Source organism: Melospiza melodia, chromosome 2, assembly GCF_035770615.1.
Source record: "Melospiza melodia melodia isolate bMelMel2 chromosome 2, bMelMel2.pri, whole genome shotgun sequence".
NCBI lineage: Eukaryota > Metazoa > Chordata > Aves > Passeriformes > Passerellidae > Melospiza > Melospiza melodia.
The window spans coordinates 73443954-73698495 of NC_086195.1; the positions used below are offsets into that span (position 1 = coordinate 73443954).

The 254542-nt window shown below is 44.8% G+C and overlaps 12 protein-coding genes, 1 long non-coding RNA gene and 1 pseudogene across 17 annotated transcripts; 5 read left to right on the top strand and 9 right to left on the bottom strand.

The window, feature by feature from the left end:
• Positions 1–10422: 10422 nt before the first annotated feature.
• Positions 10423–17819, bottom strand: LOC134414367 (high affinity choline transporter 1-like). Its single transcript, XM_063148864.1, has 8 exons — positions 17642–17819; positions 16533–16646; positions 14747–14902; positions 14129–14277; positions 13488–13631; positions 12357–12510; positions 11312–11529; positions 10423–10944 (listed from the first exon to the last, which is right to left on the bottom strand). Exons 1-8 carry the CDS (start codon positions 17817–17819, stop codon positions 10423–10425), a joined length of 1635 nt encoding a protein of 544 aa, XP_063004934.1.
• LOC134414369 (uncharacterized) lies at positions 14659–50480 on the top strand. 2 transcript variants are annotated; one of them, XR_010026710.1, is made up of 6 exons: positions 14659–14806; positions 34982–35073; positions 47156–47200; positions 47698–47868; positions 48602–48638; positions 50303–50480. It is a non-coding gene; the product is annotated as an uncharacterized LOC134414369 (long non-coding RNA). The 2 variants fall into 2 exon arrangements; XR_010026709.1 differs by lacking the exon at positions 14659–14806 and having other exon boundaries at positions 34408–35073.
• Positions 23524–40405, bottom strand: LOC134414368 (transmembrane 4 L6 family member 1-like). Its single transcript, XM_063148865.1, has 6 exons — positions 40266–40405; positions 35311–35490; positions 31824–31889; positions 26239–26384; positions 25284–25470; positions 23524–24792 (listed from the first exon to the last, which is right to left on the bottom strand). Exons 2-6 carry the CDS (start codon positions 35479–35481, stop codon positions 24772–24774), a joined length of 591 nt encoding a protein of 196 aa, XP_063004935.1. The 5' UTR covers positions 35482–35490; positions 40266–40405; the 3' UTR covers positions 23524–24771.
• Positions 50481–54378: 3898 nt separating the features above from the next.
• HEPHL1 (hephaestin like 1) lies at positions 54379–88128 on the top strand. Its single transcript, XM_063150456.1, has 20 exons — positions 54379–54548; positions 62818–63062; positions 63859–64071; positions 65834–66013; positions 66892–67146; positions 68165–68333; positions 69010–69146; positions 69302–69433; positions 71901–72112; positions 72519–72669; positions 73749–73961; positions 76487–76700; positions 78259–78398; positions 79376–79516; positions 82533–82639; positions 83125–83347; positions 84092–84231; positions 84816–84975; positions 86265–86357; positions 86435–88128. Exons 1-20 carry the CDS (start codon positions 54379–54381, stop codon positions 86635–86637), a joined length of 3498 nt encoding a protein of 1165 aa, XP_063006526.1. The 3' UTR covers positions 86638–88128.
• A 2784-nt stretch (positions 88129–90912) lies between these two features.
• Positions 90913–116081, top strand: PANX1 (pannexin 1). 3 transcript variants are annotated; one of them, XR_010026711.1, is made up of 6 exons: positions 90915–91124; positions 100380–100519; positions 109678–109901; positions 111399–112069; positions 113734–113886; positions 115371–116081. XR_010026711.1 is itself a non-coding variant. In XM_063148867.1 (5 exons), exons 1-5 carry the CDS (start codon positions 90944–90946, stop codon positions 113817–113819), a joined length of 1302 nt encoding a protein of 433 aa, XP_063004937.1. In that variant the 5' UTR covers positions 90915–90943; the 3' UTR covers positions 113820–116081. The 3 variants fall into 3 exon arrangements, 2 of the variants coding, with proteins under 2 accessions (XP_063004938.1, XP_063004937.1); XM_063148867.1 differs by having other exon boundaries at positions 113734–116081; XM_063148868.1 differs by lacking the exons at positions 113734–113886; positions 115371–116081 and having other exon boundaries at positions 90913–91124; positions 111946–112060.
• A 5996-nt stretch (positions 116082–122077) lies between these two features.
• On the bottom strand, positions 122078–127895 carry GPR83 (G protein-coupled receptor 83). The gene is made up of 4 exons (XM_063148869.1): positions 127089–127895; positions 126131–126256; positions 124978–125111; positions 122078–124160 (listed from the first exon to the last, which is right to left on the bottom strand). Exons 1-4 carry the CDS (start codon positions 127473–127475, stop codon positions 123536–123538), a joined length of 1272 nt encoding a protein of 423 aa, XP_063004939.1. The 5' UTR covers positions 127476–127895; the 3' UTR covers positions 122078–123535.
• Positions 127896–130894: 2999 nt separating this feature from the next.
• MRE11 (MRE11 homolog, double strand break repair nuclease) lies at positions 130895–150782 on the bottom strand. Of its 2 annotated transcripts, XM_063148870.1 has the most exons (19): positions 150572–150782; positions 149936–150068; positions 147454–147614; positions 146778–146865; positions 145762–145903; positions 144196–144310; positions 143004–143189; positions 142370–142541; positions 141589–141669; positions 140927–141053; positions 139081–139181; positions 137776–137949; positions 136584–136646; positions 135404–135620; positions 134375–134458; positions 133343–133398; positions 132814–132881; positions 132358–132436; positions 130895–131260 (listed from the first exon to the last, which is right to left on the bottom strand). In XM_063148870.1, exons 1-19 carry the CDS (start codon positions 150589–150591, stop codon positions 131216–131218), a joined length of 2112 nt encoding a protein of 703 aa, XP_063004940.1. In that variant the 5' UTR covers positions 150592–150782; the 3' UTR covers positions 130895–131215. The 2 variants fall into 2 exon arrangements, with proteins under 2 accessions (XP_063004940.1, XP_063004941.1); XM_063148871.1 differs by lacking the exon at positions 150572–150782 and having other exon boundaries at positions 147454–147595.
• Positions 150783–150832: 50 nt separating this feature from the next.
• Positions 150833–153501, top strand: ANKRD49 (ankyrin repeat domain 49). Its single transcript, XM_063148872.1, has 3 exons — positions 150833–150898; positions 151437–151707; positions 152546–153501. Exons 2-3 carry the CDS (start codon positions 151450–151452, stop codon positions 153002–153004), a joined length of 717 nt encoding a protein of 238 aa, XP_063004942.1. The 5' UTR covers positions 150833–150898; positions 151437–151449; the 3' UTR covers positions 153005–153501.
• A 13871-nt stretch (positions 153502–167372) lies between these two features.
• Positions 167373–172204, top strand: FUT4 (fucosyltransferase 4). The gene has a single exon (XM_063148873.1). It carries the CDS (start codon positions 167373–167375, stop codon positions 168576–168578), a length of 1206 nt encoding a protein of 401 aa, XP_063004943.1. The 3' UTR covers positions 168579–172204.
• A 12559-nt stretch (positions 172205–184763) lies between these two features.
• LOC134415157 (serine/threonine-protein kinase pim-1-like) lies at positions 184764–186596 on the bottom strand. The gene is made up of 4 exons (XM_063150458.1): positions 186523–186596; positions 185841–186207; positions 185277–185453; positions 184764–184952 (listed from the first exon to the last, which is right to left on the bottom strand). Exons 2-4 carry the CDS (start codon positions 186184–186186, stop codon positions 184849–184851), a joined length of 627 nt encoding a protein of 208 aa, XP_063006528.1. The 5' UTR covers positions 186187–186207; positions 186523–186596; the 3' UTR covers positions 184764–184848.
• Positions 186597–189813: 3217 nt separating this feature from the next.
• Positions 189814–192464, bottom strand: LOC134414996 (serine/threonine-protein kinase pim-1-like). The gene is made up of 6 exons (XM_063150321.1): positions 192291–192464; positions 191945–192091; positions 191263–191629; positions 190689–190865; positions 190282–190364; positions 189814–189897 (listed from the first exon to the last, which is right to left on the bottom strand). Exons 1-6 carry the CDS (start codon positions 192462–192464, stop codon positions 189814–189816), a joined length of 1032 nt encoding a protein of 343 aa, XP_063006391.1.
• A 2215-nt stretch (positions 192465–194679) lies between these two features.
• LOC134415158 (serine/threonine-protein kinase pim-1-like) lies at positions 194680–197440 on the bottom strand. The gene is made up of 4 exons (XM_063150459.1): positions 197367–197440; positions 196685–197051; positions 196111–196287; positions 194680–195786 (listed from the first exon to the last, which is right to left on the bottom strand). The coding sequence occupies exons 2-4, from the start codon at positions 197028–197030 to the stop codon at positions 195683–195685; spliced, it is 627 nt and encodes a 208-aa protein (XP_063006529.1). The 5' UTR covers positions 197031–197051; positions 197367–197440; the 3' UTR covers positions 194680–195682.
• A 2661-nt stretch (positions 197441–200101) lies between these two features.
• On the bottom strand, positions 200102–203311 carry LOC134414997 (serine/threonine-protein kinase pim-1-like; annotated as a pseudogene).
• Positions 203312–205931: 2620 nt separating this feature from the next.
• LOC134415159 (serine/threonine-protein kinase pim-1-like) lies at positions 205932–208284 on the bottom strand. Its single transcript, XM_063150460.1, has 4 exons — positions 208211–208284; positions 207529–207895; positions 206955–207131; positions 205932–206630 (listed from the first exon to the last, which is right to left on the bottom strand). The coding sequence occupies exons 2-4, from the start codon at positions 207872–207874 to the stop codon at positions 206527–206529; spliced, it is 627 nt and encodes a 208-aa protein (XP_063006530.1). The 5' UTR covers positions 207875–207895; positions 208211–208284; the 3' UTR covers positions 205932–206526.
• Positions 208285–254542: the final 46258 nt, after the last annotated feature.

The window sequence follows — 254542 nt, forward strand, 5'->3', positions numbered from 1 at the left end:
GATCTGCCCGAGCCACCTGCGCTGAGCAGCCACTTTTCCCCTGCACTGTATGGTTTGCATGCAGGTTTTACATGCAGGTTTCCTTATGAACAGGTGATTCCCACAGGGGTCTGGATGGCTGAAGCACAGTTCTGGATGGAGGGCTGAGCAGGAGTGAGGCTTGTGCAGGGCTTAGCTGCAGGGGACTCACTCCTGCTGGGGCTTTGCAACCAAGTGTGACACTATCATGTGCTGCCATGCTCTATATGGCATTACAACTTCTTTCATGCACGTCTCGGGAGGGACTTCCAGGAATTGTCAGGCCTTGACAAGAGAGAGTGCAATCTTCATGGACTCCAGGGCCCAGATTTTGTTCAGGTGCAAAAAAATCTCCAGCTTCACCAACTTCTGGTGCATCTCCTGAAGCTTCAGCCATGATACTCAGATGAAGGGGCAGGGAAGGAGAGGTCAATGAGGACGTTCTGCCCAAGTGTTAGATCCCATGTAGGTTTTGCAGCCTGCCACAGTGCTGGGGTTACCTGGAAGTGTGTTTACACTGGATCTGCAGAGGCTGGCCATGAAATGCTTCCCTTCTGCCTCATCTGTCTGAGCTGCTCCTGTGCTTTGCCAAATCCTCTCTGCTGCGTTAGGCCAATGTCGTGCCTGGGTGTCCCTGGTGAAAATGTAATTGCATGAAAAAGTGTGTAGTGCTTTCCCTGGGAGAGATTGTGTCAGATGAAGTTTCTTCCTGATCCCATCACTTTATGGCAGTTTTATTCCTCAGAGCATTAAAGAAAGTCTTACGGTGATGTGCTTTGTGTAATTTTCCTTTTTTGTTTCTTTCAGCCTTTATTTAAATTATTTTTGAACTTGTGGCCCAGTGAACTATTTTGGCAGCACAACTTCTGAGCTATATTCTCATACAAAATTAATTGAACCCTGCATATTTTAAATGTATCTAACTGGTTGCACTGAGTAAATGTACTTTATTGGAAAGACAGACGATAGTAATGAAATTGAAATACAGGCTTGGAGGTCCTCTCAAATTTTCACAGTTTTGGCTGTCATAGGTCAAATGTTCAGTCTTACGATAAAAGGAAGTCCTGTGTTTGTGTTCAACATCAACAATTAACAGCAACAAACTTTTAAAATCCTCTTTTTAAAGGGAAAATTATTAAATATCTAGAGGTTAGAGGTTTTTTTTAGTATAAACTGCACCTCAAGAAATACATATCACAAAGTGCTCAGCATTAAGAAAGCATTATAAGCCATATTTCTTTGAAAGCTGGCTGGTTCCTCTCACCCGAGAGCCCCTTGGAAGCAATGCTTCCTCTCTCTGTGCTGCAAACATCCCCCCTGTAAGGGAGGAGGTTTCTCTTAGGCAGAAATGCATTGGAGTGTGAAATGGCAGTGCTGCCTGGCAGCTGGGCAGGGTGGGGGCCCACTGGCAGGGCAGGGGAGCAGCAGGGACAGGGGGAGTTTTGGGGCAGTCTTCTTGCCTGCAGCCCGTGGAGAAGTGTGGCCATGTGAGCTGCACTGTGGGGGCTGCTGCTGGAGGCCTTGGGGTACAGCCCATCCACAAGTGACTATGGAGAGAATCACTTGGCTTCAAGGAATCATAGGATCAGTCTGGCTGGAAGAGATCACCAAGCCAATCATTAATCCAGCACTGCCAAGTCCCCCACTAAGCCATGCCCATAAGAACCACATGTACATGTCTTTTAAATACCTCCAGGGTGATGACTCCACCACTTCCCTGGGCAGCCTGTTCAAGTGGTTGACAACCCTTCCAGAGAAGCAATTTTTAGTAATATCTTCTAGCATAACCTGAAGTCATTTCCTCTTGTACTGATGATGACTGGATTATTGATTAGCAACCAATCAAACTGAATTTAATCTGAGTCCTGCCAGCACCCCTTTACCTCCCAGCACCCCAAAGGCAATGGGGGATGAACTTCGGCAGATATCACCTGCTGTTGGGCTGGAGTTTGGAGAGGATGCTGTGAACATCCTGGGCTTTGGTGCTTGGGCACTGGTGCAAGGCTTCAGAGGGGGAACAGTTTCTGCCATGTGTAAGTGAAGGGGTGCACCCTGCCTGGCTCTGCTGCAGGATTTGGTGGTTAACTCAGAGTAACTTTACAGAAAAGCCAGATTGGAGTGTTATTCTTAATTTTACTTACCTTGGCATATTCATGATGAATTTTCCTAGCAAAGCTTTTTATTAAAATCTTGTCCAACCACATTCAGATGAGGCTAATGATATGCCACTCCAGGTTGTAGGTTTTTCATCCATTAGTGCTGCTCTTCTGGTTTCATTTTTCTCTGCTTGTCAATCAGCAGTTCTAGGAAATATAAATGTATCAAGCAATATAATACACACTGTAAAAAATTAGGTTGTCTTTGTTTAATTATAAAGTGGCCTTAAACTACCAGGCTCTGGGAATTACTTAGAAGGTCTGTAAAATATTTAGTTTCCCACTCCTACCCTGCTGTAAGCATTTGCAGATTTTACTGCTACATGCTCAGTATTTTAGGTCTTCCCTTTGCTTATTTCCATTATTTTAAATGTTTTTTCCTTTCTTCTCATTGCCAGATGGGAAACAACAGTCTCTCAAGTTTGTCTGGAGGGCCTGATTTCTCATTCTGATGCCATTAGTAATGGAACAAAACCACATTAACGATTGTAACAACAGCCAGATAGGAGCCAGAAAGCTCCTTTTGCTCTCTAATATGCTGCATGAGTACACTGAAGTGCTTTATACAGAGGGTTCGCTTTTTTTTTTCTTACCTTTTTGCATTGATGTCTTTTTTGGACTTGATAAAATGCTTGATCTTGTTTTTTGCTGAAGAAAAGATAAAAACCACCAGAGTTAAATATTTGAAGAGATTACAGACCTGAGATAGCCCTTTAGAGGTAATTTCATCCTGCAAGAAACCATAATAGAAAACTCAGCAAAGAAATGTTAACAGCAACTGCAGGGCATTGCATCTGCCTGGTCTGCAGAGGCTGCTCACCCTTGTTTTGGTTGATGTTGTAGTGAGAGCAGGAGAGAGCTGCAGGCTTCCAGACCAGCAAAGAAACATGCACCTGGCACAGAAGTAGTCAGAAAATAGGTAACATTCTGCTGGCCCCTCCTCCTTCACATGAGGTTAGTCATCCGTTCTTAGCTTATTCTGGTCTTCTGGAAGTGAGAAGAACATTTGTTGTGATGTCTTGGTGTGTAAAAACATTCCTTCTATTTGCATAAGATGAAAAAGGATTTTTCAGCATCTGAAGTAAAACCTGGTCAAATTTGCCTTTGCAGATTTCACCAGTTTCTTTTTGCCTTTTATTTTTTCTGCAGAGGCACAGTACAAAAAGCCCCTTTCTGACCTCAGATCAATCAATAGCTGTAAGAAGAAAGACAATGGGCAGTTCTGGTCTGACAGCATTCATTCACTTTTTAAGCACTTTTTAGACTGCCTAAATCTTGTGGGTTTGGCCTGTGGGTTTGCAGGTTAGGGAAAGAGAGGAAAACAATCAAATGATGATGCAGAAATGTTTATCTGAGAATGCACAGATGCTTAGTAGAAGGGAGCCATTTGGAAATAGCTTTTATCAAATTGGAGGTGCTCAAAGCACACCTTTAAGCGGGGATGGCTGACATTTGCCCATGGGGTGCTGCCGTGGCAATAAATATCTTCCAAGACAATACATCCTTCCTCTGTACTCACCGAGAGTGGAATATCACCATGTTCCTTCATTGGGAAACCAAAGTACAAGACTGCTTTTTTTCTAGGAAGTTTACATCAAAACAGAGAAAATAAATCCTCACTATCTTGAGTCTCTGAGGTGGTCTTTATCCTGCCTCTCTGAGAAACCTGTTTGAGTATTTCACCACCCTCACTGTAAAAGTTTTCTTCCTTATAGCTAATACAAATTGAATCTCCTCCAATTTAAAACCACTACTCATTTTCCTTTCTCTACAGCTGCTCCTTGGCCTTCCTCATCCCTATCTTTACACACCTGAGCAATGTCCTTACACTCTTCCCACGATACCTGTTCCTGCTCCACTGCCTGTGCGTTTAGTTTCTCTAGCAGGTCTCAACTCAGCCCTGCTGGTCTCTTGCCTTCCTTTCCTGATTTCTTATACCTGGGGATTGAGAGCTTTTGTGCTCTATGAAAAACGTGATTTAAGATCTCTCATCTCTCTTCTGCTCCCTTGCCCCTGAGCGCAGGTTCCCACAGGTGTCCTATTGACTAACTCTTTGAAGGATTGGAAGATTTTTTTTCTAAAATTCAGGGTCCTGGTTTTATTCTTTGCCTGACCTTTATCCCTCAGGATGTGAACTCCACTAGTGCATTATCACTGCAGCCCAGGCTGCCTCCAGTCCTGATGTCACTGATTAACTCAACTTGTGGTGGTAAAATTAAATACTAATGCAATTCCAATTAAATAAAATAATTATGTTCCACTTTGGACACTTTGGAAGGTCAGTCATTCCTACAACCCTTCACCTCACATCAATGTCCCAGGTTAATGTCTGTTGGTTAGTGTTATACCATACAAAGAATATACAAGAGGAGCCTTTATCACAAGGAAGATTCATCTGACCATTTTTCAAGTTTCTAGTTCAGCTTTGCAGACCCATGGTATTTTTTACTGTTGCTCATTAGCAATATAAATACTTTCAATTGCAGAATTCAGCAAAATGAATGGCACATCTGTCCACTGCATGCAGAATGAAAACAGTCTCAAAAAGGGAAGGGACAAGTGCAAAAGGGTCTCTTCTGTCTTCCCTTTTTCCCCCTCTTTTTTCCCCCTTTTTTGTCTCCATTGCTGTCCATTACCAGAATAGCACAAGCTTTTTTCATCTCAAATCTTGGGATGCTCCAGGTGCTCAAGCCTGTCTCTCATCTCTGATGTGATCACAGTCCTAGAATGCAGGATATGTACATAAAATCCTAATCTGATATGTACAGGTTGGGCAACAAGTAAAATTAAAAATGAGTAATAATTACGAAAAGCAATAATTAAGCATTATTAAGTTGGTCTAGTTGAAATGCATTGTTTAAATATTCACACTTCAGTCTTAACCACACTTTTTATGTGGATCACCTAAGCAGCTCTCCAATTCATTTGGCCTAAATTTGGGGCAAAGTATTTACTCTGACCTGTCCTGTCAACACAGCTGTGTCCTCATGGCGTCTGAGCTGCCAAAACCAGAACTCATTTTTCTACAACTGATGAGGCTCACTATGGCTTGCTGAAGCATGGAGCAGGGGCTGCCACAGGGTCTCTCTAGAGAGCCAGACCTGATGATCCTTGCTGCAGGAAATCTCCTTATCTGTGACGATTTCGGTGCCTGGACACAGCACCTTCGAGGCAGCTGGAATACAGAGCACTGAGGTGAACTGAATCCAGCCCGTCTGGCCTCGCAGACCAGCTGCTGAAGTATGTCAGGCATGTGGTCTTTCAAATAATGACTGTGATTGAGCAATGGAGGTGTAATTATGGTGTCTCCCATGGAAATAAGTTTGGGTAACTCAGGGCAGTCACAGCTCAGACCCTTGCACAGGCACAGTGGGTGGCTTCCCCTGGAGCACCACACATGGACATCACAACACCACTTATAGCCCTTATAGCCTGGGCCTTTCACCCCAACTCAGCCTGTGTGTGTGGAGGACTTAGGAACTGCTCCCAACACAGCAGAGATGGAAGCTTGATTTTTCAGTGCAGGATGGGTACGTGGCTGCTGCAGGAGTCATGCAGCACCATCACTGAGAGGACAGTTTCTTCCCTCATGTTTGAACAGACCCCTTGGGGTCCAGGATACAGAGACTCTGCTGATGAAGGACTCTAAAAGTTTAGATTTAGAAATCCAAATCACACTGTGTTCTTAACTTCTTATTGTTGGAGTTCAAGGGTGGCAAGCAGGGCTCTGAGCAGTGTCAGCATTAATACAGAAGTGGCAGTGGTTACCTCAGTGGTACCTGATTGCAGGGCTGAGAGAAATAAGGAACAAACAATGTTGCTGGGATTTGTCAGTCTGAACGCTGGGCTGGACCTCAGATGCCCTAGGGCTACACTGAATGGATTCCTCTTAAAACAGAGGGATAACTGAGAAAAGCTTCCACTTTCACTGTAGCCTTTTCCGTGATGGCAAATCCACCTCAGCCCTTGCCAACTTACTCTCCTTAATGGACCTTACCTTTAAAATGCTGAGCCTCATTTTAGTCTTAATTTGTCTAGTTTCAACTTCCAGACACTGGATGTTGCCATAAACCCTGCTCGTGAGGGAAAAAAAAGAGACAAAGTAGCATGCTCTGGGTAAGATTGATCTCGCCTAAATCTCAACATTGCAGTGCATAGCATCACTCAGGCCTTCCTTTGAGGACAACACAGCCAACAGTTTGTTTTAGGCTGTGATACATTTGATCTCTCTGTAGACACCTGCATTAGATTGTCCATGAGCCCACACTGACCTGCAGCTTGTTTGACCAGCTGAGCACACGATGTGGGCTGCTCCTCGCTGCCCATCCAGTCACTGGTAAGTGCAGGTCCATAGCATGATGCCAAGAATCACTCTCACTAAAGGTTCTGATACTGGATGGTAATTTCCTACTTGTAATTGCATTTCGAACCTGCCAGTTCTTAATCCACCTAATGCACACGGCATTGATTTTGTATGGTTCTTTCCTAATCGAATTTCAGTCTGATCCCATCTCAGATGCTCTAAAGATGAACTGTAAAAATGTCAGAGAAGCACAAGACAATGGAAGCCTCAGGGTATCTCAGTGGGTCCTGCCAGCCAAGGAAACAATAGAGTACTGCTGGATGCTGGTGTTTGCTGCTTTATGTAGCAGCTGTCTAGGCTGAGAAAAGTTAATCAAAACTGAAACTGTATAGAGTCATTGTCATGGACACTTCTAGGGTCAAGGAGATAAATCCACATGTGGAGAGGTAAACTGGAAGAAAAATAAGGGAATATGAACTGGAGGCTGTAACCCATGAACAGAATGGCTTCACAGGAGTTGTGTCATTATCCCCCATGCTGGCAACACCTCAAGGACCTTGAGTCTGCTGGACTGGAACAACTAGGCATATGAGCATTAAGTATAGGACAGAAGTACTTTTGTATTTATTTTACTTGCACCTAATTGCTTCCAAAACTTTGTCCGACCTTGATGAATGTTTTCTTTTTAAGCTTGCTGAGGGATGTTCGGAGGAGTCATATAAGGATGGAAAATGGTAAGCATTTGTGAGAGTTACTGTAATTGTGTTTTTGCCATCTTCACACAAAGCAGAGCACTGTTAGTGGTATGAAATTTAGGGAAGCTTTGCCAGGGCCAAGTATGGCTGAGTATGGCAGATATCCCTGACAGCAAAGACTCATGTTTGAAGTCTCTGTGAGTTTCTGTGGTGACACTGGGTGATAACATGGTGGCAGTGGTGACACTCTTCAGCAGTGTCCTTCGCTGCTCTCTCAGGAATCTGTGGATCTATTGCCTGCCATGCCAAACCTTTTAGCACAGAAAGGCTGCAATATCAAACTTTGGGTCTGTGCAGGGTAAAAGCAGGAGAAGTTGAGCACAACAGTGGAAAGGTATCTCCAGATGCAGGTATTTGCCTGTCAGAGCTGCTGTGTGGAATGGATCCTGGGTTCCTTCAAAAGCAACATGGCCTGCAGGGTGAGGGAGCGCATTCTCCCCCTCTGCTCTGCTCTGGTGAGACCTTATCTGCAGTGCTGCATCCAGCTCTGGGGTCCTGGCACAGGAAAATGTGCTGACTGGGACCAGAGGAAGCCACAAAGAGGATCAGAGGGATGGAGCACCTCTCCTGTGTGCAGAAGAGAAAGGTCCATGGAATCCTCATTGCAGCCTAAAGGGGGCTTATAAAAAGGAGGGGACTTTTTGTATAAACAGATAGGGACAGGACAAGGGGCAGTATTTTTTAAATGAAAGAGGATAGTTTTAGACTAAATAACGAATCTTTACTTAAAGGTTAGTGAGGCACAGAAACAGGTTGCCCACGAAGTTTTAGATGCCCAGTCCCTGGAAGTCTTCAAGGCCAGGTTGAATGGGGCCCTGAGCAACCTCACCTAGTAAGTGGCATCCCTGCCCATGGCAGGTGGCTTGGAACTAGATGATCTTTAAGGTCTCTTCCAAGCCCTTAGCATTCTGCGATTCTATGGTCAGGAAGCAGGGTGATAACCTTGGCATGAGGGTCTTGGGGTTTCACTCCTCTCTGGTTCGTGCAACAGGTCTGCGCCCCTGTTCAAATGCAGCATGTCAGCTTTGGTCTGCTCCACACAGGGGGATGGACAGGTCTCCAAACTAGGTCACCCCAAAATCTCTCAGGGGAGTATGTTTGCATCAGCATCCAGCATCTGTGCTTTAAGGAGAGCCCTGTTCTCCTGGCGCTGGGGTAATGACAGCCTTGTGCCTCCCTTGCGTAAGCACAACCTCACACACTCCCACTCAAATCACTGCTGGGTCAAAGACTCCCGTGGGTGACAGCCTAGGGCCATAGTCAATGGCAAAGCTTTTGATTTATAAACCAGTTTGGCTTTTTCCCTTTTCTAGACACATTATAATTAATATTTCATGGCAGTCTCTAGAGACACAGGAGAGAATTTCTGGTCTTGGTTTAACAAAGCATATCAACAGGATGGCTGTGCATTGGAAGGTTAGTGTGCCCAGGTGTTCACTAACACTAGCACAAAACATAAGGTTATGTGAAATTTTTCTGAGGAGGAGCAGAATCTCCGCCTTGCTGAGAAGGGATATTTTAAAAGAGATTAATGATCCCCCACAGGGAGCAGAATCCTCAAAGCCAAATCTAGAGTGCAGGGCTGGCAGTCTTCCTCCTGAGCCAAGGCAGTTGCCTTGGTGCAATTCAGAGTCTTGTGGCTTCTTTCTGGGCTTGCTGCAGTAATGCACAGTGGCACCAGTGGAGCTTCTCACCTTGTGCATGCCCTTGCTGGAAGTAAATCACGGAGCAGCACCTTGTTTTCACCTCAGCAGCTCTCTTGGCTGTGAGGGTTACTCTGCTGCAGGATATTTTGGTTATGCCAGTAAATATCTTCCTTTCAGCAGTGCCAGGTGTTTCCACTCACAGCAGCTCCCACAACCGTTTTGGGTTTTGGAAAGGTACTGTGAGTGTGGTTCCTGGTGGATTGCAGCTGACCCTGGTAAGATGCTGCACAGCTGCTGAAGGAAGTATAAAATGACAGCCATCTGTAAGCCATTACTATGGAATCCTCCTGAATCTTTAATTCAGCTCACATCTTAATGCTCCATCTCACTGGGGCATGTTCTCAGTCCATCAGACTGCAGGCTAGAGTCCAAACTCGCTATTTATCTGGGTTTCTTGTCTTCCAAGCCATTAAGAATTTATGCAAACAAGGTATTGGAGGCTTTTCTGTACTTATTTGTGGCTTGAATCTTTTTGGGATCTTGCCTTCAGCATTTTAGGATTTTCTGTCCTGCAGGAAAGTTTCGGATCAGTTTCCAGCACCTTTCTGTCATCACAGTCCTCTGACTTCTCACACACCAGTTTGTATATGTCACACGCCATCCCATCGCTATGCTATGGGATAAAACCTTGACATAAGTGATTTAACAGGTTTTAGACAAAATTCAGATTTGAATGTAACAGGTTTTCGACAAAATTCCAATAGTCTGTCTGGCATCTCTATTTTCCTATCTGGTTTTTGTTAAATAGTGGCAATTAAATGTTTCTTAGTGAATAGTTAAGGGCTGTTGCTTTACCTTGCTTACCTGCTACTGCCCTACCAGGTTGTATAGAGGGAATGTCTCACACATTCCCAGGCTGAGGGATCCACTGGCAGATACTGCAGTGGGGAGAGACGTGCAAAAACTTTTGCAGTACAAAGGAAAGCTTTGTAAAGCATACAAGTAATGTAAAGCATACAAGTAATCAGCAGAACTGATATTACTGCACTGCTGTGGCAGTTGCACTGCTTTCAGTAATTTGTATTTTCAGGGGTTTTATGTGCTCCCCAGGGATGATTATGCTAAACCCCTTGCTGTGTAATGGAAACAGGTCTGCTCACCTTTTTTTTTTTTTCAATCAAGAATACCCAATCTATCAGACATTTATTTGTCTTCCTTGTGGTCAGCAAAGTAGGTGACTTGGGAATCCCCTAGTTGTTGGAGCAGGATTATAGCTTTGCTTTCAGGTAACAGGGGCACCTCAAAGCAACCACTGCTGGGGCCCAAGGTGTCCCGTGGTCACCACCACAAGATTGTGCTTCATCACCACGAGACTTTAATCACTGCTGACTTCAAACTCACATATTCTCCTTGGATGAACAGAATGCCTCTTTATTTATTTGTGAGGGATTTAAATAAATCATTAGTGAAAGCAGAGAGCGATGCTGTCTGTGCCGTGCTCTAACTGCTGAACACGCCGTGGCCTTTCAAATGAAACCCCATATTTAATTGTGGTTCTCTTCTAGTGCAGTAGCTGGCAAAGGCTCCTGTTTCTCCCCCTGCTGCAAGGGGATGAGGATGGCAGTTCCCCCCACGATATTGCAAACATCCCAGCTGCGAGGGAGGAGGTTGTTCTGAAACAAAGCCTTGGCCAGGCGTGAAACAGCAAGGATTGTGCCCAAGGTAAGAAGCACAGTGAATGTTTTAAAGGGGAAGAGCTGGCTGTAGGTCCCGTTCAGCAGGGAGCAGGCTGGGTAGCAGATGACAGGGGGGATGCTCAGGGCAGGCTCCCCTGCCAGTAGCCTCAGCAGGAGCCCAATCAAGAATCCAGCAGCCGATCCGTAGGTGTTTGTGCTGGGTGCAAAGAGGGCACAGCAGAGCTGGGGGAAGAGGAGGGCGTACACCAGCTCCCCACTGAGGAACCAGAGGTCGTAGACAGAGCTGGAGTAAAAAGCCAGACCAGCAGCCCCGGCCCCAAACACCACCATGGAGGTCCTCATGGCCCACAACACCTCTGTCTCTGAAGCCTGTGAAGCAGAGATTGCGGCATTAGAGACACAGTGTTTTCTGGCAGGATGGCCAGCACTGCCCTGGCCTGGCCTGGTTCTCCTCAAGCCCTTGATGCTTTCAGGCACTGCTTGCTACCAGCAGCCAGGCAAGGCAGGTACCCCTGGAGGGGGCCTCTGATTTTAAGGGTCATGGTTTTATGCTGTTTCCATTAATACCTTAGTCCAAATTTTACACTAGTCTTGTTAGAATGAGCAAAGCTCACCAGTGTGGGTACTGGTACCCCTACCAAGGATATGAACACCCCTGGCTTATGTTTGGAGCTCTGTCCAGAAAGCAAGACTGTCTTTCCTGACACCAAAACTACTGAATGTTGCAAGCAGGTACCTTTTTCCTTAGGATTTTCCTGTAGATATTGTGAGCGAACATGGAGCCAGTGGAGAGAAGAGCTGAATCTGCAGAAGACATTGCAGCAGCAGCGATGGCTCCCAAACCAGTAATGGAGATGTATGCTGGGCACAGATGTTGTAAAACAAGTGGGAGGATCATTGCTGACTCCCCTCTCTCAAATGGACTTGGAAGACCATAGCTTGTCTGATTCCAGTCTTTAAAACAAGACAAGGAAAATTCACAACAAATCCTTTGTCAACATTTCTGCTGGCTTTGAAATTGTCTTTTCACAGGGGCCAGTCACAAAGGGCTAGGAACTGAGACCCACTCAGTATTTTAGGACTTAGATTGATTTTTTTGGTTCTTTTGTGAACTTTTGTGATTCCCTTAAGCATGCTGCAGCTCCCACTAGATCAAAAATTTCTTTTTCCTCAACAGCATCTATAGAAATGGGTGTCCTTCCAGAACTGACTCTATTAATGGTCAACCTCTAGACACTGCTCATGAGGAGAAGGGAACTGGATGAAGTCATGACTTGAGCTGATTTCCTTAAATGTTCAGTGATCTGGCTGCCCTTTTACCCTTGCTCACAGCCAACACAGGACTGATTCCCTGCATGGAGACTGTGAGTTTACAGGACTGAACTTGATTCCTGCAAGCAAGAACCTTATTAACAATCTGTAGTAAGATTGCCGTGTCTTCCATGTCTAAGGCATGAAAAGAAGGAAGCATAAAATTTCTTCTAAAATAGGATTATACAAGGATTTAGTGAGTCTGCCTTCATCTTTCCTCAACACAAAGTCTGGGAAAAGCCATTTCATCATAAGGAAATAGCTTTAAACAGGCCTTGGGGCTGTTTAAACATCTGTAAGTAGTTGTGCAGTGTACCTCAGAGGGCTCCACATTTTCTGGATGGATCACCTATCTTGGTGGATCATGGGACAGGGTAATTTGAAGTCTCTGTCAGGACTTCTTTGGATCCCATTTTAACCACCTTTGCCAAAACCACACTGGTTACTCAGAGACAAACTATTTATTTTACCTGTTGATGCTGCGACTGCCCCAATGAGCACGGAGGGCACGGCCATAGCAAAGCACCCGAGCCCAGAGAGGTAGGAGATGAGCCTCGCCTGTCCTGTCGAGGCAGCAGAGAGCACCCTCTGGAAGTAAGTCTGCCACGGGATGCTCCCAAGCACCTGAAACATTCACCGGTTACCAGTGGTACCCACCAGGCTGCTGTAGGGCATCATCCATAATAAATTCTAATTTCAAATAATCAAATTCTCATTTCAAGCGTATAAATGTTGCCCAGCTCTAACTCTTGAGGATAATATTTCTGATAGTTGAGAATTTCCTGTTTTCTTTGTTTTCATCCATTCACATTGGATGTGAAATTTTAATGAAAACAGGTTAATGGTTTGGAGGATGGAGGAAGCTGAAAAATGGTTGTTTGGAATTGTGAATCAGGCACAGAGGAAGTGAAAGGGAAGTTTTTCAGGAATGCAGCTTTTGTAAATAAATCTACCCAAACTTAGCTATTCAGCTTTTAAAATGAAAAATAAAACCACAATTTTCACTTTCTTAGTAAACAAAATTAATCAGATAAGATCTGAAGATTCTGTCCTCACCAAACAAACTTCTACATGTCCCTATTATTGGTTTAGTAAGAGCAGAACAACCTCCTGGAGTCTTGGCTATTTTGGTAACTCAAAAGTTGTGTTGTGCAATGGAGCAAATTGCACTGTTCTTGCTGATGACTGGCAGTCATGTAATTTTAATTTTTTTTTTTTTTCAAACAGAGGGAATTTTACATATTTCTGTTAAAAGCACACTATTGAGGCTGCAAGACCAGCATCTCAAAAGGTAGGAAATTACTAATTTAGGTGCCAGGAGAGAAACTGGCTGCCTGGATGGTCTTACCCAAGAGGTATGTTACTCCATGTGGGTAAAGGATGGAGTGGCCCTACTGCTTCTTTTCATCCCACAGCTGAGCCCTGGGTCTCCCCAGTCCATTTAGGTTGCTGCAGGGGGTGCTGAGGGACAGTTTTACACCTCCAGCCCGTGTCAACTGGCCCTGCAGTGCAGGGGTCCTGGCTGGTAGAACTTGCAAACTTTCCAGAAAGCCCCTGCACAATTTCTCCTCCCAAGCACTTGTCCAAGAACTACTCCATACCAAGTAGAAGAAGTCATCCAGCCACCTTCCAAGATATTGTTTTTCTATCTTCCCAATCCAAGGGTCTTGGTAGGATTGATGGGTTGCAGTGTAATAAATACTTTCTGTTGCAGAATTCACCAGGGCAAAGGGGATACAGATCCACTAGGATAGAAATGGAAGTTGTTAACCATTTTCCCAGTATCCTTGTTCTTGGAGAACAGATGCTTAAGTTAAGGTAGATGTAGAATGTTGAGTTACATAAGATTAAGCCTAGACTTAGAGTCTTCCCTTTCCTTACTCTAAATCTATATGTTTCTGGTTCATGGCATCATCAAGACCATGAGTCTGTAATTCAGGTTAATTGGTACTTTCTGTAGACAGATCTCTCTCCATTCAAGATGGTTCTAGACAGGTTCTGCAAACTTCACTTTTGTGCTGACCTTTTTGTGTTCACCCAGCAAGGCCAGTGGCTTGTGAGCACTGTATGAAATGCATAAGGTACAAAGACTTACAAAGATTGTAATATTTTTCAGGAAACATGTTCTCATAAAGGGGAACTGCAGGTCAAGGAAGTTATGTTCCATCTGAGACATGCTGAAAAAAAGAGCAGGACTTTTCCCTTTAGTTAGAAAACTACCAAAGAAATGCACAGCACTTGCCAGGCTGAGGGTAATGAAAACCATCTGGATGACATCGGTGTAGGCAACAGAGTAGAGGCCTCCCAGCAGAGTGTAAAGTATAACAGTACAGGCCGAGATGGTGATAGCCAAAGAGCCTCCAATATCCAAGATGACCCTCATTGTTGCTCCTGCAGACAAGGACAGCTGTCAAGTGTCTTAAGACAGATTTCATATGTGCAGAATAGAGGATAAATAAGGATATGTTATTCCCCTGGTGCCTGTACAACACACTGTATGAAAAATGCAGTCTATGGAGAACATGCACAGTGGGAGCTCAAGAGAGCCCATAATTCCTTCCTGCTCTTACTGCTCCACCTTGCTGCATGGCCATTGCCAAGGCACCTTGTCTTTTTACATCTCCTCTCCAACAGGAAAGAGGAAGGTACAAACTCGTATTGGAAGAGTTCTCTGTTATAATATAATGAATATATAGCACTGTTTTTTTAAACCTGAAAATATATTTTCTAGAAATGAGAAATTCTTGTTCCTCTCACAAAAGGAGACATGAAGCACAGCTTTCCACAATTCCCAAAGGTGTACTACACTCTGTCAGTCCACGTGACCTCTAACAGATATAACAGGAAAGCAAGTATTTACCCAGGGACGCCAGGATGGCTGCAAACCAGAACACCTCTCCTAGCAGTGGTGGAATGAAAAGTAAGGTTCCCATCATGTTCCCATAAGTTTCTTGAAGGGGGTCCATCACAGTCACATAATTCTTTGATCTCATTGGATTTACAAAGAAGAAACCACCTATCAGAAAGAAGTGACATTTTGGTGGAATTTTGCATATTTTATATTCCAGGAAAAAAAGAGGTAAGAGCAATATGGTATACGTCTTTCAGACCCACCCAGTGAATTTGTACATAATGGACCCTAGAGAATGAAGCAGCCAATCAGACACCAGGGTTTAAATTCACTTGCTAAATGTAGGGTTTCATCCATTTGAGAGTTCCCCTCTTATAAAGGATATCTGCTTACAGATTATATATATGACTGTCCACTTTTGACACGCCTAAATCTTTCTGGAGTGGCTACTGGAGGTCACCCCCTGTGGCACCCCAGATGGCACAAAATACCTGTGTGACTGTAACAGGAACTTAGCTCAGTGGATACCCATATATAATCTCCTCTGCATCCTCAAAGAACTACCAATCTTAGACAAAGTTTTCTGAAAATCATCCCATGGAAGATGACAGTAGCCAGAGTGAGGCATTGAAGTCTCATATTTGGCTAAAAAGGAGGCAAAGTTTTGTCCTTGGTCATGTGACGCAACCTGTTGATATGTGGTCCTTTTCTGATTAGATTTTTCATTTTGGTGCCTTCATTGTCTCTTCCCAGAACTATATTGTTTTAATCTGCACATTGAGCAGAGTCTCACCCACCTTCATCTAAATATTGGACCTCAGATGTGCAGCCATCTCATTAAAACTAAAAAATACATATTGTGTCTAACCCTGAAGCCAGCAGGACTGCTTGTCTGGGCACTACTGACCTGAGCAAAGATTGCAGGATCAGACCTGCACTTCTCAGTTTCATTAGTAGGAATTACTCACATAAGCAGTCCTGGCAATATATTTCCAAGCTTGATTCATATTCACGTCAGTAGGACTCTTTTCTTTGACTTGAGAATAAAGGTTATTGTTCTTTTAGAAATTCCTGTGTAAGTTCTGCACAGGTCTCCTTTCTTTCATCATCCTGTGTCCCTAGGAGAGTTATAGTATAACACAATGTGGCCTGAAAGAAACTTTGGTCTTGGCAGGAGAGCTGAACCTCAGCATGAGTCCAGTAATTCTCAGAGTTAGAAATGGCAGCTCAGGTGTAGAACACCGCGCACTTAGCTCAGTTTCAAAAAAAACCCAAAAAACCAAAAAAAAAAAAACAAAACACCAAAAAAAAAAGCACCCCCACACAACCAGCTACAAAGTGGCATAAGCTGGTAAGCTGGATACTCAACACATTCATCCTGAGATGAGACTATTCAGAAGAATGCATTTTAGTGGAAAAATCAAGATACTATTATTTCATCACTCAGAAATTACAAGGAAAAAATTAGATACCAATACTCTCAATAGTCTGCAAATTACAGACCATGTGAAAAAAGCAATATGCACAAAAAAGCAATAGACATATTATTCTAAATTCTCAGATAAGATTTTTGTCCCATAAATTACTACAAGCAGGCAAAACTCTACACTAGCTCCAAGCTACCCTAACTTATGTTTCAGTTCAGAGGACAGCATTATAAATGCTTATTCTCGATATATGGGAGACTGAAAAAACAAAATCACATTTAAAACGTACCCTATATTCTGTTACATATCTTAATATACTCCTATAATATATTTTTAAAGCTTATGTGTCCTAATCACGAATTATTTACCAATAACAAGGGACAAGGCAAATCCCACAGGTGCCTGGACCCACAGTAATCCTTTTGAAGGCAGGTAGACGATTTCAGCTGTGCTGTTGATATATGCTCCTCCAACCCAGGTGGCTGTAATCATGGAAGATAAGAGGTCAGAACTGAAAGACATATTTTCAACTAGCCCTGCAAAACATTCTGAGAACTTGTAAACATTTTTCTCATACAAATATTTCATCACACCTCTATTTCCTTTGCAAAGTTTTCTGCCATACAGAGATGTGCTGACTATTGGTAATAGTATTATAATCTCACTCTAAATTATTTTCCAGCTTCAAGAATGAATATTTGTGAGTGCATGGAAAAGCTCAATGTTTAAATACTTAGAGGCAATTTGAATATAGTAATTTTTAATTACCTTTTTTTCTCAGAGGAAGACTTTTGCTAGAGGAAACAGAATTGCCTTTGTGGAATTGCCCTCCTTCAAGAGCATCACTTACAGGGTCTTAGAAAATAGACGTTAGGGAAAACAAATGCCAACAGGCAACGCAGTCAGATAACAAACCTACAACAATGATTTAGGTGCCTTGGCCATGGAAATGCCACTGGGAGATGCCTTTACAAAACACAGGTCAGGGAAGCAAATTTCAGATTATGCCAGCCAGCAAAGAGAGAAAAGGGAATTGAGGGAAACTCTCTCTTTAAGAGAGAGACCAATGTTCACCATGAGTGACAATTTATTTCACACAGAACTGGACTTTTCTGTCGGTAAAATTCTTCTGTTATGTTGGATAACAGAAACTGGTTCACGATTAAGACCACAGTCCTCCTTAATGAAAAGTGTTGTATTCTTTTGTCACTCTTAAATTAAACTCTTAACTAAACTCTTAAACGAATCTCTTTAATTTAAGAGAATATACATAAACATTAGGTTCTGCTCAGTATGAAGAGGTTTGTAGGAATCCATCCCAAAATGATTCATGAAACCATACTCCTTTAAAGTCACACTTAGGCAAAATCTACCCTGACTTTAAAGGAGTTCAATTCCTTTGAAAGAAAAGTCACCCAGATCTATGCAATACATGTGTTTTAAGAAGAATTTTAAAAAGTCTTTTAAGAAAGCTTACCTGTTGCAGTAAACAATCCAATGAAAACATGTATATTCCTGCCTCCAACCATGGCCATCTCTGTTGGGTTCCTGTTCTGCTGATCCTTTCTGCTTTTCCAAGAAGCCCAAATTCCAGTAGCTAAAGTTAATGTAAAAAATACACTCAGAGATACTAAGCCTGGTATATTTAGAGCCATTTTCTGTTGCTCAGTTTAGGTTATATAGAAGAATAAGGATGTGATGATAATGTTCTTTGATTGAGTATACAATCAGAAAAAATCAGTGGAAATAGCGGTGCCTTGTAAAGGAACTGCTGGACTTTGCAACAAAAGAAGCAGTATGAAACAGAGTGATAACCCCAAAAGTCTGGAGAACCAGATGCAGGGTCTGTCTTTGGAAAAACACTGGCAATTCTGCAGCCTTCCCCCTTCTCCAGTAGACATCCAAGCTTATTTTTGTGAGGAGCAAAGATTAAGAGCACAGGGATTAGTGCTGATATGCCTAATGGAAAACTGATGTGAGGGGTACTACCAGATTGGCTTAAAGTAGGGGAAATGTTATATTTTGTCTGATATGAAATGGTATGAAGATGAAGATAATCCATATTTCTCTGGGTTCTAAGCACAAGGCTAAAGCAGAAGATAGGGCTAAGAATCTGTCTGTTTAAAATGGACTAGACTAAACTCTCAGCAGTGATCAAAATAAACCTAGGAAACAGTGAAAAAAGATTTACCATTGACCAATGAAAGGAGATACATGATGATACTCAAAGAAATGATTGGGAAGTGGTAACAAAGCAAGGTGGTGTTGGACTCTTCAATGAAGCTATAGGAATGATACAGACTTTTAAACTTTGTGAACCTCTCTGTTAACATGAATGATTCTAGGGAAAAACCTCATGTATGCATTATGGAATTAAGTTGGTTACATTTATTGTACATTTATTGTAGAGTTGCCACACTGATGTCCTTTCAGTTGCTCTGTCAATCTTTACCATCTGTCCCCATATGGCTCTTTATAACCAATTTGATGTAAAGTCTGCCTGTTTTAGGGTACAAATATGGCTTTCCTGGATACCTTTGTTCATCCGTGGAGTGGGTAGCTCATTTCCATGGTGAAATCTCAGATGTCTTCTTCTCGGATGCACTCTGAGTGAAAGGCCAAATCTTTAGGAAGGTTTTCTGCAGTGTGCCAGCTCCTGCAGACAGACAGGAGTGGCTGTGCACGGAAGTGACAGTGGCACAGGCTAAGCATACCCCGTTGGCAGGACGTGGTGGGAACACACTGGCACATAGGTGATGGCTGGGAGAAGAAAAGGGGAGAAGTGCAGGAGCTCTGTGTTGTCTGTGACACCTCTCTGTACAAGGGGTAATAAAGGTTTTGGTAAAATATGCAGTGATCTGGTGGGAAGACTCTATAATTAGTGTTTAAAAGAAGGGAAAATTAAAAGAGATGAAAAAGCCTGACAGCCAGATGATTACTTCACCTACCTTAGGAGAAATATTCCTTTATATTTATAATAAAATGCTATTTTGACTGAGCAATGACTTTTAAATTTGACCCAATTATTTTAAATACAAAAAGGGACACAGTGCATTTTAAAGGCACATTTTTTGGGCTGGTAATTAGAAACACTCCCTTCCACCTTAAATGAACCTGGTACAAGGTCCTAGAAACTGTAGTTCCATTGCCAGTGTTAGTGGAGCCATTTGTTCCTCTGGTTTGCCTTCCTTGCTCAAAATGGGTGTTCCACCAACTATTAAAACAGCGTACATATAGTAAGTCTTTTCTGTGAGCAAATGTTTTACAGCTTATTTGGTCAGCAGGAACAGGGAAGGGTTGAAGGTGCATGTGGCTGAGGGTGAATGCAGCCAGGTCTCAGCCTGCTCTGCAATCAGACACTTTTGGGAGGACAGACCTGACCTTGCTCCTTTCATGTGAGGGTCAACTAAATTCAACATGCCCAAAGAAAGATTTGAATTTGTTCTTTGACATCTGCAGAGAATGTATGGACTGACCCTGCTTTTTTCATCTCTTGGGAAAAAATCCAAAAAATTGTCAGGCATAAAATTCTCCAGAGAAACTTAATTTAAAGATCCCAAGGGATGGAGGGCAGATGTGGTAGGACACAATGTAAATGAAAACATGACATGATGAGATGAAGGTGATTTAGAGAAAGAGGTTGTGTAAGGTAGTTCATCTGAATCTGGAGTGCTTTTGCTGATATACAGTGCAAGGGCTGTAAAAATACAATCTTATACCAAGAAGACCAGTTCCTCACTGAATCTCATATTGTACTCCTTTGCCATTACATGACTCTCAGCTAATGCATCTATTTTAAAGAAAAAAAAAAAAAGAAATCTCACCAATGAAGATATTTTTGAGGTGGGTTTCACTCCCTGCTCATGTTGGAGGGCTGCAGCTTTGGGTGCCAGTTGCTGTGCTGCTCACTTCAAGCTCCTGGAGTAACCCATGGGGACAAATCTTAGGGGGAATTGACTGACCTGTTTCTAGTCTTGTGAGGCAGGACAGAGTGAGGACATGTCTCAGACTGATGAACTCAGGGTTGCTTCTAAGAGCAATGTCACTGTACCCAGTAGATGTTTCAGAGCTTGATTTGAATGCTCACATGGAGGTGGCTGGTGCCACCCGAGGTGCTATAAAACCTTTGAGATGTCCACTTGGCCAAGCAGAGATTACAGTCCCTGCTGGAAACACCTTGCCTTCCTGAAATAGCAGCCAGGATATTCTGGTGTATCTCCGATGGTTCTGAGCTTGGGGGATACAAATCCTTTCCAGTACCTGAAGGGAATACAGGAAAGCTGAGGAGTGACTTTTTACAAGGACATGTAGTGACAGGACAAGGAGTAATGACTTTTAACTGAAAAAAGGTAGGTTTAGATTTCACAAAGAAATTCTTTACTGTGAGGGTGGTGAGACACTGGCACAGGTTGCCCAGAGGAGTTGTGGGTGCCTCATCCCTGGAAGTGCTCAAGGCTGTGTTGGACAGGGATCTGAGCAACCCAGCGTGGTGGAAGGTGTCCCTGCCCATGTCATGGGGTTGGAACTAGATGATTGTAAAGTCCCTTCTAACTCAAACCATTCTGTGACTCTACAATATTCAGCTGACCTCTTAACTCTTACACCTTATTAGTTGACATTGATGGAACAGACTCTGACATGGGTCGTTGATAAGAACAGAGGAAGTGAGGAGTGCTGTGTACAGTGAAGTTTTCCATGTATTCTAGAAATGATCTGCACTGTAGTGAGCACTTACAGCTTTGTTTAGTGTAAGCACTGTAGTGAGCTACTCAGCATTGCAGCTGAGGAAATAAAGATGGACAAAGCAGTGGCCCCTGTGGCTAAGACCATGCCTTTGCTTTTCCTCTCTGGGTAAAATGTGCTACATTATTGCTGATGGGATTTAGATGGCTCTCTGTGGCCCATGGGCTCAGGAGAAAAGGGATGCTTCCAGGTGAGAGGGGTCCTACAGGGAAGGGCATTTCTGAAGGGTGGCTGTCACTCCTCTGGAAAGGGACAAGCCCAAAGAGCTGGTGCTCTGTAGGGGGTTAAATAAGGCACTCTGAGAGTCTGGAAAGGTTTGTTTGTTTGTTTTTAAATTCCCTTTGGGATTTTTAAAGTTTGTTTGCACAGAAGAGTTCACCTGGGAGCAGAGGCACAGGACTGGGGCAGTAGAGCAGAGGCCATGGCACTCTGAGGTCTGCAAGGATCAACTTGTCACAGGTTTACTTTGCTCTGCAAGCCAAAAAAATCCAGAACAGTGCCGAGGCATCTAAGCCATTTGCATCAAAATGAACTGACAGTTCCTCTTGAGATGAGAGGGTATGAACTAGTCCGTGGTGTCCATCCCAGGTATTTGGATTGTGTCCTTGATCCTGACAGCTGAAACATGGGGCTGTTGGTCTCCAAACATTTACATTTTTCAGATGATGTCCTTGGTCTAAAGTTTTATTCCTGTCCCAAGTTAGTGTAATTGCAAGTGGCTGATCTCCTGCATGAGTTTCAAAGGCAGGACAGAGAGGGATAATTTGATGCAAACCCAACATATTCAAGTCCTTCAATCAGAGCCTGTGTAGTGTGATTGCACAGTGAATTAATATCAAAATGACACAAATACTTTTGTCTTTATGTCTGGGTAGTTTTTGACTATTAATTATTTTAAGTCGATAGATACAGAAAAATAGATAGATAGATAGATAGATAGATAGATAGATAGATAGATAGATAGATAGATAGATAGATAGATAGATAGATAGATGATGAATATAGAGAGTAGTTAGATATAGAAGAATACGTGTCTTAGTTTTACTAAGTTCTTCATGTACACATTACAAAAAAAAAACCTCTTAAGGACAAAATTGCTCTTTTCCTTTGCTAGGAGATTTCCCTGAGAGAATTATTTTCATTTTGGAAAAAAACCCAAAACCAATAATTTAAAATCTGTAGTAATCCTAATTCTGAACCATGATGTCTTCAGTCAGGCCAACTCCCTGTTTAAATCAAAGTTTTTATTATATTTAGTATTATGCAGACATTTTATTTTGAAGCCTTGCCCACCAGAAGAGTTTGGGTTTGCAGGTCTCCCTGCAGTGCTTGGCATGAGGAGCTGCCCCTGTTGCAGTGTGCTGGCTGGCTCCTGGAGAAGGCTCTGGTGTCGCTTCTGAGAGCACAGGTTTTGCTTCATGTAAAAGGTGGTCTGGGAGATCCAAAAAAGCATGAGCTGAAATAATTTAATCTAATTTTAGTCACATTTATGTATTTTCACTAAATGAATTTTTAGCATCCTTGTGTTTGCAAGAGACAGCTGTTTGCTTTGGTAAGTCACACCTTCATGTTGTTAGCTCCAGATGAGACTCTTGGATCTCTGGACATTTGTGCCTGGGTTCTTTGCTGCGCTTCAAATGGCACCACATGTTCCTGTCCATGGTGGACAACTGAACCTTGCTCAGCAGGGCAGTGCCTCCCACTTGCCCAAAGCATCTCTTTCAGTGTGGGCTGTGGGAAGGGTGCCTCTCCCCATGGCCTGTGTATCTTGATGCCTACCCTAGAAGAGACTTCTTCATGGTGATTCAAGTCAGATGATTTAACTCTGCTTTCTCTGTTATCCCATTTATCTTCCTATTGGAGGTAGTTTGAGCTCACAAGTCCTTCAGACCACACAAATCAAGCCAGAAAATAAGTTCAGAATAGCAATATTTAATATTTACATATATCAATGAGGCCAGTGGTCACACAGTTGGCAGGACAGAGGATGTTCCCAGGAGCACACTGACATCCCCAGGGCAGGACAGCCTGGAACAAGCAGATGGCAGCAGCACAGTGCACTTATTTTTCTATGCTGGAGGTGTGTCAGTGTGTATCTCTTCCTCTCCTGGTGCTAGCACAGCCAGAGTTGGCTTTATCCCAGAGGTGAGAGTAAGGGAGTCAAAACTAAGGGATGAGGAAGGGCAGGTATTTAGGGACTGTGAAGGGTTCATAGAGCCCCTGTGCTGATGAAGGGGCCTCTCTCCACCTGACTACATGCAAATATCCTTCTTTCTCACTGCCTCTTTAACTCTTTTCCTGGTTTGCTGTCAGCTGTATGTGGTTGCACTGTCCATGCTTCCCTGTTGGCAAAGAACATGAGCTTTTAAAGCCACCTGGCAGGTTTGGGTGCACCTAGTGATGGACTGCAAACTTCAGCAAGTCTTATGCTTTCTTCTTTACAGAAGTTGCATTTAAATTTTATAGGTTAAATTTCCTCCTTCTAGGGGTGAAACTACCGTCCACAGTGCATATGCTCCTCATCTAGGCAACTGGCCTTTTCTTCTCCATTTTATATAAAGGAGAATGTGAAGCATTTTGTATGTTGCATTAAAGGACAGCGCAAGCAGCCACATATGTCTGCAATAAATGTATTTAAAGAGCTTGTTCCCATGCTACAGCACAGAAATACAAACAACTTTGAGAAAACATAAATCAGAAGAAATAGGCTCCAAGTGCTTTAAATATATTCAGGTTTTCATAGCTGCCTACATGCATTCAGGATGGGTAAAGATTATTTCACAGTTTGGCTGACAGCTCCTGTCCAAGAAGGAAGTCACTGAAATGATGAGTTTTCTGAAACTTCCCAGTCATGGACATTAGCTCAACATCAAGGGCTTGCTCTTGAGTGATGATGAGGAATTATGCAGTTCCTGGTTGGTATTACAGTTGCTAAAAAACTAAAGCTGATGTAATCTGCTGCCTTCAGATTATATCTTCTATTTATTTCTAAGCTGCACATAATTACTACATTTATCTTTGTTGAATTAATTCCTTGATCCATGTGCTCTATTCTAGAGCAGCCCTACAGACCTGTGTGGAAGTTAGTGAAAATCTTAGGCAGTTTCATGAAGGCAAAATAGGTGGTGAGGTTCTTCTCCCTTTTGTTAAGCCAGACATTTCTAAACCCTTGCTGTAAACCCTGTTACCTCTGTTGACCCAAATGCTCCTCTAAGGCTGCCACAACTCTCAGATGTTCCTGAAGAGCCAATTTAAAAGTGCCCTGGGCTTTGGCAAGGGGATCTGGCTCCAGGGTGGCAGAAAGAGGCTGGAACCCATGTTCTTCAGTTCCTCTGCAGTGTCTCAAACACTGCTCGATATATTCTCTGCTCATCCTCATTCAAATCTGTGAGTGCCCCATTCGAAAATTAATAGGAGCAGACAGGTGAGCTCATGGTCAGATTTGGGGAACATGGGACATTATTTACATCAGCCAGGGAGTGCCTGCTTCATGCAGCTGATAAATGTGTACATTAGCAATAGCTCCATTTCCCACATACATGAGAGGGCAAGTGTTTATCTTTTATCTGAGGACTGTTGTGCTTTATACACAAGTACAGCAGTAAGGGCCAGACAGATTAATGTTTTTTGCCAGTACCTGAGGTTTAGCAGGTATGTTTAGAGAGATGAAAATGTAGAGTCTCAGACTGAAATTATCTACCCCTTTTCCACCTTGACTTCTTCATAAAAAAATAATTTTGCCCTGTGAAACATCTGAACAGTTTTTGTTGTTTGTGCCCCCATAAATAAAACAGTACAGTGCACTATCCTTATTGCATGTGAATCAGTATTTTGGGGCTTGTCTTGGCATTCCTTGTAGGTCATTCACATTCCAGAAATGTTTGTCTGAAAGGCAATGAATGAAAGATGATTAATTAATATTTCAGGGGATATCTGAATTACTGCAAATATCCTGTACAATGAAAAGAGGCAATGAAAAGGAAGCAATAGTGATAAATGAAATTTGAAAGATGTTTTCTTCCATTCAGTAAAATAACAACAATACTACATTTGACCAATTTTAAAAATCTCTACTTTTTGTCTCTCACTTACATGTGCTGGGGAGGGTCATTATACTTTATCAAAAAGGCTTCTTAAATAGCAATAAAGCCATGCAATGAGTATGTCAATATGTCATACTGCTGTTTAGAAATATCTGAGGATCAGGTTATCCCTGACTTTGATGTGAGAGACAGAAAGAGACTGTGCAAATGCATCTGTACAGCCCAGAGGAGCTTGTCCAGGGACTGTGCAGATTTCTCAGCTCATGTACCATCACCAGAGCTTGAAAAATAAAACTGGAAAGAATATAAAGCACCCTTTTACTGCATACCAACCTTTCTTCTCCTCATACATGTGCCACAAATGAAGCCAGTGAGTCCATTGATGACTTGAATGAAACAAAGAATAGCTTCAATCACACCAATGACCAGGAGAATAGAGAAAAGGACAATATTCCAAAGGATGATGTTTTCAGGTTGTTTGCAAATACTCCATGTTGTCTGGTTAAACAAATAATTGTCTCTGTGATAGAGGAAAAAAAATGGCAAGGTATTACAAAGTAAAAACTTCAGAATGCTTTCTCTGTTTTCTGGCATTTCATTTTCCGAACTTGACTGCACAAAGTGAGTCTCAAATGGTGCTATAATTGGTCAAAGCTGCTGATTCTCCCCAGAATTCCCTTTGCAGAGATGCAATTGATAATTAGGGAAGAGAGCCACATCTGTACTTTGTTGCATGCACAAGAATCTCCTCTTTGTTGTATGGCAAAATTATGTTAATAACTAAAGAGAAAGGTTTTAAAATGTGTCTCCACATTCTCCATTCCTGCTGTGGTATGTCAGCCCAGTCCATTCATTATCTCTAGCTCTGATTTGAAGAGCATAGTTGTCAAAGTTGGCTTTTTAGATTTAGAGAAGATTTTTGCTTTGCTTTTCAGAAGCAGGTGGAGCAGGCTGAATTCGTTGTAATTTAACAGATTAATGTGGCACAGTAAGCAAACATTTCCTTTTGACTCCAGTGGGAGTCACAGCTCACGGAATTTTGAAAGCGTGGTGCAAATTGCACAAGGGGCTTGTGGTAAGCACAGCAGATGAAACTCAGGCAATTTGCCCAAGGATGATTCCTTGATCAAAGAAATGACCAGCTGGAACATGCTACTCACAGAAGTGTGAGTTTATGTGTACACAGGGTGAACCATCAGTTCATTTTGGAAAAATCTAAGTTCACTCTAAGAAGATAGGGGAGGGATAAGGGAAAGCAAAATTGGAGGAGTTTGTTAGCCATACTCACTCCAGAGTGTCATTCCTGAAAGGGTAGAGGTATTCTCCATCACCTGTGTCACACAGAGGACCCCCAATCAGCCCCAACAAAGAGATGACCACACAATATGCTCCTCCTGCAAATCCCATCACAGACAGGATCACTGACAGCAGCATCTGAAAGGGAAAAGACCTTCAACATTGTGTGCACAAAGGTTTGAGTAGCATGGAGAACTCACAGTGAATGAGAAAGAATTCTCTTTCTTGTCTCTTACTTTATGCTGAAATACTACTGCTACTAAATTTGTGGGAGTAAAAAATAGTTGACTTTTTCTGACTCTTGGAGCTTTCCTAGATGTTAAAGAACTTATTGAGTTTTATGCTTAAGCTATTAATTATGAAAAATCTGGTGAGTTTTCTTTCAAAAGACAGTATAAGGCTAATCCTGGCTAGATCTGTTCTGTATCATGTACCTTGGCGTTTCCAACTCTTCACCTTTCTTGGCCCTTGCACCAACAGAAAAAGGCAAGCAACTACTGAACCAGGTATGAAAGCAATAAAAGATAGATTAATTGTTTTTGCTAATTGATGGAAAGCAAAAAAGCCTTTCTTTTTGCTGCTTTCCTTCATTTTGCAACACCATGACATGTGATTACCACTTCTCAGGTTGAGAAATCTAATTGTGCTGCATGTGGCAACAAACCAGCAGTGACTTCAAATTGTATGTAATGCATTCATGTTTTACATCAGCCACTCTCACAGAAATGTTACCTTTACTCCATTCTGGGTAGTTTTCCAGTAATGAATGGGATGTATCTGGTTGCTGTTTGTCTATAGAAACAAAAATCCCAGGGGGGTGCTACTGGTGGTGCATCTGGGACAGGCTTCTCAATAGCCTTGTTAAGAATCACTGTTTGTGGTTGTTCACAACTCTGCCATCGAGACAGGGGAGGACCTGGAGCAGGGAGAAGGCAGCAGGCCTGCCTTAAAGACAGGGCAATGGCATGACCAAGGAAGCACATACTGAACACTCTCATCCATGACTCAGGTTTGAAGCCAAATATCTCAAGTCTCATAATTCCCCACTGCCAGCAAATACCAGGTGAAATCCACCACCCCACAAGACAGGGAGAAACCTTCTCCTTGTCCCAGTTGTTCCACAGACCACTGCACTACACAGTCAAATGGAAATATCCACCATCCATGTTGGAGTTTTTTGACAAAGCCTTGAAAAGTCTTCACTATCAGAACACATTCAAGCTGGTGAATGCTGTTGCCAACTTACCAGCCAACAGCTTTCCGTAGAACCTTGCTGGAAGCTGGTGTGTGGATTGACTAATTTTGTGTACTGTTTTGCCTCTCAAGCAATCCTTGAGTTAAAAGTTGCTGGAATTTCTCATGGGATTTATTTAATCATAACTAATTAACAACTCAAAGCTGGATACTCTTTCCTTAGTCTTTATCTGCATGTTGGCTGAATTGCCTCTTAGCAGAGCTCCATTGTCAGCAAAATGTAGTTAATTTAGTCTATTGTCCTGGACCAAAACAGTGTCTGGGTTGTAGCTGATGCGCTGTCTCTCACAATAAGATCACCAACCATGCCTTGTGGTGAAGGTGAGTGACTGATACTGTCTTTGAAACTCCTACCTATTCTGAATCACTTTTCCCCATTTGTTTCCTCATTTACTTCAACTCTGCATTCTGCTTCTTGGTTGAAGAATCTTAATTATGTTAACAATTCATTTTAGTAGCAGTACAGGGCATCCCAAAGATAATTATGAAGAAAAAGTCAAATGGTCTTTTGGTATTACTATGTTTTATGATAGCAGTTACTGCTAGTAGTACTTGTCAGTGCTATCTGTGATGACAGTGTTCTGTCACATGATTGTCTCATTTGGAATCTGTTGATTGTAGGACTAGTCTCATCCCAGCTATTTCCCTTACTGTGTACAGGATCATCTAGACAGAGACTTTACTTGTCACAGAAAGAGAAGTCTGAATTTGCTACAGACTGTTTGATTGGCTCTCCTCAGCATTTTCTAGACATGCAGGGGCGTTTCCCCATTTTATCTACTGATCTGGAGACTTTTCTGGAAGCTTGCCTCATAATCTGTGAAAATCCAAGGATTTTATTAACCATTTCATCACCTCAAACTTTCAGCATTTTCCCTAGTAGTAGTTCTCATTGAAATATTTTATTTCCTCATTTGTGTCCTTAATTGCAACAGGAGGCCTAAGCTGGGATGCTTTGAGTGTGTTGAAATTTGTTTCCCATGATGTTGACCTGTTCTATTCTCCTGAAATGTTTTGCTGACCATTTTTGCTGATTTTCCCTGCTTTATTCAATCCTTTAATTGAATTGTCCCAGGTGAGCTGATGGAGACTCTTAGAATTCATTCTTTGAATGTTTATATCAGCTGTTTTGGTGAAGTTACCAAGTTTTTCCTGTCCCAGCTTGTGCTGCTCTTTAATACTCTGGTTCTTGCTCCATACACATTTCTTTCTTCTCTGTTTTTTGTCTGGAAGTGTTTTTTGGGTTTTTTGTGTTTTGAGTTTTTTTGATGGTTTTTGGGTTTTTGTTTTTTTTTTTTTGGTTTGGTTTTATTTGCTTGTTTTTGATTGAATAGTTATTCTGTCTGGTTATCTGGATATCTTTGCTTAAGTTTGTCTCGAAAGCTGCTATGGCTATTCTTGTTCTACTAGTGACTCCTAAGGAAGACTTAGAAATACTGGACTATATGTTTGCTGATGCAATGAGAGAAGCTGTATTTTGGGTGGGTCTTTTTCCTCATCATGTCAGTGCAGTGGATAATTTCAGATGTGTACGTGCTAAGCTGCAAGACACTGAAGCTTTCTAAATCTATTGCTTTCCAAATTCATTACTCCATAATGCAAGGACAAGAGGCCATTGATGTATGTTTGTAAATAATAATTTAAAGTTGATTAATGAAGAAACTTAATGTAGCATGTAATCACTGTGAACTGGAAAACTTACTAAAGTGAATAAAAAGTATGAGAAATGTACTATTTTTATTACTGTTGAAGATACTTTGGCAGTGTGTAAAGGCTTTGATGACGTCTGAAACTATTAAACCAGGAATTGTGCAAAATAAAATAGAACAGAGTTCCTGCCCTGAGCAAAATGTTATGTTTTGATTAAACAATAATTCTTATCAGTAATAATTCTTTAACCTTTTTTTTCCCCATTTTTATTATGACAAGCAATTCTGCAATTTGGACTATTCAAGTGTAATTTATCATTTTATACCTAAGATCTCCAAAGCAGAAAGGTGTCCAAACTTGCCTTTGGATTACAGAGGCTCCTGAGCAGTTCGATGAGGGCTGTTTCTCTGTCAGTAGGTGGGGAACCCTTAGCAGGTCCATCCAGACCTACCTCCCAAGGAGCTCTGTCTTTCTGGGAGGTTGCTGATACTATGGATGTTTGAACCAATCCCAGGAGTTCTCTGCTCTCCAGGGCCTCACACCATACCTACCCTGCCTTGCATATACTGCCCTTATAGTCAGAACATCTGAGCACCCCTCCTCTGGATGCCTGTGCATTTCCTTCCACTCTCCACAAAGCACATTTTGCCTGAAGTTTCATCCCTTAAAGAAGCAGACCATCAGCCTTCAGATCTCCCTGCAACACTGACCTCTTTTCAAACGTTTGGAAATCACTCTTCCCCAGGAGCTGTGCAGGGTAAACTTGTTTTTAGTTGTTCGCAGCCATTCACTCTTTGCTCATGTCCCCATCTCATCCCTACTTTGAGCATCTCAAACAGACTGTTTAAAACCTAGGGAATAGAGCTTCACCATTTCCATCTCACAGAGGTGTATGACTCCAGAGGGGTGTGTGTTCAAAAAGACAGCATTTTCATAGATAGACTGTCCTCACCGAGCCTGTTTTCCACTTTGCTTTGGGTAGCTTTGTCACTTGGCCTCAGCCCCTTTGTGATATGGTTTAGTGGGCCTGGTGGTATTCATTTGAAGGTTGGACTTGATGAACTTGGAGTTTTTTTCCAAGCTTAATGATTCTGTGATTCTCCTGATTCTACAAAATATCACAGTACTGTATTAACATCTATTTTATTCCTCCATAACAGCAAATAAAGAAGAGAACAGTTTGTAGGTAACCAATCAGTGATGGGAAGGTGCAGGGTATCTGGCATGATGTACTGCTGCTGGGAATGGCTCAGACAGTGAAAGAGGAGGTGGAGAATGGAGGATTGTGGTGGGTCTGCGGATGTAGGCTGCTGGATGACACTGTGCTAGCACCTGTGTTGTTGGGCTGGGGCGTGAAACCAGCCAGCCTGAGGAAGTTTGACTCTTGGCTCTGTAATATTTAGGGCTGGGATAAAAGATGGAGAAGAGGCACCTGAGATGTTGTGTGAACTCAGCCCAGTTCAGCTGGATTTCCCCTTGTGACTTAACAGATTCAGTGAGCATAGGAACCACAGCAGTAGCTGTGTTTCATCACTGCTTTCTACATCACCCAAAGTCAGGCAAAGCAGCTGGCTCAGGCACTGTTTGCAGGGTGCCTAGGATCTCACCCCAGCTCTGCAACTGGCCTGCTTGGCCACTGTCAGCATCCTGTCTGTGCATGTGACATTTGGTAAAATCAATGTAATGGCATGTCCCTTGGGATGTGTCTGCTAATGTGTGACATCCTAATAAAGAATGCTGTTTTGGTATTCTGTATCATGAATTAGCTTAAGTAAAATGTTTTAAAGAGGTAAAGGTTTTCTCATGTATCAGACTAAATATTAATTGAAGAGTACAGAAGAGACATGCTTTATTGCATGGAATCTCTCATTCCAGGCTGCTTCTGGGAATGATGCAGACTAAAAAATAAATTCTAAGTCAGTTTATCTTGCCAATAATGATAGCCGCACTGAAGTCTGTGCCCAGGGCTTGAGGATGAATGGAGATGCCTTTATAACATGTTGCTTTATAATATTCTTAATTATCAAGAAAAACATCTCTCTGGCCTTTCTTTAGATGTCAGAGAGCCTAAATTGCATTTTCACATTTCACATGCATAATATTTGGGCACATGTGAGCCACTGGTCAGAACTGCAGGAAGCAGTGCTGGCTCCACAGTGCCAGATGCAATATCTCATGCTTTTGACATGGACCTGCCAATAGGGGATATGTGTATCCCTACAGGGAAAAGCAGGGATGAACCTGTGGAAAAGCAGATTGCCATGGAAGGGTATAGAGGAAACAGGACTCTCTGGAAGCAGGAGGAACAGGCAACTGTCTCAGTCTTTATGATTGCCTTGTGCAGGGGAGCTCAAGGAAGCTGGAGCCACATTTTACTTCATGGGATGTAATCCCCTTTGCCCTCAGCATTGTGCCTGAGGGCTCCAGCCCTGGCCCTGGCTGATTTCCCTCCTATCAGCAGCTGCAACATCACAACATTCTTGTTGGCTCACTGAGCCCTCAGCCCCAGCCCAGGGATGCTGCAGATCAAGCTCCTCTTCTCCGTTTCCCTGACATGGCTGCTGACAGAGGTGTGATGGTTTGTCACTGCACATTTCCACCTGCTGAGCAGCCATTTCAAGAGCTATTTCACAAACCCTGTAGTGCCATTTCAACACATGAATATCCACTTACCCCACATCTGTTAGCGCAACATCCTGCTCCACCTGCTCCCAGCATCATGAATGCCGGCAAAATAACCTGTAAGAAAAGCACAGGCTTTGAATTAGTGTGCAGCACTTCTGCTAGGGTGCTTTTTAAATTCTAAGAGCTTGGGCATCATGTTCCTCAAATGCAAGTCACCTTCTGTCTCTTCTCTGGGAGTTACACCTGCTTGGATGCTGGTGCTGCTGAAGAGTGACTCAGAAATAAGTGTGGGATTACAGCTAGAGCTGTCTGGCAAATTGCTGGTACATCAATTCTGATTGCTGAAGCTATACTGATTTTTTTTTTCAGGGTATAAAAAAGTTCAGCACAGTATTGTTGGAGTTTTTTCTTTGGAAAAAAATGTGTCAGTTTTGAGAAAACTGAAATTCTGCCCAGAAAAGATACATAGCTGGACTAAGAATTATGGACAGTGTAAACCTCCTGAACATTCTGCTCTGGATTATGATTAGGAAATCAGCCTTGAGCTTCCTGAAACAGATCTGACTTTGGTTTGGGTGGGAGTGGGGGTTTGTGCTGAATTTCTGGAAAACCTACAAAATGGACTTCAGTCAATGGGGAACTTCCAGTTCACATTAGCTTTCACCATGGTAATTATCAGGCAGAGCTGGACCAATACAATGCAGTCAGTAACTATCTATGACTGGAGATATAATGCTGCCTTACAGGCACCCTGGAGTTAGAAAAAGTTGCCTTCAGTTTGGTAGCCAGAGGGCAAGAAAGCTTTTGTGGGTCTGGCTTTGCAGCCAGCACACTCCCACTGCCTTGTCTCTACATACCAGTCCTGGTTCAAGCATCTCAAAGAGCAGCACAAGTAAAGGAGTATTTAAAAAATTAGGAAATGGTTACAATAAAGTTAATGAAAGAAGAAGAACCCAAATCAGTCAATCAGTCAATCAATCAATCAAACAAACAAACAAACATAAAAGGTAAAAACTGTAAAAATGGCCTAACTAGATGCTGGCAAGATTTTTTCTCGCACAGGGCAGGAAGAGCAGAATGGTCATGATGAACAAAGCCCACGGAATTTGTGTGTGTAGTGTAAATATCTCTGTTGAACATTTTGGGACATGCTTATGAGACTTGCTTAGATTTGTAGGCACCTAGATATTTTTCAAAAAATTTATTCTCTGTTGCCTTCTATGCACACTCTAGAGGCAACCTACAGCACCTGCAGTGGTGGCTGGACCACATCTGGAAGCCTGCAGAAATAGAGCATTGAGGTTAAAAAGATGTTCCTCTTCCTGCAAGGAAGTCCACTCTTAAATAATCACAAATGGTCCCCAAGGCAGCCTCAGCCCAGGTGTTCTAGTGTCAGGCACTCAGGAGAGTTAATACCTCTGCCCATCAAACCAACACTCCTGTTCCTCCAGGGCTGTCATTTTTCTTTCGAGGTTTCCCATCCAAGTGGCAAACACTTTTGTGTCATCTATTAGCCTGGCTCAGGATGAAGGGTTTGCTTGGCAGCCTTCTTTTTATGCAGTGCCTGATTATAAACACCTGCCTTTTGACACGGGCATGAGAATTGGCTGGGTTTGGCTGCTGTCAGTAAAACAAGAGCTGTGTGTGAGCCATGGCTCAGTCAGGCATTTCCTTCTGTTGCACACAGGCTTTCTATGAGGAAAGGCGTTACTGTGACACATAGAGCCAGTCTTACTCTCTTTACATCCCAAATATTTGAAACAAGGAAATTGAGAGGTTTCCATGTCATATAATTTCCATTAGAAATTCAGCAGAGGAGGAAAGGGTGGAGCTGGCTACTCAGCCAAAGGGGGCACTGATGATCTGTGTATCAGTCTACAGATGAAGTTCCTAGGTGGAGAGAATTTACTGGCTCACAGAGCTAAGCCAGGCCGTTCTGAAGTTTCTCCCACAGTCTTGACTCTAGAGGCTGCATCCTAGTTGTGGGGAGATTCTCCAAGATCAGGCAACCTGTTGGCAAGGCTTGCCTCAGTTTCCTTTGGGAGGAATCCAAGTGCTTGGGGGAACATATTGCAGCTTCATCTTTCCTCACTGTAGTGTCAGGATATGGACCAGACTCCAGTCGTGGAACATCCTCTCCCTTGTTTTAACTCCTTAGGACACTGAAAAGCCAATCTTCATTTTCCCATGCTTCCAGCACCTGGAAGATGGAGCTGCTGATAATGCTTTGTTTCCCCTTACCTGTGGGCATTTCTCATGTTGTTTTCTGGAAAACATGTACACTCAACAGCATTGTTTGCGGATCAATTACTCCTAATGTTTTGTTTTAAAGGTCAATGCAAATTTTTCCTCTCCTCTGACTAGCTGTTCTCATTTTTGATGTATGTGGTGCTGGCCACAGGCAAGTCTGTGTGGAAGCCTTAAAAGAAGGCACGTTTTCAATGAGCCAGTGACGCTCTCATGCCTAACATCTTTCCTTTCCTTTCATTGAACGCCAATGGCTCCTAGGCTTGCAGTGATACGAGTTTTCCACAAGGTCTCTCATGTAGTTGCACTTCTTCCTCCTACAAACTCATGCTTATGTTCAAGCTCAGCATGAGTAATAGGCCCAAGTGGTAGCCACAAGAAGAAGCAGACATGCTGCTGGTGGAGAACAGTTTATTGAATCACCTTATGCCATGTTTCTGGTTTGGGAAATATGAGTATGAACCAGATCCACTGCAGGCGTTCCATAGACTTAAGCAGCAGCTGCATCACAGGCTGACTGTGAATGAGATTTATTTTTTTCTAAGTTAATTATTCTTAAAGATTCATTTGTTTTTTGGCCAGCTCTGTGCCAGTCTGCCATCTGCCCAGTACTGGTCATATGCATTATACTTGCTCAGCTTTTTAACTGCACTTGGGTAGATAATTGAAAGAGCACAAGGGGAGCAGGCTTTTTGATGAACTGGAAAGATAAGTATTCCCCAACATGGATATTCACATAAAAGTGATCTTTCCTGAGGCCTGGAATGGAGAACTAGTTATAGAAGAGCACATTCAAACCAGATCCAACCCAAAAGAAGGTGGGTGGGAGTGTGGGAACAGGAGGCATTCAGCTTATTAAGCCATTTGCAACTCCACATTTGTAAAGTGTTAGCTGGGTCTCAAACTAACACCTGCCGAAACACGTTTTTGATTTTCCCTTAATGTTTTTTTTTAATCAGGGGTGCATACAATAGTGAAAACTCACTGCCTCCAGCTGACCTCAGCTTTGCTTTCACTCTTGGAGGATGAACACGTGTAACTCTTCTCCACAGTGAGTACTTAGGCCTAGTGCTTATTGGAGTCTTGATATTTATTTCAGGAATGTTTTGTATTTCTTTGACTAGACACTTTTTATGCCTTAAATGCATAAATGCATTTTCTCAGTTCATACCCATCTTCTCATTTAAGCTGTTCACATGTTTATGCAAAACACATTTTTATAACCTTTTTTTTAATGGAGATTTAAAACAAAACTGAACAAAACTCACAAGAAATGTTCATCTCTTACCAGTATCCCAGCTCCTAGAATGCCGTGGAAAAACCAGACCAAATCAGTTATCTCGCTGAGCTGCAGTACTTGTCCATTGGGGAAGTACAGGAGAATGTTGGAGACAATGGCACATACTGCCAGTGGGAAGAGGGTGATCCCAATGCACTTTGAACACTTCCCGGTGCACATGGCAGCTCTCTGCTCAGGAAAGATACAGGGAGGTTTGGGTTACTGCAGTGCAGGGAGCACCAGGTTTCAGAAGTTTTATGCTTTAATAAAAGAAGAATCAATTTTGTAGAAAGAAATGGTTCAAGTAAGACATACACAGATAATCCTGTTCAACAGACTATATTCCCTTCAGAGAATTTATTTAAAATTGAATTATTCACGGCTGGGATGTTTAATTGAATTTATTTAAAATTGTGTTGGTAGGAAATTACCAGAGAGTTTCATTTTAGTTTTTAATGGACAATTGTCTGTCCATTGGGAATATCAGTCACAAAACCATGACTCCACAAACAGATACCCTGGCTGGCAGTCAGGGCTAAGGCCTGGAGTGGAAGGGGAGGTGGATGCTGTCCTGGTTTAACCAAGCCTGGTTTTCAGTTGGGGGGAAAGATTGACATCCCCGTTACCAATCAGAGGGCTAGTTTTGGAGATTGACACCCATTTGAACCACTTAGAAGAGCTGGATACAGCTTTATGAAAACACATTTAAGGACGGGCTAGCGTGTGAAGCTCTCTTGGCTCCCAGCCTCTGAAGGGGTAACTAGCCAGGCCCAGGCCGGCCCCTTGCGGCTAGACCAGGCCTGCCCAGGCCAGGCTCACATGGCCCACGTGGTCGGGTCAGCGCGTGGCTTGGTTCAGATTTCTGCTGCCTCCAGGCCATGCCACTGAGAATGTCCCGGTGCTGCGGATGACCACGCAGCCGGGATGCTTGGCCGGAGTCGGTGTGGCCGAGACAGCGCTGTGCAGCCAGGGCTGTCTCAGCATGGCTCACACATAAACTTTGCTTTACTCCAAGACCAGCTCCAGCAGTGGTCCTGCAGCCCGCGCTGGAGACTGTCCCAAGGCCAGAAGAGGCCAGGGCCAAAACTAGTGTCGCTGCTAGCCCAGTCCAGGAGCAGCCATGGGGCTGAGGGCATGTGGCCACCGCTATCTCAGCATGACTCGCACTAGACTTGATTTGCTTAGCCACTTTTAGCCAGCCATGCTGCAAGAAGAAAGACAAAAGCAGCAGCAGTTTTGTTTCTTTTTCTGGTGCCTTGCATGAAGGAAAAACACAGGGGTGGTGCTGGCAGCCAGTGTGGCTTGCACAGTGCTGGCGGGGACCATGTAACCAGCAGCAAAAGACACAGCCATTCCTCAATTGCAGAGCCTAAATGAGATCAACCTGTCAATGCTACAAGACTATCAAAACTGTTTCAATTGATAAAGCTTAAGAACAAACGAACATACAAACACGAATTCTCTCCCACATCAGGAAAAAAAAAAGAGTGAAGGCATGTAGAGAAAACAACGCAGAACCCTGAAGTAAGTAAAGATGTCAAATACTAGATGGGAAAGAATCAAGGAGATGCCTTAGTCCTAGGCTGAAATTCTTTTGTGAGGCTGTGGTGGAGGTATATTTTTTGATATATCAAACTTTATTTTTTCCCTATAATTCATAAGTGCATAAAGAAATGCATCATTCATCTGCAATCCATGAAAAAAACCCTCTCATGCTAAAGCATATAAATGCTAAAAAGCTATAAATAAAAACTTAAATAAAAACTTAAATAGAAAAAGGTAAGAGAGATGAGAAACTTTGACCTAGGGATAGAAGAAGAAAAACTTCTGTTCCCAGAGATAAAAAAAAAGAAATTTTGTTTTTATGCTAAAACAGCTTATCCTTAAAATAGTACCCCATGAGCTGACCCCATAGCCCATAGAAGCAGCTTTGAGAAAGCTTCAAAGCATAAGAAAGACCTTCACACTGCAAAAATTTTCCTTTCTCAGGTGGCTGATTCGCTATGACATTAAAGCCATGAGAAAACTGTTTCTTGTAAAAAAGTCTCCATAGCATGGCAAGAGAGACTCCTCTCCCTAAGTAAACTAAAGAAAGATTATTTTAGAAGTGGTAAACTGACTAAAAGTTCCAAGTTTTGTCTCTTCATGTTGTCAGGGGGAAAGAAAAGAGGGTGTGGAGGGAAGATAAGTGTTCTGAAGATCTATTCTGATTTTCTTATAATTTTTCTTTTAATTCCGTTAATGAAGATCTCTTTATACCATTTAAAATTTTGAGTCTGTTTTGCCCTCCTCCTCCTAATCCATATCTCATTTCAAGAAATGAGTAAATAATTTCTAGTGGGTGAAGTAATGTTTAGCCAGCACTAAATCCATTACAGATGCCTTGGGTTTTTTGGGACCACTGTCTTGGGAAACTGATTTGAAATCTCTTGCATTGAAGGTATAGAAGAACAGGAAATGGCTACCAAGGATACCATGTGAATGTTCAACCCTACCTTGGCACTGAGACAAGCAGGGAAGCCTCCCCAAGGTGCCTACCATCTGCATTTCCTCTATTTCAGTCAAAAATGCACCTTCAGCAAGAACTGGAGAAATATTTATTATTGTTTACTGTGACATGATTATTCTGCATGTAAGGGTTGATAAGACTGTGGATTATAGGCCTACTTGGCACCCACCCTAAAGTAGCTGAAAAACTTCAATCTTGTCTAATTCTGTGTCTGTTTGCTAAGGGCCGGTCAAAAAACCATCCCATCTCATTTTCAGATACAGTAGCTTAGTAGTTCATAGCATCCAGGTTCTTTTTTTAAAATCAAAGAATGAACATAAATGAAGCATTGGTTGAGAGAGATCTCTGCAGGTGTCCAGTCTGATCTCCTGCTGAAAGCAGGACTACCACCAACACTAGGTCACTGTGTCAGCCACAGATTTGTGTAGCTGAGCTTTAAAAACCTACAAGGATGGAGCCACCACTGCCTTTCTGGGTGACTTGTTGCAGAGTTGACCCAATCTCTTGATGAAAAAGACTTTTCTGGTGTCCAGTCTGAATCTCCAAATCTGTAAACAGGGCTGTTGCTCCCCATTATATCCTCTCACACCACTCCATCACCTCTGTCACACCCCAGTTTTTCATAGGCTGTTATTAGACCCCTCTTCACCAAAGTCTACAACCTCAGCTCACACTGCATTCATGCTGTGATCTACAGCCAGAGAGAAAAGCCTAATCCATACAGAAGTGGATCCATACATGTGCCTCCAATTTGGAAATTTCAGACTACTGGGTCAGTGATTATTGAACTTGCATACCACCTTCAACTTTATGGCACAAACTGATCACAACTTCTTCATGATGTTTTATTATCGCTTCATTCCAGCTCAAGGCTTTCAAATGCATAAAAATAAAAAATGTGCATGAAAATACAAAATATCAAGCTGTGGACAAGCTGTGGATTTCTGTCCTCAGAGAGAACTGTCAGTTTATGACAAAAAGGGCTTTGCTCTCCTGTGAGTCAGTTCCCAAATGCAAGAGAAGGATAAGGACATGGGCACACGCCATTTCATGCACACGCAGGTGCCTTTGCTTGTTATGTGCAAATAGTTTTTGTAATTACTGAGGCACTCAGCGGTGAAATGTTCCTCAATTTACTCATATGCATTGGATAATCTGGAAAGTTTTATGACAAAGATTGGTGTGGAGCAGTCATTAGGCAGGCTAGGAACACAGAAATCCATCAAGGCTGGGTTCCCAAGCAAGAAAAAGGCCCAGGTGAAAGGTATTTGAAGGCATTTGAGAAAGGCAGACACAGGCTAAAACAGAAGGCGACAGAAGGAAGACAGTAAAGAGATAGGGTAAGATATCAGGTGAGATGTCCTCTGACCTATTCAACTGAGAGGCAAAACAGAAAGACTTTATGGGGTGCCATATATTGCTGTGAAGCAGCTGTGGCTGACAGACTTCTTCTAATTTGCATTTCTATACAAAAAATTTGCATTGTTCTCTACTGCTATGAGTTCAACAAGAGCACTGTGCTTGTATGCATTTTCTTCTGAGCACTTTGCAGTCATGTTGAGCTTTATAATCCATGTTTAAAATAAGCTAACGGGCACGAAAATATTCCAGATGGGATCATTTTTAACAGAGATAATTCTGTGTTTATGGTCATTATCTGTTGTTTACACAGTGCTCAAAATTTGGCAAAGCATTTTGCAAGCCTCTGGAGAAAGCCCTAGTTCAAAGAGAGAAAAATCTAAACAGACCAACAATGTGCAAGTGAAAGATGAAGTGGGGAAAGGGAATGGAGGAAAATGGAAAGAATACTGGATATTTCACCTGCCTTTCAAATCACCTGTCTTTCAAATAAGGTTATTTTTTTACACTAACTCTTGCCTGCCTGCTTTCCTGTCTCATTCCAGCTTTAGCTTTTCCATTTGTTTGCCCAACCTCACCTACCTCCCCTCCCCAGAGAGAAGCAAACAAGCACAGGCACAGCCTAGCCTCCTTCTACAAAAGCTAAGCCTTGTAGTTAAGTTATGAATTCTCTTCTGCATCTTTCGTACGTGGCTGGAGGGCCCAGTTCTTGTACAGCACAAAGCAACCTGACGCTGCTTTGGCTGGAAGAGCTGAGGGTTCCAGTCCTTTCTCTCTGACCTATCTCAATACCACTTCAAACTGCAGGGAGAACTTACCTAAACAACAATCAGCAGACCTAGTGAGAGCCTCTACCACCAAAATCAATGCCGCTTTGCCACCTGTGCACATCAGAGGATCTGCATGCGTTATTATAGCTTAGGAAAACACTCCAGTTTGCCAGAAGCACTGAAACACTTTATTAATTCACCAACCAAAAGCACATTCTACAGCTTCGTTAAGCAAGGTGGCTAGAGCAAGCTTCTAATTTTTAGTGAGGTTTTTAGAAAGTTTTGCTTTTTAATGCTAACGTGAGCATGTAAATACTTTTGCTTACCTTCTAAGCAGGGCTAAGATGGCCTCCAGAGTTCCCCACAGCCAGCTTCAGGTTTTCCAGCTCCTCTCTCCTGGAGAGTGTCTGTCTGAGCGAGGCACGGCGATGTTTTTGGGTGACAGCCTCTATTAAACAAATAGCTGTTTCTCTCTGAGAATGAGGAAATACCCCAAGTTATCCCTGGTTGGCCAGTGAGAGGTTGGCGTGTCACCCGCGGTTATTGATTATTTTAAGGCAGTGTTCCAACGGTCAATGCCTCAGCCCCCGGGACACATGGATTGGAGCAGTGGAGACCTTTTTGCAGCTGTAACCATTTCAACTGTGTAGAGTTTGGCAGAAGAGGAGAGGCAGGAGATGGCAGAGGAGCAATGAGTACCTGGCAGAAAATGTGGTTGGAGAAGGAGGAGGTGGCATAGCAAAATCGGGCCATTGGTGTGGCATCATCTTCTGCACACCAGGCTGTGGCTGCTAAAATTCAGTACTGGCTGTGCTCCAAAGCATACTCTTGCGAGAGTAAGGTGAGGAGAATGGGGATGGGAAGGGAAGAAGAATCACAGTAAGACACGAGAAAAAGGAGAAAGAAGGACAGATACGTTGGGGAGAAAAGAGAGATGTGACCAAGGGAGGGAGCAAGGAAACAAAAAACCACGCTATTCCAAGGAGGAGAGAGGGGGAATAGAGAAGGGAAACTGAAAATTTGTTTTGGCAGTGGAGAAAATAAAGGTAGAAGTGACACTAGAAATGTAAAACACAGTGAAGACTAATAAGACATTAAAATTGAACTGGGAGAAGACTCATACTGAGGAGAAAGGGAGTTTCTTTTGTACAAAATGTGACAATAATAATAACTGTTAAAATATGTCCTAACTTTCAAACAGAAATATATATGTTACTTGGTAAGTCAGATTTGACTCCCGTTGTGCTGGGAATATACCCAGATCCCTTCTTTCAGCTGAAGACATCCCCTCTCTGACAAGCATCTGCATCCTCACCTCTCACTTTCATCTTCTAAACTCACTGGGAAAGATTGATGGTGAAAGGCGGAATTCATCTTATCTGACTTTAGGCATAGATGTCAACCTAGGCTGTGCTTGTTTCTTGTGAGAGAAACAGACACTTCTAAGGAAAAGAATCACAAGATCTAGTTTAGGAATTACTGTAGGGTTACAGTAAATCATTCATGGTAAAAGAATCTCACCTCTTGTTCAGATCTAGATGTCAGAATCTATTGTCAGATGAATCACATCCATGACGACAACCAGCATGGCAGAGTGACTGCAAAAGCACCAGGAATTCAGTCCCTGGTTGCATATTTATTATAAATAATAATATCAAATAATCACTGACTCACAGCCAGTAAAAATATTTAGTGATCTCAGAGGGATCTCAAGCAAAGAACCTTCATTAAAATACAAATGGTAACAAGGAGGAAAACTGAACTAACTCTCTTAATCCCTAAATCTCATATCCTGGTTGCTTAGATTTTTTATAGACTTTAACTCCATAATATTTCTTAGGCACCACTTTTCCCATCTTCCCATACCAAACACCCTAAGCTGGGCTCAGCATCCTTCATTTTGATTCTGTTTTCTCTGGTTTTGCCTGGCTCATGCTCCCCCATGATGATGTGCAAACCTCACCTCTGTAGTTTCTCATCTATGCTATGTCCCCAGCATTACACATTCTTTTACTGACCTTTTTCATTTTCTTCTCTGCACTTTCCAAAGTTTATCTATCAACAATATGGATTTTAAACTGGGGCAAGTTGAGTGTTTTCATCTACATTTATATAACACTTACGTGCTCAGGGGCTTAACAAAAGACTAGTGCTTCTAGTCACTACAGAAAAAATAAAATTCTAGCAAGATATATTGAATCTTTCTAGTTCAAGATTCTCTTACTGGTTCAAGAATTTCTTTAGATGTGCTCATTATTAAGTAGGATTTACATTCAGTCTTTGATGAGTTCTGTGCTAAGTACTGCTCATTGTGAGGCACAGGAGGAATGCCAAAAAGAACATAATAAGAATTTGTATTAACACCAGGCATCCTGACTCCTACCTGTTTTTCTAAAGCAACAGACTCACCTAAAAGAAATGAAAGCAAGCAAGCTCTAAAACACTTAGAAACACTGAGCTTTGTCTGTGAAGTGTTTAGTGGCTAAGCTGAGTGTATACAAGAGTATACATCTATTTTTCCCCCTGCAATATTGACTTTTAAGGCAATGAAAACATTTTGTGTTCCACTGATCAATGCCTCCTGATTATATTGACTTACTGTGCAGCAGCTCTGATCCTCCTTTTATTTCTACCCTTTTAGCCATAAATTCTTTATTAATTTTCCAGTTACATGTAGTAGCATGGGAACTGAGAGAGGAACTGTAAATATGTGAAAAATCTCGTTCATTGTGATAGGAATGAAAACAGCTTCAGCCCCACAATTTCCCTGAGTGGTGCAATGTGAGAAACTGAAGAATTCCAGCCATGTGCAGGTTTTTGAAGGGCATATCTGACTGCCCACTTACTCTATTAATTGAACTGCCCCATTTGGAGCGTGGCTGCTGCACACTAAGGAAAAATGGCCTATTTGCTGTTGGTGTGATGCGGAAAAAGGAGCAAGGAGCTCTGTTCCCATCTATTCTTGTACAAAATTTGAGTGATTGCTCTGAAGTCACAGCTTTTTTCTGAGTACACTGTGGCACTCCACTCAATTTATTTTATTCAATTTTGACACAAATTATTTCTTGCTGCAGTTTCTTGTGACACTTTGCTGTTAATGTTCCCTTCAACTGAGTGAAAGGGAGGTTGATTATCCTGAGATCAGACTGCTGTTAGGAAATTTAACTGCTGTTAAGAAGCTTTTTTGAGATGAGCTGTCTCTGAGAAGGTCCATGTGCTTGGGCACTGCAGGCAGCCTGGCCTGGAGACCCAGCTGTCGGTGCTTCTCTTGCAGCAGATGCCCAGCTGAACCTGAACCTGCCTGCCTGTATCCAGGAGCATGCAGATGCTCTGTTAAGGTAGAAACAGGCAGATAAAAATGGCACTACCAGCATTATTCAGGTTTTTCTTTATCTGGAGTATCCAAGATCTGCACGACCCAAGCCATAAAAGAACTGATTGCACAGCAAGAGTATTGAGGAAGCTCAGTAAAAAAAAGGGTCATGTCTTGAATAATTTCAGAGACAGCCAGAAAACAACTATTTTTAATGGCTGAGTAGCAAAAGTTAAGGTTTTTGTATTAAGGATACATACAAGTCTGAAGAGGAGGAATGGAAGTTATTCTGGACAAATTTTGAAATAGGCTCTCTGTGCTCTTGGGGAGTATATTTTCTGCATTGCACCATCATGCACTGGTGGTCCCAACACACAGCATATGCTGGACATGCACTTCCCAGTAACAACAGTCACATGGGTGGATCTTTCCTTTTCTTCTGTTTTACCTATCTTTCATTTCCCCCCTGCTCATTTCTTTTCTCTTGTCTCTCCTTTTATATGTAATTCCCTCTCCTACATACTTAGACTCCCTCTGCTCCCTGAGATGGCATCCTGCTAAGCACACTTTTCCCCCTGCGATGGCAGCACTCACATCATTGCCTCTGGGGACACTTGCACCACTACCAAGAGACAGAGCTTTGGGAATAAGCCCCATCACTATCAGTTACTCTGTGACCCCATGGTGGCACAGCCAACCCTCTGCAAAAGCACCTTCTGGGGTGAGGAGAATGGTCCTGACACCACACCCAGTGAGCTCTGCCCATCCAACCAAGTATTATCCATTGCTTGCTGGTGTGTGCCTATGTTCATCTGATTTATTACAAAGCTTGTTTTATTTAATTATCTGAGTGGTTTGCCCACAGACAGCATTGTACCAACCCCAATGTTTTCTACTATAGCAATGGACTATGACCTGTGGCCAAGGGTTGTTTGTACTCTCAACACAGAACAACACTGTCACTATCCAATATTAAAATAATTAGAGGTTGTGCTTTCGTTTTGCTGGTTTCATGCAACACTTCTTTCTGGTTTTGGCTGAAAGGCATTTCTCATCCATATGTTTTGACATTGGGGTTTGCCCAAGAATGTGCTTAGGGAGAGGGTGAATTAAGACCTAAAAGTAGCACTGACTGGAAAATGCCCCTATTTACCTGAGCAAAAAGAGAAATCTTATTGGTGATCCTTCTGGCTTCCTCTCTTACCCTGAACTGCTCCAGGTTTCTTAGGAAGTAAGAATGTTCAGTAATGAAGAACAAGTACTGGGAATATGCTGAAGAAATATGTGGTTTGTCAAAAAATGCTCATTGTATTTTTTACAGATGTTTGACACTGTCAGGAGAGAAGGTTTTTGTAGTCCAGAGGGCTGATTTTGGCCAGACTGAGAGGTGTAGCTTATCCAGGTAATTTGAAAGAGGTTACAAATTTCCATTCCATGCTGAGGCACGTGGGTCAGTAACTCCCACCAGAATGAAAGAGGAGAACAACACCCAGGAGGTCAGAAGTGACCATTAAGTGTTCTGTTATTGCAAGGGGCACTGTCCACTCGTTCACCATCTCCATCTGGTTTTGTGCCAAAAGGAAAATCAATACTAGCTCTGTGTGCGTAGTTGGGATGTTTTGAACATGCACATGAGGCCAGGTTTGTCGCCAGAATTACTGCTTGCAAGTAGAAGTGCTTACTACTTATTTTGCCTGTTTCAGAGAAATGAATATATGTGGAAAAATTGTATAAACCTTTGGAAATACAGCTGGTTTTCAGATCCTGATGTTTGTTTCTTTCCAGCTGGTGCTGGCTGGTTGAAGAAAGGACAATCCATCCCTTTGCTGACTCCAAAGCTATTAGTTGCTTGCATCCATTGTGGGACAGGATAGTATTTAAAATCTTCACATACGTAACAGAAGGGCCTGAGGCAATTAAGTCAATATTTCCCTAAGTGGGAAGTGCTTTCGGGCATTTCTTAGCCCTTAGCATGGGTTTCTGAAAGGGATTCTCTGCTTTCACAGACAAACACATCCCAAACTTTCCCAGAAATTAATCAATCTTCATCTTCAAATTATTTATTCTTTACTATGTCCACTGAAAGGCAGATTCGAGGATTTTTTTGAAGGTGAGGGGACATTGAGGAAAGTGGGCTGCAGGCATTTTTTTTCGTGTGCAAAATTAGGCAGACATAATTAAAGGTTCTTTCTGAAAAGGGGCAAACTGTCTGTCTCCATCCTTGCAGATATATAAGTTCCAGTCCTGGAAATATTCAAAAGCTGTCTGGGCATGGTAGCTGCAGGTAGCACTGCCTGAGCCAGCATGAGGAAGAGATTAGAATACAAGGTTTAAAAAAATGAACAAACCATCTGGAGTATGCTCATGTCATTCCTTGGTGGTGTAATCCATTTTTCATATTAGGTGTGGGCCTGAGCTGAGCTAAGGGGAAGAGCTGCATTAACTCTGTGATGATGGCAGGACTCCAGAGGCTGGGAAAAAGGCAAGAATTCCAGGAAGTGATTAGAGGGAAGATACTGGGTGGAGACAGGATCATAAAAGAGCTAGGTGAGAGATGAAGCCACATGCATTGCCAGAACAAAAGCCTGGAGGGGCCTCCTCCAGGGGACACATCTCTCCCTGTGCAGCGCCGGGGCTTTGTGCCTGTGTGGCTTCCCTGCAATGGCACAGAGGGACAACGACCCACGGTGTCCATGGCCATTAGAGGGAGCTTGGAGGAGCCCAAGGATGAAACGTGGCCCTGGAAAGCAGAAGCAGTGTATGGAAGAAGCTGGTTCAGCATTTTAAATCTATTTTTAATATCCTTGAGATGCTTAATGAGATAAGGAGGTATTTCCCTATGATCTCCAAGAGATACAGTTGCTTCTTCCTTGGAAGAATTGCTTTTTGAAAGAGGCTGGGATTTTTTGAAAAATAGTTCAATAGTTTAATTAAAGTACATGTCTGGTGGTGTCTTCCATCAGGCATCCTCATCCCATGATGAATTAAAAAAAAAATTCAGCTGATTTTGTCTTCAGTAGCTGTTATTAAATGGACTGGATGCTTCTACTTGGGCAAAAGTTAACAAGAATACCATTTGGATTCATACAGCAGTCAGAGGAAGGTTCAGCAATTGCTGGATTCACCCAGGACATTGCAGGTCCAGCCACAAGTTCATTCCACTGACGGGCTGAAACAGAGCCTGAAGGAGGTGAGGGATGCAGATGCCTGAGCCCTGGTACCCGCTGACCCGCGATCTGCTTTGCAACACTTCACACTCTGACGGAAAGGTGTGATGGCTCAGATCGGCACATCTCATCCCAGAGCATCCCACTGCAGCCGTGCTACTGGTCTTGGTCATGTTTCCCACTGCCTCCACTGAGGCAGCCCTTTCACAGTCATGTGTGAGAATGTTCAGCATCTGTCTGGAACCCACCTGGGTTTTTTTACTTCTGTATCTGTCTGTCTGTCTAGTCAGGCATTAGATAAAGGAACAAATTACTGTGGATCATCTCATCACTGCATGTAAGCTCCTCCTAACACCCAGCCCCCTGGCACTTTGGGGAGAGGTTAGAGACTCGCTGGGTACACAGGAGGGAAGAGCTGTCACCCAGCCCACGCTCACTTCCTTCCTGCTGAGCAGTTGATTGACAGCAACCTGTTACCACCAGGAATTTGTTCTACCTATCCAAATATTTCAGATTGTTCGTGGATAGTTTTGACTTCTTCTTTATTAATGAAATATTTTCAGTGCTCATAACTGCAAAGAGGAATTTCAAAGCTTGATTTGCTCAAAAATTAGAGGGCAAACAAGGAGAGTTTGCATTTACTACCTTTTATAAAAGACTTTTCTATTTTTGAGAAGCTGACTTGAGATTTTTAAATACCTCAGAACACTAATATTGTGCTTTCTTTGGCTAACAGGACACTTGTAAAAAAGCAGGTGTTGCGAAACCCAACCCGTGTGCGGTAAGTCACTACATGCATCGCTCCTGTGTGGGTTTGGGCTCCCTTCGCCGCTCTTTGTCTGGGTGATCTGGCCGGTGAGATTGGGAGCACTGCAGGGCAGGGAGGATCCCCGTCTGTGCATTTGCGCTGTGTCTTGACACTTGTAAAGGAAGCGAGTAATCATCACTCTTGCTGCTTTCATGTCTCCTTGCACAATAGAAATAATTAATAGTAATAGCAGTGCTTTGCCTATCTGCGGCCCCTTTCATCTGAAGACCTGAAAGTGCTTGACAAGCATTAACTAAATTAGCTTCCAAATACCTGGAGAGGGAGTAAGATGTAATCATCCCCACTTTTAGATGAGCACACAGGAGGAGAAGCTAAGCTAACTGAGTGCTTACAGTTAGTCAGCTGAAACCATGTTTCCTCCATTGGGGGAGCTTGCTCAGCTCTTAGGAGGCTTTTAGAGGTATCCAAGGTGGGATTTGATATCCACTTTTAACTTCCAAAACTTACAGGCTGTGGAGCTATGTGATCTGCCCAGCAGGAGCTGGAGGATGCATGTAAGGCACTGTCATTCATAAAGTTTACCATTTGAACAAATAACATGGACTGGGAAGAAAGGAACTTCTGCTGACACCATGCTGGCAAAACCTGAGTGACTCTAAATTAGTCCTGACTTCAGAAATGTAAGTGGCCCTGGGCACAGAAACACTTCAGCTTGGATCCAGGGGTGGTGCAGACAGGTTTGTACCGTGCTGCCTTTCACTTCAAAACCCTTTTGGTGGCAAATTTGATCAGCCAAATTTGATCACATATACAATGTGTGGTCTTACCCCTGCCACCCTGCCACTCTGGCCCTGCCACAGTGTTCACAGCTCTTTCTTGCAAAGAAAAATGCTGACAGTCAAATCTGACTCAAATCCGGAGTCTTAAATAGATCTCTTTTAAAACAAGAGTGCTCTGCAACTCCCAGGACTCTACTCAGCAGGGGAAAGGAAGAAATTCTCAGTATCAGCTATGTAAGATCAGGTACTGACATGAAATTTATAAAAGGAAGGCAGGTGATATTTTGAAAGACCACAACAAGCTCTTCAAAGTTGTAACTGAGCTAGTGGACAAGAGAGGTTTCTTTCCATAGACTATGGAATTTCTAATGCTGCTGAAATTATTCTCCTTTTTAATATCAGACCTGAAAGGCTTCCATTCCAGGAATGGTACTCAGACTGCAGCATAGGCTCAAAGAGGAAGTATCAGAGTCACTGGAGAACAAGGGCTGCTCCTTATTGCAAAACTTTGTAGACTCAGATGAAAGGCACTAATAATGTTGGCAGCATATCCCATAAATCACATGATTTCACTGTGGGCAATCATCCATGTTTCCACAAGGTTGTGACGTTTTCCACATTTTCTCCTTTCCAGGCGAGAAACTGGCCAGAAGTTGTTGTCTGGACATCAGGTAACTCCTGTCAGCTCTTCCACTTCACATGGCACCCTCCCATTTAATCAACAGACACTAAGCAATATGTCACAATCCTGCTTGGAATATGCAGCTTAATATCACTCTTGGGGATGGGTAGCCTGTCAGAATTGAGTTTGCAACAATTTGAAGCCACTTGAACAGATGCAATCACATCAGTTCTTTTTTTTCTGCTCACAATGTTTGATACCTTCTTTTCTTCTACCTGCTTTAAATAGTCCTGGTTAGGTTTCCAGTGCCAACTCCCCTATTGACCCAGAGAGAAAATGAGTCAATGATCTCATAGGAGGAAAACAAAAGGGTGACATTTCCTCTAGAGTAAGTAAGTAGGTCAGTGCCATGAGATGTGATGGAAGAGGATCCCATGGTGCCCACAGGGTGACTAGAGGAGGCTGGACAGGCAGCACACCTGCCTGGAGGAGAGCTCAGGTGGACCTCAGCACTGGCCCTCCTGCTGGCAGGCAGCAAAGGTGTGTGTGAAAGAGTTTCACCATGCAACCTGTCCCAGCATGACTTCCACAAACACTGGAACTCCAGCAAGACCCTGATCTCCACCAGCCCCGTGCTCAGGGGGCAGCCTGGGGGCCAGGAGGGCTGTTGCCTTGCTCCCAGCTCTGGACAATCCCTTGCTTCGTGAGCATCTGGACATTGCGTACACTTCCTCCTTCCTCATTTGAATAATAGGGTTAATAAACATGTTCTGTCCCACAGTGCTGACGTAATGCTAAGCTCTTTCATGTTTGTTGAGTGCTACAATGCCACTCCATGGAAACTCATAAATAATGTGCCTTGAAGTTCTGTCGAGGTATTAACCTTGTTTTAACAGTGCAGATTTACATGAGTTACCACGCACAAGAAGCTTCTCTTAATTAGGATCAAAACTTACTTTTTTTAGCTTTGTTTTAATGGCTCTTAAGGTTGACCAATTTTTACTTGCCCAGCCTATTTGGCAATTTATTGTAAACTCTTCAAGCTTGCAGTTCTTTTCAGTGCACAATTAAATGCCTTTCTTCTCATCATTGCATTCCTTTACATTCTTCAAATTGAAATAACTTTAAGGTTTTTTACAAATGTACAATTGGTTTCTTTGAAATCTAAATTAATCTATGTTATCATACTTTTTTGGTGGTGTGAGAGATACTGGGTTTGGCTCAAAGCATTGACAGAAAAGAAAGGATCTGTGTGCTGCTTCTGACACAACAAAGGCCCTTTGTTTCCATTTCACACCTTGCCTCAAGTTTTGCCAACAGCTGGTAACATACCAAAGTAGCTGTTCTGCAAGGAGACTGTCCACACAGACATGTACAGAGAAAATTATTCTGTGCTAATGATCTCCAGACAACCCCTGTGGTAAATGCCCAATTGTGACCCTGAGCTGGGTGCATGGACTGAGCCCAAATGGCTGGAAGGCAATGCCAGGGAGCCATGAGGGCTCTGACATGGGAATCTGGAGGGATGGGTTCAGTTTCCATCCTGCCACAAAGACTTCAGGGCAGATGTGAGTCAGGTTCACCATGTCATGTGTAATATGGGATATAGCTGCACTTCTAATATCTTCACTGATAGGATATCCTTGTAATTCTTTGAGTTCCAGCAGCTTTTTTGTCCTTCTTTTTGTCCTTCTTTTTGTCCTTCTCCAACAGCTTCAGTTCTCAGACTCGGAATGTTCCATGCTGTGTATGTCAAGGAAGTTTTCGCACCAAGGTCCTATCCCGAACTCCAAACAGAAATTCTGAATGCCTCTTGAGATTTCCAAACTACTAGTGTGAACTCAAAAGATTCAAGTAATTCACATGCACCTTGTGTGACTTCCCAAGATAATGTGAGGTTTATATTCTGTTCACTACTGTTGCAGCTCAGAAATTTTTTTGAAAGTGCAATAGAAACTGGTTTAAAGTGATAAACAAAGAAACTTTCACATTTAATGTGTGTTTGTCTCTGGAAAGAATGGGACAACTGATGAAGGGAGAGGATGTCTTGGTTGAAAGGCTGATGCAAAACTTAGGAGGGTTCAGTTCCCAGATGTATCACAGACACTCTTTGTCACCTTAGGATAGTCACTGCAGGCACAGCTCCAGGGCTGGTGGCAATACTAGCTGAGGGTAATCTTATGCTGGAAACTGAGACCAATTCCCCAACCTAGATTGCAATGGTGACACAAATCAACACAGCAAAGGCACAAATTCAGGAAGAATCAGCTATGAGTGGGAACTACTACTATCAAGAAGAAGCAGAGAAAGCAGAGCAGACAATCACAGAGTAGACAATCTGCGTGAACATCAGCTCATCATCTGCTCAATGGAGAATCAAAGCTGGGCTTCAGTCTTAGGCAGCCTGAATGAAGTGCTCGTCTATGATCTAATGTCAAGGAACTGACAAAGGCCAACACACCCTTCATCTCTCTTCTTTGATCTTACAGCCATCACAAATGTTTTAGTTTGATCACTAATATTAGTTAGCGCAAGTCTGGGCTTTAGTGCACTAACTTAAGCTAATTCTTGCAATAATTCTTGATTTACTTGAAAAGAAAGCTCTATTGGTGATGCTTTGGGGCTCATTCACAAACTGGTGTTCAAGATATTCACCCTTTGGTCCTATGAACATTGCTTCTCATTGCAAAATTTTGAAACCCAGCCATGCTCTAATTTTAGCCTTCAGAGGGACAGAAAATCTCAGAGTAACCAACAGCCAACCCCTTTGCTGAAAGGATCCTGCACAAAGTGACAAATTTAATCCCATGAGCTCACTGCTGGAAGGGAGCTTCCCAGAAATTTTCCTGATGCAAGGGCAAAACAGCTGTTCTTTCATCTTTTTCTGAGTCACGCCCACAGCACCTCCCCGGAATGCAAATGTGCCTGGGTTTAATGATGTGACAAGGTAATTAAGTGTTAATGTGTGGATGCAAAGGGTATACAGGTTGCCAGATCTAAGTGCTGAAGCCAAGCTAAGGCGTTTACCAGACTTACAACACATTGCTGATAAAGGGTTCTGATGTCTACACATTATTCCTGTTACACAAGTAAATTTTACAGTAATAGACAAATAAATTAACTTCATATTTGAATTTTAAAGAGGTATTCTAACAAGAAAGCAGCCAAGAACCAATTCTAGGTGCGTGAGAAGCAATAGAAAAACTAGGACATAACACTATTATTATTTAAGTGACTATAATACAGTCAGATGCCAGCTCAGAATTGGACACTCCTCCTTCGTATTCCCCATTACCCCAATGTATTTGTGTTATATTAGTCCACATATACAGAGATTTAAACATAAAACAGAATTCTTGAGTTACAAAAAGTACACAGACGGAAAATCATAATAACACTGTCTAGATTAAATTGGCCCTGTACCCAGTCCTTAAATATCTCTAATGGCATGCAAATGGCTGATTTAATCAATTGAACTCCGCACAATCTCATTCAAAGTGAACAGTGCTCTATAAATAAACATTTTCCTACTCGAATGCAAATGATTGTTACACCATGACAGTGAATATTTGCATAACAGGCACGAGTTCTTGTAAATGCAGGTGCTTGAGTGACAGGTGATGAAGTCTGTAACTCCCCTGGGCTCAGGAAAGCTCCTCTGGGCGGGGGAAGTATTCCTAGGCCCTGTAAAGAGATGACAATGGGATGCTGTTAGCTTCCAAGTGTCCCCTTGGCCTTTCCACAGGTTTGTAGCCCAGCAGCTGGCTTGTCTGTCCCACCCCTGGGGCATGCTCGATGGCTGTGCCACGGGCTGGCAAAGCTCAGCTCAGCTCCCACTGTCATTGTGTTTTCTTTTGCTTTCTAATTACGCCTGTTAAAAGCACAGTGCTTTTAGTCATCATCATTTGAGTAACAACAAAGTGGCACAATAAAGCGGTGGAAAAGGAAGATGACTTGAGAGTATCAGCATTTTGGAAAAGAGGATACAGATTGACGTGAGAAGACAAGAGGCTGGGCACAGTGTGGTTTTGCAGCAGAAGAGTGAAGAGATCAGCAAGGTGTCCAAGGATATCAGGAGACTGGAGGTGTTGCCTCTGAGGATCAGGATCTCTGTACAACACCTGTATTGTCCTGTTGCACAACACCTGTGTTGTCCTATCACCTCTCCTCCTCCTCGATGTTCATCGATTAACTGACATGAGCAAATGAACATCAGCATGTATCAGAGAGAATTTTGGGGGCCAAGGGACTCCTGCTTTTATAACTGCGTCAAGCTGACCATTTGCAGTTTGTCTGTCTGTATCCTTAACCCACATATACTGGGCTTTCAGTCCTCATAGCTAAAGAAATGGAAAGCATAGCCTAGAATCATCAAAACTTTCTTCAGCACGATACTGCTGGGTCTGTGTGCCTTGTCTCTTGATTTAGATGAGACCTATCAAGGTCCAGGTGGCTGGATCTGGGCTGCTGTCAACAGCACTTGTTTTTTTGAGTTGCTCTCTGTGACTTCAGAGACACCTGCACACCAGTGAGGAGAGGGGAGCTCAGCACCGCTGACCATCGATGTAGCCATCACTGCCACTTGCCAGAGGGTGAACTTCACCCGACTGCCACATAAAATATCACTCATATCACTGAGCTACATCCTGGTGGACAGCATTAAATCTGTGACTTCCAAATCTGTTTCTGAAGCCTCCTGCATCCCTAGCCGTGGATAACCATTAGCTTCCACAGGAAGAGATCAGATGGTTCTGGACCTGAAAGGGGAATTTCACAACTGTTAGAGCTTACAATGAGTCTCAAGAACTCTATTCCAGAACTGCAAATTTTTTTATACCTGTAGTCACTTAAAAATTAGGAAGAGCAGTATGATTTTGCAAAATGTCTTGTCACCTAGATGATATTTTTTTGGGACATTTCCTAAGTGGTTTAAAATATTCTATCAAGTATATGTATTATATTCTATCAAGTATATGTTTACACTGGGCTTTGCCAAGATGGTAACACAGATATCCTCTTGGAAGAGTTTAAGCTGTAAAGCAAGGGAGTGATTTTCTAGAGAGCTACGTGGGCATGTTAATTGCCAAGGTTAATAAAAGAGAGATCTCCACGCACCTTAATTCTTAGATGTCCAAATGGAAAGACTTTTATGAGGACTCTAATTTCCAGGGATGCTTGTAAAAAGGTAGCTCACTTTGGGCACTCTAAAATTGAATATATTCAAATCAATTGCAGTCTTAATAAATAGATTAGAAAATGATGAGAGGTACTGGCCAATTCTTTTCCTCTCTCTGATAATGCTGGATTTTACCTTAGTGTTATGTAATTTTAAAAAACCAATGAAGACAACAAGATGCTATTTTTAGACATCTCAGACATGATCAAGGAGTTAAAATAATTTTTTTTAAACAGGGTTTTTATAAGGATGTCAAAACCACTAACCCCTCCTCTACCCTTGTATGCCATATCACCTAGTCTGCAAAAAGAAGGACTGAAAAGCATCCAGACTTCTAAAAACCACCAACTGGCTCTAGCCCGGACAGGTAAGTGAGTAATTTACTCACCAACCAAAGGATTGGCAAAGGTCCTGCCATGACAGCAACCTTCTCCCTGCTCTACATATCCTGGCTCTCTACCTATCCCAGTCCTAACCTGCTGGAAAGGAGGAGCTTTGCTCTGTCCCTTCCTTATTTATAACTTGTTGGGAGCTGGGAGGGAGGGAGGGGTGAGCTGGCTGTGGTGCACCCTGCAGCTGCCTGCCGGTGCCAGCCTCGCAGTCAGCACCACAGATGCCTCCGGAGCAGCGCGGGGGCCGCCTCCGCGCCCTCGCCTTCCTCTGGCTGTGCGCGCTGGTGGAAGCAAAGACCAGAACCTACTACCTTGGGATTGTGGAAGAGAACTGGGACTATGCACCATCTGGGAAAAATCTGATCACAGGGCAAAGCCTCCTAGAGGACAAGTAAGTGACTGGGGGCTTGGGTAAGCTGGAGGTGTACCAGCAACGCCAAAACAAAATCAGTTCATGTGGCCATTCTGCGGCAAATGTCTTAAGATGGCCTTTTCCTTGTTTTTATTCTGATGATGTCACAGGTGGGAATTCAGTTTCAAGGCAAGACTAGACTTTGATTTCTCTTCCATTGTGGTTGATTAAGCAAGGGGATAGTTAGCATGCATTTGAAGAGTTAATATTTTTTAAAAAGGTATCAAGTACGGGCTCAAAATCCCCTACCTGTATTTCATAGAGATGGAGGTATCCCTGGGTCTTGGTATCAAAAAGCAAACTGCAGGTTTGCTATAACCAAGCACAGTCTTTGCAGTAAAACACAAAACTCTGTTTACTGGCATTTTATGTAATTTGAAGTATTTCCCCTGATAAAATTTGGGAAACTTGGTAAGATATCATGAAATTCAGATGTGTATGGTACCTACGAATGGGATACAAGTCCCTATGGTCAGAGAGAATTCCTGGTGATCTCTGAAACTGGGGAGCGCAGGTGAGTGCTGTGATGAATTCTGCCTTGGCCAGTGAAACCTGGCTGGGGCTGGCTGTGTGTTCCTCCCAGAGCAGGAGAGCTGGCCTGGATGTTCCATGGAGATGGCTCCGATGCCTGGTGCCTCTCTAAAGAATCATTTGGGTGGAAGGGACCTCTAAAGGTCCTCTTGTTCACCTTCCCTGCCATGGTCAGGGTCATCTTCAACTAGGTCAGGTTGCTCAGAGGCACATCCAAGGTGAATTTGAATGCTTCCAAGGATGGGGCATCCACCACCTCTCTGGGCAATGTGTGCTTGTGTTTTACCACCTTCATTGTTAAAAACCTTTTTCTTACTTCTGAATCTACTCTCTTTTTGTTGAGAACCATTGCTTCTTACATCATGGGATTCAAATGTGTGGGAATATTTTTAAGATTTAATTGATATTTTGACACACTAGAGGTATTTTGGGGATCTCTCCTCAGTGTCTAGGTTTGGGATTGGAGTGGGAGCTGTGAGGAAGTGAGGAGGTCCTGGTCTCTGTCCCAGGTTTGGAGGCTCACTGGGAGCTAGATGCTGCCTCCCAGAAGCTAGAAATGGAAATGTGCTCTCTGACTTTTCAGGAAATCCCAAGCAAGTCTGCACATGTCTCTAGTGGTAAGTAATTTCAGAATCACTCTCAGATGAATTTCACAAAAGAAACTATTTTGTCACAAGAAGGAGATGAGAAAGACTTTTATTTTTCAACACAAATTTATGCTTATGCTCTTAATAGCTAGAGGTCCCAGATGGCATCCAAGTCAATAGCTATTACATTTATAGGTAGAATTAAGGTTAATAGTTTGTTCCCAGCCCATGAAAACAAGCTTTACTGGCAAAACTGTTCTTAATTTATATTAAATGCCTGAATTTCTCACTTTCCTAACCTTTGTAGCAAAGGATAATTTTCTTCACTCAATAAACTAGATCTCTTACTACAGAGCAGTACAGCATTAACTAAAGAGCAGCTACTTATAAATCCACTTCAACTGAGAGGTATTCAATAGATAGATACCACAGAATGATTGGAATCTGTTCTGTAAATTGTACTTTTGAGGCTGTGTGCACTTTGTGCTCCCTGAACATCAAGAGGCACATTTACTTTTAAGTTTGTGACATAAATGCATTTTTTTTTTACTAAATGGCAACACAGGGATGGAAGATACTTTATGTCTTCAGTCATCATGGCAATGTAATAATTACAGAATGCTAATTACAAAAGGTTTACCCACAGAGGATTTTAATCTAGACTGCACATTCAAAGCTGGAGAGATGTTTGTCACAAACTCCCTACATGCAAAATAATTAAGTGATTTTTGTTATTTTACTCCATTTTTAAATCCTGTTGAATTGAGCCAGTATTAAGTGCTGTATTCTGGAATAATAGTATCTGCATAGGCATGTGGGTTAAATGGTGAACCAGAAATAGCTATTTTGACTATTCAGCTCTTTAGGATAATCTCTAATGTAAATTTAAAACAGTATAATAATGGGCTACTTTTCAGCTAATTAATTGGTTCCTACGGAAATTATATAAAAAAATTAGTTCATTAGCAAAGTTTAAGGATCAGTTTCCAGGTAGGGATAGGAATGCCTTTTGAGCCATCTTTGTTCTGCAAGCAGCAGCACTCAGGCTCGCTGAGCCAAGCACTTCTCACCTTGTGAAGCAGCCTCACAGCACCCATCTGATGGGGCACTATCCCAGTTTTATTGAGAGCCAAGTGAAGATAAAGAGGTTGCAGACAAGCTGATTATCTTTAAAAGAATTGATGCATACACAAAAAGGAATGTTGCCTTTGATTCCAGCTAGCCCACAGAGATATAATCAAAACCTCTTTTTCCTCAGTACTTAATGAAAATCCTGAATTAGCAAGTGTGCAATGGAAAGTGTTACATTACCTGGATCAGATAGCGACATTTAAGAGATGATTTTCAATGTTGCTTGCCAAAGTCAATAACATCTTCCTCAACCTTTAGTTTTTAGTAGTAAAGAAGATAAAGGGAGCTTTGGTAGCTGATGCATGGAGCTAGACACCAGGTTCTGGCACAGACACAGCTATGCTGCTCAGTTCCTGCTGTGCTGGTGCTGAGCGAGCTGCCTCTGGAGCCAGGAGTCCTGGTGCTGCATCAGAACCTGCCTGGGTGGGTGTGAGCTGAAGACTGCCTCTCATCAGAGCTGATTAGCCCAAATGAGCCCTGTCTTAGCAGAATTATTCTGCTTGGATGATAATTTTTATTATGCCTAGTCTTACTGCAGTGCTTCAGAGCCAGCCTGCTGCTTGTGCAGGCTAAGTATCTTGCTGGACATCAGTAATGGTAAAGCAAAAAGACTAATGAGGTTGTTCACCTCTTCCCTTTGTCTTGTCTAAGCTTAAGGCCTCAAGCTGTTCTACTAACTCTCATAATTTGGAGTGTTGTGATTAAAACCAAGACATTTCACTCTCTGTTCTCCCTTCAGAAATTAAACTTACATTTTCTGGAGCACACAGGGCTTTGGAAATCACAGGTCCAGATGATGGCCACTGAGCGTAGGTGAGCTGTGAAGGTGGTCAGCATCCCTTCCCACCTGACACAGCTGCTGGAAGAGCTGACATCATTAAACCATGCTCGACTAGACACACAGGGTGCAAGTGCTGACAGTGCTGCTGGATGTGCTGCAGATCCCAGTGGGATTTTGTGAGTTAGGGTATGGGTATTGCTGCTGCAGGAGGATGAGCCTGGATGTTTTCTCTTTTCTTTAATGGTCACGTGGAAAATGGCCTTCTAAGAGGAAAATATACCTAAGTGTTGTGGTTTGACATCCACCAGTTATTCTTTCCCCACTGAAACTCAGCCCTCGGGATTAAAGTTTAGTTGATATTCCCTTGAATTTACCTTGAAATCAGTTTATATGATGAATGCTTAAATCTTGCTCTGCTGGTGGTAGATATTAGTAAATTTCGCCTGATGGAGCAGCTCCTCTCTTCTCTTTAGGCCACCAATCCTACATTTATTTATCTGGGCCAAGTCTTGCACCCACCAACACTAACGGGTGGTTTTTTTTAGCATAGCATCAAACACAGTTTGTGCAATTTGCCTGTGAGGAGATCCCACCCAGAGGAATGACGGTGAAACTGTCGTCACAAATGCTGCACTAATGGCTGAGTCATTATGAGGCCAAATAACCCAATTGCAACAGCAGAGATGATCATTGTGGGAAGGGTCAACATCAAAAGGGTATTTGAGGTGAAACCCTGGCTCTAATGAAGCCTGAGAGGAGCTTTGTTACTGACTTCAGGGGCAAGTTTATTGTAGGAGGAAAGCTATCATACCACACCAGTGACACCACAGAGCCTCATCTAAGATTTCATGGATTTTATTGACCTCTGTGTCCCATGTGGGTCAGAAAAAGCCTAAAAACATCCTTTGAGGGCTTTATGTCTCTGTCTTTTGAGAACACTCAACTTTGTTGTTTGACGCTTTGCGGTCAGGGCGCCATTTAGAAAGGTGAGTTGGCACTACTGGTTCCCCTTCCCTGGCCGTCCCTCAAGGACAGATATTACACTGGCCTGAGCACGGAGTCATGGTTTCTTGGAGGGTTACCTTCAACAGGTTACATGACCCAGGGGTTAAAACAATTGTGGTAGTCTGAAGCCCAGTCCAGGCACTGTCCTGGTTTACTTCAGCCACAGGAAAAATCAGGAACTTTGAGGAAATAAAATGGTTATAGACCCAAACCCAGAGTGTGTAAAGAGGATAGAGAGTAAAGAAGGTTTCAGCATCTACAGATTTTAGGGAATAAACTTATAAAGATGGTTGTTTAAACCATAATGATGGTTATGAGTGTGAAGTCTATGGGACTTCAATGGAACAACAACAATAAAAAGAAATTTTTAATTTGCATGCATTTGCACCCGGGAGTGTACAGTAGGTACAGTAGGGAGTGTTCACCACAGGAGAAAATTTGGGACTCCACATCTAGTAGTTATCCTGAGTGCTGTTTTTCGTCCCTCAGTGGTGATTACAGCAGCAAACAAACTCGGCTCCTCAATCTGCGAGGATCTGTCTCCAGGCTACTGAAGAGCTGTTTGCTTGGCCATGCACAAGGTGTCTTCTCATTTCTCAGTGCTCACTGTCACACCATGTTCATGTAAGCACCTCTTGGAAAACACAACCTCTGTTAGGTTGTAGCCTTCAGATCAAAGGTAACACAAACACATTAAAAATTATGGCAAAACACGTCTTCTGTGTGATAAAAAAAAATGAGTGTAGAAATTGCACTTCACACACAGATCTACCTGGAAATGGCAGATTGTCTGCATGTCTAGTCTTGATCTGAAGTAGAATCTACGTGACACTCTTGTTTTACTCTTTCTCTCTGTGGAAGAGTTGTATTGCTTGTCATTGCAGGGAACTGGATGTCTATAATGATGTTTACACTTGTTTTCAAGAACTAGAGTTTATTCCCTGTTAATAATTCACTGTTCCACTCAGATGCATTTCCAACTTTTCTTGGAACTTTGGAAGTGCTGAGGGGGGTCAAGCACCAAAATGAAATCACACACAGAAATGAAAGCAGGATTTGCATATCTTTCTCAGTCAGAACAAGACTTTTAATGCCAATTATCTCTGTATGTAATCTCAAGACTGGCCTGACTGCAGGAGATGAAAAGGAATTTAGGAAGTTTGCACGGGTACTGCCCCAGAGGATGGAGTATTCCCCTTTACTGTAGGAAGAAAGGCGGTCTGAACATCATGACTTTATGGACATGAAGTGCAGGCTGATAACTGAGTTGGAGGGAAATAGTTAAAATTTAGAGGAGCAGCTCTTACATCTGCAGATCATAAAGATGGAAGAGGTTCAGACAGTACCATCACAAAGCCACCAGGAGTATGAAGCAGTTTGAAGTGATCAGGAGAATATGAAGAGGCAGGGAGAAGCTTTGTCTTGTGACAAAAGAGGAACGACAGATAGGAAACATTTTGGCATTCAGTCCAGTGTGGATATTCCTTCTGCAAAAGGACTGTAAGCACTGTAATGTGAAGTACAGCAACACTTGTAAAGAGGCAAGGAGCTACCAGCTATTTGGGAAGGCTGAGGTGGGCCCCCAAAATTCTCCAGGATGAAATGGGACAGCCTGGGCCCCTAGAATGGGACTCAGAACAACCTGAGTGCTCTGTTTTCAGGTACTGAGGGCGACCAAAAGGATGTGCTGAAAATACTTCTCTGCACACACAGATCACCTACACTGTGAGTGGCTGCAGCTGATACCCACTGCACCCATTTGAATAGTCCTTCTTTCAGAAAGTGCCACTAAAAGACTTCTTTTCCTGACTTTTAGACGGCTTTAAGTAGGAGGCAAACACAGATCCAGATATCATAGCATAGCTTTAGGCACTGGCACTTTCTGAGTGCCTAAGCCTAGAGGGTTTTCTCAGAGGTTTTGAGAAACTAACTGACTTTGATCACTAACTGGATTTTGGGATCACAGTCTATGCATTAAAAGAGGCTAGGCTCATGTAAAGTATTTGACAAAGCCTGACTAAGAAGTGTATTTTTCTGGGGTACAATTCTCCTTCTTCAGAAGACACAGTGCACAGGGGTGTTATGAGAGAGTGTGCAGTGTTGTCTGGACATAAAGACACTGTCATCATAACGAAAGCATGGTGCTACTGCACCAAAATGTTTGGTGGCTGGTGAAATTGGAAAAAAAACTGAGGAAAAATATCTCCTGAAAATAGGGACTTTCTGAAAAAAATGGATTTGGTATTTTTCTAGAGAAAATTTCTTACAATCTATTTTAAAAAATCAATTCATAATTCAAATTAGGACATAGCCATGTGAATACATTGCCATGAGGTAAGGAAGCATGTGCATTTACACTGCACTCCTACTGACACCACCTCCTACTCTGTGGCAAACACTCTGGTAGCAGCTCTTCCCCCAGGCGATAGAAGGTATCTTCTCCTTGGTGACTGTGGTGTGACTTGCCAGGTCTTGCTATGTCCACAGACTACAGACGTGCTAATTCACTGAAAATTCAAATTTCCTGGCAACTCATTCCTTAACCCTGTTTTTGGGGTGTATTTATCTGGCATACATTATTCTGTGAAGAAGCAGAATGAGAAGCTTCTGTCCCTTCCCCTCCATCCTACCCCACTGTTTCTGCCCCAGCAATATTGGCAATGTTTTAATTGCTGCCAAAACTTGTGGCTTCTTATAAAGTGCACATTTCAAATGAGAAAGTGTACTTTTTGGAGTCTTCTATATCTGGATCACTTCAGGGGTCTGTTTTAGACAGTGATTGTGGAGGTGTAATGACCACAAGTGGGGGATGTTGTGTGTTATGGTCTCATAGAAATCACAGAATCATAGAAAGGTTTGGGTAGAGGGAGATGTGGATGTTGTGGTGGAGAACTTAAAGCAAAAAATGCCTTTCAACTTAGGTGACATCCTCCACTTTGGTTGCTTGCACTTCACAAAGGAATCTAAACAAAATTTGTGAAGCAAGTGAACTGACCAGTCAAAATCTCACAATAAATATGAAATTGCTTTATTTCTGCCAGTGATACTTCAGAAAAATTTAGTTTGACTTTTTGAGGAAGCATGAAAGTCCAATCAATCTTAAGACGATGAAAAAGCTCATGGTCAATTATGGTGAAATCTGTCATACAATCCCCTGCTTGCTGTGTAGCAAAGGGTTTAACTTCTGCCTTCATTGAATGTTTTAATTAGGGATGAAGATTGTATATCATATTTACCAGGTGTAACATGGAGAAAATTAGAAAAAGGATTTTATGTTATCAGAGATAGGATGAATTGGGTCATCAGTATGATGTTATAGTTAAAAGGGCAAAATTCATTCCCAGTTATGTAAGAAATATTGACTGGGAACATCTCTGGCCCTAGCTGGAATACTTGCCTATTGTGTGTGTTCTTTTCTTTAGACTTCAACAGAAACAGAGAAATGTTTGCTTTCAAAAGAGAGCTTTGCGTAAGGTTTGTGGCCGAAAGAGTGTCGGTGTGCTTGGTTTGTCCAGAAGAAGGGTAGGAGGCAATTTAGTCAATTAACTAAAACCTATGCAAGTGTCTGCATAAAAAATAAGTTTCTGATGGTACGTGGCTCCTTTGATCTGGGAGAGAACTTGACTGGAACCAGTGGTTGGAGTGTGGAGCTGGATGATATTAGACTGCAAATGCAATTTAGGCTTCGAAGGGAGCAGGTATTTAAAAGTTATATTATGTTAACCACTGACCATATGGTGGGTTTTCCATCACTTGAAGTTGCTATAAATATAGACTCTGGAATGTGGAAGTTATACATTTCATGCAAAACGCATTTAATGCTACTCTTCCAGGGAGCCGAGCTGGTTGATTAGAATCTCTCTTATTGGCTTTTGAAAAATCTTAATTTGGTTTTATTTTCCTTCTGAACAAGTCATGCTTTCAGAGGTGAGGTTTCAAACCTTCAAAAGAGGGAGAAGCTGTTAAAATTGAGCAGCTTGAGGTTTGAGTGGCTGGTCCTCAATGAAGGCTTGGAGCAAGTGTGCTAAAGACCAGACCTGCAAGTGGGATGATGGTTACTGTACAGAAAGGGGCTTGGGGACCTGATGTACTCCTGAGCTTTAATTCAATTCCACCAGCCAGGGAATTATTTATCTGCACCGCAAGCACCAGTTATTTGATCAGTTGTTAAGATAGGCTTACCGTCTCTCAAATTTTCCTTTCCCAACACCAGGTTTGCAAGCGTGTATGCGACAAGAGGAGCCAACCGGATAGGACGTGTGTACAAAAAGGCCATTTTTAGGCAATTCACGGATGACACTTACTCCCAGGAGATCCCCAAAGCAGCATGGCTGGGGTTCCTTGGCCCAGTCCTCAAGGCAGAAGAAGAGGATGTCTTTATCATCCATCTGAAAAACTTTGCTTCCCGCCCATACTCTGTGCACCCACATGGGGTCTTCTATGACAAGGACTCTGAAGGTAAAATCTGGCTTGCCTTTTCCTCTCTTTTTCCGTGGAGTAACTAACATCATGGCTACAAGTCTGACTTGTCCCAGTATTTATTGTTACTGACATTGACATCAGAGGACTTTAGATCACCCTCTCATAAACTCATCAGTAATTGCAGCTGATGACTAAAACCAGGAACAGCCACATCTCAAAACTTTTTGCCACAAACTTTCGACACCTGGGATAAACCCAGTACTGAAACAGGTTGGATGGGTCTTTTTGCCTGAATTATTTTTCTGAATCATAACTCACCAAAACATCTTACCTCCTTCTTTCTGCCTCTAGTCTATTTGAACAGATGGAGTTCTTGCAACTAAATGTTTTCCTCTCTTTTAGCCTATAGCAGACATGATCTAATTTTCAGAATCCCAGACCTATGCATGTGTATTTTTGTTAGAGGATTGTGTGGATGTGTCTACATGTGCCTACAGTCAGTATTCTCATCTGTTTCCTGTGAAAAAATACACACTGCTAGATGACAAAATTATAGATGACTGATAAGAGTGAAGAGACTGGGAAGAAATGGACCCTGTTAATACATTTTTAAAAAGTTCATCTACCAATAAAAAATGGATTTTAACTCCCAATATATTTGTGGTGAGATTGACAGAAATTCTGAGTTTTTTCAAAATTTCTCAATGATTCTGTATTTGTGAATGCTGCTATTATTTTATAAATACAAGTTAAAATAGAATAAATTACACATTTATTTAACAAATGCAACTAGGGACATCTAAAGTCTTCCTTTTTCCTTTTTATGTATTAGGAGCACTTTACCCTGATGGAACTGGCGGTAAAAGCAAAGAGGACGACTTTGTTGTTCCCGGTGGAAATTACACGTACACATGGCCAGTAAGGAAAGATTATTCCCCAACTTTGGCAGACTCAAACTGCTTGACTTGGATTTACCATTCTCACATTGACACACCAAGAGATATTGCATCTGGTTTAATTGGGCCTCTGCTGGTGTGTAAAAAAGGTACTGAGCTAGCAACACTGATAGAGCAAGCCCCTCTGCCAAGCTTGGCATCTTAACAGTCATTTTTGCTTACAGGTTTAAACATGATGGTCTAGAGTCTATCCCTACATAGCCCATAAAAAGGGGCAAGGAATAGATGGGCCATTCCAGGAGCATCCCAGGGTAGGTATTGTAGCTCTGGGACACCCCCCTTCCTGCTCCCCTTTGGCTTCAGATAGATTTGCCTCGGCTGGTGGAGGGACTGCAGCATGCTCTGTGACCATCCCGTCGTGGCCGAGACCAGAAATAAGTATTCCCAAACTGGGGAAGTTTCAGGATCAACAAAGGACTTACTACTCAGGAAATCAAATTAGAGCTGGGTGGGTGAATTTGGCTTTAGCATTTACATATTTGAAAGCACAATCTTTGTCATTTTTTCCACATAGAGAATATGTATTTATTTTTGTTTACAAGTTATATCTTACAACCTTATGGGGATGTGCATGGAACAGCCTGTCCTGTGTATTTTACAGCCTGCTAATGTTGTGCTGGACCTCTTCATCAGCTAAGTCATTGCCACTTCTTCCCCTGGGCACGTGTAACTCTGCCACTCCTTTTCAGTAACTCCCAGAGTACAAAATCAGCCCTGATTTCATACGCAGTACTTCTAAGTGAAGTAGGTTTTATATATGAAGAAGAGAAAGACTTTAATGTGGAAAAGACAAGCCCGGTTTCCAGCTTAACTCACACAATTAAAAATGTCTCCGATTTACATTCTCCTCGAGAGCCTTTGAAATCCACAGAACTGAATATATGACACTGAACTGATAACTACAAGATAACACGTGAAGCTAGGAGACAGCATATTCCAAACAATCCTAGCCTGAAAGCCAGATTATCTGCATGTTTGGCCTTTAATCATGAAGGAGGATATCTACATGACGTAGTCCTCCAGCTGGTGGTGGCGGACACAGGACTGAGAGCAAAACTCTCTGGGAGCTTTCTCCCAGAGAAGGCAGATGAAAGGACAGTTTTCACGGGATCAGTGATAGACTGATTGGAATGAAGGCTACACTTGCCAGTGGATAATAACAGACTACTCAGTATCACCAGTCCTACGGTCTCAGGTTCCTCCCCATATAAATATGGGGATAAAGATGTTGAACTTAGCTGGAATAAATTCTGTTCATCCTGTTTTCAGCCTTTTAAAATTTAAGTACCTAGTCCTAGATAACTCTCGTGGGCTCCTTGCCAGTCTGTGGACAGTGAGCCACATTTAGAGGGCCACTCTGGGGGTACGATTGAGAATTCACTTCAGTGCTACAGAAACGCAGGCTACCACTCACCACTTCCTAATTCATTGTTAAAAAAACATGAGTCACTGGTTTCTGGACAGATCCAGCTCATGACCTGGCTCACTGTGCAGGACCACAGATGCTAAATGACATTGACTAAGGGGACAGGATTGTGTGCAATGGGCCAAAGAGTGGGGAAATGGGACAACAGATATTGGCAGGTGCTTGTGCTCATGTCAGACCAAAGAGATACTGAAATATCAGCTTGACTTAGCTTAGCTTTGCCTTCTGGAGGCACTCACCTGTTCAAAGTCTGCTGGAGCAAGGCCAAAATGCCTTAGAAGAGCAAAATTAGGTGAAATTCATCCTGCCCCGCAGACTGTAGGCAAAGAACTGTATTTCCTCGAGTGTGCCAAGGTTATTGTAATTTTTAAATTCAATCCCATCCCAGGCTTTTTTTATCACTTTCCTTTTCGTTTGCAATTTAGGAACTGCAGATGAGACCACAATAGAAGGGACTGGTGCTGCTAATGCTTTTGCCCTGATGTTTAGCATTGTAGATGAAAACTTCAGCTGGTACCTCGATGAGAATATAAACACCTTCTGCTTAGAACCAGACACAGTTAACAAAGAGGATGAAGGTTTCCAGACCAGCAACCGAATGCATGGTGAGAAGGACTTTTGAATAAATGGTGACCTACAGCAGTGACCAGGCTCTTTTCAATACAGGAGGACCCTGTGATGTCTGTCCTTTATCTGTGTCAGCAAGGAATGGGTCAGAATGTTGAAGTAATGTACTGATAAAAACCTCTCCCTAAAAACAGAATGACACTCGCAGAAAGGAGATTTGGCTTTCAGGCCCAGCTCTGACATTTGTTTAACATTTTATCTTAGGCAACAGATTTTTGTCCAGCTGTGAAAAGAGCAAAGAAAGTTGCAGGGCAATTTGAGGTGTGTGTATTGAAAGAATTCTCAAAAGGCTTGTGGATGTTGGGCTGGCTGGTATAACCACTCCTGCCCTTCAGAGATATACTGGCCAATGGTACTTTGTGTTATTTGGACATTTGGTGTAAGAAGATGATTCCAGATATTTCTGTATATTTTGTTTGTTCCAGGGAGCCTAGGAATTAAAATATTTTGCAAAATATGAGTCTCATTCTCCTAGAGTCCTGATATATTCTCAGATGTAGAAGCTAAGGAAGACAGAGCTGACTACACTGATTTGACTGATAAAATTTTCAAATCTAAATTGCTTGTGCCTGGCATATAATGGTGTATTTATGACGTAGGATAAGAGGAAATAGATTTCAGCCATGCTAAATAGCTGCAGAACAAGTTAACTTCATTATCAGGCCTTTTTGGTGATGACTTGGCCTTTGCAACATCTTGATATTACCCAGGATGTTTTTCACAGACACAGACAGATAATTTGGGACATTTGATCATACAGAGCAGTAAGACATATGTTCAAAATGCTACTCCTTAGCAATGGGACCAGAGTCACTTTTCTTTCACCTCTCATAAAGTCTCATGCTTTTGTTTTTAGCAATTAACGGTTATATATATGGCAATCTCCCCGGCTTGGAGATGTGTGCTGACACTTCCATGTCCTGGCACTTGTTTGGCATGGGGGCTGAGATAGACATCCACGCTGCTTATTTCTACGGGCACACGTTCACCAGCCGAGACCAGAGGGCCGACGTGGTCGGTCTCTTCCCAGCGACATTCATCACGGCGGAGATGACCCCGGGCAGCCCCGGGAGGTGGCTGATAACCTGCCAGGTCAATGAGCACCTACGAGGTACGCTGCCATAGACCTCCCTCATCAGCCTCTGCTTTGTTTGGAAGGGAAAACTGGGAGATGTTTCCAGGCAGAGCAGGATTTGGCGCTTTTTTTGCGTGACTTTGCAACTGTTTCGCCAGACAAACATCATGATCATGAGTTTAGTCACCAGAAATGATACGTGTTGGGCCAAATCTTCAGCTAATATGAATGACTTGGCCATGTAACTCATGTGAGGAAGACTTGCTAGACCCAGCACTGTCCCCATGATTCCTAGGTAAACCCAAGATTTTGATGAGCAATGAGAGGAGTTTTCAATACTCATTTTTCAACATAGTTTTTTTGTTGTAGATAAGTACTTGCATGCTAAAAAAAAAAAATCATGCCAGCTGAACACTTTGTAGCTTTTTGCTTTATGGAAATCAGGCAAAACTTGGCAGTGTTCTCAGAAACCATTATGTGCAGGGATTTGATGATGATGTTGTGATATTTGTGTGGTGCAAGACCCTGAAAGTGTGTATCATAAACTAGGAGTCATGGCAGCAGGCAATCTGTAGTTATCACAGCAGAGACGAGTTGGGAGAATTTTTCATATTGATTCCAGTGGGCTTTGCATCAGGCAAAACAGACTCGATTCTGGCGAGCAACAAATAGCTTCAGCAGAAATAACCAGTCTGTATTTCAGTGGAAGTCACGGGGAGATGATGCTATTTGGGAGATATCTGCAGGCACTCTGACCTCCAAAATCAGTCTATCATCATTATGGAGATTAAGAAATTGAGTAAATAAGTCCACTAAAGAGTGTCATTCATGTCTATGGGTTTCACCTATTGCATAAAGTGTACCACCTTGCAAAGGAAGGGCATTGGTATCTGGCCGGTTGTAAGCAGAGAATATATTTTGAAATAGAAATTTACTGTAGTAATTGCTTCCAATCCATGTAGCTCCCAGAGAGTTTCGAATTTACATTTGTATCCATGAGATTGCTGACTCTGCAGATGGTCAGGCACTGTCTCCAGACTCTTTCTTCTCCCAGGTGGCATGGAGGCGCTATACGATGTTCAGATCTGCCAGAAAAACCTGTCTCACTCTTCCCCAATCAGTCATAAGAGACGATACTACATTGCTGCTGAAGAAGTGCTCTGGAATTACGGGCCTGACGGTTATGATAAATTCACTGGGCAGGGTTTGAACGCCACTGGCAGGTAAGATTTCTTGTCAACTCCCATTGTGCTTTAATTTCAGGAGTCTGTGTGCCACTGCCCCAGTGATTCACATGGGCTAGGTCCTGCACTGTCATTAGTTTTAATTGAAGGGGGCAGGGAGGAATGGATTTAAACAGCCTAGTCAGGAAGCTGGATGCATAACTGTGATGCTTCAAGGTGCCTTCTGGAAGCACTTATCTTACTCCATTAAATCCATGGGGAAAGTGAGGCACGCCAAGTTCAACACAGTTAATGACCCTTCATCAAGACTCTTCAGGCAGCTTTCACACTTACAATCAGTGCAGTTCAGAGGTGCCACAGTGGCAGAGTTTTCCCTCCTGATATGACTGATGGAGACAAATTGCATTATAGTGTCTCCCAGAAAAGCCAACAATGATTAGACACACATTGTGCACAGTTCTTGCCTAAGGTAAGTTGATATAAATGTCTTCCTAAGAAAATCAGGGTTAAACATAAAAGTCTAATGTACAATGAATGCTCATTTGTTGGCTAATTCAAACCAGTAATACCTTTCTTTGTGTGCTAGAAAAGTGTATGCTGATTAGTAACTTGGGGGGATAATTTCTCCTTCGTCGGGAGTAATAATTTTTTCTGAAATGAAGGGTTCTGCTTGAACTTTCAATTATTTAACCAGTCTGATTTGCTAATTCCACAGTGAATCTGCAACATATTTTACACAAGGGACTGACAGAATAGGAGGGCAGTACTGGAAAGTTCACTATGTGGGATATACTGACGCAACGTTCAGTAAGAAGACGTGGTCAGAGGACATGAAGCACCTGGGAATACTTGGTACAGTGAATATTTTCCCCTCCTGTCATTACATCAGGTTTGAATGTAGAACCATCTGGACTGAGAGGGGAATTAACTGCAAGCAGCTCTCTCTTCTTTTGGTGGAAGTATGCTGGAGAGCAGTCCTAATACCTTCCCTCACTTTGTTTTTTAAGGCCCTGTTATAAAAGCTGAGGTGGGAGATACAGTACTGGTTACTTTTGCCAACAAAGCCAGAAGAAGCTACAGCATTATGGCCCATGGTGTAAGCTTCAGCAAGCTGTCAGAAGGTGCTCCCTACTTAGATGGTAAGTTTTGGCTGCACTACTGGATCATCACCTCTAGAATACTTGAGCCCAAAAATCTGCTGCTGAGCTGTGCAGGTTTGCCTTTTCATGGATGCTAAGGCACAGAAAGGATGATTTGATTAGTTTGCAAGTAATCTTCATGTCACAATCAATGGGACTCCACAGTCTGCAAATGTGATGGTTCTTCTCCTTGGATATGTGCCAGATATGATACCTAAAACTAGCTGAGGCCTATGTTGAACAAAAGTCCCAAGCACAATCCAATTTCTATTAATTCTTATCTAATATTGCTCAATTTCAAGGAGTGAATCTCCTCTGGACACACTCCAGAAATGATGACTCTCAGGATCTGGCTTGATGGCCCTGCTATAGTTATCCACATGTTCTCAGCTGCATCACTCCCAGTTCTCTAATCCAGGCTGGCCATTGCCCTTGCTTTACTGTCAGGATAGTCAGTTTCAAAAGGCAGCTTTTATCTGATTTCCCTGGAACATATCACAAAGCAGTGATAATCCTTATTCATTCTCAGAGACACATACATGCTGAAATGGAACATTTATTAAATTCTTCCTCTCATTTTGTGCAAGGACAGGGTCTTATCATCTAAGTTTGACTATTGAATGTTAAATATCATGTTAATTGGTAGGCATCTTTTACAGTCAGTGACAAGAAGGCCCTCTGGAGATGTGATTCTGTCTCCACCAACCACAAAAGTCTAGAGTTTGAGTTAGGGACTAAGCTTGAGATGGCCCAGTTAAGGTGAGGTGAATCCCATTTATAGCATCTACAGAGATAATTCTGTGGTCTCTGAAAAAGTGCATTTTCAACACTGAAGAGGAACGTACTTTTCTTGTTGTCTAAAATGCTTTGTTTCCACTACAACGCATCAAAAGAAACTCATGGGACATAATCCCTCTTTTGAAAATTGTGCCGAGAGAGAATTAGGTCAACATGTAAAACTCATCATACAACAAGATCAATGCAAAAGGCTTTATTAAATTGTTGTCTCTTGTTCCTGACCTTGTAACTCAACAAATTCACCAGGAGGCAAAACATAAAAAGCAACTGGCTTGAGTTCAGCCTTGGAGTTATCTGCACAGATCCTAATGCCACCCATGTCAGAGATAATTCTCCAATGGAAGTGCAGCTTCCTGCTTGCAGAGCTGTTGGGATTTCATTTATCAGTCCCTGGTAGCAGTGCCCTTCAGCACTGCACACTTCTGTGCGTAGCAAAATCTACCCAAAACTGCAATTCAGCAGCCAGGTGAGCTGGCACTCCTCTGGGTCTTTAGAGAGAAACCTGACTCTAGATTCATAAATAATCTGCCTGCCCCTTCTTCTCTCCTTTTAACTCTTGTGCCATGGATTTCCATTTCATCTATCTACAGGTGTATACATGCAGAAATCCTGTAGGTATACATGCAGAGCCTGTAAGCTTATGCTGAGGGTAAATAATTTTTCAGAGCATGTCTAGTGCAGCTTACTCATGTGAAATACTGTAAATAAAAATACTTACATCTAGAGATATCTGCAGATATATGGGGTTTTTTTCAGCGCTCTCAGGAAATACCCTTGCATGTTGCATTTGGCACTTGTTAGTCTCAGAGGGCTTTTGACTCCAAGTCAATGTCTGCCTCATTGAGAACTGTTGCAGGATGAATCCAGTAGTATTGGATACTGTGCAAGCTATAGTCTGTTTTCTATTGCAGTTTGCAGCAAATAGCTATGCTCAGATGCAATACTGCTATTTTCACTTGTGTCTAAGTTTCTAAGATTTTCTTGGATTACTAGACACTGAGTGTGCTGAGAAAATATAGATAATGGGTGCTTAAGTGTCAAAGACAATCTAAATCCACCCTTTGCATAGCAGCAGACAATGGCCCAAATCCTTTAAAAGTAGCCTCCAACAAAGAACAATATCATCCACTCTGGAGATGCTGACAAAGGCTCCTGTGCATTGCTATAAAATCAAAAACAAACAATTACCAGGATCAGATTTGTTTTGAATTTCTAAAGAGCCACAGCTCTAGCTCCACTCAATAATGTAACTGATTTGTTGGTTCTTAATGAAAAGCAGAGTCTGAGTTTGTGCCACAGATGAATTCCATGATAGGGCAGGTAAGTTACAAACATTAGAGGAATCCATTTAAGCACCAGGATGAGCTCTGCATGTCTTGTCTGATTGAATATAATCCAGATAATCCAACGCAGCGTCGGAAGGTGTCTGAGTGGAGCAGATGAGCTTGTTCTGCGGGGAATTGGCTTGGTTGTCCCCATGGCACAGGCCTCGGATGAGATGTTCCCATGGCACAGCTGCCCAGACTATGGGATGGTGCTCCAGCTGTGGTGGCAGGGGGGGAGCTTCTCCGCAGAAATCTGTAGCTATGCCCAACTTCCATCTAACTCTTGTAGTCAGGGAAACAAAGCCTTCCTATAATCTTGGTGCATCTCAACTTTGTCTCTCCAGGCTACCTGAAGCCAGGAGCCCACGTCAAGCCAGGTGAAACCTTCACATACAAATGGAGGGTGCCTGAAAATGGAGGTCCAACAGAGAGTGACCCCCCGTGCCTGACCTACCTGTACTACTCAGCCACTGATGCTGTCAAGGACACCAACTCTGGCCTGGTGGGACCTTTGCTGGTCTGTCGGAAGAACACCCTGAATCACGACGGGACACAGGTGCCCAACGGGAATGTCTGCTTGTCCCTAAGAGCAGGGTGGTGCACTGGGGGCTCCCATACAGGCAATTTGCCCAGTTCCCAGCTCTGCTTACAGAGATTAAATAAATGTTACTCCTCAGGGTAAAAGCTGATCTAAGGGGATGGTTCAGAAGACAAAATCACCATTCCCTAATATCCTGGCTCTTTCTTAGCTTTTCTGTCTTTTGCATGCAAATAATAACTCTTTTCACACTCCGTAAAGGACACTCTATTCATCCTTCTGGCTGATGAAAAGGTGCCAACTCCTGTCTCTATGCAGACTTAGTATGAAAGTGGCTTCAGGGAAAAGAAAGCTTTGTTATAAAAACCTATTCATTTCTATTGAATAGTCTTTTTTTATGTCTTGTCTTCCCCCTCCTCTACAGAAAGGAATAGACAGAGAATTTTACCTCCTCTTTTCAATCTTTGATGAGAATGACAGCTGGTATCTGAACAAGAATATTGAAGCCTTTACTGGAGATCCAACAAAAGTGGATGAAAATGATGCTGATTTCATGGAATCCAACAAAATGCATGGTACAAAATATCTAATATCTGTTAATGATATCTTTTATTCAATCATGTTAGGAAGATGAGTTGGTTTTATCATTCATAGGTTTCTGAACTGCACTGGAGAGTGAGCTGGAAAGCTGTCAGTCAACTTATGGCCAGCTCCTGATGCCCTTGGAGTGCACATTGAAACTCCAGTCACAATGGCCATGAGTGCATCCATCTACAAATACATTTGGAAAAAGGGAACAGAGCAGTGATTTTAGATACAATACTTAGTTCTGTAAAAAGGCATAATGCCAGAGACAGGTGCAGAAGAAGCCAATGTTCACTAGTGTTTTAAATTTCACTGCTGGTCTTGGCACTGACTCATGCAGTAAAATCTACCTGCCCTGCTGGGCAGTGACCACCTCTAAAAGAGGAGACACAAAGACTAGGGGATTGGCCAGAAATATTTTACAACATCATTTCTGGATGCAAGTATCTGACTTCAGCACGGATCTCCTCCAAGGTATCCCTGGGATGACAAACTTGAGCAAATCACATAACCTACCTTTGCTTTAGATATATATTTTTAGAGAACTCAGGGGCTTTCTGGACCTATTTTATTCTTCTTCTATGAGATGGAACTACCATACTGAAGTTTTGTTCTTTTATAGCATCTTTCACACATTGATCACAGAGAACAATTTGAGGATTAGGGAGTTTTGCCTTATAACGCCCTTGTAACTCAGACTCTTTATGGCCCTCTCCATAGCCTTAATGATGTGGTTATGCATTCTCCAGGCTGAAAGGAGGTACCAAATTTGTGCACTTGGCTGGTGTCTGGGAGGTACACTCAAAAGCTCAGAGGAGGAGTGCTACATCACAATAGCAGAGAGCTATTACAAGATTTTACAGGCTAAAACCAAAGAGGTAGAAGTTCTGAGTTTATAGGAATAGCACTTAGATGTTAATTTGGTGTCCTCCAATCCTACTTTTGCTTCACAAAATGCCCCTTTAGTGACTTGCTGAGTCGTGAGTCTTTGGCCAGGTGGGTGGTAGGAGGTTCTGTAATGCATTCTTGTGGATCTGCTGCTAACCATGATTTTTTCCTTCTCCTCCAGCTGTCAATGGCTACTTGTATGGCAATCTGCCAGGCCTGACCATGTGCACGAATGACAAGGTCTCCTGGCACCTCATTGGGCTGGGCAGTCACTACGACATGCACGGGGTTCATTTCCAAGGAAACACCATTGACCTGAGAGGGACAACAAGGGATGGGCTGGCCTTGTTCCCTCATTTATCAGGGACAGCACTAATGCAGCCAGACCGTGTGGGTATGTTCATGAACTGATTTTGGTTGTGTGGCGCTTGCAGATACCAGTGAGCCAAATTAACAGACAGTGAGATGCTCTGCTCTGCTCAAGGAGGCTGAAAGCCAGGAGAGAGACACTGGGGACCTGGCATAGCTGAGAATTCAGGCTATGGATTAATTTTCTGGGAAGGTGTACATATTCATGTACACCAAAAACCAGAGGCTTTAATGACTTAGGGAAGGGTAGAGCAGCAGGCAGAGAGATAGCTAACATGATGCTCATAGAATTTTATAATTCTCCAAACAGACATTTTTAGAAAAGCAAACTCACTGCCAAGTGGATAGTCAGCATCATTTAAGGTATTTTAGGACTTCAACAAAGCTTTTCAGTAATAGTCTTTAAGAGTTTCTTCAGAAGCTTATACATTAAAGGTACTTTTAAATCTCATGGGTAATCCAGTGATTCATACTTCGAACCAGGAGAGTGTGAGTTGTTTTCTGGAGACACCAAATAATCTTCGTCATATAAAGTACAACATTAGCTTGCTTTGTATTGATGCAACTCTGTGTAAATTAATAGAGTCATCAGGGTTGTACCATCCTGGGGCCATCCATGGCCAGGGCACCTGATAGAAATGTACATTGGAGTTGTGTATGTGCCAGGTTAGACCTCTGTTGCAGATGCTGTAAGACAACTGAAATTTTTCTAACACAAATCCCAAACATTTCCACCATCTGTCAAACTGCACTGTAGATCTCACACAAAACAATTATTCAAAGAGATTATTAATTTTTGGCTAACCTTTTACCAGCAATAACATAAATTGAATGAATTATCAGATCTTTACAATTGTCAATGCTTGTGATTTTATTTTAATTACATATTATTTTATCTCTTTAATCACTATTGCCTCTGAGGTGCAAGAAATAGACTGAGATCTAGTCTGGACAGAGCTATGTTTTTAATTTTGATTATATCACTGACTCACATACAAAGCAGCTGTGAAAGTGCTTTCCTTCTTCACACAGTGCTAGCAGGTGGAGCTGTACAGGAAAACATTACAGTCAGCTTCTGCTTGAGTAAATGGGCAGGAGAGAAGGAGAGTATAAATATCAAATTCTGCCCATGAACATGCCAAAATATGCTCCCACAATCACTACCATTTTTGACCACCAGAGCTACCAAAAAAAAGGGCCCATGGTGGCTTGGCCTTTCATGGAGGGAGTGCAAAGGGTCAGAAAGTTCCAGTTTATCTCAACTGTGCAAATAGATAAATGGTTATAAGCAGGCATTCCTTTACGGTGGGTCTGTATCTGTATTGCAGAGCCCTTCTTCAACCTGATTACACCAGACAAACTGCAGGGGCTCCATGGAGAGTCCCTTGCACTGAAGGCTGGTAAAGTGGCTCTGTGCTCAGGGACAAGGAACCAGCACCTCTGAAACACACCCCTTGTTTCTCCATGCCTTCACTGAGTTTTGCAATGAGCGCTTCCTCCTCCTCTTCCTGTGCTCCTCGTGGGCATGTCTGCAGCATGGGCTCGCTGGCAGTGAGGCTTGCTGGCAAGCTTATTCCTGCTGCCAGACATCTGAGTGCTTTTCAGAGTTTCCTTGGCCCAGCTGATCTAACTCAAATAGTTAGAAGTAATTTATGGTGATTTTTGAGCAAAGATGGAGCAGGCTGCTTTTTCCTATGGAGCAAAACAAGGTCAAGTCCTGCTGGGTCCTGCACTTGGCTCACAATAATCCCATGTAATGCCAAAGACTGCAGACAGAGTGTCTGGGAAACATCTCAGCAGAAGAGGACCTGGAGGTGCTGGACAACAGCAGCTGAACATGATCCAGAGTGTGCCCAGGTGGCCAAGAAGGCCAATGCCATCCTGGCCTGGATCAGCACTGGTGTGGCCAGCAGGAGCAGGGCAGGGACTGTCCCCCTGTACTCAGCTCTGGTGAGATTACACCTCCAATTCTGTGTCCAGTTCTGGGCCCCTCACTGCAAGAAGGACATTGAGGGGCTGGAGAGTGTCCAGAGAAGGGCAACAGGGCTGGAGAAGGGTCTGGAGCACAAGACTGGTGAGGAACAGCTGAGGGAGTGTTCAGCCTGGAGAAAAGGAGGCTCAGAGGGGTTGTTCTCACTCTCTGTAACTACCTGGGTGCTAGTCTCCTCTCCCAAGGGGTACCAAGTGACAGAAAAAGAGGAAATAACCTCAGGTTTCATCAGGGAGTTTTAGTTCATTGGAGCAGGCTGCCTAGGAAGTGGTAGAGTCACAATCCCTGTATGTTTTTAAAAGATTGTAGAGATGGCATTTAGGGACATGGTTTAGTGGTACACTTGGCAGTGGCTTAATGGCTGTCTTGATAATCTTGGAGGTCTTTTCCAGCCTAGAATATTCTATCATTCTATTTAAACATCCTCTTGCTTGACTTTCCATACAGCATTATACATTAGAATTATCTGAGGACAGATCAGAGATGTACACAGGACCTAATTTGTCAAGATGCTTCTTAGGTTTTTTAATTGCTTAAATGCCATGTGCTTTTCTTTCCAGGCACGTTCAAAGTGGTTTGCAGGACTTTTGATCACTTTGTTGGTGGGATGAAGCATCTCTACGAGGTGAGCAGCTGCCGCAGCCCCAGCGGAGCCCAGCAGCAGCGTGGAGCCATGAGGGTCTATTACATTGCTGCAGAGGAGGTGGAGTGGGACTATGCCTCAAATAAGAGCTCAGCACCAAAGGTTTACAACATCAGCAGCTATGAGGAAAGGTACCCAACCCAAAAAACTGTTGTGGGCACAAGACACACTCACAGTGGAGGGGAAACTTTGAAGCACCATTTCATGATGCCAACCTTGTATTTTTAGGAGGAACTCTTTGCCAAACATAATATGAGAAAATGTATTTACAAAGTCACAGCCTCTCAGTTTAGACTAGTTCATGGCCACCAGTTTCAAATGCTTTCATTTCAGAGTGTCTTGTAATGCTGTTGAATTCAAGAAGGCCTCCAAGTTTGTGTTCCAGCCCTGGCTCAACCTTACAATGATGCCCCCCAACCCTCTTCTCTCCCTTACTCTTCCCAGCCTTGCAATCCCAGACTTCTGGTTTTCATAGAGGAGAAAGGCACCTGTTCCAGATGTGAGCTCCTGTAGGCAATGCAATGCAGATGCATGGTGGGGGTGCTGAGTCTGCTTTCCTGCAGCATGGTAGCCCCTAGATCCCCTGAGAAGATCAGAACATAAGTAACCCTGCAACTGAATCACTCCACTGTGTGAGGAATAAAAAACTTGTGAAAAAAATACACATTCCTGATCATATTGCATAGACTGGTCTCTGGTGAAATCAATTACGAACTTATGTCAAAAATAAACCTTAGAAAAGCATCTGTGAAAGTGCTTCTTGTACAGAGGAAGAGGAGTCTGTAAAAAATACACCTGAAGAGTCACAGGTGATGATGTGAGTTTAAAGAAAACATAAACTCCACTGCTGTCAAACGCTGCTGTTGCATACACAGCTCACTATACAGTAAGCAGTATCCCTGGGGCAGTGTTTTGGTTTTATTTAGTGTATTGTGAGCCAGCCTTGCTACTCCCCTGCCAGGGGCACCCCGGAGATGAGCTGCCAGGAGGCGGCTGCTCGCAGAGAGGGTGAAGGCTCAGCTGCACAGCGGCTTGTGAGTGTCCTCTGCCGGCGAGTCAGCCCTCTGGGATCCCATGGGAGCAGCCACACACTAGGGAAACCTGGAAAGCATCCTCTTCCCCGTGCAGAATGAAAATACATTTCTCCTTTTATCATCATGCTGGGAAAGCATCCAGCCTGTGCAGTGCACAGCAGCAGGAGGGAAGGGTAAAACAGCTCCCTCTTATCTCAGATGATGGATCGCATTTGTTTTCAAGCTTTGTTTATCATCTTCCCGTGGCTAATAGCCAAGATAGCAAAAGCAGCCATCATGATAGGAGGATTCAGGATTCCAGGGACAGGCAGTATCTGTTATTGGAGTGAACAATGCTGCTGGAGAGGGCCGCTGAAACCACTCTCATCTCACACTTTACCCCTACTCCAGCTCTGGTGAAGGATTTGTGTTCCCAAAATTCTTGGAGAGTGCATCTTATCCTCAGCTTTACCTGTTTGAAGAGGGTGTGCATTCAGTAAGGATTACCACTCTTGCTATTTGCTATTCAAAACCTCTTGCATCTCTCAGGGCCTTCACATCCATCAGCACATTGGATCAAGCTGTATATTCTCATTGAATCTGTTGTGAATAGCACAACAGTTACTAGCTTTCAGCTATGTACACTTTAGTGCTTTTATTGCATTTTATTTTGCAGCTATGGGCATGTTTTTCTGGGCCAAGCAGAGGACCTGATTGGTTCAAAATACAAGAAGGTGGTTTACAGGGAGTACACAAGTGGCAACTTCACACAGCGCAAAGTGAGGACAGAAGAGGAGGAACACTTGGAAATCCTGGGCAAGTAGCTCTCATGTCTCACAGACCAAGCTGTGCTCAGAAAGAGGATTGCTTTCCAAAACTATGTTTTCTAGCTTTATTAAGATGGAAAATATGGAACAGTGACGCTTATTCCAGGTGTCAGTTATTTTACATGCTATTTATATAGTGTAAAGATCCTTTCCAAATTAAAGAATTAATTCTTGAACATGAATAAGGAGTATCCTAAGGAGTGCTATAATAGCAATTCCAGGATTCACTTTAGCTTCAGAGCTTGTAACATGGGGTAGACTCTTGTAAACAGATTAAGATAATATTAAGGAGATGGATTTGTGTTTGCAATAGGCAAGACATAATTTTACCCATCAGTTCAGGTTTTTTATGGGGTGAAAAGCAGGCAACAACTAGTCATAAAATAGTCATAGAGTTTTAGAATATCATGAGTTGGAAGATCATCAACGTCCAATTCCTGGCCCTGCATGACTCACACCCTGTGCCTGACAGTGCTGTCCAAATACTCCTTGAACTCTGTCAGGCTCGGTGCTGTGTCCACTTCTCTGGGGAGCCTGTTCCAGTGCCCAACCACCCCCTGGGTGGAGAACCTTTTCCTAATACTAAAACTAAGCCTCTCCTGATACAGTTTCATACTCTTCCCTCAGGATAACCTTCTCAGGAATATGTTTACAATTTCCTTTTCTGAAGGACAATAACATTTTGAAAGATTCAAAAGCCATCCTCAGGAGTTTTCCTTAGAAAACAGCTGTTCAAAGACCCGTCTTCAGAGAGAACAATTCTCTTCATTGACTGAAAAGGGATTATTTGTACATACGGAGCTTTTAATCAGCTGAGATAATACAATTTCTATGGCTTTCCTGGAAGAATAGAAAAGCCCAATGCTTTTGATAGAGACCTTGGCTCTACTCCCAGGCCAAGCTATTGAAAGTTTGTTGAATTCAGAAAAGCAGCATTAAACACTGGCATCTCCTGTTTGAATTCAGGGCCACTACTCCATGCCGAGGTCGGTGACTCCGTACTGATCGTATTTAAGAACAAAGCCAGCAGGCCTTACTCAGTAAGTGCACATGGTATAGAAGAGGTTGGTTGTGAAGAACAGCCTGAGACACCAATTACCCTCCCTGGTAAGGCTCCCTTTTTTTCTTTCCCCCCCCCCTTCTTTTCTTTGAGCTACAAAGGCTGTATATAAAAGCATTTTAGCACATTAATGATAATCTCTCTTTCAAACTTGCCCATATCTATATGTTCTCCCAGGCACAATATGTTCAATGCTTATTCAGCTACAGTTCTGAGTTTCTAGACATGTAGGTTCTTGACCAAGTGAGCATGTTTGGGCAAAGAATAAGCCTTCATTCCTATCAGGGGTAGAAACAGGAATGTAAAACCTCCAAAAGAGAGAGAAGCAGGCCCATAATCACGGCAAGAGAAATGTAAGCCAGTGCTGCATTTGGCTCCAAACTGACACTCTAACAATGTTTTAAAAACTTTCAAATTCAGAGGTAAGAATTGCAGATGTTAATATTAACTCTGCCTCTCTCAAGCTACAGAGAATTGGCATTTGCATTCAGAGTAGTGCATAAAATGCCACACATAGCTGTCATGTGAATTCATAACCTTTGAAAAGTGTACCAAATATGCCTCAGTTTCTAGTGAGGAAAACTAGAAAACTAGTAGATAATAGTTTTTCATATAGAAAAATTCCTGTTTAATTCCTGTTTAACTTTTTGAACTTCAATTTTTTATTGGGTTTATGTTCTAAGTAGGAAATCAAACCCAGGCATAGCAGTCCCCACTTTTGCTTTCCAATACCCATGCAAATTTTTTAGGCGTCATTTGTGAACTCCAGTGTGAAATTAAATGTAAAGAAATTTTGATGTAATAAAGCTCTTTGCAAGCTGAAATTTCTTTCCTGTGAGCAGCTGTGTTGGTAAAATACAAATACACAGAAACTCATGCCCAAATGTGAGCCAGCATCTGCCTTGCTGCCGTTTGGTGAATGTATACCTGAGGTTAATACGTGGGGGAGGGGAAAGAAAAGGAACTGGTTTATATACAATTCCTTCGTTTTGTAATTTGCTCCATGATGTTGTTGACACTATTAGGCTGGCGTTTGAGATGTAACAAGGGGAACACTACTGTCATGTCTCCTGCGTCCACATGGGAGCAGGCTTGGGATGAGTTAGATGAGGGAAGGTGACTGTGTTTGAGAGTAAGCCAAAAGCATTCCTCAACAGGATCTAAGGACTGACTTTTCCTTAGGAGTTTGGAAAGAGCAGTTGACATAGAAATGAAATCCCTGAAATAAGAAAAATTTCTGGGCACCTCAGTCCCCACCAGCATCATCTAGAAATCCTCACTGTCTTTCTTCCTAGGCCAGGCTGGACTGCTTACCCCAAACTTGCCAAAGACTGTCTAATTCTACTAAATCCTAAATCAGTCATCAGACAGATTTGCATCCTGACAAACTGTGCTCCTGAGAGCACTGCCAGGTCCTAAGAAACTGTGGGGGGCATGCTAAATAGATGCAGAAAGCATATCCATAGCAACCTATGCTAGACCAGCTCTCATCTGCCTTAGCTTTGTTCTCTCCCAGGCCATTCTTCCAATTACCCAGAAGGAAAAAAGGGAGAAAACATAAATTTTCGCTTTTTTCAGGGGTTATACCTTATTTGAACTTCAAAAATCAGTCTTCAATGCCTTCTGAAATGTGTCAGCTTTAAATAGGGTAGAGATTCTTTTCCATCTACAGCCTCCAAACATCCTGAGCTGAGGAGGAAAAAGTAAGGAAGGGGTGGAGGACCACAACCAGCCTCCCTTCTCAGATCACACCTTCTAAAAAGAGGTGATGACATGTAGGTTAGATACAGATGGATGAGAAACATTTCCCTGGCCTCCATGTCTCCATGACATGGTCTTAATGTCTCCATGACATGATGCTTATCCTGTAAGAGTAAATGATATTGCAATACTTATGAGACCCATCTCATATTGTATGAGAGTTGAAAGTCATCACTTTTTTGTTTTTGTGGTTGCTACTGTACAATTAAAACCCACTGCTGCATGATGCATGAACAGTGCAGTGGCTCAGTGACACAAGAACTAGGCTCAGACATTTCCCAACCCTTTAAGCTTGAAAAATCTCCTTGCCTAGATGCTCACAGCCATTGGCAGCTGTTGTGCTGTAGCTGTACTAAAACCATGGTTCTGTGATTTCCTGGTTTTAACCTGACTCACAGCATGTCCCACGATGCTCTTGGCTGTTGTCACCCTGAAAGACTTTTGGGACAGAGACTGCTTGGTTCAACATTTCTCCACCACTTAAAAGGGTAAGGTGTTGACCACATCTTGGTCTCCTACCCTTTCCTGAAGTACCAGCAAAAAAGGAAAGCAGGGAAACACAGCATAGGCATTTCATCTGAATGCAGATGTTTGTGTTCGGTGCAGAGAAATGATCCTCACTCAAATAGATCATTTTCTCATCCATTTGTTACAGTTTTTTTAAAATCAGAGGCCAGGGAATTTCTGCTCAGGGAGGATGTGGCAGAGATGATGACATTTCAGGAGGGATAGAGATTCTCTGGTAATTGCTGTGGAGCAAGGTCCTATCTGGAAGATGAAAGAACCCCCCTGCTCCCCCCAGACAGCAGGTTGGTACATATCCAGCTCTCCTATCCAGGCCCACAGCTGACACACTTCTGCAGCACCCTCTGCAAAATCCCAGTGGCAACTGCCACTTCTTTTTGTCCTCTTCAATTGAGAAGGTCCAAGAAATATTTTCTGGGCTTGGCTCACAATGCCTCATCTGACCTTAATTATCAGCAGCCTAGGTCATTGAATTACTGCAGGTTTTGCCAAAGATGAAGAGTCCTGTTTGTAAACTTCCTTCTGTGGGATGCCACTTTTGTCAGAATCATTTGCAGATCTTTATTTCTGGAGCAATCTGCCCTCACTAACCCCACTGGAACCTCACCGACCTCCTGGAAGGCAGAATCATATCCCTATCCCATTGCTGCATGCTTCCACAGGTAGTTTTGATGCAGACAGTTTTTTGATGAGAAGGATAGGAGGTCTGAGTTAGATACCATTCAAAGCTTCTAATACTTAGCTGCTCGAGGTAAAATTGTTCTCTCTCTGTTTCAGGGGAAATAAACACCTACAGGTGGAACGTCCCGGAACGATCCGGTCCTGGCAAAACAGATCCAAATTGTATCACTTGGGTTTATTATTCAACAGCAAATTTTGTTAAGGTAACCCAGAAATGGCCATTAAAGCTTGCATTGCTTTGGCTAATGTGTCGTGCATTGTGTAATGTTTATGAAAGGTCCTGCTTCTCAGCTGGGAGAGGGCCACAGGCTAGAGACACCATTTACAGAGCTAGATGCTTTGAACTCTTTACCAACAGTTGCACATGCCTGGGTAATTTAAGCTACAGAAATCCCAAGGCATACACCACAGTAATGTGATTTCCTCCTTAAAGAACAGTTGAGGGGATTTGGGGTAAAGACAAAACATTACACAAAATCACAGAATCACAGAATGAGTAAGATTGAAAGGGACCACTGGATGTCATTGCTTTGGTAAATTAACAGAGACACACAGAGAAAGAAGTTTTTAATTAGACTGATTTTTTCTCATCTGATAGGAAAAAGCAATTTAATCTTCAGTTAATCTGTATCTATTTCATAACTGGATGAATTGAAAATCTGTAATGCATATATTTATTTTATTTCAGGACACGTACAGTGGTCTGATTGGGCCTCTTGTAGTTTGCAGAAAAGGAACTTTAGATGAAAGAGGTCTGAGGAAAGACATCGATCGTGAATTTACTCTTCTGTTTATGGTGTTTGATGAAAATGAATCCTGGTATTTGAAAGAAAATATTGAAACATACCTTCATAAGAATCCTGATGATTTTAATTCCACTGAGAACTTTGAAGACGGCAACAGCAAGCATGGTATGCAGGACTCCGCAGCAGCAGCCAAGAGGAAAGATGTTTATTTTTCACAGCCCTTTTAGGGACACATTGGACTCAGCCTGCAGTTACCCAGCCATGTGACAACTTCATAAACTGAAATGCTGGAAACAAAAAGATTTCACAAGGCCCAGCCAAGATATTTTTCTAACAAGATAGTTTGCTCTTATACTTTTGGGAAGAGAATGACCTGCCAGGATTTCCTTGTCATTTGTGAGCTGTGTCCCTCCCAGGCTTGTTTTTTATGAGCATAGGGATGATATTTTAAAACTGTGGCTGTATTTACAGCCAGTCCAGGAGCCAGGCTGAATAGACTGGATGGGAACACACATAGCCCTGGCAAAGCAAACATTTTTTTCTACAGCTGGTACCCATTTTAGACAACAATTCTATTCCCTCTTTTTCCATGTAGCTTCTCAGCATAAATCCAGTTTGCTCAGGAGTTCAATCTCAACCAGTAAAAAACCAGCTTGATGCTCTGTAAGACAGAAAAAATGTTTGTTGATGTATACTTACACAATTTGGAAACTGAAACAAAAGCATGACTGTCTCCCTGCAGTGGCAGTGGTCACTGGGGACAGCACTTGTCCTAACCACACATGCCTGTCCCCTCTCTGCCTGGACACTCCTTCTACCCTCAAAGTGCAAAGGATGCTTGAAGTAGAGGTTATAATCACCCATACCTTGGCCAATTATTAATCATTCCTATTTTTGTCATTCTTCCAGCAATCAATGGGAAGATTTACAACAGTCTCTTGGGTCTAACGATGAATGAAGGTGATAGGACAAACTGGTATTTGATAGGAATGGGCAATGAAGTGGATATCCACACAGTTCACTTCCATGCACAGACCTTCATCTTCAAGGTTGGTAAAATAAATCAAAATAAAACTTTTATATTGTTATGGGAAATTTATGAGAAAAACAAACAAAAAAAATTCCATATTTCCAGCCTGGCTTTGTCACTTAGGCACAGAGCCCTGGGCTGGTGCTGAGGTGGGTGGGAGTTTTGCATTTGAAGGAAATACATAATAAATGAGATACTTGCAAAGCTTCTATTACCCTAGTAGAGGACATGCTTAGGTGGGTTAAAATATATGATTACCCGTAGGTGTGAGGGAAAATACAGGGAGGAGATTAGAGTTATGCCGGGTTGGAGTATGGTTTTATGCTGTGACAGTTTGCCACTGGCAGGACTACCTGAAAAATATTTCAAAGAAACACCTTTGCTCAGCCAAAAGCTGAAGTCAACAGAAGGGGTCTGCTTTTTTATGATGGATTCAATGAGAGGTGTCCACAGACCTCAGTTTCTCTGAATAATGCTCACTAGAAATGTACAAGAAGCATTTGATCTGCCTTAAGGAGCTGGAATGCTGACTGGAATATTTCAGTGCCCATGGGGGAGCATTTGAGGCATGACTCTCACAATTCTGGTTTTGCTTTGCCACAGACAGATAAGGACCACAGAGGAGATGTGTATGACCTTTTCCCTGGGACTTTCCAGACAGTTGAACTCGTAGCAGAAAACCCTGGGACGTGGCTTCTGCACTGCCACGTGGCCGATCACATCCATGCTGGCATGGAGACAACCTACACCATCAATAAATCAGGTGCAGTATCAGAAACATCCCAGGACTCAGAGGTGGTATTGCAGCACAGTTGGATGGAAGGCAGGGACGAAAGGAAGAGAGCTCACCTGTGCACTGGTGGGAAGCACCTGCACTGCCATGGCCAGTTAGCAGTGATAAGAGACAGGACAAACACCCCTGGTGACATGGCAATCTTTGGTGCACTTTGCTGCAACTTGAAACCAGTTGGTGCTTCACAAGTGCCCTTCTGAGACAGTGGCAGCCTAGGGACCATTTGTCCTTTAAAGGTGGCACAGAAAACATCTGCAAAGCTGTTGTTCAGCCTTTTTGCCTCACTGTGCAGGAGGGCTTACAGTCTGGCATGGTGCTGGTTCCTTCCTGTGAGCCCTGATGACTTGCAGAGCTGTTTGGGCTCCTCCGTGCACAGGCAGACACCAGCTGGGATAAAAGGAGCTCCAGAAAATGGTTGTTCATCTTGTCCAAGAAATAGGTGATCTCTTGACTAAGAAAAGTTGACAAACTTTTTGAGTGGTGCTTGTCTCTTCCAACACATGTAAGTGAAGCTGAAAGTGTTTTGTGAGCCTCTCCACATCACATTACTTCACTAAACATCTGGATCCAGCATCTAGGTCCTCACTGTGCTGGCTAAACTCCTCTACAAGAGTTGAAACAGTGCCAGTAGGCACACCTCATACCTATAACCCTGTAGCAGCATGATGACAAATGTAGATGCCAAATGTAGCCAAAATACTCCTTCCTTGGATATAATGATTTTATTTGATTACACATATTCATGTGGGCTGTGAGATTTCAAATGGACAAGCAAATGCAGAACTGAATCATGGAATGGTTTGGGTTGGAAGGAACCTTAAAGATCATCTCGTTCCATCCCCCATGCCATGGACAGGGACACCTTCCACTAGACCAGGTTCTTCAAGGCCCCACCCAGCCTGGCCTTGTACGCTTCCAGGAATGGGGCATCCACACTTTCTCTGGGCAACCTGTGCCAGTGCCTCACCACCCTCATAAAAAATGTGTTCCTTATGTCCCACCTAAATCTACCCTCTTTCAGTTTAAAAGTTACCCCTTGTCCCATCACCACAGTAAGTAGTGGAGTAAAAGAGATGCCTACAGAGAAGGGGAATGTTGCCCATGGAGCTTCCCAGAGGAACAGTTGTGATGAGCTAATCACAATTTCTGTTCAGATCAGCAAGGTAGAAATAATGAAATAAAGTCAACTCTAATTTTTCAAAAGACAAAAAAATATTTATTAAGGTTTCCAACTTAACTGTGCTTTTTTTCACCCTGAGAAGGGCGACGAGAGTGGGAAGTTCCTTCAGAAGGAGGACACAAAACTGGAACATACAATAAAACTACTGCAACAAATGAAACCACTGCAAAGGGTAAAGATTTTTTAAATGCCATTTAAAACTCTTCAGATTCATGTGCAGATTTCTCATTAACAACTCTCTTTTAACAGATTATGACAACAAAGTGGGCAAATTTTTCGGCAAAACTTTGAGTCCTGGAGAAGCCAGCCTGATATTCGCAGCTTTTTTTTGCATTGGACTTGTTCTACTGTCAACAGCATTAATCTTCTTCTGCTTCGTCACCCGCCAAGGAAATAGAATCCATTACACAGCTCTGGATGATAAAAGTGCACTTCTGGCAGATTCCCTGTAAATTCCCACTTTTAATATCATTCACAGGCACTCACTGGATTTCACAACATAGAACCATAAAACCTTTAAGTTTGGAGAACACCTCTAAGATCACTGAGTCCAACCATAAACCTAACACTGCCAGGCAACATGCTGCTAATAAAACTGGAGCAGGGCATATGCTGACAGTCCCACCCCATGGCCAGTGCTCACAAGAGGGAACATGAGCTGTAGAGCTCAGCTCCAAGAGCCAGGTACCACCCATCACCATTTCCACTCCTCTGGGTTCAGATGAGCTCTGTCCAAGATCCAATCTGGCAGCCAAGCAGAGCAGCATCCACTGGGTTTTCACAGGAGTGAGGAGCAGGCAGAATGGCATCCATGTGCTCTGTGCAGAAACTCTGGGTTCACACTAGAAAATAAACACCACCAGGGACTGGCTTAAGCTGTCATCCTCTGAAGGAGCAGCTGCAAACCTCCAGGTCCCTGCAGTTTCCCAAAGTCTGGCTCAATGAATTCACCACCATTCAAGTGATTGTCTCTTTCTTTTTTCCCTTGTTAAATGAGGAAACTTCGCCCTGGGGACGAAGGTTTTTGAAGACCTACAAATAAATTTTAGCACCTGAAGGGTTCAGCAGTGCCCCTGCCATTAGTTTCTAACAACTTTTATTTATCTCTAAAAATCTAATTCTGAACAACCTCCAAGAGATTAATTTACTTTGTAAATGCTGCTTGTTATGGTCCTGATTCTGTACCTCTTCTTTGCACTGAGCAGCACCTCTCTCCCAGCCTGAATGAAGTCATCAGGAGGATGATCTTTGTGCTCTGCGAGGCAGACAGACAGAATCAGGACACATTTAGTGATACTTGAATGTTTATAGCCAATGTTTTGTTAGGTTGTGTTTATTCTTGCCTGCTCATGCCTGCTATAGCTCTAGCAGAGGAATTCTGGGACAAAAACCTTTGTAAAACTGTTTACACAAATTTGATTTTGAATGTAAATTCAAATTGCTAGTTTGACTTTTTTAAATTTTATTTTTTCCACTCCTGTACTTTAAAATGTATTCAAAGGTAGGAAATTTTACTGTGCAACGCTCTTATTGTAGCTTATATGTGTCCTTCATTGATGTCCAGTCAAACAATATGTTGAAGGTTCTCAGTAATTTCTTTGTTTTCCTCATTTGAAAGCACACACATGAAGTAGAAATGCAGGACTGAGCCCTTATAGATTTTACATCATATCAATCAACAACTCAAAAACTCCAATTTGAGCTGGCAAATACAGGTATTTTCATCTTCCTGTCCTGTAAACTTTAACATTGGGGTCTCCTGTTCTGTGCAAAAATACTGTCTGTGCAGAACTTTAGCTCTCTGTGTACATATAAAATTAAAGCCTTTCACTCAAAATGCACTATTACAAAAGGAAATTATTTGGTACTTCACTTCTAGGGTAGCTAATGCACCTGCTGTTTTAGAAAGAATCATAAGTATGTTTTGACTGTAGAAACTAGTTTGCCAAAGTGATTACACTGATAATAAAAAACCCCAGCTATTTGTATGAACCTTCTGGCCCAGTTCATTTCCTCTGTCCTGCTCCTCAGCTGGACAGTGGCTGTGAAAGCAGAACGAAGGCTCCAAAGGGCCGCAGGACATTGCTGCTGCCAGACCAGGGGACACAGCCTGCCACAGGGATCATGAAACATCACAAGAAGTGTAAAGCAGCAAGTGTACCATTGCCTGCCTGGCGCAGGCAGCCCTGTGCCAGCTGTGCCCTGACACCTGTGTTGAAGGACAGCATCTGTGCTGGGCTGAAGCACCAGCAGGAACAGAGTTAAGCAACAAAATGGACTGATCAAGTCACCAAGGCAGGGATGTTTTCCATGGAATGCTACAGGCCCTCAAGTATGAAAAATCTGGATTATAAAGTGGGGTAGCAGCTGGGAACTGTCCTAAATTCAAAAGCTTGAAAGGTGACAAGGTCAATCTTTAAAAACTTTCCAGAGGACTAAAAGCTCTGTCAGCCGCACAATGGGAGCTGCTTGAAACTGTTCTAAAAACAAAACCAGGAAAGTGTCCAAAGGAACAGAAGAGAACATGGAAGAGTTTATACTTTCTTTTTTTCCCCCCCCACAAGAAAATTGTGCCTTAGGAAGGTTTTTGAAGGACTCAGTGCATAGGTAAGAAACATGGATGAATATAACCTGCTTACATTTCCATAAGATTTTTGAGAAGGTCCTAAAGTTTCTTGAGGAAATGAAATCACCATGGGATGAGGAGTCCATGGAAGTTAAATAACTGGTTAAAAGGCAGTGAAAAGTGGTCAGATTTCATGTTGAAAGTCACTCATGGGGTGCTACATGACATGCTTGTCCTTGCTTTTCACTATTTTATCAAAGTGTTGTGAAAAAGAGTGGACAAGTTGAGTGACAAGCACATGTAGCCTGAAAAATCAGTGAAAAAAAAGAAAAAAATTTATTACTGACACATTTACAGTACTACATGGGGAAAAAAGCAGTCCTACCCTTATGTCTATCATACTGTCTAAACATCTCTGAAATGGGATCTGATTTGTAATACTTTAATGACAACATTAGCTCCAATGTTGTTCAGTGGGCAGAAAGGCAATTAAATATTAGGAATCAGTACAAATTAAGAATAGAGCAAAACAGAAAACCACTTTGTCCCATTACATATATGTCTAGGGCACCTGCATCTTGTACACAGCATGAGTCAAATCTCCTGGCCTCATCCAGCAAAGCAGCACAAGGGCAGCACAAAAAGAACAAGAAGAGGAATCGGTACTGTAGAACAGTTTCCATATGAAGGGTAATTTCCTTGGCTTATGGCTTGGAAAAAAATAGGAAAGGCAATTGAAAGCAGATAGGACATCAGTTTAATAAAGGGGAATTTGAGTGGAGGAGGGAATATTTTGTCCTTTTTGCAGAAAGCAGTGAGCTGGGGGAGTGTTACACGAAAGCACAACACAGGAAGTGGCTCTACATGGAGTGGACATGTGACTTCTTCTGTGACTCCTGGGCTGAGGATTCTCCAAGCTCACAGAGGTCCAGAAACCAACAGGAAAAGTACAGAGGGGCAAACAAATTAAGGGTTATTAAAGGTGAAGGCACCCCAGTGACTACCCCAAAAAATTGACCTGAAAAGCAGTGATCAAACATTATGGGTGGGGAAACTCCCACAGTACATGATGCTGGGCAGGTTAGGGGCTTGGAGCACCTGTCAGACTGCGGTGGGGTCATGAGTGCTGAGAGAGCTGGGGCTCACCAGCCTGGGGAAAGTGCCTCAGGGGCTCTCCACAGTGTGTGCAAACAGCTGAGGGAGGAGTAGCATGGACAGAGTCAGGTTGTTCTTGTCAGTGCCTGGTGAGATGACCTGAGCTGATGGGCACAAACTTGAAGCAAGGAGTCTCCTTTCAAACACTGTACCTGCGTTGAGGCATCCACAGACATGAGTACAGGCTGGGAGAACCCACGGAGAGCCGCCCTCATTGGGGGTTCTTGTGGATGAAAATCTGGACATGAACAAACTGCTCAGAATGCAGAAAGCTAACCTCATCATGGGCTGCCTCATCAGAAAGAGTGTGGCCAGCAGGACAAGCAAAGTGACTCTGCCCCTCTGCTTCGGTCTGTTGACACCCACCTGGAGTGCTGTGTGCTCTGGGGCTCCCAACACAAGAAAGAAGAAAGACATGGACATGCTACAGCACATCCAGAGGAGGCCACAAGGATGCTCCATGCAAGGGCTGGAGCAACTATTCTAGAAGACAGACTGAGAGAGTTCAGCCCAGAGAAGACAAGGCTCTACACAGATCTCACTGTGACCTTCTAGGACCTAGGGGGACTCAGAGGGAGAATGACACTTTACAAGGACATGCAGTGATAGAAGAAAGAGGAATGGCTTTAAACTCAACGAGGGTGAGTTTAGAATAGATTTTATGAAGAAATTCTTTATTGTGAGGATGGGGGCACAGGTGGCACAGCTTGCCCAGAGAAGCTGTGGATGCTCCATCCCTGGTGGTGTTTAGGGTCAGGCAGGGCGCTCCTGCACACAGCGGGGCTGGAAATATACGATCTTTAAAGTTCTTTCTAAGCCCGGCCATTCTGCGATTCCGCGCCCCCCAGCGCTCCTGGCACTGCCGCAGCTCCGCTCCCGACCCGCAGGGCGCCGCTCCGCGCCCCCCGCCCTCTGCGGGCGGGCCGGGCCGGGCTGCGGGGGCGTTCCCGAGCCGAGCCGGGCGGGGCCGGCCCAGCCTGACCCGGCCCAGCCGCGGGCAGCCCGGCCCAGCGCAGCCGTGCGGAGCCGTGCCCGCCATGGCCATCGCGCACATCGCCACCGAGTACGTGTTCTCCGACTTCCTGCTGAAGGAGCCGCCCGAGACGCGCTACAAGGGGCTGCGCCTGGAGCTGGCGCTCGACAAGATCGTCACCTGCATCGCCGTGGGGCTGCCGCTGCTCCTCATCTCCCTCGCCTTCGCCCAGGAGGTCTCCATCGGTAACTCCGGCGCTCCCTTTCCCGGTTCCCGGCGGCTCCCGCGGCGGACAAAGGGCTGTGCGGGCGGCGGAGCGGAGCGGAGCTCCGGGCGGGAGCGGGGCTCGGCGGGCTCGGCTGCCGGCGGGGCTCCCGCTCGGAGCAGGGCAGGGCAGAGGGCACCTCTGGGCCGCGGCAGGGAGCGCTGCCTTCCCGGAAAGCCGCCGTCCCGGAGCGCATCCCTGGCTGCTGGCTCATCCAGGTGTGCTGGGCTGCCCGGCCGGCCTCCTTCTCGCTGGGGCATTCCCTGGCCGCTGCCTTTCTCTCGGCACCTCCCGAGCAGGGGCTTTGTCAGCCCAGCGAGCGCATCTTCTGCCGAAGCCGCGCTGCCCTTTGTTTCCCAGCGCAGGTCAGAGCGGAGCTGCCAGCCGGGATGTGCCACGGGAGTGCCCGTCTGCTGCCGCTCGGGGTGTTGGGCGGTAGGATTCGGTGTCGCTCAGCTGTCGGGAACAGGTGCCACGGGGAAGGGCTGTCAGAGCTCTGCCGTGCGCTGCAGGCTGCTCGGCGGGGCTGCTCACCCGCAGGACGGGCAGTGGGAGAGCTCTCTGAAGCTTTCCGCTGCTCCTCTGCCCTCCTGCAGCTGTTCCCGCTCGGTTGTCAGTCTCTGCTGTGACTCTATGGTAGATGAAACTATGCTTTACAGGTAAAAGGCCAAGTTCCCCAATTATTTTACTATCTTTTTGTTTACCCACCTCCCCAAGTTACAGAAGTGATCATGCAGCAACCTTTGGCATTAGGAGTGGAACTAAATGATCTTTGAGCGTCCAACCCAAGCCTTCCTATGGTTTGCTAAGAATAGCACTATATGAATGAAGATTTCAAAGGTCTATATGTAATGCTATCCATTTGGAGACAGGGGTGAATCACAGGATTTCCAGCCTCTCATAGAGATAGTTTGATTTGCTGCCTGCACCTGTTTATTGGCATTCAGTGTTATACACCTGGTCTCTGTCATCTACAGGATTGAAGTGAATGTCAGGAGAGTGGAAACTGGAATGCAGCTTTGGATGAGTGGTGAATCTGTGCAAAGCCATTATGAGTAGCATTAGTCAGATACCAGATTGCTTGAGAGATAGGATGCCCCAGATCGCTGTATTTACACACAGCTACACCCCCAGTGCACCAGATTGCTGTGGCACACAATAACTGCGCAGGGAAGTGAAGGACAACCGGACTGGAGACCAGATGTGAGCCCCACGGCACCTCTGTTCATCCAGAAACTGGATGGACAAATCCATATTTCTGCAGTCTAACCTGCTTCTTTTAGTTTTAGACCTGCTGCTGATATAGGCACATTTGTTCCTCTTCAAGCAATTAAAAAGAGAAAGTTTGCATTTCCATACAGCAGCTTGTATATGGGCCCCTTAATTCTTCTTTCTGCTTCTACTCTAGAATTGCTGGATCCAGTTTGAAACGGTGCCTGGATACCAATGTTTCCTTTATTTCTTTCATTTTACTCCCTTACACAAAGATCAAACACACAGTTGAACTGCAGAGTTCGGCAAAGTGTGCCTTTCTTTCAGATGAGTTAAGTTCTTGTCTTTCAATTATTTCAAATTGAATCTGTGAGTGCAGTAGATTCATGAAGCAAGAATAAAAACAAGGGGCTGCATCTTGCTAGTGTTTTTGTTTATAATCCTGAGAACCTGTTAGAAGGAAGCAGTGGGTTGAAAACTGAGCTTTTTTAGTTGAGAAATAAAGATGCAAATAACTATGAGAAGTACTTGTCACTGTTATTTCCGGGCAGGGGTGAAACTGCACCACGTGGTGTCCATACAGAAAGTGATAGTAAAGCAGCCACGCTGCTGGGACAGCTGTCACCTATTTCCCACACCGTCCTTGCAGCTCAGCAGGCTGGCTGCTTGTGGGACAGCCCAAAACTGCTTCCATTAAGGCATTTGGGGGAACACTGAGGATTTTAGGGGCTGGAAATGCCTGGTTGTCTGTGCTGTGGTTTTCAGCTGGTGATGAAATAGACAGCACGGTTTGTTTTCAAACACTTTGTGATATAATCATCCTCTGAAAAAGCTCAGGAGTGCTAAACTGAGTAAAACTGTCAGGGTTCATTTTTAGGTCTGAAAAAGAATAACTCAGAGGTGGGTGTGAAAGTGGTGGGAATACCTGCTTAGAGTACAAAACCTGAATGCCCTTTCCAAAAATGAATGCTCAGCTCCTGTTTCTGTTGGGATAATTGCATTCTTCCCACCTCGGGTTGTCCTGGCACCTCATCCTGTCACCTTCCCTTCCTGCTGTCCTTTCCTGTTCCGTTGCAGCCTGGTGTCAGACACCTGCAATTTCCCTCCTACGTGTGGTTGCTCTTAGTTGTGCAAATCTATTAAAATGTTTGCAAAGGCTATGGAAGTTTTCTGAAGCCACCAAGTAACTTTTAGTTGTGATGGGAGTTTCAGGAAATAAATGAGATTCCAGCTGAATCACAGAGGATTTCTCTGCTGGAGGTGTGGAAAACCGAACTGTAGCACCCAGCCAGTGAGCAGTGCTGGAATTCTGGGGTTAGCGCCTGCGCCCTGCTTTGGCATTCTTCAGGAGCAGGAGGAGAACTAACCTGAGTTTGCTTTTTGCTGTATTTTAGAGACCCATGGTCAGTTATAGTTTTGTGAGGATTTTAAGCTGGTTCTGGTAGTAGTTAAGCAGTGACTGAGCTATTGTCTGCTATCCCTGGGAATCTTTGCTACTTGAAATCCTGCACCTGTTACCTCTTTGCAGCTAGACCTTTTTTTACATAATTTTATATATACTGGGAATGGGAAAATGGAAATAACAATAGGATTGTGTGTATTGTGCTGTACATGTATATTCCTTATATTGTGGCTTGATATTATTTCCTTATATTATTTAGCAATTCTTGGGTAAGTTATACTAGAGATGGTCAGGTAGTGTGGTAACAGAAACCATCTAAATGTAGCTAAATCAGCAATTCTTCTTATAAAGGGGAAAAAACCCTTGAAAGATGGGGCACCCTCAGCAGTGTATGAATGAGAAATGAATAGAGTTTTATCTGTGCCATTTTTAGTAAGAACAGTTCTGAGTCAGAATTGAATTCCAGTTTCTGATCTCAGATTGTGTGTACTGCAAGATGTGATTTCTTACTGTAAGCACTTTGGCTGAAAACATAGATATTTATTCCCAGGGTGCTGCTCGGAGCAGGATGCTGCAGCCCTAAGCAGGTAGAGTCAGATGAGCAGAGAGGAAATCAAAACAAGCTGCTTCATTTTGGCCTCTGCCAAAACTCAGCTTAGTTCTGGGAAAAATATCAATGGCTGTCTGGGGTTGCAGCTTAAAGAAAAGCAGATGTGAGAGCTGTCCACTCAACATCAAATATTTTCATCTTTTTCTGTAGGAAGGCAACTGTGAACTGCTCATCTGTGCTTGTCACCAAATGGTGTTTGACCTCTTGCATGCAGCAGCTTCAGGCACAGCTGTGCAATGGGCATCATTCCCTGCAGCCTGTGGGGGAGGTGATGCCTGGGGAGGGATGAGAAGGAAGGGAGAGAGTGGACAAGAATGGAATTTTGTGGTGGCCACAGAAGCCCTTACATGTTTGGTTTGGGTGTTGGTTGTGCATGGCTCACAGGTAGCTGGGATGAAGGAATCCAAGTGTTTTAGCATTTCTGCAGCTGGCTTATCAGTTGTGGCAGGATGCTGGACTGGGAAGTACCAGACCATGGGCCAACCCACAGCATCTGCATGAATCTGTCAAAACGGAGATTGGTTGCGCTAAAACCATCTTATTTCCCACTGGTGCTCTCTGGTGTATCTTGCCATGCTGGAGAATGCTCAGAGGTGGGAAGGTGGAGCCTTGCCTTATGGTCTGCACACCACAGGATTAATGTCCCCATTGACCACTTTGGACTTGCCCAGTGGTGACAATCCTTACTTGCCCTGCTCATTTTCCACCTAATTTATGGACATCTCTTTCACCTATTTTTCTTTTTTTTTAGTTCCCATCCTTGCAGTTTTCTGCCTATGGGATTTGAGGTGCTTTGGCTGGCAGAAGACAGAGAGTGAAGGGTGTTAGTGGAGAGCTCTGGATGTTGCATCCCAGAAGCTTCTGTGGGAGCCACGATGGCTTCAGTGCCCCTTACTGTATGTCCAGCTGGGCCTGGATCTCTCTAGATAAGTTAATCATGTGTCTGAAGCAGTCACGAGAATAAAATGTGTAGAAAATGAAAAAAAAAAAAAAAAAAGAACAAAAACAACTGAGATTAAATCACAACAAATACAGTGAAAAAATAGTCTTAACTGGGTTCCTTTCCTCTCTTGTACCTCCCTGATTGGTCATTCCTGCTGATGTCCCTCTCCATTCTTGTTCACAAGTTCCTGGGGAGGCTCTTGGGAAATAATCCTATCTTGTGACTTGGTAAGAGCTGGGGGCTAAATTGGGTTGGGTGTAATTAAGCCAAGGACTATTACTGTGGCAGCTGCTGGCTGGGAGCTGGAAAAGCCCCTCCCAGTGCTGCTGGAGCAGGCTGTGTGCTAATAGCTGTGTTGCACACCTTGCATTTGGTTCAGCAGGGCGCTGTGGAACCCAGGGCGTTAATGAGGAACTGAGACAGCAAATGTATTGCCTCAGCCCAGAGCAACCAGGCAGGCTGAGACCCTCTGTCAGAGAGGGGCAGATCCCAGCAGGATACACTGTGCTGCTCTTCGGCGTGTCAGGAGTGCTCAGGAAAGAGCACAAGTTCCAGCATCAGGCACAGGCCTGCCTGGGCAGCCAGGGCAAGCTGGTAAAAACATTTGCTTTAATATCAAGCTATAAACTGTCATTGTGTGAGCATCTTCAGCTGTTGGTAAGGTTTTTTCTGTTTCATTCCTATAGAGCCAGCTTTACATTTCCTGTGGAAATGATGGTAAGCTGCTTTAGCTGCCAGAGTAAATGTAAAAATCATGGGCCTCTGGTGTTACCTGAAGTTTGGGGTACCACCCATGTTGGCAGGGAAGCTACATGGTCATTGCCACTGTTTTGTAGTGCTTCTCCTTCAGATGAAGGGAAACTCTTTGTTTAAAGGTGTGGTGGAAATCTCAGTGGTGGAAATTTAATTCACAATTCCTGTTTCCTGTGAATCAAAAAATTATCACTCTGAAGGCTATGCTTGATAAATACCCATCTCTTTTCTCACTGTATGATTTTGAGACTTCTCTGAGGGGTAACTTGCAGCCCTGTAGAAAGAAATATACCTGCTAATTTCTCTGACCCACTTCCTTAAACATTGTATCACCTGAGCTTTACATTCTGCTCCTGCTCCATTGCCAAAGTACCCCTGGGAATAGGTTCTTTTCTCCAGTGTCCCCTTTTGCTCCATACTTTCTTCTTCAATAGATTCTGTTTCTCCCAACATTCTACTTGGCATGCATTGGGATTCCTTTTTTTATTCTTTAAAATACTTTTTAATGTTGGTGTGGAGGATGTATGTTGGATGGTGCCTGGCAGTCTGCATTGTCTATGTGTGCCTTGATTTTCTTGCTTATGTTTTTGTTTAGTGCCTACTAAGGAGCATAATTCTTGCTAGATGACATCAGATGTTTGTGTATCATGGCAAGTTCATTTTGCCTTGTGGAAAATTATAGTAAAAATTAATGGCCAGGTTTTCCTCCAAGCCTATGCAAATCTTTTTGCAGTAACTGCAGTGTATTAGAACCCAAATAATTACTTACTGAAGGTTCAGTCCTGTCAGCTGCAATCATTTGATCCTGGTTCAAGAAAAATAGTTAAGCCTATGATTAGCATTGATTTTTGACTGTCCTGTTAGCTGCAGTTTCTTAATTAGATGTGTAAGTCAGCAGAGAGGTTTTGAGCCGCTGGAGAGGAAACCAGTCTGGCTTGCTGGATTTACCCTCTCTTTTGTGAAGGATGCAGCCAGAGGATGCTGATCCCTCTGCTCCTCCTGCCTTGGACCCAGCAAAGCACTCCAGTACTGAACAGGGATTCTCCTGTCAGTCTGAGATTTCCTTGGGGTTCTGAGAGTTTCTTCTCATACACAGATTTTCTGCATAGGAGCTGCAGAAGAGCCAGTTGCAGGGGAAAAAAAAAGGTATTCCTGGTAGAGATGTGGAGGCAATAGCTGGAAGTTTGTTGGCAAAGCACCCATGAAGAGGCACCACAGCTGTGTGGGGTGACAGCTCATCCTTGCTGTGCACTGGCTGCAGTGACTCAGCCTTGCACTCTGCACTACGCCTGCAAGTAATTCCTGCTGCAACAACCAGCCCCATCTGTAATCCTAGCACTCTTGGAAAAGTGTCATTTCATCATATGTGGCTGCACACCTGCTGCTGCCTAGCTTTCTGCAGCTCTTTTGGGTGGTCTGTGTTTAGGACAGCCATCATAAATGGCATTTTTTTTTATCCTCATTTCTTTGCAAAAGTAAAAGACAAATCTCTATTGCTCCCTCTCCAAAGCTAATCAGGAAGTTATTACAAAAAAAGTCCGGTGCCAAGAGTAATGATAAATTGGCCAAAGACTGTTGTGGCAACTGCTCAGCAAATGCAGTCTTTTGTTATTCCTCATCCTTCTTGCTTGTATATTTTATCTCCCTGTTGTTATGGGCTTGTTAGCTGCTTTTCTCTTTCCCAAGCTATTACTTGCAGGAGCAAGGGAAATGATTGGCTTCATATCACCAAGCCAAGAGGCTGCTCCTGTGATAGCAGAGGACCATTGGCCTCTCATAAGCTAGCCCTGTGCATAGCTGTGTGCACAGTGGGTCTGTGATAGCCCTGTGCCAAATTTCTCTAATAGAAACTACAGATTTTCTTTTCAGCTTCCTCCAGAACAGTCCAACATAAAATAAATTATCTCTCTATATATACTGCTGTTACTCCTTTGGAGGAGAGAAGGAAGGAAGGAAATAAAAGATGGGAAATGGTGACCATTTTCTGAGGCATGTAATGGTCTGTGTTTGGTACGGATGATGCACAAAAACATCTTCCCTGTATAAGTCCTAACTTTAGTACTGTCACTGCAAAGTTGTAATTTGAATTAACAAGTGTTTACAAACAGGACTGCAGTCAGATAGTTAAAAACCAGTCCAACAACTGGAGTGTCCCCCTGCTTGAGGGTGAGCTCTATGTGCTTGGCTCCCAGGTCAGGTTTCCAGTGTCCCTGCTGGAACACTGGGGGTTGTGAGTGATGGTCTCTGCTCTGCCGCAGCACTGGCTTTGCTGTAGCTGTTCTGGTAGGAAGCTGTGCACATGACATTTTGGAGAAGGAGGCTGGCTGCCTTTTTCATCACTAGTTTTGGAGAAGAGGCATGCCTGCCTTTTTCCTCACTTCTGCCTTTTAAACACTCCATCACTTTAAGTGGTGTTCCAACTTTTAATGAGAATGAACACATGGAATGTGTTTCTTTTTGTGGATGCACAAACATGAATAAGACAAAGCATCTTTCTGAACACTCCATTGCTCTCCTTTTGAAAGGGTCACTTGTTTGCTGCTCCGCACTGGGCACAGCCACCAGCAGGAGATTGGTTAAATTATGAGAGCAGGGCATCAATGGTCCCTATCTGGTGGAGAGCAGACATTAAATGCCTGCTTTTTTCTTTGTTTTCTTTCCCCCCCCCTTTTTTTTCCTGCAATATATTATTTCTTTGGTTTTCACAACTAATGGAAATCATCTGGGAAACAAAAACTCCCAGGGCTTTGGGGGAGTGCAAGTGCTTGTGTGGTACCAACTTTGCTAAATCACATGAGCTCTGTTCTGGTAAACAGTAACTGGTTTTCATAAGGGAGACTTGTGGCAGGTCAAACCATGGTGATCAAACCATGTCCTTGTGATACTACAGCCCTAGAAATAATTATAATAGTGACTCATATGGAAAGGCTTTTATTCATAAAGCTCCTTGACTATGCTACATTGTGAAGAGGCTGTACAAGTTACAAGGCGAATGCAGTTGGCTCCTTTTCCAAAAGAAGTTGTTATTCTCTGGAAACTAAACTAGAAAAAAGGCACAACAAATGACACAGGCTTGCATTACATACTTACTCCCATAAAGCACACAGAAATTCCATTAGCATAACTTAGATTAATGTGTTCAGGAGAAAAAATTATAGCACGTTTTCCCCTGTTGGTCTTTTGATATTGGCAAAAGCGTTGGAAGTGTTGCTCTTAGAAGAAATGTTCATGGCATGGCCATGTCCACTCTGTGTATTATTTGGTGAAATGATTGTCCTGTTGCAACATTTATGAAAGTCTTGTGGAAATGTATTTGTGCTGGGGGGATTGCTTTCACTGTCAAAGCTTCAGAAATAAAGTTGAACCCCTTCATCCTGTTTTACTGGCATTACCTGAGGAGCCACTGGTGCTCCATGTCCCATCACCACTTTTCCTGGTTGAAGTATGCTGTGGGAGGGGTGCCTGTGACTAGCCAGAGCAGAATTTGACCCTAAGGCTGGTAAATAGCTGCTCTTGCTGTCAGCTGGGGCCTTGATCTTAATTTGAAGCTCCTGAGCAGCTGGAGAGGTCCTGGGAGTGAATGGGAATGACAGTGTTATGCATAGTCTTGGACACAGCACATCACTGCACTGATGAGGAGAGGCCTGGCACCCTTTGGATGTGTCTGGGGCCACAATTTCTCTGCCAAAAATTACAGGAGGAAATCCTTGTTTTCACAGATATAGCTTGAACCCCTCCAAATAATTTGCAGTCTCAGAGGCAGAAGTGGCAGCACCCTAGGAAAACCTGCCCTTCCACCAAGGGTTGCTGGGCTGCAAGAGTGGTGTTTGAGGTCTTGTTAGGGTAGACATGTGAGCTGCAGGTTGAGCTTTTGGGAAGTTGTAACACTGTGGTATGTGATGGCATTTGTTGCCTCGGGCCTGATGTGGTCACACCTTCTATCTGTCAGTTCCCTTTGGCCAAACTTTAAGTGTTTGTGAGTGAGATTAAGAGTTAAGTGCAAGTGAGAAAGATCTTAAAGGTCACATTTCCCACAAGACGTACAGAAATAGGCCTAAAAGATAAGTGTTGTACTATGCTGTCTCAGCCCTTAGGGACGTCCTTAGATGGCTCCCTGTGGGAGTTACAGCCTTTGGGGGCAGTGGGAACTCAGGAGCCTCCTCCCTGCAGAACTGCTGGGCCTTGTCTGGTCACTTAACCTGATAACTTTGGGTACCACAACATATTAAATGGGAGCTTTTCTTCCTAAACTTGTTTTCTTCTTTTTTTTTATATATCTTTTGAGGCTGCAATAACCTTTGCTTTGTTTTCCCAGGTGCTCAGATAAGCTGTTTTGCACCCAGCTCCTTCTCCTGGCGACAAGCTGCTTATGTGGACTCCTACTGCTGGGCAGCTGTGCAGCAGAAGCAACCGTCCCACAACAACTTAGAAAACATACCCCTGTCTCTGCATAAAGTATGTATAGCTCTCCATCTCCTGGCAAAGTTATTCCCACATAGAAACCTACCTTTGTCTCACTTTTCTGGTTTTTCTGCTCTGCTGTAGTCCTTGCCTTTGACTTGACTCTCTATTTTTAGAATGTTTTCTTTCCCTTACTTCCAAAGAGGGTAGTACTAGAGAAAGTAATTTCTGCCTTCAAATAAAGGGTCACCAGTTATCTGACATAAGAGTAATGTTATGTTGCTGTGCTGCCCTGGAGTGAATGCTTCACCTGGCTTTAGCCAGGAACTATTTTAAAACTGGAGTACAGGACACAACAACTGCCTTAACGCTTGTAAAAGCTTATTTTAGAAAAACAGGGAAATAAAAACATTTTATATTTTTATTGTGTTACTCAGTTGTGCATGGAGACAGACACTTGTGGCAGATAGATATTTTGGGAGAGATGAAATTAATCAGTGGTACCAACAGGTTTAACCCTGTTGTCAGCTGCTCTTCTGCATGTCTGCAGGCCAGCCACGAGCTGGCTCTCATTGCCTCAGGTAAAGCAGTATCATATAAAGCACAGAAGGAGATTTATTTTATGGGTTAAAAGTGCAGTGGGTTTTAAGATACTTGAGCTGGCTCAAAGCAGTTGCTGAGGTTTGGCAGGAGTTACACACTGGGTTAATGCCATGCCAGTGCCTGGAGCTGACTCAACTCCAGAGGCAGCTTTGGCCTGCTGGAGCAGTGCTGATGCCAAGGTAAGAAATGCTTGCTGGGCTCTGCAAATTTGTGTTCTGCCTTCCTCAGCCCTTGTATTACTTGCCCCAGCAAATAAACCCCTGGTACCTGAGAGCAGAGGAGAGCCTGGTGCTAGAGGGAGCTCAGATATGAGACTTGCAGCACCTGTATTTCTGGCTTTTGCTTCTGTATCCTGAGCCTCAGATTTTATTATCCAGTCATCTGGTGGTATAATCTCTGAGGAGCTGTTCAAGGCTATCTCTGATTTGTTTGCTGACTCAAATAATTAATTGAGGATTTACTTTTGGCTTCTCCAGTTAGCTCCACTGATAACCTTGACTCAATAGGTATGTGTTTCATGAGAGTTAAAGCCAGACTTGTTGGTTTCTAGCCTGAACTCTTCCCTGCACAGTTAGGACTCCACTTCAGCCAGACCTTCTACAGAGGCCAGTTGAAGCTGCTGGAACATTTCACAGTGCTGGGAACTCCACCTGCAAACCTGGATATTTTGCTGCCCCTTTCTCTTGAGGGAATAAGCTCTTGTCACCCAATTTTTTTGTGTTGAATTTCATGTGATAGTTACCTGCTGATAGCATGAAGTCTGCTTGTTTGCCAGCCACGAATAACTTAAGCACTCATACTTTTATGATGCAACCCATGTTAATTTGCTGACTAGTGCTGTATCAGAAATTGCTGCAGTTCTCCATGACATGTATGGCATATGATGTTTCCTTGTAAATGTCCTGCCGCCTGTCTGCAGGAAGTGCTTCTGCTCAGCTGAGCCAGGGGCTGTTACAGAGGCTGGTGACTCATCTTCCCAGATCCATGATTAGCCACCCACCCTCTGATCCAGGCATTGGGAGCTGCAGATGCACTTTGGAAGTCAATACTAACTAATATACTTCTGGTTGTTCATCAGGTCCATGCTTTACAAGTTTACAGGGAAGGAGGGGCATTACAGCTGTTTAACAGTGAACTTAGCTCCCACTCTGGTGTCTGAAGGCTGCTCTTTGCGTCCAGGGCCAACAGCTGCTCAGTGCCTTGGGATCACTTCTGCAGGAAGACTTGGGTTCTCCCCCCACCACTGCACTACAAAGTGTGCACAAGCTCATTGCTCTGCAGATTTGGCTAAATAATTATTTTTAAAATGGCTGGAGCAGAGCCTTTTGGGAGCACAGGGATTAGGTTAAGGAGAAAATGGAGACTTGCTGTGCTCTGGTCAGTGGTTAGTGGAGACCTGACTCTGCATCTACAGCAATGCACACAGAGGGACAGCAGGGGTCATTAGGCCCAGTTCTTCTTAAAACCTCGCTTAAAACTTTTTTCCTGCTTTCTGGGAAGCAGAGCTTTTATTTGCAGGGCATCTCAGATTCTTTCCAAAACTCTGACTCACTTAGTATCTCACTATATTGGCATGCTGGAAGGCTCCATAAAAAACACTTAAGGAGGCATTATATTAAAGTTTTGGGGGAATGAGATTGTAGGCCCCATTACTGATTAAAATGGATGGGTTTCCTTCTGGCATGCTCTCTGTGCTCTGGCAGAAGTAGTGCCTCCTGGGGCAGGGCTCAGTGTGGTACAGAAGGAAGGAGGAGCAGGGAGCTCTTTGGTGACAAAGCCAGCATGTAGTAACCTGCACTGCTTTTCTTCTCAACGTCTGGTTGCTCTGGAGGATTATCAAACTCTCCAGAGGTTTTTTTTTTAAACAGAAAAACTGAAGCCTTTCCATCTTCCTCCTGTTTCAGAGTTCAAGTTTGCTCTGGGATTTTTGGTTTTTTCAACAGTAAAATGTAAGTTTAAGTTCTGGGCACTCCCTAAAGCTTGGCACCTTTACTGGTTGTCCTTTCTGCTCTAGATCTCTCCCAGGGGTTGAATTTATCAGTTTGGAAGCTGAAAAGGACCATACTGCAAACTTCTGGGTTCTTTAACTCTCTAGTGGTCATTGTGCTCCTAGAGGGTGCCCAGAACCTCTCCCCATGGAGAACAGGAGTTCTGAAATTTCCAGTTGTCCTGGAAACTCCTCACACTGGGTAACCCTCAGCAGGAAGCAAAATGAGTTGTGTGCTACAATGCACAATTCAATGAACAAAATACCTGCAGATACATATAAGGAAGAGACTGTGGTAGGTCCTGCCTGTATTCTTAATTTAATGCTAAGATTTCCTTCTCTTTGTCAGTGAAAGAGCTGTCAAAATGATTATATGGCTGAGTCCTCTGACTCCTCTTCAGGTTTGTCATTGAGGAAACTTACTCTGGTCAGGCTTCACTGTTTTGTTGCCTCTCTTTTCTTATGGGATTTTCCATTCAGGTTTAGTTCCCTTAAGAAGTTTCTTGTGTCTGTCTGAAGTGTCAGAACAGAGATGTTGGTTTCTAGAGATGAGTGGTAAAGACAGACAGACAGTGGTGATGGGGATGGAGGAGTTTTGTATTTGCCTGCCCTGTGCAGGTAGTTTGCTTATTGTCTCTAAAGATGAGTGTTCCACCTGACAAGTTATTTTGGTAAAACTTGTCTTGATCCTTAACTGGAAGGAGAAGAAAAGCTTTTGGCCATGTAGTGGAGGAGGAGAGGAGGGGACTGCACTGTGAAGCCTTTTTAATCCATAGTGCACAGAGGAATTTATGAAAACTCAAGCAGGAGAACAGTGAGCATCATCTTACCAGCTCTTGATAGCAACCAAGCAAGTTGAGGGGTGGTTGAACCTGGAGTGATGACCACTTCATAGCCCTGAAATTTGGATTGCTAGGATGGAGCTGCCTATGATCAAGAGTCTTCTAGGGATTTTTTAAATTACTCTATGTTCTAGTCTGCTATTAACTGGGGAGAAGCAAAGAAGATAAAAGTAAGCAAAGAAAAAGTATAGGGTGTTCAGAAAAAGGAGATTTGTACTCACATGAAATGCAGGCAAAGAATTCATCTGACTGAAAGAAGAGATCTTCACATGTGGCACAGCCAGAAGAGGTCAGTTGTCTCACTCAGGTCTTTCAAAGTGCAGGACAAGTGCTTTGGGACCTGCTGAGAGTGGGTCTGCAGTCTTTGTATGCATGAAGTGAGATTATGTGAAAACCTTCATTTTTCATAAAAGAAGTAAGATTTACCATGGACACTTGAGTTGTTTTTTGAGTCACTTGTCTGTGAATACGCCAAAACAAACCTTGGGGTTATTATATTGATGGTACAGTTATAATTGTGATTTTTACCTGGTTCTAGTGACTCATTGTTTGTGCAATTTCTTAATTGACTCAGGGCCCCTCATGTTTCACCTGTAAACCCTTCCCAGAGAGACTAAGAGCTGTCAGAGCAAGGACACCCATAGATGTATTTATAAATGCAGATGCATTTTGAAGTAATTTCTTGAAACTGTAGTGCTAGAGGAACTTCATTCTGTTGCAGATGGAGTCATCCACTTCACTCATAAGAGAGAGGCAACAATGTGTTGATCTATAGCAGTGAGTTAACACAGTTCAATAAATGTGAATGTGACAGTGTTTTATCAAGGTTCAGTGATACACTACATTTAGTGCATGGAGGATAGAATCAAAATTGTTGGGGAGACCCTCCTGTTGAGTTATGAGTTTCAGAAAGAACTTCTTTGTATTATAAACTTCTCAGAGGGGAGTTCAGATGTGGATAGGTTCAAACTTAGTCCCAGACCTCTCAACAGTTTATGTCTAAAGGATTGTATGTGCACTGTCAATCCTTTGAATCACTTAGCTAAGATTTCAAGCATGCTAATAATCCCCTACAGACCACGTGTTACAGCAAGGAGTTTCTCAGCCTTGAGGAGTAACCTTGAGAGGTATCCCTGCTCAAGGGGAGAAGCTGGGATGCAGTCTGTAGCCAAGCAGGAAAGCTTAACAGGCCCAGGGCTGCCCGCTGCTTATGAAGTGTGATGATTGCCTTGTGTACACCAGCAAGAGGCCTGGGTCACTGCTCCTGGCAGCCCTTGACTACCACGTTGCCATCTGTCCCCCAAAGTCCAGAATAAACTGGATACAGCCATCACAGCCTCGCTGGTGATCATGGCTTGAGCTAATTAAAACTGGAGAAGAACAGTTTTGAAGCTGTATCAGGAAAGAAAGTATGTAACAGGAGGGATAAAGGTCACATAGGGTTTGAGATTCACTGTAGGTTTGGAGACAGGACAGCATCTCGCTTAGAATGATTAGTTCATTTATAGCTGTTTCTGCTGAACACCAGTGAGACACCTCCCATTGCTGCAAAGAGGAATAGGGTCATATCCAGAGGGAGTTTAATGCCTTTGCTTCTGGAAATGTGTAATTACTGCCATTAGCCTGTTTGGGGATTAGTGCCTTTGCTTGGGCTTTTTCCAAAATTGGAACTGGAGAGGGAGACATCTCACCATGTTCATGTATTTTAATGAAGGCACTTCAGTGCTTCATTCTTTTAATTGTCTGCCAATTAATTTTTCTCAAAGCTGTTACCCAGACCTGTGAAGCTCAAGTTTTGTGCTACTGTACTCAAGTTACTCTTTGGCCATGGTCAGGTAGGTGGAAGTTAGAATGCTTTCAGTCACTTGTATAGTGTTTGTCCAGAGGAAATAGGGACTGAAGATACAGTAAAATTAGAAAGCTGTTTTCTAAATACCATTAAAGTTATTTTCATCTTCTTGCAGCCATTTTTATCCAGACCCTGGCAAGCTTTCTGTAGATTAAGTCCTTGAAAATGCCCTTTGCATCACTCCAATTCCAGCTTCTTTTTTTTTCTTTTTGCATGATAAAAGCATATTTGAGTTTATAAAGCACTTACTTTAAACTTTTCTGTGTATTTACTTCACCTTAGCAGAATTGAAGCTGGAGATAGACTCTTTTGTGCTTTAGTCTGATTTTATCTTTCACCTTCATGGGAGTGTGATGCTTGTGCATCTTCAAAAGACAGTTTTGTGATTCCACCACTTTGTGTTTCTGCAAATGGACTGCTCAAATGCCTCTTCTTCTCTATCCATGCACGTGTTCTTGCTGAACAGTGGCTGAGTGCTAACAAATTTACTTAAACAGCCTGGAATGTACACAGGGCTCAAGGGCTTGTCAAGTGACGTGACCTGCAGCAGTACAGGGGCAGCCTCTTGGCTTCCAAGCGCTCTGCCTCCTTGGGATCCTGCTGTTCCCCCCAGTGTGCCATCAGGCTAAGGGCCAAGCAAGGCAGGAGAACCTGCTTCCATCATCCTTAGCTTTCAGGAGCTCAGAAAACTAAAGAGCACTGCACTTTGAGTCCCTGCTGCACACACCACTCCTTTTGTCAGTCTCCTACTGAATATGGTGAGAAGGAACTTGATAATTACACAGCAAAGGAAAAACTGAGCTTCACTTCTGGGCCAGTATTTTTCTCTGGCTTGCCTTTGACCATACAGATCTTGGGATCAGTGACACTTCCTTCTACATCAATGCTCAAACTACCCAAGACTGCAGGGGCACTTCCTCCTTGTGCGTTCGGCGCCTTGGGAGCAAATAAACCATAAAACCATAAACCATAAAAGAAAAGCTGATGGCACGTGGTTGTCTGTGCACAAGTACCACAGAGTCCTCTTCTTAAAATGGGAAGTCATTATGTTTGACTGTCAAATGTAGTCAGATGAGCTGGACAGCCCAAGTCTGGGAAACCTAGGGCTCATGCCAGATGAGTTTGCATTTTCACTTCTCCTTGTCATTCAAGAACTTAAATTTAATGATTTCAAAACAATTTGCTGGTTATCTAAGCCTACTGTTAACAAATAGAACAAGCATATCTTTCATTTTTAAAAAAGCCAGGATCTGAGAAGGATGGAATTGTGCATCAGGTGCTGTGGAAAACATGACAGATACATACTTTGTTCGCAAACATAAAGAGCTGCACTAATGATCGTGTACTGCCCTGGTTTTGAGACTATTCAGAAAAGAGTTGCATAGAGTTCACTTATGCTGCCATAAGCTCAGCTTTGGGAGTGAGGAGAGCCTGGCAAGAGGAAGCCCAGCAAATGCATAGGAAATGTGCCTTTTCCAGCAGTGTGATGCTCTAGGTGAGGAGGCAGTGGTGAAGGAGCTGGGGAGAGGAGGAGGTGCAAGGCAAGATGGCAGAGGCTGGTTTTTTAAGGCAACAGCCCAATGAGGGCAGGCTAGAGGGGGACATCTGGGACAGGGCAAGAGGGCTGCTGCCAATGTGCTACACAAGTGCTGAAGAATTCTTTTAAGCTATAAGGGAATAAGTGGAGACTGGAACAATGGAATTTTGGGGCTGTAACTCCAGTGTGAAAACTATCTTGTCTCTTACCACATGTCTTGTAGTGCTTGGGTTAAAGAGATCTCTAGGATTATATGGGATACTGCTGATGGCGTTTCCAGTTTTGAGGGTCAGAAAGGGAATTAATAAATCTTCTTATGCTGCTAAAATTTGAAATGAATGAGTACTAAAGCCAAGCAGTGTAAACCAAAATAAGGTATATACATTATATATACACACACATATATATATATAACATAACTAATATATTTTGGTTGCTCCTAACTGAATCAAATGTGTCTGTTGTTTCTTTCCCCATCTGGCACCAGAGGAAAGGGGCTCAGAGGTGTTTAATGCAGGTGTAAGTGAAGTCAAACAGGCTTTGCAGCTATACAGGCAATGTTAAGCATTTGTTAAGACCTATGGAAAATGTGTTGCAGCAGGTTAGAAGAGCTTAGGTAAGTATAAGATGGGTTCAAAGACAGATCATTTCTATTTCTACATAATACAGAATTCAGAGGACTGATAGAGCCTGGATGTGAAACCATGAAGTTTTGGGTAAACCAAGGTATCAGGACTCAGACCTGGTGGCATTGTCCACAGAGATAAATAAGAAGACCAAATTCTTGTGTTGATGATGAGATGTCCAAAAAACATTGGACATACCAGAGTTTTACATCTCAATTGGAAGGTCTACACCTGGGAGAAGGAAGATGGTCTGATGTTATCTGTTGTGTGCAAAGAGGAGGGAGAGGCAGTAGTGAGGGCAGAGCTCTGCACAGTTTTTATGGGCTGCTGTGGATAGGGGAAGTCAGTCATTTAAGGTCTAATACATCATACGCATTCCTACTGCCAGTAATAACACAGGGTTTTGCTTTAATGGTAGGTGATATTAGAAGTAATTTTCCTGAATAAAATGTTCCATAACATCAAATTACTTTGTGCATGCAAAACTTTAATCTCTCTTGATTAATGCAAACACAAGTTAACATAGTTATATTAGGCCTAGATTTTCATCTTGTTTAATACCTGCAAATGTACGTGTAGCTTTTCCACTTGCAGTGATTAATGACTTCAGTTCAGGCTTCCTCTAAAAATCTCCACTGGCTTTGCCAGTGAACGTGCATGGGCACATGGCTATAACACTTGTGATGTCTTACATCTGTTTCATACTTGTTCAACTAATTTAAAGTTCCTTATGAACTGATGCTAGATTGGAGTTAAGTGTGCTTGCTAGCAAAGGTTGAATGTAATGAATTAGAGATTGGCTGAATTTGCAGTACATTTCATTACAAACTGCTTGTCTCTCCAGATCTTAGATTCTGTCTCTGTAAGGGTAATGTTATGCATGATTTTATGCTTTGAATATAATGTTAGAGTACATAGAAACACCATTTTTCCTGCAGCTGGGAGGAATTAGAGTGACAAGAACTACTTGTTGATGAATAGAAGAAAGATGGCAAAACTTCAAACTTGTGTTTTATACCTGCTTCAGCCTTTTTCCTAAGCAGTTGTGACCATGTAAGGGCTGACTTCTCAGTGCTGCATTGACACCAGACCATTCTGATGCTGTGTGTTGGTTTCCATTTAGGTGTTACCTGAAAATGTTCAAATACCCTGAAGTATTACAGCCACATTTACATCTTTTACAGTCACTGGATGCAGTCTGAACAGATGTGTGTTTGCAGGCAGAGGCAAAGCTGTAGCAGCTCTAGTCATTAACCTCCTGACAGCAAATGGAAAGCAGGAGAGATTTTGCTGGTATTTGGTGTGCTTTAGTTGCTATGAACAGTGGTGACACATTGGAGAGGGAGAGTTAGGTGGTGCTGTCTTCTGCTTTCAGTCAGCCCCTCTGATAGCTGCTTTGCTGTGCTGTTTTTTTTTTCCCCAGGTTAATGCTGTATTTCTCAGTGTCAGCTCCAGTGGTTCTGAATATGCAGAAATTGTTATCAGGATCACGGCACCTTTATTCTGTGTGCTTTTTTTTCCCCTTTGGTGGGGAAAAAGGGGTTTGGTCTAAGCAGCAGCAGAGTTACTGGAGCTGTCTGAAAAAGAGATTTTGCTTCCCTGCATGTCCCAAATAATCACAAAATTAGGTTTTAGTAGAAGGATTTAAATAAAATTACAGAGCTTTAGTAGGCCTCTAGGAAATGAAATGCTTATGGGGAATGATAGTGATTTGCTGACTTATTACTTATGCAGGTGAAGCCTAATCAGGGTTTTTTTCTCCCTGCAGTTCTTCCCATACATCCTTCTGCTTGTTGCTATCCTGCTGTATCTGCCATGTCTGTTCTGGCGCTTCACTGCAGCCCCTCACCTTTCCTCAGACCTGAAATTTATTATGGAAGAACTTGACAAAGCCTACAACAGGGCAATCAAAGCTGCTAATAGCATTCGAAGTGGAGACCCCAGGGACCCTGCTGACTTGATTCCAGCTGCTAGTGAGAACTTGACACAGAGGTAAGATCTTGGGGCTTGGCTTTCTCTGCTCTCCAGGTTCATAGCAGGTGTGACATCTGTACCCACTTAGAAATTTATTGCAAGGGTTTGAATGGTGACTTGACACAATTTTAAGTTTAGTTAAAAGAAAAAAGATATCTGAAATGATTACTTTGGCCCTTGGAGCTGGAACTTATAACTTCCTTTTTTTAAAGAAAACATGTAATGAGCTCTTCAGATTACTTATTACCTGAGATGTTCTGATGTCTTTAGTTGCAGTAGGTGTTAAGTAGTTTTGCCCTCCACAGTGTAAGAAAAGAAATACTTCAGTCCTCAGTTCTCAATGTTCTTGACAGTCCCTTGCACACTGTCGAGTTACTTGTTATCTCCTGTTCTTTAAGATACAGGTCTGCAAAGCTTCTGATTAGAAAAATGATTAAAAACTCAAAGATCAAAACCCACAAAAGCGTCACCCTCGCCCCCTTCTGATCAAGTTGGTGCACTGTTCCAACCAGATCCAGTTCCTGCTCCCTTGTAGGGCCAGGGTACCTGTTTCTCTCTCTGTGTGTGGGGTTACAAGTAGTGCAGCAGTCTTAGGTCCCTGTGAAATGTGGAGTTAGGTCTTGGCAAGTGAAAAGCCTTCTAGTGTTCTATTATTGAACAAGTGCTTGGTGAGTCTGCATTTCTGCATGGATTTGCGTACTGCACCTGTTTTGTACTGGAAAGGAACAAAAATATTTTGTTCCCATGAGGGCTATGGTTTTTTCCCATTTTCCAGTGTTTGAACTCTTTTGTTTCTTAAGCAAATTTTCCATATTAGAGTGTTGATATTTTTCATTTGTCTGTTATTCTATTGGTTTTCTACTGACTTCAACAAAACTACCCTTGATTTACATCAATAAGAGGATGTGAACATGTTGGAGTGAGTCCAGAGGAGTATTATCAAGATGATTAGAGGGATGGGACACCTCTCCTACAGATATGGGCTGGGAGAGCTGGGGTTGTTCAGCCTGAAGAAGAGAAGGGTCCAGGGAGACCTTAAAGCACCTTCCAGTACCTAAAAGGGATATTTACAAAAAAAGACTGGAGAGGGAGTTTTTAGAGGGGCATGTAGTGACAGGATAAGGAGGAATGGCTTTAAACTGAAAGAAAGTAGGTTTAGATTAGGCATTAGGAAAAAATTCTTCCCTGTGAGGATGTTGAGGCTGGCACAGGTTGCCCAGGAAAGTTGTGGATGTCCCACCTCTCAAAGTGCTCAGGGCCAGGTTGGATGGGGCTTTGAGCAGCATGGTCTGGTGGAAGGTGTCCCTGTCCATGGCAGAGCACGGGGATTGGCTGGAAATAGATGATATTTAAAGAACCCTTCTAATGCAAACCATATTGTGATTCTGTGATTTTAAGAAGGTTTTCAATCTTTTATCTCATTTAGAGTACTAAGTTTTGTTGATATTTGGGGTAGGTGAATGTTGCAGCATCTGATCTATATGATTTGATAGATTTTTTTTCTTTCTTTTTCAGTTTGTGGGAAATATCTGAAAGCTACTTTAAATACCCAATTGTGGAGCAGTACCTGAAGACAAAAAAGAATTCCAAGTGCTTAATAATTAAATACATTACGTGCCGTTTGCTAACACTAGTAATTATTTTCATTGCATGCCTCTATCTGGGCTACTACATCCGCCTCTCCTCTCTGAGTGATGAGTTTCTTTGCACTATCAAAACTGGGATCCTTAAGAATGACACAACTGTTCCAGAAGTGGTTCAGTGCAAGCTTATTGCTGTTGGTGTCTTCAAGGTACTCAGCTATATTAACCTGATAGTCTATCTGATGGTGATGCCCCTGGTAGTGTATGCAATGTTTGTTCCATGGAGGTGGAATTCAGGTGTTCTCAAAGTGTATGAAATCTTGCCAACTTTTGATGTTCTGAAACTTAAGTCAAATCATTTTGATGACTTAAGCCTTTACCTCCTCTTTCTTGAGGAAAATGTGAGTGAACTTAAATCATATAAATGCCTTAAAGTGCTGGAGAACATTGCAGTTTCTGAGAAGTTTGATGTCATGCAGCTTTTGGTAAACCTTGGTACTATTAAGACTGATACCATAGATGGGAAGCCAGGGACTGCTGAGTTGGAGAAGCCTGAAGAAACAACTACAGAAGAGCTGGAAAAAGATGCATCAGAGTTACAAGGTAAGCTATCTAGATGTGTATTCCTACCAAAACCTTATTAATATATTCTGTAAGGTAATTCTGCTTAGTCCTTGCTCTGTTGCCTGCTGTGTAAGTGCTATAACTTCAGAAGAATGTGGTGGTGTAAGTGTGTGGCACATCTGAACCCTGGGTTGTTTGTTGGGTTGGTGGTCCTTGCTGACATCTCTGCTCTGGCACTAACAGGCTTCAGCTGTTTGAGCTTTACCTGCCTGAGACCCCCTGCTCAGCAGGAGAGCTCTAGGCTGGGTTGTGCTTGAAGCAGCTCCAGTGAGAAAGCTGGTGGGTTCAGGACTTTTCTTCAGAAGCTGGCTCCAAAGTGCAGCAATTGCTGCTGCTGCTTCTATTCAGGCTTTGGCAGAAGTCATGGGTGCATATAAAAATAAGTCTGATGCTCAGAAATGCTGCTGGCAGAGGAGCAGGAAATGACAAAAGAAGGGAAGTGGGACTGGGGTCAGTGAACATGCTCCTCTTCCTGCTTTCATAGAGAGCAAGGAAAATTGACTGTAAAGAGATTTTTATCAAAATGGTCCAAGTCAGTCTGGATTGGTGCAATATCCCATCAGTTTGCAGACATGGTCACCTTGAGCAATCACTCATATACAATACAGTCTAGGATTCTGTCCTAAAAAATGTGGCATATCTTAATTGTGAAACCAGTTCCTTCCTCAAGTGCAGAATTAGAGAAGCCAAATGTCCAGGGAGAGGTATAAACCAAAAGTGATGATGATTTAAAATATTTAGAAGTTTACCTGAGTATGTGAGCACAATGCAGAGAGAAAGTTAAAGAACTATTTTAAAGGTAGGAAAAGAATAAATCTATTCTCTCTTCAGAAAGCTATGGCCTGTAATTAATAAAAAAGAGGCATCAGTACCCAGGGGTTAGCTGTTCCTGTACTTGAGTCAAGCAGTTGTGGTAGGCTGAGATTTGGAGAAGTCAACTTATACAACAGGAGAATTCAGAACAAACAAGCAGAATTCTTTTTGAACCAGAAGAACCCCTTTTGGCAGCCATCTCTTGTGCAGCAGCTTGGAGTAATTCTGACAGCATTTAGTTTTCCTTTTAAATCTGTCCAGTTTTGAAATGACAGGTGGGTTTGGAAGTGAAATATAAAAGCCTGAGGTGGAGATCTGGGCTCAAGGAGCTGAAAAGTTAATAGAAAATATGACTCATTTTTATCTGAAAGCAGAATGTTTGAGATTGTTTTCACCTCATGAAAACACTTCAAAGATCTATTTCTGTCCAGATCAGAACAAGCTAATGCTTGAAGCGCTGTTAAAATGGATTGCAGAAAGAAGCTGCTGTGTTTGTGACCAGCTCAGACTGGTGTGGCCCCTCTCCTTCTGCCTGGGGACAGCTGCAGGCTCCACACCCATCAGCAAAGCTTCACCCACACCTCATCATCTTTTCCTCTGTCCCTTGTGGTGTCAGCATGTTTTTATGAGGGGCTGTGCTGGCAGAGCAGTGGCACGTGCTGGCTCTGGCAGAGCGACGTGCAGGGCGCCCTGGTGCTGGGCGTGGGGACCGGAGGCGGCTCGGGACAGCCGGCAGTGCAGCACAGGCAGGGTGGCACTTCCTTTGTGCCCCAGGAGGTGTTGAGTGGTTTGGTGGCTCTTTCTCTTCTAAAGCTTTGCCTTCTCTTCAGTGCTGACAGACCGTGATGCGAGTGGCAGTGCGAATACGAGAGAAGACAAGAGACTTCGCCAAAGGCTTGTAGATTCTTCGTGCTGATGCTTCCCAGCTGCAGGAGCCAGGAGCCCATTCCATGGGAAGGCTCCTCCACTGCACTCAGTGCAAGGTGCTGCTCTTTAATGCCTGACAGTTCCCCAGAGGCCAAACTGGTTTACAGACTATTTGTTGTATAATAATCAGGAGTCATGTGCCTGAAAAAGCACGTTGTACACTTCCGTTATTTATTAAAACAATCAAACCACACACAAGGAGGAACAAGAACAAAACAATTCTGTCATGAGTAGCAAGTGATGTGCATTGAATTCAGTTGAAGCTGGCAGCTGGACAGAGCTCACTCCATGCTGGACAGGGATGGGAACATAACCTTGCAGGTAGCAAAAAGGTATGGCCACTGATTGCATTCTAAGGTGTTGCTCTGCAGCAGTGGCCATCTCAGTTCTGGGGTTTAAGTAAGGTAACTTTGGGCTCTCTGACCTGGAAAAGGGGGGCTGGGGATGGGGTTTTATAATGAATCTGGTTAATCTGTCCTGGATGGTGGCTGCCACTGGTACTGGCTGTGTCTTCATGGGAAAAATAGAGGTTACTCTGTTCAGCCTGAGATGTCTCTGTTAGTCATCCCAACATTCATGTCTGGGATTAAGTACTTGACACTGGTGGAAAAAGAGATACAAGCAGTTTTAGTGTTAAGAAGGTACTGTAAATATTAGGGATTTTGAGTTTTCTATGTATTAATAAATTAATAATGTCTTAATAATGTTTTTACAAAATGTAGTGATGTGTAAGCTGTTGGTTTAATTTCTATCCCTCAATTTTTTTTTTGGTCTTAGTGTCTAATAAATCCGCCTTGGAGTTTTGGACTGAAGATCAGTGAAATTGGTTCTATTTTTGTAACAGTTTATTGAAGTTGTTTTGTAATGTTTTTATGCATAGAATTTTTCTCGATGTGTTTGTAGTATCAAATGCAGTATTAGTTGTGGTGTTTTCTAAACCACACTTGAGAAGACTAACTTGTATTAAAGTAGCACCCAAATGCCTCAGCAGAGCCATGCGCCCAACAGCCAAGGTGAAGTAGATGTGAATAGTATGACAAGTTGTTCTCCCCCACACACGTTGTGACTGTATTTTAATTAAATATCCTTAAGTGTATTGGAAGAGACAAAATAAGGGGGAGTGTTTGTACAAAGGTTTGTTACCAGACCACTTGGAGAGAGTAGAATTCAGCTTTAGTGTTGTCCCTTCTGCCCAAGACCTCAACCTTCACTGAGTATTAAAATGACCTTTGTCTTGAAATATTAGATGTAAGGTGAGGTGGGTAGGGAGAGTGAAGCACCACAGTGGCAGTGTATACCTTTCACAAATGTGATATACTGACTTGTTTTTCTGTATTGTCCATGAAAGTGAAATGACTTACCTGTCACCTCTTCCAATCTGGCTTTTTAAACAAAGGAGGACTTCTTTTACAGCTAGGTAGGACTTCCAGTTTCCAATTCCTTAGTGTCACCCACTTTTGCGCTCTCATCTGCTGGCATTCTCCATATGGTTGTGGGTGAGGGGCAAACAGGAGTAACTGGTGGTACCATTTTTGCACAGAACTCTTCATGTGCTGCAGCAGATTTCAGAGATTGTGCCCATATTTGAATCTGGCAGCCGCTGTGAACTGAGGTGGATCTGAAGCCGAGTGGATCTGAAAGTGCTGCTGTGCTACACTTAGGGCTAATATTACAAGAACTCTTCTGTTTTGTTATGGCTTTCAACTAAGACAAGCCTTATTTTAAGAGAAGTCTTTCAAGCCATAGTTTTATGCTGCCTCTGCCCAGGACAGCAGCACAGCTGCAATCCTAATGTCTCTTGCATAACCAGCACAAAACAGGGCTTATGTTGGACACTGGTGGTCCACACTGGTGAATTTCACTGCCATAATTCTGCCACCAAGCCTATGATCCCTTTGGCCTTCCCTAGATTCTGTCTGGCTGTGCTGATGTGTTGCTGATGGTCCTTTGTATGTAGGCAGTGCAGGTGCACATTGTGCATTGTATGTCTTGGACAAGGAGCTATAGTGCAATACTAAGATTTTGTGATGTGGATGTGTTTGAACTGTTTGATGTAAGTAGACTTTCCAGTCTTAAAATTCAAAGCTCCTGAAAGCCACATGTTCATGTTTCATGTTGGATATGCACCTAACTTTTTACTAATTCCCCTTTTGTATTAAAAAATATGACTTGCTACAGTGAATTTGTTGTTGTCTTCTAAAGTGTTCAATAAAATGCCTGTCAGTCCTCCTTGGTTATTAAAATGAAATCGATTTTGTGACCTCCAACAGCATAAGTGTCCAAAGGTTCCAGGAACAGTCACGTGTTACCCTAGTGCAATACATGTGGTCTGATGCTAAACCCTGAGAAAAAATTTTGGACAGTGGTTATGATTCTGCTCTTTTTGTTTTCTCATAAAATTGTCAGAGCAACAGAAAATGTCAGCACATGATAAATAGCACATCCACTATGTAATTACCATCTACAAATTGGCCGCACTGTCAGCACATACTTTTCAGCTGTGTCTTCCTGTTTTAAGATGTGTTTCTGTACTGCCCAGCTCAGTTGTACTTATGTTTTAGTGGCACTGCTCCTGCTGTGTTTTGCCATTTTCAAAAGATGGGTGGAATGCCAATTTAGGCTTTATGGAAAAGAGTCCATCTTCAGCCCCTTCACCACTATACTCTTTTAAATATTCTTCTAAATATTCCAGAAGGTAAAGTGATAATGTCAATGTGCAGGTTTGGTCCATGCCATTCCTTCTTGCCCCTTCTCTCTCCACCACTTGGGTATTAATAATTCTCTAAATGTAGGAGAGTTGCAATCAGTTCTTCTGCACATGCTTTGCCTTACAGTGGCTTTTGTGAGATTTAAAACTTGTGATTTAAACTGCAGAGAACAAGTAAAAATGTTTATTCCATTAGCAGATGGTGTGCCTCTAAAATCAGCTGTACCCCACTGTTTTTCTGCCTCTGGATGTTGTCAGTCACTTTCAGAATAAGGATATATATTATAGATCCATTTTTTTTTCCTTATGGGGAACAGTGGATGTTTTAATAGCAGCTTTGATTACTGGTTTAGTGCCTAAGCCTAAAACCCCATTAACAAAGGATGTCCTGACTGCACTTTGTGAGCACAAAGACAGAAATCAGGTCGTGAATGGTTTTCTGAAGATGGAGGTGGAAAGAGGGATTTAACCCCCAGTACAAGCACAGGTGAGTCTGTCACAGAAGCAGGGAAGAATCAAAGTTGTGTCATGGGAATAAACTTTCTTAGAAATCTTTTCTTTGAGCACCATTTTGCACAGACCATATGAGAGTGGCACAAATGAAAACCTAGCTGTTGATTAGGGGCGGTTTAGTGTTTCTGTCATGCAGACTGTGTGGCCAGAAGCTCTAGAAGACTGCTTTCCTCATAATGGAATATTTGACTTAATATACTAAATTACTAAGAACTCACACCATAACACTAATCCTTTTAGGTAGTAAAATTTGCATCTTCACTTCAGATTCTTTGATGTGAGTAATCTCAAACTTTTTATAATCACTGAGATTAACCAAACACCTTCATGCAAACAACATTCCTAGCCTACGAATGAACTCCAACCCAGCCCAGGGGCTGCTGAGTTTGTCCTCTTAAGTCAGATTCTTGCTTTCCCCACAGAGTCCAGGGAAAGTGCTGGGTGCCTTGGAAGGCATTTGAATGGGTAAGCAGTCCACGGATGAAAACAGCCTGGGCTCACTCTGCTTGTGCTACCTTTGAATTGCTTTAGCTCTTGCACACTTACAAATTTCATGTACCTAAGCCAACAGCAGTGAAACCTCCCATTCAGCAGCAGAGGAACTGGGGGCTTTGTTTGCTTTTTCCCTCTCATCTGAGCTCAGTTGGGGTAAGAGAAATCTGTGCTGCTGCTCAGTTCGGAATAAGGCCTCTCTGCTGGGAATGTGAGCTGCAGGATGAGAAACAGAGCCTAAGGCTACTGCCTGCTTCTCTTGGAATGTGTTTGCACTGCTGAACAGGAATACTGAGTACAAAGCTCAAGGGTTTGCTCCTTGCTGTCCTTGTTCAAGTGTCAGATCATTCCTGAGCCCTGTCTCAGGACTTCTTCAAAGACAAATTCTGAGCAAATAATTCACTTCTAGAGCAACTTCCAAAAATCACTAGGGATGAGACCGTAACCATTTGGTTATCACCACCCTAAATGTCCCTCTGGCATATCCCACCAAGTTTGTACCTTCGGGGGCTGATGATGTGCTTTTAGAACATCTGATACATGTCCTTCATATTATTAAAAACTGGTGACCTCTGACAAACCTATGACATCATAGTGTTTTTAACTGAAAAAAGCCTACAAAAAATGTAACTATGTCTTAAAATCCTCATATCCCTGTGACCTCAGGGTCTAAAAGTCAAGCACTTGTACCACCACATATCTGCTCTGGATGGACCTCACCCTACATGTTATGAAAATAACATGTTATGAAGCTAACACCTTAGAGCCAGGAATCAGTTATTAGACCTTCAGTTATTTAATTGGTGCCCTGGTTTCATCCGGGATACAGTTACTTGTTTTTTAGTTGCTGGCACAATGCCATGTTTTGGACTCAGTACAAAAATAATACTGATAACACAGTGATGTTTTGGTTGTTGCTGATCAGTGCTTACCCTGAGCCAAGGACTTCTCAGTTTCCCAAACTCTGCCAAAGAGCAGGTGCACAAGAAGCTGGCAGGAGACATGGCCTGAACAGCTAACCAAAGTGGCCAAAGGGATTATGCACACTCAGTTTATAAACTGTGTCGGTTGGTCAGGAGGCACTCATTTGTTTTATAGAAATAGGCAGTTTTTTCCTGGTCAGGACATTGTGATGATCCCTGGATTCACCTCTGCCTCTCTAACTATCATTAAATGGCTTTGAGCCTAAGGCAAGAGGTGGAAAGTTTCATTGCACCATAACTCAGAAATCCCTTCAAACTTGCAAGCCAGAGGACAGCCTATGGGGGACATTGCACCCAGAAGGAAAAAAGGATGGGCTAAATAATTTCCCTGCTTCTTTAGTGCTAGTCCAGACCTTTTCCCAAACCCATTGTGCCACCCCCAGGAAGGAGCAGGGGCTGCCCTTCTGTTGGGCTGTGCAGGATGGGGAGAGCAGAGCAGGATCCCATCCTCATTTCCCTTCGGTGGCACAAGGAAGTTCAACAGCAAGTCACCAGCCCCCAGGACTGGACACTGAGGCTGTGGGAAGGCACAGCACTTCCAGCCAAGCCTCCAGGAGCTGTAGGGTGGTGTAGGTGCCTTCCTGGGTGCAGCGTGTTCACAGCCCGCTGCCCCGACACAAGGCTGGCAGACTGCGTCAGCAGGGACCTGGCTGCATTCACCAGCACTCAAGGGCTTTATGAATAAGGCAGATGTGAATAATAGTTAGTCTCCTGGGAAACTGCTATTCTAAAGCTCTCTCTGTGTGTCCACATGCAGTTTCTAGGTCAGTCTACTTAGAGGACTATGACATCCCTGGAGCTCTTGAAACAACAGAGTGCATGCACAGGTCATAGCTCAGTGCTGTGCAGATGTCCCTGTTCACATCCCAGAGCTGTACAGCTTCATGTAGCTGTTGCTAAGACCAGCATAAGCTCCCTACTAGGGAGCTTCAGTGCACAATTGTAGCCTGAAATTTGGAACAAGCAGACAAGTATGTAGCCAGCAATGATATCATGGTCCTGGTAGAGCGATCCATTCATGAGTTCTATGCAGTTCATAGCCAGACTCTTAATTGTGTTCTACCCAAACTGCATCCAAATACATCTTGAAGTTTCACATTTAATATGCAAATATTTAAGATGCCCCCAAATAAAATATTTATAAGATATCCTGAGTTGGAAGGGACCCATCAGGATCCTTCTGACCCTGCACAGGACACACCAAGAATCATACTCTGTGCCTGATAGTGCTGTCCAAATGCTCCTTTAGACAACAAAGCTCTGTCAGGCTTAGTGCTGAGACCACTTCCCTGGGGATCCTGTTCCAGGGCCCAATCACCCTTTGGGTGAAGAATTTTTTTCCTGATATCCAGCCTAAACTATCCTGGACTCAGCTTCATGCCATTCCCTTGTGTCCTGTCACTGGTCACCAGAGAGAAGAGATCAGTGCCTGCCAGATATAAAAACCGTGTTTGTTACAGCTAGTGATGGCTAGCTAATACATTAATTGAAGAAATTAGAGGTTTGTGCTTCTCAGGAAACTGTGATTTTGAAGTCTCTGTAATCTCCCAGCACTTTTTCTATAAGAAGGGTGGAAGAAAATAAAGACAGCCTGGAGATGGTGTCTGATATCCTTTGAAAATGCCAGAGAGACAATGGAATTACTATTCCTGAAGTTACAGGACATTACTATATTTTAAGCAGTTGCCTTTTCATCTCCATCAGCTCAGTGGAGAAATTCGTCCCACATTGAGAGGAGAAGAGGTGGGCTGCCCTGCAGTTAGAAACAACACCAACCAAAGGTGAAGTGCTTTTCTTCTGTTCAGGAGAAATTTGTCATCTTCTCCTTGTGTGATCTCCGTGTGCTTCGAAGAGTTGTCCTCCTTTTATGTGTAAAAGCAAGAGGTGGTTTCAAGGATTTGTTTTCCCCTGAGTGCTATTCAGAATAGCACAAGCTGCAAAATACATTATGGCATTGTCTGTGTTCCCTTGCAAGGTCTCTGCATCTTTCTACAGAGAAAATGAATAAAACACTAGCAAAACACACCTGTTCTTGGGCTATGCAGATCTGCAATGAATAGCTGTTCAGTGCCTCCTGCAACACCTCTCAAATTCAAAAGAGATCAAAAACTCCAGCTACAGCAAGCAAACACACACCAAATGGAAAATTGAAGATAATCTCCATCCTGTACACGTGTCTCATTATATCCACACTCAGATCCTCCCTTGACACCCACCAAGATGGCATCTGAATGCAGTTTATGCACCAATGGCTGTATTAGAATTTTAAAAGAACCCTCAGGTCTGCAAGAGAGATGGGGTAGAATGGAAAAATACCTATGAAGCCTGCATACCGAAGTTAAGTTGCCCAGAGTGTAAAATTTTTTGAGTATTTTGCATCATACTGCACTTTGTGTGCACAGAACACAACCCCCCCACTGATTTCAGCAGCACTGGTGAATGCCAAATGTCTGTCCAGAATCCCAAATCAGACATGAAGAAAATGAAAAATAGCTGATTATTCAAAATTACGCTGTACCACATTAAGCACTTTGTAGCACACACAGTGTATGATGTACAGTTTCCAAGGACACCATTTCCAGGGCGAAAATCATGTCCCCCTCTTCCATGCTGTCCAAGTCTCTCAGAGACTTGTACCTCTGCTGGTCACCAGCTACCTGTTCATTCCTGGACAGGCTCCTGAAGTTCACTGTCCAATCTATCTCTTCTTTTCCTTTTATCCAGTCCATCCCTCCTGTTCCTTTGATTCAAATCAAACAGCTTCAACTTCTTGCACCCCCCCCTTGTGCCCAGATTCAGGATTGAGCAGAGCCTGGAGGAGAAAGGTTTGCCACCCAGTGCAGGGGTGCAGGATGCAGAGCTGTAACTGCAGGAGCCTCACTCAGACTCACCAGCAGCATTTGAGAAGGCATTTGAGGATTTTGTCTACTGGAGTTACTGCAGTGTTCTTCATACATAGGAGGATGACAACTGCACTCAAAACCTGTGAATCTTAAGATGTTTCTTTCAGCCTCGAAAGAAAAGATATCTTACTGAGGTACTTGGCATTCTCAGAGATTTATTTGCTAGTAAAGTGCTGGATTCTGCTGCCACTGCAATGGGGAGCATGGTTCACAAGCTCTGCACAACTGGGGAATAGAATAGAATAGAATAGAATAGAATAGAATAGAATAGAATAGAATAGAATAGAATAGAATAGAATAGAATAGAATAGAATAGAATAGAATAGAATAGTTCATTTGCAAGGGACCTACAATGATCACCCAGTTCAAGTCCTTGAACAATTCAGGGCTGATGTGCTGCAAGTGTTGAGGGAGGAAATGGGACTTGGTGTAAGGGGTCAAAGAAGACAGGAGGAAAGATTTGACTCTGCAGATAAATGATACAAAATATTCTGACTCCAGAGGCATTGATAAAGGGCAGTAAAATAGCACTGAATTCACAGTAAGAGAGTGATAACCACTTGTGCAAGGGCAGGTTAGCTGCAAGGAGTGGTAGATATTTCAGTCTCTTTACATGCTGAGGTGTGAAAACTCTTCACAAGGCTTAAAATAATTTCAGAACTGTCAGTTTATTACAGGACACTGAGAAAAACAGCTTCACTCTTTTATTTTTCCATTTATAATAAGATTTTTCTCACTTCACTGCTGAATACTGCAAATTAAATGTGGAATGGGTCATCCTGGTGTGATATTCAGGCTAATTTCCACAGCACAAGGAAGTATTTGTTTTCTGTGCTATATAAGGTACAGGTTTTGGAACACCATTTTTTCAAACCCATATTTTCTTCTGCTAAGAACATTGAGTTCTGAAATCTACTTCAGACACTTGGCAGTCATGAATTTTCTTAGCCACTTAGCCAAATAGGACACATCTCAGCTATCCTTAAAAGCACCAAAATTGTACAACCAGAGGATAAGTTGCAGACAAATGTTCCATTTTTATTACTTGCTATCAGAGATACCATCTCTTCTCTCAAAGCAGTTAATTTATGAACTGATTCCAGAGAGCTAAAATCTTAGTTGGAATGAAATGTCCCAAATGTCTGAAGTGACAAGTTGTCATGGTTTGACGCTGGCACAATGCCAGTGCCCTCATGAAAATATGTTCTCCTTAGTACACAGGTGCTTTACAGGGTAAGAGAGCAACATTCAAAGGCAAGTTAAAAATTCAAATTGTGTGATCCTCTAGCTGCAACTTGACAATGATGAAAAGATGTTTTGATAAAAGGTTCTATTGTGGTTCAAACTCACAATAGCGCTTAATTATCCATTCTCCAACTGTGAATGTTATGTCCAACTTTTTGTATGTTTTTTGGGTTTAGTTATCTATTTAAAGAAAAACCATCGACTTACTTGAAGAATAGGCATCCAGTTTTCTTCAAAGCTATCTTAGAAAAAGTGCCTGTAATGTAAGAGGCTCCTATTTATCAAAGTCTATCATACCCTCCACTTCTGCAAGAGCATTTGAACACACACACACACACACAAAAATTATGGAATAGATCTGTTCCTTCATTCTGAACAGGTCTTGACTTTTCAGACCCCAGTTCAGAAAGAATGCTTTCCTACCCAGTTGCACTGGATCTCAGATACTAACCTCAAGGTCTACACCTCAACCATTTCCATGTTGCTATGAGGAGACTCAGGAAAGGGGAAGGGAGATCTGATGTAATGAAAATGTTATTTAAGTACCAGCAAAACACAGAGTCCTAGTTCTAAAAAGGCTTAGTCATGCAGGTTACAGCAACACACATGCAGAGAACCCCATCCTGCAAACCAATCCAAAGTCACCTTGACAAAGAGGAAAGTTCCTTCTTGGGAAGAGTTTACTTTCTCCCCTCAAGGGCCTCCTCACCATTGTCACCAGCCTGCACCAAACATGCAGCTCTTTCATACTGCCTCCTGCAGAACCTCCTTCTTGGCTTTATCACCTGTTGTGTGGCCAGGGCTCCACATCTTCCCACCATTTTAGCTCTTGCCAAATCTATGTGCAGTCCAAGGCCACTGTTTAGCTCACAGCTACTATTGGCTGAACTGCAGAAATGTCTGTCTTTCCCGACTGGATGTTGGAGGATGGTGGAAGGACATGGGAGGCCTGCAACCTCTTGAAGTTGCTGTTTTCTGGCCAAGCCAGTCGGTTGGATGGGACTGTGGAGGGAAGCCTCTGTTCCGTGGGCCTGGGGGCTTTTCTGCACATGTTGAGCAACGCCTTCAGTTCTGATCGGAAGCTGTCATTGAGCCAGCAGTAGATGAAGGGGTTGTAGCAGGTGCTGCTCATTGCAAACCAGTGGAAGGCGAAGTACAGAGCGTTGTTGGTGCGGATGGTCTGGCTGGAGAGGAGCACAACGTAGCAATTCAAGGGGAACCAGCAGACCGCAAAGAGGACGACAACGAGCATCAGCATCTTGATGGTCTTCTTGTTCTTCCTGCGAAGGACGAAGTACTGCTCAACAGTGACGTCCCCAATGACGTTGCGCAGCCAGAGCTTCTTTGCCACCGTCACGTAGGCAGCGGAGATGATCAGAAGGGGCAGGACATAGAGCAGAATGAAGGTTGTTAAATCAAGGTACTTCCAAAAGAGGTCAGCGGGCTCAGGGAAATCTGGCAGACACAGGCACCGGGTGACATCCTCACTGCAAACGGAGAGATGGGACAGCATGAGAGGCACATATGGCCAGGCACGGCGGGATAAGTACATCAGAAACAAGGACCCAGCTGGGAGAGGGCCCTGCCACAGGGCCTGAAAGCAAACACTGTGTTTATCTCACAAATGCCACAGCTGAGCAGAGCTCTGCTCTTCAAGGATCTAAGCCATGGAGCAGCCAGTGAGCAATGTGGTGATAATTTCTTATGGGCATTCATGACCTTATGATAATTTTATGAATTTCATCAATTACAAAATTTCCAGCTGCATATAAGCAGTTTTTTATTTTCTGTCCTTTGGCAAATAGGAACACATTCTCTGCACATATTAAGGACCTTTCCCTCATTAAAGCACTTTCCAAATACTAAGGCTCTTGACAGCTGAGACAGATTTACGTACTTTCCTAGAGCAAAGGACTAGATTAAAACCTCTTGGGTTTTAGTGGGTTTCTGTTTGGTTGGTTGGTAGGTTGGGTTTTTTTATTTCCCATTTCTGGTCTGCCCAAACCGGCCAGATTGGTATATGGCATAAAATGCCAGTGTCTAGAAGTAAAGGATCAAGCCAGATCCTCTAACTTCTTAGCCTGTTTCGTGTGGTTAGTGGGACAGAATAAAGGTAAAATATTTAAGAATAAAAAGGACAGGATATCAGACATTGCAGAAGGAATCGGATGAAAATTGTAGTTTAGATCCAGGTTTGGCTGACCTTGACATATGTTCAAGATTTTCAGTAGAATATACCAAAGTATGACTGCTCAGAGTTTGGCCTCCAGGGAGACTGTGGAGGAAAGCAGAGCACATCCTTACCTGTATTCAAAGGTAAAGAGCTTTTGGTAGATAGCATGTGGTAGGGAAAAACAAGTTGCCATGATCCAGATTACAGAGATGTACATAACACCTTTTCCAGTAGATATGCGAGGTTTCAGGGGGTGCATTATAACCTGTGCAAAATAAACCAAAATCTAGGCTTATAACATTTCTGGAAAAAATTATACTTTTTTTTTTTTTTCCATACAACCTTCCAGCCTGAAATCTATTACTTAATGTGGTAATTTAGCATGCAAGCAGTGCAGCCATCACCCAGCTCCCAATGAGTGTAAGCTGTACGTGAAAACCTGAATTTTGACACCATGAAATATGGTTCAAGTTAGATCCTAGTCCTATCCTCAAATTTCAGTACTTTCATCTAGGTGGGAAAAACTGCATACCAGGAGCTGTTAACACATGTTCATTATCAGGTTCAATTTCCTTCATGGAAAAAAAGAAAAAAAAAAAAAAGTGGAGAAAAAAGTCTTAAACTCTTCACTATCCGTGACCCAAAGAACCAAAAGGTTTAACCAGACCACCATGGGAATGCTTCTGATAGTGAGTGCATTTTCTGGAAACAATCTTCCTAGCAGAAAATGCCAACTGTAAACAGTTTTGGGTGGTTGTTGGGTGACTCCAAGCTGATAATACCCAAATGTCTTTGGCTTTGAGCCCATTATCAACAGCAAGCTACAGCTCTGCTTGTGACAAACACCAGTGTGCTACAGTCAGATCTCCAGTATTCAGGGTAACAGGAGGTGGGACATCCAAGAACATCAGGAGATAGAGCTGAGAAAGTTAACCAGGATGTCCTTTACAACCCTAGTGCTGGACAAGCCACCTCAAAGGAGAGCTGTCCACATGAATTCCTATCAGAATCTTGATCTTTCTCCTTGTTTGAGAGCTACTGGATTATCTGCTGCCTTAAAAGCTCCCTTTACTCAGCTGAAAGAGATAGCAAGGCGATGGATACCTCCTACCTTGCTGTGGGTTTGAAACTATTCTGACAACAAGAACTGTCCCCCTACCCTGTCAGCTTCTCATGAATCTTACGGTACTCTGGGAGCTGAAAGGCAAAGGACATGGGATCATCCTTCTCAGCTTACTTATACCCTCCCAAGCTTTCCATCTCTCTGCTTCACAGAGGTCTCACCTGGTGCCTGTCCACAGCAATGGCTGTAAGGGTCAGGGCAGAGACGTGGAGGGAGCAGTACTGTGCAAACCTACTGACATGGCACATCCCCTTCCCAAAGATCCAGGTACTGTTCACAAAACGAGCCTAAAAAAGAAGACCATTAGTTTTGTGCACCTCACAACTGCTTTTAGGTACACCTCCAGTACACAATCCCTTGTGCTGTGTAAAAGATAGCAGGTTCTTTGTATATTGTATAATTATATGAACACTGAAGAGGCAGGTTACTGCTGCTCAGTGGCCTTTCGAACAATACAGCAGCACTGCGCAAAAAGATGTTTGTTCTGTTTTATTTACGGTGTATCCTTCTGCAGCCTCGCTATTCAGTCAATACATTTGCTCTTCCTTTTAACCTCCACTCAGGGGATAAGGCTAACCTGTACACCTTACACTTCAGGCAAACTACAGCTTTTCAGAACAGCTTGTTAAACAATGCTAAGCATTTAATTTTTTCAAGAGGTTTATAGCCTTGCTTTCAAAATACTTTAGAAAAGAGAAGGGGGAAAAAAAAAGGATGAGATGCTACAAAGTACTAAGTACTCACTTCAAAGTTATTATTTCTCAAGTACTATCAGGGCCTCATTTAAAAAATGGGTCATTTCCAATCTTCAGCTAGATAACATGAATCAGAGAAGAAAAATACATGTGGGGTTTTCCAAAGGCAACTCCAGTAGCTGTAATTTGGAGTGGACAGCTATCTGCAGAATGTCCACACACTGCCTATAGCAGTGTAAAGCAGGAAAAGCCATCAAAGCACCTTTATGGCACTGTAGAGACCCAGAGAAATTTACTTTAGTCATGGGGGAAGTTGTGGTGGTGCATCCTCCCCCCCATCCCAGGCTGCACCATGTCTGAGGATGCTGAGGTGCTTCCTTTCCCTCCGGGATGGGGCATCCCAGGCATCTCTGCCCCCTCTTACCAGTGTGAAAGGTGTGTTGAGCAGCGTGATCATGATATCGGCTACAGCCAGGTTCACGATGAACAAGCTGGTGGCAGAGTGCACCCGCTTCGTCTTGATGACAACGTGACAGACCAGGACATTGCCGAAGAGGGCGAAGACGATGATGAAGGAGTACGCCGCGATGAGCAGGGCTTTCACCGTGGCGCTCTGCGACTCCGCTCCGTAGCGGCTCCTGTCCACAAAGCTCCGCCAGTCGGCCAGGCTGTCATTATCCCAGGAAAAGAAACCCGATACGTTCGGGACTACAAAAGTCTTCTCCAGGCTCCCGTTAAGGGGCAACTTTCCTGGGCTCACAAAGGCGGTAACCAAGTCCGGGAGGGTGAGCCAGACAAAACAGGACAACATCTCTGGAACGCCGCTCCGCTCCTGCGGTTCTGGAAGGGCTCATTGGCGGGAGCAGAACTCGCTCCGTGCGCCGGGAGAGCCGCTCCCGCCTCGCTCAGCCCGGCGCGCTCGGGGGCTGCAAACACGGCACACCGGGAGCCGGGAGACGCTCCTGCCTCCCGCAATGTGCTGCTCTCCCGCTCAGCTCGCCGCTACTCTCGTCCTTCAGCCGGCTTTATATCCCCAGGCGAGCTCCGAGCCGGGATCTTCTGCAGTCATTGGGCTGCATGACATAATTTGTGCTCTGACGTGCTGCTTTCCATGCAGCTGCGCTCCCGGGCGCTACTCCGAGCTAAGTACATCTGTGAGAATGGCAACATCGCTCCCTTCAGATGTTAGAATCTGTTTTCTCTACCAGCAGCCCAGCTCAAGCGAGTTCCATGCTGTTTATACACCAGCAGCCCATGCGCCAGCTCTGCTCTCTCAGGACAGGTCAAATCTGAGCTGTTTTACAGGTCTGGCAGGCAAGTTTCAGCTCATTTCTTAGCATAAAGAATAGAATAGAATAGAATAGAATAGAATAGAATAGAATAGAATAGAATAGAATAGAATAGAATAGAATAGAATAGAATAGAATAGAATAGAATAGAATAGAATAGAATGTAACAGATGAACTGTAATTAACAAGCTGCCTTATTGTACTTAAGAGTATTTTTCCAATGACATTTTTTCTTTCAGAGAAACATGGAATAGTCAAGTTTCCCCTTGGCAGGTATTTCCTCTCAGCCAAAGGAATAAAAGTCTGATGTGAAACTGCTTTGTAGGGTTTGTAGGAATAGAGGTAGTTACAAAGATGTGATTATACAGGACACAGAACGGGAGCTGTCCCAGCCCAGTGAGTCCAGTATCCAAAGCAAAAGAAGCTGTATGCTGTTCCCAAGCATTAATAAGATAGCAGCATGTGTGTTCCCTCTGCCTCTCCCACAAAACACAGCAGGAAATTGAAAATCAGGACCAAGAGACCAAGACTCACAAATCTTACACAGAAAGATGTGCCACTTCCCAAGTGCACATGTACAGTGCTGCACCTTTGCTGAGGACAGATCTGCTTGGGTCATGCCAACTAACCCCAGCCAGAGCTGGTTTTATGCATAAAAGGCTTTACTTAACCATTAATTAAATGACCACTTTCTGAAAAGCTTGTATTATTATAAGATGGTCACTCACTGGGGACAACAACTCTTCCAAAACATGTTTGTGACTGCCTCAGTGAACTGCTCAGGCTGCCTTCTCTTCACCACTCCTTGGGAGCTGGACACAATAGAACAAGCAGAATAGACAACTCACAGAGCTACTCTGCACACTGCTGCCACAGTCTGTTTCTTCCATTAAATTGAACAATTTAAGCTCTTCAGGCAATTCAGCTGTCTCAGAGAAAGCTTTCCAGTGGGCCTGCTGGAGCTGCTAAGGTGGCAGTCACACCTGACCATTCAGAGAGAAGAAACGTCCCACTCAGAAGCACTATCAGGAAACCAGTCTCAAATAAAGGCTCAAAAAAACAGTAGGACAGAGCAGTGTTCTTACATGTTTGGGATGAGAACAGAAGGGTCAGTGGCATATGTCCCCCTGCGTGCTATGCTGCTCCAGCAGCTCCCAAGTCCCCTCTCCCTTCCAGCACTGCTGGCCAGTGTGTAAAGGCATTCCCTCTTCTTCCCACTCACACACCAGCTCTTATTGTTTCACATCTATTACATCCTGTTCTCCTGTACTATAATTGGCATTTCAGCAAAAATTATCAGCTTTGTTTATTTATGCCCCTTGATCTAATTCTTAATTTCTAGCAGGGTACCCTTGCAGATGTAGCTAGAGCTGCCATTGCCTTTGAAGATGAGGTTCATCCAGGAAAGCAGGGTACCTTCTCCCCTCCTTAGCCAGGCTGCTGGAGGATGGGAAACTTCTCCCCTCAGTCAGTTCAAGCCCACTCTCCTCTGAGCTGCATTCTGTGTCTTGTGATCCAGAGGAGGTGGTCCAGCCACTCTGGACAGGCACACCCAAAATACCCACAAAGGGTCATGGAAAGGCCCAGTGGAAGCTCTCTGTGTCAAGTGTCTCCCATGCTGCTGGTGTGCCTTTCTCTGCTTCACAACACCTCTCTGATTCAGTTTTGTATTTAAAACATGCTCCAGTATGAGCTGTTTAAGCAGCTCACCTATGTTTGGTTGTTACTAGAGAACAGGCTATAACAGGTTTGGCAGCTTGGTACCTATTTCTGCCAACTTCACCCTTGCTCATCAATCCCCAGCACTACAACAGTAAAACAGGCAGCTGCACAGAAATGTCAGGATTTGGCATGCTGAATGTGGTTTTTATAAAAGGTGCCTGTGAGATTATGCCATTTCTAAAGTGAAAAATAATGTTTGAAACAAAGCTATATGGATGGATCATGAATTCAGGTAATAAAAAAGTCATCACAAATACCTTTGCAAGAATACTCTTAACAAAATTATAACAAATTAGAAAACAGGCCTGGCGGGAATAAAAGATTATAAGAATATAAAAAAGTCAACTAGACATGCCAAAAAGTTTGGAAGTGTTGAAAATGAGGAATAATGCCTTTTTTTTCCTTTTTAAATACACAGCACAGTGTGCTTTTCCCCCTGCCCCTGCTCCTGGGAACAATCTTTTACTACCATAGCTTTACTGAATTTTTGTGCTTTGCTGAATTTTTCAGCTTTTCTGGGGCAGAGGAATTGAAATTACATTGGTAAGAAGTGATTTTTTTAAAAACTATCCAGTGTGACCACTGAGAAATCATGTTGATTTTTGGAGCATCTTGCCCCCTTGCATAATCAATCACATTAATGTTTAGGACAAGCATCTCTTTACAGTACAGTCTTTCTGCACACTCCAGTTACATGTTTTCCCCTGAAGTGAAGGCTGCTATGTTTATCTTTCATAGATAAAACACAAAGCATCTCCCACAGATAAAACACAAAGACACTGTGAATTTGACAGCTGACTGAAAAAAACCCCAAAAACTGTGAAAAGGGAGAAAGAGCCTTTGATATGATTCCTATTATTCATACACATTCAGCTAAAATATTTTCCTAAGATGCGTGTAACATCTTAATAACTTTATAACTTTAGTTATATATTTAGTAATAACTTTATAATGTATAATAACTTAATAATGTTTAATAACTGTGCAATACTAGGTTTAGGTTCTCTTGGCAGAGTTGAAATCATTAAGACATTTTATAGCTTCAGTACTGAAAACAGCATCCTTATGTCCAACTATGACTCTGAACTCAGAGTTTTCAACTGTATCCACAGCAGATTGCAGGTAAGTACAAATTCCACTGTACTGAGACTGTGTCCATATTCATACCTGCAGACTACTATAAATTTACTTCTCTGCAAAATTCAAACCAGAGATGGAGTTTTATAGAAAAGATATGTCATTTTTATTATCATCTCAAAAAGAAAACAGAGTTTCAGAGCTTTAAAAAGAACTTGCAACTTTCAGGCAGTACTTTAGAATATGAGCCCTTCTAGCCTAGTGCATCAACCAATGTAACAGACATTACACCAAATTTGGTGTCGCTGAAAGAAACCAACAAACCCAAACCAAACCATTTCACAGAAGTGAAAATGGAAGGCAAGCCATCATTTACAGGGAAATATCACATAGACAAAGTTTTGCAAACTGCTTTCCATTTTCTTCACAAACTTCCAGTCTCTCTCGCACAGTGAGTCAGAAATCACTTAGCTCTTCTTGACGTTGCAGGACTCATGAACGGATCATCCTGCAGTTTCCAAAGAGACACACATTACTTAAATTAGCAGGTGTTCCAAGTCATAAAAAAGCAAAGTCACCTTTAGTTTAAACTAGAAAGCCTAACCATACTAGTCCATGTTTTCTGACAGACCTGTTTTTGTTGGTTTTGAAAGGAAAGAGGTCATTTATTAACTTAGAAGCCAGTGTGAGATGTGTGCAGAGAATAGAAGTTTATGTCAATATGACCAGAACAGCTACTTTGACATAAGGTACAATCTATATTTCAGTTGTAAATGAGCAGCATATACCTCAGTTAAATTATGTCTATATACACGTTGCACATCATAGTTTACTAATATTTGTATGAATCAAAAATACTGTTTATTTTTGCATATTCAAGCAAACATGTAGGTTTTCATTCCAGGTACAAGAAGAGATAGCACAGTGGGGAGAAGAGACAAGAACGTAGTATTTTCTCTGAAGTGGCCACCACTTGACACTGTTAAGGAATGGATTCTGAGCATGCATGACAGACTCTGAAAACAAACTGCACAGTGCTTGACAGAATAATGTCTTCTATTCAGTGCAAAACTGTGTAAAAAGTTCTACTTGCTTCATTATGGAAGAAATCATTTCCTAGCAGTTCAAAGATACACTGCAAGAACAGACATATTAGACTTGAAGACAGTGTTTTAAATTTTTTAAGAAGTGTACTTAGGTAATTTGCAATAATAATATGCCCTGAAAACTGCCATTTCTAAATGCAAAAAAAAAAATCTTCCTTTTTAGAAGAATAAAATATATAACTAAATGAAAGGATATAGCTAAGCACTAGAAGAGATTATAATTACTTTCTCTCCCAGGCAATTCCAGGTCCACATTTCAGTAATGACAATTCACTGATTACAAATTGAAGGGAAAAAGGATCGGGTATTTTTCTGAGGTATTTTTCTAGCCTTATTTTTGGTATTATGTAGGTAGTTGGCTGCAATAATCTAGCCCTGTTAGTGAAAAAAAATAATAAATTCAATTTCACTCTGAAATGCTTTATTCAAATAGGTGTAAAACAATGAGCTATAGAAACTTACATGAAATAAAACAAAAGAACAGTACTATATACCATACCTCATCTGACTCATATTCAATTCCTCTAGATGCTTGGCTCTGTGAACCTCTTTTACTATGTGAAGACATAGCTGGCAACCTTGAAACATACAAAGAGAAAAAAAAATGGCATCAGCATGTTCTCAGTCACCAGACATTCCAAAAACTTCTCTTTTAACTTACGAGTTGGACCACCAATACACAAAATAAAAATAAACAGGCATAACAATAAGTAGAACAATACAAATTCTTAAAATAACATCTTCATACTAAAGTTCTGATTAAGTTTACCTCAATCAGTAATCTAATTTTTTCTGTTACAAAAAGATAACCCATATTAGCAAGTAAAAATTTATATAAATTTTCTTAGCAGTGCAATGACTTTCCTAAAAATCTGGTAGTCAATCAGACCCTTTGACTGCCAATTGCCAGCCAAAAATAAGGCATACATTGCATTCATGAAGCAAACATACTGACCTTTGATTTATTTTGGAAGAAGGAACAAAAGAAGTATCTTCTGGATCAGAATCAATATCTATAATATCCTGGAAAAAAAAAGTATAAAGTTTTTCCACAGAATTTCTCCTTACAGAGAGAGTGCATAATGTGTCAGCATTATAGCACAGAAACTCTGGGTTTTTTCCAACTATACACCTATTTAGTTAGAATAATATACACTTGAGAGGGCTCCAGGCTAGAACTGCACAAATTAGCAAATACAGCACAAGTTTATCCTTCACATCTCTGACCTAGTACAACCCACCAAAACACTCATGTATAGACACCTTGTATCTTAGGCTATGGCCACAAATAAAACAGGGCTTCTCTCAGACAAACACCATAACAAAAAAAGGATACAAAAGGTCTACAGATTAACATGTAGAAACTTAATGCTGGAACTGATAGTTTGGGAACATCTGCTGATTTAGGCTAATGCTTTGACTGTGTATTTATTTTTAAAATCAACAGTAAAGGCGCAACTTCACTCATACAACAAGGTGCTTACCTCAGAGTAAGACTGGAACGAATTTGAAGAGTGGTCTGTTTTGGAAGACCTAAAGACTGGAATAAAACATAAGCAATACTTTTAAAATGCTCACACAATCAAATACAAACAACATTATACACTTCTTATTTAACATGTGCCTAGCATGCATTTCCACTGCAAAAACCTCTGTAAAACAAACAAACCAAACCAAAACATAAATTAAGTCTGTCAACCCAGGGCTATAACCCTCTGTGCAGCTGCAGGTTCCCAGTCTGGCTGAAAAACCATCAGTAATGCTGGTTAAGAGGATGCAAAAAATACTACTGTGACTGAAATTCCTGTATATCTAACAGGCTAATTATGAACACCCCTGCTAAAATTCATTTCTCTGCAGTCTTTCATTTGCTGACCAATTTACAATTAAGGTAATTTGCTGAATAATTTAAAATTCAGTCTACCTTGGTGTATTTTCTGAGGGGTTTATGTGTAGTATTTTTTTCTTTAATTCTCAGATGACCTATGCTGTTTCCTCAGTGCCTTTCCTCTACAGCAAGGAACAGCTACTCTCACATATGTAGGTGGCTTAAAGATAAGGTTTTCTTCTCTAGTAAAAACTGGAATTTACAAAACTCACTACAATGTAAGGCTACATGGATCTGCATTAAAGCTTACTAACTTGTAAACATCAGTCAAATATAACTTTTTATCCCCTGAGGAAAATTCTGCCTAAAATATTAAGACGCATTCTTTCTATGCATATTCCTTAAGAAACTGCATTATGTAATATGTTTCCTATTTGCAGTTCTAGCCAGAAGTTCCTAACACATTCTATTTTACCCCATGACAGAAGAATATCACTAATTTTTTTCCTTTTCTTTTTTTCTTTCTCTCATCACTGTTAATTATTATATTTCATTACTGCTGAAATAATCTCTCACAGCTGAAATTGACTAACAGAATAAAAGGCAATTAAAGCACTTCATCATTGAACAAACACCTTCACTACAATTTGAGAGAGAGGATTAGAGTAAAGATAGATCACAGGCCTACCATCCAGGATAGACATATTTTTGCCAGGAACAGATACAGGCTTGGAGGCTCTGCTGCCAGAAGCTGACTCTTGGCTAGTGGTTCCTGTAGATATAACAAATAAAACGCAAATCTGTTCAGCAGGTTTCTTTTTTCCTCTCTAGTCTATTATTACTGAGCGGGAAGTCACTTTAAAAAAATCTACAATCCTCTTTACTCCTCACTTTCTCCTTGAATTATAGCCCTCCCTACATGCAGAAGAACTGCTCTGGGTCAACTGTTCAAAGGTCCCCAGACACAACCTCTTAACACAGAGGGCTCTACTCTGATGGGATCACAACAGTGGTGGAGCACAGGCTCACAGAACTAGTTTAAAAGCACTAACCAAATCAGAGGCAAGATGATAGCCTTCATTTGAACTCAACCCACTCAGACATTTGGGCATACTACTGAGATAACTCAAAGGAGTCACTTATTTACATATATATATATATATATATATATATATATATATATATACATATATATGTATGTACTCAGTGAAAATGCAACTGTAAAGGAAGTACCACTGCAAAAGTGTACAATCACACTCAGTCCAGGAGCTATTTAACTCTTTTTGCTTAAGAAACACTCCCCCTATTTTCAGTCACTAGAAACAATAAAGTCTCTTGTAAATTACATTAGGAGAGATGATTAGTAAAGAGATGTACCTCCTCTTTACACTGATCAAATGCATTATCTTTAGCAGTAACAAAGGTCTATCCATGCACTTCATCGCACAGAACTTCCCAATAATGCATCTTTTAGGAGTATACTATGTTTCCACAGCAGGGAAGCATGATATTTTTCTTTAATCACAGTGAAAAAGTCCCAACTTAAGCCTTGTAAGGCAGTAATTTTATGTAATAGGATAACCCAAGTATTTGAGAAGAGTTTTTTTTCCAGTAGTTCTTAAGCAGCAAATTTCCACTTGATGGAAGCATCAGAAAAGAGTCAACTTTTAAAGAAAAAAGTCAGGAACTCCAGTACAAAGAGTGCAGTTTTTCTTACCTCTTCCTCTTCGAGATGAACCTCTTGCTGTTGAATTTTGTCCTCTTGCACATCTTGCCCTGCCTCTTGCCCGACCCCTTCCTCGGCTCAGTGTTGAAGAAAGGCCATCACTCGGATTGCTAGTGCCCATCCTCTCTATATCCATGGAATCTTCATCACTGGAGGCTGCAACCAGAGCATCACCCTCAGATCGGTGGGCTCTGGCTCTGATCATTGCCTGAAATGGAAAAATAATTACAGGAAAAAGAATCTTAAATCATGAAACACACCATTGTTAAATCCTAGTTATGTACAATAAATATATAACATAACTATAAATAAAAATGTGTAATTCTAAACCAGCGAGGTTTAGAAGACACAAATCCAGTGTTACGGAAGATATCTGTGAAAATACATAATTAGATGTGTACATATAAAGTAGTTATCTAAGACTGACACAGAGTGGAGCTCATTAATGTGACACGTTGTCAGTGAAGTCTGGTGAGCAGCTCAGCTCATCCTGTGTCAGCTCCACGTGCCTGCTCAGAGAAAGCACCCTATGGGCTCCACTGACTTGCACTCTGTTGATGACAGTACGTGCTTAAGACAACTAGCTCAGGTGATGATATCCTAGACCAGGAGAACTGAATCTCACCCCAGGTGTCCTTTATCTCAAAATTCCATTCCAGTCTCACATAACTTGCAAAGACAAAGGAGCACCCATGCTAACAGAGGTTGGCAGTTTTCTCTGAAAATATATATGCAATCGAAGTATGAATGTGGGAGATTTAAGATTGCTGATAAGGACATAGTACCTAAAGGTTTATCAATATTCCCCATTTGTTCCAGTAATACCACCCAATACATTCCAGCCACATGTCCACTGGTAATGAGATCACAAAGAGCTTAAGCTGAAAGGTCTTTGAAAGTCACCTGCCTGGTCTAACCTCCATTAAAAACAAGAAATAATGAACAATCAGATTCACAAATTTGTACAAAAAAGAGACCTCAAAAGCCAAATTGAGCAGTAGCTTAGGTACATAATTATTCTAACAAAGATTTAAAACAGACTTACTAAGCCTTAAAGGCAGACAGGCATATTTTGTCAAGGACAATGCTGAAGAATTGCTAAATGACTGCATTTATATGCAGAAGTCACCACTCCATTTTTCAGCCTATGTTCAAAATTCAGAGTAATTACCTCACGGACTTCCTTATCTTCTTCTTCGGTATTCTTTTTTCTACTCTCTCTGAATTTTCGCACCTGAATAAAAAACCAGTTCCCATCAAAATAACAATTCATGGCATACAACAATCAAAATACAGCCAGTGTGAAGCTTTAATCACTGAATCATTAAGTCAAGCTCATGTGAGAAGTGGAGAGTCCAAGAATAACTGAACAGTTTGTTTAGGGCAAGGAAGAAAGCCTGGCACACGATGAAGGAGATACTATGTTTAAGAGAAGAATGAGATAGCAATTTTGACAATAAGGGACACTGGAATATGAATAACTGGAAAAAGAGGTAGAGATGAAGAAGGAAGACAGAAAATAACTATTATGAGAAGAGACAATGCTGTACAACTAAGGAAGCTCAACTTGAAAAATATGGAAAAAGATATGAGGAATGACAGAAAGAAGACATTAGTTCTAAGGACAAACAACAACAGAAAATACACCCTGAAGTGTCACAGAAAGCCTGCAGGCACTGATTGTTTATTGTCTCTTTCAACCCCACATGAATTAAAGCAATCAGTAAGAAAACATGTACATGTAGCCTTCCTTCCCCACCAAATTATTTTTTAAACAGTGCACAGATAAGCTGCAGAAAAATTACTTCTACAGTGTTGAATATTACAGCTGAATAAATGGGCTCACGTGGAAGCTCAACTGGTTGACAAAAATGTCTTTCAAGAGTTCCTCAATACGCACAAACCGGGCCTGTCTTTGGGATGCCCTGAGCTGCAAGCAGTTATCTAGAAGCAAGCAGAGCACCTGAAGTATAAATTTCTTTTTTGCTTGTCCTGTTCTTGTACTCTTCCCTAAGCCAATACGAAAGAGCTACAAAGAGATTATACCTGTCATCTTTCTCAGAACAGTAGTAAATATGTAGTTCTACATGTATTAAGACAGATTTTTTCTGTGAACATGTGCGCATGTTCCATTTTCAGTACAAGTTTTGAAATCATGTATTTGAAACTTCCTCATAAATTAATTACTGATTTATTAATTGCAGAAAATTACTAGAGTCAAGTGTTGCCTCTGCTTGACAACTGAGGCAATACTTGCCTCAAGCAGATGCTCCACACATAGGCAATTCTATTAAATTGTGTTTGAGCACGGATTTTTCTACTGTCTTGACCTCTCTTGGGGAATCAACATTAACAGACATTACCTCCTCATCTATTTTTTCTTCCACTGCATCAGTGCGACGCTCCTTGAGAAACCTTTGCGTTTTTTCTAGCTGAAATTTCACCAACTCTTCTATGGCATCTTTTTCTTCTTTGTCCACAAACTCTTGCACTGCTTCTCCCATTCCTCTTTCGGTTAGAAGTGAAAGCTGTACCTTCTTTAGAATTGGGGAAACAATTTGTTAAGAAGCATCTGCCATTAGAGAAAGCAAGAAATATTCCAGCTGTTTCAGATAAATATTACATTAAATTGGTTGCAAAAACAGTAATGTGCATTGCTTATTTAAATCAGAGAAAAGCACAGCAATAAGCAAATATTATGTGTCATAAACATACAACTCTCTTGCTACTAGCATGTCACATTAACTTTACAGAGTATTTTTCAAACTAGTCAAAGCCAAAGGCTTTATGGACAGTAAAGAAACTGCAATGCTAGTAATATCTAAAATAAAATCTTCCAGGAAATAATGCTGCCCAGAAGAATAAACTTCCTAACTATTATACAATAAAATGCTTCAATAAAGTAAGTATAACAAAGGAACATGATTTATGCTGTCCTAATACTGACACCTAGCATGTGTCTAAGGTTAGGCAGGATGACGTAATTTGAAGGATCTTTACCTCAAGAATTCTTGCTTAAAGACTTTCTACAACTGAAATAGCTTCTGCAAGTTATGTTTGATCAACTACATCAAGCATTTGTGCACCTGGCTCATAGATGTTACTGCACTGGTGCTGGGAAAGGGAAATATACTATATTTAACAAGAGGGTGGGAAGGAAGCAAATTATCACGAGTCTCTCTTCCTTCTCCCTGCTCTGCTTTAGATAAAATGTGGATGTGCACTACATCTGAGGACACAAACACACTGCAAAGCAACAAGTGACTCTAAGTCAGCTGGTAATAGTAAATGCTACAGTCTCACACTGGTTCTAGAGTAAATTAAGGCAGCTCTTCCCTCACATGCTGCCTGAGATTCTCCTCCTGTACTTGAGTACATGACACACAGTACAGGGCACACACTGCAAGTTCACACAAAGAACTATCATGCTCTCAAAGCAGTGTGTGTTCACACACCTACACAACCTATACACAGCAGTTACTTGCTAATCTAAGACACACACTTCATGTGTCATCTGAAACACACACACAGTGTTTTGGGAAATAAATTCATTTCATAGTGAATGTCAGAGTCTTTTCAGGGCACACTACTTCCATTAAGAAAGAAAAAAAGGTAATAAAAATATCATATGACATTAAAAAGGAAAATTATAAAAGGTAGAAATATACCTTTTCTGCTGTCTGGAAATACTGCTTTACAAGGTCTTCTACCCTCAGTGTTGTTCCCTCAGCAGGTCTGCTAACCAATTTTCCAAAATTAAGATCAATGTCTAGAATAGAAAAGCACAGTGGCATCATCCAGATTTACAGCTTTTAATTATTCCCATCCCACTGACAGTAGCAGGAAAAAAGGTTAATGCAAGTCTCCTAAGAATTGTGGTCCCTTTTGTATGTAGAGCTTTTTGCTCTTTTTAGAGTCTATTCATTGGAAACACAGAGAAACATAATTGTGGAGACAACTCCATGTCTAGCAGATATAAAGAGTTCCAACTAACATATATCTGGAATTATATATTGAACACTGTGTTCTGAAGGTTATTATAATTGAACTCTAGAAGGTCACAAATAGAAGAAAATCATAGGAGTCATCAAAGCATAAAGTTTTTTATAAGTAACCCATTTACTAGAAAAGAGATTCTCCTCTGTAGCACATGGACTGATTTTCAATAGGAAATGCTCATAGCTCATCCCCCCTTCTCAGGCAGCAAGGTAGGAATGGCAGAAAGATGACAAGGATAATCATCCTAGGTTAGCATATACCACACAAATAACTTTAAGTGACTATAGCCAGCTTTAGACTATAGACTGAATTCCTGCAGTTTTAACATCCCCTGTAGTGTACCACAATGTGCACATAATGAAAACATTGTGTGCTTCCTTAGCCACTTCCCTTGCATAAGAGGCTGTCTAATAAAGCAACACAAAAGCCATGGCAGTACTTTCACATTCCCTTCCTGAAGCTGATATGCCCATTAAGTAGGAAAAGTAAATTAGTGAAACATGGTGGCACATGTGGTAGCCACTGTGTATTCTGAAATGTTAATAAGATTATACAACTATAAAAAAAGGAAACCAAAGCAAAATAAACCAAGATCAATACAGTATAATTTTAAAACTCACTAAAAGCAGTTTTTATTCATGAAATGATGTTTTGAACTTTATAGAACTGATAGTATTCATAAAAACTGCCACTGGAACTGGACAATGCACTTGCAATGTACTAATGCAAACTAGAAAGAGTTTTTTAGCACATTATGTTCCTGTACAAGCTGAATCTTCATTAGCAACTATTACAAATCCAGTATTTGAACAACATGTATTAACCATTTATTAAAAATTCTAGGAAACAGTGAGAAATGCTGCAATACTAACAGCTATTATTGGTTTTGCACAAATATTTGAATAGAAACAAACCTGGAAGAGACAAGCCAAGAGCACCTCATACACACAATTAATTAGGGCAAACAAAATGCTATCCTACATTTGGACCTTTTAAAAAAAATATATCAACAGCTCTTAAGCCCACACCCCTCATGACTATTTTAGGTATGAACAAATTAACTACTACAAAGTAAAATTAAAATATAAAGGGAAAAAGCACTATATCCACTTCTTTTCCTTCAGAGTGGTCAAACCAAATCATCTTATTCTAAGAAGCCTCGGGAGTGAGCCACTTAATGCCTTTCATGGTAATTACCACAGAAGCATAGAGTAACTCAGTCTGGCATGGGGCTATATGTACTACTATAAATAACTCAATAAGGTCTGAGGCCAAAGGAGAATGAAACTGGTTATGAATAACTGTCAGAAGACACTGTGCTGAATATCAGAATTTTTGGACAAACGCAAAAATAGAAAAGAAATAACTGTGCAATATATACACTTCAATAAGACAATGCATCTTTACTCCTCCTGTAAGACATTAGACACCAAACCTTTGCAAGTGCTGGGCAACAAAATACAGAGAGATGAAGGCAAACAAAAGCAAGCCAATAATTCCTTCTTTCATAATCACCTTTTTTCTCTTTCTGTTCACGGTGCCTGAAAAAGTGTATGATGTCTTTTGGGTTAGCCACCCGATGCATGTACTTCTGGCTGAAACGATGGACACTGAACGGTTCAAACCCACCTGCATAATCAACCTAAGTGAGGAAAGGACAAATTTAAATATGAAACAAAAAGAAGTGGGGAAGTCACACAAATCAAAACAGATTTGTTATGCTTCAAAGGAAAAAATTAATAGTAAGAAATAAGTCAACCTAAAATTAATGCCTTACTATGCCAAACAGTTAACAGCTAATAATAACATTAGCAGAATAGCTAATAACAGCTCATTTTTATAACTCGTTCTTAATTTGTTTCATTTACTAGCTTTTTCAACAGTTTCCAATTGGGTTGGGAAAGCACACAGGATAATATGACCTATAAAAATTCACAGTAAATAGACACTTCTGATGCCCTTACTCAGAACAGAGTGAAGTACATTTATGACCAATCTCATCCTTTAACTTAGAGTACTGGTTACACAGGTAAACAGAAGTATGGTAGGTGATTTATTTTGTCTGTACACACCAAAAATGTATACATTATGTGTTTACACAAAAAGCATGACTTTGCTTTGAAACCTTTCACAGTGACCTTTAAAAACAAAGCAATCCAAGCTGAACAATTTCTTACTCTTAATCTTATGATAGGCTTCTCTGGCTGGCGAGGATTTCCCAAGCGTTCTCTTTCTGCAGTGTCCAGCATCAATTCCACCTGTGAAGGAGAATTATAAATTCAGTTCTACTTTGTTCTCCTACAGATGCCTGAACGCTTCAAGTATAACTTTAAATACATCCAGCTGCAAGGGGAGCAATCAAAATAAATCATTATAGAATGTGCTCTTGTTCCTGAACACGTATGTCACAAAAGTCATTAAGAATGACTGAGGAAAACATGACAAAGAAGGGTTTATCCTTCAGATATAGTGTAGTCTAGCAGTATCAACACCACTGATCTCTCATATTTTATAGTCACTATGCTTTGCTAAATTTCTAGTTCCAGAAAAGCAGAAAGAGCCATATAAACCTAAGAACTAAACAATTAATAAATTTGCTTAGTTACTTCTGCCACTTCAGACTGCTTGGTTGAGCTCTCAGGGTTTAGGTCAATGTATTTATGCTGGTTCCAAAGTGCACATCCAACATTGTCCCACTCTTAGGTGCAAGCTTTTGTACAAAAATCATAAGGACACCTAAAGAGCAGTTCCAGCCTACTTTAATAGCTCATCCCAATCAAGGAATCTGGAAGCCAAGGCTTCAGAGTGAATGGCATGGAATTAGCTTCCTATGGAAACACTGTCTAAGTTTGTTTTAATATGGGGCACAAGATTTCTCATCTTCCAGTCTCAAAACCAGTCACACATCCTATTCCCTGTCCATACAGTTATCTATAAACTGTTATCATCACAAGTTACCTTTTCCATGCAGAATGCCTGTACTGCCTGAGTAACATTAGGATTGTCAGGATGAAAAAGATCTGGATGATCCGCTAGAACAATGTCCTCTATATGGAAAGTTCGCACTGTCTCTAGAGCAATCTTCTCCATTTTCATTTTTTTCCCTTTAACATGCAGCAAACCTATGTGTCTAGAAGAAGAAAGGTAACTTACTAGAAGATAAAATTAAAAGAACTGTGGTATAAAGATTTTTCAAATTCATGTTTACTTTTCAGGGACAAAATTTCAAAAGCTACAGAAAGATCTGTACTTCAGGGTTGGCCTGGCAAAACTCCCATTTTATTACACTTAGATTATGCTTATTCCATACACAAGCACCTGCACTCAGTTACTTGTATTCCAATTTATCAGAGTGTAACTCCTCTTAGCTAAGTTCCATTTGCTTTAAATGTTAGATTAAATTATGAGCAAAGCAGAAGTTATACCAGGTACTCATTCCATCTACTTTGCTTATTATGTCACACTCTGAAGCTAATCCACACAGTAATACAAGCCTTTTCATACTGTATTCAAGTACTTTTCTGTTCTCAAAATAACATCTGAGACATGCAAGACAAGGGATAGACAAGAACAAAAAGAAAAGCTCACACACTTCTTCACGGCTTCTCCAGGGGACAGAGATGTCACCACTGAACTTCCTGGCTGAGAAACATAGAAACGTTGCTGTTCATTTTGGAATGGAGCTATTTTGCACTCATGTTCATGACCCCACACAACAAGATTAATAAAGTCATCTAAAAACTGCTCTGGAATGTAGTTGGTCGCTCCATGTTTGCTCCTGTTCAAGAGAAGAGAAGAATAATGGATGGGCAAGGAGAGAGTGAAGGAGAAAAACATCAGTGTGATTTAAAATGATACAGGAACTCCAGCAATAATATCAGACATACATGTCAGCTCTTCTTCACATTTATTCCTTACACAGTTGTTTAGTGTTTGGTTAAACAATAGGGCAACTTACATAGCTCACTTTTTTACACAGCTCACTGTTTTCTGCTCCCCTCCTTTATCTGGATCTCCCTTTTCTTCTTACTTGGCTGGTAAGACTTTTGGGTTTTTACTATATGAATACATTTATAGCATCTCACGGCAATCAGTTTTGGTTGTTTTTTGTTTTTAAATGGTGGGGAAAAACCAACTGAATTAAACAGACATGGGACACGCCATCCCCAATCCCTTTCTGAAAGAAGGCAGGTGGAGGAGTGAGTTCCTTCAGCCTACAGGACAGAAATCAGTACACAGGGTAATATGAGCTCTATTTGTTTACGTCTGCCTCACCATTATTTGAGCATGAGGATTGCCCTCTTCTTCAGGAAAAATCAGAAGAAAGTATTTGGAAAAGAACTCTGCCTGTTCCTACTACCACTGCTGGTAGCAGCCTGCAGGCAGCTAGAACATGTTACCAATCTGTAAAGCACAGCAGTGCAAGGGAACACAGGGCACTTGTTGAACTATGGTTCAAACAAGGATAGAAAATACAATATGAAGTCTGGTGTTCTCCCAGCTCTAACAAGCAGATTTATGCATGTAACACTACAAACCCTCCTCTGACTATAAAAGTTTGGGAAGAGATCTCCCAGCTCCCTAACTCATTTATTTCAAACCTTTTCCTTTACAATTCTTCTCTAAAAAGAGCTGTAAAACAATGTTTTCACTTGTAAAAATCTTAAGAAACCAGCTACTCACAAGAAGTATGAAATAACGCAGCTGGTGTGCTCACCTATCCTTTTCCAGACAGTTTAATGTAGTAACACAGTAAGTTGCTGTAATTCATTTAGTACTGTTACCTATTTTGATGAATCACAAACAAGTTAAACCAACTATCTTCATCCTCCTTTGGTCTCAGCATGGTTACTTGCTTATTGACAAACATACGATACAACCTCTCATCTGGAATTGCTCCTGAAGTGGGCAAACAAACAAACAAAAACAAATTTGTGTGGTAAACAAGTCTGTATTTCATAGCATTTTTACTAGCAACTCTATTAAAAACAGCATGAGGAACAAAAATATAGCAACCTCCTGATACCCAAAGTGGTTTACAAGAAAGCTGGAGAGGGACTTTTCAGAAGGGAAAGCATGATGGGACAGGGGAATGGCTTTAAACTGAAGGAGGACAAATTTAGGTTGGATATTACTATGAAGTTCTTTACTGTACGGGTAATGAGGCACTGGAACAGCTTGCCCAAGAAAGTTGTGCATGCCCCATCCCTGGAAGACACTGATTATTTCCTTGATGTTTTTAACTAGGGAAAAAAAACCCAAATTATCCTTAGCCAGGCTCATGATAGACATCAATAAATTCCATGTGGAGTGTCCATATTTTGCATAAGAACAAATGCTCTCTGAATCAGAGAAAGTCATAAAGGTAAAAATAATTCTGGCACAAACACAAAGAAACATGCCATGAACACCTTCATGTAGCAACACTGGTACTTTAGAAAGTTGTTGCATTTCCCAGTATCAACTTTGGTACTGAAAACTCTTATATTTTGATATTAGATCATTCCACTAACTACTAACCTTTCAAACATCTTAACTACTAACCTTTCAAACACCTAGCATCTCAAGTGTCTCATTAAACACACAAAATCATGGCCAACTAGGACTTAATTTGGAGCTATAAAAGTTGCTTGGAATTAGGTATTTAAGCACTCATGACTGGACAAAAAATAAGGGTGGAAAAATAAGACCTTAATAGTTAACTTCTCCAGACAGAGAGCAGTCAAAAATAACCATACTAAGGATGAAGTGAGAGTAGAGAGGAATTCAGTGGAGAAAATACAAAGGAACAAACCTGAAGGTGAAAACATATCACAGAACCGCTTTAAAGTACGAAACTCTTAAGTTTCTTTAAGGTAACTGAGACTACCCATGGCCAATGCTACTTATGAACCACTTCAGACAGAGACATAAGACACTAGATTTCTGCTCAGACAGCTTATGTTTTTAAATATAACCAAAATAGCATATAAACATTGGGTGTTTAAGTTTTGCTTAAGTAGGATGAAATAAACTTAATACACAACAGAGAGAATTTAAGAGTGATTGCTCTGACTTGATACACCAGCACTATGGTTAACTGAAGCAGGCTTCATTTATCACCAATAAAAGTACAAAAATTAAATTTAGGAAGATTTATCTAAATGAGCAAAAAAAAAACCCCTGCCAGCTAGTAACACAAAGCAGGACGAAAATCTGACATTGTCACAGAATTTATATGCTTTAATTTAGAATCATATAGACCTTCATGTTTGTTGCAGCCTCATACATTTGCTCCAATTTTATTCATACCCATTAAATTTCAGTAATACATGAACAGTCTAGTCACAGTCTGGCAGACAAATACTCACCTAAGCCATACAGAGCAATTTTTGTTCTACCTTTACGCAATAAAATGGGACTAATATCTATTTTCTCCACTGAAGTTGAACGCCCAAAGTGATTCAGCAGTCCTGCACAGCTTAAAATATCCAATGCACACAGTGAATCTGCCTAAGAAACAAATACAGAATTTGAATAGAACATTAAGTGTTTAATGTCTAAATGAAAGTCTCAAAAGTAAGATAGAATATCTTTCCTTGAGTAACTTCTGCAGTTGAAAATAAGTCCCATAACAAATATTAAGGGTTTTGCTAATACTCTAGAGTACTCTTTTCCTTACAAGTCATACTTCATTTGAACAATATGAAACTAAACATTAAATCATTCAGAAATACAAAAACGCAAAAAACCACTCAAACTAGCCAGTCTCTAAACTACTACAAAAATTATCTGGTTAAGGTAACTACCTTATAGTAAGTTCAAAGTTAAACTGCTGCTAAAACACTCATCTCTGTGATACACTGCTATTTGATATAAAATGCAAAATCATTAATTTAACACATGCATTTTAATGCTTTCTAAACCATTTCTTGTTTACTTTGATTAGCTTGTTTTTAAGCTACCATTTCACTATTATCAGATTATCCTCCTTGAAAATAAATGATGCATATCAATCACATATGCACAAATCAAAACAGCAAAATTCTCCTTTTTTAGGAAAGAAGCTTTCAGTCTCTACAGATGGAATGTTTTAGAAACTTTTTCAGAAAGGCTGCTACTTCTAGGCATGAAAAGTGATTCTGTTCTCAATGACAGAAACCTACATACATTAAGAAATTAAACACAGTTCCTATGGATCTCTTATTTACATTTGCTTTTAAATGTCCCACTTACTCTTAACTCATTGTCACTCATTAAGGTAAGTCCTAAGGATGCACAGAATATTTACACACAGAGTGGAGCAACTGACTAAAAGTAGCATGGTCTCCCAGAACTGTATTTCTGTATCTTTGTAATGCAACAGTAAAATTATGATAAGAATTACCCCTGTGGGATCATCATGATTGCCATGAATACTAAAAACTGGAATAGAAATGTTGAGATTTTCATCCTGATAATTCACCCAAGGAAACCTAAACAAAAATAGGAAAAGAAATTAAACTGTATCTGCAAATTTGTGTATGATTCTCAATATTCTCTTCAAATTAACTTCATCACAAATAGATGTGGTAAAACTCAGAAAGAAGTGATTATGAATAAGCCAAAGCTTAAGCTTAACCATAAGAAGATTCTTACTCATGGTCTGGAATGGCACTTTCTATGGGGAATAGGGTAGCAAAAGAGATCTCTATTTTTTAGAACAAGCCATGAAAAGATTTGTACAAAAAATTGTGTAGAACTAGTGGATTAGGCTGTGCAACCTTTGCTTACACACAGGGAACTCTGCTGAATGTGAACTGGATTACTTGTATTGTACTTGCAAAATGGAAACTGTACATTACATAAACATATCAAGACTCATACCACACTCAGAGGTTTCTCAAAATATTGTACACATTTCTTTACAGACTTAGATGACAGGTGAAGTTATCCTGTGAACTGTCCCACGCAGGCCTAAAAATTCCAGGTTCCAGTCATGGAGAATATAAAATAAAAATCACAACACACTCACCCAATACACAAACCAAGCCTTACATGATAATTTATAGTAACATACTTACTTGCTGTAATGAAAATTAACTGCCTGATCACTCAAAATTTCAAACTGAACAGGACGATCACCCATGCAGTATTTTCTTAGTGACTCCAAACAAGAGTGTACTGTTTTTCTGGAGGGTTTGTTGTCGTGAAAAAGGTCTCCACCTAATAAAATAAAGTCCACCTGTATGTAACAAAAAGCTTTATTATTTTAATACAACATTTTGTATTACCTTGAAAGACTTCTAAGCAAATTGTTTAAATTATTTCTTCTAGGGAGTTCCATATATTTCCTCAAATATGAGAAAATAATACTTCTAGGTAAAAGGAGTTAGTTGTAAGAGAAACAATATTTAACTTCCTAATTAGAAAAAACCTAATTAAATTACTGATTAAAACAAAGTCAACCCCAAAAAGACCCATTTATGAAGAGCCACAGGAGAAAACAACTAATAATGGTAAAAAAATGATTAGTCTACTATTGTAATAAGGGGCTCCAAATTGGCTCCTGAACATTTTTGACAGGCATGAAAAGCTACATTATTTTCTCACTGCTGCGCTACCTAGTGCAAAGAAACCAGTAGCCATCACCACATTATTCTGAGAAGGTGCTAGCTGCTCTTTCTGCATATACTGCATATATTTAGCTTTTGGTAAAGCATTAGGAAAAAACCTTATCAAAATTACAAAGAATCTGACTGATGAACATACAGTCCTTAAAGATGGAATCAGAGAATTTTTTAGGTTGGAACTCTAAGATCAACAAGCCCAGGTGTTAACCCAGCACTGCCGAGTCCAACATGAAACCATATCCCCGAGTGCCACATGCATACATCTTTTAAATATCTCCAGGGATGGCAACTCCACCACCTTCCTGAGCAGCCTGTTCCAGTGCTTGACAATATTTTCAGGGAAGAAATCTTTCCTGATATGCAGTCTAAATCTCTTCTGGTGCGCCTTCTGGCCACTTGCTCTAGTCCTGTTGCTTGGGAGAAGAGATCAACTCCCACCTGGCTACATCCTCCTTTCAGGCAGTTGTTGAGTTCAGTAAGGTCTCCTCTGAGCCTCCTCTTCTCCAGGCTGAACACCCCCAGCTCCCTCAGCTGCTCCTCACAGCACTTGTGCTCCAGACCCTTCCCCAGCTCTGTTGCCCTTCTCTAGACACTCTCTAGCCCCTCAATGTCCTTCTTGCAGTGAGGGGCCCAGAACTGAACACAGCATTCGAGGTGTGGCCTCACCAGTGCCCAGTACAGGGGACAGTCCCTGCCCTGCTCCTGCTGGCCACACCATCGCTGATCCAGGCCAGGATGCCATCAGCCTTCTTGGCCACCTGGCACATGCTGGACCATATTGGGCCTTCTGTTCCCATGAGAAGCGTGTCTCCTCTAACAACCCACCCTTTTTCTTCATGGAAGGAGTTTTGATATTGGGCACAGGCAACAACCTCAGCAACACCTCTATGCTAGATGAACCACTGTCTTTGTTCAGTTCCACTTGCAGAGCCTCACACCTGTTATGTCAGGGCATGTGGGGATGTGGGGCAGTCACAGAGGAGATGCACCTGCTGTGCTGGGCAGGAACTTGTTGCTATTGCCCCCCCGCCCTCGTCCCTTAATTCAGTGAGTTCATCCAGAGGATAGGGAATCCCCTGGATCATGTGTCCTGCCTGCCTGTCAGGCCTGCCCTAAGGAAAGTAGACTGTGATTCCAGCAGAGTCTCTCTCTCATACACACTCCCTGATACTCCTCAACCAGAGCTGGGTCTGGACAGGGACTTCTCTCTAGAAAGGCCATGGCTTTCTGCCAGATAGACACCACCGCTCCCTGGTGGAGCTGGCAGGGCTCAAGTGCTGTTCCTGCACAAAAAGTCACACCACGGCAGGTCTGTTTGCCATCCTGGAAGTGCTCCAGCTTCCTGCCATTCCCCTGGAGCTTCTTTTACAGGTGCGGGGTGGGGTCTTGGCTGCCACTGCTCCTGACTGCACCCAGGTCCCATCAGCCGCTGCGGGCGCCTGGCGGCTCTCGGCTCCTCCGACACTGTCCCAGTTCAGGAAATCCCTCTGTCCACCCCACTACAGGATTCTGCCACCAACTGTGCAGGAAACAGAGCTGCTCGGCACCAGAACTGCTCACTTCAGCGACTCAGCACTGCACGACACTTCAAAAGCTTCTAACAAATCTCTGCTGGTTTGTCAGAAGACTGTATATCACTACTCTCACTCTCCTCAATTATTTTTCCCCCTCGAAGTGACAAACCCTCTCTAGATACCACTGAAACCCAAAACCACTGCTAATGCAACCAAAGTCATGATTCAGTAAGAATGCTCTCACAAAGAATCAGGCGCTCCTTTTACTAAACCAGAAATGAAACTGAATGTAACAAATAGTTCAGCCATTTGATTTGGTATTACTAGAGACTGTACCAGGACTAAGCTTTACAGCTTCTGGCAGATTGGACCATATTTTAACAGCTTCAGTTTTTCCTTCTCCAAAAAGTAGCACTTACTTCATTTTTTTGAGCGTGGTCCAGAATTTCATTAAAAGTTACAAATGTATCATTTCCACGCACTGGATCCTTCTCCAAATAGCCGAGATGAATATCAGTAGCAACGAGTATTTTAAAGGTATCTTCATCATCCCTGAATAAGACAGGAAAACTAGTGTCTGAGAGCAATACACATAGGGAATTTCTACACAGGCTTTACTAAGGTAAGCTTATCTGTCCAAAGTCATGAAACAAGGAGATTTGTCATAAAACTCTACCAAGTATCAGTCCTCTAAGAGTCTCAAAATACTTCACTACTTGTACTGCAAACTGCACATTGCCAAAACAGCCAATTGGAAGATTTGTTTATCCTAGTCATTCTGCTCCAGTAAAGGGATGCAAGCACCCCTCTGAAGTATCTAATTAAAAACTAAAGAACCCTTTGTATGTTTCTTGCTTTTAAAAATACTTGTGGAAAGTCTAATTCTCTTTTTGCACTGGTAATCTACACGTGCATGAAGGCAAGCACGGTGATCATAAGGACCACAGGGAAACGCAGCTGATGATCCCGGCTCTTCTTAACTCGTCCCAGACACATAAAACACTTGCTGCCTGGTGTGTCAGCATTGCAGGGAGCTGCAGACAGCGGGAGCTTACTGTGAGTTGATGGCGCTCATCCTGGTGCGAGGTTCCTCACGGGAAGGCTCTGGCACAGCGCTGACGGCTCAGGGAGTCAGCGTCTCTCTTCACAGGCGCTACGCGAAGCACAAGAGACCAAGCCAGGCGCCGGGCCAGGGGGCACAGTGAGGTGCGATCACTCCGCACGATCACCGCCGCCGCTCCATCCCGCGCTCCCGCCGCGGCTCGGGCCGAGCACCGCCCCCGGCCCGGCCCGGCCCGTTCCGTCACGTCCGGCGGCCGCGCGGCCCGGAAGCGCTCGGCGGGCGCGCCCCGCGCGGAGCCCCGGCGGCGCTGGGACCGCGGGTACCGGAGCGGGGCCGGGCGGGGCGGACGGGAGACCCGCGGGGTGGGCGGGGATCGGCCGATGTCTTGCGGGGCGGTGCGGTGCGGCCTGCCCGGGGTGATGCGGGCCCCGCGGAGGGGAGCGGGGCCGGTGCTGCGGGCCGGGCTGGGCTGGGCTGGGCTGGGCTGGGCTGGGCTGGGCTGGGCTGGGCTGGGCTGGGCTGTTGTGGCGGAGCAGAGACTCTGCCCCAAAGTCCGGGCTGCTCTCCAGACCCTTTGTTGGTAAAGTGAGCAGCGTTCCGAGTGCGCTCAGCAAAGCCCCGTGCAGTGCTGCACTGCAGTGTGAAGGTGGTGCCGTCCGAGGGTCGGGGTAACGCGGTGCTTTTTAGCGTGGATGTTGTCTGTGAGTTCTGGCAGAGCTGGCAAAGCCCGGGTTAGCAGAGGGTCACTGAGTTTTCCCTTGAGTTTTGCTGTTTGTTGACACCAGCATCATCCATCAGATAGTTTTATTGACAGTGCACCGATAACAGTTACAGTTGGCATAAATACTGTTCTACAGATGCTGACTGAAAATGAATAAAGACAAGCAAGCTGATGAGGACGATGATGACAGCGAGCTGTTCGAAGACTTCACAGAGCATTTTAACCAACTTGAACTGCTGGAGACACACAGGCATTTGATTCCTGTAGGAACTCAGAGCTGTTGGTCAGGACAGTCTGATGATGATGATGATGAGCAAGAAAGAACGGAGGAATGGTACGAAATGCAAGAAAAGAAAATGGAAAAACATCCAGAGAAATTGCTACTCTGGGCAGCTGAAAACAATCGGGTAAGGCACTTGCTCTGTTCACATATGTAATTTACAAGAATGTTATTTTGAGCGTGTCTGTAGTCTCATCCACAAACAAAAATTTACCTATACTTTTCTTTCTTTCTCTGAGCTCTTCTGATTTGGTTTTGCAAGCCACTCTATGTAAACCATCCCCCTTTGTAGCCCGTACACACTGAAGCGTCTCTGGATCCATTGGCTGTTAGAACAAATTTTGATTCCAGTTCAAAGTTCAAGTAACAGCACTTTTCTTTAACTTCTCTAAACTGAAAGCATGCTAGGCTCTTCATGGCAAGTAAGCCTTTTAACTGGGGTGGAGAGGCTGTACCTGAGATTTTATAAGTGCTTCTGGCACTGACAGAAATTAAACTTCAGGACCTTCAAAGCCATGTGGTGGTGTTCACAGGGGTCCCAGGACGAGGGAAATGATGAGAATCTTGACTCCATGTTTCAGAAGGCTGATTTATTATTTTATGATATATTAAAAGAAAATTATATACTAAAACTATACAAAAGAATGGAGAGAAAGGATTTCATCAGAAAGCTAGGAAGGAAAGGAAAGGAATGGAATGATAATAAAATCTTGTGACTGTCCAGAGAGTCTAAGCTGGACTTTGATTGGCCATTAATTAAAAACAACCACATCAGACCAATCAAAGATGCACCTGTTGCATTGCACAGCAGCAGATAATTATTGTTTACTTGTCATTTATGAGGCCTTCCAGCTTCTCAGGAGAAAAGGATCCTGTCAAAGGATTTTTCATAAAATATGTCCGCGACAAAAGCCATACATCTTGTTTCATAGAATCACGTGAAGTTCCCTGTTTTCTTTAAACAGCTGGGTACGGTGAAGAGGCTCCTGACGGAAAAGCTGGCTCCAGTGAACGCTCGTGATGAGGATCAGTACACTCCTCTGCACCGAGCTGCCTACAGCGGGCACCTGGACGTTGCACACGAGCTGGTGGCCCAAGGGGCCGACGTGCACGCGCAGACCGTGGACGGCTGGACGCCCCTGCACAGCGCCTGCAAGTGGAACAACACCAGCGTGGCCGCGTTCCTGCTGCAGCAGGGCGCGGACATCAACGCGCAGACAAACGGGCTGCTGACACCCCTGCACATCGCTGCAGGAAACAAGAACAGCAGGGAAACCCTTGAGCTCCTGCTGATGAATCGCTACGTGAAGCCAGACTTGAAAAACAACTTGGATGAAACTGCCCTTGACATTGCAAGGAGGACTGATATATATCACTACCTTTTTGAAATAGTAGAAGACTGCATAAACACTGTGTCCCCCTAAAAGCTTGTGAATGTGAGGTTTTCTGCCTCTTTCTTGTTAGTCTTCTGCATGCCTGTCGGTGGTGGTCTGTCTCTTTGCAACGAGGTTTTAATGTAAGATATTTCAGTATTCTCCTCAGGCAAAATGTCACCTCCTGCAGTGCAGTTCAGTGGTCACGCTCGTACTTTGAAGCGTTCCTGCAGTTAGCTGAGGTGGTCAGAAAGTCTCAGTAATTCCTGTGAGTTTCTGTTTAATAAGTGCAGATTTGGAGAGGCCTTTGTAAGTTGTCTGTAGTGTCAAAGCAGGAGGGAAAACTGGAATATTTACTTGATGTGAAAAAATTCTGGCTTGGTTATGCAGACTTTATTACGGCTCACTTGAAAATTATTTTTTGAGACATTCTAACTTTTTTAAAACTGCATGAAAGCTCAGAATGAATGTAACTTATTGGGTGATACACAAAATGTTTAATGAACCTAATGTAAGGCTTATTATAAAATAAAATATCTAACTCAAAATATTTTGTCATATTTTTAATTAAAAGTCCATTTATCAATGCAATCTGTTCATAAATCAAACACATTATTCATAGGATAGAAAGTAGTTCTGGTTTATTTTTTTCCTGGTGCTTTTCAAGGAAGGGACTTTCTATCAAGATCCTCTTTACTTTTCCCTTGCAATTAAGTTGCATAAAGACTTAATATCAAGAATGTGGCATTAATTGGAAAAAATGAGCCACAACCATGTGAGGATAAACAGCCAGCATACTGTCGTGTCTGTAGTTACAGGTAATTTAGTATTGCCCTTTGAGTTAGTACACTAAAATTTTGCCATGGTAAGGGCACACAGTATGTTTTTCAGCTTCAACTTTGCCATCTGTAATTTAGAAGTGGAGAAAGTTACTTCTCTGTTAAACAAACTGAAAATTGAATGTAAGTGCTGAAGTACTGTCACTATGAGAGCTGTAGTAAGCACTGTCCTATGCAGATGTCTTACTGAGTGATCCCAAGCTCCTTCCACTAACATGCAGCACAATTGTAGCAGTAGCAGCCGGGTTGGGATATGTTGGACCACATTTAGTGCTCTGATCAAGCTACTATTGAGGGCATCTTGGTCACCCACCTTTTAGAAGTAGTGTGTTATGTTCATCACTTTCTGTTGGAAAATGGAAACACAGCTTCTGAACTATGAATGATGTAACATGATTTTAATGTGTATTATTTTTAAAAGTTTGGTTTCAGGACATCAGTGGAAGAAGATGAATATACCTTGAGATGCATCAAGGAATAATAGAGACGTGGGTTACAAGCCACTTCAGTCCAATATGCAGCGTCTGAATATGCTTCATTTTATGACCAAACTAGTACTTTTGAGTATCAGTAGATAAACATCACTTAAAGTGAACTCTGTCGTTCTTCACCTCAGCCCGGCACCCTTTCGTAGGGCAGGCCCTGGGTGACAGCCCACAGCGGTGCAGAGTTCGCGATGTGCGTGTCCCGCTCCCGCGGCCATGCCGAGTGACACAGAGGGGCAGCTGGTGCTGGCACCCGGAGCTGTCCGGCGCCCCGTGCCCGGGCCCGCTGTCCCGGGGCTGCCGGCTGCCCCAGCCCGCCTCGGGGCCGCCCCGGTGCCCCGGGAGCGGCAGCGCCGCGGCGGCCCCGCCTGCCGGGCAGCCTGGCAACGCCCGCGCCGCAGCCCGGCCCAACCGCCCGGTAGCGGCAGCGGCAGCGGCAGCCATGAGGGCGGCGGACGGGCACACACCCGCGGCGGCGGCGGCGGCGGCGGCCGGGGAGCCGGGCAGCGATGTCCGCGGCGAGCAGCCCCGTGAGCACGGCCGTCCCCGGTCCCCGGCCAGCCCTGCCCCAGCCCGGGCCCAGCCCGCGCTGTCCCCTCGGGAGCCCAGCCGTTCCCCGCTGATGTCCCCCTCACTGATGTCCCCCAGCACCGCGGCGGGTGCTGGCCCTGGTGCCGTGGGGCGTCCGCATCCCTCTCCAGCTCCCTGGAGACTTCCTGCAGCGAGGACATCTTCTCAGATGCCTCTCCATCTTCGGCCCTGCCCTGGGATGTCTGTCATGGGGAAGGCACGGTGGCCGGCTCCCCAGTGGCCCTGGGCTGGCCTTGGCTACCAGCAGCCCCATCTGGGTGGACACACCAGGGTCCTGTCCTTACCATCCTCCTGTCCTGGGGAGTAGGGCCTGGCTGAACACCGTCATATATTTGTAAATTATTTGGTTCACTGTGTATTGAAGACGGATGCAGGGTAGCATAGCTTGACAGTTGCATTCAGCAAAGTACATCAGCATTCAGGGGATTTATAATAACTGGCTGTTTTGTAATATATTTTACTAACAGGACAGAAATGTGTATATGTTGAGCCACCTAGGAGAGTTAAAGAAATACTGGAGGAGCACTTTCATTTACAGGAAGAAGAATGCAATGTTAATCATCCATCTGCAGGTAATCCTCCTTACCAGCAAATGGCAAGTGTTTGTCAGAACAAGTGATTGTGGCAAAATTAGAGAACATTTATGTAATATCATGCAGAACATTTAGAAACAGCAGAATTGCATATAGTCTTTATTACTTTTTTCTCTCTGGTTTTGCTTTTTTTGGTGAGAAATTAGGGGACCAGAAGAACACAGATAATTCCATATGATATATCAGTTTAATAAACCAGAAACAATTGCCAAGCAATAGGGAGGTTTTGTTACCTTTCTCTTTGAAAGAAATGCTGCAGTACATTTGCTTATTAGTACACTTGTGTAGGATTGAGACCCATTTCTAAACTCACTCAAAATGAATTTAAAACAGTTGGATTCACAGACAAAAATGTACCTAAATTAGATAATATAATCAGTACCTAGCAGATGTAAAGACCATTTGAGCCTGCAATTCTTATTACTGTGACTAGGCTCTGTAGGGGATTATAGCACACACCTGCAAATGACTGACTTGGGTAGCCTCTGTGTGTAGTAAGCAGAGGAAAAAAGGCACTTTGGATATTCTTTTGACTTGTCCTAGACACCTGTCATTGCATGTGTCCTGCTCTAAAAGTGTTCTTTTAGCAGATATTAACACTGGTCTGCTCAGTCTGCTCATGTGCCTAATGTTACTGAGAGCTGATCACAACTATTTTTTCTGCATTCATCTGCCAAATTCAAATTCAAATTGTCTGGAGTATTTCAGTCTGGCTGAATAAATGGATGTTACTTTATATGCTCTCATGACTTTTGAGGAGTGTCCCAAAGAATTGTATGTTACAAAGGCTTAAAGTACAAAGATAATAGAGAAACACTACATAAATATTTGTTACAGGACTGTATAATATGGATCTACAGCAAGCTCAGTACAGAAATGGTATGTACAGCATAATGTTATAGGCATAGCATAACAATGATGAATGATGAATATGGTAAATATAGATGCTGGTGTACAGATTATTCAGTGAATACTGAATTCATTTTTTCAGCTGTTTGGACAATTAGAGATGCTTACTAAGTGGCCTGGGCTCTGATAGACAACAGTTGTCAGGTTGGATGGTTACTGATTTACACAGTTTAGACTGCTAAAGTGTATTGTTTAAAAGAATTTAGATGGCTAGTAAATTGTAATCTTTAAAATAAATTAGCTTTTAATTTTGTTCTGATGGTGATGGCTCTGGTTTTTTATTTGTTTGTTTAGTTTTTTGTTTGAGTTGGGTTTTTTGGGGAGGGTATGTTGTTTTCTCTATTTTTATGAGAGTATTTGGTATTCCATTATGACCAAAAAAGGATGCTGCCTGCATCAGTATTACTGCTGTTTCTTGTTTATTATAGACAATAATAAACTGAATAATTAACTGAAGCTATATCCTGCTTCAGTTGGGTGCCTGAGTAGTCCTAAGAGCTTCTATAAACAGTAGAGAGCATTGCGTGCCTTTAGCAATCTGAACTTCTCTCTGAAGATGTCAATCTGTTTTCATTAACAGTGGAAGAATATTATTGTGTAGTTTCATATTAATTTTAGAACAAGCTGAAGTAATCAGTTATAAAGCTAATATTTTGCCAAATTGTTAACAGTGGCTCTGGAAGGAGTTTGGAATGTGAAGAACAATTTCTCCATTAAAAGCCTGAAACCAGTGTCACAGAACAACAGTGATTTACTTTTACAGCCTCAATTCTACTCAAGACATGCAAGAATGAAAAGTAAGAGTCAATAATAAGAAACTTTCACTATAACACCTCATTTTTATGTTGCAGGGCATCTTTCTGCAGAGCTAACCCATCTCTTCTTTTAGAAAGTAGGCAACATACTTTGAAATCTTTGCAGAAGAAATCAGTTCAGGGCTGCTGTGTTAAGTCCCCTCATTTCATATTCTGAAACATTTTTTAAAGGTTCCACATCTATTCATGGAATAATCACTTGGGTTCTACTGATAGATGGTGAGTGTTGGTTTCATGTTCATTATGAACCTTATTGTTCTTAGCATACAGCCCTAAGAAATTCAATTGTTTGGAAAAGCACTCCTCCAGCACACTTCCTGAAAAGAGCTCGATCCAGATATTCTTTCAGGCATTTTAGTATTTGCCTGCAATGGTCAGCTGGTGCTCTGGGAAATGTGTTTCTCTCTTTACAATCTGTAGAGTGTGGCTTTTGTGGAGCACACCTGTTCTTTATAGCTTTTAGCTTAGTGTCTGCTCACATTCTCTCCTAACCTAACTCTCTTTAAACTCTAAGAAAACAGAGGTATTTTGCTTTTTAAGAGGAATATTTGTAGTGCCACGAGATTGCAGAATATATGAACTCAGCATATTTTGCCTCTACATGAAGCTCATTCCTACTATTCTTGGGGGATAGTGGTTTAAAAATACAGGTTTAAAAATACATGACTAGCACCTCTTTCTTCCTATCTTGATCTTGTGGGATCAGGAGATAATGGCATCTTAGTTACATGGATTAAGCTATTACTGGTGTGAGAAGTGTTTAACCAGTACAGCCTTCTGCCACACTGCCTTTACTTTAGAGTTTCTTACTTGTAGGAGCACTTTAATTATAGAACAGACCTAACAACTACAGAATGACTCAGAGTTTTGAGATGTTAGCATAATTTTAAAGCTCATGTACCGCAGGCTTCTAATCAAGACAAACAGTTTTCAAAGATCATGATCTTCTCCATTTCCTGCTCAGAACCCTGAAGAAAGAAGAGCTTTAAAACAAAGCAGTTCATCGAGATTGATGTAGGTGCTGAAAATCTGTGAATTTCCTTTGGGAATTTGAATGAGATTTCATTCCTAGGGACTGCTGCTGGGGAGAAGTGGTGCCCTCCTCACTAGCTATGCTGCCTGTTTTGCAGTGGGCAGGCAGGCCTCATGAGAGAAGAGGTGGCAGAAAAGATACACAATGGGAAAAATCTGGGAGCAATCTGGCTTCAGCTCCTGTGTTCACCAAACCATCTCCATTCATGCATTTTTTTCTGTGTAAGGATCTGGGGAAGAAAGGAGAGACTGGTGGGGAGATGGAGTGGGTACAGGCTATAGAAATGGACAAAAGGGAAGAGATGATGAGAGAAGATGAGCCTGCTGTGTTTAGTGCCAGAGGAGAGGAACCAGTGAAGGAAAAGGAAGAATCACTGATAAGAGAAATGAAAGAGGAGATATACAGAAGGTTAGAAATTCCTGAAGGAAACAGAAAAGAGAATACAGTTCAGGAACACAGAGATAGAAACTGTAAAAAATGAAAGGAAAATATGCAGAAGATATAAATAGAAGAGAGAAAAAAATATTCATATTGCTGAATTTACATAAGTAAATGTATTTTCCTTCTTCCTTTTTCTGCCTTTCCCTAAAAGTGACCAGTGGTTTGGAGGGCTCACTATGTGGTGTCTCATCCATCCTTAGAGCAGAAATTGTCTTTTTTACAGATTGCTGAATGTCAGTGCTTTGAAGACCTGAGGCTGCTTTGATGTGTCAAATCAAACATCAGCATAACTAGCTACCTTTGGAAATGTAGATGTTTGTTTATCAGATTTTTAATAAAGTTCTACTTGAATATGGAGCTATTTCCTTTTTGTTGTTTTATTCACATCCTCATACTACTTTTTAATCTGATGTTGTAAGTAGTCAAATCTGAACTGTATTTCCACCAGTGATGAAAACATCACAATCCAAAGATTACAAGATGTTCTTGCTGAAAAACGTGCAACTGTGAAAACACGTTTTCATAGTTTTCTCTTTTGCAAAGTGATTTTAAGTTCCAGCAGATGGTTTTAATATAACTGATGAAGTGCCTCATAATGCTTTAGGCTGAATTCATCCATTAAACTGAGCATTTCGAAAGGTGTTGCAGTAAGGCAGAAAAATTATAAAAGAAAGGCCTCAAAAAATCAGGCCTGCTCTGTTAGATCAGTGGCTAATCTGTAATTTTTTCTAAGTGAAGCTAGCACTTTGCAAGTTCCCATGTGAAAACAATCCTGGTGTGAACAGTTTGTTAACATAACAATCTATTCCCGGGTGAAAAACAACTAGCACCTGCATAAACATGAAATCTATCCCCTGAGAATCAGTGAAGAAAATATGTAAACAATTTAGGAATAGAAAGATTCGATAGACAAGAAAAATTCTTTTTACTAACCAACAGAGTAATTGGCAAGAAAGCTACTAACCAGTTGGAGTCACACATGAGGTCTGTAAAACTAAAAAAAGGAGAACAGGCAGCAATAAAAAAAAAGCCTTTGATACATTGCTTGGTGTGTCATTTCTGTCTGTCTCTACAATGACAAGAAGGCAAGAGTTTGTGATTCAGTATCTAGCCTGATTTCATGAAAGTTTAACATAAATAAGCCTCTCTCCATGTAAGAGCTATCATAGTATCAAAGAAGCACAGAGACAGCATGGAACCTGAAATAACTAACCTCTCACTCTTAAACCATTATTACAGTGAGGTAACACCAAACGAATAATAGTTTGCTTTGTGTTATTATGCCACTTACGAAACAAATCTAGATCCTTCATACTGTATAAAACCAGAAAAGATACGGAGTCCTCCAGAGGCAGTTTCACCATGGACCTCTGTGTGCTACAGGGGCACAGCTGATTCACCATGGCTGCTCCTGGAGCTAATCCTGCCCCTCCTTCTCCACTGACCTTGGGGTCTACAGGGCTGTTCTTCTCACACATTCTTACTCCTTTCTTCTCTGGCTGCAATTGCTTTGGTGCAGTACCTTTTTCCTTCTTTATTTTGTTATCCCAGAGGCATTATCACCATTGCTCATTGGCTCAGCCCTGGTTAGCAGCAGGTCTGTCTTGGAGCCAGCTGGTACTGCCTCTGTTGGACACAGGGGAAACTTCTAAAATTCCTCACAGAAGTCACTCCTGTAGTCAGCCCCTGGTACCAAAACCTTGCCTAAGAGGTGGAGATGAGATTTGTTTCTGGGCCTCTCAGTTCCTCTGGAAGTAACTATAACACACTGAATATTTTTAAAAAGAAAGCCTCAGTGACAACTTTGTGAAACTGGAATTTAATTTCCTTTGGGTTTTTCCTACAATTATCTGTGAATTAAATCAGATGTTTGCTCTTTGATTTTCTGGATCTCCGCTCTGACATTAGAAATTTGATTTTATTTTTGTATCAGTGAGAAGGAAAAAAAGAGAAAAACCAAAACCAAAACAGCCGCTCAGCAGGTTTCAAGCCAACTCGTCTCAGTGTTTCCATTTGACTTCTAAATGAAAAAGGTTGTTGTACTGAATATTGTACCTGAGACACTAGAGGGGTAACTCCTTTTGAAAATACTGTTTTTGCTTTCTAGATGCAAATTTGATCATGAATCACATAATAATGTTTGAAAAGCACTGGATTTTTGGGCAGGGACTTCAGTTAGGCTTGTTGCACCTTGCTTCTGCTTTGTTTCATTTTACCCTACTTTCCTCTCCTTGCTTTCCCATTCTGTTTCATAATCTTGTTTTAAAATTTTCCAAATGAGAAGACTTCCTGGCTCTATCCTGGATTCCTGCACTAACTCAGTTTTGGTGCAGCATTTGGTGCTCATCTTCTCCCTCTGCCTTTTTGTGTGACCTTCTACAATAGAGAAATCCCTGTTAGATCTTTTCTACTGAATATGTTACCTCACTTATGAGGCTGTGGTAATTCTTACCTAGTCTGATATATTCATGTTTGTGACCTTTTTATGTGTCTCCTCTTTTATTTGAATAAAACAAAGCAATTTGTTAAAATATAATCTTGCATAATAATAATGCTATTAATATTACTGTGATATTTATAATATTTTATTAAATAGGGTGTTGGGTAATTTAAATTAACAGCGCTCACATTTTATCATAGTGACTTTTTACTGTCTAACAGTTTGGCTCTCCTTTTCTCTTTTTTTATTTTATTATTTCATTGCCAAACTCAACACTACTGTTTTGAAAGATAATTGTTATCATTGCTTGTATCATTACATTATTGCTTGTATTAGTACCAGTGATTAAACACTTGTATTTTTCCAAGGCTACATCTACATTATTAAGTAATGAAACACAACAGGAGAGGGTCAAGTTATTAAAGCAGTTGGTATTGAGAGCCCCATAACTAGATTATGTGTGGTTTAGAAGATTTGCTTCAAATTAGGGTAGTTTTGTCTCCAGGACTGAGATATGACCCCAACCCCTGATGTTCAAAGATGTCCAAAGAGAAGTTTTGTCACAAATCCTTGCTCTCTGTCCTGGGAGATGCTCACTGGGTAAAATGAGAGCATCAGTGCTGGTTGCACATCACTCTTGCCACTATGGTTGCACAAGGTGAAGGCCAGTGCTGAAAAAACCCAAGGAAGATTGAAATTATTGATAACTGCTTACAAATATCCACAGAGTCAAATTCTGTCTTGCTGGTACCCACAAGTGTTTGAGGATCGTGTGGGATTGCTAGGAAAATTTTTCTGCTCTGATTTCTGCTCTGGTCTACACTGGTGAACAACAAAGCTGTGCGCTTCAACAGAAAACTGAAGCGTGGCCTGGACAGGATCTTTCATTCACAGTGTGCACAGTAAATTTTTTCATGCCTGTGCCTTGACCTGGAAATATTAACTTCTCATGGTTTTAATCCAGCATTGCTCACAGTCATAAGTGAAACTGTAGCCAGGCAGAATATGTTAACACTGCCTTTGTTGCATATGCAGAAACATGAGTTTGTCTGTCCAGAAACTGTTCAGGCATCAGCTTTCAACTGGATCTTCTCATAATATTTCCAAATTTTAAATTTCCAAGCAAAAAGATCATAATCCCACATATGAAACAGAAGGAAATCAAATAACAGACATTTAGACTTCATGCTGAAATACAAAGTGTATCATTTATACAGAACAAAACTTTTATCACACCTTTTCATAGAGAATTTAGGTTCTTGGCAAAACTTGCATTGAAACCATGGGGACTATTTATGAAGAGACTGCAACATCATTCTTAGTGTCATTTTGGTACCAGACAGCATCCTTCCTCCTATGCTTTGAAGTTGATCTCATTTTCTTATGATGAAAAACTTCACAAGGTTTCCTCTCCTGACAGAATATCTGGGTTGATAGCTCTGGCTGAAAACACAACCATGTCTTACAGTACCTTTTAAACTGCCTTTGTAAAACAGTTGACACATAGCTTCAAACACTTTTCCAGGCTTAAATATTTCTGAAGTGTGACAAAACAGAGTGAGTCAGAGTAGAGGAGTAAGCCAGTTGGGAAGTTCCAGGCAGAAATATTTACTGCTGTTAGTGATGGCATCTATTCAACCTTCAAATAGGCAAAATATTTTTTATTTTGCAACAGCTTCATTACTAACACACATTATATTATTTTAAATTCCTGACTATCAGCAACATGACAACTTGCTGTGATTTCCATGGAGCAGTTAAAGCACTCCCAAGCTGCATATACAGTGCCAAGAAGCCTGGGTGGTCCTCAGTCCATGGAGCTATCTCCTGGACTGGTTTATCTCCAAAGCACACAAAACCAGATCTGTTCCCTGTGGGAGGTCTTCAGGCATCTGGCAACACTACTCAGCCTTCATCATGTTGTATTTCTCAGTGATGTCCACGGAGTTTTTCCCAAGTCAGAGCGAACAAAACTGCTTGACAAAACCCTGCCAGCACAAAGTAGCTGAAGTGATTGTGTCATGGATGTGTATGATGGCAGAAATGAGGCAAACTGAAGCTGACATGGGTTACTGCCAGGCTGGTATTTATTTCTCTAGATAAGAAATGAGACATTAAGAAGGGGAGAGAAACATCTGACCTACACACAGATCTGAGGAAACCTGACTTGCAGCCTTGGTCCTGACAGTGAGGACCTGCATCACTGTCAGCCGGGTCATCACTGTCACTCCCTACATCCCTCACTCTACAGCAACACATCCCATCTGGGTCTTAAATTTACCACACCAAGATTTCTAGGAATCTGCTGGACTTCTAGATGAAGGGCACAATTATCATTGCTTTCAGCAGTGACTATGATGAATACCCAATTAAAATGTATTTCTGCTGTTTCCTATACTGGGAGGGTTTGAAGACAGCAGCAACAAAACAGTCAGACCTGTGATTTGTAAAAATTCTAAAATATATCTCAAATATACATTTCATCTTGCTCTAGATATAAATTCCATAAAGATTTTTTAACTAGTGGACTACTTACAACATGTAAATGTAAACATATATGTAGCTTCCACAGCAGCAGGTGTAACAGGAAAATTAATTTAAGGTGACAATATTACTCATAGAAATGATTTAGGCTACTGTCCTCTCATCTTGAAATGATTAGATTCTTATTTGCCATAATAAACTAAATATGATTATAGTTCTGAATATCTGTGTTGTATATACAACTACAACTCACTGTGGATTTCAGCAATAGCTTTTTTTAAAGATCTCTAGATCTACAGCTTTAGCTGATGTTGTGTTGAGGAATACAGAAAACCATGTTTTGATTTCATGTTAAATAATTCAACAGATTTGTCTCGGTATAACAATCATCTTAATATGGATGCCACTGAAGTGCAGATGAAAGTCACAGTGAAGTTTCACTGTGAGACTGCAAAAAATCAAAAGTAACTAGGCAACTCTTGCTATGAATCATCACAAGGGAATTTTTTTGGGTTTTTTTTATCTTTCAAATTTGTCACTATTTGGCTTATAGAGATTTCCATGTTACATTGTCATGAAACATTTCATAAATGCTGAATTAATGGCAACATTTTTGTTGATTTACCATAGGCAGGATTAGGCCTTGCATCATCAATGTCATTAGAGGCAGGATTAGGCAGGATTAGGCCTTACATCATCAATGTAACTAGTCAGACTTTGAATTTGGAATGCTTAGCAGCAAATGCTTAGCAGCAATGGAAATGAAAGCATGACTAGATAAAACTCCTCCAAAGTCACGTACCAATGCTGAAAGCTCCTGAAGGAAAATAAGAACTGTCATTGCAGTTGATATGATCAAATTTATTGAGTGAATCAGAATTCCAGAAGACAATTGAATTCTCCCACTCACTTTCACGAGTCCCAGATTTCTCATATTATCAGAAAAATGTTTGAATAAACAAAATAACTAACAGCTGTGGGTTTGGACCATTTTGAATCCTTGATTAGTGAAGACTAGGGATTGTGTTCATTTTATGTAGTATTCGTTGTATCAAGTGGGCTCTGGATTGAATCTATCTATTCCTTAGAAGGAAGAGCATTTCTGTATTTTTTTGCAGTTTTCTACTGTTGCTTTCCCATATTCCCATTTTGTGACTAAAATCTGTCATTTATCTAGACAATCAGACACTGCCAGTGCCAGCAATGATTCACCTCATCCACAAGGGAGGACCAGCGCTCCCTGGAGATCCCTTCCAGCCAGCTCTGTATGTTGAAGCAGGCAGCCAGCTACCAACTCCAACCACAGCTGTTGGCATTTCTTATATTTTATGAGTGCTTGCAGCATGAGCTATGGACATACTGTGTTCACAGTATGGAATGTACAATAGGTTTATGGGTGTACATGACTTAGTTTCTAACCTAACACCACCGTCACACACAACTGTGCTTTATTTTTATGAGACCTGAATCACTTTTCTTACTTCTTGACTTACTAGAGTTAAGTCACAGGGCCTCGACGTATGTGTTATGTAAAATCTGAAATCCAAACAGTCAGTGAGAATTTATGCCTGGTGTAACTCTGGTGCCTTCAATAGACATAGATGAGAGGACCTTGGATCGACAGCTGTTGGATACGAGCTTGTGAAATGTCAGAGCTGGAAACTTGTTCAGTTCTGTACAAACACTGTCTGAACTGTGTGAGTCAACAGCCTTGCAGTTCACTGAAGCAAATTGCTTAGGAAAAAAGTTTCGAGCCCATGTGAGGAAGTTTTTCACAGCAACTCTGTGAAGCAGAGCTGGAAAAAGTAATTTTCTGGTAATCATGAGGTTTTGTAGTTTTTACATAACGGTGAGATTTTAAAGTAAGCATGTATGATTCTAAGAAAGCTGCAAAGGAGCAAAAAGAACCCTCTTTTAAAATTTATTTTCCTTTAGTTTTCCAAATTGTTGCTCCTCATAGAGGTGCTTGAAACAGACTGAATTTAACTGGAATTCAAAGCTATTGTGACAGCTCACTTCTTTTTTTTTTTTTTTCCTAAATAAGTGACTTATTCAAACTTGCTCTCAGCTTAACTCTCTAAATTACAAATGTTTTTAAAAAAATCCCCTGCATCTTCCAAAGCACTTCCCCAAAGTACAGGCCACAGGATACAGCATGCAAATCATAGGTCAGCTGGTGTGGGAAAACCCTTTTGCCAGAGTTTAAAACCTCTGTCTGTTTCAGGTGTGGACTGGAAGAAATAAATGAGAATGCACGTGGGAAGCAGCAGAGCAGTCCTGCTTTAGTCCTGCTTTCTCATGGGCAGTAGGGCAGGGGGGACCTGAGCCTGTGCCAGCCTTTGTGATGTGAATGGCAGGGCTCTCCTCCCCCTGTGGCCCTCTGGCCTGTGCTCCTACATGTGCTCGTGTATGGGGTTTGTGTGGCAAGGTTCTGCTAGTGATGGGGTGACAGGGGTGACTTCTCTGACAAGGTGCTAGAAACTTCCCCCCATGTCTAGTGGAGCCAATTCCAACCAGCTCCAAAACAGACGCACTGCTGGCCATGGCTGACCCCAACGGTGATAGCAATAGCACCTTTGGGATAATGTATCTAGAAAGGAAAAAAGGTACTGCACAGAAGCAATTGCATCCAGAGAAGAGAGGAATGAAAATTGTGAGAGCAGGCACCAAAGTCAGTGCAGAAGAAAGGGATGGAGGTGCTGCAGGGGCTGGAGCAGCGATTCCCCTGCAGCCTGTGGTCCATGGTGAGGCAGGATGTTCCTGGATGAAGGACCTCATGCCAGAACAGGTGGATGCCCATAGAACACTCTGCTGCTGAGCAGATTCCTGGCAGGATCTGTGGCCCCGTGGAGAAAGGGAGCCCATGCTGGGCTGGCAGGTTTGCTGGCAGGACTTGTGACCCCACTGGGGAGTCACGCTGGAGCAGCCTGTGGAAGGGAACCACACTGGAGCAGTGCATGAAGAACTGCAGGTCCTGAGAAGGACTTACGTTGGAGAAGTTCAAAGGACTGTCTCCCGTGGGAGGACCCACACTGGAGCAGGGGAACGGTGTGAGGAGTCCGTCCCCTGAGGAGGAAGGAGCAGCAGAGACACCATGTGATGAACTGACCGCAGCCTCCATTCCCCATCCTCCTGCGCTGCTGTTGGAGAGAAGGCAGAGAAACTGCGAGCAGCACTGAGCCTAGGAAGAAGGGAGGGGTGGGAAAAAGGCGTCTTTCAATTTTGGTTTTTGGTTTCATTTCCCATTACCCGAGTCAGATTTGATTGGCGAGAAATTAAGTTAATTTCCCCAAATCGGTTTTGTTTTGCCCGTGACTCTAACTGCTGAGGGATCTCTCCCTGTCCTTAGGTCGATCAGAGAGCCTTTCGTTGTATTTTCTCTCCTTTGCCCTGCTGATGAAGGCAGAGACAAAGCGCCTGATGAAGGCAGAGACAAAGCGCCAGCGGTGCCAGGGTGCGGGTACCCTGAGACCCCTTGTGAGCGTCCCTTCAACTTTTCCCGTGCGTGCTGGGGCCTGGGCTCTCACGGGGATCCCTCCTGAGTGCGGAGACACAGATTCCCTCGGCGGCCCCGAACCGGGCATGAGCAGCCGAGCGGCCCGGGGTCGCAGCTCCCCGGCTGCCGTGGCGGTGCTGCCGCACGGGGCCGGCGGCGAGGCCGCGAAACCCCGCCAGGCGCCCGAGCACCGCTGTCTCTGAGGGCGGAGCGGCAGGGCCGCGGCGGGCGGGGCAAGGCGGCACCAGGGGCGAGGGGCGGCACCAGGGCCGGGAGGCGGAGGCCGGGCGGGCATGGCCGGGAGGGGCGGCGGCCCCGACGCCTCCCCGCCACCGGGGCCTGGGGTGGGGGCAGAGCGGCGGCGGCGGCAGCAGCCCCAGCCCCAGGATGCGCTGCCCGGCGCCGGTGCCCTGCGGGGGGCAGAGCGGTGGCAGCGGGCGGCGGGGATGGAGGCGGCCCTGCGGCGCTGCTGCTGGCGGCGCTGGCGGCTGCGCGGGCCGCGGTGCGCGCTGGCGGCCGGGCTGCTGGGCGCCGCCGCCGCCGCGCTCGCCCTCTACTCGGCGCTGCCCGAGCCGGCCCGGGCGGAGGGCGAGGCGGTGACCGTGCTGCTGTGGTGGGAGCCCTTCGGCCGCCCGCGGCGCCTGCCCGACTGCCGGCGGCGCTACAACATCAGCGGCTGCCGCCTCAGCGCCGACCGCAGCCGGTTGGGCGAGGCGCAGGCGGTGCTGTTCCACCACCGCGACCTGGCGCGGCACGGCGCCGAGGGGCTGCCCCGAGGGTCCCCGCCGCGGGCCCCGCGCCAGCGCTGGGTGTGGATGAACTTCGAGTCGCCGTCGCACTCGCCCGGGCTGCGGGGGCTCGCCGGGGTCTTCAACTGGACCATGTCCTACCGCCGCGACTCGGACGTGTTCGTGCCCTACGGGTACCTCTACGTCCCGCCGGCGCCCCGGCCCTTCGTCCTGCCCCGCAAGACGCGGCTGGTGGCCTGGGTCATCAGCAACTGGAACGAGGAGCACGCCCGGGTGCGCTACTACCGCCAGCTGAAGGAGCACCTGCCCATCGACGTGTACGGGGCGCGGGGGCTGGCGCTGGCCGAGGGCGGCCTGGTGGAGACCGTCTCAGCCTACAAGTTCTACCTGGCCTTCGAGAACTCCCAGCACACCGACTACATCACCGAGAAGCTCTGGAGGAACGCTTTCTCCGCCAGCGCCGTGCCCGTCGTCCTGGGACCCCGCAGGGCCAACTACGAGCGCTTCATCCCTCCCGATTCCTTCATCCACGTTGACGACTTCCCCAGCCCGCGGCTCCTTGCCACCTACCTGAAATTCCTCGATAAAAACAAGCCCAACTACAGGCGGTACTTTGCCTGGAGGAAGAAGTACGAAGTCCACGTCACCTCGTTCTGGGATGAGCATTTCTGCAAGGTCTGCGAGGCTGTTAGGACAGCTGGGAATCAAATCAAGACTGTTCAGAATCTGGCCAGCTGGTTTGAAAGCTGATGCTCCTGGCGGGTGAGACTTGTCTGGACTGCCGGGGCCAAGTGTCAAGGTGTCAGGAAGGATGATTCTCACAGAAATCATTAGCCCAGGTAGACGGCATTAGCCACAGGAGACTGACATCAGTTGGAGAAGCGTACAGATACAGGAAAACAAGCTGTGAAAAGCCTACAAAAGGAAGATTTTTATTAATGAGAAAATTACAAGGAGACATTATGCCAGATGATTCCTAAAGAGCAAAGTTAAATTTCCAGAAGTTGTACAGTTACAGAACTTTTAAATTTCTGCACAGCTCAACATAAATATCTGATGCCAAATTCCTCAGCTGTACAGCTGAAACCAATTTTTGTGGCTATGACAACTTCCTGGACCGTGAAACTTTGCTCACAGAAGACACATGATCAGTGCTGGTTTTCTGTAATACTAAGACAAAAATGAATGTTTTAATCTGTTTTTTATGCGTGTGAAAGCTATTTACAGACAAATTCTGAGCTGCAAGTGTTGAATGTAAGAATCTGATGATACAGTAGCACCTTTTAGCGATGCTTTAAATTGCAGCAGCCAGTTAATAATACTTTGAACCAAATAATTGTTCTGTTTAGGAAAAAGTGTATGGGGGGGCTGAATCTGAGTGGACAGACAACTCAGATGATGTAAAGTATTTCTCCTTCTACCTGCTGAAACCATAGGCATGTTTATCCTGTATGGGAGTAGATTGGAACTTTAAGTACAGGAAAACAAAGACTGTAGGGAAGAAAGTTGGAACACTTCCACCCTCTCTTTATTCAGGAATTAGAAAATGTTTACAGGTATCTGCATGTTTTTCTCGGCAAAATTATTGCCATACAGGAAAATGCAGGGAAAGGCTCGGAATTGCAGGGGTTTTATTGCTGTATTGAATACATATACAGAAAGGCGATCTTTTTTCTCATATATCAGCAGACAGTGCTGTTGTGTAGCAACTCTTTCGATTTTTGGCATGCATTTAAAAAATTCTGCTGGGGGACAGACTAGTCAGAATGTTGTTTTGTTGTTTTTAAAATCATAATTACAAAAAAAAAATTCCCAAAACTCCCAAATCACTTCCATTCAGAAAGAAAATCACTGTAGAGAATAAGATCTACATTGTTGGTAAAATGCAAATTGTGTGAGGAAAGAATAGGAAAAGGGAATGATTTACTATTTTCTTTTCGTTTGGCTTTGAAGTCTTTTTGTGGCTCAGTTTTTGAATCAATAAATAGGTTCTTAAGGTAGAACTCAATTTGCTCAGTGCCTGTCAAGGAACATTTACAGTCATCATTCCCTTTTAGACTCCCACATTTTGCTGGAGCCATCCTAGCAGTGGATGTGTGGTTACTTTTTGGTTACATGTAATCTTGCTCAGCCAAAGCCAGAAAGAGACTTCAGTTACAATTGCACATCCTTGCCAAGCTCAGCCTCCCTGTCTTCTGCAGCTGTGAAGCTTGGTGGCAAAATTGGCAGCCTACAAGAGACTTGCCCACCTGAATAAGATATTAATTCTGATGCTTTTTAATCCATGGAGCTACTCAGAAACTTCATTCAGAATAAAATCATGGGCACAGAACAGGTGGGAAAAGGAGAAAGTCAGTTGCAAATAAAAGATGGGCATCAGAACAGGCAACCTTGCTGGCATTTGTGAGTCATATTTAGGTTAGGAAAGGATTAGATTTGATTTAAGCTCTCTGGGATATTGAATGAATGCTTTTAAGATGTATGAACTGGCAATCTGCTGTAATTTATTTGTAGTTAGATGTTCCCCATGATTAGGTAAGCTTGGAGCCAAGGATTATTGGAAAAAAATCCCCCTAATAATAATTAAGTTCATTAATAATTTGCACAGTTTTACCAGTTCAGATCTTGCAGGCTTCTCCAATTATTCCCTTCTGCTTTTGTGCAAGGAGGGTTGGCTGAAAGTACTTGATGAACCTTTCTGTTGTCAGTGCCCAAGTTGCTGTAGAATATTTACTGGGAAGGGAGTGAAAACAATCTATGCAATGTGGGATGTAGTAGGGATGTTTCCTAATGCTGCACTTTCACTCCAAGAAGTATAAAGTGATTGTTTAAAGTAAAAGAGGGGTCTTCATGGCGTGGTCATCTGTTTCTCATCAGTAGTTACTGCTCCCCTAATACTGGGTTTGATATTTTTAAAACTCCAATATAGGTATAGTATTAAGAGTAATACCCAAATGTCAGGATGATGGGCTCCCTCTTTTCCTTTGAATGTATAGTATTATTTTTTTCTGTTCAGTTTTTACCAGAGTTTGCAGAACTGTACACAAAAACACAATCTGAAAAGTAAAGAAATAATATTTAAGATTGCAATACTTTTTATCAATCTGCTGAAACCAGTGCATTTTTTTGAGTCCTCCTAATTTTTTTAGCATTTTGTGAAAGCTTCCAGGCACACAGTTCTACTGTGTAATCATTAGTAATGCCATGTGCAGAAGATCAAGCTGCAGGAGCATGGGAATTTCCAGAGATTGCAAATATTAATTTTCTTCTCAACCTCTCTAAAAAAAAGAGTTGAAATCTTTTTGTAAAATTCAGAAAAGAGCTACAAAGCAATTAAAGCATAGTTTGGGTAAAGTGGTCAAAATTGAACAGTATTTGTAAATTGTACATTGAGGCTTTTCAAGAACTGTATGGTGAAAACTGCAGATTTGTAGTAATTATTGCAGAGCACTTGCATTGGGAGAAGAGAAGCCTTTTCTAATTCCATCATTCTTGCATGGATGTTGCAAATTTGTGGCTTCCCATTTGGGAGGGAACTCAGTCCAGGCCTATAGCTGCTGAAGTCAGTATTGCAGAATTTCTATAGATCTCTGGTTTTTGGTCGTCCACACCATGAGCTAAGAGTGTACTGTTACAGGCAAAGGACTGGCTTTTGTAATGCACTTTGTAGAGCTCTAGTTCAATGATAAAGTTTGCCTGAACAAACTGTTTTGTACATTGGGTACCAAGGCATTGCAGATGATGTATACAATCCAGTTGTAAAAATTGGGGAAATCTATTTTCTATTTTTAGTAGAAAAATTTCCTTGAATACATTTTGGAAAATTTTTTATCACATGCCTTAAAATATTGGGGTGGAGGGAGAGAAAGGAGGATCGATCATTATCTTCTGGGTTTTATAAGAAGAAGAATTACCATTACTTTTTGGTCATTGATGTAAATGGAATAGAGATTTGTGTGATCCCTCAAATTACATATGTATCTCAGGGAATTTTGTACTGTAAGGCGTCTTGATCTTCATAGAATGAAGTAACTTTATATTAATGATATATATTGACACTCAATAAAATTAAAGGAAGTAGTGCAAAATGACCCTATTTTTTATTCTGTTGTCTGTGTTATGAAAGCTGAAGAAAACTGCTTTTTAAAGAGAATAAATGTCTTTTCATATTGGTTTAATAAATAAAAGTGGCTGATTGTTTTCAGTGCAGTCAGACTATGTGAGGTTAGGCATGAAACCTGATTCTGCCAGGAGAAAAATATTTTCATAGGAAATGCTGTGCTGAGTTATTTTCTACATGAAAAGGTGCATTTATTGAAGTTGGGTGTTGGAAAAATGTCATTTCAAACGAAATAAAAAAACTAACTTTCTCTCGACCTACAGAGAATTTGAATGTGGTTGGATTCTTTTTGCCCCCCTTAAATTTCAGACTGAGACTGTGTTTATTTTGGTATTCAGCATGTAGTGTTTTATCTTCCTTTTTAGCTACAGCTTTTTTTCCACGGTTGTTCATGGTTGTTTTCAACTGAACAACAAAAGACCAAGAGCCAAAAGCTGTTTTCCCTAAGCTTGTGTTGACACTGATTGCTGCACAAGTGTGGCTCACCCCTCTCTTTACTCATCTTCTGTACAGCTTAGTGCACAGTACTGAGAAAGCATTTCTGGAAATTCCTGCCCAGCCAGGAAGGGGGCATAGCTACAGACCTTGCTTTTCCCTGTATCATTCTCACATTTAACTTTTCTAAGTAGAGCTTAAACTGACTGCTTGCTTAGTCCTGCCTGGGGGGTGGGGGGGGGGGGGAAACATTTTTATAGCTCGTTTTCCATTTTAGCTCTGAATACTGGGTTTGGGAAACTGGTTAAATATTTTTCTGACAAATATTAGGTACCATTTGTTCAAGCTTGTTTGGTGAGTGTGTGAGTGAATGGGTGAGTTATGCCTGATTAAACTCACACAGCCCTCTATCCAACAGTCATATTAAATGGTGTTTGTTTTAAGAGAGTAAATAACCCAGTGTAGGGTGCACAGACCTGACACAATCCAAAATCTGTTGATGAGAACAGAGTGACTTAATGTGGATTTAAGTGGTGTTTAACTAAGGATAAGTCAGGATCCAAGTATAACAGCCTGTTTTTAATCAGTAAAAAAAAGTCATTATTTGAATAACTTGCCTGTAACCAGCTTGGTTTATTTAACCAATTCAGTTTTACAATTTGCATAATTATGTCTTTTCTTCTGTGTGGTCATTTAAAAAACAATACCCCAGGCCAGAATTTCTGTGTCTTCTTTGCATTCTGAAGATTTATGTTTTTTTAATGATCTTGAGTTAAATACTTAAGCTTAATTTTCACACAGTGGCAGCTGTTCCTGGGAGTCTCACCCTGAAATTATCTGAGTTAAAAAAGTTAAACCTGTTTTTCAGGAGTGCTTTGAGGGCTGCAGGGATTTCTCACTGCTAAAGGTTCCCAATGTGCTCAGGAAGCATTGAGAAGCTAGGACACTCTTTTAATTGAAAAATTTTCTCCTAAGGAGTACATACTTTTCTGAATTCCTTCAATGATTTTAGGTCCTTATAATTGCATAGGTTTAATTTTTGCAACAGATTTAAGGTTGGACTTTATTTCAGGAATGCTTAATATTTTAATAATATTCTTTTTAAAACTATGAAAAATAGTCCCAAATTTGGAACTTGAATTTTTCTCTACTTATCAAACCATCTTTTGAAGTTAATTACCCCATAGGTTGGCTGTGCACATTATGGAAGAAAATTCTGCATTTGCATCCTTGATTTTGTCATGGATGTAAATGTGCTGTAGATATTTTGGATTATGAGAAGCTCATAAAACAGGAAAACAGAGCATTAGGAATGCCCAAGCTGTGGCCTACTCTGGCTCTGAGATCCTGATCACATGAATGCTTAGGACTGGAAATTGGCCATCTTGCTTTTAAGCAGAAGGCAGAAAGATGATTGCAAATAAAAAGCATAGATTATCAGATTGTGAATATATTTTGGTGCATTTGTAATGCTGCCAAATATCTTTGTGTAGTATAAACATGATTAATTTATTGGAAGCAAGCACAACATGACTTCATGAAATACAGCAAAATAATTGTCCTAAAGGCAAAGCTGGATTCAAAATGGAAAAATGATACTGGAATAAAAACCAAACTAATGCAATTGTGGGAAAGCATGGGTGGACATTTTAAATTGTTAAGTGGAAACAAACAGAGAGTGTCCTTGGAACTGCTGACTCTAGCCCAAACTGAAACCAGAAAACATAGGTTCAGAATCATGCTGGTACTCATGCTTACATCTGCTACTGAATAGGAATGGCCACCTGAAGTTAAGGCAGAGCTCTGAACATTTTTATTCTCTTTCCAGTCCTAAGTGTATGTTTGTTTGCCTTATTGTTGGTTTCCCTTCTATGTCATCCACATGTTTTCCTCAAATGTGCACAGACCTGAGGACGTCTTCTTTAATGTCTTATTACTTTAGAGAAGGAGAGCTGAGAGGAGATAAGTAATATATGGATAGTTGCTGGAAATTTTGTTTGTATTTTGCAAGAGTCCTGGGGTAAGATCAAGTAAACAATACAAGCTGAATACAAAACAGAGAAGCATGTTTTAGCGCAGCATCTTGTTGGAGACCCCAGCTTGGTCTGAAACATCTCATCAGGTTTTAAGACTGAGACTTTATGCTGTGAGTTTTCTATTTAGCGGTGAAAATTATTGTATCCCCAGATTGTCCCATTGATGTATTATCTCAGAATCAAAGAATCAAAAGATGGACTATGAACAGAGACAGTAAGCGTGCTGCGAAAAAATTTGTCAGGTAAATTAAAGCAGAGTTTGTCCCGAGTTCAGACTCTGAAAAAGCATATTAATGAGAATCCTTAATAAAAAAACAGTTTCACCACACTGTCTGTTACGGTGTCTGTGGTGAGGAATGTTTTCTGTGCTGTCTTTATAGTTGGGTCATTTTTATTGCTACTACTGAGGTATTTATTAAAGTGAGGATGAATCCACAGGAGTTGCTGAGTTCTTAGTAAAGAATTTTTTATGGGACTGCTGATAGGGAGGAGATGAAATCCGGTCTCCTGCTCAGAGTCAAGGAGAGAAGCATTCTGGAGCAGCCCAAAAGCACCATCACTGCAGGTAGTGTGAGTGAGTAGCAGATCTGGGCTTGACTCCATGTGGGAGATGGGGAAGATAAAGAAATGTCACTAAAGTAGTGGGTTTTTTTAAGATACTGAAGTACTTTGAACCCCATTGCCTAAAGCATTTGAGAAATGCAAGGCACTTCAAAACAGAACACAAAAGGAGACTCTCTTGGTCACAGGCATGGACTTTGCCATACATATTCCTACGGAATAAAGCTGCAGAAACAAGCCAGAAACGCCCTATAAGCTTTTTTACAGGTAAGCAGCCAGAAGAGAGCAGAAGAAGAAAGCAAGGACATCACTAAGGCTGTAAAAGAAATATGTTAGTTGAAAAGTTTGCAGCAGCCTCATTGGCAGCCCCAGTGACCTGACCAGGACAGGGGCTAAGGGAGGATTCCTTGTGGATTTCACATCTGGGAATAATTTTACCCTGAGCGTAGAAGCAAGATCCTTTCAGCTGGGTTGAGTATCATCAACAGAGCACTGAGGAACAAGTAAAGGTGCATCTCCAGTGTTTCAGAAGAAAGATGAATCTCACTCCTCCTCTTGTAGGTGTGTGAGGCAGAGTCATAAGCTGCATTCCTTGCACTGGTTAATGGCTTGTGACATACTGTAGGAAAAATCTTTTTCTGAACATTGCCTCAAGGGCAGAAGTGGTTTTAGGCAACTTTTTAAAAAAAACAGTGGTCTTAGAACTTGACAAGCTCTCACAACTGTCCAACCTCTTCAGCTGGCTGAACTATAGTCTATTTAAACAGTGTCTGCTGGCTGTGGGACAGCTACCCATGCTATTTAGACATCTGAATAGACTTTTTACAGTTTAAAACGCTCAATTTCTTCCTTTTGCTCTGGTGGTTGATGTGTCTACCTGTCACATTTCTGCTAAGGATCAACCTCCACATCTTGCTCTCATTTCCCTCTCAAAGGAGTGCTGGCCAGCTCAGCTGCTTGGGCAGGTTAACCTGGACTGGTGGGTTTGGATACATAACAGAAAAGCAGAATCATGAAACAAAAGGTATATATGTGGCTTTCTCTTTTGCTGGCCTTTTGGGATTGTGGGTAGTGAGGCTGGAGTTGAGCAGAGAAGGAAATGAAATGTAGAACTGAACGATGTATCTTCTTGCTTTACCTAAAGCTAATTATACCCAAAGAATGTTAGAGCTTTTATGACAAAGCAAAGGGAGCCGACCCATCCTGATTGATCAGCATCGAACTCCAATTTATTGATCCAACATGCACATTTTTATAACCATGTTAATTAATTTCATACATATTGCAGAACCTGAGCTCATCATTGGCTACAGATTACACACCAACCCCTCCTCTTGTTTTCCATACCTGTGGTTTGTTATTGAGACCAAAACTTGTTTTTCTCATCCTGTTATTGACTGTTCTCAAGGCCTCCATGTTTGTCACTCTGCTTTCCCATCACTATCCAAGGACAAGGTATTTACTTGTTATTAATAAACAAGCCTGAGAACTTTGCTGTTTACAGCTGCCTTTTACTTTTCAACCAGCTGTATATTTTCATGGCCTTTTTTCCTTCAAGCCATGTCTGAGCAAAATTCTCCAACACTTTTAGAAGATAAGTGTCTCTAAAAGACAAATTGAAGAAATTCTCTCTATTTTCCCTGTAATGTTCCCCATGGCAGTGGTAGAAATTGGGAGGGAGAAATGTCCATTTCTAATTGTCTAAACAGCTGCTTCTCTGCAAATTCAGATTTGATCCTTGATGGGCTCAGAGCACTCCCTCATCTTGTGCCATGGCTTGTTCACCTGCTTGACCCTGCTGAAGTGCAAGGGGATCTGGATTGTTTTAACCTGACCTTGAGGCCATCTGCTTTCCTCTGGCAGATGTGTAGGGCCTGGATGTTGTATTCATATTGTTGTATAATTATATTTCCAGAGTCTCATACCTTCTGGGTGGTTTTCTCACAGCAGATCTTCACAGCAGTGGTGTTGTTCCTTCTCAGTCAGGGCTCCTCTCCAAGGCTCTCCCTGACCACCCCGCCCCCTTTAATCTCAGCTACCTCCATGGGCTACAGCTGCTGCCCAATCAAGGACATCACAGCTGCAGCCCATTTACAATAACTAGAATCAGGGCAGGGTCACTTCTACAATACAGAGATCTTTTACTGCCATACATATATTTACAATACATAAATTAACTCAGGCCCCTACACCTGGAGGGGACAGTGAGCTCTGTGTGTGAGTGCTGGCATCTCAGATCCCATGCTCATATCTGCCTGGGGGATCCAGAGACAGACCTGACCGTACTGTTCAGCTCCTCTCATGTCTCCCTATGCCCCTGCATCTTGTAAATTGTCTTAATACTTGAGCAGAGTTACTTGCAGGCTAGGCTGGCTCTGCACAAAAAACCAAGAGAGAACAGCAGATCATATCTTGGCACCACATCCTCAATCCACAAGCCAAACCCACAAAGTAGCCCAAATATCTCTAAGTACGCCTTCTATGAGACATCGGATACTTCAGAAAGTCTGATATATAGGCCACATCCTGTGTGTTTTGTCATTAATAACTGCATTTATTTTGCAAGCGCTACTTTAAAAAGGCAGAGTGTTATACTGGCCAAAGAGAAAGTAGACTGCTTTTTTTTCCTCCCTGATGTTAACTACTGGACTATGTGCAGGCTGCCAAAAATTTCTGGTTGCTTGGGATATTGGTCAGCCACATGGTGCTTGTAATATCCTGTCCATATACATGTATCCTATGGATTTCACAAGTGGTTTTGGATTATGTAAAGTGTCATCAGCTCTTATGCAAATTTCTGCTTCTTATCAGTCTAGACCACAGTGTGTGCTGTGAAGCCAGCAGCTGGAGCAAGACTTTAAAAAATAGATAACTTTCTCTTACTCATGTCCATCTCTCTTGCTCTGGATTGGAATCTGGGTTTTAAATAATGCTGGGACAGTACACTTACTGCACTGGTGTACTATGCCCTGCTGCTTTGGCATATCTTGCACAGTCTAGAAGCTTTAATGCTGCCACAAAAATATGTGCAAATGAGCAAAGAAATAGAATAGATTTCACGAGTTCAGATGAAACTGTCACTTTTTAACACTCAGGTTTAAACTTAAGAATGCAAGGGGTAATTTCAAATGGTTTATCTGAAGTTACATAAATAAAAGGCAACTTAGGGACTGGGAACCTGTTGTCTAGTGTTAGAGTGAGTCTACTGTCACTTCCAACTAGCAGTCTGAATCTGGCCCTTTCAGCTTCAAGACAGACTGGATGAGAGCCCATCTATTAAGTCAGGATTGGTTTGGCAGAACACAAGTGAGAGGTGGGCAACAGATTTCATCACTTGCTCGTTTTTGCATCTCTTCAGATGAAACCAGAGATCCTAACCAGTGGTTATTTATTTTCAGCTCTGATGTGTCATCTGATGCATATGTGGATTCCTTATGGGTTAATTACAGACTTCAGTTTGAAGTGTGATATGAAAGAGTGCAATAACTGTTGGTTACCACAAAAGAGTAACAGGGATATAATTGTTTTGTTTTACAATGTGCGTGTGTGTTGCAAGATGCTTCACCAGCAGAGATCCTACAGGCAAAGCAGACTGCTGTACCATGAAGGTTTCGACCCAGAAGGACTCAGGCGTTTCACTTGATACTGAAATTGAACCTGATTTGTACATCTGTAGGATTCTGTGCTCAGATTAGAAGCATCTGCTTTGACTCCTGTTCCTGTCCATCCCTACTGCATTCAACAGCGTGTTCTCAGGAATACTGAAGTACTCTCTTGGACTTGCAGTCAAGATTTACCTGTGCACACATAAAGACTGAAGGAATGTGGCCTGGGTGACTGACAGGTGTGTGAGAGAACAAAAAGATGCCACTGCAAGGGAATGCTGGTTTTGTTCTCACAATCTTATGATGTTTGCAGCACATTAAAGTCTTAGATATTGATATGCTGCTTCTGCATCAAAGAGAAGGTATCCATTTGTTTCTGTGAACTAGCATCTGTCTGGTTTAACCAGAGGCTGCCAATCATCTGATTTTACAGGTACTTCTCCATTGTTTTAAAAGAGAGTAATTTCACTCACATCCCAGGTTACTTGGTTTATATGATGAAAACTCAGCATTATAATTAAGCTAAAGGCAAGTCTGGCTTCAGTGAAAATGTCACAAAATTTTATCTTTGTTTCAGCCTCCACAAAGTCTGACATAAAACAAGAGAAAGGTATCTGAGGGGTCCTAAGTCCTGTGATCAGAATATTTCCTGATCTTTGCTCTTAGGACAATATTCTATATATTCTATGATTCTGTGTCCTCTGTAGGAGGTAGTCCAGGAGGCACAAGTAGATTTTATCCTTTTCTGAAGCCTTGCATATTCCTAATTCATTGGAAGTCATTTTAGCCTGACTTTCCTGCAGATAGCAGTGCTGGTCTCTGGGATGATACATTCCCCAGCATTTACATCCTCCTTCTGTAGGTGACCCAATGTGTGAGTTGGGAAGGTAAGAGTCTCCACTCACCTTAATATCTTAGGTCCATATGTGTGCTTACAGCTGTCCTTCACACAAAACAGTGCCCAAACCAGGTAGATGTAGCTCGTGATCAATTCTTATCTGAGCCCAGGGGTGGCAGTAATTAATGGTGGTGGGGTGCTGACATGTTTGGTACAGCCTGATTCTTCACCCTAGGAACACCTCAGTAGAGTAAGACACGACCTTGCCCAAACCATTCCTTGTTCTCATTTTGCCTTCACTTTGGTTACAGTAGGCAAAGAACCCCTCTGTTTGTAAATGCACATAATATTATCCTTATTTCATAGGAGGATTATGAGGTATTTTCCTCCCTCAATAAAGTACTTTGGGTGCTATAAACAAAAAAGCTACTACAGTGATATGAAGGAGCTGATGCTATAGACTAAAGGAGTGCATGGCAGTCAATAAGGTGAGAAGACTGTTGTATTAAAGCAGCCTGGATCTGTGACCTCTACGGAATAAGTCACTTTCATCTTTGCTAAAATGAGGCTCTAGTAGAAATTGTCACTTTGGTTCTGAGAAGGCAGAGCAACCACACTCTCATCCCCATCCCCATCATCTGCATATTGTCTTTGAAAGAAGCACTGTAAACATGATGAGGCTGGGAATGTCTCCTTCGTGTCAGCACTCCCCTGAAAGTTTGACCTGGTTCTGTTAAAAGTGTTAACCTGAGTCCCACGAAAGCATAAGGGAAATCTCTCCAGTGAAATCTCTCCAGTGCCTTTCTTGATGCCTTCTTGATCACCCTACCTGTAAGTGCTGTATTTGCCTATAGAAATAGCACAGCAGACACAACAAAAGGGATGCTCCATCACCAACCAGAGTGATCATGCTGATGTGATGTGTATTCTGAAAGCAAAAGAAAGTGAAATAAGGTCAAACTGTTCTATCCACATGCACTATTTGCATTGCATTAGAATAGAAATATTTTTATATACCCCTGGTGTTTTGAATCTCTTTGATCTTTGCAATCTCACACACTACAGAACAGGGTGTGGAGGAAGCAGCAATGCATTGTGTGCCATTGTTTACACTGAGCATGACCTCATGGGATGTGTTCCAAAGTTCCAGAGAAGCCCATAGCCCAGACCAAAAGAGATTTTTCTATTCTTCACCACTTGCATTCACCTCTTTAATATAACGGAGAGATATCAGATGGTCATGTCTTGTAGTGTTTTGATTTTCAGGTCACATACCATGACTTAGAATGTACAAACACTCTGGAATGGACATAGGATCAAATGAAATGCAATTGAAGAAACCAGAAAATCGGGAGTTTTAGTGTCTTAAAAAAGAGGCGGTGAGGAAATGAGCTGCATTGCAAAGGACCAAAATATGCCAAAACTAAGCTCACAGATGTTGCAAAAGCAGGGGAAACAGACAAGGAGAAAGACAAAACTTGCAGGGGAAGATCTGAGGGACATGGCATGGATACTTCAAAAGAAAAAACCAGAAATTTCACTAAGTCCAGAAAATAGGCTGTGAGGAAAAAAATAGGCTGTGAGGAAATGAGCTGCATTGCAAAGGACCAAAACATGCCAAAACTGAGCTCACAGATGATGTAAAAGCAGGGGAAAAAGTCAAGGAGGAAGACATAACTTGGAGGGGAAGATATGAGGGACATGGCATGGATAATTAAAAAAAAAAAAAAAAACCCCAAAAAATCAATCTCTCAGTCAAAGTCATCAAATGACATGGCATCCCAGCATGGGCACGGACATGCACCAAAGATCCCTCTTTTGGTCCCTATTGAAATTCCTTTTCCCTTCCAGAAAGGAAATTTCAACCCAAAAGGAAAGGCTTACAAACACTCAGGAAAGGAGAAAGGATCAAATGAAAAGCAATTTAAAAAATCTCAAAAAACCAGATAATCTGGATTTTTATTGTGTCTTCAAAAAATAGGCTGTGAGGAAATGAGCTGCATTGCAAAGGACCAAAACATGCCAAAACTGAGCTCACAGACGTTGCAAATGCAGGGGAAAAAGTCAAGGAGGACGACAAAACTTGGAGGGGAAGATCTGAGGGACATGGCATGGATACATTAAAAAAAAAAAGAAAAAATCTTTGCCTAAATCCAAAAAATGGTCTGTGAGGAAATGAGCTGCATTGCAAAGGACCAAAACTTGCCAAAACTAAGCTGAGAGATGTTGCAAAAGCAGGGGAAACAGTCAAGGAGGTAGACAGAACTTGGATGGGAAGATATGAGGGACATGGCATGGATACTTCAATAAAAATGAAAAAACAAAACCAAAACTTTTCCTAAGTCCAAAAAATAGGCTGTGAGGAAATGAGCTGCATTGCAAAGGACCAAAACATGCCAAAACTGAGCTCACAGATGATGTAAAAGCAGGGGAAAAAGTCAAGGAGGAAGACATAACTTGGAGGGGAAGATATGAGGGACATGGCATGGATACTTAAAAAAAAAAAAACAAAACCCCAAAAAATCAATCTCTCAGTCAAAGTCATCAAATGACATGGCATCCCAGCATGGGCACGGACATGCACCAAAGATCCCTCTTTTGGTCCCTATTGAAATTCCTTTTCCCTTCCAGAAAGGAAATTTCAACCCAAAAGGAAAGGCTTACAAACACTCAGGAAAGGAGAAAGGATCAAATGAAAAGCAATTTAAAAATCTCAAAAAACCAGATAATCTGGATTTATAATATCTTCAAAAAATTGGCTGTGAGGAAATGAGCTGCGTTGCAAAGGACCAAAACATGCTAAAACTGAGCTCACAGATGATGTAAAAGCAGGGGAAAAAGGAAGAAGACAAAACTTGGAGGGGAAGATATGAGGGACATGGCATAGATACTTCAAAAAAAAAAATCTTTGCCTAAATCCAAAAAATGGGGTGTGAGGAAATGAGCTGCATTGCAAAGGACCAAAACATGCCAAAACGAAGCGCAGAGATGTTGCAAAAGCAGGGGAAAAGGCAGGGAGGAACACAAAACTTGAGGGGAAGATCAGAGGGACATGGCAGGGATACTCTAAAAAAAACCCAGAAATTTCCCTAAGTCGAAAAAATAGGCTGTGAGGAAATAAGCTGCAATGCAAAGGACCAAAACATGCCAAAACTGAGCTCACAGATATTGCAGAAGCAGGGGAAATAGTCAAGGAAGAAGACAAAATTTGGACGGAAAGATATGAGGGACATGGCATGGATACTTAAAAAAAAAAAATAGTAATTTTATGCAAGATCCTTTTCGTGGGATTTTTTTATCCTGTGAAACTAAGAGGTCTCAGGAAGAAAATGAGAAGAATGGTTATTTGCTGTTGTGGGATGCAACAGGTGCATCTGTGATTGGTCTCATGTGGCTCTTTCTAATTAATGGCTGATCACAGACAGATGGCGTGGATTCTCTGTCCAGGAAACAAGCATTTGTTTTCATAATATCTTTTTCTATTCTTAGCTAGCCTTCTGAAGAAACAATTTCTTCTGTTGTTTAGTATAGTTTCAATATACTATATATCATAAAATAATAAATAATGCCTTCTGAAACATGGAGTCACATCCTCATCTCTTCCCTCATCCTAAGAACCCGCTGAACATCGCCACACATGGCCAGAGAAAGCTGCTGTCAGGGAGAACGGGAGCTCAGCCTGTGGCAAGGCATCGTTCCCTGGTGCCAGGGCTGCACCTGGAAGGGCGCTGGTGCCAGCAGCATCCAGCCCACGGCTCCCGGGACGTTGGTTCCCAGCTGGAAGCCCCCACTACTGTGTGCCTGAGAAGAGAGATCCTCCAGAGACAAAGGGAGTTGACGTTCTTCTGTCTCTGGGGAGCTCTCCTGAACTGCCTGTGGAGGGCAGGAAGAGTCTCTTGTTAGCAGTTCACTGACTTCTGCTGTGCCTCTGCTCTAAATAAATCGGGATTTGCAAGGAACGCTCATTGTGCTCCCACTGCTCTAGCTTGGACTGGGATTCAGTTTCTTTCTTCACAGTAGCTGGCACGTGTTGGGTTTGGATGGAAAGGAATGCTGTGCTCCAAACAGAGGTGCTTTGCTTTCTGCTGAGCAGGGCTTGCCCTCTTCAAGGACTTTGCAGTGTCCCTTGGTACACCAGTGCAATGTTTCCCACTGGGAAGGGAGGGATGAACGTCAAAGACAGAGGCAACAAACGCACCCTAAATTCCTTTGCCACGTCTGTGTCCTTGATTGGGAGGTGACCATCCATATTCTGGAAGGGAACATTTATTTCAAGGTTATTTCTACAATGGGGTTTTTTCTCCATTAATGTATTTAAAACCACTCTTTTTATCGTGCCCTGCATTTCCGGCCACCTTCATCTGCCGCTGAGCTTTCACAACACCAAATTTCTCCCTGCACTGGTTAGAGGCATCTGTGTATTCTTCTCCTGACCTGGATTCACAGGGCACAAAGCTTCCTTTTCCATCCCCTTTCCCAGAGACGATGCCTGTCCAGGCAAGCCAGTCTCATGCCTCACCTGCTCGGCTTCTGACATTTGGGCATCACCTGCTCTGTGCCCTTAGGAGGTGATGTTACCAAAGCGACCAGCACTGATGGACCCCAGCACCTTCAAAACCATTTTCCCCAGGGACCTTGCTTAGCAGTTCCCTGAGCAGCCTGAAGTCTGCTCTCTTCATGCTTCGAGCTGAGGCTTTGCTGGCCCTTTTCCTCTTGTCAGAGGTTTGAGCCTCCGTTCATTTGTGGCAGCTGTGGCCAAGAGGGCTCCCAATCCCCGCTTGGCCCAGGGCACCTGGGGCTCAGACGGCGGCCTGGCTCAAGGGGGGCTGAGCTGGAGAGTCCTGGGCTGTGGGGGCTCCTCCCTTACTGGGAGGAGGCTTCCTGGGGAGGAAGAAGGCTCTGGCATGAGCCACGAGGCCTGGTGCGCATTTGCCTGCTGCCGATGAGAGGGAAAGAAAGAGGAAGAGTTCATCAGGGCTCAACCTGAAATGACGTTCTGCTGCTTCTGGTTCTTCACAGAGCTTTGGAGAGGAGACGTCTCTGTCCCTGACACCAGCCGGCCCTTGCAATGCACACAGAGACAGTGTGTCACTTCAGGAGACACACCAAGAAGGCCCTGTCACTTTCAAAGGGCAGCTGTTGTTTCACTGTTGCATTTCTTGGCTGTGTCAAGCCCCTCCTACCCGCACTACAGCCTGCGCTTGGAGACACAAAAGGAGCATCCTGGAGGAAAGGCATGGAAAGCTTGACAAAGGCTGAGGGGAGCACTCAGATCTCCTCTTTTCCCAAGAGGTTTCTTTAGCTGAAGTTGCTGACAAGGACCAGACTTGACTAGCTGCAATGGGTTTGTTGTTGTTTTATTTCTCGGGTCCTCAGTCCTGTGTGGGATTCTGTACGTGGGCGCAGCAGGGGCTCCAGCAAGGTGTCAAAAGCGCCTGCCCTGCACCCAAGGGTGGCGCAAGATCTCCTCCAGCTGTGGCCTGTAAGCGGGGTGCTTGGTCAAGCACCAGCGGATCAGATGCTGGCACTCTGCGGAGAGAAGGCACAGACAGCGCCCGTCACTGGCAGAAGGCTCCTGCCCAGCTGCCCCCGGCACCCGCGGGGCCCCGGCCGCACTGCGTGTGCTCGGGGCTGCGCCGGCCTCCCGAGCGACCGTGCCCCGCGGGCAGAGAGCGGCACGGCGGGACACGGCCGCCTCCTTCGGCCACGCGGGCCACGCTGACCCCGTGGGCACGGGCCACCTCCTGCGGCCGGCCCTGGGGGCAGACGGACGGTGCACGGATCTGGGTGAGGGCCGCGCCGGGCTGCGCGCCGCCGGCTGCCATAGCCGGCTGCTTGGGGCCGGAGACCAACCTGGAGAGACCTGCTGCCAGAAGAAGGGCTGCCCCAGCAGGATGGCATGGTCGTCCTCAAAGGGGAGTCTCCCGCAGACCATGACGTACAGCAGCACGCCCAGGGACCAAACGGTGGCTTCATGGCCGTCGTAGCAGCCAAGGCAGACCCACTCGGGCGGGCTGTAGGCGTGCGTTCCTAGGGGAGACAGGCGGCGCTGTCCAGGCACGGGCTGCTGCCTTCCAGAGCCCAGCGCCAGGCTCCTGGCTGAGGCAGGGGCTGCACCCGCGGCCACAGCTTCCCCCCCGAGGCCACCCCGCGTCCCCCAGCCAGCTGGCCAAAGCCAAGGAACATTGTGCCAGGCAAAGAAGGCCCGTGGAGCGTCTCGAGCCCTTGCGGGCCTGCCGAGCCGGGAGGCCCGGAGCTGGCTTTTGCCGCCCCCCCTGCTGCCGGCAGGGCCGGCAGCCGGGTCCCGGGGCACTGCGTCTGCCCTGGGCCAAAGGGCAGCTGGCTGAAGGCCGCAGCCCACAGCCCAGGAGGGAGTGGGGCCCTGCACCGGGAGCGGGGCCCGGGCCATGGGCTCACCGGCAAAGCGCGTGTAGGCCCGCTCCTGGAGGAAGGTGCCGCAACCGAAGTCGATGAGCTTCAGGTCGCCGCTCTCCGGGTCCACGAGGAGGTTCGCCGGCTTGATGTCCCGGTGCAGGACGCCGCAGGCGGTGCAGTGCCGCACGGCCTCCAGCACCTGGACGAAAAGCCAGCGCGCCATCTCCTCGCACAGGAACTCCTGCTCCAGCAGGAGCTGCAGGAGATCCTGCCATGCCTCCGGACGCTCCAGCACCAGCACGAAGCTGTCAGGCAGCTCGAACCAGTCGAGGAGCTGGATGATGTTGTAGCAGCTGGAGCCCACCTTCTCCATCAGCACGACCTCCATGGGCACGCGGGTGCCGTCGGGCTGCGAGGAGGAGAAAATCAGTGCCTGTGGCAGGCCTGATGCTGCCCCGGGGCTGCTGCGCTGCGCCCTGCCTGGGATGCCCCCGTGCCCCCTTGCGCAGCCTCCCCGGTGCTGGGGCTTCCCCCCGCCTAGGGGATGCTTGGGGGGTGCCCCTGCCCGGCCCCGCCGCCGCTGTTTGGCACGGCCGGGCCCGCCATGCTGCGGCTTGCACGCTGAGCCCGCGCCCGCTGTCCCCGCCTCCCGCTGGCAGTCGGCACCCCGGGATTCTCCCTGCCTGACCCGGCCCGCTCTGTCCCGCCGGCCCCGCTCCCTCACCAGCTCGTCCCACTGCAGGACGCTCTCCCGGGACACGCGTTTGATGGCCACCTGCAAGCCATGGAGAGAGGAGGGCTGAGCTCCGGCCCTGCCCCTCCCCAGCGCTTCCCCTCGTCCCACGCCCGACCGTCGCGGCCACTCACCGGTCTCCCGTCGGAGAGGCGGATGCCCGAGAAAACGGTGCCAAAGCCACCGCTGCCCAGCTGCGGGCCCAGCTGGTACAGCTCCTGCAGCTCCTTCCTTTGCCCTGCAAAAGGCCGAGAGCAGCCATCAGCCCTGCGCCCAGGAACACCCCAGTGCCCGCGAGTGCAGCGGGCCGGGCCCCCGCGGGCCGCTCCGCTCTCACCTGCTCCCTGCTGCGCGCCGGGCAGCGGCCCCTGCTCCGCAGCCGCCGGGCTGGCGAGCGGCAGAGCCGGGCCTGGGCAGCGCGCACAGGCGGCTGCAGGAGCCCCGGGGCAGCGGGGCACGGCGGCACCGTCACTGGCCCCGGCCTCGTGGGCTGGACTCTGCCATTGACCATGGCCGGGGCTGCAGCCCGAGGCTTCTTCACCCAGGGGGGTGCCAGGAGCAGCTGCAAAGCAAGCAGGGCTTTCTGAAGCCGTGCCATCAGAGGCACAGGAAAGAGCCAGTGACCCCTGGGCTGCTCCCAGGGGCCCTGGCCTGGCCTGGCCGTGCCCTTCAAGAGCCCCGGGGTAGCCTCAGACAGCTCTTCAGGAGATCTCACCTGCTATTGGAGAGCCCTTCGTGGCAGTCGAGGGCTGTCTTGGGACAGCTTCCTGGAGATGGAGGAGCCTCCTTGATGTATCCAGGCTGGTCTCCACCACCAGGCTCGGGCTTTCTCCAGCTGGCACAAGCGGCACAGCGTCCTGGCAGCTGTGGGATGACCACTGCTGGCTCCAGGACGCTTGCTGCTTGGCCAGCTTCTCCCAAGAAGGCTCCCCTGGATCGGGCTGGGCTCCCGTTTGGACTTCTGGGCTTTCCCTGGCCACGTCAGGGGTCAGGGGTGCGCCCGCGTTGTTGAAGCCCGTGCGTCCAAGGGAGCTGGGAGACCTGTCCACGGGCCCTGCATCTTCTGCAGGCTGACAGGTCTCAGTGAGCCTCTGCGGGGGATGGAGGCTGTCAGAGATAGCAGAGGCTCCTGGCAGGATGCAGGGTCTCTGACAGCCTGATGTTCCTGCACGGATGGCTCTCCCCTGCTGTGCCATCCTTGCAGGCCTTGAGGCTCTCCCAGCGATGGAGAATCTTGCTGGGAGCAGCCTCTTGAAGGGATGGAGGCTTCGGGAGGAGCTGGAGGGGCCACAGCAGGGCAGGTGGCCTCGCTTCACCAGCTCCTCCAGTTGTTTCCACAGCGCCTGCCACATCCCCGAGTAGAGCGGCGCACGTGTCCCTCTGGGATGCCAGAGCAGCCGCATCAGCTCCTGCAGCTCCTGGGCCAGAGCCACGCAGGGGCCGCAGCTGCAGGGCCTGCCCAGGGGGCTGGCGGGAGCACGTGGCCGCTTGCGCCGAGTCGCCCGAGGCCTGGGGGCCCTGGGAGCCACAGGGGCTCCTCGGTTCCTCCGTGAGCCTCGGGGCCGGACCCCGGGGCGCTCGCTCCTCTTTGCCGTCCGTGCCCGCCGGCCCGGTGGGTGCCGGTGGCCAAGGGCCCACCAGACAGCCCCAGCGGCCAGCAGCAGGACAAGCACAGTCCCCAGGACGACGCCGTCACTCGTGGCTCCGGCACGACCCATCGCGACTGCACTGGCGGCCGCGGGTGCTGGCCCGGCTTATCCAGCGGCAGCGCAGTGATGTCACAGTGCTGCGGCCGGCACTGCCCGGGGACATCACAGCCCTTGGACATCACAGCCCGGGGACATCACAGCCCTGCCTCAGGGCAGCGCTCAGCTCCTCTGTGCCCTCAGAGCCCAGCCCGCTCCCGAGGGCAGCAGAACCGGCTCGTGGCTGGAGATGGATGTGGCCAGAGAAAGCTGCTGGCAGGGAGAACGGGAGCTCAGCCTGTGGCAAGGCATCGTTCCCTGGTGCCAGGGCTGCACCTGGAAGGGCGCTGGTGCCAGCAGCATCCAGCCCACGGCTCCCGGGACGTTGGTTCCCAGCTGGAAGCCCCCACTACTGTGTGCCTGAGAAGAGAGATCCTCCAGAGACAAAGGGAGTTGACGTTCTTCTGTCTCTGGGGAGCTCTCCTGAACTGGCTGTGGAGGGCAGGAAGAGTCTCTTGTTAGCAGTTCACTGACTTCTGCTGTGCCTCTGCTCTAAATAAATCGGGATTTGCAAGGAACGCTCATTGTGCTCCCACTGCTCTAGCTTGGACTGGGATTCAGTTTCTTTCTTCACAGTAGCTGGCACGTGTTGGGTTTGGATGGAAAGGAATGCTGTGCTCCAAACAGAGGTGCTTTGCTTTCTGCTGAGCAGGGCTTGCCCTCTTCAAGGACTTTGCAGTGTCCCTTGGTACACCAGTGCAATGTTTCCCACTGGGAAGGGAGGGATGAACGTCAAAGACAGAGGCAACAAACGCACCCTAAATTCCTTTGCCACGTCTGTGTCCTTGATTGGGAGGTGACCATCCATATTCTGGAAGGGAACATTTATTTCAAGGTTATTTCTACAATGGGGTTTTTTCTCCATTAATGTATTTAAAACCACTCTTTTTATCGTGCCCTGCATTTCCGGCCACCTTCATCTGCCGCTGAGCTTTCACAACACCAAATTTCTCCCTGCACTGGTTAGAGGCATCTGTGTATTCTTCTCCTGACCTGGATTCACAGGGCACAAAGCTTCCTTTTCCATCCCCTTTCCCAGAGACGATGCCTGTCCAGGCAAGCCAGTCTCATGCCTCACCTGCTCGGCTTCTGACATTTGGGCATCACCTGCTCTGTGCCCTTAGGAGGTGATGTTACCAAAGCGACCAGCACTGATGGACCCCAGCACCTTCAAAACCATTTTCCCCAGGGACCTTGCTTAGCAGTTCCCTGAGCAGCCTGAAGTCTGCTCTCTTCATGCTTCGAGCTGAGGCTTTGCTGGCCCTTTTCCTCTTGTCAGAGGTTTGAGCCTCCGTTCATTTGTGGCAGCTGTGGCCAAGAGGGCTCCCAATCCCCGCTTGGCCCAGGGCACCTGGGGCTCAGACGGCGGCCTGGCTCAAGGGGGGCTGAGCTGGAGAGTCCTGGGCTGTGGGGGCTCCTCCCTTACTGGGAGGAGGCTTCCTGGGGAGGAAGAAGGCTCTGGCATGAGCCACGAGGCCTGGTGCGCATTTGCCTGCTGCCGATGAGAGGGAAAGAAAGAGGAAGAGTTCATCAGGGCTCAACCTGAAATGACGTTCTGCTGCTTCTGGTTCTTCACAGAGCTTTGGAGAGGAGACGTCTCTGTCCCTGACACCAGCCGGCCCTTGCAATGCACACAGAGACAGTGTGTCACTTCAGGAGACACACCAAGAAGGCCCTGTCACTTTCAAAGGGCAGCTGTTGTTTCACTGTTGCATTTCTTGGCTGTGTCAAGCCCCTCCTACCCGCACTACAGCCTGCGCTTGGAGACACAAAAGGAGCATCCTGGAGGAAAGGCATGGAAAGCTTGACAAAGGCTGAGGGGAGCACTCAGATCTCCCCTTTTCCCAAGAGGTTTCTTTAGCTGAAGTTGCTGACAAGGACCAGACTTGACTAGCTGCAATGGGTTTGTTGTTGTTTTATTTCTCGGGTCCTCAGTCCTGTGTGGGATTCTGTACGTGGGTGCAGCAGGGGCTCCAGCAAGGTGTCAAAAGCGCCTGCCCTGCACCCAAGGGTGGCGCAAGATCTCCTCCAGCTGTGGCCTGTAAGCGGGGTGCTTGGTCAAGCACCAGCGGATCAGATGCTGGCACTCTGCGGAGAGAAGGCACAGACAGCGCCCGTCACTGGCAGAAGGCTCCTGCCCAGCTGCCCCCGGCACCCGCGGGGCCCCGGCCGCACTGCGTGTGCTCGGGGCTGCGCCGGCCTCCCGAGCGACCGTGCCCCGCGGGCAGAGAGCGGCACGGCGGGACACGGCCGCCTCCTTCGGCCACGCGGGCCACGCTGACCCCGTGGGCACGGGCCACCTCCTGCGGCCGGCCCTGGGGGCAGACGGACGGTGCACGGATCTGGGTGAGGGCCGCGCCGGGCTGCGCGCCGCCGGCTGCCATAGCCGGCTGCTTGGGGCCGGAGACCAACCTGGAGAGACCTGCTGCCAGAAGAAGGGCTGCCCCAGCAGGATGGCATGGTCGTCCTCAAAGGGGAGTCTCCCGCAGACCATGACGTACAGCAGCACGCCCAGGGACCAAACGGTGGCTTCATGGCCGTCGTAGCAGCCAAGGCAGACCCACTCGGGCGGGCTGTAGGCGTGCGTTCCTAGGGGAGACGGGCGGCGCTGTCCAGGCACGGGCTGCTGCCTTCCAGAGCCCAGCGCCAGGCTCCTGGCTGAGGCAGGGGCTGCACCCGCGGCCACAGCTTCCCCCCCGAGGCCACCCCGCGTCCCCCAGCCAGCTGGCCAAAGCCAAGGAACATTGTGCCAGGCAAAGAAGGCCCGTGGAGCGTCTCGAGCCCTTGCGGGCCTGCCGAGCCGGGAGGCCCGGAGCTGGCTTTTGCCGCCCCCCCTGCTGCCGGCAGGGCCGGCAGCTGGGTCCCGGGGCACTGCGTCTGCCCTGGGCCAAAGGGCAGCTGGCTGAAGGCCGCAGCCCACAGCCCAGGAGGGAGTGGGGCCCTGCAGTGCCTGGCACCGGGAGCGGGGCCCGGGCCATGGGCTCACCGGCAAAGCGCGTGTAGGCCCGCTCCTGGAGGAAGGTGCCGCAACCGAAGTCGATGAGCTTCAGGTCGCCGCTCTCCGGGTCCACGAGGAGGTTCGCCGGCTTGATGTCCCGGTGCAGGACGCCGCAGGCGGTGCAGTGCCGCACGGCCTCCAGCACCTGGACGAAAAGCCAGCGCGCCATCTCCTCGCACAGGAACTCCTGCTCCAGCAGGAGCTGCAGGAGATCCTGCCATGCCTCCGGACGCTCCAGCACCAGCACGAAGCTGTCAGGCAGCTCGAACCAGTCGAGGAGCTGGATGATGTTGTAGCAGCTGGAGCCCACCTTCTCCATCAGCACGACCTCCATGGGCACGCGGGTGCCGTCGGGCTGCGAGGAGGAGAAAATCAGTGCCTGTGGCAGGCCTGATGCTGCCCCGGGGCTGCTGCGCTGCGCCCTGCCTGGGATGCCCCCGTGCCCCCTTGCGCAGCCTCCCCGGTGCTGGGGCTTCCCCCCGCCTAGGGGATGCTTGGGGGGTGCCCCTGCCCGGCCCCGCCGCCGCTGTTTGGCACGGCCGGGCCCGCCATGCTGCGGCTTGCACGCTGAGCCCGCGCCCGCTGTCCCCGCCTCCCGCTGGCAGTCGGCGCCCCGGGATTCTCCCTGCCTGACCCGGCCCGCTCTGTCCCGCCGGCCCCGCTCCCTCACCAGCTCGTCCCACTGCAGGACGCTCTCCCGGGACACGCGTTTGATGGCCACCTGCAAGCCATGGAGAGAGGAGGGCTGAGCTCCGGCCCTGCCCCTCCCCAGCGCTGCCCCTCGTCCCACGCCCGGCCGTCGCGGCCACTCACCGGTCTCCCGTCGGAGAGGCGGATGCCCGAGAAAACGGTGCCAAAGCCACCGCTGCCCAGCTGCGGGCCCAGCTGGTACAGCTCCTGCAGCTCCTTCCTTTGCCCTGCAAAAGGCCGAGAGCAGCCATCAGCCCTGCGCCCAGGAACACCCCAGTGCCCGCGAGTGCAGCGGGCCGGGCCCCCGCGGGCCGCTCCGCTCTCACCTGCTCCCTGCTGCGCGCCGGGCAGCGGCCCCTGCTCCGCAGCCGCCGGGCTGGCGAGCGGCAGAGCCGGGCCTGGGCAGCGTGCACAGGCGGCTGCAGGAGCCCCGGGGCAGCGGGGCACGGCGGCACCGTCACTGGCCCCGGCCTCGTGGGCTGGACTCTGCCATTGACCATGGCCGGGGCTGCAGCCCGAGGCTTCTTCACCCAGGGGGGTGCCAGGAGCAGCTGCAAAGCAAGCAGGGCTTTCTGAAGCCGTGCCATCAGAGGCACAGGAAAGAGCCAGTGACCCCTGGGCTGCTCCCAGGGGCCCTGGCCTGGCCTGGCCGTGCCCTTCAAGAGCCCCGGGGCAGCCTCAGACAGCTCTTCAGGAGATCTCACCTGCTATTGGAGAGCCCTTCGTGGCAGTCGAGGGCTGTCTTGGGACAGCTTCCTGGAGATGGAGGAGCCTCCTTGATGTATCCAGGCTGGTCTCCACCACCAGGCTCGGGCTTTCTCCAGCTGGCACAAGCGGCACAGCGTCCTGGCAGCTGTGGGATGACCACTGCTGGCTCCAGGACGCTTGCTGCTTGGCCAGCTTCTCCCAAGAAGGCTCCCCTGGATCGGGCTGGGCTCCCGTTTGGACTTCTGGGCTTTCCCTGGCCACGTCAGGGGTCAGGGGTGCGCCCGCGTTGTTGAAGCCCGTGCGTCCAAGGGAGCTGGGAGACCTGTCCACGGGCCCTGCATCTTCTGCAGGCTGACAGGTCTCAGTGAGCCTCTGCGGGGGATGGAGGCTGTCAGAGATAGCAGAGGCTCCTGGCAGGATGCAGGGTCTCTGACAGCCTGATGTTCCTGCACGGATGGCTCTCCCCTGCTGTGCCATCCTTGCAGGCCTTGAGGCTCTCCCAGCGATGGAGAATCTTGCTGGGAGCAGCCTCTTGAAGGGATGGAGGCTTCGGGAGGAGCTGGAGGGGCCACAGCAGGGCAGGTGGCCTCGCTTCACCAGCTCCTCCAGTTGTTTCCACAGCGCCTGCCACATCCCCGAGTAGAGCGGCGCACGTGTCCCTCTGGGATGCCAGAGCAGCCGCATCAGCTCCTGCAGCTCCTGGGCCAGAGCCACGCAGGGGCCGCAGCTGCAGGGCCTGCCCAGGGGGCTGGCGGGAGCACGTGGCCGCTTGCGCCGAGTCGCCCGAGGCCTGGGGGCCCTGGGAGCCACAGGGGCTCCTCGGTTCCTCCGTGAGCCTCGGGGCCGGACCCCGGGGCGCTCGCTCCTCTTTGCCGTCCGTGCCCGCCGGCCCGGTGGGTGCCGGTGGCCAAGGGCCCACCAGACAGCCCCAGCGGCCAGCAGCAGGACAAGCACAGTCCCCAGGACGACGCCGTCACTCGTGGCTCCGGCACGACCCATCGCGACTGCACTGGCGGCCGCGGGTGCTGGCCCGGCTTATCCAGCGGCAGCGCAGTGATGTCACAGTGCTGCGGCCGGCACTGCCCGGGGACATCACAGCCCTTGGACATCACAGCCCGGGGACATCACAGCCCTGCCTCAGGGCAGCGCTCAGCTCCTCTGTGCCCTCAGAGCCCAGCCCGCTCCCGAGGGCAGCAGAACCGGCTCGTGGCTGGAGATGGATGTGGCCAGAGAAAGCTGCTGGCAGGGAGAACGGGAGCTCAGCCTGTGGCAAGGCATCGTTCCCTGGTGCCAGGGCTGCACCTGGAAGGGCGCTGGTGCCAGCAGCATCCAGCCCACGGCTCCCGGGACGTTGGTTCCCAGCTGGAAGCCCCCACTACTGTGTGCCTGAGAAGAGAGATCCTCCAGAGACAAAGGGAGTTGACGTTCTTCTGTCTCTGGGGAGCTCTCCTGAACTGGCTGTGGAGGGCAGGAAGAGTCTCTTGTTAGCAGTTCACTGACTTCTGCTGTGCCTCTGCTCTAAATAAATCGGGATTTGCAAGGAACGCTCATTGTGCTCCCACTGCTCTAGCTTGGACTGGGATTCAGTTTCTTTCTTCACAGTAGCTGGCACGTGTTGGGTTTGGATGGAAAGGAATGCTGTGCTCCAAACAGAGGTGCTTTGCTTTCTGCTGAGCAGGGCTTGCCCTCTTCAAGGACTTTGCAGTGTCCCTTGGTACACCAGTGCAATGTTTCCCACTGGGAAGGGAGGGATGAACGTCAAAGACAGAGGCAACAAACGCACCCTAAATTCCTTTGCCACGTCTGTGTCCTTGATTGGGAGGTGACCATCCATATTCTGGAAGGGAACATTTATTTCAAGGTTATTTCTACAATGGGGTTTTTTCTCCATTAATGTATTTAAAACCACTCTTTTTATCGTGCCCTGCATTTCCGGCCACCTTCATCTGCCTCTGAGCTTTCACAACACCAAATTTCTCCCTGCACTGGTTAGAGGCATCTGTGTATTCTTCTCCTGACCTGGATTCACAGGGCACAAAGCTTCCTTTTCCATCCCCTTTCCCAGAGACGATGCCTGTCCAGGCAAGCCAGTCTCATGCCTCACCTGCTCGGCTTCTGACATTTGGGCATCACCTGCTCTGTGCCCTTAGGAGGTGATGTTACCAAAGCGACCAGCACTGATGGACCCCAGCACCTTCAAAACCATTTTCCCCAGGGACCTTGCTTAGCAGTTCCCTGAGCAGCCTGAAGTCTGCTCTCTTCATGCTTCGAGCTGAGGCTTTGCTGGCCCTTTTCCTCTTGTCAGAGGTTTGAGCCTCCGTTCATTTGTGGCAGCTGTGGCCAAGAGGGCTCCCAATCCCCGCTTGGCCCAGGGCACCTGGGGCTCAGACGGCGGCCTGGCTCAAGGGGGGCTGAGCTGGAGAGTCCTGGGCTGTGGGGGCTCCTCCCTTACTGGGAGGAGGCTTCCTGGGGAGGAAGAAGGCTCTGGCATGAGCCACGAGGCCTGGTGCGCATTTGCCTGCTGCCGATGAGAGGGAAAGAAAGAGGAAGAGTTCATCAGGGCTCAACCTGAAATGACGTTCTGCTGCTTCTGGTTCTTCACAGAGCTTTGGAGAGGAGACGTCTCTGTCCCTGACACCAGCCAGCCCTTGCAATGCACACAGAGACAGTGTGTCACTTCAGGAGACACACCAAGAAGGCCCTGTCACTTTCAAAGGGCAGCTGTTGTTTCACTGTTGCATTTCTTGGCTGTGTCAAGCCCCTCCTACCCGCACTACAGCCTGCGCTTGGAGACACAAAAGGAGCATCCTGGAGGAAAGGCATGGAAAGCTTGACAAAGGCTGAGGGGAGCACTCAGATCTCCCCTTTTCCCAAGAGGTTTCTTTAGCTGAAGTTGCTGACAAGGACCAGACTTGACTAGCTGCAATGGGTTTGTTGTTGTTTTATTTCTCGGGTCCTCAGTCCTGTGTGGGATTCTGTACGTGGGCGCAGCAGGGGCTCCAGCAAGGTGTCAAAAGCGCCTGCCCTGCACCCAAGGGTGGCGCAAGATCTCCTCCAGCTGTGGCCTGTAAGCGGGGTGCTTGGTCAAGCACCAGCGGATCAGATGCTGGCACTCTGCGGAGAGAAGGCACAGACAGCGCCCGTCACTGGCAGAAGGCTCCTGCCCAGCTGCCCCCGGCACCCGCGGGGCCCCGGCCGCACTGCGTGTGCTCGGGGCTGCGCCGGCCTCCCGAGCGACCGTGCCCCGCGGGCAGAGAGCGGCACGGCGGGACACGGCCGCCTCCTTCGGCCACGCGGGCCACGCTGACCCCGTGGGCACGGGCCACCTCCTGCGGCCGGCCCTGGGGGCAGACGGACGGTGCACGGATCTGGGTGAGGGCCGCGCCGGGCTGCGCGCCGCCGGCTGCCATAGCCGGCTGCTTGGGGCCGGAGACCAACCTGGAGAGACCTGCTGCCAGAAGAAGGGCTGCCCCAGCAGGATGGCATGGTCGTCCTCAAAGGGGAGTCTCCCGCAGACCATGACGTACAGCAGCACGCCCAGGGACCAAACGGTGGCTTCATGGCCGTCGTAGCAGCCAAGGCAGACCCACTCGGGCGGGCTGTAGGCGTGCGTTCCTAGGGGAGACGGGCGGCGCTGTCCAGGCACGGGCTGCTGCCTTCCAGAGCCCAGCGCCAGGCTCCTGGCTGAGGCAGGGGCTGCACCCGCGGCCACACCTTCCCCCCCGAGGCCACCCCGCGTCCCCCAGCCAGCTGGCCAAAGCCAAGGAACATTGTGCCAGGCAAAGAAGGCCCGTGGAGCGTCTCGAGCCCTTGCGGGCCTGCCGAGCCGGGAGGCCCGGAGCTGGCTTTTGCCGCCCCCCCTGCTGCCGGCAGGGCCGGCAGCTGGGTCCCGGGGCACTGCGTCTGCCCTGGGCCAAAGGGCAGCTGGCTGAAGGCCGCAGCCCACAGCCCAGGAGGGAGTGGGGCCCTGCAGTGCCTGGCACCGGGAGCGGGGCCCGGGCCATGGGCTCACCGGCAAAGCGCGTGTAGGCCCGCTCCTGGAGGAAGGTGCCGCAACCGAAGTCGATGAGCTTCAGGTCGCCGCTCTCCGGGTCCACGAGGAGGTTCGCCGGCTTGATGTCCCGGTGCAGGACGCCGCAGGCGGTGCAGTGCCGCACGGCCTCCAGCACCTGGACGAAAAGCCAGCGCGCCATCTCCTCGCACAGGAACTCCTGCTCCAGCAGGAGCTGCAGGAGATCCTGCCATGCCTCCGGACGCTCCAGCACCAGCACGAAGCTGTCAGGCAGCTCGAACCAGTCGAGGAGCTGGATGATGTTGTAGCAGCTGGAGCCCACCTTCTCCATCAGCACGACCTCCATGGGCACGCGGGTGCCGTCGGGCTGCGAGGAGGAGAAAATCAGTGCCTGTGGCAGGCCTGATGCTGCCCCGGGGCTGCTGCGCTGCGCCCTGCCTGGGATGCCCCCGTGCCCCCTTGCGCAGCCTCCCCGGTGCTGGGGCTTCCCCCCGCCTAGGGGATGCTTGGGGGGTGCCCCTGCCCGGCCCCGCCGCCGCTGTTTGGCACGGCCGGGCCCGCCATGCTGCGGCTTGCACGCTGAGCCCGCGCCCGCTGTCCCCGCCTCCCGCTGGCAGTCGGCGCCCCGGGATTCTCCCTGCCTGACCCGGCCCGCTCTGTCCCGCCGGCCCCGCTCCCTCACCAGCTCGTCCCACTGCAGGACGCTCTCCCGGGACACGCGTTTGATGGCCACCTGCAAGCCATGGAGAGAGGAGGGCTGAGCTCCGGCCCTGCCCCTCCCCAGCGCTGCCCCTCGTCCCACGCCCGGCCGTCGCGGCCACTCACCGGTCTCCCGTCGGAGAGGCGGATGCCCGAGAAAACGGTGCCAAAGCCACCGCTGCCCAGCTGCGGGCCCAGCTGGTACAGCTCCTGCAGCTCCTTCCTTAGCCCTGCAAAAGGCCGAGAGCAGCCATCAGCCCTGCGCCCAGGAACACCCCAGTGCCCGCGAGGGCAGCGGGCCGGGCCCCCGCGGGCCGCTCCGCTCTCACCTGCTCCCTGCTGCGCGCCGGGCAGCGGCCCCTGCTCCGCAGCCGCCGGGCTGGCGAGCGGCAGAGCCGGGCCTGGGCAGCGCGCACAGGCGGCTGCAGGAGCCCCGGGGCAGCGGGGCACGGCGGCACCGTCACTGGCCCCGGCCTCGTGGGCTGGACTCTGCCATTGACCATGGCCGGGGCTGCAGCCCGAGGCTTCTTCACCCAGGGGGGTGCCAGGAGCAGCTGCAAAGCAAGCAGGGCTTTCTGAAGCCGTGCCATCAGAGGCACAGGAAAGAGCCAGTGACCCCTGGGCTGCTCCCAGGGGCCCTGGCCTGGCCTGGCCGTGCCCTTCAAGAGCCCCGGGGCAGCCTCAGACAGCTCTTCAGGAGATCTCACCTGCTATTGGAGAGCCCTTCGTGGCAGTCGAGGGCTGTCTTGGGACAGCTTCCTGGAGATGGAGGAGCCTCCTTGATGTATCCAGGCTGGTCTCCACCACCAGGCTCGGGCTTTCTCCAGCTGGCACAAGCGGCACAGCGTCCTGGCAGCTGTGGGATGACCACTGCTGGCTCCAGGACGCTTGCTGCTTGGCCAGCTTCTCCCAAGAAGGCTCCCCTGGATCGGGCTGGGCTCCCGTTTGGACTTCTGGGCTTTCCCTGGCCACGTCAGGGGTCAGGGGTGCGCCCGCGTTGTTGAAGCCCGTGCGTCCAAGGGAGCTGGGAGACCTGTCCACGGGCCCTGCATCTTCTGCAGGCTGACAGGTCTCAGTGAGCCTCTGCGGGGGATGGAGGCTGTCAGAGATAGCAGAGGCTCCTGGCAGGATGCAGGGTCTCTGACAGCCTGATGTTCCTGCACGGATGGCTCTCCCCTGCTGTGCCATCCTTGCAGGCCTTGAGGCTCTCCCAGCGATGGAGAATCTTGCTGGGAGCAGCCTCTTGAAGGGATGGAGGCTTCGGGAGGAGCTGGAGGGGCCACAGCAGGGCAGGTGGCCTCGCTTCACCAGCTCCTCCAGTTGTTTCCACAGCGCCTGCCACATCCCCGAGTAGAGCGGCGCACGTGTCCCTCTGGGATGCCAGAGCAGCCGCATCAGCTCCTGCAGCTCCTGGGCCAGAGCCACGCAGGGGCCGCAGCTGCAGGGCCTGCCCAGGGGGCTGGCGGGAGCACGTGGCCGCTTGCGCCGAGTCGCCCGAGGCCTGGGGGCCCTGGGAGCCACAGGGGCTCCTCGGTTCCTCCGTGAGCCTCGGGGCCGGACCCCGGGGCGCTCGCTCCTCTTTGCCGTCCGTGCCCGCCGGCCCGGTGGGTGCCGGTGGCCAAGGGCCCACCAGACAGCCCCAGCGGCCAGCAGCAGGACAAGCACAGTCCCCAGGACGACGCCGTCACTCGTGGCTCCGGCACGACCCATCGCGACTGCACTGGCGGCCGCGGGTGCTGGCCCGGCTTATCCAGCGGCAGCGCAGTGATGTCACAGTGCTGCGGCCGGCACTGCCCGGGGACATCACAGCCCTTGGACATCACAGCCCGGGGACATCACAGCCCTGCCTCAGGGCAGCGCTCAGCTCCTCTGTGCCCTCAGAGCCCAGCCCGCTCCCGAGGGCAGCAGAACCGGCTCGTGGCTGGAGATGGATGTGGCCAGAGAAAGCTGCTGGCAGGGAGAACGGGAGCTCAGCCTGTGGCAAGGCATCGTTCCCTGGTGCCAGGGCTGCACCTGGAAGGGCGCTGGTGCCAGCAGCATCCAGCCCACGGCTCCCGGGACGTTGGTTCCCAGCTGGAAGCCCCCACTACTGTGTGCCTGAGAAGAGAGATCCTCCAGAGACAAAGGGAGTTGACGTTCTTCTGTCTCTGGGGAGCTCTCCTGAACTGGCTGTGGAGGGCAGGAAGAGTCTCTTGTTAGCAGTTCACTGACTTCTGCTGTGCCTCTGCTCTAAATAAATCGGGATTTGCAAGGAACGCTCATTGTGCTCCCACTGCTCTAGCTTGGACTGGGATTCAGTTTCTTTCTTCACAGTAGCTGGCACGTGTTGGGTTTGGATGGAAAGGAATGCTGTGCTCCAAACAGAGGTGCTTTGCTTTCTGCTGAGCAGGGCTTGCCCTCTTCAAGGACTTTGCAGTGTCCCTTGGTACACCAGTGCAATGTTTCCCACTGGGAAGGGAGGGATGAACGTCAAAGACAGAGGCAACAAACGCACCCTAAATTCCTTTGCCACGTCTGTGTCCTTGATTGGGAGGTGACCATCCATATTCTGGAAGGGAACATTTATTTCAAGGTTATTTCTACAATGGGGTTTTTTCTCCATTAATGTATTTAAAACCACTCTTTTTATCGTGCCCTGCATTTCCGGCCACCTTCATCTGCCTCTGAGCTTTCACAACACCAAATTTCTCCCTGCACTGGTTAGAGGCATCTGTGTATTCTTCTCCTGACCTGGATTCACAGGGCACAAAGCTTCCTTTTCCATCCCCTTTCCCAGAGACGATGCCTGTCCAGGCAAGCCAGTCTCATGCCTCACCTGCTCGGCTTCTGACATTTGGGCATCACCTGCTCTGTGCCCTTAGGAGGTGATGTTACCAAAGCGACCAGCACTGATGGACCCCAGCACCTTCAAAACCATTTTCCCCAGGGACCTTGCTTAGCAGTTCCCTGAGCAGCCTGAAGTCTGCTCTCTTCATGCTTCGAGCTGAGGCTTTGCTGGCCCTTTTCCTCTTGTCAGAGGTTTGAGCCTCCGTTCATTTGTGGCAGCTGTGGCCAAGAGGGCTCCCAATCCCCGCTTGGCCCAGGGCACCTGGGGCTCAGACGGCGGCCTGGCTCAAGGGGGGCTGAGCTGGAGAGTCCTGGGCTGTGGGGGCTCCTCCCTTACTGGGAGGAGGCTTCCTGGGGAGGAAGAAGGCTCTGGCATGAGCCACGAGGCCTGGTGCGCATTTGCCTGCTGCCGATGAGAGGGAAAGAAAGAGGAAGAGTTCATCAGGGCTCAACCTGAAATGACGTTCTGCTGCTTCTGGTTCTTCACAGAGCTTTGGAGAGGAGACGTCTCTGTCCCTGACACCAGCCGGCCCTTGCAATGCACACAGAGACAGTGTGTCACTTCAGGAGACACACCAAGAAGGCCCTGTCACTTTCAAAGGGCAGCTGTTGTTTCACTGTTGCATTTCTTGGCTGTGTCAAGCCCCTCCTACCCGCACTACAGCCTGCGCTTGGAGACACAAAAGGAGCATCCTGGAGGAAAGGCATGGAAAGCTTGACAAAGGCTGAGGGGAGCACTCAGATCTCCCCTTTTCCCAAGAGGTTTCTTTAGCTGAAGTTGCTGACAAGGACCAGACTTGACTAGCTGCAATGGGTTTGTTGTTGTTTTATTTCTCGGGTCCTCAGTCCTGTGTGGGATTCTGTACGTGGGCGCAGCAGGGGCTCCAGCAAGGTGTCAAAAGCGCCTGCCCTGCACCCAAGGGTGGCGCAAGATCTCCTCCAGCTGTGGCCTGTAAGCGGGGTGCTTGGTCAAGCACCAGCGGATCAGATGCTGGCACTCTGCGGAGAGAAGGCACAGACAGCGCCCGTCACTGGCAGAAGGCTCCTGCCCAGCTGCCCCCGGCACCCGCGGGGCCCCGGCCGCACTGCGTGTGCTCGGGGCTGCGCCGGCCTCCCGAGCGACCGTGCCCCGCGGGCAGAGAGCGGCACGGCGGGACACGGCCGCCTCCTTCGGCCACGCGGGCCACGCTGACCCCGTGGGCACGGGCCACCTCCTGCGGCCGGCCCTGGGGGCAGACGGACGGTGCACGGATCTGGGTGAGGGCCGCGCCGGGCTGCGCGCCGCCGGCTGCCATAGCCGGCTGCTTGGGGCCGGAGACCAACCTGGAGAGACCTGCTGCCAGAAGAAGGGCTGCCCCAGCAGGATGGCATGGTCGTCCTCAAAGGGGAGTCTCCCGCAGACCATGACGTACAGCAGCACGCCCAGGGACCAAACGGTGGCTTCATGGCCGTCGTAGCAGCCAAGGCAGACCCACTCGGGCGGGCTGTAGGCGTGCGTTCCTAGGGGAGACGGGCGGCGCTGTCCAGGCACGGGCTGCTGCCTTCCAGAGCCCAGCGCCAGGCTCCTGGCTGAGGCAGGGGCTGCACCCGCGGCCACAGCTTCCCCCCCGAGGCCACCCCGCGTCCCCCAGCCAGCTGGCCAAAGCCAAGGAACATTGTGCCAGGCAAAGAAGGCCCGTGGAGCGTCTCGAGCCCTTGCGGGCCTGCCGAGCCGGGAGGCCCGGAGCTGGCTTTTGCCGCCCCCCCTGCTGCCGGCAGGGCCGGCAGCCGGGTCCCGGGGCACTGCGTCTGCCCTGGGCCAAAGGGCAGCTGGCTGAAGGCCACAGCCCACAGCCCAGGAGGGAGTGGGGCCCTGCAGTGCCTGGCACCGGGAGCGGGGCCCGGGCCATGGGCTCACCGGCAAAGCGCGTGTAGGCCCGCTCCTGGAGGAAGGTGCCGCAACCGAAGTCGATGAGCTTCAGGTCGCCGCTCTCCGGGTCCACGAGGAGGTTCGCCGGCTTGATGTCCCGGTGCAGGACGCCGCAGGCGGTGCAGTGCCGCACGGCCTCCAGCACCTGGACGAAAAGCCAGCGCGCCATCTCCTCGCACAGGAACTCCTGCTCCAGCAGGAGCTGCAGGAGATCCTGCCATGCCTCCGGACGCTCCAGCACCAGCACGAAGCTGTCAGGCAGCTCGAACCAGTCGAGGAGCTGGATGATGTTTGTAGCAGCTGGAGCCCACCTTCTCCATCAGCACGACCTCCATGGGCACGCGGGTGCCGTCGGGCTGCGAGGAGGAGAAAATCAGTGCCTGTGGCAGGCCTGATGCTGCCCCGGGGCTGCTGCGCTGCGCCCTGCCTGGGATGCCCCCGTGCCCCCTTGCGCAGCCTCCCCGGTGCTGGGGCTTCCCCCCGCCTAGGGGATGCTTGGGGGGTGCCCCTGCCCGGCCCCGCCGCCGCTGTTTGGCACGGCCAGGCCCCGCCATGCTGCGGCTTGCACGCTGAGCCCGCGCCCGCTGTCCCCGCCTCCCGCTGGCAGTCGGCGCCCCGGGATTCTCCCTGCCTGACCCGGCCCGCTCTGTCCCGCCGGCCCCGCTCCCTCACCAGCTCGTCCCACTGCAGGACGCTCTCCCGGGACACGCGTTTGATGGCCACCTGCAAGCCATGGAGAGAGGAGGGCTGAGCTCCGGCCCTGCCCCTCCCCAGCGCTTCCCCTCGTCCCACGCTCCGGCCGTCGCGGCCACTCACCGTCTCCCGTCGGAGAGGCGGATGCCCGAGAAAACGGTGCCAAAGCCACCGCTGCCCAGCTGCGGGCCCAGCTGGTACAGCTCCTGCAGCTCCTTCCTTTGCCCCTGCAAAAGGCCGAGAGCAGCCATCAGCCCTGCGCCCAGGAACACCCCAGTGCCCGCGAGTGCAGCGGGCCGGGCCCCCGCGGGCCGCTCCGCTCTCACCTGCTCCCTGCTGCGCGCCGGGCAGCGGCCCCTGCTCCGCAGCCGCCGGGCTGGCGAGCGGCAGAGCCGGGCCTGGGCAGCGCGCACAGGCGGCTGCAGGAGCCCCGGGGCAGCGGGGCACGGCGGCACCGTCACTGGCCCCGGCCTCGTGGGCTGGACTCTGCCATTGACCATGGCCGGGGCTGCAGCCCGAGGCTTCTTCACCCAGGGGGGTGCCAGGAGCAGCTGCAAAGCAAGCAGGGCTTTCTGAAGCCGTGCCATCAGAGGCACAGGAAAGAGCCAGTGACCCCTGGGCTGCTCCCAGGGGCCCTGGCCTGGCCTGGCCGTGCCCTTCAAGAGCCCCGGGGCAGCCTCAGGCAGCTCTTCAGGAGATCTCACCTGCTATTGGAGAGCCCTTCGTGGCAGTCGAGGGCTGTCTTGGGACAGCTTCCTGGAGATGGAGGAGCCTCCTTGATGTATCCAGGCTGGTCTCCACCACCAGGCTCGGGCTTTCTCCAGCTGGCACAAGCGGCACAGCGTCCTGGCAGCTGTGGGATGACCACTGCTGGCTCCAGGACGCTTGCTGCTTGGCCAGCTTCTCCCAAGAAGGCTCCCCTGGATCGGGCTGGGCTCCCGTTTGGACTTCTGGGCTTTCCCTGGCCACGTCAGGGGTCAGGGGTGCGCCCGCGTTGTTGAAGCCCGTGCGTCCAAGGGAGCTGGGAGACCTGTCCACGGGCCCTGCATCTTCTGCAGGCTGACAGGTCTCAGTGAGCCTCTGCGGGGGATGGAGGCTGTCAGAGATAGCAGAGGCTCCTGGCAGGATGCAGGGTCTCTGACAGCCTGATGTTCCTGCACGGATGGCTCTCCCCTGCTGTGCCATCCTTGCAGGCCTTGAGGCTCTCCCAGCGATGGAGAATCTTGCTGGGAGCAGCCTCTTGAAGGGATGGAGGCTTCGGGAGGAGCTGGAGGGGCCACAGCAGGGCAGGTGGCCTCGCTTCACCAGCTCCTCCAGTTGTTTCCACAGCGCCTGCCACATCCCCGAGTAGAGCGGCGCACGTGTCCCTCTGGGATGCCAGAGCAGCCGCATCAGCTCCTGCAGCTCCTGGGCCAGAGCCACGCAGGGGCCGCGCAGCTGCAGGGCCTGCCCAGGGGGCTGGCGGGAGCACGTGGCCGCTTGCGCCGAGTCGCCCGAGGCCTGGGGGCCCTGGGAGCCACAGGGGCTCCTCGGTTCCTCCGTGAGCCTCGGGGCCGGACCCCGGGGCGCTCGCTCCTCTTTGCCGTCCGCGCCCGCCGGCCCGGTGGGTGCCGGTGGCCAAGGGCCCACCAGACAGCCCCAGCGGCCAGCAGCAGGACAAGCACAGTCCCCAGGACGACGCCGTCACTCGTGGCTCCGGCACGACCCATCGCGACTGCACTGGCGGCCGCGGGTGCTGGCCCGGCTTATCCAGCGGCAGCGCAGTGATGTCACAGTGCTGCGGCCGGCACTGCCGGGGACATCACAGCCCTTGGACATCACAGCCCGGGGACATCACAGCCCTGCCTCAGGAGCTCAGCCCCTCTGTGCCCTCAGAGCCCAGCCCGCTCCCGAGGGCAGCAGAACCGGCTCGTGGCTGGAGATGGATGTGGCCAGAGAAAGCTGCTGGCAGGGAGAACGGGAGCTCAGCCTGTGGCAAGGCATCGTTCCCTGGTGCCAGGGCTGCACCTGGAAGGGCGCTGGTGCCAGCAGCATCCAGCCCACGGCTCCCGGGACGTTGGTTCCCAGCTGGAAGCCCCCACTACTGTGTGCCTGAGAAGAGAGATCCTCCAGAGACAAAGGGAGTTGACGTTCTTCTGTCTCTGGGGAGCTCTCCTGAACTGGCTGTGGAGGGCAGGAAGAGTCTCTTGTTAGCAGTTCACTGACTTCTGCTGTGCCTCTGCTCTAAATAAATCGGGATTTGCAAGGAACGCTCATTGTGCTCCCACTGCTCTAGCTTGGACTGGGATTCAGTTTCTTTCTTCACAGTAGCTGGCACGTGTTGGGTTTGGATGGAAAGGAATGCTGTGCTCCAAACAGAGGTGCTTTGCTTTCTGCTGAGCAGGGCTTGCCCTCTTCAAGGACTTTGCAGTGTCCCTTGGTACACCAGTGCAATGTTTCCCACTGGGAAGGGAGGGATGAACGTCAAAGACAGAGGCAACAAACGCACCCTAAATTCCTTTGCCACGTCTGTGTCCTTGATTGGGAGGTGACCATCCATATTCTGGAAGGGAACATTTATTTCAAGGTTATTTCTACAATGGGGTTTTTTCTCCATTAATGTATTTAAAACCACTCTTTTTATCGTGCCCTGCATTTCCGGCCACCTTCATCTGCCGCTGAGCTTTCACAACACCAAATTTCTCCCTGCACTGGTTAGAGGCATCTGTGTATTCTTCTCCTGACCTGGATTCACAGGGCACAAAGCTTCCTTTTCCATCCCCTTTCCCAGAGACGATGCCTGTCCAGGCAAGCCAGTCTCATGCCTCACCTGCTCGGCTTCTGACATTTGGGCATCACCTGCTCTGTGCCCTTAGGAGGTGATGTTACCAAAGCGACCAGCACTGATGGACCCCAGCACCTTCAAAACCATTTTCCCCAGGGACCTTGCTTAGCAGTTCCCTGAGCAGCCTGAAGTCTGCTCTCTTCATGCTTCGAGCTGAGGCTTTGCTGGCCCTTTTCCTCTTGTCAGAGGTTTGAGCCTCCATTCATTTGTGGCAGCTGTGGCCAAGAGGGCTCCCAATCCCCGCTTGGCCCAGGGCACATGGGGCTCAGACGGCGGCCTGGCTCAAGGGGGGCTGAGCTGGAGAGTCCTGGGCTGTGGGGGCTCCTCCCTTACTGGGAGGAGGCTTCCTGGGGAGGAAGAAGGCTCTGGCATGAGCCACGAGGCCTGGTGCGCATTTGCCTGCTGCCGATGAGAGGGAAAGAAAGAGGAAGAGTTCATCAGGGCTCAACCTGAAATGACGTTCTGCTGCTTCTGGTTCTTCACAGAGCTTTGGAGAGGAGACGTCTCTGTCCCTGACACCAGCCGGCCCTTGCAATGCACACAGAGACAGTGTGTCACTTCAGGAGACACACCAAGAAGGCCCTGTCACTTTCAAAGGGCAGCTGTTGTTTCACTGTTGCATTTCTTGGCTGTGTCAAGCCCCTCCTACCCGCACTACAGCCTGCGCTTGGAGACACAAAAGGAGCATCCTGGAGGAAAGGCATGGAAAGCTTGACAAAGGCTGAGGGGAGCACTCAGATCTCCCCTTTTCCCAAGAGGTTTCTTTAGCTGAAGTTGCTGACAAGGACCAGACTTGACTAGCTGCAATGGGTTTGTTGTTGTTTTATTTCTCGGGTCCTCAGTCCTGTGTGGGATTCTGTACGTGGGCGCAGCAGGGGCTCCAGCAAGGTGTCAAAAGCGCCTGCCCTGCACCCAAGGGTGGCGCAAGATCTCCTCCAGCTGTGGCCTGTAAGCGGGGTGCTTGGTCAAGCACCAGCGGATCAGATGCTGGCACTCTGCGGAGAGAAGGCACAGACAGCGCCCGTCACTGGCAGAAGGCTCCTGCCCAGCTGCCCCCGGCACCCGCGGGGCCCCGGCCGCACTGCGTGTGCTCGGGGCTGCGCCGGCCTCCCGAGCGACCGTGCCCCGCGGGCAGAGAGCGGCACGGCGGGACACGGCCGCCTCCTTCGGCCACGCGGGCCACGCTGACCCCGTGGGCACGGGCCACCTCCTGCGGCCGGCCCTGGGGGCAGACGGACGGTGCACGGATCTGGGTGAGGGCCGCGCCGGGCTGCGCGCCGCCGGCTGCCATAGCCGGCTGCTTGGGGCCGGAGACCAACCTGGAGAGACCTGCTGCCAGAAGAAGGGCTGCCCCAGCAGGATGGCATGGTCGTCCTCAAAGGGGAGTCTCCCGCAGACCATGACGTACAGCAGCACGCCCAGGGACCAAACGGTGGCTTCATGGCCGTCGTAGCAGCCAAGGCAGACCCACTCGGGCGGGCTGTAGGCGTGCGTTCCTAGGGGAGACGGGCGGCGCTGTCCAGGCACGGGCTGCTGCCTTCCAGAGCCCAGCGCCAGGCTCCTGGCTGAGGCAGGGGCTGCACCCGCGGCCACAGCTTCCCCCCCGAGGCCACCCCGCGTCCCCCAGCCAGCTGGCCAAAGCCAAGGAACATTGTGCCAGGCAAAGAAGGCCCGTGGAGCGTCTCGAGCCCTTGCGGGCCTGCCGAGCCGGGAGGCCCGGAGCTGGCTTTTGCCGCCCCCCCTGCTGCCGGCAGGGCCGGCAGCCGGGTCCCGGGGCACTGCGTCTGCCCTGGGCCAAAGGGCAGCTGGCTGAAGGCCACAGCCCACAGCCCAGGAGGGAGTGGGGCCCTGCAGTGCCTGGCACCGGGAGCGGGGCCCGGGCCATGGGCTCACCGGCAAAGCGCGTGTAGGCCCGCTCCTGGAGGAAGGTGCCGCAACCGAAGTCGATGAGCTTCAGGTCGCCGCTCTCCGGGTCCACGAGGAGGTTCGCCGGCTTGATGTCCCGGTGCAGGACGCCGCAGGCGGTGCAGTGCCGCACGGCCTCCAGCACCTGGACGAAAAGCCAGCGCGCCATCTCCTCGCACAGGAACTCCTGCTCCAGCAGGAGCTGCAGGAGATCCTGCCATGCCTCCGGACGCTCCAGCACCAGCACGAAGCTGTCAGGCAGCTCGAACCAGTCGAGGAGCTGGATGATGTTGTAGCAGCTGGAGCCCACCTTCTCCATCAGCACGACCTCCATGGGCACGCGGGTGCCGTCGGGCTGCGAGGAGGAGAAAATCAGTGCCTGTGGCAGGCCTGATGCTGCCCCGGGGCTGCTGCGCTGCGCCCTGCCTGGGATGCCCCCGTGCCCCCTTGCGCAGCCTCCCCGGTGCTGGGGCTTCCCCCCGCCTAGGGGATGCTTGGGGGGTGCCCCTGCCCGGCCCCGCCGCCGCTGTTTGGCACGGCCGGGCCCGCCATGCTGCGGCTTGCACGCTGAGCCCGCGCCCGCTGTCCCCGCCTCCCGCTGGCAGTCGGCGCCCCGGGATTCTCCCTGCCTGACCCGGCCCGCTCTGTCCCGCCGGCCCCGCTCCCTCACCAGCTCGTCCCACTGCAGGACGCTCTCCCGGGACACGCGTTTGATGGCCACCTGCAAGCCATGGAGAGAGGAGGGCTGAGCTCCGGCCCTGCCCCTCCCCAGCGCTTCCCCTCGTCCCACGCCCGGCCGTCGCGGCCACTCACCGGTCTCCCGTCGGAGAGGCGGATGCCCGAGAAAACGGTGCCAAAGCCACCGCTGCCCAGCTGCGGGCCCAGCTGGTACAGCTCCTGCAGCTCCTTCCTTTGCCCTGCAAAAGGCCGAGAGCAGCCATCAGCCCTGCGCCCAGGAACACCCCAGTGCCCGCGAGTGCAGCGGGCCGGGCCCCGCGGGCCGCTCCGCTCTCACCTGCTCCCTGCTGCGCGCCGGGCAGCGGCCCCTGCTCCGCAGCCGCCGGGCTGGCGAGCGGCAGAGCCGGGCCTGGGCAGCGCGCACAGGCGGCTGCAGGAGCCCCGGGGCAGCGGGGCACGGCGGCACCGTCACTGGCCCCGGCCTCGTGGGCTGGACTCTGCCATTGACCATGGCCGGGGCTGCAGCCCGAGGCTTCTTCACCCAGGGGGGTGCCAGGAGCAGCTGCAAAGCAAGCAGGGCTTTCTGAAGCCGTGCCATCAGAGGCACAGGAAAGAGCCAGTGACCCCTGGGCTGCTCCCAGGGGCCCTGGCCTGGCCTGGCCGTGCCCTTCAAGAGCCCCGGGGCAGCCTCAGACAGCTCTTCAGGAGATCTCACCTGCTATTGGAGAGCCCTTCGTGGCAGTCGAGGGCTGTCTTGGGACAGCTTCCTGGAGATGGAGGAGCCTCCTTGATGTATCCAGGCTGGTCTCCACCACCAGGCTCGGGCTTTCTCCAGCTGGCACAAGCGGCACAGCGTCCTGGCAGCTGTGGGATGACCACTGCTGGCTCCAGGACGCTTGCTGCTTGGCCAGCTTCTCCCAAGAAGGCTCCCCTGGATCGGGCTGGGCTCCCGTTTGGACTTCTGGGCTTTCCCTGGCCACGTCAGGGGTCAGGGGTGCGCCCGCGTTGTTGAAGCCCGTGCGTCCAAGGGAGCTGGGAGACCTGTCCACGGGCCCTGCATCTTCTGCAGGCTGACAGGTCTCAGTGAGCCTCTGCGAGGGATGGAGGCTGTCAGAAATAGCAGAGGCTCCTGGCAGGATGCAGGGTCTCTGACAGCCTGATGTTCCTGCACGGATGGCTCTCCCCTGCTGTGCCATCCTTGCAGGCCTTGAGGCTCTCCCAGCGATGGAGAATCTTGCTGGGAGCAGCCTCTTGAAGGGATGGAGGCTTCGGGAGGAGCTGGAGGGGCCACAGCAGGGCAGGTGGCCTCGCTTCACCAGCTCCTCCAGTTGTTTCCACAGCGCCTGCCACATCCCCGAGTAGAGCGGCGCACGTGTCCCTCTGGGATGCCAGAGCAGCCGCATCAGCTCCTGCAGCTCCTGGGCCAGAGCCACGCAGGGGCCGCAGCTGCAGGGCCTGCCCAGGGGGCTGGCGGGAGCACGTGGCCGCTTGCGCCGAGTCGCCCGAGGCCTGGGGGCCCTGGGAGCCACAGGGGCTCCTCGGTTCCTCCGTGAGCCTCGGGGCCGGACCCCGGGGCGCTCGCTCCTCTTTGCCGTCCGCGCCCGCCGGCCCGGTGGGTGCCGGTGGCCAAGGGCCCACCAGACAGCCCCAGCGGCCAGCAGCAGGACAAGCACAGTCCCCAGGACGACGCCGTCACTCGTGGCTCCGGCACGACCCATCGCGACTGCACTGGCGGCCGCGGGTGCTGGCCCGGCTTATCCCGCGGCAGCGCAGTGATGTCACAGTGCTGCGGCCGGCACTGCCCGGGGACATCACAGCCCTTGGACATCACAGCCCGGGGACATCACAGCCCTGCCTCAGGGCAGCGCTCAGCTCCTCTGTGCCCTCAGAGCCCAGCCCGCTCCTGAGGGCAGCAGAACCAGCTCGTGGCTGTAGCCATGATTATTTATGAAAGATGCTTCCCTTGGGATTTTTTTATCCTGCAAAACTGAGTGGCGTCAGGAACAAAATGTGAACAATAATTATCTGCTGCTGTGGGATGCAACAGGTGCATCTGTCATTGGTCTCAGGTGGCTCTTGCTAATTAATGGCCAATCACTGCCAGCTGGCTCAGACTCTTTGTCCAAGACACAAGCATTTGTTATCATTATTTCTTTTTCTATTCTTACCTAGCCTTCTGATGAGATCCTTTCTTCTGTTCTTTTAGTTTAGTTTTAATATAATATATATCATAAAATAATATATCATGCCTTCTGAAACATGGAGTCAGATCCTCATCTCTTCCCTCATCCTAAGACCCCTGTGAACACCGTCACACATGGCCAGAGAAAACTGCTGGCAGGGAGAACGGGAGCTCAGCCTGTGGCAAGGTATCGTTCCCTGGTGCCAGGGCTGCACCTGGAAGGGCGCTGGTGCCAGCAGCATCCAGCCCACGGCTCCCGGGACGTTGGTTCCCAGCTGGAAGCCCCCACTACTGTGTGCCTGAGAAGAGAGATCCTCCAGAGACAAAGGGAGTTGACGTTCCTCTGTCTGTGGGGAGCTCTCCTGAACTGGCTGTGGAGGGCAGGAAGAGTTTCTTGTTAGCAGCTCTCTGACTTCTGCTGTGCCTCTGCTCTAAATAAATCGGGATTTGCAAGGAGCACTCATCGTGCTCCCACTGCCCTGGCTTGGACTGGGATTCAGTTTCTTTCTTCACAGTAGCTGGCACGTGTTGGGTTTGGTCTAGGAGACATCCTGCACCATTCATAATTTTAGGAGGCAGAAGGCCGCTCATGGTCACAGCCCCTGGGTGGGCTGCAAGTCCCTGGACACGAACACTGGCCCTTTTCTATAGGAAACAAGACTCACCCCCAGTTTTTTGATGTCAGTTTGCAGGAGACATTTGGCACTCCCAGGGCTGCCTGAGTTGTACATGGTGGCATGTTCAGTCTGGGAGAAATCCTGCACCGTTGGGAATTTCAGGAGGTGACAGCCCACTCAGGGCCACATGCTCCTGGACATGAATGCCGGCCCTTTTCCCTATCAAACAAATCTCACCCCCCCAGTGTTTTGATGTCATTTCGCAGGAGACCTTTGGCACTCCAAGGACAGCCTGAGTTCTTGGTTGCGGCAGCTTTGGTCTGGGAGAAATCTTGCCCCATGCAACTTTAGGAGCCAAACACATAGGTAAAAAAAGAATTCAAGGTCATCTTTAATTGCTTTAATATTTTAAATCCTGACCTAATTTTGACAAGATTTTAATCTTTCTGAAATTCCCTCAAGGAAGACTTGTATGTGTGTAGTGCAGTTTACAGGAAAGCTGCCAGAGTCATTTGTTTTGTGTGTTAGAAAGAATGTGGTAGGACACATGGTAGGAGAGGAAAGCTCAAAACCCTGGCAGCATGCTGTTGTTGATATTCTTTGATGTATGTTAAACCCAAAAACTGTTTTGTCCCTGTCGCTGTTTTTGGCCAGATTAAAATTACAGGGCTGGGCTCAGAGAGAGAGAAAAAAAATATAAGAGTGCACACAGCTGAAAGTAAAAAGCATAGCAACAATGTGTGTTGTGCAGTTTAAGACTGTAGGGGAAAAAGTGATGCCCAGCACTCTTTTTTGTTCTAGAACTTTTTTAATGGTGGCAGCAGTTACTGAACTGAGAAGGAATTTGCATAAACTCTTCACTGTCCATTTGAAATGCTTAATTCACACAATAATCAAGGGGCAGTATGAATTCCTCTCCAGTTGTATGTAATATCAACTTATTTCACTTTTGAAGACGCTAGCTACAAAATTTAAAATATCACACAAAAGCCGTGTACACAGAATGGGCAAGAGGAGAAAGCTGTTGCTGGCTTCACCTTTCCCTCACTCCCCTTGAACTGCACCACACACATTGGTGTTATGTGCTTTTCTTCTCAGCAGCATATTCTATCTTGTAGAAATGATATTTAAAATTTAAACCATCCAGCAAGTGCTCCCACAAACAAGATCCTGGAACAAAATGACTTATGTAGGCATCTCCTTCCTTTCCCAGTCCTTAATGTGCTCACATAACACAGCATTATTCACTTTCCTCTCAGGTTTATGTACACCCACATTTCTTCTCTCTCACCAATGCAGGATCTGAAAAGCAACCACCCCCTTTACTGATCCCACACTAAGGGTGCCAGGACTTGTTGGCTTTTACCTTCCTGATGCCACTGTCCTGGAGTGACTGGTCACAGAGTGAGCCGAGCTACGGCCCACGAGGGGGAGCTTGTCACCTCTTCAGACCTGCAGGAGGGTTTATTGATTAATATTGTTCAATATTCATGCTGGTGAATGCTTTGCCTGTTAAATAAACAGGTTTTTTCCACTTTTCTCCAAGGAAATCTTTTCCCAAATCAGCTGGGGGAAGGGCCACTTGGATTTGCTTTCTAGAGGGACCCCAATTCAGAGGTCTCCTCCAAAATGTGCCCCAAACCAGGACAGCTGCCTTTCAATAGCTCTGCTAGATGACAGGGTGCACTTACCAAAGAAGTAAATGTATCATGGTATTTTTAAACCACAAAATATGCAGATCCAACGTGGAAAAAGTCTCGTCACTGTTCTCCAACAATGTTCGAGGATGGAAAGATTTCACTGACATTACTTTTATTTTCAAACATGTATTTGAATATGAAGTGGCACACATCTTTACTTCTGTCCTTCTCTCTCTTGTGTGAGAGCAATCCTTGAATATACTGTTGTAAGCCAAAACCTAATTTTTGGCAGGCCTTTGAAAAGTTCAGGAAGTTTTTTTCCATGGGAAGGAAAGCATGCAATGCCAGTGTTTCAGGTGGAGGTTATAGGCTGCCCAGGGAGCTGATATCAGGAGACTTTCTGTCCTACCACCTTTCATGTGGGGTCTATTTATTTGTGAGATCTTTATTGCTAGCAGTATCTAAATGTTGGTGGTGAGCTCTTGCCAGAGAACATAATTTCCACTCTTTGGGAAGGAAAGCACTTCCCTTTGGTGTTTCTGGTGCAAGGTGCAGTCTACCAAACAGAAAAAAGCAAAACAGGGCAAGGTAAGGGTAGGCAAGGCAATGAGAGTCATGGAAGAAAGCAAGGCAAGGCAAAGACAGGAAAAAAGAGGCAGGAAAGCCAAGGTGAAGTGTGATTGACTATGGCAAAGCAAGAAGAGGAGTGGTGGGAAGGGCAAGGGAAGGACGTGGAGGTGTAAGTAAGGAAATGCAAGGTTCAGATGGGAAAGGCAAGGCAAAGGAAGGGCAGACAAAGCTGAGCAAGGCCAGGGTCAAAAGCTGTAAGCAAGTCAAGGCAGGAGATGGGCATGCAAGGCAATGAAGTGCAAGGGAGAGGTAAGAGGCCAAGGCAATTCTAGGGCTGGCTTTTCAGGAAAGGAAAGGTAATAAAAGCTGACAGGGAAAACACCATAAAATTATGTCAAAGGAGGAAAAGGGGTGTTCCTCTGGAAGGGTGACATGGCTGACAGGCAGGCCGAGGTGCCTTCAAATCAACACACGCAGCATGGGCAACAAACAGGAGGAGCTGGAAGCCACTCTGCTGCTAGAAAGTTATCTGCTGCATTGCTGGAACTTGGTGGGATGAACCCCATGACTGGAGTGTCACCACTGATAGCCACAGCCTGCTCAGCAGAAAAGGAGAGGAAGGAGAGGTGGAGGATTGCCCTCTACATCAAGAAGTGGATTCTATGTGAGGAGCTGTCTTTGAAGAACAGCCATGAGCAAGGCAAAGGCCTGCAGGTAACAATCAGTGCCCAAGGCAGCAAAGGAACCTTGTGGTTGGTATCTACTACAGGCTGCCCGATGAAGGGGATCCCATTGACAAAGGCTTCTTTCTAATGCCACAGGAAGCATTGTGCTCTCAGGCTTTTGTCCTGCTGGAGAGCTTCAACCACTGTGCAGTGGAGATCCTTTCTTGACAGATGACTAGAACAGAGTTTCAGTGACCTTTTCAGTTAAGGCGTGTCATATGCAAAGAAATGTTGCTTTTGGCACCACTGGAAATTAATGTCAGCTGTAGATATGAGAAGCTCACAAGTCTCTTGCTCACTGAATATTCTGAAAGACATCAGAATGTCTTCAGCAAGATTTAGGACGAGATGCAAAGAGCCACATCTCTTTTCTGGTTCATTTTGTGGCCACAATTTCACTTCTTTTGATTCTTAACATGGATATTCTTAAACCCTACGTTGTCATCATTTGGTCAGCTCATGAGGTTTTTTCTTTTTAAAATTGTATTTTCTCAAGGCAGAGAAATTGCAACTATTTACTGTCGGTTTCTCGGCTGTTTAGGTGGCCTGGAAAGGCCCAGGGTGGCCTTGGACAGCCCGGCGCTTCAAAGGACGAGGAGAGACTTCTGATCTTTTCTCGGTCTCGGTGTTTATTAATTGTTTATCTAAAAGATTTTCTTTCAGCCCAACAGAGGTCTGCACAACAAGCCAGCCATGAGCACACTGCAAGCCCCCGGGGCGGTCACTTATCTTTATACCCGAAGTTACGTGTACAATATTTATAATTATTCCCCAATACCTTCTACCCTTATTAACCGGCGCACTTCTAGTAAAGACCAATCCCAAAGTGCCACCATCACCACAGAAGATGGAGGCCAAGAAGAAGAAGAAGAAGGACAGGACACGCCCCAATTCCTCCATCTTACTTCTTTAGACCCCCCCTGTACAGAAATCCTAAACCCTGTGTTCTACACTCTAATTAACTTATCCCTTCACCATGCACCCCAGTGAAATCCTCCCAGTCCTTATACAGGTGTCATCTCCTGTGTAGGATCAAAGTCCTGCCACCAGACACTTCTGGCAACATTCCAGGACTCCTGAGCCCCCCAAGGGTGTTCTTGGCCACTCTGCACCTCCATCCTGAGGTGCTGAGATCCCACAATTTACCTTTGAGTAGAGGAGCATACACAGAGTGCCAGGGCGAAAGATTATTCATACCAGCAAGGAAAAGGCAGGCATTGAAGGAGACTGTTGAAGGAGAGGTAAAATCTTCAATGCTAAAACTGAAGACAGAGCACCACTAAGTCAAATAAAAGATTTGTCTATTTGCTTTTAAACTGATACAAAGCAAGAAAAAGTAAATTATTATAATTACTTTAAATCTAGTAAAAAATGTGCTGAGATGTGCATTAAGACAAAGGTGGAAGTTCACAAGTTACAAATGCTTAAAACACTTCTTGCTAGGGATAGCATGGCATTGCATCAGGCAATTTCCTAGTCCAACTGTTCTTGAAAGATTTGCATCTCAAAAAGATATGGCATATGAATTCTTAAATTTGACCTATAATGACATACACACAAACAAGCAAAACATTCTCTCTTCTCCTCCTTTTCTCTCTGCTTTCTTGTCATGGAGTGTGTGACTAAGGAGAAACTGAAAGAATCCATGAGTGACAGAGCTTACTCCCATCAATCCTCCCTGATGGAGTGATCAAACTGTAGTGGAAAAAACAGGGCTTTACCCTTTAAAGTGTATTTTATCCTGCTGAGATCAGCACAAATATAGGGGATGAAACTTCCCACATCTGCCATCAAAGCTAGGAAAATGTAACTCAGTACTACCTGCAAATTTTTTGCCTTGAATCCCCAAAGCAATGATGCTCTGTATCTCCATCCCTTAAACTCCAATTCTGTCAGCTTTTCAGTGCTCAGAAATGGACTTGTTAAGATAGCAATGAGGAAAAAAAGAACAAAATAAACACATTTTATTGTGTAAGTAAGTAGATTTGAGATGGAAATACTAAAAGTTAAGTATATATGGACCCCCACGCACACATTTCTCTTTTTAAAGTTGCACTTAAGGATTGTACTTCAAATATGGTTACACAGCTATCTTCCCCCCACACACACTGACTGCCCCTTAATATTAGAACCTAATCTGCCACAAAATTGCATGAAATAAAACCATCTGAGAAATATACTTGAGAATGACTGTTGTTTACAAAGAAGGTAATTTATAGTATACAATTACTGATAAGGTAGAACAAGAATTCAAAAACTGGACTGCATTACAAGCATTTCTTCAAACATCCATTTTGGATTATTGCTGTAAGGTACTAATTGGTCTGTTCTAGACTAATTTACAGACATTCATAAAATAGTGAAAAATCCATGCTTTAGAAACCTGGGACATTTCATGCCTTTGTGCTAACAGAACATGAGGATGGAAGTGATTGGCAGTTTTCAATGTAGATTGGTAGCATTTAGAGTTTTTTTTCTGGTTTACTAACTGATTCTTTGTATTTTTTCTCCTTCTTTTCAGGTGATTTTTTATCTTCAGGTGTAGTCCATGGAGGGCTGTGAAACTTTTGTAGAGGTAAAAAACATGGTGTATAGAATACATATATGCATAAGCAGAAATAAAAAAAAGTATGTTAAAATTCCATGGCAACGGAATTGTCCTTAGAAAAGGGTCCTGATCTTTATTAAAGAAAGCATAATTAACAACCTTCACAGTGCAAAACTGTACAAGTCTGATGCTGCATATAGCTTCATATCACTGCATATTATATATACATATATATACCAATTATATATGTATTTAATATTTAATTATTTTGGAAATCTCTCCTACTCCTGCTTCCAGGGCTATAGACATCACACTATCAAATTAAATAATTTGACTACTAATTCATTTGACTACCAGCTCTTAAAATATTTAACAGTTTGCAAATTGTTACCAGCCAGAAGACATTTGGAACAGATGAACTGCAATCAGATGCAGTCAAAGTCTGAACTAAGTAGTCTTCTGTTTTGAGACAGAACTTGGTGAAGAATGTGTAAGTATACTTCAAGTAACTGCATTTCACAAGATCTTTTGGTAAAACCCAGCAATTGTTCTGAAAGGGAATACCTGAAAGCTTGTCCCTGTTCCTGCTGCCTTCAAATGAGATGTTGAATCATCACAATTCCCCAAACACGTCTTGGCAACCTGTCAACAGAAATGGCAGAGATAACTACTTCATATTTTTTCCAAAAATATTCAGTTTTCCAAAAAAAACTCCAAAATCACCAGGTCTTCTTTTAAGCCTAGTTGATGCAATGGAACAAAGCTTTCATAGCTAAGCTTATCCTAGCCTCCCATCATCCCTGTCATAGTCTTCAACAATATTGCTGAAGTCTTGTAACAGCCAGTTTAACAGCTTGAAACTAGATACTCATCCAGCTTCTTTACTTCATGCTTAAATCTCATCACCATAGTGAAGTTTACTTCTACAAGTGGTCCTAGGGAACAGAAAATTAACTACAAGTGTGTATTATGGGTGAGGAAATAGTAACAAACAGTAGAAAATCAGCATTACAGTTAGAACTTCTCTATTACTATTCTCTTGTCTAAACTCTGGATCTCTAAGGTATAATAATCCCTGAATAGAAATATAAAGTCACTGAATGGGGAAATTAGATGAGTCTCAAGGTGAAAAATCTTGGTGCTTTAATTGCAGTCATTTTATTCAAGGAATAATGTTATATTCTTTGCAAATATGCTTTTTAATATCTGGGAAAACGGAGTTGCACAGCATAAATAAAATTAATTGAAAAGTAGATTTTTGAACCAGGGAGATCTCCAGATATGAAACCAGAGATTAAGGAGGAAGACAAAACTTGGAGGGGAAGATATGAGGGACATGGCATGGATACTTAAACCAAAAAACAATCTTTCCCTAATTCAAAGTCATCAAAAGACATGGCATACCATCACAGGCAGGGACATGCACCAAAGATTCCTCTATTGGCCTCCACTGAAATCGCAAGATTCCTTTGCATTTCATTTCCTTTCAGGAAGGGAAAGGAATCTTGCGAACCTGAAAAGAAAGGCTTACTAACACTCAGGATAGGAGATAGGATCAAATGAAATGCAATTGAAAAAAACTCAAAAAACCCAGAAAATCTGGATTTTTATTGTCTTCAAAAAATAGGCTGTGAGGAAATGAGCTGCATTGCAAAGGACCAAAACATGCCAAAAGTAAGCTCACAGATGTTGCAAAAGCAGGGGAAACAGTCAAGGAGGAAGACATAACTTGGAGGGGAAGATATGAGGCACATGTCATGGAGGCTTAAAAAAAAAAGAAAAAAACCCCAAAAAAATCTTTCCCTAAGTCAAAGTCATCAAATGGCATGGCATGCCACCAAGGGCAGGGATATGCACCAAAGATTCCTTGATTGGTCCCCATTGAAATCGCAAGATTCCTTTTCCCTTCCCGAAAGGAAAGTAAAAGTAATCTAGCGAATCTGAAAAGAAAGGCTTACAAACACTCTGGAAAGGAGATAGGATCCAATGAAATGCAATTGAAGAAACCAGGAAATCGGGAGTTTTAGTGGCTTCAAAAAATAGGCTGTGAGGAAATGAGCGGCATTGCAAAGGACCAAAACTTGCCAAAACTAAGCTCACAGATGTTGCAAAAGCAGGGGAAACAGTCAAGGAGGAAGACAAAACTTGGAGGGGAAGATATGAGGGACATGGCATGGATACTTATTAAAAAAAAAAAAAAAAAGAAAAAATCTTCCCCTTAGTCAAAGCCATCAAATGGCATGGCATGCCATCAAGGTCAAGGACATGCACCAAAGATTCCTCTATTGGTCTCTATTGAAATTGCAAGGTTCCTTTTCCCTTCCCGAAAAGAAATGAAATTTCCTTTCGGGAAGGGCAAAGGAATCTTGCGAATCCGTAAAGCAAGTCTTAGAAAGATATGAGGCTTCCCCGAGGGGTTCTCGAGGTGGAGGCAGAAGTGGGGCTGCTACCAAGGATCGCAGTGGTGCCGAGCATCATCCCCTCTGATGCTGAGGGACTGAGGGGTGGAATAGGGGGTTGTGTCAGAAAGGTGAAAGCTTGCTCAGTTTGAGGTGGTTGTTTGGGAAAGTACTGAAGTGTTAAAGTCAAATATTTTCTGCACCCCACAGAGGTTCTGGAGTGAAATCCTGCCTTCACTCATATGAGTAGTTTTCTTGCCTTTATTTCCATCTGGATAAAAATGTCCTCTTGGCCCTCTCCCTGTGGTGTTGTTGCCCTGATTAGCGTCTGTGTGTGCCTTTTCCAGATCGATTAACTTTGCTTTCTGATCATACAGAGATCAAGTGCAAAGACACCAGGTTTTCTTTAAAGCCTTGTTAATATCAGTCTGAGAGCCTTCAGGGATTGGAACTGGTCTTTTGCCTTCCACCTTGACTAGCCCACTTCACATCGAAGTTCTGTTTTACGTGACTTCCCCATCTCCTGGAAGTTTCATGTGACTTCCCCATCTGGCAACAGAGTCATCCAGACACAGTGATTGCCGTTTAGCTGCCTGAAACTTACTATGTTTTTCCTGTTTCACCAACAAGTTTGTGTTTGTAGGCAATAGTCTCAATGACTGCACATAAAGATTCTCTGCAGTTCTCATTGTACTTTTGCGTACATTGAAAAATAATTGCAGATAAAGCTTGGATTTTTTCTGCATAAATGTTTGAGTGTTGAATTTTGCATGTCTTCGGAGTTTTCCAGCTGGCAAGCATGTTAGTGTCTGTGTCTGGTAAGAGTATAATCATAGATGGCAGTGTGAATGAATCTCTGGCAGAGACTTTTCTGTCAGCAGTGCTGCTAATTAGTAGCAGCGTTCGGTTTTGTGGATCTTTGTAAATGAAGCTGGAATTAATCATGTTTTAGTGAAGGTATAGTAGACACGTCACAGGGAGTGATGTAAGGGCTGTTTGCAGCTCTTGGGAATGTAAAACAGCGACTGACATTTGCAGCAATTAAAACTACATTGCTGGTGCCTGAAGAGCTTTACTTGTACACATTGATGCACATGTTGCACTGATGTGGTGCTACCTAGATAGTCTAAATGGCTTCAGGTGATCTGGGCACCCACTGTTGTTGTGCAGCTGGCAAGGTGGCAGCAGGGAGGCTCAGTGCTGGCAAATCCTTTCCTGCTCACCAGATACTTCATCAGTGGGTGGAATAATCTCTAACACTGCTGCACAGTTAATACAACAGGAGACCAGGACCTCAAATAAGGTGTATTGGGAGGGTCAGTCACACTCAGGGCAAAAACTGTAGAATCAGGTTGATATTTTTAACTGATTCACGCTGCTGATATGTACATCAAATTCTTCCCTTGTAAGCAAAGACTGTAATCTTTGCTTCCTCCTGTGGGGAGAAAGATTACAATAGGGTCTTTCTGAAGACTTTCCATAAGTGTCTCTGGACAGCTGCAGCAGCCACTACCACCCAGACTTTGGGATGGAAAGAAAGAATTCTTGTGATAAGGGAAATAGTGCAGACTTTGGTCTTAGGTACTTACAAGCGCCTTGCAATTTGGTGATGCAGTTCTACTCCTGCTTGTCACCTGTGGTATGTTATTGTGGCAGCCACATATGGTGGCTGTGAGTGTGCACAGATTCTGACCTGCAAAAAAGACCCCCAACATCAAATTTTCCTATTACACAGTGAAAAAGGTGCTCCTAATTCCTTGCTTAGGCACACCCAAGGGGTTAAAAGAAGGTCTCGACCACGGGATGGTGACCTCATTGTGCGCTGACAGTCTTCAGCTGTGACTGGCATCAGTGGGGTAAAGTGACCCCACAGTTATTCTGCCATGCTGAAGCTTCCTATGGTGAAGCCACTGTTTCACCAAGTATCTCACAGGCACTGAGATGCTGTTGAGGTTGGATAATTTCTGAGTCAGCTAACCTGGGTGTATCAACATTGTTGGCATGGCCAAGCAATCAATGTGCATCTGTTTTGCTGCAGGTTTATCCACTTTTAACATTGCTCAGACATCCTGACTCAGTTGTCTCTATTGGCACTTGAAGGATGCCTTAGTAGCTGTACTAATCCTAACGGAGCTGTCTGGACTTGAAACTATCCTTAATGGAATCAGCATGCGCTGTGCCAGTATGAAAGTACTTGTGCAAGTGAGACTGGCTATACCCCACTTTGTATCTTTAATAAAATCATGCATGGTACTTTTAAACTATTTTGTAACCCTTGTTCCCAGAGATGAAGTCATAAGATCTGTCCATGTGACCCAGGATCTGTTTCGTAGAAACTTGTTCTTCTCTTTATGCCTTGGCTTATTTATAGCTGTTTGTGCTTTAGACTGTAAGGTAAATCTGGTTTTCCTACAAGCCTGAGTAACTTATGCTTGGACTGATGCTCACTTGATTTTTTATTTTAATTGGATTTTGCTGAGTATTTTATTGCATAACAGCTGTGATGCCAAGTCTGATAGTAGTTCTTATCTCTGACTCTGTTCAAAAACCATTTTTCTTTAACCCTGAACCCTGTTATGTAATTGCAAGTAGTAATTTAGAAAGATCTAGTCTTAATGGATATGATTACCCCTATTTAGAAAAAGAACAAAAACCACCCCTAAAACCTCCAAAACTTTACCGCCAACTTTAAGGTGGTAGCCAGTTCTGAGAAAGCATATGGGAACATAGCAAGTTCTATCATGGAGTGATTGGGAACCAAATGGAAGGCCTGACCTTTTCTTTCTTTTTCTGTAGTTACTGAGAAGCCTGGTTTTTTAGACTTGGTTCTATTTGCGCTTTTCTTGAAACAATTAAAACTGCTGAAAATGTTAATCCAAAATGTATGGGCACATGTTAAAATCTTTGGTTTAATATACAGCCTGTATTCAGCAAGTACAGGCATCAGCACATCAGGTCAAGAGGTTGTTTTGCCACAGTCCTGGGAATAGGCTACTCTCTGTAAGGTACAAAACAAAGTGTGACCTCATGAAGCAAATATCTGAGCCCCAAAGCTGCTTTTCTTTCTCCCAGCTGTACCAGGCAAATATCTTGCTTGCATTGTAGTGACAAGAGGACTGCTTTTGAATTGTTTTGGCTTTATGGTTTGGTGAATTGTTCTTAGAATAAATATATATTTTACCATCCAGACAGTCCTTTCACATGACCTTTCATTCTTTGAACTTCAGATAAAAGTCCAAAAATCATTACAGCTGATGCTTGCCATGTGAAGCTCAATTAAATTATTCTTTTGTTTGAAGATTATAAGAGAAGGTGAACTTCACTATTTTTTACCATTTTTTTGCCCTTATGAACCCAGTTCCGCAAGTAGTCCAGAAATGGTCTGGAAGATCATGTTACTTGGTGGCGAACAAGGTTGTGATTCAGCAGCTTTGCTTCCACATAAATATGGTTTGTACAGCCTGCTGAAGGCAGCATCTAGTTGTTGCAGAAATAATCTCTCCAACAGAATTCAAAATTATGTTAATGTTTTATTTACATATTTCCTGTTATTTCAGGGAAAGAATGCACCCAGGATGAAAGCACAGCTGCAGCTATCTTTGCTGTTCAAATGGATGATTATCTAGGAGGAAAGCCTGCTCAGAATAGAGAAATTCAAGGATATGAGTCTACTGACTTAGTGGGTTACTTCAAAGGAGGAATTAAATACAAGGTAAAGAGTCTGTCAAAATACATTCTGAAATTGTATGTAACATTTTTCCCTACATAAAAATAAAATGTTTTACTTTGTAAATGGAGATTTTAAAACTAGTCTATTATTTATTAAAAATAGCTTTGTGGATTTAGATCTGAAGCACCCATCTTAAACTGTAGGAATCCAGTGTTTATACAGAAAGCAGCGGCTTGTTTGTCAGTGCCTCTTCTGGTATATGAAAACCTTTCCCAATTGTTTTTTCCAAAATAAAGCTGTCCTAAAATTTCATACTTATATGTCTAAGAGAGTTCACAGTAGGGACTCTGTGTCTGGGTGTTGTTAAATCTCACAGAAATAATTTGTCTTGCAGGCTAAATATTTTTGTTCAAATGCAGAACCCAGTTTGCTCAAGAGGTTAGAAATATTAATAGAATGGAAAAGACCAGAACTTCATTTGAATCTAAAAATGATGCTTTTGCAGCCCTACTACATTTTTTTTCTGAAGTAGATAAAACAATCTCCCATTTTTTTTTTAATTTTAGCTTTTGGAAAGGTGTAGTATCAGTGTCCTTGTGTCACTTCCAGAAGCTGAATAGCTGAAAAGTAATTTTTTTTTTTTTGCATCAACATCTGTGTAGTTTTTAAAGAAGAAAGTGATATATGTCCTATTTTAAAGAATAAAGTAATATATCTTCTGAGAAGTAGAAGCTCTGGGAGCCATGGCTCATTCAGCCTTTTTCCCCTCATTGTAAAGGTTTGTGAGTTAACACAGTCAAGCTTTTAACTCTGTATAAGTAAGGTTGGCAGTGATGCACCCTAACTTTTACATTTTAATTTTTTTTTTTTGTAATTTCAAGAGCCACTCTCTGTTTCAACACAAGGTGTGGGTCTCCCAGAAGAGTGGAGAATGCTGCCTCACAGAGGCAGACATCCAAGCCAGTTTACAGGATTATGCTTATGTTTACACTCACAGATTGTAAATCAACAGTTTGCTCTCACTTCCCTAGTTTGCTACTCATTGCCAGGTTGACTCTTAAGCTGCAAATATTCCTTTCATAAAATTGCAAGCTGCTGTGGATTATCCATCCATATACATGTAACCAGGGACTAAAACCACCTGGACCTCTGAGAGTCAAGAAAAACTTCACAAGGAGCTGCATATATTATCTGCTTTTCCTTAGTCCTTGACTTTTGTCCTAACAATGGGGTTCAATATTATCTCATCCTCTGAAGGAGGCTGGAGAGTGCTGTAAATTCTATGCTTTCACTTTTGCTATTTATCTGAAAATCCTTTGAAGAAGGGTGATATCTGCTCCCTTGGCCAAAGGTTCACACCTCAGAGTTCAGCAGCAGTGATGTCTGTCTGGTCTGTGGTCAGCACTCTTAAACAGTACATTACTTTGGCTTGCTTCTCACTACGTAAGCTATTTTTTCCCTCTGCTAGCTCCTCAAGTGTAGCAAAGAAAAAAGTAACTTTGCAGAAATGAAGCTGAAGTAAAGCTGACCGCTTTGTTTTGTTTCATTCAGGCAGGTGGTGTTGCCTCTGGATTTAATCATGTTGTTACTAATGATCTGAGTGCCCAGAGACTGCTGCATATCAAGGGCAGGAGAGTTCTAAGAGCCACAGAAGTCCCCCTGGCTTGGACCAGCTTCAACAAAGGAGATTGTTTCATTCTTGACCTGGGAAATGTAAGCATTTTGTAGAGCAAAACACTGAAAGGCAAGAGCTGTATCCCTTCCAAGGTCTGAATCATCTCCTAAAATGCAAAACTGACCTTGGTCACTCATGTGAACCAGCAGAAAGAATCTGCTTTAGAAAATTGGTTTTAGTTTCACACCACTTTAAAGGTTTCAAGCTGCCCTAAATGTTTCCTGTAGTGCGCACGGATTATCTGTCAAGAAACAGTTCTCTTTCCCAGAGAGGAAAGGCATTGGGGTGATTCTGCTGGTGTTTGAGCAGCTCAAACCATTCACTGCTGGTGTTTGAGCAGCTCAAACAGTTCACTGTAGGTCCAGTCTGACTTTGGCACTCTTTACCAGATGAATGGGATCAGTGCTAGTTCAGAGCAGAGCACAGATTCAACCATTCTCTTAAGAGCATTTTTTCATAGTCATCAAACTTGGATAGTGATAGTAGACCCTAGAGAAATGGCTGCAAAAGTGATTATAAAACTACTTGAATATTTCAAGAGATCACTTGAGAAGCAATCCTGTGCTTCAAGGCTTTCTGCTGAAAACAAGTAGAGACAGCACAGAAGAATATCGACACATAAGAGAAGATAATTCTGCTTGCTTCAAATGCCTTAAAGTGTAGTGCTGTTGCCTCAAAATACATGAGACTTTCTGATTCTAAGAGTAGCAGCTGGGATGTAGTCCCACACTAATTGGGTGCAAGTTACCAATTTGAAATTGTACTCACATGTATAAAATGGAAAGCATAGTTTATCTGCAGTTGATTTTATCTGTAGTGTTTCACAAGGAAGTGGTCAGCTGCTTCAAGACCTGAGTTCCCCTGACCTATTGAAAAATGGACTCCTCTGAATTCATGGTGTGCATTTTCTCTGAAATAAGAAAATTCATGGTTCCTTTTTTCTCTGTCTAGTGTGACAATTGAAGATAATCAATGTAACTACTTGATACCAATATATCTTTGATTTTTATTATGCTCCACAGCCTTCAGATGGTGATCAGTATCCAAAGTAATCTTTCAATGTCACTTTGCATAGAAGACCCAAATCATCTATTCCCTTTGAGAGTTAACCCATGGTAGATGGAACTAAATTGCTGTTGCTAGATAATGCTGCTTTTGCAGTAAGGCTGTAATTGGGCTTGAGTTTTCTGGAGTCAACCTTCCATGGACATGGTGTAGAGCTGGGTGTACTCCATGAATTCAACTTGTTCTGACCCTTATTGTGCTGCAGTTACCCAGATGACCTTGAGTAATTAGTCGGGCCACACTGCAGGCATGGCAGTGACACTGATGAAATGCACTGTGGATGTGTTTCAATGTTACATGTTTAGCTTGGGGCCCATCCCTTTTGGTGAGAGGAGAATGCTCTCACTAAGCAATTTAAATGTAATATAGAGTTAGAGTCTTTGCCTGATACTGAATGTACATTGGGAGCCTTCTACTTTTTTACAGTGTAACATCACTGGTTTCTGATTCACTGTTTGACAAGACAGAGGTCAAGCAGCAATACAACACTGCAGGAAGAAAGATTAGATGTGAACAATATCTAGATCCTTTTTTTTTTGCCATTCAGTGGGAGATGTTAGTCAAATCACATGTCTAATACAGTTCTTGGGCTTGTCATGTCAGCTGAGAAAGAGAGATGGGTTTTTCTGGATGTACTGACAAGTTAAGGAAAAGAGTGTTTTAGCATCCAGATATTCATAGTCACGTGTTATTACATAGTTATTGCATAAATCAGACCATGCTTGTGGGAGATGAAAACAGCTGACATAGTTCAGGATGATGATATACAAGTCTAGTGAAGTACCTCTAAATAAAGGAGTGTGGTAGAAAATACGTCAAATGAGATGAATTTCCAAGATTTACTTTCCCCACTCTCTTAGCTAACCATAACCTGATGCTCTGCCCATCATGTGCTATGTTTTTTTTGCCCCCCTGGGGAAACACACAAGCAATGGGGAATGTGTTTGTGTCTACACACAGCAAAGTGTGTACAATCTCGGGGAAGAGGAGGTGCTGTATCAGAGCAATGGGCATTGCCTCTTGGAGCAAACAGCAACAGCGATGGTGGCAGGCACCAACATCCATCCTGGCCAGGCTGCTACGTATTTTGGGTAAAATGAGGTGATTTTCCTTATCTCTGAAGGTGGCATTCCCTGTTCTCTTCAAAGGCTAATAGAAAATTAGTTTGCTCTTGCTTGGTATCCAGGGCAGAACCTCTAAACAATGGGCTAAATTGAACAGAAGAAACGTGACCTACCAAGTAAAGAACAACTTTCCTTGATCCTCAGCCCAGCTTTGGAGATAAAAGTGCCCTGAAGGGTAATACACATACCAGCTAACGGAGCTCACGGCAGGCAATGTCCTTTTATAGTGAAGGTGGGCTTCTGGTTAAAAAGCTGCTGCCAATTTTAAATAAAACTGTACTGAGCAAAAAGAGGTTCACAGGTTCTTTGGTAGCCCACCAGGCTCCAAAGACCATTCCACATGTTTTGAATAAAAATTAGTGTCTTGGATTTTATCTGAGACTTGGAGTGTGTCCTAGGACAGAGGGGTGAAAGGCACAGCTAGAATTCAATTCTAGAAGTGGAATTCAGGTCCATGGGGTCACCTTGGGAAAAGTTTGGAGGACGGCCTGGATTGCAGTTGAGCAGGTTCTCATACCACAGCCTGAGAGCAATTTTCTAGCCTTCTGTTGCTGTGATCCAGTCCTAAAGTAAGATAAGCACACGTAACTGAGACAAAGCCTACATAGAAAAAGGCCTGGTTGGAAAAATGCCCAGGTACACAGAGAACTCCTGCTTCTCCAGGACCAGGTCAGGCTATCATAGTGCTTCTGTTTTGTTCTGTACTTGTTTTACAAGTGGCAGCTGATTCCCATCACTGAGGTACATGGATATAATTGTCACTTTTGCTTCTGGTTCCTTTCCAGAAAAGAGTTAGGCTGTCTCAGCCCTTGCAGAGGCATTGCCAGGTGACTCTCACCTGAGGCCAGGACTCACCTGAACACTGAGTCCTTTGTTCCGCTGCCTTTCCTTGGTCAGACAAGAAGCAAACGATCAGATCACTGATCGTTTACTGGCAACTTGTTTTCCTTAGAACATAGGCAAAGAGAATGAGATCAAAAGGTTTATCACCTGGGACCTTTACTTTGTCAAATTTTAATCTAGTAACAAATATTTTGATATAATTAAAGTGCTAAATGGAGATAACTGTACATACATGAGTGTTTAAACAGAATGTGTGTAATGGAGAAATTATCAGAAATATAAATTTTCTTTGGTTCTCTTCTCATTGTTACCAGTGAGGATAGCTGGAGTGTGCATGCTCTTGCAAAAAGAATGGTCTCTGTTAAAAGATACAGCTTCCCTCTGCTGTGTCACTGATAAATGCACTTCACTTGCTTATCAGTTTTCCAGCAGTGTAGTTGTGCAGGGATTTGACTGGGCAGGCAGATAACACTTCCCAGCCTTTTGGAAAAAAGGTAAATCTAGTGGATTGAGACAAAGATAATTTAATAGGACAGAAAAGGAATATAAAATGATGATGATGATAACAACAACAACAACAACAACAATAATAATAATAATAAATAAAGAATATGCAAAACAAGTGATGCTCACTACAGTTACCCATCACTCATCACTCACTGAATGCTGCCCAGCCAGTCCCTGAGCAGAGACTGGTCCCTCCTGGCCAATTTCCCCAGTTTTATTATTCAGCACGATGCCATATGGTATGGAATGTGCCACTGGCCAGCTGGGGTCAGCTGTCCTCTCCCATTTTCTTGTACACCCCCAGCCTCCTCCCACTGGCAGGGCAGAGTGAGCAGAGTCCTTGGCACACAGTAAGAACTACTTAGCAACAACTAAAGCATCAGTGCATTATCAGCATTATTCTCAACATTATTCTCATCCTAGAACATAGCACTGTACCAGCTACCAGGAAGAAAATTAATTCTATCCCAGCTGAAACCAGGACAAGCTTTGTACTTCTTGAGCTTTGAAGCCCTCTGCTACCTGTGTGCATTAAGACTTATAAAAAGAGTGAAGGATTCCTCTAGGACAGTCTCTGTTTGACCCCTGTTAACAACATAAGGACTGCATGTATTAAACAAGAAAATATACAGACTTCCTGAAACTTAAAATAAGAAAAAACAAATCATAATTGCAGCAGCCTTTCATTTATGAGCTCAGCTTGTTCAGTTTTCTTTAATGCCCAGCAACTGAGATGACATGACAGCAGGCTCTGGATGCTACAAGATTCGAGTCAAGATTTTGAGAGTGAGGAACTGGCTTCCAATGTTAGATTGCAAAATCCACTCCACTAGCACTTGCCAGAGCTGCTCCAGGAGCATGTTCTCTGCTGTAACTGTTCCAAGATGGCTCAGAGATCTCAGATTCAGCAGAAAGGAGCTCAAACTCCATCTCCTAATCTGCATGCCATCAGTACAGAGTGTGGAATCTGGGGTTTCCTGCAGCACAATGATACTACAAATTCCTTGATCCACCCTGGTGTCCTGTGTGCCTACAGCTGTATCTATAGAACCCTGTAGAGTCACAGGCTGCAGGTAGGGTGCTGAAATTGCCTCTCATAAAGAAATGTGTTCTCCTGGTACAAGGAGTAGGTGGGACTGGATAAGGGCATTGGGTTCAACAGGTTTTGCAAGTGCAGGAGGTAGAGTGCGACAGCTTGGCATCCTGCAAGTAGTAATTCATGTCTGCATGCAGCTGAGGACAGGCAGGAGGGGAGTTTTAAACCACTTTCTTCTTGCTATTGATTTCTCCTCTTTGGGCTTGCTGGTTTGGCTGAAGCGTTGTGTATTGAACTTCTGCTTTTTTTGCCTCTGTCACGACGCTGCTTTTACACTGTCCTGCTTTTGGAGCCTTAAAGCTTTCAGTGAAGAGCCAGGTAAAGCTGGGATTTGATGTTTTCCCTGCTCATTGCTTCTTTAGTGTCCCATATCTCCAGCTAGAGTGTGGGAGTCTGGGTGGGAGCTGGAATCCATTGCTCACGCATATTGGCAGGAGGTGACAGCAGAACCAGCTCTGCTCCCCCACTTCTCCCTTCTAAGCAGAAGCCAGATCCAGACAGATAAAGCAAGAACGATATGAATTAGGATGGTATAAATACATAGAACTGACAGTCCTAATTAATTCTGTCTTTTTACACTGACATTTTGAAAATGTCCACTATACATTCCTCTAATTGGGGGAAAAAAATGGGGAAGATTTGTTTTTCTTGTAACTCTTGAAAAACATTACTGTACTGAATATACAATGAGCACTGTGTTTGTTCTGTGCTGCACAAAAATGTGTAAGAAGAATGGTTATTTTTCATCTTCTAGCATCATTTATCCATGCCTCTCTAGCCAGTTATATTTAGGATGAGATGATTCATGGACTGTTGCTGCCCAGTGGCTATAAAAGGAGTCTTAAATGACCATCTCAGATGCAGATGTCTTTTGTAACTATTTTTGTTATACTACTTTTCCTTAATTTATTTTCACAGCTTGGATAGAAAAATCTGTTTATAAACCAGACATTAGGTCTCTTATGCCAAAGCCAAATGCAAAATTAATTGGTTTTATATAATAAAATCTGATCTAGAGGTTATAAAAAAATCGTAGGCAATGAAGTAACCCCCACAAATATCTCCAGAGCCGTGGCTTGCTGAGGGGGGTGCTTTGGCATCTCTTGTGTGCAGTGGGTGGTGTGAGTACCGTGGCTCTCCCTGCCCATCACCTTTTCAGCAGCAAGCTTTCCCATCCCCAGCAGAAGACACAGTGTTTTCCAAATTCTCTTCTTCTGGCCTGTTTCAGACATGTGTGCTGAGGTAAGCTGGAGTTGCGTGGAGGGTTTGTTTCCCTGCCTGGGCAGGGGTGAGGTGGGCTGGCCAGGGTGCTGTGAGGCAGGGAAGGAGCTCAAAGGGGAACCATGAGGAGCAGCCTCTGGGGTGGTGCTGTGGGCATGGTACAGCATGGATTTGGCCAGTTGTTGTTTGTAGTTTCACAGATGGATTACCAGTGTCTACAGACATGCTGAACCAGCGACTGCTCGGGTCCTGCAGTGTGAGGAAGGAGCTTCCACCTGGTCTGGCCACAGGGGAGCATCAAACCTGCCTCCAGAATGGGAACGTGCAACCACCTGCCCTGCTGTACCTAAGCAAATGAATGGTAAACAAAATAAGAAACTCATTTGGGCAGGCGTGGTGGTTGGACCGGAAATGAGATTTCTGGGATGCTGTGGTCGCTACCATCAGGCCACCAATGGATGCTCAGATTTTAAGACTGGCATTTGACGACCACTGAGTATTAGATCCGCCTCTGAGAAAACACAGGGGTTAAAAACCAGGGGCTGCCCCGCTGCCAAGCTCTCTTGGGACTTCGAGGGAAAGAGGTTGGTTCTCTTCGAGGGAAAGAGGTTGGTTCTCCCAGCAGCTGCTGCTGCTGGGCGGGAGGAGGGGCAGCCATGTGGTAGGCCTGGGCTTGCACAGAGATGGGGGGTGAGGAGGCCCTTGAGGATGGAAGGGTGGAGGAGAGCACCAAGAGACATCAGGCAGCCAGCCCCCCACCCAGAGAACAGAGAGAGCCAGTGTCTGAATTTGATAGTGGCTGGCCCAGGAGGAGAAGGGGGGGAGTGCAAGGGCAGCGTGGGAGTTCCAGAGCTCTGGGACAGGCAGACACTGAAATTTTTAACCCTTTTCCTGCTTGATTGAGACCTTGCAAATGCTGATCCTCCTGAACCTGAATGAGAAGAGAGATAAGAGATGAGATAAGAAGGAATAGACCACGAGGGAAGTGGAGAAGACTCTTGAGTGGGGGAGAGATGATGGAGTGGCCTTTTGGCTGGACTTTTCTTGTGTGGCCATAGACTGAACCATTTTTTTTTCCCTGTGACACAGAGACTGCATTTAGGGGGAGGCAGTGCCTCAGAACCAGGAGGGTTCAGTGTGGGTACCCCTCGGCCCCAGGGGGTGAAAAACTGGGGGGGACAGATGTCCTGAAGGAGAGACTGTGCCTTTTTTTGGAGTGAGACAAGGCATCCTTGAAAGACAACCCTAGAAGCAGCTCTGGTCCATGCACAGGGGTGAGAGCACTGGGCATGGAAGGAAGATGGCACGATGGCAAAGGACTTTCCAGGGGGTGCTGAGTGACATGGAAGCACACGAGGTTTCAGCGTGTTTCCAGGGGAAGCCTATGGTGCAAGAAGGACTCCTCTCCTCTTCATGAACTGAAGATTGAGTATTCTAAAGGGTGGTGCCAGACTGAGAGTTGGTGATTTGGAGAAATGTATTGCATTGGGAAATTTGGTGGGGGGGGGAGGAGGAAAATGCGTTTGTAAGGTTTTCATTTTTTTTCCCTTATAGGTTTTTTTTTCCTCTTTTCTTGTAGTTTAGTTAATAAAGTTTTCTTTATTTCTAAGCAGGAGCCTGCTTTGCTTATTCCTCGTCACATCTCACAGCAGACACCGGGAGAGGGTATTCTCATGGGGGCACTGGCATTGTGCCAGACCTAAACCATGACAGCAGGGAACATCTCTCTTTTTCTTTCTCTCATTCTCAGCCTTATTTCCTGTATTGTCATAGTAGATATAATAATGCTGTTGTTAAATATCTAACTGGATTGCTGAAACATAGCATTTTTTGACCAAAGGTATTGGTATCTATGAGCTTTAGGCAAAGAGTACCATAAATAAATTAATTTCAATGTTTTTGAAATTTTGCTTTTTGTTTTGTAAAATAATTTACCTTTGTTTATAAATTAATTTCTTTTTGTTTATTATGCCAAAAAACTTTGCAGTGTTTTGCAAAGTAATCTGTCTTTTGCATTTTTGAAAAGAGAATGACTATATTTTAATGCCATACTAGTCATTAAACTCATTGGGACAAGTTTAGTAGAATTAATTTTGCATTCTGTTGCTGAGTACTCTGCTGGGCAAATAAAAAACAATTAACTACAACAAGCCTTCAGACTTGCTATTCATTTTGCAAACCTAGGAGAAACAGAAGACAGCAATGCTAGCTGTATCTAAACATCATCAATCCTACTGGACCCATTAAAAGGAATAGTTTCAGGTTTTTCTCTATATTTCCATTTCCCCCATGCACTTTTTCCATGCTGCAGGAGGGAGGAGTTTCCCAATGGCAGAGAGAGGGGGAGGAAGGCTCACTGTAAGGTTCAGGTTTGAGCAATAAGTACTGGGAAGACAGTGTCAGATGGCAGAGGTCATAAACCAGGTAAAATAAAGATTTTTTTATTACCCTTCCCTGCATTTTTGGGATGGGGTTTGGATAGTGGCTGAGCACTGGAAGGAGGTAACTTTGCTGCTTTTGCTGTCAGTGACTCATAAGTGACTCAATCAGCTCTTGAAAACAAAAGCACTCTTGTGCAGAGTTCTCATCTCTGGTTATAGGTAGTCATTACCTCTGAGAGGGTGCTCAGAACATGTGTAGGAGTTTCTCTCTGCCAAGAGTATTTTGAGGTGTCTGGTTTTTGACAACCCAATTTTCTTTCCACGCTTCAACTCCTTCCTGACAAGACAGTTGTATGGAGCATTTGTAATTTTTCTGGTTCAAGGATTTTAGTAAGTCTAGCGAGAGCAAAATCCTGTTTAATAAGTAGCAGAGAAAGCTTTCTATTTTTTTCTGAACAAACAGTATTTGTATTTTTAAAATACAGATATTAATACAAATTTAAATATATATATATTTTTTTAAATTTACATTTAGAGCTGCTTGTCATCTTGGCTGTCTGCTTGCACTGCTCAGAATCAGAGTGAAACACCAGGATTCCTCAGACACACAGCATCAAGGTGATGGATCCCCTGTGTGTTACCCACCTTTCCCTGGCAAGCACCAAGCACATCCCAAGTTTATCAGGCACCCTGATATGTTTGCCCATTAGCAGCCTCTCTGCTCCTCAAAAGCAGATGCTTGCTCTGCTCTCTTCACTATGGACATCCTTCTGTTTGTCTCTTGTAATGGGATTTAAATCTGCTCAAATTATATAGTAATCTTTAGAAAGGCTCTTGGTTGGCTTTTTTCGCACTGGTGTGGTGCAGTCACCTGAAGGACATTTTGGGTTAGACCTTGCAGGGGAGATACTGCTCCAGATCACAGTGGGGTGCAATGGGATGCTGTAAGGGAGCTAGGCAGGCTGTGCTCTGTGCTGACTTTCCAGCAGGAGCTGTTGGGATGGGGTGGCCCCTCTGCGCCTCTCCTATTCCCTCTTGAAGGGATTAGGGCGTTGTGCTTCCTGAGGGCCATCAGTAGATGTAATCTGCTGCTAGTGAGAGCTTTGAGGATGCTGCTGCAATGCAAAGCAGGATTTTTACTTGATGACGCTGCTCTGCTGCAGCAAACCCGTTGTGCTGGAAGCTGCGAGAGATCCATAGTGGTGTGTACGTGTTACAATGCCTGTCAGTGGGAATCTGGGCTCTGTGCTGAGCTCTTCAGCTCAGCCCCATTTCTCTGTTATATTCTCACAACATTGAAAATAAGTGTTTTACAGACATTTGCCTTCTCTGAGTTTGCTTTCTTGTTTCCACAGTCCTTCAGAAGACCCATGAATATTAACTCAGTGTCAATTGACATATTCAATTGTGGATTTACAGTTAATTTTTTCTTCTTTTCTCTTATTTTTACTGTCTTTATAATTTCCATAAAGTAGTACAAATTGATAGTGGAAAAATAATTTTTTTATTCGCACCTCAGCTTCTTAAATTTTCTTGTGTTTCACAGGGAAGATACTGTTACCATGAACCAACAACAGCTAAGGTATTTCTACCAACAATGTCTTAAAACAATTTTTTTTCATTTAAAACTGATTTCTGTAATGGAACTGAAGGGAAAGCAGACACAAGCCTCTATAGAGTAAGGTTGCAGCCAAGGAGGCTGCAATTGTTTTAATACTATATAATGATTGACTCAAAACTGCCTTCAGAGTGCCTGCTACTTGCTTGGCTTTACAGCCTGAAAGGATTTCATAGGAAAGCAGGAACACCTGGTGGTGCTGTCACAAAACCTAGAAGCTTTTAATCCTGCTGAGGCAGATAAATAGGCATGCAATTTTGCATGTGTGTATGGCAAGAGAAAAAAAATAATTATTACTTACTTGCTTTGTGAGCACCTTAAACGTTACACTTTCTGGGCCTGAGTGCCCCTTCCAACAAAAACCATTTTATAATTGTACCTTTTTCAGAAAAAGTGGGACCCACAGTGCCCATGCATCTACAACTGAGGACTTTGCCTGCAAGAGCACTCAGTAATGTCTAGGATGAATGGAAAGAACAGGGAGATGCACTGTACTCCTTGCTGCTAATTTTGATGTGGACAGAAGCTGAATGTTTCATTTTCAAAGTCACATTGGATTTGGCTTTTTCTTATTGTAGCAAATTCATGGGTTTACCGGCTTTTTAAAAATAATGTTGTTTCAATCATGTTTAGCCAGTTTAATCCCTTATAAAGCATTTGATTTTGAAAAGCACATACTTTGGTTTATATATAACCAGTACTTATTGGGGGCAACAAGCAGGGAAAATAAAGGCTAGAGTAGCACAACAGGTGGTGAAACGAAATGAAAACTGAGAACAAAGAGTGTGATATCTTGCAGGTATAATGGGGTTTAAGAGCTGCGTGACAAATGAGGTCTATGGAAAATACTGCCAGCTGGGGGTGTATGTACACATCACAAATGGGATGGGGCTGCTGGGGAACGTGCCTTGAGCTGTTTTATTTTTCAGCATCAGTCTCATTACATGGTTATGACAATGGGAAGACGCCACCAGCTCACATCCCAGGCAGCAGACTAAGAACTTAATGTTACAACTTACTTTATAAGTTTTTTGACCAATCACACAAAGCAAAAGCACATTGACAGAAGTTCCATCCAATCACCATAAACACACGTACCTTTTGTTAAAACAATGCTTGCTTATTTAGAATACAATACCTGCTTGTAAGCCTTAAAACACAACGCACAGAGCTCCATTATTAGGCTTCAAACTTCCTAATATCTTGCTAGATAAACTTTTCTGTAGCTTAGAGAGTTATTCTAGACAAGCGTTCTAGACAAGCGTTAATACACAGACCATTGTTTTATTTGTCCTTGCTTTTCTACTTTTTAAATGATTTTTCTGCTGACCTATCTCATGGCTGCTGCTTAGCTTGAATCACAGTTCTACTGCCTCTGAGGCCTGTCTTTTGCAGCTTTCCCAAAACCCTCTGATTTTGCAGATTCCCACAGAAAAGGCAGGGAAAGTGGGGCTTTGGGGCTGGAACAGTGCTTTTTTATTCAAAAGCAGTGCCCTTCTCAGCTCGCCCTGGGCAGGCAGCTGCCTCTGCAGGAGCTGAGCTGAGGCTCAGTCCCTAGATGGGGTTAGAGCGCTGTGATTCTCAGCCACCTCCTGCTGCTCCATCTGCATCCTGAAGGGACCAGCTGACAAAACAGGCAGTGTGCTGATAGGGTCTTTGGAGAGGTCACATCATGTTGGCAGCTGCCACCCAAAATAATCAGCCAATATTGGGTTGCTGTTCTCAAGTAATTGTGTGAAATACAACCAGATCCTTTGAAAACTAAAGCCTGCTTATTTGATAGCTGTTTCTCAATTATGTTTGTGCGCCCTTAAGTTCCTGTCTTTTATATCAAATAAAATGCTTCTGCAGAAACAGAGGCTTGTCTGATGCTGCAGATCATGTGCCAATTTTGTTTGAGTGAACAAGCTTTCACAGATGACAAATCTTAGAAGAGCAGGGAGTAAGTTCACAAACTTAATTTGCACCACAAATATTCTATTTCTGTGTGTCTCCACAGTCTGGAACTGCCCATCAAGTGTTCCTTATAATAACACACCTGGGCTTTCAAAACATGGGGAGAAAAGCCTGCTGCTGGAGAAAGGACAGCTATGTGCTTGTATCAGTGATAAAGAACAATAAAGATGATCTTTGATTTAATGTAGGGGGTGCTATTCAGTGTTACACAGTTTGTATCTGAGGTGTATGCTTCCAGAATAGAAGTTCTTTGGCTGCAGGGACTGCTTGAGCTGCTGCTCTGTGGGGAATGACACTGGATTGCCTCTTTATTGAGGTGCAGGAGCCCTCAGGAATGACAGCTCCTGTCTGCTGCTGGAGGAGGCTGTGAAGAGACCCTGTGCTCATTGTGGAAGTGTGGGGAGGCAAATGGGTGGCATCAGTAGGTGCTGTGCTGGCATCTCTCTGCTTTGCTGGTGTGCATTACCCAGCATGTTTCACAGGTTCAGCTCCTGCTAGAGCCAGCCTTAGTTGGGGTAACTGCTTGGGACCACAGAATTTCCAAGTGGTATGGATTGGTTGAAGATCATCTAGTTCCAGCCTCCCTCTATGATGGGGAGGGACACCTTCCACTGGACCAGATTGCTCAAATCCCCATCCAGTCTGGCCTTGAAGACTTCCAGGAATGGGGCATCCACAACTTCTCTGGGCAGCCTCTGCCAGTGCCTCACTCCCCTCACGGTAAAGAAATTCTTTCTATTATCTGACCCAAACCTACATTGTCCGTTTAAAGTCATTCTGCCTTGTTCTATCACTTCACAACCTTGCAAAAAGTCTCTCTGCAACTCTTCTGTAAGCCCCCTTATGGTACTGAGAGGTGCTGTAATGTCTCATCAGAGCCTTCTCTTCTCCCCACCGAGAAGTTGGAGTGAACAACCCCAGCTCTTCCAGCCTGTACTTAGAGCCGAGGTGTGTCACTGTCATATTTTCTGAAAAATCTCTTCGCCAGGATCTTTTCCCCTGGGAAGCTGAGAAGCTTCAGAGAATTATCCGATTGCTTCTCCTGTGTTTTGCTGCTTTGGAATGTGGTATGGAGATTGTTTATCCAACATGTGAATTGTTTTTACCTAATGACCAATCACTGTCCAGCTGTGTTGGGATGCTGGCTGCAGTCATAAGTTTTCACTATCGTTCTTTGTAACCTTCTGTCTGTATCCTTTCTCTATTCTTTAGTATAGTTTTAGTATAGCATTCTTAAATGGAATAAATGGAATATAAGTACATAAAATAATAAATTAGCCTTCTAAGAACATGGAGTCAGATTCTCAATTCCTCCTTCGTCCTGAGGACCCCAGCAATACCACAGAGGTGTTCTCTCCTCTGCACTCACTTTGGCACATACATGTTTGAACAAGGCACGTATGTCTGCAGACAAACATTTTCTAGGGTCACAGTGGCCAATGTGTCTGCTGCCACCTGAAGAAGCTGCTGTTGAGCATGGTACATCATGCAGGTATTATTGCAGCATCCTTTATTTTTCCTTAATTACTTCCCCAAACAACCCAATCACAAACCAGGTTTTCTGAGAATTGTATTTGGTACATGTAGTATCACACTGGTGACTGGTCCTCATCTTGGAAGATGAGCAGCAGACTGGTATGTGCAAATTTAGGGCTCACTGGATGTGTTCACTGCACGTGGTTTTGTTCAGATGAGAAGTGCCTGAGTGCAGGGTGGCATTCCTGGGGCAAGGCAGCAACACTCAAATTTGAGGCACAGCTGGGACTACTGCCTTTTGTTTACTCAGGCACCAGTTTGTTTTGCACTTGAAGAAAATGCAGTCTGACTTTCGCCCTTAGGGAGGAGAGTCAGAGGAGGAAGGGAGTGTTGAGAGTGCAGAGATCAGAAAACTTAGAGCAGTTATTTTGGATACTGGTAACAGCATGACTGCGAGGGAGAGGGGCTACGTGCTGCCCTGCAACCTGCTCTGAAGGTTTGCTGGGCTGTGATTGGCTTTAGAGTGGCTGATTGAAAGCTGTATAAGGCACATTTGTGCACAGGACAGTCATTTCTCTGTTTTTTAGGACAGATGTGAAGACGCTGAGGAGGGAGCAGGATGGAAGGTGGTTGGTGCAGGGTCAGCAGCTACAGGGACACTCTGTCTTGCTGCACCCTTAATGAAGTACATTTCCTTTTTCCCCCCCAGAAAAGGGCAAGAGTGAGCATGCTGCATTTTCTCCCTGGTCGGGAAGTATTGTCACCACAGAGGTCTCCCCTCCAGTGCTTTCAGCTTGTTTGGTCCTGACAGGATTCGGTCTGGAGCTGTCACCAGTTTGTTCAGCAGAGTCCATTAGGGCAGATATCTTCAGCTCTGCTACATGGATCTTATTTTCCAGCTGTCATCTTGTATAAAAATGAAATTTCTGCGGTAACCAGATCAGTCAGAATTGATAAATTCTTCACACTTCATGAGAAAACCTGTATGTATTTAAAACAGTGGAAAAACCTTTCCATAGGGAGGTGTGTGGAAGCAGAGCCCTGCATCACCTCCTCCATGTCTCCTGAGAAGGGGACCCACGTCTCCATGGGTTCTGTGAAATTTACATCAAGACTTAATTATAATAAATAATAAATACAAAGGCATCTGCGTGTGTGGGGTCTTTCAGCCAGATTATGTAGCTGACACAAGGGAATACTGTAAAACTAATTAGTTCTTCCTGTTCACCAATAGATCATAAGTTAATTCCATCTCATTTTCTAATTGGTCATTTGAAGGAAAATTAGGCCCACATTAAAATGTTTCTTGATCTTCAAAAGTAAGTAGGTGGTTTAGATATACAATTAGACAATTATTTAGACAATATTGTACTTTTTATCAGTGTATTAGTAACAGAAAAAGTTTGCCCCTATGTTGTTGACACATCAGCAGGAAAACTTTCTTTCTTTTACTATTTTTCTCCCCCATATTAATTATTTCAAAAAGGTTTGTCAGCACTGTAGAAGTCAACCACCAGTATAATTGGGTCCCACACTTTGATTTGAAGTGACCCCTCACTATGAGTATTGGCCTCATTATTGAAATCTGCCCATTTGGTTTGACTTCTGTGCATGAGATGTCAGGGACCAACTCCAGTGCTGGCAAGATTCCTGCCTCAGTTACAGACATAAACCAAATCATTTCCTTCAGAGCCTGTATCAGGGGTTCTACAGGGTGCAGGAAGAGGCATGAGGCATTATAACAATTGTAATGTAGAAAATGTAATACATTATCAGCCCGTCAAAATAGTTTATCACTAAGTTGCTCCAAATTTGAATTTGTTATTTCACAGTTCACATCACTCCTAGTGATGGATGCTGGTGAAGACCCCACCAGTGCAGAAGGCTGGGTGATGGGCTTGGTGACCCACCCTAATTCCAGCATTGTGAGGTAAGGCTTTGATAACACTGCTGCTATTATTGCTGTGTCTGCTTTCCTTATTAGGGAAATCTGAGGTTTATTTTCTCCTTGGACTGCCTGACACGGATCAGATCATCACTGAACTGGAAGATGGCAAAATAACCATAGCACTTGCAGCTAACCATAACAACCTTATGACTTGCAGCCTTCCATAACACTTGCAGCTGACCCAAACTTCAGGAAACAAGTAAAAGAAGAGGGAGCATAACCTGCAGATGCCAAAATTACCTCCAGGCACAGCTGAATTCTTGCAGAACAGCAGGAGGTGGTGACTCATCTGGTCAGCCTGATTATACAGCATGGGGCTTTGGTCCTGCCCAAAGGTGGGATGGAGCCAAGGGTTTTGGGATAGAGCCAAGAGCACCTCCAGAGCTGGCAGGGAGGACATAGAGAAGCTTAATTCAGCCTCTGCATGGTGGTGAAAGGCAAGAGGATGAGAGGCAATGGGCAAAAGCTAAAATATGAGAGGTTTGGATGGGCATAAAGAGAAATCCTTTCTCTATGAGCACACCCATCCCACCAACCAGAAAGGCTCTGCAGCCTCCTTTCTTGGAGGCTGTCAAGACCCACGTGAAGTACTGAGCCTCTGAGGCAAATCTTGGAGTTGACCTCCCAAGGTCCCTGATTTTTTCTCTCAAATTATGGAAAAGCCCAGTGCTACCAAGGGAGATGTGGGCAGACATTTATATGTGCAGGAAAATATCCAGTAGATGAGCTAATGCACCTTCTCATTTGGCAGTCCTGTGGTGTCATCTAACACTGGGACAGTTTAGGGGTGAGTCACAGATTTAATGAAGTATTGGGAAAAGTGCCTTTGTTGTGAGACTCTTAATGAGCTCATCTACTTAGCTTAATGAAGTGAGGATTGAGAGTCAGCTTTGATCCCTGTAACTGTTTATTTGAGGGACAAATTGGATTGTGGAGTTTGCAGTGCATCAGATAAAGTCACAGCAAAATCCAATGGCTGAAATCAAATTTAGATGCATTCAGGAGAGAGGTCAATAATAATCACTAATAAATCTTTTTAATAGGATTTCTAATTTCTGGAAAAAATGTTGCCGTGGATTATGATCAGTCCTCTGCTGTATTTAAATCAAATACATTTATTTGACAGATATGATCCACCTTAAAGGAGGGTGCATTCAGGCGAGTCCCTTGCCCCCCTGGTGCCAGCTGTTGTAGCTGAATGGGTGACCCTGAGCAGTGGTGCTGGCCTCATTCCCTGCTCTAGTACAGCCCAGGGAAGGCACACAGAGCTGCATTCAAGAGCCTGGCACAAAACCACAGCTTTGTTTCCAATGATCTATTTCATTACTTGGACAGGTATTCAGCAAAATACTTAGTCTTGTTGTAAATACTTCCATCCTCAAGAAGCAGCTTAAATTACACTTAGTTCCTATGTCTTGGTCATATGGACAGTCATACTGCACTTTTTGCAACTGTCAGATACAGACAATGATTCACTAAAATGCAGCATTTCATTACTCATTTCTCTGTAATTCACAAAATGTGAAGCACTTTTGATGAAAGCCACATACAAACATTACGGTGCTGCAACTAATTGACAGTCAGGGGCTTAACCTTTATTTCAAATAATGCAAAATTTGTGTAAGCTCACAAAGTAGAAAATAAACATCCTTTGTCCCCAGCATGTTTAGCTAGCACTTGAGATGTACTCCACTCTAGAGCAGTTTTCATCAAGAGGTTTAAATACATTTAAGTGCTAAATCACTGACTGTCCTGCATTTTTATGAGAAAAAAGAATGAAGTAATGGTTTGATTATAAGAGTATATGTTGAGGAGCAGCAGTACATTGAGCATAATTCCTCATGGTAACACAGGTCTTTGCAGCCCTAGGCATGATTTTTCAGGAGTTGTTTTTCAGAAAAATGTATTTATGTTTTAATCTGCCCAGTGTGATGGTCCTCCTGCAATTCACCAATTCTTACAATCCAGCTATTGGAATGAATCTTGCATTGGTGCAGAATTTACTGCCACACCATGACCTGCATCAACTACTAGAACACATTCCTGTGTAAATCATTCTAGATTGATTCTAAACTGATTATTCTTTGTGTGCTTCACTTGTACAGTAAGTAATACAGTGGATTTTGCCCCTGAACTTTGTTCCACTTTCACAAATTTATATTAAAGTTCTTGTGCTGATACCTTTGGCAGTGACTGAGTGGTTGTAAATCTTTGTTACTTTGGTCAGAGCATGGTGCTAGTAATGCCAAGGTCGTGGGTTTAATCCCTGTGTGGCCCATTCACTTCAGAGTGGGACTTGATGGCCCTTGTGGGTCCCTTTCAACTCAGAGTGTTCTGTGGTTCTGTGATTCTGTGAATATAGTCAGTTGTCTGTCAGAGTGCTGCCAGCTGAGATGTGAATGGGTACTGAGAAGCACAGATGGATAAGCAGAATCACAAGAAATGACTCATCAGGAAGTGATGGGATGCAGAGATACAGCGCTAACCAGGAATCAGACATCCCAGGCCACCCAGGACATCTAATAAACTGAGAGCATGCCATCATCTTCAATGATGAGAATGTCTTAAATAGCATGTGTAACAGTGGATAAATTCACATACCTTACACACCCATTCTGTTATTTATCCTGACAGTAAAATAAGCCAGAGATGGCCGTAGGTGTTGAAGTTGCCCTGGTGCTAAACATCACCATGGGATACATGAGATTTCTTGGGGTTTTTTTCACACCCTAGGAGCCTGAGCAGGTTCAACACTTACCTGCTCTGTGAGAGTTTGGGTTTTTCCCAAAAAACAAATATACAAATATTTTTAAATCTGTGTTAGTGTTTCTTACTTCTCTAAGGAAATCAGATGTAGAGAGGCACTGCCTGGTTTTATGTCACCACATGTCTTTCCTCTTCCATGCCCAGCAAATATCTGCATTTACAGTGAAGATGTGTGGTTGCTGTAGGGTACACTGCTCGACAGTGAATAAGGCCAGGCAGCTTCTGGAAGGAAACCAGACCTTACAAGGACTGAGCCCATCTTCAGTGGTGATCAGCTCATCAGGGATCTTAGGCCAGGGCATTATCCTGGGGCTTAGCTGCTTCAAGTGCATTTCAGATGAACTTGAGCTTAAATTCACTTATAATTGGAAAATATATATATGTGAGTGCCTGGATATGAGGCCTTTGATTTCTCTGTTGTTTCAAGACCCAAATTGTCACAGCTGCGGTCTGGGACAAATGCATGCCTTGGTTCCTTGCATGCACCCTGAATGCCAAGGACACATTTACCCTGCTGAGCAAATGTTTGGCATCTGCATAGGGTCCAGAGTACAGAGAGCCAGGCTAAGGGGGAATACGTGGCTCAGAGGGTATCTGCCATCACTCCTTCTAAGAAAATATTAAATTCCAAACCACACAATGGACCTGAACTGAATGAACCTGTATATGGCTATTTTTACCATTTCTTCATTTAATAAAACTTGTCTTCTCTATATTATTTTACGGAAATTCTCATATTTTTAAAACTACAGATAGAAAATTAAAATTCCAGTCTGAACTTGCTGACAGTCATTATTTGCATTGTAAAGGGTGCATAGCAATCCATATTAACTTTTTTTTTAATTGATTTAGGATATCACAGCTCATTAAAAATAGAATAAATTGCATATAGAACAATTTTACACGTGTAACCTTAGGTTTTAAAGGTAATTCCTAATACATGTTCCTCCTGGAAGAGAAAAATACAACTGCAGAATTTCTCTTTAAGTGGTTCAAATAAATCTGATTCCACAGTTTCTCACAGCAGTTCTGCATTGCTGCCAGTGCAATTTTAGAGTGAAGTGTAATAATAACCTTAATGGCCAAGAAACTGTATTAAATAGGTATTGTAACAGGCGATATATTGTGAAATCATGCAAGGAAGAAGCGTGCATTTGAGTATTTCATAATACCCAAATGCTCCTCCACTTCCTGCAGCCCAGGTTCTGTGGGCACAAGCAGTGCTGAAAGCTGCTGAAGCTCCTTGCAGGTGTCCAAGGGTGTGGCATTTGCTGGGTCCCCAGGACGAAGAAGGAATTGAGAATCTGACTCCATGTTCTTAGAAGGCTTATATTATATTATATTATATTATATTATATTATATTATATTATATTATATTATATTATATTATATTATATTATATTATATTATATTATATTATATTATATTATATTATATTATATTATATTATATTATATTATATCGTTTTATATGCTATACTAAAACTATACTAAAGAATAGAGAAAGGATACAAAGAATGATAATGAAAACTTGTGACTGCTTCCAAAGTCTGACACAGCTGGACAGCAATTGGTCATTAAGTCAAAACAATTCACATGAAACCAATCAACCACCAGTTGGATAAACAATCTCCAACCACATTCCAAAGCAGCAAAACACAGGAGAAGAAATCAGATAATTATTATTCTCATTTTCCTCTGAGGCTTCTCAGCTTCTCAGGAGAAGGAACCTGGGCAAAGGGATTTTTCCAGAAAATATGACAGTGACACAGGCGTCCAAGGGAGCCTTGGGAGAGCTGAGCAAGGCACAGCTTTCTCCATGAGGTTCCTGGTGAATCACCTGGGGTATGGGACAGGCTGCCCTGTCCAGGCTGGCAGTGGGCATGGGGAAGGGGGACATTGCCAGGCACTGCAAAGTCTTCCCAGAAAGTCTGCAACTGCTGAAAAACTGTGGAATGTGCCTCTGCTCTGAGCCTGTTCTTAGTGTCCCTGTGAAGGGCTGCTGGCTGTGAAGAGCATCACTGGTAGTTGCAGGAAAGAATCTAAAATATCTAATCTAATCTAAGAAAATCTAAATAGTTTCTCTTTCTCTGCTAATGTTCAGGGGAGAGGGCCTTGGAGAGGGCTGGCTGGGAGCGTGGCTGTGGAGCCTGGGCCATTTGGGGCCTTTCCTTCCAGAACAAGACAGAGCTGTAAACACAAAAATTTAAATGCTTTTGCTTATCTACACAGAGCACACACTCTGTGCACTGTGGTGAAGGAAAAAAAATTACAAATATTTAAATGTTTGGTCTCACTTGTCTTGAAAGATGGCTAAATGTAGAAGGCATCCCAGCAGGCATCCCACCGTGGTGCCTCAGTGTGCATCAGAGCTGACATCCCACCAGGCACCACCCCAGTGGCACTGCAGGCATCACTGCAGGCATCCCACTGGTCCATGCCAGCAGGCAGGAGAGCAGGCAGACCAGCAGACATCTCTGCACAGCATCTCAACAGCACATTGCAGCAGGAACCACAAGAGGATGGTGCTTTGCTGCCAGCCCTGCTTTTCAGCCCAATGGATGAGGAAGGCAGGGCTGTTCTGTGGGCAGACACAGGCACTGCAGGTGACTGACCACCACAGGCTAGCCCAGGTGGGGTAAGGAAGGGCTCAGGAATGCAGAAACAGCAGCCTCAGATAGCATCCAACAATTGCTGGTGGGAAGAGGAATCCTGAAGGTGTCATGCCGACTCCTCAGCTGAGTTTTAAGGAGCTTTTAGACATGTTTAGTCCAAAAATAGTACAAACCAGCTTTCCTTCCACCAGCTATATATATATCATGTCCAAAAATACAGTTTTCAATGTGAAATTGAGCCTCTGGCTGAACATGCAGAATGTGACCTTGGGTGGTCTATGGCCACCAGTGATGGGGAGAGCAATTCCATGGCAGCCCTGTGTACAGGGAAAAAATAAAAGGAAGAAGCACTGGTGCAGATAAGAAATGATCATTTACTTTCTCAAATACTTATTTCACAGGGTTTGGTTGGCCTGTGAGCACCCCATCCCTGTGCCTACAAACAGGGAGACAGAGCAGCCACGGGGAGCCAAGCCTGGAGCTGCCTGACTGGCTTCTCTGCCCAGTGAAGTGAATAACATCATACTGTAAAAATGATTTTCAGTAATCTCATTGGAATCTCAAGGCTGCTAGTAAAGTCTTGTTCCACATCTCTCACTTCCCTTCTCATTAGTGAGGGAAAAACCTCTGGGTTTGCGTTTAAAATGAGGAATAATATATTCTCTAAATTAGGACAGCAGAGGACTTTGTGTGCCCAGGGTAGCAGAGCATCAGGAATGATGACATTTAAATACACATTCTGGTGTCCAGGGCAAACCCCCCACTAGTGCCCCAAGATGTGGGGCATAAATAGACCACATCTTACTCTGCAGGCACATACATTTGACTTCTGGGTTTCTTTTCAAGGTCACTTTTCCATTTACAGCATTTATTTACGGTCTGCTTACACGAAGTTTCAAACAGTTCTTAAGAAATAAAGTTTCATTGCATCATAGGAATATTTTTTATGCATATGAACATTGGATTACAAAAATATATTATGTTGAAGCTTTTGCTGAACTCATTCTGTTTTTAATCTGAATACCAACGTAAGGAAACAAGCCCTGGCACAGGTATTTTGGAAAATGAGCCCTGATTCAATGTGCAGTGTAGGAACAGATGAACACATAAAACCCACTGACACGTGGGCAGGAAATGGAGGAGGTGCTCCAGGTCTTGCTCTGGTCTCAGTCTGTGAAACTCAAATGTTGTTTCTATTCTTGCTGTGCCCCCACCAGTGACTTGAAGGAGGGCTGTGCTCAGCAGGCCTGCCGTGCAGTTTTGGCTTCCAAAACATGTGGCTTGCAAAGACAAACTCAGACTAAGCCTTCTCTGCAAGAAGTTTGCATATTTTCCATCCATCCTGGATGGACACAACTGAGCGTCTGTCCAAACTGTTTCCCCATCTGAAGCACAGCCTTTGGCCATACAAATGTGGCACTGAAGAACGCTCCTACTGTGGTTTAGATTTTCTGTACTATCAGCATTGATGTTCAGGTGATGAATCCAAGAGGGTTAAAAGATGATGTCACACATTTCAAATGGAAGTATTTTGTGTATTTCCTGCTTACATTTCAAATATTAGGAAGGTAACAAGTTAGTAATTTCATTTAGAGGTGGTTTGGCAATACTGGCATCCACATTTGCCCACCTCTGCTGTTCCCTGTGTTTGTCAATCTCCCTGTGTTTTGTCCACATGCTGGTCCAAGGTCTTTCCCCAGTTACTTTCCTTCCACAAGGTCGAAGGTTATAGGACACCTGAGCCATATATGACTATGAGTTTAAATACTGGCACAAGAACAGCTGATACACTCTTGAACAGTAAGAAAACTTTCTGGAAATTATTTTCAAGGAGAGAAGGGGAAGGGATTGCATGAGTTTACTGAGAACTGTCAAGGCCAAGGGTTATCTGTCCTTAGTGATACATCAGTAAAAGATCTCTCAAAATCCAAATTTAATTAAATCCTTGCTATCTTGCCATACCCAGTTGGTCAGTGGTGCTATTTAACACATACGAGTATATTACACTTCCTGCCAAGGCAGTATGTGCACTTGTGTACTTCCTTTTAAAATTCTTTTCAAGTAAGTCCATTAATTTCAAAATAGGAGAGGGAGTTTTAACATCATAAAAGTGGTTTTGACTCAATGTTTTTATTCCCTGATAACATTGCAGCAGAGTAATTAGTAGGTCAAGGAAAACTATGGGAACTTCATGCTGCAGTATCCAATACTTTACATTTTTATTGAAATAGCTTAACTTTTCAGCAAACAGCTAACTAGCAGAGGTGGTGAGGACCAGGAAATGAACATCACCTTGCAATATCTCACCTTGCATTTTATCCATGACCTGATACAGACTTTGTTCTGAAAGTCCCAGGAGAAGAGCCGGGTCTAGAAGGATCTGACTTCTGGGGAACCCCACTCCTGCCAGGATCAAGCCCTTGGGCACTTTGGCTATTGGAGCTGCTTATCGGCATGAGAACAGCAGCCACTCTGCTTCTGACAGCAGGTTTACCCCTGCACTAAACTGGCTAATTACAGAAAAAAATCAGAAGTCTTTTAGTTAACCATAGGGAATAAAAAAAGCCAAAAAAAGAATGTGAAAATGGTTTTATTCAGGACAGGTTTGAATCCAGCATCTAATTTAGCTGATATGCTTTGAATTATATATAGATTTAGCATTTACTTTTCAGAAGTTTAAGGGTTCTTAAAAGGTCATATTTCATTTTGTATTAGAACACGGTGTGTTGGCTTTCTGCACATATGAGCGCTTAAGGTAAAATGCTTTTTATTTCCAAAAGCAGCAAGTGTGCAGACACTTAATAAAAATATAATTTCTTCATGCCCATTTCTAGTCTGTAGGAATTTTTCCTCTATCACACAGCAAAATAGAGGAATTCAGGCTGATTTCTTCAGGTTTCTATCTCAGATCTTCCAGAAAGTGATGAATATTATAGTAATACAAAATTGCTCTTCACATTCAGCACCATTCCCAGATGATTTGTCTTTCAAACTCATCATAGAATCACAAAATCACTAGGTTGGAAGAGACCTTCAAGATCATTGAGTCCAACCCATGAGTTTAGCACCTCAACTAAACTATGGCACTGAGTGCCACATCCAGTCTTCTTTTAAACACATCCAGAGATGGTGACTCCGCCACCTCCCTGGGCAAACTACTTCAATACTTTATCACTCTTTCAATAAAAAACTTTTTCCTAATATCCAACCTATATTTCCCTTGATGCAGCTTCAGGCTGTGTCCTCTCATTCTGTCAGTTGCTGCCTGGAGAAAGAGACCAACCCCACCAGGCTACAGCCACCTTGCAGGGAGTTGTAGAGAGTGATAAGGTCACCCCTGAGTCTCCTTTTCTCCAGGCTAAACACCCCCAGCTGCCTCAGCTGTTCCTCACAGGGTTTGTGTTCCCAGCCCCTCTCCAGCCTCGTTGCCTCCTCTGGATGTGCTCCAGTGTCTCAATGTCCTTCCCAAACTGAGGGCACAGAGCTGGACACAGCACTCAAGGTGTGCCCTCACCAGTGCCGAGTGCAGGGGAGAATGACCTCCCTGCTCCTGCTGGCCACACTGCTCCTGACACAGGCCAGGATGCCCTTGGCCTTCTTGGCCCCCAGGGCACACTGCTGGCTCATGTTCAGCGGGCTGTCACCAGTGCCTCCAGGTCCCTTTCTGCCTGGGCACTGTCCAGCCACACCGTCCCCAGCCTGTAGTGCTGCAGGGGACTATTGTGGCCAAAATGCCGGACTTGGCACTTGGATTTATTAAACTTCATCCTGTTGGACTCTGCCCATCCTTTCAGCCATTCCAGGTCTGTCTGCAGAGCTCTCCTACCTTCCAACAGATCAACACATGCTCCCATCTTAGTGTTGTCTGCAAATTTACTAATGAAAGACTCAATACCTTCATCTATGTCATCAACAAAAATATTGAACAGAACTGGCCCCAGCACAGACCCCTGAGGGACACTACTGGTGAGTGGATCTTGCCAATCTCAGCTACCTGCTTTGTTTTTATGTGCTCTGGGAAATCAAAACAGAAACCAATTTTGCTTTAGCAATTGTAACTTCAACCAGACAAGATACAAAGCCTGTGTGAGCCTCCCTCCCTCCCTCCTCAGGCTTAGAAGCACGACTGAAGTTAATGGTGTAACTACTGTGATATAAATAACAGAATAAAACAGAAGAGAACAAGGCCCATGGTATTTACTCTAAATATTACAAGAGTTTTGTCTTTGGAAGCCTGTTTTAGACTCTGTTAAATTGAATGTGGATACAGCTATGTCATACCAAATGTCCAGTGCTAAACTGAAAGGTGTATCTGCTTAAACATGCAGCATTACACTGGTTTAATTAAAGTTGCACCACCCTAGGTGTGCACACCACTGACAAGAGTGGCTGTCATAGAATTTGTGAGTCAAATAGTAAAACTTTGCCAATCTGACCTGTTTTGGTTCAAGTGGCCAAGGACATCTGCCTTTTGGCTGCAGATGCAGAGGGCTGAGGTCAAAGCAGGGAATTCACCCCTGTTGTTCCTTCAGTGGAGGTCATCTTTTGCAGATGAGCTACAGAACTGCAGCTCCAGTGTTTGAAGCAACCCTCTATGAAGCTCCACAGTAAAGTGTCAGGGAAAACTGGTATGGTTTCTGCAGTCACGGAGCTGTAAAGCAAAAATAACTTTGAAGCAGAGAAAGTGTGAATTGTCTTTGAACTGAAGCCACCGGCATAGTGCAAAAACAAGAATTGGAGAACAGAGAAAGATAAGAAAATGCATGTGTGTGAGAGAGAGAGACAGATACAGAGACACATCCATGCTATGGAAAGAAATTGCATTTTCCACCTGATCCATCACCATGAGATCACTTCTTACATGGGCAGATACTGATAGGACAAAGGGGCATGGCTTTAAACTGACTGAGAGCAGGTTTAGATTAAATGTGAGGAAGAAACTTTTTATGCTGTGTTTGGTGAGGCACTGGCACAGGTTGCCCAGAGAAACTGAGGATTGCTCATCTCTGGAAGTGTTCAAGGCCAGCTTGGATGGGGACCTGAGCAGTCTGGTCTAGTGGAAGGTGTCCCTGCCCATGGTGTGGTGGGTTGTAACTAGATGGTATTTAAAGTTTCTTTAAATCCAAAATATTCTGTCATTCTATGATTTGGTGACTTCGGGTTTATTAAAATCATCTGCTAATTGCAGCCCAGAGAATAGTCACAATGTCCTGCTTGTTTCCCTAGAGTTTTCTGGATGATTCACTGTGATATTTTTTGTTTAACAGCAGGCAGAGGAACATTTTTCTATCACACCAGTCTGTAGGGAAACGTTTCTCTCTGGAGCTGGCTGTTGCTTTGTGCAGATGCAGCTCTGCGTGCAGCATCCCTGTCATGCTCACTGACACTTCAGTCTGCCTGAGCATGCCAGCAGCAAAAACAGATGAGAAAAGGCCCAAAGGGAAACCACAGAGCATCTAAAAATGCCAGGAGAAAGCACAGTTTGCAGAACACCATCTCTTCATGAGCAAACCTTCCTAGCCCATCAGCATGCCTCACCTAGCAGGCACAGCAGGGACGTGTACCTGCCTAATTTAGCTTTGCAACTCTGTCACTGGGCACTGCCATGCAAATCTGCCTGAACTTTAAGACATCATAAGACTTTAAAAGATCACAGCCTTTAAACACAAGAAACACAAACCAAGGTGCCCCAGTTCCAGCTTTCTTTGACTACAGGGACTGCAGGTAGTGGCCTCCTTCTCCCAGCTCTGGCTCATCTGCTGGTGTCCATGAGATGAGAGAGGGATGCAGCTTTTGAGGGTGAATCAAATCATCCCAAGTCAGGAATTTTGTGTCATTAATTTCATCCTGAAAGTAGGCTCCTCCATTCTCCTGGGATGAATTTTAGAGCTTTAAACAGGTAAGCCTAACATCATCCGTGTAACCTTTCCAGGTTACAAAATTTTTTCCTGGTTAGAAAATTTTGAAAGTAGTCTGCTGTTGTAAATCCTTTTTTTGGGGAGAAGAAATAATTTTGGTCCCTGCTTTAGGACATTCAGAAATAATATATTCAAGTCTAAAGTACTTGCTTTAGGCTCTCTTTTTAATCAGTGGAGGACAATGGGCACCTCTGGTGGGATAGTCATCTGTTTTGGGAGAGCTGGTGGGCTGTTGGCTGAATCATCCTTAGGAAATGTTCATGCCTTCTCATAAGGCAGGTCACTGTTCACAAAAACTACTTGAAAGTAAGCAAAAAGTCTTTTTGAGAATACAGAGACTGTTTTATGAGCTAGAAATGCAGGGGTTTGCTAGCAGGGGGAGAGTCTGGGGCTTGGTAGTTGCACTGCTGAAAGCACTGGACACCAGTGCAGGGGAAGTGAGCCCTAAGCTGACTTACACATGTGCCAGACAAATAAAGTCCCATAAGCTCTCTAATCTGGGATAAAATAAGGAGTGTGACTCCCAGAGAAGTCCTTGAGGATGGGACTTCAAACACTGTTTGATCAGGGTATTCATGCAGCAGTGGACATTGGATCACAGGGCTGACACCTGAGCCAAGGTGTTTATTATGAGCCAGCAGTCTAACCCTGGGCAAGGGGAAAGAGAGACTGAGACAATGAGAAAGATTCTGTCTATCCCTACACACAGAGAGAAATCAAATGAACTGACATGGAAGGAGCTGCTGAAGCTCACTTTATGCTCCAGCACACAGGTTAGAAGGGGAAAGAGCTCGATATGGTTGCACAAGACAAACAAATTTTCTTCACTGAAACATCATATTGCCAGTTACTACAGGCTGAGGTTATGCTTGTGCACTCAGAGTTAGGAATTCATCTTGGTAAAAACAACGAAGCAGTTTTATCTGAAATAAGTATTTCTGTATCAGAAGTTCATTATAATGCAGAATAATAATTCAGTTTTGTGCCCAGGTACTGTGTAGGTGAAGCTGGTGGGAGATTTTTGTTGCTCTACCACTCAATAAGTACATTTTTGTTAGCTACAGGCTAGCCCATGTGTAGGTAAAACCTGCACATATTCTATTTTTATGGGTGATGTGGTGTTGACTTGGCCACAGTTTTCTTAGCTTTTCATTATTAAATTGCATACAAAATCCATATTTAGCAATTGGAAATGACAGAGTGCTGCACACTGAGCAACAGAAACTGTTATCATTAAAGATGTAGATTCTTTGATGTCTTGGCTTCTTGCTGTATGAAGGGTTTTTCTGGATGAAGGATTTTGGTTTTGCTTTTGTATCACTTCACACAATATTAGTGCAAAAGCACTTCAGCTTCAGATATTCTTGTGACATCTCTTAAACATTAGTAATTGTAATAATTTGTCATAATGCTCTGTAATTTCATAATGAAAGAAGTAAAATCAAAGGATATTAATTTCTCTTAACAGAAAATACATGTTATTATACTTTTGAAAGGAAGAACATACTTTTTAAACGCAGAATACACATAGATGCAGCTAATTACACAACCAATTTTCTTGCAAAGTTATATTTCATTGGTTTCCAAGTAGTCTCTTTAATTTTGATAGACCTACATGCTAGAAGATGAATGTTTACATGTCAGAGCTTTAGGGCATACCAGCCAAAATTTATAAAACAGCTTAGTGCTGTATATACTGGTTGTAATTGCTCTTTCAAAAATAGATTCCTGGGTTAGAAAAGGGAATGGGACCAAACTATTTAAACTAGAAGAGAACATAGGTTTTAGAACAAATGGATATAAACTGCCTACGAATGTATTTAGACTGGAAATGAGAAGAATGTCCTTAACCATCAGAAGATGAAAATATCCTTCTGAGAGTAAAAATGGATATAGAAGATGAAACTAGCTATGAGATCTACCTCAGCTGGTTCAGCACAATCTCCTGATGTGATTCCTTGTGGCAGACAGCTGTGGACTATGATGGCACAGCAGCTCTGCTCTGGCATTATCTTGTTCTAGTATAATGTAATGAGTACCTTTTATGTTAATAACCACCATGGCTCTTCACAAGGTGTGCTTGGATCTACACTAATCACCATTGAGTTCATTATGTTCAAAGGTTTGGACATGAAAGCTGTGAGGTAGAATCAGGTATCCTTTGGCAGAGGTAATTGCCCTGGTGGAAATGGCTGGTGAGCTCAGGGGCTGCAGGGGGAGGTGGGAAGATGAAGGTGCTTGTAACATGTCCCTGAGCAGCATCAAAGGGAGCCCATTAATCAAAGTGAGAACAACAAAGGGCAGAGGGATGACTGATCTGAGAACAACACCGTGTCTTTCTTGTTAGCTGGAGAGTCAAATTGCAGCAGATGTCCTCAGTGGTCACAGACTTTGAAGGCCTAATGATGCACAATGAAAGTGGTTGTGAAACCCGTAAATTAATGTCTGGATGCACAAGAGCAATGTTGGAAAGAAAATGAAAGTGATGGGACCGGATCCTTGAAGATGTCAGGTGTTTGTATCCCAAGAGTGAAACTTCTGGACTTTTCTCTGAAAAGTATTTGAATTTTGCAACTATTTGAGAAGAATTAGTAGAAACACATAACCTCTGATGCATTGGGCACATTATTCCACTGTACAGTGTTGATAGGGGCCTGTTTGCTCTCTGCTGTGGAGGGAATACCCTGGACTTGAACCTTCCACCTCCCATAAGCAGGGCACAGTTTTACAGGCTGAAGCTATGGGGATGATTTTCCTTGAGACAGAGAAATTTGGAAATACTCTCAGCAGCCCTCCCACATATCCAATAAATCTGATTAAGACCTGAAAAAGGTTTCAGTACAGTAACAGTAAGCTCTACAGATTGTATTAGCATACTCTTAGGCAGCATTAATGCCAAAACCAGGAGGCTGGATTTGAGGGCCATCAGCCTGCTTGGCTCCACTGCCTTTTGCAATTAGCACAGGCTACTGATGAGTACTGAGAAAGCTGTTAAGGGTTCTCTTGTTTCTCACAGCCTGCCTTGGAATCAGGCGCTTCCTTGGCTGCAGTTTCACCGTATGCTTGGTGGCTGCAGAGCTTCTCCTTCAGGAAAACAAACAGATGTTCTCTCCTCACACCCAAAATACTCCAGTCTCCATTGCTCAGGTGCCACAAGAGTGCAAGCAAAGCAGGGCAGCTGCTGGTGCAAGAGGGTACACTCAGAAATAGAGAGCTGCTGCTTCTGGTCATGCTGAATTGGGTGTCTCACAACATCCACTCAGAAGGATGTGAAAATTCAGAGCTATTATTGCAATAGTTTTCTGGGATGAGCTTCACACAGAGGTTAGAGAGACCTTTGCAAGAATCAGCAAAGAATCAAGAGTAAAGTAGAGTGTCTATGGAAGACACCACAAACTGCAGAAGCCATCTTCTGGCAGGACTGAGGTTGCCAAAACCAACCTGAATTGTAATTACGCAGCTACAGCTTCTATCCAGCTCCACAAACATCAGACAGACTTGGCGTTCAGAAACTCCTCTTGGGTTTTAGAGTTTCCTCTGCATCTTTTGGGAGAGGCTGCCCCTCTTTTGACTTTTCCCCATTCCTTTTTTTTGGAGGTCCTCTTCTCTTGTGGCTGCTCTAGTTAGTGAGAGCTGCAGAATCCTCTGGGGTGGGGATTCCCAGCTGCACGAGGTGTTGGGGGAGTCCACGGGCTGGGACTTGCCCAACTTTACCTCCCCTGCCATATCCCCACCATGTGAGGACACCTCTGTCACTCCACAAC

Excerpts from the sequence above, each read along its gene's own strand:
- LOC134414367 (XM_063148864.1), bottom strand. The coding sequence starts at position 17,819 with ATGGCTCTAAATATACCAGGCTTAGTATCTCTGAGTGTATTTTTTACA. Across the intron at positions 14,903-16,532 it reads TGCCTTGTCCCTTGTTATTG|GTGGTTTCTTCTTTGTAAAT; the intron begins GTAAATAATTCG and ends TCTTTCTGATAG. Across the intron at positions 11,530-12,356 it reads GGCAGTCGCAGCATCAACAG|ACTGGAATCAGACAAGCTAT; the intron begins GTAAAATAAATA and ends CTTGTTTTAAAG.
- LOC134414368 (XM_063148865.1), bottom strand. The coding sequence starts at position 35,481 with ATGTGCACCGGGAAGTGTTCAAAGTGCATTGGGATCACCCTCTTCCCA. Across the intron at positions 31,890-35,310 it reads TTCTAGGAGCTGGGATACTG|GTTATTTTGCCGGCATTCAT; the intron begins GTAAGAGATGAA and ends CTTTTCTTACAG. Across the intron at positions 24,793-25,283 it reads CATGTATGAGGAGAAGAAAG|ACAAACATTTCTGGAATGTG; the intron begins GTTGGTATGCAG and ends ATTGCCTTTCAG.
- HEPHL1 (XM_063150456.1), top strand. The coding sequence starts at position 54,379 with ATGCCTCCGGAGCAGCGCGGGGGCCGCCTCCGCGCCCTCGCCTTCCTC. Across the intron at positions 66,014-66,891 it reads GACCAGCAACCGAATGCATG|CAATTAACGGTTATATATAT; the intron begins GTGAGAAGGACT and ends TTTTGTTTTTAG. Across the intron at positions 84,232-84,815 it reads CACAGACCTTCATCTTCAAG|ACAGATAAGGACCACAGAGG; the intron begins GTTGGTAAAATA and ends GCTTTGCCACAG.
- PANX1 (XM_063148867.1), top strand. The coding sequence starts at position 90,944 with ATGGCCATCGCGCACATCGCCACCGAGTACGTGTTCTCCGACTTCCTG. Across the intron at positions 100,520-109,677 it reads TACCCCTGTCTCTGCATAAA|TTCTTCCCATACATCCTTCT; the intron begins GTATGTATAGCT and ends TTCTCCCTGCAG. Across the intron at positions 112,070-113,733 it reads AGATGCATCAGAGTTACAAG|TGCTGACAGACCGTGATGCG; the intron begins GTAAGCTATCTA and ends CCTTCTCTTCAG.
- GPR83 (XM_063148869.1), bottom strand. The coding sequence starts at position 127,475 with ATGTTGTCCTGTTTTGTCTGGCTCACCCTCCCGGACTTGGTTACCGCC. Across the intron at positions 126,257-127,088 it reads TCAACACACCTTTCACACTG|GCTCGTTTTGTGAACAGTAC; the intron begins GTAAGAGGGGGC and ends CTTCTTTTTTAG. Across the intron at positions 125,112-126,130 it reads TTGCTGTGGACAGGCACCAG|GTTATAATGCACCCCCTGAA; the intron begins GTGAGACCTCTG and ends TATTTTGCACAG.
- MRE11 (XM_063148870.1), bottom strand. The coding sequence starts at position 150,591 with ATGAGCGCCATCAACTCACA. Across the intron at positions 135,621-136,583 it reads AAGATAAGGAAGTCCGTGAG|GCAATGATCAGAGCCAGAGC; the intron begins GTAATTACTCTG and ends TTTCCATTTCAG. Across the intron at positions 132,437-132,813 it reads TCTTCCAAAATAAATCAAAG|GTTGCCAGCTATGTCTTCAC; the intron begins GTCAGTATGTTT and ends GTATGTTTCAAG.
- ANKRD49 (XM_063148872.1), top strand. The coding sequence starts at position 151,450 with ATGAATAAAGACAAGCAAGCTGATGAGGACGATGATGACAGCGAGCTG. Across the intron at positions 151,708-152,545 it reads GGGCAGCTGAAAACAATCGG|CTGGGTACGGTGAAGAGGCT; the intron begins GTAAGGCACTTG and ends TTCTTTAAACAG.
- FUT4 (XM_063148873.1), top strand. The coding sequence starts at position 167,373 with ATGGCCGGGAGGGGCGGCGGCCCCGACGCCTCCCCGCCACCGGGGCCT.
- LOC134415157 (XM_063150458.1), bottom strand. The coding sequence starts at position 186,186 with ATGGAGGTCGTGCTGATGGAGAAGGTGGGCTCCAGCTGCTACAACATC. Across the intron at positions 185,454-185,840 it reads GGCCTACACGCGCTTTGCCG|GAACGCACGCCTACAGCCCG; the intron begins GTGAGCCCATGG and ends TGTCTCCCCTAG. Across the intron at positions 184,953-185,276 it reads CTGGCAGCAGGTCTCTCCAG|AGTGCCAGCATCTGATCCGC; the intron begins GTTGGTCTCCGG and ends TTCTCTCCGCAG.
- LOC134414996 (XM_063150321.1), bottom strand. The coding sequence starts at position 192,464 with ATGGTCAATGGCAGAGTCCAGCCCACGAGGCCGGGGCCAGTGACGGTG. Across the intron at positions 192,092-192,290 it reads CGGCGCGCAGCAGGGAGCAG|ACCGGTGAGTGGCCGCGACG; the intron begins GTGAGAGCGGAG and ends CTCCGACGGGAG. Across the intron at positions 189,898-190,281 it reads AGATCTTGCGCCACCCTTGG|GGCCGGCTGGTGTCAGGGAC; the intron begins GTGCAGGGCAGG and ends GTGCATTGCAAG.
- LOC134415158 (XM_063150459.1), bottom strand. The coding sequence starts at position 197,030 with ATGGAGGTCGTGCTGATGGAGAAGGTGGGCTCCAGCTGCTACAACATC. Across the intron at positions 196,288-196,684 it reads GGCCTACACGCGCTTTGCCG|GAACGCACGCCTACAGCCCG; the intron begins GTGAGCCCATGG and ends CGTCTCCCCTAG. Across the intron at positions 195,787-196,110 it reads CTGGCAGCAGGTCTCTCCAG|AGTGCCAGCATCTGATCCGC; the intron begins GTTGGTCTCCGG and ends TTCTCTCCGCAG.
- LOC134415159 (XM_063150460.1), bottom strand. The coding sequence starts at position 207,874 with ATGGAGGTCGTGCTGATGGAGAAGGTGGGCTCCAGCTGCTACAACATC. Across the intron at positions 207,132-207,528 it reads GGCCTACACGCGCTTTGCCG|GAACGCACGCCTACAGCCCG; the intron begins GTGAGCCCATGG and ends CGTCTCCCCTAG. Across the intron at positions 206,631-206,954 it reads CTGGCAGCAGGTCTCTCCAG|AGTGCCAGCATCTGATCCGC; the intron begins GTTGGTCTCCGG and ends TTCTCTCCGCAG.